A 250,527-nucleotide genomic window follows, 5' to 3' on the forward strand; every position below is an offset into this window, starting at 1 on the left:
ATGCATCATTTTCCTGATTTTCCTTAGTTGTCTGTTTTCTCTTGAAGTTCATTGAACTTATTTAAGATGGTCGTTTTTATTTTTGTCTCATAATTATTAGGTCTTCATTTCTTTAAGGTTGTTTCTGTGCTGGCTTAGGGGAGGGGCTCTCATGGGTGAAATAATTTTTTAACCATTTTAATGTAGCTGGTTTTGGCTTTGCACTTTCCTGGGATATTATGACTTTTTAACTGGTTTCTGGAGTTCTCTTAAAGCGTTTTTAGACAGTATACTGTTAAGTTCGTGTCTCTGTGGAAGAACAAAGTGTGGGGCTTCCTATTTTTCTAAAGGATTGGGCTGGCCTGGCAGAGGGTCCCTGGTTCATTCTTTGGGTGTTCTAGAGGGAACAGGCTATGAGGCAGAAGCCTGTCATTCTTCCAAAGTTGTGTAGTTTTTGTATTTTATGCTGTTTTAGTTTGTAACTAGCCCTATAGAAATAAGGTGATTAAAACAGGGGGAAGTGATAGCAGGGCCCAGGTGTTAGAGTTTAGCCTTAATTGATAGGCTTAAGTAATTGAAGATGTGACTGGATAGACTTTCTTTATCACCAAACCTTTGCTTCTGGAATTTTGCCTAGAGGGTGGCGGCAGGCAGCAGGACCCCAAATTGCTTTTCGGTAGCATAACTACTATTGAATCAAGATTAAAGCATTTCCATCTCCCTAAAAATTATCCTGTGTCTTGTTGTATCATCCTTTCCTCTAGCCCCATAGCCCAAGGCAACCAGTGATCTACTTTCTGTCTCTATAATTTTGCATTTTCTAGAACTTCATGTAGACTTTTATGCTTTGCTTCTTTCACTTAGCGTAATGCTTTTTGAGATTCATTTGTGTTGTTTTGTGTATCAGTATTTTGATCTTTTTTATTGCTGTGGATGTCTGTGACGCGATATTCTAGCGTCCGCATCGTTTAGAGCTGCGACTCAGAACATGGCGCGTTCCTAGAAGCCGCTTTCGGCATCAGTGGGCGGCAGCGCGTGGACTTGCAAGCGTGGGGCGCGGGACCAACCGACGCCACTTCGTGTTGGACAGTGGAAGCTGGAGAGCCGGGCTATTCGGACTGAGCCAATTGGTTTCCATGGATCACAATAGTGCCAGCACTGTTGTTCTTCAAGTCTTAACTCAGGCCACCAGTCAGGATACTGCTGTGTTAAAGCCAGCTGAGGAGCAGTTGAAACAGTGGGAAACACAGCCAGGTTTTTATTCAGTGTTGCTGGTAAGTTGCTTAAAAATAGTTATTATTTTTAATAAAATGAGACACTATTCTATTGTTTAAAAACCTACTTGTGTTGGTGGTTTACTTAGTGAAACTGATCCAAATGTTTGGCTGCCATTGCACTGCCATTTACTAATTCGAGGCATGGCACTTGGAGGACATTTAAGAGATGTTTATTGTTGGGTGAGTATACCCAAGCAGGGTATTGGTAGTATCTGCTTAGAAGGTTACACTGCCAGTTTCTATTTTAGCCTGTAAATGCTGCCCTCAAGACTGTAAAGGAGGAAAGAGGAAGGACATCTCTAAAATCAGAGAAGGAAAACTCTGACCCCAAAAAACCTCCGCTGCCTTGCGGCATACCTCTTCAGGGGAAAGACTAAGGGAGTAAACCCCAACAGAAAATCCGGAGCCGGAGTCCCTAAGGCGGTTTGACATTGTAGTCAACACCGGCAACTCCTGCGGCGCACCTGAAGCCAAGCTGTATTGACTTTGTCTTTCCCTTGGACCCTTCAGCTGCGAAGAGAGGGGGGGTCTGCTGCATGGGCAACAGCAGACCCTCCATATCACCCTGCCCAGGCTCTGTAGCTTCAGTTTCACTTGAGAGGACACTCCAGCGTCATCGCAAGATGTCGACTCAACATGGGAGGAGACAGATACCGGTTATAAGCTCATCCGATTGGCGAAGGAAACGAGCGCCAGGGGTCTCCTCTGACGGTGGGAGAGGTCATCGCACCTCACTGGACAGCTACCGTCTCGCCATGGCTCGCCTGCCCCACTGGGTGCGTGGGGATCAGAGAGGCGCCTCTCGAAAAGTGGGCCACAAAACACCCGCACCAGTTAATTCCAAGCAAACAACAAGAAAGAAGCCTCCGGCTCTTCGCCTCGCTAGCTGGAACATCAGGACCATGTGCCCCGGACTTACTGCAGACCTTCCGTGGATCAAGGGTGCCAGGAAAACCGCTGTCATCGATAGGGAACTGGCACGACTAAACATCGACATTGCGGCTCTACAGGAGACCCGGTTGGCCGACAACGGAACTATCAGAGAAACCAACTACACCTTCTACTGGCAAGGGAAGTCTCCGGACCAACCAAGACAGCACGGTGTTGGGTTCGCTGTGAAGAACACGCTTGTTAACTCCATAGAGCCACCCACAGGAGGCACAGAGAGATTACTTACCCTCCGATTGTCAACAACTTTCGGCCCAGTCAGCATTCTTAGCGCGTATGCCCCAACCCTCTGCGCCACCACCGAAGAGAAAGAACAGTTCTACCATGCACTGGACGAAGCGTTATCCAAGATTCCCAGAAGTAACGCTCTCTATCTCCTTGGAGACTTCAACGCAAGAGTAGGAGCCGACCACATGGCCTGGCCCACCTGCCTCGGAAACTTTGGGAGAGGAAAGATCAATGAGAATGGTCAGCGACTGCTTGAGCTTTTGTGTCACCACGGCCTGTGCGTGACAAACACATTCTTCAAGTGCAAAGAGATCCATCAGGTGTCATGGAGGCACCCCCGCTCCCGTCATTGGCACCAGCTTGACCTCGTCATCACCAGAAGAACGGATATTGGCAGCACCCTCCTCACCCGCAGCTACCACAGTGCAGACTGCGACACGGACCATGCCCTCGTGGTAAGCAAGGTGCGCATAATGCCGAAGAGGTTGCACCACTCCAAGATGAAGGGTCGCCACGCATCAACACCAGTTGTGCCAGCAACCCAGTTAAGACCCAGCAATTCATCAACAAGATGGAAGATGCACTCGGCGAGGGAGTGGCGGCAGATGACATTATCGAATCCAATTGGCCACGTCTCCGCGACGCCATATACAACTCCGCCATTATTGCTTACGGGAAGAAAGAGCGGAAGAACGCTGACTGGTACGAGGCTCACTGGGAAGAAATGGAACCCGTGATCGAGGCTAAGAGGAAGGCCCTACTGGCTTACAAGGTCACGCCCACTCCCAGTACACTTCAAGCTCTACGGGCTGCCAGGAACAAAGTCCAGAAGACCGCCCGCCACTGTGCCAACACCTATTGGCTAAACCTGTGCAGAAGCATTCAGGAAGCCGCCGATATAGGCAACGCACGAGGAATGTATGAGGGTATCAAGAAGGCAACAGGCCCAATCCCCTCCAAGATCGCCCCCCTTAAGTCCAAGACAGGTGAGGTCATCACTGACCAGGAACAGCAAATGCGGCGGTGGACCGAGCACTACCTCGAGCTGTACGCAATGAAGAACACCGTAACAGACACTGCTCTTAACGCCATCCCAGACCTACCAGTCATGGAGGAGCTAGACACCCCACCTACTGCGGCAGAGCTCGGCAAAGCCATCGACCGCCTCGCTTGCGGGAAAGCACCAGGAAGCGACGGAATCCCTCCAGAAATCCTAAAGAGCGGGAAACCAGTCCTGCTACAGCCGCTCCACCATCTACTCTGTCTCTGCTGGAAGGAGGGTTACATCCCCCAGGATATGAGAGACGCCAACATTATCACCATGTACAAGAACAAAGGAGACCGCAGTGACTGCAACAACTACCGGGGCATCTCTCTCCTCAGCGTCGTCGGCAAAGTATTCGCCCGGGTCGCTCTTGCCCGCCTGCAGACCCTTGCTTCCCGCGTCTACCCAGAGTCCCAGTGTGGCTTCAGAGCTGGCCGATCAACAGTGGACATGATCTTCTCCCTACGCCAGCTGCAGGAGAAGTGTCACGAGCAGCATAAACCACTCTACCTCGCCTTTATCGACCTCACGAAGGCGTTTGATCTGGTCAGTCGAAGCGGACTCTTCAGCTTGCTACGGAAGATTGGCTGTCCACCACATCTGCTTGCTGTGGTCATGTCCTTTCACGACAACATGCACAGCACGGTGTCCTACAACGGCGCAACCTCTGAGGCCTTCCCAGTCAGCAGCGGAGTAAAGCAGGGCTGTGTCCTCGCGCCTACGCTGTTCGGAATCTTCTTCTCCATGCTCCTCCAATACGCCTTTAAGGACTGCAGCGAGGGTGTCTTCATTCACACCAGATCCGATGGCAAGCTCTACAACCTGGCCCGTCTACGAGCCAAGACCAAAGTCAAAGAGGTGCTCATCCGTGAGATGCTCTTCGCCGACGACGCAGCTTTGACATCACACTCCGAAGAGGGACTCCAGCAGCTAGTCACTTGCCTTTCCCACGCATGCAAGGAGTTCGGACTAGCCATCAGCCTGACGAAGACGAATGTTATGGCTCAAGGCACGGGGACTCCCCCATGCATCACCATCGACGGATACACCCTGGAGGTTGTCAACGACTTCACTTACCTCGGGTCCACCATCTCGAGCTCTCTGTCAGTCGACTTGGAGGTCAACCGGAGAATCGCCAGGGCAGCCACAGTTATGGCCAGACTGAACCGGCGAGCGTGGAACAATTCCAGCCTCACTGAGAAAACCAGACTGCGCATCTACCAAGCCTGCGTACTCAGCACTCTCCTCTATGGCAGCGAGACGTGGACCACCTACGCAAGGCACGAAAGGAAACTCAACAGCTTCCACATGAGGTGCCTGCGACGCGTCCTGCATGTCGCCTGGCAGGATAAGGTCCCCAACACCGAGGTGCTGAAGCGAGCCAATATGTGCAGTTTGCATGCAGTTCTTAGCGAGAGACGCCTCAGGTGGCTCGGCCATGTCAAAAGAATGGATGCAGGCCGTATCCCCAAAGACCTCCTCTACGGCGAGCTAGCAGAAGGCCAGAGGATGACAGGGCGCCCAAAACTGCGGTTCAAAGACATCTGCAAAAAGGACATGACACAATGCTCCATCAATCTCAACACATGGGAAGTTCAAGCAGACGACCGCCTAGCCTGGAGGCTCGCGGTCAGGCAAGGTACGTCACGCGCGGAGGCTGCGCGCAACGAGGAGGCAGTCCAGAAAAGATCGAGGCGGAAGCAGCGTCAGCAGCAGCAACAACAGCCATCTGCCTTCACCTGTACCAAGTGCGGCAGGGATTGTCACTCCCGAATCGGACTGCACAGCCATTCTCGGCAGTGCAGATAGACTCTCAGGAAGCTACGCCATCGTCTCTCGAGACGGACGGCTGCCGACGACGAGTTCTTCTTCTTCACCTTCTGGCAACCATATGAATGAGATATTGGCCCGCTTATAGCTCTCTGACAAGTTTCTGGGCCTCTCCTCATTTTCCTCACTTTTTGTTTCTTCTTTCTGCACTGGTTGACTGCTTGTTCCTTCCCTATGTTCCGATTTGTTGACTTGATCCCTGGTTTTCTTGCCCTCACCACTAGTTTCATATGTGTTTTTGTTCATTTCAGCAGGACTAGCCTTCATTACTTCCCCATCTTATTTAAGACCTGCTGTTAGGTCTGTAAGCATTTTTATAATCAAAGCTCTGAACTGAGCCTCAGAAAGATTTCCTATCTGCTGCTTCGTTAGATTAGATATTTACTGTCTGGTCAGCTGCATCACTGGGATCTCTATCATGGTCTGTGCCATCCTGATCATTTTGTGCTTACCTTTGCTTCTTGGGCAGGGCTGTCACATCTCCTATGCTATAGGGGGTGGAGGCCCATGCACTCGTCACAGCTGGGCGACCCATCTCACCATGCTGTGGCATTTTTTTTTGCGGGGGTGGGAGTCCAAGATGGTTTCCTGCCGTTCACGCTCCGCTGAGGGACCGGGAGCCTCCTCCTCCGTCCCCACCCCCTCTGGGCCTCACCTTCCAAGGCAATGGAGGTCTGCCTTCCCCAGCTTTGGAATCGCAAGCTGATGGGTCTGGTCTGCAGCCAGGGGTGCTACCCTGGCACTTCTAGCCTCCCCCTAAATACGGGTGTCTGTGCTTACTGCTGTCCTGCCTCTGTTGCTGCTGCTGCCGCGGACTGCACAGCTTGAACTCTCCTCCCTGGCTTTGCCCCTCCTACCCGTCCGGACAAGCACCACTTCTTTATAACTTCATATGTTGGACTTCCGTTTATTTTCTGGAACTTCTGTTTATTTGTAGTTTTGCGGTAGTTGTATTCCTTCTTAGTTGTGGAGGGAGATGGGGCATGTCAGTCTAGGCCTCCATCTTGGCCAGATGTCTCCTGTGTTTGTTTGCTTCCTTGTCCCAGGGAGAGCTGTCACTCCTACTATGTTGTAAGGGGCGGAGCCTTAGGTATTCGTCATAACGGGTGACCTGTTTCACCACGTTGTGGGGCTGTATGCGGGGGAGGGATCTGAGAAGGAACAATGCTGCTTGTCCAGCACTCGCCCCTTTTCCAGGCATTTCTCCCACTTGCGGACAGGAGTGGCGCCCCTATAGCTGTTGCCCTGGCTGTCGTTCTGAGTGGTTGGGTCTGCGGATGTTCTAGGACCATGGGGGCCCTTTAAACAAGCGGACTCTGCTGAGAGACCGGCAATTTCTGCCTCCGTCATAATCCTCACTGGTTTGCACAGTCAGAAGCAATGAGGCTTGATTTTCCCCGATGCTGGGACAGTGTGCTGCGCTGGTGATAGGCTGGGAACACTCCCCAGGGTGTCCCTCCTGACTTTTTAAAACTTGTAACTGCGCTTTCTGCCAGCCTGCTGCTGTTGTCGCTGCTGCTACCACCACACCAAGCCCTCTCTGCCCCGGCTCTGCCCCTCCTACCTGTCTGGATGAGTATTTCTTCTTTATATCTTTGTTTGCTGGACTTCCATGTAGTTTTATTTTCTGGAACTTCTGGCTGTTTCTAGTTTTGAGGTAGTCATATTCCTTCTTAGTTGTGGAGGGAGATGCAGCGTGTCTGTCTACGCCTCCATCTTGGCCGGAAGTCCCTTGAAATTCTTAATTAAAAAGAAAATTTCAGTTACATTTGACAGCCAATATTGTTAGTTTCAGGTGTATAGCAGAGTGGTTAGACATTTATGTAATGAAGTGATTCGCCGTTAATTCTGGTACCCACCTGGCACCATACGTAGTTATTATAATATTATTGGCTACATTCCCTATGCTGTATCTTACAACCCTGGGGATTCTTAATTTTGGAACAAGGGGCTCTGCTAATTCTGTAGCTGGTCCTACTGAGGCTCTGTGACTCAGCATTTGCCATTTCTCCCCCTTTGGTTTCAATGAACTATTTGAAGGGGAAGATTCTGGAACTAATACTGGTGTCTTAGGTTTGTGTAGTGACTGCACTGATGATCATTTTGAATTTTTTACTCTCTGTGGAGGCAACATATGCTTCATTTGGGTGTGTCACTCCTGCCCAGTTAGGGATCTGGCCATACCCTCCTCCTGTCAACACCAGCACTGGGCCAGTGGACCCCGTGGCCCGCCCCTTCCTGCTTCGCGAGGGCTGGGTGTCTGTATTCTGCGCTGCACGGAGCCTAGTCTACAGTTCACATCAGGTTCTCTACATTCCGTGGTTTTTTGCCAAGTGTATAGTGTCATGTGTCCATGACTGTGTCCTATGTAAGTGTCGCTGTCCTAGAAATGCTCTGTGCTCCCCTATTCATCCTTCTCCCAAACCTTTATCTTTTTACCAGCTCCGTAGTTTCGCCTTTTTCCAGACTGTCATGGAGTTGGAATCATAGAGTATAGGTTTTTCAGACAGGCTTCTTTCACTTATCTCCAGCGTTTACAGGCGCCACGTCCCTGGCTCGTGGCCCCTTCCTCCATCCTCACACCAGCAGTGTAGCCTCTTCCATCTCTGACTCTGACCCTCCTGCCTCCCTCTTGTGAGGACCTTTGATATCACTGGGTCCATCAGGGAATCTAGGACTGTCCCTATCTCAGGGTCCTTGACTTAATCCCATTTGTGAAGTCCCTTTTACCCCATGTAAGGTGACACAGCCACAGGTGCTGGAGACTAGGATATGGACATCTTTGGGGGTCATTCTTCTGACAGCACTGTGCACAGGCTTGCTTGTTCTAGAACATTATATAAACAGAATCATACTGGCTCTCCTCTCACATAGGGCTTATTTTGCTTGGTGTGAAGTTTTGCAAGTCACTCAGATTATTGTGATTAGTATTAGTTTATTCCTTTATATGCTGGGTGGGATTCTGGGATATGAATGGGCCACTGTTTGTTTATCCATTCAACTGTTGCTGAAGACCTGAGATGTTTCCCAATTTTGATTATTATGAGAAGAGCTGCTCTGAACATTTCTTCCAAGACTTTGTAGACATATTTTGATTTCTCTTGAGTAAAAGCAAGTGGAATTGTCAAGTCATAGAGTAGTTGTGTGTTTAATTTTATAAGAAACTGCTAGACCTTTCCCCAAAGTGCCTATAGCATATCACACCCCCACCAATAAGCTCTGAGTGCAGGTTGCTCCATATCCTCCACAATGCCAGTCTTTTACATTTCAGCCCTTCAGGTGAATGCTGCGTAAGGTTGTACATTTTTTTCTTTTTCTGGTAAAATATACATACTATGACATTGAGTGTTTTAACCATTAAAGGTACAATTCTGCAGTGTTACGTAACTCACAATGTCATACAACCATCCCCACCATCCATCTCTAGAACTTTAATTGTATTTTTTCCCATTATCATTTAACCCCTTTATACCCCTCTCTCCTCTGCAATCCATCTCCAAAACTTTCTCAGCTTCCCAAACAGAAACTATGTCCCTGTTATACACTAATTCCCCACCCCCTTCCTCTATCCCCTGGCTCCTACCATCTTCTGTCTTGATGCATTTGACTCCTCCAGGAACCTCATATGAGTGGAATCACACAGTATTTGTCCTTCTTTTACTAAGCATAATGTCCTCAAGGTTCATCCATGTCGTAACAGGGGTCAGAATGTCCTTTTTAAGGCTGAATAACATTCCAGTGTGTGGATGGACCACATTGTGTTGACCCATTCATGCACCCACGGACGCTTGGGCTGTGCCCACCTTCTGGCTGCTGTGAACATGGGTGTGCAAATACCTCTCTGAGTCCCTGGTTTCAACACCTTTGTGAGAACACACCCAGAAGTGGGATTGCTTTCAAACTGTCTTCTAATCCTATACTTTTTGATACACAAGGGATAATTTTTACATAGTGAATTTATAAATGTTTTATGCAGAGAAAGTTCTTTTCTACTCAGAGGTTGCATTCACCCATTTGCAGATTTATTATTAAAAATTTAACTTTTCATGGTGTGGTGTGAGTTGGGCCATGACTCACTGGACTTCCCTGGAGCCTCTCTGGTGGTTGGGGCTGGTCTCTGGATGACTGGCGAGTAGGGGTGAGATGCAGATCTTCCCAGGCTCCAAGCCCTTGCAAGATCCAGGCCCTTCCCAAGGGGCCATGCCAAACAAACAATCCCAGCTGGTGGGACACATCGCTCATGTCATACAAATAACCTTTCCCCTTATATTTTCTAACTACAAATCACAAAGCCCATCAAAGTTGAAGGCTACTTGAGAGTGCTGCTGCCTGGAGTGGGTTCCATTCATGCTGCCCTTTCCTGGGGGCAACTGAGAGGAGTGGGGATAATGTGGGGTAGCCCCTGCCCCCCCTACCCCCCCGCCGCCCCAGCAGTGACTAGGAAGAGAAGGGCTCAGAGCTGGAGACAAGGAGTAGTGAGCCTTTTTATTGTGATTAATTCACTTTGTATTGACAATTCCACACAATATTAAAACACCGTGAGAAAGTGGAATTTTTTTAAAAATCAGAAATAAAAACCACCAGACATCCAAAGGCAGGTGGGGTAGAACCTGCCAGAATCACAGATTGCTTCTGAAAACTAGGAACAAGTTGTCACAACATTTGGCAATGGTTTCTGCGGACAGAGGAGGAAGAGGGCAGAGTGTCCGACATATGGCTTGTTTTTAGGGGACCCCATGGCAGGCTGGCTTTTTATAAGTGCTCTTGAAGGATGAGCAACTTTTGGTGACCTCACTTTGGCCGGAAATGCCCCTGGTCGCTCACGCCTGGGGTGAGAGTCTGAGGAATCAGGGGTCTTTTCCTGCTCCAGCAGGGCTGGGGCCCTTCCCATGATGGATGAGCTGCCCAGAGGCCCAGAGCTGTCCTGGACCAGTGGCAGGAACATCAAAGCTAGAAAGACAGCACCTTCCTTCCAGCCCAGTGGGTTTACATCCCCTGGGGCTGAAGGTCACAAGCGAGTCACTTCATTCTTGGCCTAGGAGTCACCTTTGGGAGGATGGGGCACGGATGCGTGTTCTAGCTCCTTCCCAGAGTTGGGGCCAGGCAGGTCAGGCCATTAGTGACACTGAACCAGACTGCAGAAGACAGGGAGACTTTGCACCTCCATGCCAGCCTTCTGTGTCTGTGTCTTCAATTTTTTCCGCCATGACATGGTTAGATGCTGGTTTCCCAAGGCCTGTGCTGTCACCACCACCAACTCCCTAATGCATGGGGCACTTCCAGTCCCCAAACTCTAGAAAACCATGTTTCCATGGTGGATACTTGTGCCAGGAATGCACAAGCAGCACACGTTGTTGTGAGAACACTGATGCTTTAGGTTTACACTATGGACAGTGAGTTTTACTTTAAATGGGGAAAAGAAAAGGTTCCCCCCCCCCCCCCAGCTGTAAAGAAAACCACAGTGGGACTTCGGTTGATTGTCACCTTCCTGAGGTCTGGAGGCCGTGGGCACCTGGAATAGGCAGCTGAGCAGGTGCGGCAATGAGGTGGGAAACTGACTGTCCTCACCCTTGCTGGCCTCAGTTTACCCAGACCACTCCATCCTTGGGCTTTCTGACTCAGAAGCCTCCCCAGGCCCAGAATGGAGCTCGTTTCAGAGCTGGGGAACACACTGCCAGGCTGAGCCCATAGCAGGCCACAAAGCTGATGAACTCGGCTTCAACCCCACCTCCCTCAGCTAGGGGTCCTGGACCTTGCTTCCTGCTGGCTTCTCCAGAGTCACTTGGGTGGGGGATACATGGTGGGGCTGGGCTTGGAATGGCTGGCAAAGCAGAGAGTGGAGAGAGAGGTGAGGCCTGGGCCCCTGGGGGTTCCTGATGCTGAAATCAGGACCTCCTTCCTTCTTCTACATGGCTGGACAGTGGGGGACACTGGAAGGGTGGGCATGCAAGGATCTGATGCAGGCTCAAGGGATTAAGGCTTCTGTCACAGAGCCTTGCTCTGTCACCTGCTCCCTGCCCTCTCAGGTTAATTCCCACTGGGCCCTGGAAGAGGGTTTTGTTCCATCCTGCTGGGGACAGTGAGAGAGGCTCGGGTTGGCACGGGCTCCCTGCCCACTGAAAAGTGGCTTCAGCCTGGAAGCCTTCATGGCTTTCCCCGTCCAACTACAGGTCTGGAGGTGCCGGGCTCCCCAAAGCCCCTGGTGCTCCCAGACCGGCTGAGGAGAGCTGGGTGCTTGGGAGAAAACTCAGCCTGCCAGCCTGTACCCTGTGGGAGCTGGACAGAGGGTCACCTACTAGAGCCTTCTTAGCTCTGGCAAGGTCTGAGCATTGGCCCAGGCTGTGAGGTGAGGGCCTGGGCCTGGCAGCTGTCCAGGATGCTGCTGGCGTGGGCCTCAGACTCTGACGTTCATTTGGGCCACAGGGGCAGAGCTGGGCTGGTTTCTTCCCACAGTTTGCCTCCTGCCTCATGACAGGACAGACGGGACCCCTGAGTTCAGGGCTTTATGGGGCCTTGGCAGCTACGGTGGCACTGGCAGAGGGGAGGGAGGTACATTTGGCCCCATTCTCTTGTTTCTTTAACTGTCAATGACATAATAAAGGGAAAAGTAATTTTAAAAAAGGCCCCTTGCCCCCAACCTGACTCCATGACATATCAAATTTCCAAGGCTGTTGGGAAGAGTGATGATCTGTATTCATATGCCTCTCGCTTCCTCCAGCCAGAGTTCTGGGTCTAAGGGGCACAAAAGCAAACAGAGAGCCTCTGAGGCCTTCCAGCTACTTCCAGACCATTTAACACCTTTTCACACCAGGCGTCAGGTGGCCCTGCCCACCAGGATGCAGTCTGTTTGAACAATGGCCATGGCTATAAGTGAAAGTGGAGAGAAGAACCAAACCAAGACAAAACCCCCTGAAGGGACATATGACCGAGTATGATCATAGCTTCTAATTGCCCACATCAATGCCATGTGCTCAAAAACAAAATAAAACCCAGCTGGCTATTCCAGGGACCAGGCAAGTTGTTGAAAATCTGTTTCTGTGATGGGTGGGATCCCCAGGAAAGGGCAGGGTCATGCATGGCTGTGTAGTGACACATGCCATACAGTAGGGTGATACTTGGCGACACAGGATGCATTTCCTAGGCAAAGCCCCTCCTGGCCCCTAAAATCCACCTGTGCGTTATTGCACAGTACAGCTTGGCCATGCGTCCAGCCACCAAAATCTGATTTTAGCAGTAGAGAATTACAATTTTTTAAACAAAACAATATTTCCCAAAATGTTCGTTATGCACCCCCACCACCACCACCAAATTTCACTCTGCTTAAAAAAAGAAGAAAAGCACTGTAGCAGACGTATTTTTACAACTGGCCAACTGTGTGAGAATGGCCAGCCGCCAGGCTGCCCAGGTCACCTGGGGCCAGCAGCCAGCACCCCCTTCCTTTCCCTTCCCTTCCTCTGACCATCTCTGGGCCACAGCTCAAAGGGCAGGTGAGAGCGTAAAAGATGGTGACCACATTGTCCAGACAGCTCAGTCCTTCCTCACTGGAAGTCGCTGTGTAGCCAGCAGCCACCTTTTGGCCAGGCCCTGAGGGCTATTCTGTTCAGTCTGAAAACCCGTCATTACCAGCGGGTGCATTTTACCCCATCCAGGCAGTGGCAATGTTTTACACTTCTTTTGGCATTAGAAGTATCAGGGATGCAAAATGCTTTGCTTCAACTACATACTGAATGATGCCCTGACAGAGAGAAAGAAGGGGAGGGGGGAGAGAGGAGAGAGAGGAGAAAGAGAGAGAGAGAGAGAGAGAGAGAGAGAGAGAGAGAGAGAGAGAGACAGAGAGACAGAGAGAGACAGAGAGAGACAGAGAGAGAGAGAAAACGAACACGGGAAAACCAAGCTATAGAATGACACAAGGCTTCTTGTCCTTGAAGGGGTTCTCAGAGGCGGGGACACCGACCAGCAGCGGGTCATTCCGGGCGTGCTGCTCACAGTAACTCATGAGTTCTGATGAGGCTTTGGAGACCTGAGTGTGGGCACAAGGATGAGAGAGAAAAGGTAAGAGGCTGATACATGTGTGTCCACAGCAGCACATTCACAACAACCAAAAGGTGATTATTGCCCAACATGCATCAGCTAATGATAAACACAGTGTGTCCCTCCACATGCTAGAATATTACTCAGCCATGTAAAGGAGTGAAGCTCAGACAATTACTACAACATGGATGGACCTTGAACACATGACTCTCAGTGAGAGAAGCCAGACACAGAGGTGTGTGATTCCATTTATGTGACATGTCCAGAACAGGCACATCTAGAGACAGAGTGGATTCATGGTAGGCAGGGGCTGGGGGGTACCTCCTGATGGGGTGAGGTTTCTTTTTTGTGGTGATGAAATGATTTGAAATTGGACACAGGTGATGACTGCAAACACTGAACATACTAAAGATCACTAATGATATATTTTGTTATGTGTATTTTACTACAATTTTTAAAAGATTTTAAAAAGAAGGACTGAGCCTCCTTCAGCGGGAGAGGCCCAGACTTCACACAGAAAAGGTCAGAATGAGATGCAGCCTCTTTAGGAGTCAGTCTATGACTGTCCTGCCCAAGAAAGGACAGAACAGGAAGACTTCTGACTGGACATTGGCACAATCGAGAGGCATAAGGTGAGCCTGTCTGCCTTTCCTTTCTGTGCAGTCTGAACCCACTGGGGTCCAGTGACCCAGCGAGGGCAATGACTCTCAGGACACCCTGCATCAGAGTCCCCAAGAGAGGAGGGAGAAGGGAAGCCGGCATGGGGAAAACATGGCATTTAGCATCTGGGAAGCTGAGGGTCACTACGTGCTTCGTTCCTCCTGGTCATGCATTTGGGGGTGCTAGTGGCTGTCCCACTCTGCTTGCCCAGCAGGGCTTGGGAACTAGGCTACAGGCATACTTGGCAGGGGCAAACAGGACATGTCCGTGGGCCCCTGGATTCCATCCCAGGGGCGGGCAATGTCTGTCCACAGGGCTCCCTTTCTTAGCCCCCCCCCCCCCATAAGGCGTGCAGGAGCTGAGGTGGTGGGGAAAGAGACCACGCTTTGTAAAGCAGTGGCAGTGTCTGTGACATGGCACACTAGAACACCAAGGACGTCCCAATCTCGTCCTGGGGTGCGGGATGCTCCTGCCCTCAGACAGCGACAATTGCCACTGTCGTGAGCACGCCAGTCGCTTGTGGGATGGCTGCCTTTGATGCGCAGATGGAGCTTGGTTTCTAGAGTCCTATTTGGAAAGTACTCCTCCCAGACGACAAAAATAGTCACCGGGTCCTAAAATAGCTGAGGCTGTGGCTCCAGCTTGTGCCCCCTCAACCCCCACCCATCCCTGGCTTTGACAGGAAGGCTCTGCCCACAGTGCCAGGGCCACCATACTGCTACACATCCAGGCCAAGGGGTACCTCTCCTCTGCCAGGCCATGGCTGGGTGAGCCTTTCAGGCAGGCTGATGCTCTGTGGTGCTGATCGTTGTTTTTGGGGGGATGCAAAACCTCAGGCGGGACTGAAGAGAGAGTGGGTCACGTCCTGACTCCCCTCTGCCTGACTTTCAAAGGGGCGGCTGGGGGCTGCTCCTGAACATCAAACGGGTGGGATGAATCACGGCTCCGCCAGGGCTGGGAGCTGGCACCGCTCACAAAGAAAAACCACTTCAACCAGGCCCTTCTCTTTCTTCAGCCTGAAGGAATGCTTTGAATGTGCAGAGTTCTGGAACATTCAGCCACCTCCTGGGAGGCACTACCCCCCCCCCCAGCAGCCCTCCCCCACCCTAACTGGCTGGTGGAGGCCCAGGGGCCCATCAAAACCATTTCCCACTCTTCCACTGCCTGGCCGTCAGGTGTGAGTCTGTCTGCGCCTGGCTGGGCCATCCCTTCCTAATGAATTTCTGTGACCAGTAGGGACTGGGACGTGACAGGTGCTCAGGAAAGCGAGTCTGAACAAATACATGGGTTGATAGTTGATTTTGTGCTTCTGCTTGGCTAGGCCATGGCACCCAGAATGTCTCTAGGAAGGTACTTTCTAGATAATACTAACAATTAAATTGGTCGGCTTTGAGTACAGTATATCAGCCTCTACGATGTGGGTGGGCTCCATCTAATCAGTGGAAGGCCTTAAGAGAACAGACTGAGGTCCCTGCAAAGAAGAGAATCTGCCTCCAGGTGGCCTTGGGACTCGAGCTGCACACCGACTTTCCCTGGATCTTCAGCCTGCTGGCCCGTCCTGCAGACTTCAGATTTTCCAGGTCCCATGATGGCATGAGCCAATTCCTTAAAATACATCTCTCTCTCTCTAACTATATACACACATCCTGTTGGCTCTGTTTCTCTGAAGCACCCTTGATTAGCCCAGAGGGTAGCTGGAGCAGGTATAATCTAGAAGCGTAAAGCACCAGAGCCTTCTCAATGAGACTCCCTGGTCCTCACCCGACTATCTACAAGCTGAGGTCTGGGGCAGGAAACAGCCCCTTGGAGGCATCATTGTCCTTTGAAAAGGGAGATGGGTTTGGTGAGAAGTTTCCTTTGAAAGTGCCAGGCACTTTCTCGTATAAGCAGCTATGACCAGCCATTGGTCCATGTCCTTGGAAAGAAAGAAATGTGTGCCCTGGGTGTTGTCCTGATGTACCCTCATGGACTTAAAATCCATCTACATAAACACAACGTGCCCACCCTCACAATGGAATATTACTCAGCCAGGCAAAGGAGTGAAGCACTGACACTCACTGCAAGGTGAATGGACCTTGAACACATGGTGCTCAGTGAGAGAAGCCAGACACAGAGGGCCACACAGTGTGTGATTCCATTCATGTGAAATGTCCAGAACAGGTAAGTCCACAGAGACATAAAGTAGGTTAGTGGTTTTCAGGGGCTGGGGAGGGGGGTTTGCTAAGGGAGATGGGGAGTCTTTTTGGGGTGATGTAATATTCTGAACTAGACAGAGGTGATGGCTGCACAACACTGTGAATGCACTCGATGCCACTGAATTGTGCACTATAAGTAGTTAACTTGATGTTATGCAAACTTTTTTTTTTTCTTAAATCTCTGTAGAGCTGATGGTGCAATGATGTGCTATTTTATTTTGCTTTGTGTGTTCCTGGTCCCTGATGGGTTAAGTATCTGTGAACAGAAACTGCTTGTCTTTTTTCTTTATTTAGCATGAAAAGCAAACATGCTTATTTCGAAAACTTCACAGAGCACAGAGGTGAAGAAAGCAGGCGGTGAGAAGCTCTGTCTCTATCCTTCCTGCATCTGCTGTAACGATGGGGATGAGGGAACAGAAGAGGGAGAAAGTGCCTGCCTCGTGCTGGTCCTTTGATGGGGCCAGAGGTGGCTCTCACTGGGGCTTCCAGGGAAGGATCCCGAAGGCTAGGGGGAGGTCAATTTTATAAACCACTATGGCACATGGGATCATCACAACCCACGAAGCAGCTTTACATCAGCTGTGTCTTTCTGCTGAGGAAACTGAGGCTCAGAAAGGCTGAGTGGCCCGTGGCTGCGCAGTGAGAGGCACAGCTGCAGCACAGCCCGTCCTCCTGCACAGGGAGCCACTCTGAGCCACGGGCTCTTCCTTTTCCTCTGCTGCCCTGCTCACCTTGATTCGCTGGATCCCGGCTTCGATGCGGAGCTGCTCCACCAGTTTCCGGGCCTGGGCGATGTTGTTAGTGGCTGACATCGTCTGCCATCAGCTCTGGGCCCCGTTGTCCAGAGAGCTGTGGGGAGGAACAGATAGCGTGAGCCAGCTCAGGGGGCCCCAGGACCACACGCAGCCGAGGACAGAGAGGCAGGATGCCCCCACCTCTGGGAGCCCTCTGGCCAATTGCCCCACCACCCCATAGCCACGTTGTGTGTCCTCAGGTCAGATGTGGGAGGCCTGGCTGAACCCCTCTTCTCCCACAGTTCCCTCCTGTGGCTGGTGGCTGGCTGTGACCACTGAAGGTCCCCAGGAGAGTTCATGAAACCACAGCATTGGCTACTGGTTGGCTCCAGATGAGGGACTTGGCAGAGAAAAAGCACCAGTTTTCTCTGACCCGTACCCTTGTCCCAGGGACTCTGGAGGTGGGGCTGGGTCACTCTCTGGGGTGACGCCATCCTGGGCACTGAAAAGTGTTTAGCAGCACCCCTGGCTCCACCCTCTTGGTGCCAGGAGCACCCCCACTCATGATGACTGCATTTGTTACCAGACATGGCTCAGTCTCCCTTGAGGGGCAGATCATCCCTGGTTGGGACTCCCTGTCTCTGAGGCAGATCACTGGGGACACCATACACTGTAGGTCTTGGGCCTATCCCCTCCTTTCTGGAGGGCTGGGGCTATTTCATTCCTTCATTTGTCCGTTCGTTTGTTCTGCAAAACCTCACAGAGAATGTCTTGCCACATGCCCTGCGTAGTTCTGAGAATCGAGCTAATGGCATTCATGTGCACATGGGTGCCCGGTTCAGACTTCAATGCTTTCTCCCCACTCACCCCACACCTGAAGCCCAGCTGTCTCTGGGACCAGCTAGCAAATGATCGGGGCTTTCGCACCCAGCTGCTCAGCTTAGGGCAGGAGCAAGAAGTGCTGGCTCTTTCCTGCTGCGCCGTGGCTTTGGGGTGACTTGATGGGACAGTCACAGGGGAGAGATTTGTCAGAAAGTCCAGGACAGTGGCTGCTAGAGACTGTAATGCAGGGCCGTGCTCCCTCAGAGGCCTCCGGGGGTGGGGATCCTTACTGTCTCTCTCAGGTCCTGGGAGTCCCTTTGGTGTGGCTGCATCACCCTCATCTCTGCCACGGCTGCCATATGGCCTGTGTCTGTGTCCATATTTTCATTTTCTTATAAGGACACCAGCCACTGGGCTCAGTGTGACTTCGCCTTAACTAAGTAATCTGCAACAACTCTATTTCCAGATAAGGCCCCACTCTGAGGTTCCAAGTGGGCACAAATGTTGGGGAACCCTAACATCTGTGTGGATGGTGTGCTTGGAGTAACCTACTTCATGTGGGTGGATGATTCCTGATAAATCCTCCCCCACCCCAGGTAGACCTTCAGCTAATCCAGATCCAAAACATGAAATTGCATCCTGTTTTTTCTGCACCAAATCCCTGTGGGCCTGCCTCCCCAGCACCCTTAGGAATTGTGTGTCACATGTCACAGTTTAGGGGATCAGAGAGCCTCTCCATCTGCTCCCTCACCCAAAAGAAGGCTCACCCTTTATCAGGCCAACAATTCCTGCTTTGTTCTTACTTGAGATGGTTTTTATGTTCCTTCCACGATATTTTTAGTAATTTATTTTAAATCAAAATTTAAAATTTGACATGCCTGTTGATTCACATGCAGTTGTGGGAAATGACAGAGGCTGTGTGTGCACTTTGCCGTTTCCCCCAAGGATGACATCTGGCAGAACTGTAGTGAGATCACAACCTGGGTGGTGACTATGATGCAGGGAAGACACAGGACATTTTCACCCCCAGTGTCCCTCCTACGGCCCTTAGACAGCCACACCCAGGTCCCTCTAACCCACCTCCATCCCTGGCAACCACTGAGAGGTTCTCCACATGTCTGTCATTCGGAGAAGTTTATATAAACACAAGCATAAGGTATGTAACTTTCCCCCCACTTGGTGTCATTACCTGGAACACTGGGTGTGCTCCTGGCATTGAAAGGGTAAGGTGGGGGTCAGGAATGCTCAACCCCCACAGCGCCCAGGATGCCAGAGGGGTGGGGTGGATAGAGGGTGCAGAACCCAAGTTCAAGAGTCCTAGGAAGCCCCCACCCCGCCAGGCAGACATCTAACCAGGTAACTAAGTAGCGCTCTGTGTTTCTGTCACCATACACTGTATCCCTGTCTGCTTGGTAGTCAGTAGGGCCAGGTTGCTGCAGAAAATCAAAGGCAGATTTCCAAAAAACTTCTTATTTGGCAATCAAAAGGAATGGACTGTTGACAAACACATCTTGGATGGTGCTCCAGGGAGTTCTCCTGAGTAAAAAAAAGCCCCAGAGGTTACATGCTGAACGATGCCATTTATGGGTTATTTTTGAGATGACAAGATTGTGAGAATGAAAGAATGCTGGGTAGTTGCTGGGGGCTGGGGTTGGTGGGGGCCTGGGGGAAAAAGGTGACATGAAGGTCCCGTGGTACTGGAAATGGGGAACATCTTGACTGGTGGAGGATCCATGCGCCTGCCCAGGTGATAAACTTGCATAGAACTTCATACACACTGTAAATCTGCAGAAATCTGAAAAGGTCGGTGGGCTGTATCAACACCAACATCCTGGTTGTGATATTGACCAGGGGCTTTGACAAAATACTACCATTGGGGTAAATAGAGTGAATGATACAGGAATTTCTCTCTCATTTATTACAACTGCATGTGAATCTACAGTGATCTCGGTCAAAGTTTCAATTAAAAAAAAAATTCCCTCCATACGGCCTGCTCCCTGAGTCCAGCAGACATCCAGCCCCTTTGGGGTCAGAAGAGGCCCAAGTGAGTCTGCCCTGGGCGCACAGGGCCCACGTGTGGGCTTCCCGAGCCCTGAGTCAGCAGATAGCTTCAAAGTAGCCACGAAACATCCAACTCAGAGAAAACCGCCCTGGTTCAGCTCAAAAATACCTAAATTACTCAGCACTAAATATAGATGTGTACAGAGAACAAATGGGGTGGCCCCAGGAGTGTTTTTTTGGAAGGCCTAGGGTTCTGTTCAATGTCCAGTGTGTCCACCAGGACCCCCGGCCACCTCATGCAGCCACCCCAGCTGTGGTCTCCCCTCTGAGCAAGTGGCCCTGAGAGGCCCCCTCTGTGCTGGTGATGACCCAGCCCCAGAGACCAGCCAGAGAGGTGCATGTGTCAGTGTATGTTTATGTCAATGTATGCCTGTGCATGTACACATGTGTATGTGTGAGTTATGTGCATGTGCACATGTGTCAATGAGTATACACACATACATGTGTGTACCGTGTGCATCTGTGTATGTGGGCATGATTGCTTGTATATATTTGTGTGTACACATGTCAGCTTGAGTGCATGCATATATGATACACGTGGGCATGCTTTTGTGTGTGTGTGTGTGTGAGAGAGAGTGCCAACATGTCGAGATCCTGGCACTGGCTGTGTCACCACAGCCCATGCAGCAGACTGAAGTCCTTGTCCTGGCTGTTATGACAGCCAGTCACTGACTCATGGACCAACTGTGCCCTCCAGGGTGAGACCAAGGCCAGCAGAACAGGCAGCATGCTGAGTCAGGTTGGGGAACACTCCTCACCAGCTGCCTCTCCACAGGAGGCACATGATGAAGCAGACACCTGACCTGGCCCACCCAGCAGAGCCTCCAAAGGCCCCAGAAGTTGGCAGAGCCTTGGAAAACTGGGGGGTGGGGGCCAGCGTGGAGCAGGCTGCTCCAGGAGGGAGGGGCACGGTGGCCAGAGCTGTTGGCAGTGGTCATGTTCTTAACTCTGCAGACAGGCTGGTTCAGGCCTGGTGAGCCTGAGGACAAGACTTGGGGTGAGGTTAGCCTAAAAATAGAACCTTGACAGACACCACCAGTCCTGGGCTGGCCTCCCAGTGAAGGGCTGGGAAGTCACACCAGGTTGAATCTGGCTTCTACAAGGATGATGAGGCTGCCTCCTCTAACCCCCGGTAAGCATTGTGAAGCTGTGATAAAAGGGAGGCTAGTCACCCCCCAAATATTATAGACCTGAGCTGAGACATGAGGCTTCAATGCACAGGATTAAGCAAAACCATGGAGATAGTTGGACTTCCTTCAGTGGAAACTGCAAGGATGGCAAAATGGGAAAACACCTAGTTTAGAACAGTTTCTCCCTTGGGCACTGCTGACACTGAGGCTGGGTCACTCTTTGTAGGGGACTGTCCTGGGCACTGTGGGGTGTTGAGCAACATTCGTGGCCCCACCTCCTCAATGCCAGGAGCTCCCTCGGTTGTGACAAACACAGATATCCCCAGACACCCCTAGTGTTCCCTGGGGGCAGAATTTAAGGCCTTTATGGAACTCCTTTATCAGAAGAAAATCTACAGCCAAAAGAGGCTTATTTAGGCAAATTTTTTGGAACTGAAATGGTTCAGCTTGAATCGACATAGTTCTGAAAGAATACAGAAGTGTTTTTTAAAAAGGGGTTTAGTTTTCTTAGCAGTCACACAAGGCCAGAGCTTCCACTCGACTCAACCAACGACACATTTGAAGGGGACAAGAGCAGAGAAGTGGAAGGTGCAGTCCCCATGGAAAACAGCAGATCTGAATCTGCCCCAACCCCAAAGCTGTGTGGCTTTGGGTAAGTTGCCTCCCCTCTCTGACCTCTGCTGGAGTGCTTAGAGCGACACCCCCTCCCTGCTGGCAAACCGGGTCCCACCTGCAGCGATGGAGAGGGGACCTCTTTCAGAGACCTGCAGCAACTGCCAAATATAAATACAGCTGTTGCAGAGAGAGAACAAAAGGCAAGGTGACCTGGACACTGTGCCCAGCAAATGTGGAAGGGCCAGTTTGCTGGAAGCCATTGGGAATCCTGCTCCTCAAAGAGCTTGCTCCACCAAGATGGCTACGCCCCCCTCATCTGTCCAGGGGCTGCATGGGCCAGGGTATCACAAAGAGGACCTGGCCCAGGGGAGACCTGGGCAGAGTTTGAAGTTGATCATATTAAAAGTAAGAGTGGATGAATTTAGTGGGAGAGCCAGAAATTGTGCATCCATTTGCATGTTGTCTGACTTAGAGCGTGCAACTCCCTTCCCCTTCTGAGCCACAAGGTAAGGTACCACTAGGCTCCTTTAAGCTTGCTATGAGTTCCCAGAGTCCATGATGATAGTCCCGCCCAAGTCACTTCCACGTCATTTTTGGATGCTCTTAGATGCATTTTAGCCTCTCATGCCCCAGAGTTGGAAAATTCTCCTGAAGTATCAAGAAGAAGTAGGGCCATTTCCAGGGCCTCATTCCACAGGACAAATGCGGATGTGGTTCCTGAAGATACAACATGCAGGGCATGTCTGGACATGGGAACCTGGGTCTGCCCTGGCCTGGGTCTTAGCTTCTCCAACCAGAACAAACCGGGTTGTTCTAAAAGCTGAGAACGGGTCCCAGTTTGTCATTCCGTGGCTCTAAGATCAGGACGATCTACACTCAGAGCCTTCTCCTAAACCACCTGGACTTCAGATAAAAATCTTTATCTGCGGATTTCAGTTTGCGCAACAGTGGGTTGGCTAACATGGGCAGGTTCCTCTGAAGGCAACCAGATAAGCTGGAAAGAACAGAGAAACACCTGCTTGAAGGCACTGGAGGGCTATTAAGATGGTGAAGAATTTCCAGTCAGGGTCTGTGGGGGTGGCGTGGGGGGAGTGGATAGAAGCCCAACAGCCTGGCTTCTGAGGTTACCTCTTCATGAGGGGAGGGTTTGCTGAGAGGCTGAGTGACACCTCTGTTAGCCTCACAAGGCTAGAGGTACAAAGGGAGGCTGAGACCCAGGGTCTTCTAAGGGGAGAGAGCTTGGTCAACCTCTCTTGCTGTGAGCTGGGACAACTAAGTGCAACACTCTGAGAGTTAGGGTCCGCAGGAAGTGGACAGGCCCAGACAGCAACTGTAGCGCAGTGCTGAATAATCTCAGAGTCTGATATTGGGTTAAGGTGACCGTAGGTGGCTAGCAGCCCTAGATGCTGGGTGGAAGTAGACACATAAATCCTCTCTGGTGAAAAACATCATCATCTTAGGCTTTAAGTGATTTCCACAAACAAGTCAGCAATCACAATGTGTAGCACACAATGAGAAATAACCAGGCACACAAGGAGACAAGACCACACGAACACAAATCAGCAGAAGTAACAGACAATACAGTAACAGGCAATACAGACTCCAGGGTTCTATGCATGGGAGCTGATTGAGACTTTAAAATAATTGTTCAAACAGATACATAGGTGAGATGGAAATTCTAGCAGTGAATTGAAAACTAGAACAAAGAACCCATGGACATGTAGAAAGTGCTAATATCTAAAAATGTAAGAACACAACCAATGGGGAGTTCCAGTCAAGATGGTGATGCAGGTAAACATGGTACTTGGAACCTCTCACAACCACATCAAAATTACAACTCAATACAGAAAAACCATCATTCAGAACACCTAAAATCTAACTGAACAAAACTCCTATACTAGGAATATAAAGAAGAAGCCACACTGAGACTGGTAGAAAACGTAACTGTGACAAAGGACAAAGGATTTTAGAAAAGTGGAAATCCTTATCATATGGAAGCAGAGGTCTGCATTACATTTACTGAATTTGGAAAATGCAAAATATTTGTAACTCTCTTGTTGAAAATCTAGATAGCTCTGTTGTATCAGGCAACCCCAGTTCTATCATACTCGAGTCGAGGAAAACTTATTAACCAAAGAGGAAGAAAAGAATGCATGGGGCGGCCAAATAGATGATGACCAGTCATCCAGACTCTTGGGTTTATTAACTGTACAACAAAAAAAATCAAAAGTGCAACAATACACTCTGCTTCAAAATTATTAATAGCTTTTGAAGCAAAGAGGAAACAGAAAAGAATCTCTGAACTTTCAACCAAAATATGCTGTTCGTATCTTTATGTCTATTTTTATACTTTTTATAATGGCTGTTTTTGTCCTGAATATATATATTATATATAAAGTGTTTCTCCCCCAAAATCTGTCAATCCTTGAATATAGTTCCAAAGAATACTTATTTTTACTTTCTATTTTTAAAACCTTACTATGGGAAATACTCTTTGGGAATATGTTATGTTGTAAAAATAACAACAATGAAAGAAATAGTATCATTAAAGACAACTAAAGAGAAAATTAGTGCACTAGAAGATAGTTCAGGGGGGAAATATCCAGAATGAAACATGGAGGAAAAAAGGGGAAGAGACCATAGCAGAGAAGGCAGGGATGTAGAGCACGCAATGAGGTCTGATGCACAGGTAACTGGAAATCTGGAAGGAGAAAAGGGAGAATGGGGTAGAAGAAATTTTTGAATAGATAATGACTGATTAAAAAAAGGCCTCAAGCCACAGATTCAAGAAGCCCTGCAACCTCAGGCAGGAGAAATATCTTAGTAAGCACATGGGAAAGGTGCTCAAAGATTAGTCTTTGGTGCAAGAGAAATGAAAATCACCAGGACAGGCTGCTTCGTATAACTACTGGAGTGGCAAAAATTAAAAAGGCCAAAAACATTGAGTATTGGGGAGGATGTAGAAATGCTGGGAGTTTCACACATTACTGATAGGAGTGTGAAATAGTACAATCACTCTGGCAAATAGTTTAGCAGTTTCTTATAAGGCTACAAATATACTTTACCTACGATCCGGCAATTCCACTCCAAGGGATTTACCCAAGATAAATAAAAACATATTTCCACAAAAGGACTTGTACAAGATGTTTGTACATCTTTATACTTATAATAGCAAAAACGGGAAACAATCCGAATGCCTGTCAACAAGACAATGAATAGCTGTAGTCGTTTATACCGCGGAATATGACTACACAATGAGAAAGAACAGTGTCCTGGTAGAGGGAGCCACATGTGTGAATGTCAGAAGTATTTTGTCAAGCAAAAGAAGACAGGTGTTAAAAGTGTTCTACATCTTTTTTAAAGATTTCTTTTAAAAGTTTTTTTTTTTTTTTTTAAATTGATTTGAGAGACAGAGAGGAAGGGAGAAAGAGAGAAACGTCAACTTGTTGTTCCACTTAGTCGTGCATTCCTTGGTTGTTTCCTGTATGTGCCCTGACCAGGGATCGAACCTGCAGCCTTGGTGTATTGGGACAGTGCTCTAATCAACTGAGCTACCCGGCCAGGGTAGAATGTTCTATAGCTTAATTGAGGTGTTGCTGTGCACAGGTGTATATATTTGTCAAAATACATTAAACTGTATAGTTAAAATCTGTTCATTTTACTGAATATGAGTTATATCTTAATGAAATCAGTTAATTATAAACAAACAAGCATAAGCTTGCCAGAGGAAAAAGGGGGCAACAGTTAGGTGGAAAATTCTAGTGAAAATTCTAGACCTGCTGGAAATAAATTTTAAAAATTAGGAGAAGAGATAAAGACATTTTCAGACAAACAAAAACAGACTTTCTCACCAGCCAGTCTGCCTTATCAAAGGTAAAATGAGAGGATATTAGAGAAAAATGATCCCAGATGAAAAAGTAGGACATTTGAAAAGGACTGAAAACAAAAGTGAGGAAGGAAAGGCAGCTGTTGGGATAATGAGAAAGTTCTATGGAAAACAGGAGTGAAAAGCCTGTGGAACACACGTGAATCATGAGCCATCAACTCCTGCCAGGTTGTCACATAGTCATCCCCAACCAGTGTGGCCACAGACCATGTTCTATGTGTCTGCCTTACAAATTTCATAATACTATTTTTTTTATTACACTATTCGAGTCCAGTGATTGGAGTCCTCAGTATTACTCTAGGAGTTTGCTAGTGACCTCTTATTTGAACTGAGTCACTTTACATACAGGAAAAGATGAAGTCAGCATCTGAAAAAAATAACTATTCATCTCCATGTGCCACAACTGGTCCAGGGCCAGCGTGACGCACCCAAATCCAGTTGTCCCGATGTCTCCTCAGTCCACTGGCCTCTCCCTGCACTGCTGCTACAGTGAACCTTAGTTTCCATAAAATTCTGTTAGAAAGGCATTCCATCTCTATTTGTTTTATATATATATATGTATATATCTACATATCTATTAAGATATATAAATACAATTTTTTACAAGAGCTTAATGTCATATTAATATAACCAATATGCAATAAACTAAACATTTGGAAACCTAAATTTGAGGACTGTGGACATGTGCACACACCTGTGAAACTATTACCACAATCAAGACAATGATCACATGCGTCACCCCCAAAGGCACGGAGGGCTGCCAGTTCCTCCGACCACTCTGAAGCTGAGGGTTTTTGCTCTGTCCTAACTTTATTTTGCAGCCTTGGAAATGGAGGCTCAGAGCAGGCAGTGATTTATTCCAAATCACCCAGCTATCAAGTTGCAGAAATGGAATTAAAAATTGCATGAATACGAGGTGCTGGGTCTCGGGCAGTCCTGCGGCCACCAGGGTCAGAGAAAACTGAGTGATATTTAATAACAAAAAGCCTTAGCTTCATGCCTCCTGTCTAGTGGTTTGTAAGTAATGCCAGCCTCTCTGAGTCTTGGACATTTTTTCCCAAAGACTAGAGCAGACTTTCCTGCCAGCTTCTGACAGGGCCACCTGAATGTGCTTGAGAAACCTGATATTCCTTGAAAAGCACTGTCACCTCTGCATGACGTGGAGGGTCCGTGAGGACTTCTCAAGGTCATATTTCTGTCCCCTTTCTCCTCTGGGGTTCTGTGGTGGCTGAGTCCTGCTTCTGTCTTGGTGAGTAGGATGAAGTAACAGGCACACCATAAGGCTGCAGGACAGGCTCAGGCAGAGTTGGCTCTAAGATGTCATTTGGACTCTGAGTCTTGCCAAGACACTGGACTGTGCGTCCTGAATGCCCATAGGGGGATGCATAGCAAACAGGTGCCCAACACCCCCTTGGGTGTCCTAGGATACAAAGCCAAGATGCAGACAACAACCCCTGCAGGGAACTGGGAGCTCCAGGGCTGCCAAGAAAATGATTCTGCTCCCTGCCTCCCTGACACACACCCTCGGCATCCAGCGAAGCTCGAACCTGCCGAAAGTGTCCCAGCTGGGGGGACAAAAACCCACTCAGGCGCTGGGCCGGGGCTGGAGTCCCCCAGAGACCTGAGAGAGCTGACGCAGCTCCTCTGTGGGCCTATGATGCCATCTCTACCCTCAGAGGTATTTTCCAGTTGCACAGGAAGCAATGACAAGGAGACATAAAAATGTTGGCAATCCCTCTGAATTCCGTACATAGCTCTCATAGCTGGGACGAGCGCCACTCCCAGCCTACTGGATAAGCCGACCTGAGCCGCTGCTTACCAGAAGAGAAAGAACTGGATGCCAGCGGAGGCTTCTGAAAGTTGGCCAGTTGGGCTGCATAAAAGGAAAACAATGTGAAAAATGTGCCTGGCGGGGCTGAGGCAAGGCCAGAAGGGCCTTCGAGGAGCAGCTCCTGGTGCTGGTGGCTACTGAGGACCCCTCCAGGGCATGAGGCCCAGCAGCCTCAACACATTAGAAAGAAGGGAGACCGGGACTGAGGTCGGGTTTCTCGGGAGCTTCCTGCAGCAGGCAAACGCCCAGCAGGCAGCCAGGGGTTTCGTGTTGTTAACTTGGTATGCTGAAGGGTTGAAGGCCCTGCAGACTGAATGTTAAGATGGGCTGGCTCCTCAGGGAGGCTGCAGCCCATGTCTTCTCCAACCACATTCTACATGCTGAGGATCCCAGAGGTGGGGCCCAGGCTATCCCCCAAGTTCATGAAAATGGAGGCTGATGGAGCTGCAAGATGAGAGGAATGGGGTTCAGGATTCAGTTCTCCCACCATCCTGCCGCTTGACTGTTCTGCGTCTCAGAGAGATGCATCTCCCAAAGCAGCATGACTGCCAGGCCTGGGAGAGGTGGGTCAGGGAGCCCGTGTGGCTTGTGGCCTCAGAGTGCTCCAGAAAAGCTAACCAGGGTCAGGGGGAGGGACTACTCAGGGATTCCCGAGCCCCCACTGCTGACACCGGGGTGGGACACTCTCTGTGGGGGGCTTTCCTACGCTCTGTGGAGGTTGAGCAGCACCTCTGGTCTCCACCAACTCAATGTCCAGTTGTGACAACCACAGATGTACCCAGACATGGCCTCACGTGTAACCTGTGGAAAGGCTGGGTTAAAGCCTCTCGAGACAGCCCTTACATAACACCCCCTTCCCGAACTTTGCTGTTAAAGACAAGAATTACAGGAAATGGGAATTAGAATTTCTGTGTGTGTGTGTGTGTGTGTGTGTGTGTGTGTGTGTTATGTTGCTGGCTTCAGGCCCACCTGGAATCAGAAGAGGGGCCCAATCTCACCTATGGCGTGCAGCCACTGTGTGCACAGGAGGACCCCCACTTCTCTTGGGGGCTGTTTGGCAATTACAGGCATTTTTCACACCTGTTATGTCACACTGAACCTTCCCCAGTAACCCAGCAAGGGCTTAGCAGGAGCTGCATGCCTGTTAGGGAGATGACAAGGCGTGGCAGACACACCTCTATGATGACCCCAACGACCTAGTGTAATCAACTCACCTAGCATGTGGCAGGACCTGAAAAAATGCTGGAACATGCTCCAGGCAAAGGCCCTATCAAGTGACATAGGTGACTTTAAGAAAGGTTGATAATCTTCAATGGGCCTGATCTAATCAGGCAAACCCTTAAAAGGGGGCAGAACTGATTAGAAGCTTGAAAGGGATTTGGTTCAAGGACTACCTGTCATTGCTGGCTTTGAAGATGGAGGGGTCCAGGTGGTGAGGAATGGGGGAAACTGCTAGGAGCTGATAGCCAGCAAGGGAACAGGGACCCCGGTCACGCACCTGCAAGGAACTGAATTCTGCAACAATCTGAATGGGCTCAGAAGACAACCTCAGGCTCCAGATGAGACATTTCAGCTTCAGCCCAGTGAGACCCTGAGCAGAGAAGCCAGCCTGGCCACGGCCTGGCTTCTGACCTCCAGGACCATGAGCCAGCACACGGGTGGTGTAAGCGACTAACTTTGCAATAATTTGTTATTCAGCCCAGATAGCTGATTCATAGGCCAGGGTAAGACCAGAATGTTGCTCCTCACTGTTGGCCTGGAATCTTGATGGTACCCCCTGTGCTAGATGTGGATCACATGGCCTGGGGTCATTCCAGGTGGCATTCACAACTGGCTGCAGAGCACAGACACTGATCTGGACGTGCTGCACATGCAATTTCTCCCAGTTCCCTTTATTGCAGCCCTGAGAGGCAGGTATAGCATTAAAACCAGAGGCCTTTCTGGTGACTTCTCCATTAGTGGGCTAAACCGTTCCGTGTGGTTCCGGTAACTGGGACAGGAGTGCTACGTGCATTTAATCCTCTGATGGCAGAGGCCTCAGGGAATTCCAGCTCAGAGAGAGCCCTGGCTGCTTCCAAGCAGCTCCACAATGCTCCTTGCCAGTCTCCTCATCCAGGCATGTGTGGCCTGCGTGCCTGGTGAGTCAGAGCCCAGGAAGGTGGCCTTGGGGTGGGGTGGGGGAGCAGCTGGCAGTCCTTGGGGGCTGCAGGGCTTAGCTCACACTTCCTGGCAGCAAGTCAGGAGGGGAGGGGATGCAGGCGGGCATCAGTGACTACTTCTCTTCAGAGAGAGCAGCCTTCCTTTTGCTTTAGAACTTCCAGAACCGGTAGCTTTATAGCTCACCAAGCTTCTGAATTCTTTCCTCCCAGGCCCAGCAGCCAGACACTCACCCCTGACTGCCATTAAGTAGGAAAGAAAAAAAAAAACCCTCAATCCACTCAGACACAAACCTCCAGCCAGATTCAAGCAGTGCGGGATGAGGATGCAGGCTCTCCACGGGGCCAAGGGCTGACTGCTCCTGGGCATGCCTCGATTGGAAGAAGAGACTGTGTGTTGTTGACAGGAAAAAATCCCAAACCAAAACAAAATGAGATGGAGGTTTGGGACAAAAGCAATTCTGAAGTTGCTGGGAGCTGCATTTGCAGACGCTTGTTCACATGCACCTCCATCAAAATACATTTCTTGCACACCTACTGTGTGCACAAGGCCTCAGCTCTGCACACCTCCAGGGGTAATCTTTGCATCACAGTCCATGTCACAGAAGCCCCTAGAATAGAGGTCTCACCCCAAGGAGTCCTACCCCCCAGGGGACACTGGGCAATGTCTGGGGACATCTGTGGTTGTCATGACTGGGAATGCTCTTGGCATCGAGGGGGCGGGGGTCAGGGATGCTGCTCAGAACCCTGTAGTGCCCAGAACAGCCCCACAGAGAATGACCCAGCCCCAGTGTTAGCCGTGCTGTGGGGGAGACCCTGCTCTAGACTCCACGGAAATGTGCACAAATGCCAGATGTCAGGGTAATAAAGTCAGGGAGGGGCACATTCTTTGCTGTGTCCCCGGCAACTGGGATGGGGCTGCCCCCCAGCCTCCAACACATTCACCCCCTGAAGGGGATCTACAGAGAAATATGGGTCTGGGCCAGCATTTGAACTTCAATACGAGGCAGACACAAACCTCTTTGATGCCCCATCCCCAGCAGCCAGGGGCTAAGCAGGCACCCTCTGCCTGTCCTCAACCCTGATGCTCTCCAGGTCTTCAAACACTGGGCCTCCCCCTCCCCTGTGTCTGCAGCTCCTCTAGGGTCATGGTCACCCTGGCCAGTGTGGAAAAGGGCAGTCACATGAGGGCCTTTTGGTGGAACCTCGGGAGCCATAAAACTCTAGTAGGGACTTTGCAAGGCAGACATTTCCCAAGAGTAGGCATGCAGCACTGGAGAACAGTGTCTTGTGACTCTCTGTCATCAGTCCCTTTGTGTGCAGGCTAAATCAGTCCCTGGGCAGCTATATTTAGAAAGAGCCAGAGAAAAGGGAATGAATGAGGTGCCCACAAGCCAGAGAAAAACAGAGCAGCAAAGTAGGCAGATACTGCCTGCGGCCAGGAGTGCGGAGCCCGGAAATAAGCGGCTGTGGGTACAAGAGGACAATGAGCCCGAGGTGACAGAGGGTGACGGAGGGTGACGACGCAGCTGATGCGCAGGCAGAAGAAAAGGCTTTCTCTGTCTACCCAGAGGATGACTGCAGTCATGTGAGAGTTTGCAAGCCTGGGAACGAGGCTGGGCCAAGGCACCGAACGCCTGTGGCTCATGGCACTTCTGTTCTAGGCTTCCTGGCATTGAGGACGTGCTGTCACCCTGGCCCAGTGAGGGTGTAGCTTCGGAGCCAAAGGACAGGAGGGCTGGGAAGGGAAAAGGGGAGAGCCAGGCCTTCCCACCTTGGCTTAAGCAGGTCATTCTCCACCTGGGCCTGGACAAACTCCTACACATCCTGCAAAATCTGGTGAAGTGTCATCCTCTCTGAGAAGCGCCTGGCCTGCTGTCCATGCCCAACCAGGTAGCACTAAAACCCCTTCTTAAGTGTACCCACAGCTCCTTGGGCATTTCTTGGGCACTGTATCTTTCCTGTGACTGCTGTTACAAATTACCATCAACTTGGTGTCTTAAAACCACATACTATTGTCTAACAGTGCTGGGGCTAAACCCGGATTTGGGCAGGGATGGTCCTTCTGGAGGCTCCAGAGGAGAACCATTTCCAGCCTTTTACAGCTTCTAGAGGCACCGCATCCCTGGCCCGTGGCCCCTTCCTCCATCCTCACAGTCAGCAGTGCAGCCTCTTCCATCTCTGACTCTGACCCTCCTGCCTCCCTCTCATAAGAATTATGTGATGACAGTGGCCCCCCTGTAATCCAAGGTCATCCCCATCTCAGGAGTCTTGACTTAATCCCACCTGCTAAGTCCCTTTTGCCATGACAGGTAGCATATCTACGGGTCCTGGGGATTGGGATGTGGGTGTTTTTGGGGGTCGTGGCCAGGAAACTGGGCACCATCAGGCCACCTGGATAGAAGGGACTGGTGGCCACATTGCAGGTGTCTATTGAGGAGGCTCCTTGAGGAACTCACTCTGTTGCCAGGGCCAATCTCTCTCCAAAGACATGGGCTGCCAGGACCAGGCAGCCTGGGGCATAGCACCTGGCTACACCTGATGGTCTGCCCTGGTCACATATGTCCTTGAGGACAGATCTAGATTCAGGTCATTGGCTAGAGCTTCTTGCTCTGGGCTCTGTCTGGGTTGCTGGTCAACAGCGTACTGACGGCTTATCACTGCCTCCCAGGACTACTGGTGGTTACTGAGCATCTGTGGGAACTCCACTCCACATCTGATATATTTTTAAAGATTTTATTTAGTTATTTTTAGAAAGAGAAGGGAAGGAGAAGGAGAGGGAGGGAAACATGAATGTGTGGTTGCCTCTTGTGTGCCCCCAACTGGGGACCCAGCCTGCAACCCAGGCATGTGCCCTGACTGGGAATTGAACCAGCGACCCTTTGGTTTGCAGGCCAGCACTCAATTCACTGAGGCACACCAGCCAGGGCTCTGATGTTAAAGTCCTGGAATAAAACAGATCCAAAGAGGCTCTTCCTAAGAGCTAGCTGTAGGTAGGGGACATTTTTGTGTTAAAAATGAAAAAAACAAACATAAACAACAAACCAACCAAAAAAGCAAAACCAAACAACAACCCAGCCAACAATGTGATTAACTGCAGTTTTAGAGGGCTCTTACTCACGGTGTCCCCCAGGGGACTCTGGGAGATGTCTGAGACATCTGTGGCCATGACGATTGAAGGGGTGGGGCCAGGGATGCTGCTCAGCAGTGTCTAGGACGGCCCTCCACAGAGGATCACCCAGCCCCAGTGTCAGCAGTGCCGAGGGAGAAGGAACACTGATCTGAGGGATGTCGCAGCCCAGGAGCTGGTTTCCTGTAAAATGTGTTCCTTGTTTTGGTCCCACAGGGTTCAAGTGAGAAGAGGGTGGGCCGAGGCTACCGACATGGCTCCCAGGCTCCTGCTCCTGGTTCATGTCGTGAATCCTCCGTGTCCAGGCAGGTCACAGCTCCCGAGGGGCACCAAATGCCCACCAGGTGTGGACAGGAGGGCCTGAGATCAAATGTCAGGGCACCCTGCCCAAGCAGAGCATCTGGACCTCTGGATGGGACCCCTATTCAGGTGCTAACCCACTGTCTTTGGCTAGAAGCTTGATCCTGAAACACAGCAACATGGGGGTTGAGGGCAGAGAAGCAAAAACCTGGGTCCAGGATGCAGGTTTCAGCCAGTGTAGGAAGAAAAGGCTTCGAGATACCACCACTGAGGTGTCACTGGGCTGTGCCTTCCTCTGCAGACATGACTGGGACTGAAGGATCCACATCAGCATTGTGCTAAGAGTGGCATTTGGTGTCTCCTGTGGAACCTTCCAGAGAAGGGCAACTGCAGAGACCCCTGCTGAGGATCCCAATGCCCAGGGCCCAAGCAACCAGGAAGGAGGGACTCTCAATATTCGGGTGCCCATGGGCAGCAACAGGGATGCAGGGGGACAGCTCTGCATTTGCAGAAAACCCCTTGTGAGAGTTTGTCTTTGCCCTGAAACAAGGTTTCAATGACCCGCATGGAATTTCTAACAATGAAACCGAGTGTCTGCTTCTGCTCATGCTGACATCCCCTTTTGCATCTGTCTAAATTCCATCACGCCTCTTCCTATTAACGCTGAGACGCCACCCAGCCCTGGACAGCCCTGAAATGCTGAGGTCTTCTTGGGCTCTCACTGGAAAGGGGAACTGTGGCTACCTCGGGGCTGGGCGCCTGCTGCTTAGTCTCTGCAAGACGTAGGGAGGTCAGTTTTGGTCGAAACTAGCACATAAGAAGTGGAGAAAATGTGCAGAATTTAGAAACGTAATCTTGTGCTGGCTGACTTGATGAAGCAGCTGAGTATAAGAAGCTTACCTGTGCCCTGGCCAGTGTGGCTCAGCTGGTTGGAGCGTCGTCCCGTAACCGAAAGGTTGCAGGTTTGATTTCTGGTCGGGGCACATGCCTGGTTGTGGGATTGATCCACAGTCCGGGCACCTGCAGAAGGCAACCAATTGGTGCTTCTCTCTCGCATCGATGTTTCTCTTTCTCCTCCCCCTTCTCCTTTCCTCTCTCTCGAAAAGCAATGTAAAAGATGTCCTCACGTAGGGATAAAAAAAAAGCTCACCTGGAAGGTGCTGTGGGAGAACCCCTAGGAGCTGATGGCAGACTCCAGCTGACACAGCAAGCAACTAGAGTCACAGTCCTACGGCTGCAAGGAAACGAATTCTGCCAATACCCCAAGAAAGCTTAGAAGCAGGTTTTCTCCCATTTGAGCCTGGCCTACAACTGGATGGTGGCTTGGTGAGACCCAGCTGCTGTCCCTGTCTTGACACTCCCAGGGAAAGTGACCATAGCTCTGGAGAGCTCTGAGGGTCCTGCCCACAGTGCCAAGTGGCTGTGCAGCCTGGGAGGCCAGGTGATTGTTAATTTTACATGTCCACTTGGTTGGGCCACGTGATGCCCAGATACATGGTTCAACATTGCTCTGGGTGTTTTTGTGAGGGTGTGTCTGAATAAAATTAGCATTTAAACCAGTGGGCCTTGAGTAAGGTAGACTGCAGGTGGGCTTTATCTAATCAGTTGAGGGTCTGACTAGAACAAAAGACAGATCTCTCGGAGCAAGTGGGAAGTTTTCTTTGGTGGCCTTTGAACTAGAACTACACCACTGGCTCTCCTGATCTCCATTCTGCAGATTTTGGTCTTGCTTACTTACCTCTGTGGTCAAGTTCTTAGAATAAACCTCTCTGTTTCTGGGGAGCCATGACTTTTACGAATTGCCAGGTGCTTCACAGTCAGAATAAATTCATATCCTGGCCTTGTTGTCCGCCAGCCAGTGGGCCTTGCCAAATCTCTGTCCTGCTAAGCCTCAGTTTCCCCACCTATAAAATAGGATGGAGGAAGGAAACCTGCTCCTTGGGGGTTCCTATGAAAATGACATAAGACAGAGCAGCCAGGCTTGGCCCACAGCTAGCACCTGAAAAGTGTCTGCAGGTCACTGAGTGGGAGCTGCAGATAGAGGAGGTGCAGTGGGAGGTGAGGACGGGAAGAGACAGAGGTCAACGGGAGGCACAGCTGGGCTGCCGGGAGCAGGGCCAGGGGACTTAGTGCTCGCTTGGAGCCACCGTTCGACCAGAGCTGGCTGGGGCTTTCTGTCACCCCTGCCAGCAGGTGCTGCACCAAGGGACCTAAACCCGCAGCATGCAGCCACCAACCTGAGCCGGCTCTCTTGACACCTGAGCCCGGTGGAGATGGCCCTGCTGAGATTCTCACTCGTGTGTCCCAGGGGAACATGCGTCTCCTGTCAGATCTCCAGCAACTGAGCCCTGATCTCCCTGTCAGGAAAATGGGTGAGTATCCATGCTTCACTTACTGAGAGTGTGCAAGGGTCAGAGACTGCAGCTTCTGGTAACCACAGGGACTTTGCCACGCTTCAAATCAACATCACGTGCGCAGTCACTGTTACTGCTGGGCCGGGCTGGGACGAGGTAGGTAAAGCATTGGCTTTGGGTACAAAATCTAAGGGGTACCAAAAGCTTAGACATCGTGATGACTCATTCTTTAATGGAACGTTTTAATAAAAAGTCAAAATGAGTGCAAACTACCTGAACCAAATATCAAGCTTTTAGCCAGAGAGAGCACCTGATAGGGCTAGAGTGAGAGCGAAGCCAGCCCCTCTTTATTTAAAAATTTTACCTTCACCGTGGATTTTTCTTTTGGCATTAATTTTGATTTTTAGGAAATATTGCTCATTAAGATACAACTTATTGCCATGAGTGAGTTTTTCGGTGTCCCTCCTAAATTCTATGCCTGGAAAGAGTGCCTGGCTCTCCTCACCCCGGTCCAGGCTCTGCCTCTGACACTTGCAGGCTGTACTAAGCAGAGGTCTGGCATGTTCGGGGGCATCCAAGACCCAAGCAGCACAAGCTGGAGGGAGGTGAGCCTCCAGCACGGTGAATGACCCACCCAGCAGGGACCAGAGAGTGTCCGCGCCTGCAATACTCCTTAGAACTCCCAGGGAGCTCTAGGCTCCCTTCACAAGTACGAGAAGTGACATGCGCTCAAGGTAAGTCCACACCTCAAAACCAGCTCTCCCGGCCTCCACCAGTGAGCCCTATAGGGGGTGCTGCCCGAGTACCCTAAGGTCCTGAGAGTCTCAGAATGAAAGCCAGTTTGACCCATGCAACTGCTTAACGTTCTTGACAGAGAAGCATGTCCCGATGCCCTTTCCTTCCCAAATGGATCACGGAACTTGTGGAAATTAAAAGACACGCTCTTAGATAGGCGATAAGTCCCAGAAGAAATCCCAAGAAAGTAGGAAATACTCTGAAGATGAAAATGCAACAGACTAAAGCGTACACGTGGGGATACGGCAAGGGAGGAGTACAGGGGGGTGCAAATGCCTGCCTCCAGGACCACCTCTGACTCACCATCTGACTTTACATCCTAAGGAACTAGAATGCAAAGAGCCAGCGGGAGGAAGGAAATGGCGATGACACAGAGGACAAAACAAAACAAAGGCCAAAAGAAAACTAGAGGAGAATCAATGAAACCAGAAACTGGCTCTCTGGAAAAGTTGGCAACTTCGGCAAACTGTTAGCCGGAATGATGGAGAAAAAACAGGGAAGACACAGCAACTCAAGGGAGAGCAGGACATACCGAGCCTTTTGGAAATGGAAAGGATTAGAGGAGAAACCGAACAACTGCTCGCTCATATTAGGTCATTGGTTCTGTGCACATTTCAGAGCCACTTGGACGCAGCACAGTTTCTGTAGCTGCAGCGTTAGTAATCTTTGCAAGTCTTGGGAAGCTGGGGGATGTTATTTCCGTGGCAGAGATAAAAGGCATCCGCCCACGCGGGATGGTGGCTCAGAGGCCAACCTGAGATCTAAACTCAGGTTTCCTGGCTCTGAGCCCAGAGATCTTTCAGTGACACAATTCCCAGTATGTCGTGTGCGCATGAGATACTGTGGCTTGTTTGTTCCTTTTTCTCAAAAACAAGAGATTCCAAGCTCATGAAGTAAAGATAAAATGCTCCATACCTTTTATAGTTTTTCCAAGAAGTGCCTCTCGACTATTTTAAAAAGGAGAAAGAGAGGGGAAAGCATGGTTAAATCCTTTTTACTTAACCATCTCCAGCTTTTCTCAGAGAAATACTTTGCCATTGCCGAAAATGTGGCACGTGTCCTCCAGAGAAACTGGGGGCGAGTCCCCTTTATTCTTTGTAACTGATCCATTCAGAAAGACAATCCTGTATCTTTGATGGGTGGGGGAAGTGGAACTTGTATTATTCCACTTCAAAACACGGGGACCCCAAGCCCAGCCCATCGGATGCACCAGCAGGAGAAAAACAAAATATCCAGACGCTGAAGCCGTGAATGTAACGTGTGGTGTTTTTCCATGTCTGGTTTTGATGGGAGCCACGTGCCGGGGGAAAAAAAGGAGAGCTGGAAAAAGTGAACTCGGGGGCAAACCAATTAACCTCGGTGGAAGAGGTGACAGGTATATGGGCGCAGGAAGGTGAGGGATCTGAGACTGGCCGCCCAGGGCCAGGAGGTCAACAGGAAAGAAAGGAAGTCCCATGATCAAGCCCTGGGGGTGGGTGGACTCAGGCACTTTGGAGGCACCGTTTTCCAGGGAATGGGACTCCCTGCCCCAAGTGGAACTTTGGACAACCTTGGACAGAGCATGACTCTCTCTGATACTCAAACAGCATGAGGGCCCCTGGGGGCCGCTGTGTCTAGCCGCTGGGGTGATGCTGAGATGGCATGCCAGCCTACACCTTGCTCTCCACACTGTACCAGCTGCCTGAGGGTGCACTGCCCCGGAGGCCCCCTTTATTAATTCCTGCCGAGGCACAGAGGAAGAGGCAAGCGGTGACCCCATCTGTATAGCTGCAGTGTGGTCTACATGGCCAGCAGATGAAGAGGTTTCCAGCCCGACTGCACATGTGGCTTGACCAGAAGGATGCCCAGTACTGTGCTCCCAGGGGGGACCCCTGCAGCTGCTGGGCTAGGATCAGTTCTAGAGGAGGCCAGTCCTGGGGCTCATTCTACTGTGGGCTTGCCCTGGGGAGGTCAGCAGGAGCCCCTGTCCCTGGACCAATGCAAGCCCAACTTCCTGAGCTGTGAGGCCCACTGGAGAGCTAGGCGGTTTCCCTCTGGTTCCGGAGGTCTCCTGTGGCCTCTGAGAGCTGGCCCGTCTTCCTTTGCAAACATTTGCTTTTTCCGCATACAAGTGGGGTTTTTTCCATCTATGCAAAGGGACACACCAGTACTGTCCCTCCTAAGTCAGAGCTGAGACCCAGCCTGAGTGGCACAGAGGCTCTAGGATCTCAGCCATAGGACGGTGATGACTGGAAGTGGCCTTCTCGAAAGCAGGGGTCTCTCCCCCTCAGCACTGCTAACATGGCTGTCCTGGGCACTGGAGGTTGCTAAGCAGCATCCCTGGCCCTACCCACTGGCTGCCAGGACCACACCCAGTTGTAACAACCACACATGTTCCCAGACATGGCCCAGTGTCCCCTGGGGGATAGGATCACCCCCGTTTGAGACCCCTGCCTTAGGGAGGGCTGGGTGAGACACACAGAAGTAAGGCACCAAGTAGGGAGACCTACTGTTGCCCGGTAGGGAGACAGAACCATTGCCGGCTGGGAGGCCAGGGTGCCAGACTCTGAAATGTCTGCCCTAGCATAATGACTGTGGGCTCGCGTGGGCGCCAGGCCGGGGGTTATATAGTCTGTGCTCATTACCTACAGGTTCTGTATTTTACATTTGCCTACTTGCTAAAATTTATTTGTAACCCCCAAATCAACACCCCCATTACATATGACTTTGAGGGGGTTCTCGAAGTCATCCGTGGACACGCACAGAGCCCGTGCCTAGCTGAGGCAGAACAGGAGGCAGAGGCTCTGCCTTCTTGTTTCTACTCAGACTGTCAACCAGGGTCCTTTTCAGTGTTTAGTACCACAACTTTTGCATTTCTGTGGGTGATTAAAATGTCTCCTAAGCAAAGAGCTTAAGTGCTGTCTAGGGTTCCTGAGCACAAGAATACAGATGTGTCTTGCCAAGAAGGTATGTGTTAGAGAAGCCTGCCAAGGGCTCAATGTTAATAAAGCAACAATGCATATCAAATGTGCCTTTAAACAGAAACACACGTAAAAAAAAAAAAAAGGATATGAGTCCAATGCTTGAGGCAAATGTGACCAGAGGCTCATAGGAACCTAACCTTGAATAACCCCACGAGTAGTGGTTTTATATTCACTAATTCAGTGTTTGCTCGAAGAACAAGAATCAACTATATATGTACTTTTTATGACTATAAAAGGAATACAATTGCATTAGTCAAAATCTGGAAATCACATACACTCAGTCCATAACCCCACCACCTCAGTTTTTCCAGGTGTGTACACACACTCACCCATTTTTACACACGCAGGTCCTATATCCTGGTTGATCACCCACTTTTAAAATATTTCTTGTTTAACATTACACTGAGAGGGAAATGTGATTTTCCCATGCCATCACAAATTCTTCTAGCACTTGACTTAAAAAAAAACCTTCATGTTGAAATAATGTTAGATTGACAGAAAAGTGGCACTAATAGCACAGGGTTCCCACATGCCCTTCACCCAGCTTTGCCTAAGGCTCACATCTTGTCAAGATGAAGAAATAAACACTGGCTGGTGCCCTATATGAATCAAACTCCACTTGATCTGGATTTTGCCAGTCCCCACCCCCCATGTCTGTTTTCTATTCCAAGTCCCATCCAGCATTTAGTGACTTTTTATGCCTATGTTTTATACTTTATGGATGTACTGTAATTTATGTTATTACTGCTATTATAGATATCACTGTCTGTTACTGACATTTAGGCCAACCCTGGGCCTAACCAGTTCCTGGACTCAGACACCTTTTATTTTGCCACAGTCTTTCATTGAAGTATAACAGGCACACAGGAATGTATAGATCATTCAAGTATAGTTACAGGCATTTTAAAAGTGTATGCACCTGTGTCACTGCCCTCTGCATCAAGACACAGAACCTTTCCAGTGCCCCCGAAAGCACCCCGGGGCTCCCTCTCAGAGTGAATCACTATGTCAATTTTTTTTTCTTTCAATTTTCATTATTATGGTTATCCTGACTTTTGTTCCTGAAGATAGAAAAGAGGGTACAGATTTTTAAAAAACTTTTATTAGTATTTATTTTACACTGAATTTACTCTCCGGCCATAAATTTTGTTTCTTCAGTTTCTTCTGGGATATCTTTTTCCTCATCTTCTGGTTTAGGACCAATATGCTCTTTTTCAGTGGGAGAATTTCAGTGTGGCAGGGAGAGCTCACAGATGGGGGAATCCACCCACGAGCTCTCTAAGTTCTGCACTGCATCTTGGGACCTTGGTTCACCTGGATGTGCTCAATGACCAGAGAATCTACACCTAAACCCTCAAGTTCAGCATTACTCTGCATTTTTTTAGCGTGTGTGGCAAAAATTCAGCACTTTTTTTGGGCCACCAACCCTGGGTCCAGCCCCATTGTTTGGCCTGGGCACACCTATCAGCTCCACCATTATAACGACTGAAAGGTACACATTGCTTCTGTAGAGTGATAGATATCCTTCAGACAGTTGGTGGCTTTTCAAATATGCATACCCTTGATGGTCTCGGCAGCTTCACGAATGCTCTTAAAGTGAACACAGATTCAAACCCCTTGATTTGTGTGATTTTGTGGAGTTTTCTGGGTCAAGTGAAGAGTGAGCCATTTTCAAAGATCACCTCAGGCTGGCAATGGGAAGAAAAGGTACAGATTTTAACTGCAGGATGAAATAAATGTTTTGATGGGTAGGAAAAACTGCTTAGAAAGTTCTAGAAGGTTCTAGATGACAGCCAGCTGGCATCTGCTCGGAGGCATTAAGACATCAGTCAATTTTTCCAGTGCAGCGAGGGTATTTGGACTGAACTCCAGCCCTGACTCTGGACTGTTGCCTACTCACTTTCATGGCCTAGTTTGTAACATGGGGACCCCACCACATCATTTTTGGGGTCACTGGGAGGACAAAATGAGACAAGCATAGTGTCTAGCACTTCGTAAGGCACTAATTTTCAACAACGATAAAAATAATACAATATGTATGCAACAGAACATGGAATTCTTAGAAGTTATGGATCCCAGAGTCAAAGGCTGATTGGACTGGGTCACATCCAAAAGCCTTTTGGTTCTGGGGCTGACACAGCTGCAGCTGAGGCCCCCCACTCAGTCAGTCCATTGTCCTAACTTTATCCTAATTTTATGGACGTCGGAGCCGCCAGCTGGGGACATCAGGCTTACTCAGTGTTTATTATGGGTCAGAAGTTTAATTTCCCTTCTTTTTCTACAACATTGCTGAGGAAGGTGTTACAACTGCTTTGCAGGCCTGGCCAGGCAAGGTTCACAATGCTTCTGTGGACACATGCTGTTTCCTGGCTCACCTGTTAGAAAGAAGGGAGGAAAATTTCAGAACCCCTGATTACTTGACTCTGCTCTCTCATGAATAAGACCCTGCTTGCTATGCAGGTGTGTGTGTATGTGTGTACAGGTTGGGGGGGGGGGGGGGTAGCGGCCACTAGCTCAGGTCTCTCCTTGAGCAACCCTGTTCCCCAGGGGACACTGGGTGGCATCTGGGGACATCTGTGATCATCACACTGGGGGTGATCCTGGCATTGAGTGGGCGGGGGCCAGGGATGCTCAACCCCCAAAGTGCCCAGTACAGCCCCCACGGAGAAAAACCAAGCAGCAGTGCAGCGGGAGACCTGGCCTAGCCCCTTCACAAACACTGGGAGCCACCACACAGAGCTGCCTTTGAGCTCAGGACAAGCCCAGAAGGAGCAGCTCAGCCTGTGCTTCACCCCTGAGTGCCCTTGCCTGGCCCTCATCCTTGCAGGTCTCAGCGTGGCCTCTTCTAGAAAGGTTTAAAAATAGATAATCTCATCTGTTTTCTGGTTGTTTTTTTTTTAAGTCTCAGGAATGCCTGAGAGGAACTGCCCTCAAGGAAGTTGCCCTGGGCAGTAACTGAAGCCGGAAGAGCTGCTATTTGATTTTTTGCAGTTCTTCTGGGAGCCAGGTGGGTAATCCCCTGTTACAAGGCTCTGTCTTCGGTTTCTCAGAACGAAACCAAAATCGGAGTACGGCATTCACAGCCTTTATCCATTCAGGGCTCTGGGGCGCAGGGTGGGGTGGGGGGTTCGCTTGAAGCTGGGATCCCAGGCACCAAAAAACTCAGAGCAGCTGCCCGCCCCCACCTGCCTGTCCTCAGCACAACCTGGGGTGGGGTGGGGGATCCCAATTTGTCACAGCTGCAGGGAGACACACCTATAGCCAATTTCTTTTTTTTTTTAATTGACCAATAAACAAACATTTTGGTTCAGTTGAAAGCTACCCTCACTTTTCATATCTATGACAGGGTCCCCCTTTGGCACTGTGGGGGGTTAAGCAGCATCCCTGGCCCCCACCCACTCAATGCCAGGAGCACCCCAGTGTGACAACCACAGATGTCCCCAGATGTCACCCAGTACCCCCTGGGACAGGATCACCCCACCCCCATTCTACTGAGAAACAGTGCTCTAGGATTATTGTGCTAATATCTTTGAATCCCTTCAGTGTGTTCATTTTTAGTAGGAATTTTCAATATAACTGTTAACTATCAACTTTTTAACATCTTATTTATTGAGATATCTTTGAGACACGACACTATGTTTAAGGTGTACAAAGTGTAGATTTGATATATTCATATATTGCAATATAGCTGTCAACTGACTTAAACATTCCTACCCACCCTCCCACCCTTCCGGGTCCAAAAAGGACTGGAGGCACTTACACAGCGCACAACACAAAGATGGTGAAAGAAGTTGTCAAGTGGGAGTGACAATGGCTCTGTGAAAGAATAGTTTTGTGTTCAACTAAACAAAGATAATTTCTGTTGATTGTAACAGGTTGGATGTTATCCCTCAAATATTCACGTCCACCGGGAAGCTGGGCATGTGGCCTAATTTGGAGAAAGGGTCTTTGCAGACAGATGATGTTAAGGATCTCAGAATGAGGTCACCCTGGACTTAGGGTGGGCCCTACAGCCAATGACTAGTATCTTTATAGGAAAAGTGGAGGGAGCTTTGGACACAGACACACAGGGAGAAACCTCGTGACAAAGGAAGCAGAAGTTGGAGGGATTTGGCCACAATCCCAGGGATGCCTAGAGCTCTGAGAAGCTTGGGAGAGGCAGGAAGGACACTCCCCTGGAGCCTCAGGAGGGAGCACAGCCCCGTGACTTCTGGCCCCAGGACCGGGAGAGGATAGATTCTGTTTGAAGCCACAAGTTTGTGGTCATTTGTTACGGTTGCCCCAGGAAATGAAAACATTAGGGGAGAAAAAAAAAGAATTGGCTGTAGGTGTGTCCCTGCAGCTGTGACAAATCAGGACCCTGAGCAAGAAGGGTTCCCCTCTCACTGTTGGCCTGATAGGCTCAGGGCCCTTGGGGAAAATGCAGAAAAGTACCTACCTAACCCCCCTGGAGAAGACTGCACCTCACAGGGCTCGATAAATCTAAGCTGTGTGCACGGGAGGAAGATCTGTGGTTCCTTCTATCCAGGAATAACTTCATAAGAACTACAGACATTTGGGATGAGGGACCAGTTAGCACAGGGTTTCCCAAACTGGAATCATGGTGCGGGGAGAGAGGGGAGAAGAGACTCTGAAACACACACCGCATCCCACCAGGAGAATGTGATGTAGTTGGGTGTAGAGGTCTCAGGTGACTCCACTGGGCAGCCAAGGGTTGGGCCCACCCACCATCGAGGAGGCACCCCACAGGAAAGCCAGCCCCGTTCAGTGAGTGAGCCCAGAGTTCCGGGAAGGTGAGGGTGGGGTAATGTGGCTAACTGTTTAATGACAGTAGGAAACAGAAATTAAAAAATAAAAGATAAAGTCCTGTCCCTAGGGAGCTTTCTGTGCAGGGGTTAAAGAGAAAAGGGAGGGATTCTTAAGACAAATAAATGGATGATTACAATGTTTGATGTACGTGCTGAATAATAAACCCCTTTTTTTCTGTAAAAGGCCAGATAGTAAACATTTTTGGTTTTGTGGGCCACATGGTCTCCATTGCAAGGACTCAGTTCAGTTTGCTGTAGTGAAAAAGTCACCACTGATGATATGTAAAAGGTGTGCTGTGTGCCAATAAACTTTTATTTGCAACAACAGGCAGAGGGCCAGATTTGATCGCCTGGCTGCAGTTTGTAGAACCCTGAGCTATAGCTTCTCAGGCTAAGCAATGGAAGCTCCTCAAAAAGATAAAATTACCATGCGACCCATCAATTCCATATCTAGGTACACACCCAAGAGAAATGAAAACACGTGTCCACAGAAAAACAGGTGTTTTAATGGTCACAGCAGCAGGATTCATAATAGGCAAAAAGTGAATGCAACTGAAATGTCCATCAACTGGTGAATGAACAAATAAAATGTTGTACAGACGTACACGGGGAATATTACTCAGCCATGAAAAGGAGTGAAGTGCTGACACCCGCTACAATGTGAGTAAACACTGAAAACACAATGCTCCATGAGAACCCAGACACAAAAGGCAACATAGAGTATGAAATGTCTAGAACAGGCAAATTTTGAGGTTCGGGTGGGGAGGGGTTCCCTCCTGTACCCAAACCATAGCAAGGTTGTGGGGGAGGGGAAGAGGTGGTCTGAGATTAGGCTAATCAGGGGTGTCTGTTCTTTCAAGCAGCACCAGGGCCAACGTCAGACACACCTTTTTTTCCATGAAGTCACTGCAGTCACATCACAGAAGAGCAAAGTCTGGCCTCCAAACACAGGGGTGTGCTCTCCCTGTGACATGGCACCTAGCCCAGTGGCCTTTCATGCTTGGGAATCCAGTTTCTCAGAGGATGGCAGAGTCCCTGTGACAGACACTCCCAGTGAAAAGGAGTTTAAAGCAGGCCTCTGCAGAACATTTTTGGTCACCGTCTGTGGCCTTTCATGGTCCTGTTCCTACCAGGCCCCATCACTATTGACTGACAGTGTGTGCTCCTCGACACTTGCCGAGACTGAGGACCTTGGCAACCACTAACCCACTTTCTGGTCATTTCTGCTGGTGGGGCTTTAAACTGATACAATTCTTGCCAGTTTGACAGCAGCAATCAAACATAGAAAAGTTCATTCTCTTTAAGCAAACATAATCCTACAAAGCCTAAAATATTTCCTCTCTGCTTTTGCAAAGCAATAGAATACTATGCAGCTGTGAAATGAGGCAACCTCTAGGTACTGATGTGTGAAGTTTCCAAAAGGGATTATGTTGGGTTAAAAGGACACCTTTAATTTAACAGATGCTGCGCAGATCACACTCTGAGCGCCCCTCCCTCATCAGGTTTACCCATGGACGGAGGCGGCCGGTCAGAGGGAGGCAATGAGAAGACACAACACCTTGCTCAGGCCCTGTCCTCTCATTTGCATGTATGTCCTTGATCAAACCGCTTCTCCATTCTCTGCAGAGAACCATCTAAACACAGGATAAATATTTACCTTTCAGGTTTTGTGTGAGGGATCAAATGAAATGCAGTCTGGGAGAAGCTGGGAAACTACTGTGTGAATGTGACAGACTGCTGAGACCAGCTGTTGAGAGGGACTGTGGCCCTGATTTCTGCAGCTCCTCAATATGGAAGATGCTTCCTCTCACCTCCATTCTTGAGTTTAGCCAGCAGCTGTCTCACCTGTGCCGGGCAAAGTCCAGGTAAAACACACCCAGCTTCCCCCCTGCTGTGGTCCTCTATCCCCTCTCTGGGGGGGTGGGGGAGGGTGTCTCTGCTGTCCCTGCAGCCACCCTGCCATCCTGCCCTGACACTCAACAATGCGGGTGGTGGTGAACATGTATCGCTGTATGCTGAGCTAGAGCCTGAGCTGAGCCTCTTTCTAGGAAAGCACTGCTTATTTTCATTTAATTAAAAAATTTTAATTGTAGTAAAATGCATATAACATAAAATTGACCATCTTAACTATTTCTAAGTGCATAGCTCAGTGGCATCAAGCACATTCACATTGTTGTACAACCATCACCACCATTCATATCCCGAACTCTCTCATCTTCCCAAACTAAAACTCTGTCCCCATTAAACACTGACTCTCCGTCCTCCAATCTCCTGATTCCCACCTTCTACTTTCGTCCCTGTGGATTTATCTCCTCTAGGGACCTCCTATTGAGTAGAATCACACAGTATCTGTCCTTTACTATCTGGCTCATTTCTCCGAGCATAATGTCCCCAAGTTTCATCCACATTGTTGCGGTTATCAGTGTGTCCTTCTTAAGGCTGAATCATATTCTATTCCATGGACAGACTGTGTTTTCCTTATCCACTCATCTGTTGAAGGACACACTTTTTGGCTATTGTGAATAAAGCTACTGTGAACATGGTGTGCAAACACCTCTTTGAGTCCCTGTTTCCAATTCTTTGGGTCTATACCCAGAAGTAGAATTGCTGGGTCACATGGTGACTCTATTTTTAGGTATCTGAGGAACTACCATACATCCATCAGACTGTTTTCCCCAACGGCTACACCATCTTACATTCCCATCAGCTGCTGTGCACAAGGGGCCCAGTTTCTGCACAACTGTTCCTGCTCTAAGCCCCATTTTAATCTGAGCCTCAGTGTCCTCATCTATTAGATAAGCTCAGGGTTTCTCCTACAGGCCTGTGGAAGGCCCTGTGAAAAACAGGGTTTGAATGTCAGGGTTTGTTTTTCTTATGGGGATGATAGTTGTCTCTGGACTGTCAGAAAGCAGAAGAAATGCTGGTTGGACTTTGTCTTTTGTGATTTTTTTTTTGACCAGCCCAGAGCATTGATTTGGAAAGCCACTGTGAGATGAACGAACCAGAAGGGACACCACCCTCATGCACGTCACCTTCATGCACGCACGTACACACACGCAGACACCCAGATACATGTCACACACATATGTGCTCCTGGAACAGGGGTCTTAGGGCTGGTGGCCTTCGAGACTGAGTTTCCCAGCTGGTGGCTGAGTCGCCCTGGGTGACGTGCAGGCATGCAGCCCAGGCAGTGCCGGAGGCCAGCAACGAAAACAAACAGGCCAGGGTGCGTTCAGCAGAGCACTTAGGCTGGCCTACATGTGGGGCGCCAGGGTCTGTTCCTTCCCGCAGGGCCACTGTGGCTCCTGGACATGTGCAGAACCCACAGTGGCCACGACCACCAGCATGGGAGGGAAGAGGGGCTAAAAGCAGTGCTGGCAAACCTCACGCACATCTGGAACGTAGGAGTCTGAATGTCCATTTATCCCGAACTGGTTCACTCCGCATAGTCACAAGCACACTCCCTCCTGTGCAAAGCTCTGCAAGTTTCCAGTCTGGGTGTTCCTGCCTTCAGGCCTGTTGGCTGGGGCATGAGGTCAGCAGATTCGTTTTCTATGCTGTGTATGTAACAAATTGCCACAAACTGGATGGCCTCAAACACTACCCATTTAATGTCTCCCAGATTGGGGAACAGAGTTGGGGTACAGCTAAGCTGGGGTCTCAGCGCCAGGGCCCCAAGAGGCTGCTGTCTCACCAGAAAGGCAATGGGAAGCTCGTACCTCAGAGCCGCCTCAGGTTGCTGGTACAATTTGCTTCCCTGTGTCTTCATTCAGGACTGGAGTCCCTGACTTCTCACTGGTTGTTGGCTGGGTGTCATGCTCAGCAACTAGAGGCCTCCCTGAAGGCCCTAGCCATGTGGCCTCCTCCATGGATCCTTTTATAATGTGGCAGCTGACTTCTTGAAGGCCAGTGGGGGCAGGGTGGTGGTGATGTTACTACAAGCCTTATATATACATATTATGTATATGTAACATGTATACACGCATATACTTATGGTACATAGAAACACATAGGAAATATATGCATATATGTCGTATGCATACAAATAGGTATTTTTATATATTTAATATATTTATATAATTACATATCCATACGCATATATTACCTATATATTTATATGTTCATATTATATATACTGTATACTTTTATTTATAAATAAGTCTAGTAATATTTATTCCAAACGAACATTCATTAATATGCATATAAATGTGTAATATATGCATATAAATATATGGCTTCATATATTTAATATATTACTTTTAGAGTAAATATTTACATTTTAATATATTTATAGCATGTTTATAACACACATGACATTTAATGTATATTTTAAACATACATAACGCACATATTTATAACAATATGAACATGTTAAATATGTTATTTTATGCATTCATTACATATCAATTTATATACACAATGTTATATATCCTATACACTTATATTTATGAGTAAATCTAAAAAGCAAAGCAGACCTATATAAAGTGTTATGGCATGTATGCAGCACCACGACATCATGGAAAGTTGTGCTCTTTTGAGGCTCTGAGGCTAAGAGATGCTGAGATTCAGCTGGAGGCTGAGCCCCCTGCCCCAGCCAAGGACCCTCGGAGAAGGGGAGCTGGAACCAGGGTACATAGGCTGCGTGTGGACTCCTCATGGATACTCAATTTTATAAAGCCATTTGTATTTTTCTCTTGGGTTGAATCACTTGCTGAATGCTTATCTTGGTTCTTTGTGGAATGAGGTAAAATATAAAATAAATCAACCCAAAACTGAGCTCAGGCATTTGCAGCAAGTGACTGGTCTGGTAGGACCAAGAGTGTTAAACAGCAGGGTTCCCCATGGGGCTCCATGTGTGACAGCCACAGGTTCCGTTATCTGGAGTTCAGAGACCTGAGCGAAAAGCACCTGTTTGAATCCCTGTAAACCACCTTAGCCCTGGGGACACTGTGGCCTGGTCACTCTCTGTGGGAGACCATCCTGGGCAGTGGCGGGGGTGGTGGTGGGGGTTAAGCAGTATCCCTGGCCTCCACAAACTCAATGCCAGGAACACCTCCAGTCATGACAACTACAGATGTTCTCAGACATGGCCAGAATCCTCTGGGAACAGAATCGCCCCAGGTGACACAAAGGATTCCATTGACCCCAGGAGACAGCACACATTTAAATACAAACACTGAGTGGGAGAAGCGAGGAGGTGACTCACAGACTCCCGGCACACCCTAGTTTACACCATCTGACCACTGGGAGTTTGTTCTGGTGTCAACTGTGAGCCAAAGGACCTAAAACTCATTTTTTTCCAAATTATTAACACAGGGTCTGTCCCCTTGGCACTGCTGACACTGGGACCAGGTCATCCTGGGCACTGTGAGGGTTGAGCAGCATACCTGGCCTGACCCAGTCGATGCCAGGAGCACCCTTCAAGAGTCATCGGGCTCCAAATGTCAACAGAATCAGGTGGAAAGACCCCAAGTTAAAGGATTTCCAAGTCGCACAGCTGGGAAGAGGCGGAGTGGGCCTGAAACCTGTGCCTCCTGCCTCCTGGATTGTGGGGGTGTGGATCCCAGGCTCGCCCCTGAATGGAAAACAACTAGCCCTGACCAGGCGCCAGTGTCGCTTGTCTGTGAGGGGCGAGGAAATAGCTGGGAAACAGATGAGGAAACACTCTGAGAATGCACTGCATCTCTGCCGCGGCCCTCACCTGCCACTGCCTACTCTGGAGGGACCCGTTACTCTGGGGTCCTAAACCCCAAGACATTTCCAGACCAGAGGCAGGGGAGACAGCTGCCTGGACACACATGACCATGTCACATGGCTCTGTGTCATACATTAATAAAAGTAAAGAGGCCACTTTCAGCTGCAGGGGCTGCTGTTCTGGGCTGAGGGTCACCCTCTCCTATAGAGCAGCCAGTCAGGTGCGCACCCAGAGCTCTGGCCAATGACTCACCTGGGACCCCACAGGCACCCAAGCCCCAACCCAGGCCTGGGGCTGGTGCCAGGAGCTGGGTTGCTGGGGAGAAAGGAAAACAGAAAGTGAAAGGGGGATGCTGGAAAAACAGGTGGGGGGACATGCAGACTACCTGGCAGGAGCTGGACATGGGATCGGGGCTCTGAGATTAGGCACACAAGTGGTTTCAGTGGGGAAGCACTGGAGCATATGCCCAAAAGTATAAGTGTTCACGGTGACAAAAAGAGGACACAGGCAGCTTGGGGTACGGGTCACCTCCTCAGGGACACATAAGGACAAGCCACCTATCTAATGGGGGGAAGGCAAAGGATGCTTTTCTAGCCACCAAACAAGAAAAACCCAATTTCTCAGTAACTCTGTGTCTCAGTTTTCTGGCACCACCTATTTATTAGCTTAACATCACAAACATTGATTCTGTGACAGTTCTGGAGGTCACACGTTCTAAATCCAGGTGTGAGCAGGGCTGGTCTTTCTGGAGACTCCAGGGAGAATGGTCTCTCGGCCTGTTCCAGCTTCTAGAGGCACTGCATGCCTGGCCCAGGGCCCCTCCTCCATCGTCACAACCAGAGGCACAGACTCTTCCATCTCTGACTCTGACCCTTCTGCTTCCTCCTATGAGGCCCCTGTGATGACACTCGGCCCCCTGGTAATCCACAGTCATTCCTGTCTTATGGGCCTTGACTTAACCCACCTGCAAAGTTCCTTTACTATGTGAGGTGATACGTCTGCAGGTCCCAGGACCACAATGGGGGCATCTTTGGGGTCATTATTTTGCCCGCCACAGTACTGTTCTAGAAAGATTAAAAAAAAAAAAAAAAAAAGTCACCCATGTTTAAAACTGAGCTGTTATAAAAACCAGTAGGACTTGCAGGGAGGCTGGGTGTGGTGAGGTACTCTCTGTGGGTCTCAGGAAGCCTGATGTCCCAGAATGTGCAAACACCAACCGGCTCTGCAGGCCAAGGAGCACTGGGCCTCATCCCGACTGGTCACTCACAGAGCTATAACGTCCTGACTCATTATATGCTTTTATGGATGAGGGTGGGGTTATGGGTTGAATTGTGTCTCCCTCCCCAAATTTATATGTTGCATCCTAAGCCGCAATGTGATTGTGTCAGGAGGTGGGGCCTCTGCGAGGTGATTAGGACATGAGGATGGAGCCCATGACCGCGGTCCGTGCCCTTAGGACACAGACTCCAGAGAGCTCCCTCGATCCTGCCACCATGTGAGGACAAAGCAACACTCTGTTAGGCTACATCTGAACTTTTGAAGATCTTTGCATCCCCAGTGCCTGGCCCCGAGCAGTCACTCAAATAAATGTTTGATGAACTATGAAGGGAACCATGGCAGGGATGTGTATGAGGAGATTATGGACCAAACATTACAGCTGGGTGGACTCCGCCCCGCCCGCCGACCCCTGGGGTCCTTGCCTATGACATCTGCCTGTCTGCACAGCAAAGTCCCCTCTCCAGCCAGGACACCCTCCCAATCTCTTTCTTCATGCCACTCCCTCTCAATTCAAGGGACAGCCCTGACCAGTGTGGCTTGGTTGGGTGTTGTCCCGCAAAGCAAAATATTGCCAATTTGATTCCTAGTCAGGGTACATGCCTGGGTTGCGGGTTTAGTCCCTGGTTGGGGTGCATATGACAGTAACTGATCTATGTTTCTCTCCCTCTCTTCCTCCCTCCCTTCCCATCTCTCTAAAAATAAGTAAACAAACAAATAAATAAGATCTTTAAAAAAATATATGCAGGGGACAGAGACAAGACACATCCCCAAGCCTCTAGGAACTCATCTTTCTTCTCTCCTTTTTGGCTCCAAATCAGGTCTCAAGGAAGATTTGATATGAACCTTGTAGAATCCACCGTGGTCCTCCAGGTCAGAGCGCTTTCTTGGGCAATCCCAGCCTGACAAGACATTAATTTATAGTTTTCCACCTCCTGGCTCCCAACAGAGTTTTTATTAGGGACTATGTCCCTAATAAAACACCACCAATGAAAAGGACAATCGAGGTGACAGAGTGACAGAGGCAGGCAGCCCTGGACAGCCAGGCGTCAGTTTCCTCACCTGTGAATTGCCCAGGCGTACTCTCGGGAGGGTGGGCTGGATTCTCAAACCATAGGAGGGGGAAAACTGGACCCTTGTTGCGGGGTCCCCCACTACTGGCATTCCATAAACACAGCAGCAAAGTCGCATCTGCCCTGAGCACCTGCGACACCCTGAATGCTGGCTGCACTCATGGCTTTGTCCCCTGTAGGAATGAGGCTTCTTGCCTGGTATTTATGGGGACTACTGCCCTTGAGGGTGGAGGCCAAGGGAGAAGCCCCTCCAGTCTCTTGACAGGGGTTCCACTCACTCTTCATCACTCAACGATGCGGAATCGAAGCGTGGACCCTAACTCATACAGGGTGCAGCACTGCCCATGGCCAGCACAGCATCATGGGAGAAGTTGACCAGGGGAAGCTGGATGAGGAGGGTAAGGAACTCACTTTCTCTACTGTTTCTGCATCTCTTCTATAAGTTGTGAATTATCTCAAAACTTTCAAAATGAACCGTTAACAAAAAACAGAAACAACCCATGAAAGCATTATAAATGACCATTACAAAAAAATTTCAAACTATAATACAATGAGATGTAACTCTCAGCCTTTGGTCCAAGGATATGACACCTGGACACAAGAAGGGGTCCTGGGTTGGGGGATGGCTGTGAAAGGTGGCGTCGGGGCAAGTGGCAGAATTTGCATTCAGATCATGGGTTAGATGAGAATGTGTCCATGTGACATTTCCAGATTTTGATAACAGTGCTATGGTTCTATAAGAGTGTCCTTTTTCTTAGTAAATACTCACTGGGGTATTTAGGGGTCAAGGGGCACAATGTCTCCAGCTTAACCTCAAATGGCTCAGAAAAAAATTAAGATGCATATGTGTGTAACTGCATATATACAACTATATGTATATAGGTAACTACATATACTATAAATGGAACTCTGTATATATGCACACATATTACCTATATACATATAATGTGCATACATATACATACATGTGTATCCACACACAGAAAAAATAATACCGCAAATATAAACAGCTAGCATACATGGATATAAAGGGTATATAAAATTCCTGTACTAGTCTTGCAACTTTTCTCTAAGTTTGAAACTATACTGAAAACAAAGAAAACAATCTGGAGAAATGTTTTAACAGTGGTCATCTCTAGGCACTTCAACTTTTCCTAATTAAAAAAAAATTGGGATATTGTTCACATACCACATAATTTACCCTCTTAAAGTGTACAATTCAGTGATTTTTGGTATTCTTTAAACCTTTATGTATTTTCTGAAATTCTTATTTATTTATTTAAAGATTGTATTTATTTAGAGAGAGGGGAAAGGAGGGAGAAAGAGAGGGAGAGAAACATGATGTGTGAGAGATGCAGTAATCAGCTGATCTAGCCTGCAACCCAGGCACGTGTTCTGACTGAGAATTGAACCAGCAACCTTTCGGTCTACAGGCTGGCACTCAACCCACTGAGCAACACCAGCCAGGGACATTTTCTGAAAATTAAAAAAACCCACAAACATGTATTACTTTTATCAATAGGGGAAAAAAGCTATTTTTTAAAAACCCTGACCTTTCACCCCTTACAAACTAGATCGAGGGTTGGGTCAGGTATCTGGAGGGTGTTGAGAGGGCATGAGAATGACCTTAGGAGAGACAAAGAGTGAGGCCCTTCACAGGCCTGGCCTCCAGCCCAAGCTGTGTGACAAAGGGCTCATGTTGGTGCAGGTGCCGGGGCTGCTGGCACTTCCCACCTACCAGAGTGAATGTCACCTCCCTGCTGGGTTTCTCATCTGCTCAGCAGGCCCATAAAATTGAGGCAAGGGCCACACACAGAAGCCTCCTGGGGCTGCATACCTGCCTGGGAAGCCACAAGCCAGGATGCTGGACATGCTGCTGGTGGCCTCGGGTCCCCCAGAGCCCAGCTGAGGCTGAGGAACAGGGCCAGGTGGGAAGGATATGCACAGGCCCTGGAGGAGGCCCAGCCTGGGTACTAATCCCAGTCCTGACATCTACCCAAAGGGCCCATCAGTGGGAACTGAGAATAAATACTGCATTTGGATCTAACCGAACATGACCTCAAAATCATAATTTACAGTGGAGAAGCCGACAAACATGACCTTGGCTAAGAGATTGAGGTCAACATCACAGTGATAAGTCATGGTGACATGTGACCCTGGATATGATGGGAGGAGAAGAGCCCTTTACACTGGGGTCTTCCTCCCAGACCCATCACTCCCGTCTAACTAAGAGAAAAATACCGAACCCCAATTTAGGGACTTTCTCCAAAATTCCTTACCAATCCTCCTCAGAACTGTCAAAGTCACCAAAAACAAGGGAAGGCTGAGAAATTGTCACAGCCAGAGGGGCCAATGGAGATGTGACACCTGAATGTCAGGTGGGATCCTGGGACAGAAAAAGGACATTAACAGCAAAGCTGATGACGTGAGAATAAATAGAGTTTCGTTAATGTTAATGTGCAGATGTGAGTTCTTTGGCTGTGGTGAGGCACTACAGGGATGTCAGATGCCAACATGAGGGGAGGATACGTGATGGGTAGAGGGAAACTCTGTCCTGCCTTTGCCATTTGTCTGTAAATCTAAAACTATTTAAAAAAAAGTTTACCTAAAAGATCATCAGAGTTGGCAGTATGCTTCCTGATGGCTTCATTCAGCATGTCCCACAGTAGCGTGTTTCCGGTGGATAGGAAGACGGTCTGATGCCAGAGCACGTTCAGTTAAACATCCTCGAGCTGTGTGATGTCTGTGATGTCTCTGGTTATCACCAATGGGGGTGCCCCTTCATCACGTAGGTGAGGAAGGGATGCTGCTCTCAGTACCCCACAGTGCCTAGGGCAGCCCCACAGAAATGACCCGACCCCAGTGTCTGCGGTGCTGAGGAAAGAGACCTGCCTGAAGTTCAGGAAGCACCAGCCTTTGAGGCTCAGCCCAATGGAATGAAGGATTCGGTCCTGATACCAGCCTCTCCTCTCCTCCAAGCAGAAGTGGAGGAGACAGAGACAACAGAGGAGTCAGGTACCTGAGGAAAGAAGACTCTGGCATGGCTTCAGCCCACAGACATTTTATCAGAGTGATGACATTCATGGGCATACAGTGAACAGCTCAGATGGGCACTGACCTTAGAGTCCACGGTCCCAGGAGGAACCAACCACATATCCCATGAATGTAGACTCAGACATCATGATGACAGTTTTGAAGGGAAAATGCATAAAGTCATGGACGCATGTACCAGGGGTCCTGATTTCACTGGGGGAGGGTCAGAAAGTGACTTTTGATTGAAGAAGACAGTCTAGGAGGTACAGAAGCTGAGTTGGGGTACATATTAACCCACAAACCCCATGGATGCATTTTCACTTTCTGGACTTGCTGAGAAACAGGGGTTCATACATCAGCAGTGGGGCTGTGGGACCCAGCTGGGAGGAAGAAGGAGGCACCTCTCCAGGCCTCTGGACCTTATAAAGTGGCTGCTCACCTGCTTCTAGGTGACCAGCAATGATGCAAGACCATAGGTGCACTGCATTTGAATTCTGTGAGGGCTCAGAGAGAGCAGGTGCTGGGACGGTCCTGCGCCAGGCCCAGGGCCTGACATGCAGAGCTCTGTTTTACCCCAGGCTCTGCTCACCTGTGTGGCTCTGGCAACCTTCTTCCACTCAGCTCTCTAGTGCCCTTTTTGCTTTAAATGTCTCCCTTTTAAATAAAAACGTTTTATTTTGAAATCAGTATAGAGTCACAGGAAGCTACAAAAACTAAAAAGTGCAGGAAGTCCTGTGATCGCTCCCTAGCCGCCCCCAATGGTAACATCTTGCACAGTGACTATTACAGCCAGTGTCTTAGTTGACTCAGGCTGTTAGAACAAACTGCCACAGACAGGGAGGTTTCAACAACAGGCATCATTTCTCATAGCCCTGGAGGCTGCAAGTCTGAGATCAGGGGCCCAGCATGTCAGTTCCTGGTGAGGACGCCCTTCCTTGCTTATGGATGACCCTCTTTTCTCACTGTGTCCTCACATAGTGAAGAGAGAAAGAGCTCTGACCTCTCCTTCCTCTCCTTATAAGGACACCAATCCCATCACAGGTACTCACCTCACGACCTCATCAAACCCCAATCGCCTTCCAGAGGCCCCCCCTCCTAATATCATCCCACTGGGGATTAGGGCTTCACCATATAAATTTCAGGGAGACACAAACATCTGATCCATTACAACCAGGAAATTGACATGGAAACAATCCACAGAGGTCATGCAAGTGTCCCAGGTTTCACATGCACGCATTTGTGAACATGTGCATGTAAACATGTGTGAGATTCTATGCAACTCTAGCATACGTGTAGCTTCATGTCCCCACTATCACTGTCAAGATACAGGGCAGTTCCAAGACTCACCCACGCTATGCCTTTCAGCCACACCCTCCTCTTCCTCATCTCTAATCCATCCCCAGTACACTGATCAAGCATCCACGGCCCTCAACAAAATATCAGCAAACTGAATCCAGCAATATGTAAAAAAGATTCCATACCACGGCCACATGGGGTTTTACCCAAGGACTGAAAGGTTAGCTTGATGTCTGAAAGCTGGTCAGGGTAATGCACCACATCAACAGAAAAAATAAAGGACAAAATCCACATGACCATCTCCATAAATGCAAATGAAGATCTGACAAATTTCTACAACCCTCTGTGATAGAAACAAGCAACTCACCAGAAGAGGACTAGAAGGGAACTTCCTCCACCTGATCACGGGCCTCTAGGGAAAGCCCACAGCCACAATCATATTCAATGGTGAAAGACTAAATGCCTTTCCCCTGAGACCCGGGGCGAGATCAGGATGAGACTGGGACACCCATTCTTGCCGCTTCCACTCAATGTTGTGCTGGAAGTTCTATCCAGGGCAGTTGGGCAGGAAGATGAAATAAAAGAGGTCCAGATTGGATGGGAAGGAGGAGACCCATGTCTCTACTTGCAGGTGATATGATCTGCTATAAAACATCCAGGTACACATTGCATAGCAGTGGTGCAAAGCTCACGGGCTACGTAGAAACCTAGGTGGCCTCTGGAGTCGCAGCTTTTTCCTAAGTTTGGTGAGGGCGTGGGAGGGGGCTGGAGGGTATGACAGGAGTCCTGCTGAACTTCAGCTGGCCTTTACATCCTGCTTAGCTCTCTCGAGGACAACTAAAGGGCATCAGATTAAAAAGTTACACTAAGATAAGCCCTGGACGGGCTGTCTGCAGAGGGACAGGTAGTAAACAGACCTCTTAAAACACGTCATGAGGTCTTTTTGCCTTTTTTTTTTTTGGTCAACAGCTGACGAGGGCGGTCAAAGGGCCTGTTCCTTGGCTGGGAACAGTGTGGGGAGAGAGGGCAGCTGGAGCTGGACACCAGCCCTGTGGGAACAGTGTCCCGTCAGGGGCCATATTTCTTCTCCATCCTCCTCTGACCTTCATTCCAAACTGCCTGCTGACGCATCTATTCTTGGCTGTTTCTTGGGAACCCCAAACTTAGGGAAACCAGCTTGTCCTGGTTTTAGCACTCCAAGTCCTACATCCTGGGAACCCTCAGCTCTGCAAACTGGGACAGCTGGTCACCCCATAAACTCCTCCAGCTGGTCATCATTCCCCACAGGTTCTCTTTGGTTCTGTGGCACCATCTTTCTCCCTGGTTGCTCAGGAGTGATATTGGGGGCCCTGGGCTATTCTCAGGGCCTGTTGCTCCTCCAAGCCTCCCATTTGCCTCTAGACCTTCCCACATCGCCCCTATCTCTCTACTGCTTAAATCCGGTGCCCTACTCTTGTGTCCAGGCCATGGGAGCACTAAGGATAATAAGACACTGATTCGATGCCCCTGGACACTGGGCACAGAGGGCTGTTTAATGTCTACGATCACCGCAAACACACTGCAGCGCCGATTGGAACCCTGAAAATATCATGTGGAGTGAGAGAAGCCAGACACAAAAGGCCACACAGTGTGTGATTCCATTTATGTGAAATGTCCAGAACAGGCACATTCAGAGACAGGAAGTGACTTTGTGGTTGTCAGGAGCTGGGGAGGGGAATGGAGGCAGGCCAGGGGGTGACTGCTAATGGGGATGGGGTCTCCTTTGGGCTGGTGAGAATGTTCTGGAACTAGACAGTGGTGATGATTGTAAACTCTGTAAATATACTAAAAATCATGGAATTTTACCCGTAAAAAGTTGAAGTTTAGAGTATATACATTTTCTCAATAAAGCTGTCAGAAAATAAATGACAGGTAACAACAGTATCAGAGGTTGGGCCCTGTATCCAAATGGGTTTTTCAAACACATCGGTTTTTAAAAGCATCATAAAAAAAAAAAAAAAATTGAAGTGCTATGGAAAAAATAGAACAAGTAAGGGAGAGTAAGGAGGTCACTTTTTAAATTCATCAAGCACATAATCATTTTCATATACTTTCATAGATGAGGACACTGAGGCTTATAAATGATAGAATTATGTGAATTAAAGGTTGATGAAACTGTCGTATCTATTTATCCATCTATCCACATATGTAATGGAAATAGAAGAATTGCAACTAGAATTCAGAGCTTGTAAACCACAGACCATTACCATTCTTACCCTTTTAAAATGTCAATACCTATTTTATTTTTCAAAGTTGAACACAATTGTACATTGTTCCCTGGATTCCTGATGCTCTTGGTAACCTAGCAACTCGACATCACTCAGAGGGCACAGTGGAACATTCTTGCACAAAACAAGCATTCCATATTTAGACGGCTTGTGTATGAGCCAGTGATGCAAATGTTAAAAATAATCTTCCCACCTTGCTGCTTCTTACAAAATTTGTAAGGAACACTCCTACATGCTAATACTATTTGCCAACATGCTACCTTGCCTCCACTCGCCCCGTTTTCTCTCCTGTGAGGTGGCAGCATGCAGGTCAGCACTCCGAGGAGCCCGTGGCGCTGTGAGGAGTGAGACGCTGCTGCCCACCACCAGTGTCTCCAAGGACCAGACTGGCCTGGAGAGCTTCAGGGTAAACCTTGCTTTGCTGAAAAGCCCTGCTTGAAATCAGTAGTGACATTTTAGGAAAAATAATATGACCTCTGCTTCTTTTTGGCACTTTAAAGATTTTTCTAGTAAGTTATTGCTTTTGAAATTTGAACACCACTCTGGATCTACACCTAAGAACTGAAAGCAGGGTCTTGGAGACATATTTGCACACCCATGTTCATAGCAGCATTAGTCACAACAGCCAAAAAGTGAGAACCTAAATGTTCACCGAGAGAGGAGTGGATCAACACTGTGCTCCATGATTACAGTGAACTATTATTCAGTCATGGAAAGAAAGTTCTGACACCTGCTACAATGTGCATGAACCTTGAGGAGATAAGCCAGACACAGAAGGACAAATACCGTGTGATTTCACTTATGTAAGATATTCGGGGGAGTTGGATTCACAGAAACAGAAAGTAGATGGTGGGAACCAGGGGCTGGGGGATGGGGACAAGAGCTAGTGTTTAATGGGGACAGAGTTTCAGTTTGAGAAGATGAGCAAGTTCTGGAGATGGTTGTTGGTGGTGACTATACAACAAAGTAAATGGACTTAATGCCACTGAACTTTATACTTAAAATGGTTAAGGTGGTAAATTTTATATGTGTTCTACCACAGTAAAAAAGCTGTGCGTGTGTGTGCGCGCACAGGTGTGCATGTGCTTGTGCGTGCGTGCAAAAGGCCAGGGCCTCATCTTCAAGGAAGGAGAGACTTCACAGAAAACTCACCCCACTGTGCAGAGGCTGTCCACCTCTCTCCGGGTCTACGAGGCTTCTCTGAAGATTGGCAGCCACAGTCCTGTTCTCACTCCAAGTAGCTTAGAACCCGGAGCTAAGAAACCAACATAAAATGTGGTCCCACACATTTGGGGAACCTACCAGAGACCAAACCGCCATGAAGGGACGTGGCTTCAACACTATGCACCAGGGTCCTCCTAGCTAAAGCTCAGGGTGACCAATCTGCTCTGCATGCAGGATTGTTCCGCACCTGCATCCACCCGGGTGGGGACATGAGAGTGGTGATGCCAACAGGAGGAAAAGTGGCATTTACTTAGCACCTGCTCTCATCAGGCTGTCTACTTAGCTTTTCCCCACAATTACCCAAATTTATGTTCACAACCACCCTGTGCAGTTGATGGTTATTACTGCGCTGTACAGATGCAACACCTGTTCTTCCGTTGTACAAACGAGGGAGCAGAAACAAGGGAACACTGAAAAACTGGCCTGAGACTCAGAATTACTTTGCCCACGCATCAGTGACCATGAACACCCACCCTGCCCACACGCTTGGTGGTGGTATGTTCTGGGAAAGGGTCTGCTATAGATTTTCTCTTTCCTGTGCCTGTGTTATTAGATTTATTTATAAATATATTCTCTATGGGGGGGGTCACGTTTGGAGGAGGCAGGAAAATGTTACTTTTTAGGCATAAAGCCCAGCTGTATAGATAGAGCATAAACAGAGGCTCTACCTGTGCTATTAACATTAAATGGGGGTCCCACAAAGAGAATTTTTTCTTGCCAACTCCCTGATTATCAGAATTTCAGTTTTTTTCCGATAACAAGCCACCTGCAGAGGTGAACAATTGTGAGTTTTTTAAAAGAATCACTATGAACTCGTAATGTTTCAAGATATGAAGTGTCTTCATCCACTGCCAGCATTATTCTTTTTTTGATGAGCAATTATGAAAAGAAAATCTTAAAAGGGTCCTGGCGGGGGGAGACTATGAAAAAGAAAAAACAAGGTTGAGAAAACACTGATCTGTATTCAACTAGTATCACTTCTGCATTAATTTCTTTTTTAGTAAGAGGGAAAAACTGGAAGCTAAAGGAAAAGGTCACCTCACTTTGGCTAGAAATAAGTTGTTTCGAGAAGCATTTCCAAAAATGGGAAGTTGAGTTTGCAGTGTACCACACTGAGCACCGGTGAGGGACAGGGGCTGCAAGGAAGGGGCAGTCCTGGCTGGGAGGGGGCAGGGGGTGGCGCGGCACTTTCGGCTGAGGAAACCAAATGCCACAGGCTGGGCCGGCTGGGGGCGTGCAGACACCTGGGCCATGTGGGCCATGTAGGCAGGGAGTGGGGAGCGAGCTTTCAGGTGCACTTCTGGTGTACAAACACCACGTGGTGTTTTGTTAGATGGCCAACCCTCCGGCCCACTGTCCTGGGCTGACCTTAGGCAGCACTGCATTTTCCCTTGCTGACTTGGGGGGTCTGTCTTCTAGAACATCTATGCAGAGATCTGAGGTTTCAATTTCACCAAAACAAATACTACAGTGTCCACCCCTTCCTGCGAGGGGGGGCTCCGTGAATCCAAACAAACCGGATGGGATATGAGAGCATGTCCAGGGTCTCCAAGGGAGAGAGTGCTGCCCTGCCAGCTTCCACGATGCAGAATGCAGGCGCTGGATCTGCATCCCCGCCACAACCCTGCATGCAGCTGTTCCACCTCTCCAGTGGTACCAAAATTTGAGGATGTCTGGCCATTTCTCTAAGGTTTGATCTGTAACAGCAACGTTCAGAGGCATCAGGGAAGCCCTTGTGGAAAGGCATGTGTCACAAAGGAAGAGTTCTTCAAACTCCAAGAGGCAAGGACCTGGTGAGTGGGTGTGTGCGCGCAGAGTGGAGGCACGACCTGCAGATCTCAGACCCCAGGGCGTAGGAACTTTCTAGAACACAATTCTCCTCTCAGCACTGCTGACATACAGGGCTAGGTCTTCTATGTGGCATTGCCCTGACCACTGGGGTGGGGGTGGGGGGGTGAGCAGCATTCCTGCCCCCACCACTTGATGTCAGGACACCCCTAGTCATGATAACCACAGATGTCCCCAGACACGGCACAGTGTCCCCTAGGGTCAGGATCACTCCAGATGAGAATTCTGGTCTTGAAGAACTCATGACACACGAGCGAGCAATTTTCCTGTTGATTTAATTCAAGGAACGACCATTATGCATCTACTGAAAGGTTGACTGGTGCTCCTGCTCCCTAGCTGTACAGCCCTAGACAGGTTGGTTCGCCCCTTGAGCCCCTTGGACATCCTGCAGGGCTATGCAGTCAGGGCCCCATGTGATGCTTGCTGTTGGAGAGGCCTGGGCATGGATGGATGAAAGGACAAATACACATATAGTCCAGAAGAGCAGATATGGTGATGCAGAGAAGTCCGGCTGACACCCAGGTAAGGAATACGCACACTATATCCTTTTCTTCAGTCTCCAGAGAAGATACACAAATGGCCAATAACCACATAAAAAGATGCTCAACCTCATTAATTACCAGGGAAATGCAAATAAAACAACAAGGAGATACCACTTCATACCCACTAGGACATTGATAATAAAAAACACAGATAATAACAATGTTGGGTAGGATGGGGAGGAAATGGAACCCTCAAGCACAGAAGTTGATTAGAAACTGTGTGACAGTTCCTCAAAAGGTTAAACATGGAATTTCCATGTGGCCCAGAAGTTCCACTTCTAGGTACTCACCCAAGAGAAATGAAAACCTATGTCTACACAAAAACTGTGAACAAATGTCCACAGCAGCATTGTTTACAATACCAAAGAGTGACAACAACACAAGTGTCCATCAATAGCTGAATGGACAAACACAATGTGTCCATTTACACATGGGAATATTACTCAGCTGTGAAAAGGAGGGAAACACTAACACTTGCTACAATGTGGATGGACCTTGAAAACATGGTGCTCAGTGAGAGAAGCCAGACACAAAAGGCCATTGATGTGAAATGTCCAGAACAGGCAAATCCTCAGAGACAGAAAGTTGATTCTTGGTTGCCAGGGGCTGGGAGAAGCCGGGAATGGACAATGCCTGCTGATAGATGTGGAGTTTCTTTTTTAGCGTGGGACAACAATGTTCTAAAATTTAATTGTGGTGTTGGTTGCACAACCCTGAATATACTAAAAACCACTGAGTCGTACACTGAAATACATGAACTAGGTAGTATCTTAATAAATCTGTTACATGAAAATATGTACATAATTATAATCATAAGAAACTATGGGGGAGGGTATGTGAGAGGGAATGCAAGGGACATATGGGAACTCTCTGTACCTTTTGCTCAATTTTGCTGTGAACCTAAAACTGCTCTAAAAATAAAGTCTATTTAAAAAAAAAATGACTGAGGATCCCAAAGTGTGCATTAAAAAACTACCTATTTCTAACATTTTAGCAAAACTGCATTTTGAAATGAAAAGTAACAGTTCAACCAAAGAAATTTTTTTAGGGAGAAGAGTGGTGTTGTTTTGCACTTTTGCAAATCTTCTTCATGTCTGGCTTCACAGGAAACAGATGGACTTTCCTATCAGCTACTGTGTTCAATCTGCTGTGATAACCACACTCACGTAACTGCTGGAAAGCTGCACCGTACACAGGCGAGACAATGAGCGTGCATGATACAAACAACATGTTAGCATTGATACATGAACAGGGAGAACTCTGCCACACAGATTTCTTCTCTCCATTTTACAGATGGGAAAATGAGCTCACACAAGGTATGTGAGCTGCCCAAACCCACCGAGTACAGCAGAAGTAGATCCTTCCACCTGCTCCATTCTGTCCAGGTGGTTCAGAGTACACCCGGGACTCTTGCCATCTCCAAAATCCTTTGACATGAATAAGTCACCCCAGATGACCTCAATTCAATCTGACCAGTATTGGACCACCCTGCTGGACCAGGCCCTGTGTAGTCCGCGCGATGTGACGGTGTCCAGCTACAGCTCACGCTGATTTGCAGAAACACTTGCCTACGTGCAGTGTTCGTGCAGTATACGTGTCTGTTGCCCTTGCTCTGCCGCCGGCGTCCCTGCTGCTTGGCAGCAGGAAAAGAGACGCCTGCAGGAAGAGAACTGATGTCACCTCCCCTATGTAAGATTCTGTCGAGGAAGAGAAAAGGCAATAGCATCCTGGATGGTCCTTCACGCTCCTTCAAGGAGCATTCCGGAGGCATGACCAGGAAGGAAGCCTGCTAGACCTGAGATGGGCTCCTGATGGAAGCTGAACCTTCTGACCGAGGCTAAACTGTCTGCAGGCTCTGGCTTCCCTCTACCCGCCCCCGACACTCTTGTAAAGCCCCCGACACTCTTGTAAAGCCGCAGCCTCCCTTCTGGGCCCTAGACAGAAGCTGCCAGCAGAAAAGAACAGTTTGTGCAGCAGCTCCAAGTTACGCCAGCCCCTCCAAGTCAGCAGAGACAATAAAGGCACAACTGGTGCAGTGGATCTGCAAGCAGCAGGGACACTTAGGGTGGGGCCCTGGAGCATCTGGGCACGAGCTCCGATGTAATCATAACAGCATGTGCTGCCTCCAACAGTATTCTGAGAATCTAAATTAATCCCAGACGCCCGGCTGCAGGCGCAGAAGCTGATGTCGGCCCCAGGCAGTGGGCCACCCAGTCTTCTTAGATCAGAATTGCCTTTTATAGCCAGGTTGACAGTTAACAATCAGAAGGGGTCAAAGGGCAAGAGATGTACTAGAAGTGAAGGGCCGGGAGGAGAGACCTGCTAAAGGCTGAAACCCAGAGCCTAGAGTCTGGGGCAGGTGCTAAGAAAAGCCAAGAGGTCCCACAGTCCAGGGGCTTGCAAGGGTGAAATGGAAGGGTCTGGGTGGGCATCCTGCTCCATACTCCTTACTGTGCTGGGAGGGAGGGTGCTTTGCCTACCTTCTCTGATTTTTAAAGAGAGAGGCGACATGCTTTGCGCCACCTGGGCAGAGCTGAGGTTCAAAGACAGATATGCTGTGTTCCTTCCATCCCGCTGGCCAGAGAGGAGACAGCTGTGGCTCGCCAAGCTGTATGTGCCAGGCGGAGATGCCTGAGGGCTCCAACCATCCTGGGCTCGGAAATGCAAACTCAGGGCAGTGTTTTCAGAGCCTGGAGTGGAGACTGCCAGAAAGTATGCAGGGCTCACGCTTGTGGGGTGGCGGCTAAATTTAGGAAACCCAGCTATCTGGAGAATGTGAGTGGCCAGCCGGAGGGAACAGCCTCTGCCTTTGGGGGAAGGATGTAAGTTTGTTTTTATTCATTGTGCACAGATTTTTCTTTTAGGATTTTGTTGGGCTGTCGAGCTGGGAGGAATGTCAGTGTTTGTCTCACCTCGATTCATTTCACAGATGAGGGAACTGAACTGGCAAGCCGGGTGTTTTTTGTACTTTTTTATTTTTTTAAATAAATTGAAAGTTTTCGCCCTTGCCTCTGATGGTTGTGTGAAGGCCTTTCCCACGCCCTCCACTTCTCATTTCATCCAGAGGGTCTGTGCCTCCCACCCCCCACAGCCAGGGAAGAAGTGCAGTCTCTTGAAATGCTTTTCCCAGAGAAATGAAGGATAACAGTGGGAAGAGTGAAATCCAGCTGTGGCTTCCTCCCCCCTTAGAAAAAGTTGGCTGCAGGGTCGTCCAAGAAAGCCCCTGAACTCTGAGGGGAAATTAGGTACAGTTACTGGGATGCAAACCTTTCGTGCAGTCTGTCTTCATTTCCTGGGGCTGCTGTAACACTGATTTGTTGGCTTAAAAATTTACTCCCCACAGCTCTGGAGGCCAGAAGTCTGAAATCAGTGCCACGGGCCGAGACCAAAGTGTCACAGGGTTCTCCTCCCTCTGAAAACTCCAGGGGAGGTTTCTTCCTGCCTCTCCCAGTTTCTGGGAGCTCCAAGCATCCATTGGCTTATGGCTGCATCACCCCAATCCCTGCCTCTATCATCACGTGGCTGTATTCTCTGTGTGTGTCCAATCACGTGCTGCCTTCCTCTCCTAAGGACACCTATGACTGCATTGAGGGCCCACTAGGATCAACTCTCCATTGCAAAATCCTTAATTTAATCACATCAGCAAAACCTTGGCACTAGCAGTAACCTACTGACAGGTTCAGAGATTCAGGACCTGATACTTTTGGAGGCCATTCTCCAGCCAACTGCAACATGCCTTTTCAGGATAAATGCACATGCTTACAGGACATGCCCTGGCCCCCAGCGTGGGCCAGCAGCCAGGAGGTCTCTGAGGGAGCACTATGTTTCCAGGAGCTGGGAAGAGAGAAGGTGGCTGCAGCAGTGAGCAACGTTGGTACTGTCTTTGGAAGACATCCTGAAACAAAGACTAAAGGTTTCCATTTGGCCTGACGAGAAAGTTCCAGAACTAGATAGCAGTGACGGTTGCATAATGCGGAGAATGTGTTCAATGCTAGTAAGTTGCCTACTTTATCTTTTTTATTTTAAAAACATTTAAAATATATATTTTATTGATTCCAGAGAGAGAGAGAGGAAAGGAAAGAGAGAGAAACATCAATGTGAGAGAGAAACATCGACTGGTTGCCTCCCATATGCACCCTGACCAGGAACCGTACCTGCAACCTAGGTATATGCCCTGACCAGGAATTGAACCCGTGACCTTTTAGTCCTTGGGGTGATGCTGCAACCAACTGAGCCACACCAGCAGGGCAAGTTGCCCACTTTAAAAAGATTATAATAGTAGACCAAAAAAAATGAAGATGGGCAATAAAATCGCCTGGAGTCTGCCTCCATCAGGAGCTCAGTCTGGCACCCCCTTCCTTTCCCACCGAAGCAGCAGTGCAGTGGCCAACTGCATGAAGGGATCAGGACGGAGCCTGGTAACCACCAAAAACACCTGAGAAGCTCCCTAGGCAGCACCCACCGGGACAGCAAAACTTGCAGCCACAACTGAGGGCAGGGCGGCAAAACCGGTTTGTCCCAGCCAGCAGCTGGCAGCACGCATGCAGGGGTCACCAGGGGCCCAGAAAGTTCCTGAGAGTCTGAGGTGCAGCTCCTTGAAGGAGAACCTCTGATCAGGTGGCATTTGAGAAGAAAGGTTAGGCTGAACCTACCACGACACAGAGCAAACCACAGTTTCAACCCCCAAAAGTCAGGACAATATGCAGGTGGAGAGTAGGTGGAGAGGAGGAGGGGGAGGACTGGGGACGAGAAAAACTGAAACTCGAGAGTGAGATCTGATTCAGCAAAGGTTCTGCCCACACATGACCTTCCCTGTGAAAAATAGATACACTACGCCACGCATGAGCAGGCCTGCAAACCAAAACGGCACATGGGCCAGGGAGGCCTCTGTGTACGCACACACGGTAGGGTGCAGATATCACGTCAGAGCCAGATGGACAGGCCTGAACTGTGGGAGCTGAAGGTACAGCACACAACGATCCACAAGTGACGCAGATCTGTAATCCGGATACAGACAGCTGGCTCACGTGTCCCTGGATGCAGGCACACCTGTGTTGTCTTGAATGCATCCCAGGGACTTGAGGCAGGAACCCTGGCAGAGCTCCCCCTGCTCCCATTGGATGTCCTGGGCCAAGGTGCTCAGGGCCTCCTTCAGCAGCTCCCACTCCTGCAAAGAGCTTTGAGGGAAACCTTCCAAAGTCTCCCCTGAGGTGGGCAGAGCACAGGACACAGTGGCCCTGGGGCGTCCCAGTCAGTACCAAAGTCTCCATCAGATACCTGCAGGCATGCGGACACAACCCAGATCTATGTGCCTCCTCCTAAGCCACACTTCCGTCTGCCTCCTTAGTTTTTTTACATTAAGGTGAGATTTGCATAAAATAAAATAAACCATTTTAAAGTGAACAGTTCAGTTGCACTGAGTGTATTCACAATATTGCACAACCATCACCTCTATCTACTTCCAAAACATTCCCCAGCCCCTGACAACCACTAACCCACTCTGTGTCTGTGGGTTTCCCTACTTTGGACATTTCACATAAATTGAATCACACACACTATGGCCTTTTGTGTCTGGCTTCTCTCACTGAGCCTCATGTTTTCAAGGTCCATTCACACTGTAGCAAGTGTCAGTTCTTTGCTCCTTTTCATGGCTGAGTAATATTCCAGTACGTGGATGGGCCACATTGTGTTTATCTGTTCATCTGCTTTAACACATTTGGTTGTCCCCACCTTTGGGATGTTGTGAATTGTGCTGCTATGAACACATGTGCCTATGTGTGTGTGTGTTTAAGTATCTCTTCAGTTCTTGTGGGAACATACTTATGGGTGGAGTTGCTGGGTCACATGACTCACTTTTCACCTTTGCACCTCTGTAATGGCCCAGATCAGGGTTCCCACTCTGCACCCTTTCAGCAGGCTTTTCTGAAGCATAACTACTCACAGCTGGCAGATGCATGTCTCTGTGACAGGTACCTTCACTCCCTGCAATGAAGAGAAGTGGGGAATGTGGGTCTTGCAGGACAGGGAGTGGTGAGTGAGGCACTCAACATGGTAACAGAACAGAAGGGGACACTGAAAAACCCAGAGGTCAAGATAAATAATATCTTAACACAGTATTGCCGAAAAGAATCAAAACAAAGGACAAAATCCACCATAAATCAAACATCAGCATTTAAAACCAAGGCAGGATTGGTAACAGTGCCATACTGCAGATCGATAATGGAGCCTGACCCAAGACGAAGAAGCAGGACTGATCCTGTCTTCATTTAAAATTTTGAAACTTGGTTCATTGTAGATTTTCATATGGGTTTTGGATTTTTGATGGAAATAATAAATACTGTTACATTAAAATGTTTTATGCTCTGGCTGGGTAGCTCAGTGGGTTAGAGCGTTGTCTCAAGCACCAAATGATTATGGGTTCAATTCCTGGTCAGGGCATGTACAACAGGCAACCGACTGATGTATCTCTGCCACATCATTCTTTCTCTCTCTCTCTTTCCACTACTTCCTCTCTCTCTAAAATCAATAAAAAAATACCCTCAGGTGAGTTTTTTTTTAATGTTTTACTTTGACATTAAATCAAATTAGAAATAAATAAAATGAATTCAAACTAATTACTTTTTACTTTATACGAAAACGTTATTACCTTAACCACTGAGGTATTTTGTGTCCCCTTAGACTTTGTATCAGTGCCTCTCTAGCCAACCCCTGGCCCCAGCGCTGGGGTTTGGGATCCCAATATCTCTGAAGGGGTTATCCTACCCCTGCCAGCTACTAGCTGGGGGTCCTCAGGCTCCCTTCTCTGAGCCATGTTTTGGCCATTTCTAGAATCTTAGTTGTGCAGAGTAGCTGGTGGGTTGTAGGGATGCTTGCCCAGCTTGTCCTAGTGCCCAGCACCTAGAAGGGCCCCACCCGTTAACACCAGTCAGGATGCCAGGACTGGAAGGGGTTGGCACAACCCAGAACGACCTAGACGGAACAGGGTGCAAACTAGGGTTCTGTTATTGCTTTCTACTAATCCAGAAGTGAAGGGCGTGAGTAGCAGCTGGAGTTATTTTCTGAGGCTCAATTCCGTTGTCAATAGAACAGAGATGATGATAAAGCCCACACTGCTGGGTTGCTGGGGGGATGAAAATGCTGGGCACATGGCAGCTTCTCAATAAAGTCAGACCCTTCTCTGTCTGGGTCGCCCACAGCCCTTAGGACAAACTTCCCAAAGATGTGGGCTCCGGGCAGGAGGTCCCCAAAATACTTGCAGCTGGATGCTCCATGCTATTGAGGGTAATGCTCTTTTAGATGCTTCTGAAGAGTCTTGGTGTGGGGAGGGGAGAGATGAGGAGGCCCTGGCCTCTCCTGGAGTCAGCAGAGCTCCCCTCTGGGAACATTCCACCCCACTGCCACCCTATGAGGCTTCAAGGAAGCACATTAGCACTTTCTTAGGAAATCATTTGTTCTGCAGATGGCAACAGCCCTACCTGGCTTGGTTAAGTGTGGCCAGGCTGGGTCTGCCTCCATTCTGGCACCTGACACCCCTTCCTCCTCAGGCCAGGTGGGATTCTGGCTCTCAGAAAGCAAGGCAGGAGGTGCCACCCGGCAGCGCTGGTTCCCACCCAGGACTCTGCAGGGCAGGAATCCAATGTCTGGTGCCAGGTAGGGGGTGAATTGTGTCTCTGCCCCAAATTCACATGATGAAGTCCTAACCCTAGGACCTCAGAATGTGACCTTATTTGGAAAAAGGGTCTTTGCAGGTATAATTAGTTAAGGTGAGATTGTACTTTGGAGTAGAGTAGCTCTAACCCAATATGACTGGTATCTTTATAAAAAGGGAGAATTTGTACACGGACATGCACACAGGGAAATAGATGGCGATGTATGTGACAACAGAGGCAGAGGTGATGGCCAGAGACTACCATAAGCTGGGAGAGACATAGAACAGATTCTCCTTCACTGCTCCAGAAGGAAGCAGTCCTGCAGACAACTGATCTCAGACTTCTGGCTTCCAGAGCTGGGAGAGGGTCACCTGCAGTTTCAGCCTCCCAGGGTATGGTACTCTGCCACAGCCACCCTAGCAAACCACACACTGGGTTACTACACTGGAATAGCCTTCAGGGCCCAGGGTCACAGACTGTCCACCCTGGAATGTGCCTGTGGGACACTGCAGTGCCCAGTGTCCACCCCAAAGCCTCAGAAACTCCTATGACTGGATCAAGACATGGCATGTCAGAAAAAGCACCTGGCAAGGTTCTTACCCACAGTGGGTAGGCTTGGGCGGCCTAAGGAAACAGCTTTAACTTTTGCAAGATGCTGCACCATTTCAGAAGGGCTGGCATCAAGGCAGGGCTGGGTTATGCTTCTCCCAGGCCAGGTCTGGTTTCAGTGCGGCCAGAGGTACCGATACCTACCTGTCTTCTGAGCATTCAACCTGAGACTCTCAGTTCCCAAAAGGCAGCAAAGGGAAGAAATTCAAGGCCAGACACAGAGCAGGCAGCTGGGGCTGGCTGAGGGCCAGCTGGGAGAAAGGCTATTGACTGGTTAAGCTGGTCACAAAGGCCTGGACAGAGACCTCCCTGGCCCTAGTGGCATTTCACACTTTGTACAGGCTGCCGGATGGGTCCCCCTTCCCTGCCTGCTTTCCGAGAAGCAGTGCTCCCCGCACCCCCACCCCCCCCCATGCTGTGTCCGGTCTGCCTCCACCCAGACCCTTATTAAGACACTCAGTTGAGTGATCAGCCCCTGGCGAGACAGCCTCAAACACGCACAGTGGGAAATGATGACCGAGAATGAGGATCGCAAATGTCTCCGTGTGGACTGACTTCAGGGGAGAGGAATTCCGCCGGCGGGTGTCTAGACTGCGGTGTTTCTGGGACGCTGGAACGGAGAGCCAGGAACAGCACCCTCTGGGGGACTGTGCTGCCACCTGGTGTCTGTGGCTGGAAGGACCACAGGGCCTGGTCCCAGCAGCATGTCAGGTAGATCCCAGGTGCTGGGGCTGGCAGTGAACAACTGGAAGGGGGCTTGGCCCTCCTGGGGCCTGTAGCCTGGTGGGGAAGGCTGTGAAAAACCTGCATTTGTTTAGAGTGAGTCCCCCTGGGTCAGGACGTTCCACTGCATTCCACAACCAACTGACTACTGAGATCTTAGAAGGCTGCACATATTTAAATACAAAATTGAGTAGAAGGAAATAAGTCATCCTGCTTTACACCATCTGACAATCAGGAATTTATTCTGGTGTCTATTGTAAGCAGGGATCAAATTAAATGTTTTTCCAAATAATTAACACAGGGTCTTTTCCTTGGCACTGCTGACACTGGGGCCGTCCTGGGCCCTGTGGGGTGCTGAGCAGCATTCTTGTCCACACTCATTCAAAGCCAGAGCACCCCAGTTATGGCAACCACAGATATTCCCAGACTGCACCCAGTGAGTTGTGCTGGGTTAGAAATACTAGCCACAGGTAATTATTTTTGTTACTGGAGCCAAATGTACTTTCTTGCTAAGCAGACATCTTCAGGCTACTGTGCCAGTGGCACCCTTAAGGGTCCCCTGTCCTTCCACCTGCAAAGAGCCTCCCTTCAGGGCTGAGATGAGGCCACACTTGAGGACAGGAATGAGGGCAGCACTGGGAGGGGAAGGCAGGGTCCAGGTGATGGGCGGTCTGAGCACAGAGGCCCCTTGGACAGGAGTGGAGCAGAGGCTTGTCTGCTAGTTCAAATGGGGACAGAGTTGCACCCAACCAGAAGGGGTAACGTTTCTCTGCAAAATTCTGCTTCTGAATTTGTTTTCATGGCTTTCAAGCATGACCTGTTCCCCTCTGGTTTCACCTGGCTGCCGGACCATGTAGGGACTTCTGCCAGCCTGGGGTCCCTTCCTCTATACAGTTATATAGAAAATTATATTTCACAATTGCATCAGGTGTAAAGATGGCTATAAACCAGGATTCATGATTATAGTCATTAATAGATTATTCATTTTTGTCCATTGATTTTAAAAGAAGTTAGAGTTAATTATTAACATTTGGATCAGCTGATAAACGTCTCCCTGGGCCCTGGGCACCAGTTGTCCTGTGATGAACGGCTGCGGCCATCCTGCCAAAATGGTCTTGGCTGAACCTTCGCTTCTCATGGAGGCCTCCTCCTCCCCGCCCAGCTATGACATTCCTAGGAATTCCTGGATATCTTTGTTTTGAAGTCTGGGACTCTACCCTAGATCCTTCTCAGCCCCAGGTGACTCTGCCCCAGAGACACTGGGTGATGTCTGGGGACACCTGTGGTTGTCACACTGGGGGTGCTCCTGGCATCAAGTGGGTGGGGGCCAGATATGCTGCTCAGTGCCACAGTGCCCAGGACACCCCCCACAGACAGTGACTCGGCCCCTATCTCAGCAGTGCTGAGTGGAAGATGCTTAAGACCCTTGTCTGTACCAATAAACCCAGATCCTAAGGCTTGTGATTCTGTTTCCTGAACTAAAAGACTCGCATCGGGGTAACTGGGGAGCTTGCTGAAAGCTACAGTCACAGTGACATCTAAAGGAGTGATACAAGCAATACAAAAAGCCACCCAAGAAGGCAAGTCCCCTGGACCCACCCCAAGGGCTCCACAGGAGACGGGTCAACTCATTCGTGACAGACCCACATGTCCCACAATGGGAGAGGCCACTGCAGGCCAGAGAGCACATTTGAGAGCTGACTTAGCTTGAGAAATCGAGGAAGAGTGGGGAGACAGTCCTACACCGCAGCATGAGCAACTCCAAGTGACCCAGGGGTGTTAAATGTTACAACCCAACATGCATGTGGTTAAGGCAGGGTCCCCTTGGCACTGTTGACATCGGGGCCAGTCATTCTATGGGGGGCATGTCCTGGGCACTGTGGGGTGTTAAGCAGCATCTCTGGCCCCTACTCACTTGATGCCAGGGGTCACCCCCAGTTGTGACATTGACAGATGTCTCTAAACAATGTTCAGTGTCCCCTGGAGGCAAAATTGCCCCTTGAGACCCTCCTGCCTTGCTCCAATAATAGAAATGACTTCAGAAGAGCTGCTCAGACCCTCTGTCCAGTGCCCCATGTTTGCACTGGACAGGACATGGATGAGGAGCAGGGTGAGGAGACTGTAGAACAGCCCCAGTTTCTGGGGCTGGTGTATATTGGAGCTCTCAGCACAGAGGCTAAGAGCTCTGGTCACCCAGTACCAGGAAAGCACAGTTCTCAGCCCTTCTGCTTCACAGCCAAGAAATCAAGCAGAGGAACACTGGGCTATGTTCCTGGCACTGAAGCTGCATGGCTGTGCCTGACCCCAGGCTATTCCTGGCAGTGTGGGGGGTAGGAATTCAGCTGCACACAGAAGGATAGGACTCCTAAGCTTCTGCCCCCTGCCCCGAACCGCCCCCCCCACCATACACACCTCATATACACCCTGGACTAGAGAAGGCTCTCATCAGGGGTGACCCTGTGCCTAGGAACGTCTGTGATTATCACAATGCATAAGCTGTTGGCATCAAGTGGATAGGGGCAAGGGATGCTGTTCAACACTCCACAGTGTCCAGGTTGGCCCCTCACAGAGAGCGGCGGCCCGATGTCAGCAGTGTTGAAGGTGCAGACTCTGTGTTAATTATTTGGGGGAAAAAATGAGCCTGACTACTGCTCACAGTAGACACCAGAACAGACACCTGGTGGTCACACAGCGACCCCAGAGTCAGTGAGTTACCTCCCCTCTCAAGTCATGTATTCCACTGCAGGTCAGGGAAACACTGGCTGAGAAGAGGAAAGAAGCCAGAGACCCAAGGCAGGCAGGGGACAGGGCAGGGAGAGCCAGGCAGGCTGAGTGGCCCTAGGTTTCTAGTAGGCACAGGGGTGACCCCAAGGCTAAGAGGCCCTGTGCTCCCTACTGGTCTGCAACAACTCCCCTGCACGGACATCCTGCAGGCAGAACGCTATTTCCCAACCTTTTGCTGGTCAGCCCAGTTTAACACATGAGCTGATGAAGTAAACATGGACGTGCTCCAAGGACAGCCACTTGGCCTTGCAGCAGGAGGAGGACCCGAGAGGGTGCTCACAGGTGGAGGCAGCCTGGCCTGGGTGAGGGCTCTGTGGAGGGAGGGGCAGGGAGAGTCCTGGGGCCCGATGCCCACTGCCCTGCCAGAGCCCCCACCTCACGCCAGCACAACAGCAGAGCTGACGCAGCTGCCCTGTGCACAGAAGGCTTCCTGCGTGGGGCACTTCGGCAGGTTCCCAGGCCCTCCAACCAGAGGCCTCACCCTTGGTTTAATGCACTGCACTGATGTTCAGAATCTGCGTTATTTTTGAACCAGGGGCCCATGTTCTCATCTTGCACCAGGCCCTGAAGACTTCATAGTTGGTCCCTCAGCTGCAGATGAGAGAATTTCTGAGGCCTTCTGGTTCCAAGCCCCACGTGGATACCACTGCTCAAGATGGACAGGCTGGGAAGGCCAGAGCCAGGGGTATTTGCATTTCCAAGTAGAGAGCAACATGGAGCCACACCTGAGCTCAAGGCCTGCTTTAAACCCAAGTGTCCAGTATGAGCAGGAATTAGACCCAGTGTTTTTTCCAAATAATTAACACAGGGTCTCCTCCTCAGCACTGCTGACATTATGGTACTACATCGTTCCCTATGGGGGGCCATCCCGGGCAGTGTGGGGTGCTGAGCAGCATCCCTGACCCCACCCACTCGATGTCAGGAGCAACCCTCAGTCATGACAATCACAGATGCCCCCAGACATCACCCATGTTTCCTGGGGGCAGAATCACCCCTGAATTAGTGGTTTCGAGGGACTAGGGGGAGGGGAGTGGGAGTGACTGCTAATAGGGATGGGGTAACTTTATAGGGTGATGGAATGTTCTGGAATTCAAGCAATGGTTGTACAACTATGCAAATGTACGAAAGCCACTGAAATGTACACTTTAAAGGATGAATTGTATGGTGTGAATTATATCTCAATAGAGCTGTTACTTAAAAAGAATTTTTTTAACTTGAAGAATTAAGAAGAAAGAGCCAATTCTTAAACACAGCCTCCCACCTGTGGAGTACGAAGCCTGTTTTTCCATGTTCAGTTACTAAAGTGTTTGACCTCTTATAGGGACCATATTTCTGTTCTTACCGGGAAGCATTTGATACGTTCCTCCTGCGCCTTTAGTCTTTACTCGTTTCCCTGAGTCTCTTCAGTGTGGAAGGAGCCCTGAACCCTCCTCACGTAACCTGCTTTATCAGAGCAAAAAAAGACCATATATGCCTTTGCTGGCCCACTGCCCCTACCCTCTGCCCTAAGTTACCAGCAAGAGCGGGAAGTAGACCTCCCTCTAGGCTAGAGTGGGTTCATAGAAAACTGTTCTGGAAATGTCCAAGTGGTCACTAGTGAATCCCCCTCCTCCAAATTCCCTTTCTCCCTGGGCCATCAGCTGCCTGGACTCATCAGACTCAAAAAAAAATGAGGAGAATTCTGCACTGACATAGGAAATTATCTAATAAAAAGCTTTGCTTTTTAAAGGAGTTTCTTAAATTCAAACAAACAGGTTTTAGATTTTAAAAAGAAACAAAAAAGAGCCAACATGCCTGTGCTTTGGCTGCAGGCGCCATCCAGTTTCACGTCCATGTGCCAGGTTTCCTGCCCACTGCTCCCCTTCACCGTCCCCACCACAGGCACCATCATGGCCCTCACCCCATCGCCCACTACAGCCCAGAGCAGGGCCCACCCTCCAGGAAATCTGTCACTTCACAGGATGGCTCAGGCCAGGAGATCAACATTATACAAAAGACGGGGAAAAGTCAAAACTGTTCCCCACTGAAGCAAATTAGAAAGATCTCAGGCAAGAATGTACCATTTTAAAGTAGTTAAAGGCAGAGATTTCAAGGAACCATCTGGCTGCGGGTGGGCTTCTAGGGGCACGGCACCAGCCTCCCTGGGGAGCTCTAGGGATGCCTCTGTGCTATCAGCACCCTTGGCTGCACAGTTGGTCTCATGCCCAGAACTGGCTCATGGGGTGAAAATGCTGGCTCCACTCAAGGCTCTCCTGTAACCTTAGGTAACCTCCTCTAGCCTGAGCTTCCACTTTCATTTATAAAAGAGGTAAAGGCTCCCTCACAGCAGTGACCTTTCTGAAGGGCAGAGAGCACATCTCAGCTAAAGGACTTGCCCTGGGCTTACACAAACGGGGGCCCCCATCCATGGTGCTTTTTATTCGCTGCAGAGACTCCTCCAGTGTGACCTAGCCTCCCTCCTTCCTGCTCACCCTTCTGGGGCTTACTGAGGACTGCGTTCAACCTACCTCCCCTGTGGTGGGTTAAATAGTATCCCCTCAAATTCATATCCACCAAGAACCTCAGAACGTTTCCCCCAAATTTCCTATGTTGGACTCTTGACCCTCAGCACTTCAGAATGTGACTATACCTAGAGATGTGGTCTTTAAGAGGTGATTACTGAAAAATGAGGTCATTAGTGTAGGACTTAACCCAACATGACTGGTGTCCTTTTAAGTAGGACACAGGCATGCACAGAGGGAAGATGCGAGGACACGGAGAAGGTTGTCTGCACGCCAAGGAGAGGCCTCAGGAAGAACCAGCCCTGATGACACCTTCATCTCAAAATTCCGCCCTCCAGCACTGGAGTAAATTAATCTCTGTTGCTTAGCAGCCCCCCTCCCCACATCTGTGTGCTTTGTTATGGCAGCCCTAGCAGACTAACACCATGCATGCCCTTATTTGGAATGTCATTTTCCCTTTATACCATGGCATATTTATTTACACAAAAGTATTTTTTCCTTCCTGGAGGTGCGTGGTCCCAAGTGAGGGTGGATGAGGGAGAAGCCACCTCATGGCCCAGGTCCCCAATTCTGTGGCTCAGACTGGGTTCTCCTGTGTCCTGGGGGGGCAGGCAGGTGACCCACAGGCTGGGCTCAAGGTATCAAATCAGAACCAAAAGGTGTTTCATTCCCCAAGGAATTGAAAGCAGGGTCTCAAAGAGATATTGTACACCTATGTTCACAGCAGTAATATTCACAATGGCTGAAAGGTGGAAACAACACAGGTGTCCATCAATAGATGATGGATAAACACAATGTGGTCCATCCACACACTGGAATATGTGGTATTATTCAGCCTTAAAAAAGAACATTCTAACACCTGCTACAAGGTGGATATACCTTGAGGACATTATGCTCAGTGAAATAAGCCAAATACATAAGGACAAATACTGTGATTTTACTCATAGGAGGTCCCTGGAGTCAAATACACAGACAGAGAGTAAATGGTGGTAGCCAGGGGCTGGGGGTGGGGAGTTAGTGTTTAATGGGCACAGTGTTTCAGTTTGCAAAAATGAGAAAGTTCTAGAAATGGATGGTGGGGTTGGCTGCACAATAATGTGAATATACTTAATGCCACTCAGCTGTGTACTGAAAAATGGTTAAGATGGCAAATTTTACGTTAAGCATATTTTACCACAATAGAGAAAAAAAGAAAAGATACTCCAAATGCTCCTTGCTTTTGTGTGTGGAATAAATGCAGCCTGTGAGCAAACACAGTAGCCCTGGTGGCCTCACAATACAGGGACCACCCCCAGCCGGCACCTCTGCCCAGCTTCCCCCAGGAGGCAGCTGACCAAGTCTGAGTCTTCTGGGAAGGGAACAGATTGGCCACCCTTTCCTGATAATTCCCAGGGAGGGGAGGGCAGATGGGAAGCAAGGAACCCTGCCCCCAGGCCCTCCGTCCCCTGGGTGTTTACTGAGCTTGCAGAGGTCCACACCGCAGGCCGGGCTGTTCCTGCCCGGGAACAGGAAAACAAGGTCAGCTCGGGACACAGAGCCACTGCCTGCTGCCGTCCTTCCTGGTGGACTCCTGCCGATCGCTCCCAGGGGGATGGGCTCTGGGCCAGGGATACGTTCTGTCCCCACGATTCAGCTGCTTCTTCCTTACCCTCGGTCAAGGGCAAGAATGCTGGGACCAGGAACAGGGGTCCAGGTCTCACCACCAACCTGTTGAGGGTCCTGGGGTCATTCACCGATTCCCAGCATTTCCACAGATGCCAGGGAAGTCGGATGACCTCTGGTGTATTCAGGATGGTTTTCATCTCAATTTTACCAAATGGAAACAGGGCAGGAGGAGGTACCTGCCTGAGCAGGGGTCTCGGAGCTGGAAGATACTGTGGTGGGTGCTACTTCCTGGGCCTGGCTCCAGTGCCCATACGCACCCCCAAACCAGCATGGCCAGTGGCCTTGTGAAAACAGCCCTGAGGCCTGCTAAGACCTGGGCCCACCCACTCCTTCATGGTGCCTCAGTTGCCTAATCTGTAACACAAGGTTGATCAGTTGTTGCCAGTGGCAGGGCTGGAACCCTCCGTAGTCCCCTCCCGCCCTTTGAATAAAGCATAATCTCTGCCTGTGGGCTCCTTGCTCCCTCAGCCTCCCTTGTCTGCAAGGTCCTGGAACCAGCCTCTGCTCCTCTGTCACCTGGAAGGTCCACCTACCCTTGTCAACTCCAGGGCATGTCAACATCAGCTCAGCCAGCCTCCTCCAGGAAGACCTCCCTGAGGCCCTGGACAGAGCCCCCCCAGGTGAGCACCTGCTCTAACTCAGGCAGCGTTGTCACCATCAGTTCACTTGGCCAAGGGGGCACTAGGTGATATCTGGGAACATCTGTGATTGTCATACTGTGGGTGCTCCCAGCCTCAAGAAGGTGGGGGCCAGGGATGCTGCTCAATACCCCACAGTGCCCAGGAAGGCCCCACACAGAGAGTGACCCAGCCCCAGTTGGAAGCAAGAGATCTGGTAATGGTATGTCGGGAGCACCAGCAGGCATGGCCCCAACCATGAGTCCTGGTACCCCCTCTCTTCCTGCCAACCCTGGGTGCCCTTTCTCATACCTGCAGTCTGGGTGCCAGAAACCCCCATTGGCCTGGCTGGCTGTCCTTCCTGCTGTCCTAGCTTTGCCAGTCTCTCAGATGAGAGGGAGTTGGCATCTCATCCAAGCAGGGCTCTGAGTCAGCCGGATATTAGTCAGGGCACCAGGCAATAGGGTGTCGAATTCCAGGAGGCTCATGAGCTCAGATCTCAGCTCCTCCATGACTCAGCCAGGATGTACCATGTGATCATCACTCCTTTTGGTGTATGATGATTACATCCTTGAGGTTCCATTCACTGTCCCCAGTGTGAAACTGGTCCCGGTCATAGGCTCATCTCTTTGTTCCAAAGATCAGGTGAGGATTTGTTCCTTCTCTCACTCACTCACCAAACACCCAGCAAGAGGTTGGATGAGATCCCTGGCCTTAAGGAACCAGATTCCTGGTCTGGGCGTGGTGACAGTCAGCTAATTATAATATCACAAAACAGTTACCGTGTGGCCCTGTGAAAGTTACTTAGCATCTCTCTGCTGCTATTTTCTTATCTGGAAAACAGAGATAATTAGCTCTAATTTGCAGGGTTGTGTTAAGTTTTAGAATGAGTTGTCTGAAGGCAACACAGTAGGTGTATCAGTCAGCTACTGCTGTGTAACAAGTTGCCATAACCTTATCAGTTTAAAACAACACCCATCTGTCACATCACAGTTTGTATGTTAGGAATTGGAGCACAACTTAACTGGGTCCTCTACTCGGGGTCTCGGAAGCTTGCAATCGAGGCACCGGCCAGGCTGAGTTCTCATCTAGAACTTAGGGTCGCTTCTAAGCTCATTCAACTGGTTGGCAGAATTCATTTGCCTGCAAGCTATAGGACTGGGATCCCCATTTTCTTGCTGGCTGTGTGTGTGTGTGTGGGGGGGAATCATTCTCAGCTCCCAGAGGCCACATGGTTTCCTCCACAGGCAGTTCACATGTGTCTGCTTTCTTCAAGACGAGTTAGAGAGGCTCTCCCATTGCTTCTGGTGTCTTTTTATTGCGGTTAAAAAAAAAGACACATAACATAAAACAACATTAACCTATTTTATGTGTACAGTTCAGTAGTGTTAAGTATAATGCACACACACAGCCCCTGCACCAATTTCCTGGTCTCATGCTATAGTTACATTAGATGCCACCACAGGAGGAAGCTGGGAAGGGTGCTCTAGACCCTCTGAATAATTTTTGCGATTTCCTTTGTAATTATTTCAAAATAAAGGTTTTAAAATGTATATTAGGTGAAGCCATTGGTATATTTAGATGTAAATGGGCCAAACAATGTTGACCATTCTCCAAACACCTCTTTGATCCCCCAACCCTGACACTCCCCCAAGAGTCCTGGCAATATATCCTACTGGAAGGGGCAGAGGTCCAAGAGGAGGGCAGAGATGCCCCCTGATCGGCCTTTGTAGAGGCTCAGCAGCTAGCTTTATTTCCCTGCCTATGACTATGCCCCCCTCTTCCTCTGTGTGGCCAGCAGGCTCCTGAGAGCCCCCGAATCCCCATAGATGAACCCTCAAGTGTGGATAGAACCTGTGAATGTGATAGGACACTCCTGATTAGGTTATTTTGTACAGAAGAAGGGATTTGGAGGATGTAATTAAAGTCCCAAATCAGTTGACCTTGAGTGAATCAAAAAGGGAATCTGCCTGGGTAGGCCTTGCCTAAGCAGGTGAGCCCTTCCTGAAGTGAGAGACTGGAAGTGTGAGGGGGTCTATGAAGCAGCCAATGTGGCTAGGACAGGACCTGAGAACCATCTCTAGGGGTTGAGTCATGTCATTCCTAGCTGGCAGCTGGCAGGACGACTGAAAGGACCTGGATCCTGCTGACAACCTGAGAGAACCTGGAAGTGGGTCCTTTCCCAGCTGAGCCTCAGATGGGAGCTGAGCAGAGATCCAGCCATGCCGTGTCCACACTTCTGACCTATAGAAACGGGAGCGAATGGACAGGTGTGGTTTAAGGTGTTATGCAGCAACGGCTAGTGAATACACTGTGTGTGTGATGGCAGAGCAGAGCCCCTGGGGTTTTACAATCATTCTCATATTTAAGGGGTGCTTCCACTGCTCAGGAAATTCCAAGCATTTTGGGGAGCTGTGAGCCAGGAACCATGAAAACCAAAATATGTATTTATTATTAATCACACTATCATACCTCCCAAAGGCCCCACCTCCAATGACCATCACAATGAGGGTTAGGTTTTAACATCTGAATTGGAAGATACCAATGGCAATCAGAGACAGTTAGAGACAACTGGTGATTCAGTCTATGGCAGTGAGAGACAAGCTCCTCACACACCAGCTCCTTGTGGGTCCTGCATTTGGTGCACCTATTCAGGTCTCCACCGGGCTGATGGTGGCTCAGAGCCCCTCCCCCCAGTGCCCAGCTCCTGAGTACATACAGCCCAGCTGGGCCCTCTCCAGGCACGCAGGTGTTTGCTGACTAAAAGAACAAAGTGGGAGGGAAGGCAAATAAGGAGCCAAAGCCGACACCCTCAGTGCCCACCAGCTCAGATGGAACCAGGGTGGCACATTACGGGGCTGGGAATGGTCTTGGGAGGATGTGGGGACCCCTTCTGCCCACCCCAAATGAGCCCTTCTCTGGCCTCATCACGGCTCCCCCGTCTGCACCACCTGCTTGTCATATGTGATTGTCATCCCTGTGTGTTTTGAGTCCAATGACTCTCTGATGACTGCATAGATGCATCATCCCCTGTCCTGAGGCTGACTGTTCAAGTGGTTGCCTAGCAACAAGAGCACCTGCCTGCAGATGCTGCGGGTCTGCATGCCTTTGCTGCCAGTGGGCTGTTCCAGTTCTGGTTGCCCCACTGGTAGATTACCCTCTTAGGTGATCTTGGACATGAACTTCTCTGGGCCTCGATTTTCAAAGCAGTAAAAGCAGGAAGCACTAACCAACCTGTGTAAAGACTAGCTGAGAGAGCTTAGTCTGTAGGGTCCAAAAGAGTGTGGCTTGGGTAAAAACCAGTGATAATACAAAGCAGAGAATGAAGAGAGCGGTCTTGAGTCACCCTAGAAGGCAAGATTCTCATGGAGTAGGGCTCCCTCCTAGGCATTGCTGACAGTGGGGCCAGGCCACCCCCTGGGGTGCGGCCATTCTGGACACTGTGGGGGTGCTGAGTCACATCCCTGGCCCTACCTACTCGATGCCAGGTGTATCCCCCAATTGGGACAACTACAGATATCTCAGACATGGTCTGGAATCCCCTAGGGGCAAAGTCACCACTAGGTGAGACCCTGCTATAGGGGGGGTCAAGCTCATGTCGGGGCAGGGCTGCCCGGGAAAGCATCATGTGGCTTGGTTTCCAGAATCAGAGGCCAAAGGCTGCAGGGAGAGGGTCTGGGGCCCTGTGGGCTGCACCAAGAGTCGGTAATTACATATATATTGTACACGTTTTCCATTGGGAAGGTGGCAGCAGCAGCCCACCACCTTCCATGGGCAGAACATTACAAATTTTGACCATATCTTACAGTCCTTTTAGGAGAACAATGTGTCCATGGAAATAACTGATAATAATGTGCATTTCAACACACCCAGGACAGACCAAAAGCAGTCAACAGCCAGGGGAAAGAGGAGCACCCTGATTTGCATGCCAGGGCTGGAGTCTGCTCCCCACACAAGGGACCCTCTCTGAAGATAAAAACGCTGACAAGGCATTCAGTAGCAATGTTCAGAAACTCCCAGAGAACAGGAGCTATAAGGAAAGCGTGCTCTGCTGCTGGGCAGTCAGGAAGTTATTTTGTGCTCTATGCAGTGAGTAAGACAACTGCAGAAATGCTTGCCCTTGTCCAGGGTCCCCTCCGGCACTGCTGGCACTGGGGCTGGGTAATCTCCATGGGGGCCCATGCTGGGTACTGCGGGACACAGAGCGGCATCCCCAGCTTCACTCAACTGATGCCAGGAGCACCCCCATTCTTGACAACCACAGATGTTTCCAGACATTACCTAGTGTCCCCTAGGGGTAGGGTCACTCTCAGTTAAGAATCACTGATTTAAACCAATGCATGCAAAATATAATCATTTCCACTCGCGACCCATTTCAGGTGCTCAGCAGCTTGCTGTGGCTAGTGGCTACCATTTTGGAAATTGCAGCTCTAGGCACTGTGTTCAGCTCAAACAAGATGTTACCTCCCGAGCTGAATCGCCAGTACACTCAGTGGACTGGGGGGTCCTTGCGAAACCCCTGGCACCACACAGCTGCTATAATGAAGGGGCTCTTGCTTGCTGTTCCATGAGGCAGGAATCGGCTGGCTGTGCTCCCAGCCCCCCCAAAACTCCTAAGACAACAGCAAGTTCCATCCAGTGGAAACTTAACCACATCCAGAGTATGAGAGGAACCAGTAAGACAGGGGTCTTACTGTATGATCCTGCCCCAGGGATACTGAGCCATGTTTAAGGACCCCCACCGGTGGGTCCACAATTCTTGCTAGAATGTCAGCTCCAGAAGGCAGGGATCTTTGGTTGTCTGTTTCCCCAGATGCTGGCCCATGCATTTGGAGATCCTTGCTGAGCGAATGAATAAAAGTCTCTGGGAGGGTCACCATGTACCCAGCCAGGCCAAGCAGTAAGTACCCAGGTAACTGTACTCAAAGGTATAACATGCACCCAAAGGCAGATTCCACGCCCAAGAGGCTCAAGAGGGCTTCAAGGGTTGGTATCATTTAAGTGAGTGCCAAAGAAGGGGCTGCATGGGGCTGGCCTGCAGAGGCCCCACGTGGCCAGAGCTTCAGTCTCAGGGGGTGGGAAAGCAGCAGCCAGGCTGCCACCCCCAACCCTGCCTCTTTCACTTCCCTGGTATAGCCTCTGCTCCAGTCATTGGTCCATGCCCACATACAGAGTGGGTTTGGGGGGTACAGGTGCTCCAAGCCCCACTGGTCACGGAGCTCATGTTTTCTGCCTTTCCTCTACACCCAACAGATGGGAGGCTCTGTGTCTGTGAGGCAGGGGGCCCCTGGGACAGGGTGACTATGGGACTCTCGGTGCTGAATCAGAATGTCTTGGAGAACAGGAACGGATGGTTACAGGAATCTAAGAGGGGCAAGAGGTTGACTGAAGATGACTAGGTACCAACCTACACCCACCTGAATGTCCACCCCCACCTGGCTCAAAGGCCAGTCTGATTCCATGGGCCTCTTCTGCCCTCTAGTGGCTGCCAGAGGGAACCGCAGCCCTCTGGCAAATGTTGCCCAGCCTCAGACACCCTGAAGCAAACCTCACCACCCACTAGCATCTGCAGAAATTCAGAGAAGCAGATCACAGCACTGGTTCTGCCTTCAGGAGGGGTAGCAGTGACCCTCACTCAATGACACACCAGCTCTCCAGAGAGGTGGCTGCTCAGTAGTAGGAGATCCTGGTCAGAGTCCTGCATGTCTTGGACTTTTAATCTGGTCCTCTGCCTGACAAAGACCCTTAATCTGGACCCTCTGACCCTGGTGCTATGGGGAACTGAATGTGAAGATGCCTGTGGATGGCTAACAGCACCTAGCAAACACAATGTGCTCAACAAGTGAATATTAAATTTTTTAAAATGATAGGTTTGGCATTGCCCATTTCAAGGAGCTCCCTTTGTAAGCCCTGCAAGACCTGCCTGTGTTATATCAGCTCGGCAAATAATTCTGTCTCCTTCCAACAGGGTTCCCCTTGGCTGACATCAGGTGGTCGGTCACTCTCTGTCGGGCTGTTCTGGGCACCATGGGGTGCTGAGCAGCATTCCCGGCTCCCATCCACTAGATGCCAGGAGCGCCCCCAGTCATGACAAACAAAGATGTCCCCAGACATAGCCTAGTGTCCCCTGGGGGGAAGAATCCATCTCCAGTTGTATGTAAAGGGATCAAAGCCAAAGAAAATAAGTTTGGAATTTCCAGCTACTCTGATATCCCATTCACGCATTAGAGTGAAACTCAAGCACCATGCTGAGCTCAGACTGCAGGAACGTTGTCTTCAGATGACGTTCCCAAAGCTTCTTCCCTAGAAAACTTCTTGGTAGCACATATGAAAATGTAATTAGCAGCCGTTTTTCCCCTGTGGTGATGACACAGATTTGGGTCTGTAATAAAGACGAATGAGTCCCTTAGCCCTGAGAGCCAGACTGCACAGCACTCACCCTTCAGTACTGCTGACATCAGGGTCTGTCTGCTCTCGGTGGGGGACTCTTTTGGGCACTGTGAGGTGTTGAGCAGCATCCCTGGCCCCTGCCGACTCAATACCAGGAGCACCCCCAGTTGTGACAACCACAGATGTCCCCAGACATCACCACATTCCCCAGGGGCAGGATCGGCCCAGTGAGACCCACTAGCATAGTTGAATTCTGAACGGCTCAAGGATTTAAGTGCAAAATATGCAATCAGGACACAATGCAGGTGAATTGTTATAATCTTGAAATTGAAGAATATCTCCCAAACACAAAGAACACTCATGTCCGGGAAAAGTTTACAGTTCCCTAGAGCAGAACCACCGCCAGCCAAGTGGGAAGTCACACTCAGAAAAACAGCTGCATGCGTGATGGACACCAGACAGCATCCGACAAATATGTGGAACCGCTCATGCAAATCTGTGAGAGAGAGAAACCCCCAACGCAAACACAGCCAGGCCACCAGCGGAAGCTCCTGAAGATAAATGCTGAATTCATGAACAATGCAGGAGACCCAGACACAGCAGCCACACAAGTGCCCCGGCGGGTCAGATTGGGAAAGATGTGAAAATTACAGTTAGAATATTAGGAAGAGGGGCCCTGGGAATAAAAAACAGTGCATTTCTGGAGATCCTTGTGGCTGAAAAGTCAAAAATGTAAATGAAAACATCCTGATTTAAACACACACAGATAAACACACACCCTGCAACCCTACTTAAACAAGTTACGTGGGCACTGGGGCTCCAACCTCAGCTTTTTGGTCTCTGGTCTCAGGGACAACCTCTCTCTCTAGCTTAGCTAAAATATATACACATATATTAGCTTTACCTAAGTGCATTTTACCTTCTGCAAAATTCACTAGTTTGAAGTACATAACTCAAAAGACTTTCTAGTGTGTTCACTGTCCCCGTCACGCAGTGTTGGCCCTTTACCCCATCAGACTCCTGGTGCTCATTCACAGTAATCCCCTTCCCATCCCAGCTCCTGGCAACCACTACAGGTTTGCTTCTTCTAGAAACTTCATCTAAACAGAATCATATAATGTGATGCCTTTGGGGTCTGCCTTCTTTCCTAACATTTTTTCTTTTATACAAATACACACACTGAATAGGAACAGCCAACATTATGAAGACATCAGAACTCCCTCAAGTTTATCCATAAACACAACCCTAATAAAATTCCATCAGAATTGTTAGAACCCCTAAGTTTATTCTAAAGATCGCATAAAAGAAAACTCCACGAGTATAGCAAAAACATTTATGAAAAAAACGAGCAAGGTGTCGGGGCTCCCTGCTGGGCAGGAGACACACCAGAGAATTATAGTAAATACGACCAGCAGGCAGTAGCACAGAGCACATAGCAATCTCTAACCATTTTCACATTATTTTCTCTTCCCACATCATAAAAGCTACTCACAATCTTTTGGGGGAATGACAGCAGAGACAAACAGAAAGGAGCTAACAGAGCAGAACCTGAGCCTTAGCTCTGTCCTAACTTGTTAAAAAAGAACTTTCTTGAAACCACTGTGACATTTCCCAGTCTGCCAGGTGGGAGATGGGTTTCTGTTCCTGGCAATAGTTAAGCTGAAAGCAGACTAGCACAGTCACACACTCTCTGCCCTGACCCCCTCCTGGGGCTCCCTGGTGACCAGAATCCAAGAACAGAAGATGCCCCCTGTTGCTCCCGTGTACTCTTGGTGGAAAAGACAAACCCTCAGAGAAGATTCTGGCATGCACAACGAGGACACACGCCTCAACAGCAAACCAACCTCTTAACTCTCATCCTGGCTCGGAAAGGCCACCCCAACGCCTGCGTGCACTGTGAACATGGAGAATAGGAAAACATCCTACACTGACCTGTGCACAAGGCCTGGTATCTTCAGCGCCAAGGTTCCAGGAACCAAACGTCTGCTCCCTGGAAGAAAACCGTAAGACTTTAGTTGGGCATCATGTGGTCAGGAATTTGGGTATCACTGTGGGCATCGGCATGAAGAGTCACGAGCTCACAATTAGACAACAGCAAACATAATTTGGGGAGTTCTGCCTTTTGATTACTCTGACAGACACTGGAGACAGCACAAATAGGGTGCTTCACAGTGCAGAGGATAGATTTAAGAAGGCAATTAGAGATTTATGCCATTATCCCTGATAAATTTCCATGTTTCAAAACAATTAAATGAGAGGACTAGATCTCTCCATGACCTTTTAGAATTTATAAAAGACATTCACCTGCATCATTTGAACTTCATGACCCCCTGAGAGGAAGAATAGACTGAGTCAACCCCTGCCCCAGGGCACCCAGGTTTGCCTAAAGGCGTTGTGAGAACTAAATGCATTGTGGGGTCCTGGACCAGGTCCCAGGGCAGAGGGAGAGGAAACTAATGTAACCCGAAAAAAGAGTGGAGCTGAGTTCACATAAATGTATCCATATCTGTCTCCTGGTTGTCACAAATGTACCATGACTATGAAAGATATGACCACTGGAAAACCGGGTGATGGGTAGACAGGAACTCACTGTACTATCTTTGAAACTCTTCAAAAAATCTAAAACTATTTTAAAGTAAAACAGTCTATTTAACAAAATAATTCAATGAAAAATATTTTTTTTTGGCTTAAAACAACAAGATTTATTTCTTAGTTATACTCTACATTCATGATAGATTGGCTAGTGCTCAACTTTTCTTTTTTCTTTTTAAATTTTATTTTTTGGTTTTTCAATTACAGTTGTCCCATTTTTTCCCCCTTTGATTCAATGAAAAATTTTAAGTCCTGGTTCCTTTCCCTGGGTTCAGGCTAAACGCCAGAATGGAGAACTGAAATCCCCACTGTCATCTGCAGGTGGCGCCTCTGCCCCAAGAATGCCCTAAGCCCTTTGGGATCCTGGAGCTGCTAGAACCTAACCCAGCAGGATCTGCTTTTCCAGGCCACCATCCAGGCCACCACTTAGGACAGGAACTGCTGGGGCATTGAGGCAAGAGGCACCTGGGGACTGTCTGGCCAAGCAGCAATGGCCAGAAGGGATGAGAGATGAAAGGGCTGGAGCAACATGTCCATTTACCTGGAGGCCAAGACTTGCCCCAACCTTGCAGGAATCATTTATGCAAATAATCCTTCAACTTTTAATTTACTTATTTATATATTTTAAATAAAGATTTTATTTACTTAAAATTTTATTTACTTATTTTTAGAGAGAAGGGAAGGGAAGGCGAAAGAGGAGAGAAACATCCATGTGTGTTTGCCTCTCGCACCCCCACAACTGGGGACCTGGCCCACGACCCAGGCATGTGCCCTGACTGGGAATCAAACCAGCAACCCTATGGTTCACAGGACAGCGCTCAATCCACTCAGCGACACCAGCCAGGGCAACTTTTTATTTTTGAATCTGCAAGAAACTACAAAACTAGCAAAGAGGGTCCCAGGCACCCTTCACCCAGTTCCTCAGATTGCAGCTCCTTAAACAATTAAGAGACATTATCAAAACCAGGAACCTGACTAATAAACCAGGCACCATTTTTTTTAGACAGTCTTATTGAGACATAATTTTCATGCCACACAACTCACCCATTTGAAGTGCGACCATCACCAAATTAAATTTTAGGATACTTTCATCACCCTTAAAGGATACCCTGTCCCATCAGCAGTCACTCCCCAGCCCCTGCAACTACTAACCCACTCACTGTCTCTGAGGATTTACCTGTTCTGGACATGTCACATAAATGGAATCACATACTGTGTGGCCTTTTGTGTCTGGCTTCTCTCACTGAGCATTTTGAGTTCAAGGTCTATTCACACAGTCAAAAGTGTCACTGCCTCACTCCTTTTCATGGCCGAGTAATATTCCACTGTATGGATGGATACATTGTTTATCCATCATCCATTGATGGACATTTGGGCTGTTTCCACCTTTTTGCTGTTGTGAATTGTGCTGCTGTGAACATGGGTGTCTTGTGAATCATTTAAAAAGGGCTTTTCACTCTCTGCCCTCACATCTACTGACTGCAAATCTTCCCATTCCCAGCCCTTTTAACACCAGCCTCCGGCTGCTGTCCTTGAGCCCTTAGACTTGGAATTGAGCAGTGAGGTAACCTCCACCCCTGCTGCCCTCAGCCCAGACCAGCTTGGGCCAAGGTAGGGAGCAGCCTAGACAAAACACATCCCTGCAGCTCCATCCCTGGGGCCAAGAGATGGCAGACTGCGAGCTCCACCAGCTGGCACCAGGCTGTCCCCATGACCTTCACAGACTTGCTCACCCAGACATAATGCTGGACTTTCACTTCCCAATTAGAATGAATCCCAAGCTCCCCAGGAGAAGCAGCAGTGAAAAGAGGAGGTGGGACCTCTCCACAGGACCTGCTAAGGATTTGCAAAGCCAGAGGAAAAACAAAACAGTGGGACCACTGGTTCAAAAATTATGCAGATTTCCATTAGCAATGGCAGGGTGCACAGTGGCCTTCAGATCTCACACAGACCCTGCCCTCAGGAACTGCCCAAGAGGCAGGGTAGATAAACCTCAGACACAAATAATAAGCACTCTGGGTAGAAAATCCCAGGTGCTGTAGGGGAAAAATAAATCACTCAAGGAAACAGGGGCATCATTCACCACAGAAGTGATCAAGGACGCCCTTAGGAAGGACTCACGCTTACTCCTGTGTGGGCAGCACTTACTGCAACCTGTGAGCCTCACTGTCCACATGCCCTTTCTTAAAACTGATATATAATTCACATACTATAAAATTCACCCTTTTAATGTGTCCGATTCAGTGGCTTTTAGGATATGCACAGGGCGTGCAACCATCACACTATATAATCCCAGGACACTGTCACTGCCCCCTGAAGGGACCCTGTGCCTATCAGTAACATATGGTTCAAAGTTGAGTCTCCCCAGGAAAGACAAGATCCCAAATGGCAGGAATCTCTTTTGTTTTGCTTGCATGGCAGTCCGATAGCTTTCAGTGAGCCTATCCACAGGAGGGGCTCAGTAATCCCTGGGACTATGCGTCATTCAGTTGGGTGCTAAGAGAGCCTGCAAAGTGGGATGATGTGGGGGAGACCACGTGCACCCCAGAGCTGGGTGAGGTTGGGTCCGCTCCTGCCCGAAGCCTGGCCTGAAATGGGACTGACACTTGGGAACCCCACTGCATTCCTATGGACCAGGCACAGGGGCGTGGTCAACACAGGCTTGGCTGGGAGCCAGACCTGTAATGCGGATGGTTCTCAGCTGCAGACTTTATTATTTTTTTTTTTTAAGTATATTTTATTGATTATATTGTTACAATAGTTCCAATTTTTTTTTTCCCCTTTGCTCCCCTCCGCCCAGCACACCCCCTCCCCAACAATCCCCTCTCCAAGTCCACGCCCATGGGTCGTACACACAAGCCCTCCCGCCTCACCCCTTCATACATTCCCCCTCTTCTTTTTTTAAAATTAATTAATTAATTAGTTAAATATTTTAACAATAAAAAATAACAATTCCTCCCTCTCAGACTTAAGACCCTTTACAATCTTATAAAGGACAATGGATGAAGGTCTCGAGCTCCTCTAGCTGCTTCAAGCTGGACATGGTCGTCGTCCTACCTACCCGTGGGTCAAGAAATCCCTAACAAGAGTGGGGATGTGGAGGGGAGGGTGGCCTTCCCACAAGGGGAAGGATCGTGCAGACTCCAGGTTGGTTGGCTGTCTCTGGACAACGGCATGCTTGGTTTGACAGGCTGGCATCCTTGTTGTATTCTGGGGGCAACAGGGTTAAAGGACATCATTCAATCCGTAACCACTAGATGACAAAAGACAGGTATTAATTTTTCAATGTCCCACATTAGGGAAAAGAAGGGCTTCTTTGGAGGAAGGTGTGCCAGGTACATCTCACCTGTCCAAAACCCTTTTGCCCATTATACTTAGTTTGGACTGAGGGAAATATTTTAGGTTTCCCCCATCTCAGGCCTCTGGGCTTTTTCTGTCCAAGCCATTAGGATAGAAAAGAGAAACCAGTTTTAAAGTGAAGCCCACAGACCACCCCGTTCTTCACCAACCCAGCCACTTAGTTCAGCCAAACCATTGAGTCTCAGGAGGCAGCAATGCAGACAGGATTAAGTGAGGCCTATGCATACAGATAATCACTCAGGTAATGAGATTGTAGGCTTATGCCCTTTGAAAACAGAAAACACATGTTAATTTATGTAACATAACCCACATACAAGTCTCTAAATCTGTAGGACTGTCTTATCGGAAGGAAAATCCTTGTCCTTCTAATATTCACTGAACTTGCATTTCTATTCTTTATATTTTTATTCCCCCCCCACTAAAAAATTTTCTGTTTGTTTGTTTTTCCACTACAGTTGTCTCACTTTTTTTCCCCCTCTTGCTTCCCTGCACCCTGCCCCCCCCCCACAGTCAGTCCCCACCCAGTTGTCCATGTCCATGGGTCATTCATACATGTTCTTTGACTAGACCCTTCCCCTTCTTACCCCTTCTCTCCCTCCCATCTCCCCCTTTGTTACTGTTAGTTTATTCCTTGTTTACATACCTCTGGTTCAATTTTGCTCATTTGTTTGTGTTGTTCATTAGTTTCCTGTAACAGGTGACAGCATAAGGTAATTTTCTTTTGTTGCCTGGCTTATTTCGCTAAGCATAATTCTCTCTAGTTCCAATCATGTTGTTGCAAATGGTAGAAGTTCCTTCTTTCTTTCAGTACTTATTCATTGTCATTTTCCCCCTTTGTACTCGTGTTCCTCTCTGTCTCTCTGTTTCTTCATCTTCTTAAAGCAGACCCTTTAGCATCTCTTGCAATGCTGGTTTGGTGGAGATGTATTCTTTTAGCCTTCTTTTGTCTTGGAAACTCCTTATTTCACCTTCCATTTTGAATGAAAGCCTTGCTGGGTAGAGTATTCTTGGTTGTAGGCCTTTGTTTTTCATTGCTTGGAATATTTTTTGCCATTCCCTTCTGGCTTGTAGTGTTTCTGCTGAGAAATCTGATGATAGCCTTATTGGAGCTCCCTTGTATGTTATTAGTTGTTTCTCTCTTGCTGCTTTTAGGATTCTCTCTTTGTCTTTGAATGTTGGCATTTTAATTATGATGTGTCTTGAAGTGGGCCTGTTGGGGTTCATCTTCATTGGGACCCTCTGTGCTTCCTGGACTTGCGTGACTCTTTCTCTCGTCATGTTAGGAAAGTTTTCTGTCATTAGTTTTTCAAAGAGGTTTTCTATCCCTTGCTCTTCTTCTTCTCCTTCTGGAATTCCTATGATACGGATATTATTACGTTTCATGTTGTCCTGCAGCTGTCTTAGAACCTCTTCAGTCTTGTTCAGTCTTTTTTTATTTTGTTGCATTGTCTGGGAGTTTTTGTGTAGGTTGTCCTCCAGCTCGCTGATCCGATCTTCTGCTTCCTCTAGCCTGCTTTTAATTCCTTCTACTGTGTTCTTCAATTCAGAGATCGTATTTTTCATTTCCTCCTGGCTCTTATTGATAGCTTCTATGTCCTTTTTCATGCTCATGTAATTTTCTGTGAGTTCCTTGTAGTTTTTCTGGAGTTCTTTGAAGTTTCCGCTGAGCTCATTCAGCTTCTCCATAATCCATGTTTTGAATTCCATATCTGATAGTTCGCTCCCCTCTATTTCATTTAGCACTCTTTCTGGGGATTCTACCTTTCCTTTTGATGGGAGGTTGTTTCTCTGTCTCCCCATTTTTTTGACTCCTATTGTTTGTTGGTGCTTCTTGGAATGATCTGCACTTCCTGGATCTGCCTCTGGTGGCGTCAGATCATGTACCAGTCTGGCCCTAGGCAGCCTGTTGGAGACTTCCAGGGATCTACTGCTGTTGTCTGTCTTCTTTGATTGTTAATCTATTCAATCTGTGATTAGCTGTCAGGCTTAAGGACTGTGGGTGTGGCAGCTTAATTCCTGTAGGCAGGGCTTTTGCTTCCCCTCAGGCTGACGCCACTTGGAGGGTAATGGTCTACCCGCAGTACTGGGGATGAGTCAGCACTGGGACCCAGTCAGCTGCTCCTCCAGTTCTCCCCTCAAAGCCACCGTGCCAAATTCTCCCCAAGTGTCTCCAGTCCTCTCTGCCTTCCCTCTGCTTGAGCCCAGGGTAAGTGGTGGCCAAAATATTTTCGTATGTGATCCACTTAAGAGCTCTTTTTCCCCTGCTGTTTCTCTCCGGCTAGCAAGAAAGCCTGTGGCTTTTCGCTTTTCACAGCTGATACTATTTTACTTTCCACTCTGTCGCTGTAGGCTGGGAAGCCCAGCTGGGGGTTTAGACCCTGCCCTTCTCAGGGGGAATCCCCGGCTGCTGAGCTGTTTCTCAGCCCCTTCAGCTGTCACCCGTGGGAGCCCAGCCAGCCCTTCCACGTCTCCGCACTCCCTACCGGTCATGTTGTGATGTAGCGGCCTTTTCTGTCTCTCCGTGGTTATAAGACTTCTCTCCAGCTGGTGTTCGGTTCGTTATTCCAGATGATTTCTCCAAAATTACATTGTAAATCCAGACTAGTTCTAGGAGGAAGTTAGTGTAGCTTCCACTTACTCCTCCGCCATCTTGTTTCTCTCAGCTGCAGACTTTAGCTGTGTCATCTGTCATCTTGAAAAAGGAAGACGAAACCACGATCTCAAACCAAGAGCACTTGAGGGTCTTCATTAATATCCTGGTGGTTTCTGTTTTCCTTATCACTTGAAAAGGGTTCAATAGATTTGTCAGATTGTCAGCTAATGTGTCTGAGCAGTTGGTGGGACACAGGTGACCTGACCCTTGGCTCCCAAACCTGGACTTAAGAAACTGCCAAAAACATAGCCATGAAATTGGCTTAGAGGAATGATAATGAATCCCTCATAAAGCAAGACAGGCCTGGAGGAAGCGGACTGCTCTGTACCCTTTAGAACCCATCACCAATAAGGAGCGGAGAAACCAGCCCTGACACAGGATGTCACATCTGGGCAGGAAGCCAGCAAGTCACAATCCACTTCTCTAGATCAGGGCTTCCAGAACTTTTCCAAGGATCTGGACAACTGACATATCTTGTGTGCAGATGCTGCCCTCCCTCCCCCTAGAATGCAGGTCCCTCCCCAATGCTTACATTTGGGGTAATCGTTCTCTGTGTGGGCCATCCTGGGCCCTGTGAGGGGCTACAGCATTCCTGCCTGCGCACCCCCCGACTTGATGCCAGGAGTAACCAAGGTCATGATGACCGCAGATGCTCCCTGGCTGTTGCCCAGTATCTGCTGCAGGGAGGAAGGGGAACAGCACACTACAGCTTCCAGAGCTGCTCTCTCATCCTGAAGAGTAAATTCCTTTTCGGGCAGGACCCTGTTATCAATCTCAGGGGCTGGGGGAGGGGAAAGGTGAAGGGGCACTCATGAAGAACTGCAGGGCACAGGGGCCTGGGGGCTGTGCAGGTGAGATGGCATGTGGCTTTAACCTATCACCCTGAAGAAAGGGACCCATGGGCAGGTTTGTCATGGAGCAGCAGAGAAGGGGCCCGCGTCCCCTGTCATTCCTGTCAGATGTAAATACATTTAAATTGTGTGCTCTTTACAAGGTGGGTTTGGTTCTTCTTGGGGCAGCGGGACACGGAAGTCATACGCATCCCAATGGTTGTGGCCTCCACAGGCCCCAGCACATAACAGACAGAAAGTTGGTGCTATGAGAATTTCCTACAGTGGGACTGATAAACACCGGTTTCTTCTGAGGAAGAAAGATAGCATTCCACACTAATTATATGGCAGGAGTCACTGGGGAAAGGTGATGGTGCCACATGGTACTGTGGGGTCAGGCGGGTGTGTGCTGAGTGCTGGCAATGGTACCTATGTCTGCATGTTTGATGTCCTGTGGTTCCGTTTTCTCTGCTGAGAAAGAGCAAAGACTGTGTCTGCTTGGGACCACAGAAAAAGACTGAAATCTGCAGCACACAGAAGGTGCTCTGTGAGAAGTGCTCCTGTGACCCAGAACAAAAGGGTCTATAGAGGTGAACTATTTACTGCTTGCCTGGCTCCAGGTGATCACACCTTTATCTAATCCCGTCCCCTGAAGTGCTGGTGGGGCCAGTGGCTCTGGCAAAGGTGAGGGGGGTGTCAATTCTGATATCACATTGCAGAAGACTGGGACTTGCACCTGGCTAACAGACTCAACTGCTGTCTCAGCCTGCACGCTGTGACGAAGCAGCCACGTCAGCAGAATCCACATGGCCGCCATGCAGCAGCCAGAGAAGAACTAAGGCCCAGAGGAACTGAATCCACACCCAGCCGACAGTCACAATGCTGGGAATTGGCAACTTCCCCTGCTGAGCTTACTGATGAGACCCCAGGCCCGCTGGCACCTTGGGTGCAACCAGTGAGAGATGCTGAGTAGAGGATCCAGCTAAACCAACTCCCACATTCCGGACCCACAGACACTGAGATACTAAATGTGGGTTATGTTAAGCCACTACATTTGGGGTGATTTGTTACGTAGCATTAGCTAACTAATAACATAACAAGCGACTACTGAAATAAATCACTCATACAATAGAATAAAAGTATCCCAATACTTACTGAACATATATTTGCCGGTCTCTGTGCTAAATGTTTTATATATATCTGCTCATTTAGTTACTACAACTATATAATTCACTTCTTATAAATGAAGAAATTGAATCAAAGAAAGGAAATAACTTGCTCAAGGTTATGTGCAAGCACAGGCAGGACTAGAAGCCAGACCAGACAGACCCCAGGCATAAATTCCTAATTATTTCCCAATTCTGGATGGCAGGTAACAACCATTAGATGAAGGTAAGAAGATGAACCAAATCCAGTCCATTGCTTGTTTTTGTAAATAAAAAGTGTTATGGGCACACAGCCATCCCTCTTCATTTATATATTTATTTTTTACGCTACAATAGAAGAATTGAGTAGTAATGACAAAGGGCACTTAGCCTGCAAAGCCTAATATTTACACTCTGGCCTTTCCAAAGTTTGATGATCCATAAACTAGAGTTAGATTCCAGAGGGCTTCGAGTGCCACGGAAAGAGAAACATTCGTTTTCTGAGCTGAAAGTAACAATGCAAAAACAACGTTGGTAGCTTTCATGTGCTGAAATCCCCGGCTGGGGAGGTCCCAAACATAAAGCCTTGTCACAGTTAATTGTTTAATGATGGTCTTCAAAATTACAAAATAATCACACTGGTAGTAAAAAGAGAAACAACACAAAGGCATATATATGTATAAAAATATTGACTCATCAGCTATAACACCAACAGAAGATGATAATAACAGGGGGAAGTGTGTGTGTGTGTGTGTAGGAGGAGTAGGGAAATGGGGGAACTCTCTGTACTGCCTTCAATTTTTCTATAAACCTAAAACTACTTTAAAAAGTAGTCTATTAAAAGAGGGCCTTGATGTAACAGGAGTTATATCAAGAACCAAGAGAAAAGAAGGAGGGAGGAAGAAGGAAGGAGAGAGAAAAGAAGGAAGAAAGAAGGAAGTTAGCAAGGAAGGAAAGAAGGGGAGAGAAAGGAAGGAAGAAAGGAGGAGGAAGGCGGGAGGAGAGAGCCCAGATAATCCCTAAGCATTCACATTTTACTAGCTGATTCCTTCCTAACAGCTGTTGTGAACAAGACCCAGAGAGAAGCCAGGATAGTCAGTCCTGGCCAAATGGATTTTATCCTTTTTCCTCCAGGCCACTGTGAGTGTTATAACAATATAATATGTGAGGATCAAAATCTCCTGACCACTCGGGCCTGTATTAACTGACACCAGAGCTATGCAAGGTCCAGGGTACCACAATGGCGCCAAGGGCAGATCAGAGAAAAGCCCCAATAGCTGTAGAATCATCCTACAGGACCTCCTGTGGATTACTGCCAAGTCCCATTTGGCTGATGTAAAGCATATGCTGGCTGGTGATGAGCTGACTTCTGCAAGATGGCACAGAGTAGGAGACAACCTCTTCATTCTCTCATTTCTGATGAGGCTCTGGGCAACCTAGCCTGAGGCTCAACCCATTCCTCCACCATTTCCTGTTGGGGAGATTCAATTCCTCCCACTTCCTGGAGTGAAGCTCTCGTCAAAGCCCCTCCTCCTCCTCCTCGTGCCCCAACACCCTGTGGAAAAGAGAAACTGGACACATTTCCTTATCCACCCACCCCATGTCTGTCCTCCAAACCTTGCAGGGAGAAGGATAAAAGCAGCCCAAGGATGGTCCCAGACACTGCAATTCTATCCAGGATGCCCTGGTAATGCCTGCGCTCAGAACACCCACAACTGCCATTTCTTGTGAAATTACTGCCTCCATCACTTCCCATAGCATTTCTTCATGATGGCAAGTGGTGTGCTTTTCCTTTTTTTAGGAACATTGGGCAAATGAACTGTTCCATTTGACTACTGAAATAAATTCACCTGCTGTGTTAGCCAGGCTCCAATGACCCGTCTCCTGACACTCATGCTCTTGTGTGGTCTCCTCCCACTCTGTATCACAGCTGGTCTGTGTGACCACTCGCATGTGCCAGAAGTGATAATGTGTCACTTCCGAGACCAAGTCATGAAAGATGCATGGCTTCCTCCTCACTCTCTCTGGGGAAAACCAGCTGCCATGTTGTGAGGATGCTCAGGCACACCGGGGAGTCATCCTGGAAGGGGCTCCTCCAACCCTGGCTGATGCGTGCTCTGCAACCTCCTGAGAGCCTCCGAGCTTGAGTCACCCAGTCAAGCTGCTTTCAAATTACCGACCCACAGAAACTGTGGGGTGATATATGCTTGCTGTTTAAATTCTGGGGTCACTTATTGCACAGCAAGAGACCACTGATACACCTGCATCTGGGCTGATTCATCTGACATCCATGTAGACATTTAGTCAGCTCTTACATTTTTCTAATGGCAAGCACTAAACAGTACTGGCATTTTCATTTTTCTGTTTTCCCAGCCTCTACTGCCCTGACTACCTGGGAGACACAATGAGAGGAGAGTGGTGGATCAACTAGTGTGAGAAAGTAAAGCCTCTGGGATTTCACAAATGATCAAGACTTCAATGCCAGCACTGTTTCTGAAACTGAACAAACCCACTGCCTCTATCTGCTTTCCCCTAAAGCAATGTCCCTCCCCTTGGCACTGCAGACATGGGGGCTGACCACTCTGTGGGGTGGGGGTCTTCCTGGGCACTGGGGAGTACTGAGCTGCATACCTGAACCCCACTTACTTGATGGCAGGAGCACCCCTAGTCCTCACAATCACAGATGTCTCCAGACACACCTCAGTGTTTTCTGGGAGCAAGACTGTCCTAGATGAGAACACCTACTCTAAGCAGGCCTCTCATGACAGGAACTGCCAGGGACCCCACCAACAGGCAGCTCTCCCCAACCCTGGCTGCAGATCCTGCCTCAGAACTGAGTGACAGAAATGGGACGTCTGAGCCCCTTCCCTTCCCACACTGACATCCCACCTGCATGTGGGAGGAGCGCCTCATCTAGCTGGAGGCTGGATATAGAAACAGCACTAGCTTTTATGCACTCACTGCAGCTATTACCTCAGCCTTCACTCATCACCACGGTAACCATCTAAATATGTCACCCTGACAGGCTATGACTGCAAATGAAGGGAGAGGAGAGCCTGGGGGACTAGGGAAGGCACCCCAGGGCCAGGGAGATGACATGCTGCTCCAAAGACACTTGGCTGATTGTGGACTTGGTCAGTACTGACCCATATCAGATGCCATCACATCCCTAATGAGACAAGGTAAATGGGCACAGTGGGCTTGACCCTAGGGGTTAAAGGTCTCCGGGAGCAGAGTAGGACTATGCTCTTGATGCCTTAGAGGCCCAAACTTCCTCTATGTTACACGAGGGAGGGGTGCAGGGGGTGTTCTCCTGCTTTACATGGTCTGACCATTGGGGATTTATTCTCGTGTTTTCTATGAGCAAGGATCAGCCTCAATTTTTTCCAAATAATTAAAACAGGGTCTCTCTGCCTCGGCACTGCTGACACTGGGGCAGGATCATTCTCTGGGGGCCTGTCCTGGGCAGTGCGGGGTGTTGAACAGCATCCCTATCCCCCACCCACCCATTCAGTGCCAGGAGCACCCCCAGTGTGACAACCACAGATATTCCCAGATATCACCCGGGTCCCCCAGGGACAGGACAGTACCCCTCCATAGCAGACAGTGTCCTCCACCACCTGGGATTGCAATATATGGAGGGACAGGCAACTGATTTGGGAAGAGGACCTATTTCAGACACACACAAAAAAGAAAATGTGTACAAACAGATTTCTCTTTCCACTCACAATTAAAACAGCTACACCAAGTCCCACAGGAGGGGGGTGGATGGGGACATATATTCTTGTCTCTGAGAGGCAGCAGGGTGGCATACTATCTGTCCCATCTTTATGATTTTCTCCCTCTTCTATGCCTCAGTTTCCAAATCTGTAGCATGCAGAGGACAGCAGCCCCTTCTAGATGGGTTTTTCATATTAAATAAATGTCTACAAAATGCTTATATCAGTGCCCAACATATTGTTAATAGTACATAATTGCTTTATTATCAAAACTTTGTTATATACGCAATATCGTATATTAACTTACATATTGGAACTTTTTTACTATATTAGAATTTCCATTACCTGCTTTAATGACAAGATCAGGGCCCAGCAATGTGTTTCAGTGAAGGGTCAGTCAGTAAATATTATCGGCTTTGCAAGTTACACAATCTCTGTCCCTACAACTCACTTGGCTTGTTGTAGACAAATGGGTGTGAACATATGCCAATAAAACTACTTACAAAACTAGGTAGCCTGGATTAGGACCTCGGCCTATGGTTAGCAATCTATGAGAAAATGACAGTATTTTAGCCATAAATGTTCATATCCAGGCACCAGTGCAGACACACATTCCACTCGCATCCTGAAATCAGATTCCAGGTCTTATGAAAAGCTTGATGCTGCCTGTCAGGATCACCTGGCAAACTGATCTTAGGCCATCTGACAACACAAAACACTCAACCACAGAGGGGCCACGTCTTTCAGTTCAGAAGAAAGCTATTGCTTCCCTACCACCTTGAAAGATCTGTCACCTAGTTAGTAAACACCTCATCTATCAACCAGTTAGAAAACTGACTGCAAAGGGCAACCAAAATATCTAAATCACTAAATCAACAAACAACAAGTGCAGGTGAGGATAGAGAGAATGGGAACCTGGTGCACTGTTGGCAAGTTGCAGACTGGTACAGCCACTGTGGAAAACAGCATGAAGTTTCCTCAAAAAACTAAAACAGAGCTGCCACACAATCTACCAAGTGCACTTCTAGGTATTTATCCAAAGCAAAAACATTACTTCAAGAAGATATGTGGACCCCTGGTTCACTGCAGCATTGTTTACAATAGCCGAGATAAGCCTGAAAGCAACCTAGGTGTCCACAGATAGCTGACTGGATAAAGACGTGATACATGCACACAATGGAGTATTACTCAACTATAAAAAAAGAATAAAATCTTACCATTTGGGACAACATGGACAGACCTAGAGGGCATTATGCTAAGTGAAATAAGTCAGACAAATACCACATGGTTTCCCTTATATGTGGAATGTAAAAAACAAAATAAATGAACAAGCAAAACAGAAACAGACTCATAGAAAACCAGCTGATAGTTGCCAAAGGGGAGGGCTGTGAGGGAATGGGAATAAAGAAAAACAAATAAATAACAAAATACCTAAATTTGGTGAGCAAAATTTTCATATTGTTCAAGATAGGGTAGTTTATCACCTGCAAAATTGCCACTGGTCAGGTCCCCTTATAATCCACTCCTAGAGTGAGAAGTGGTTTCTGCATATGGAAAACCTGCGAACCATCACAGCCCAGAGGTGCCTAACAAGATACAACGAATGTCACACAGGGTCCTGGGTGAAGTCCTGGGGCAGGAAAAGGGCATTAGGGGGAAACTGAATAAAGCATGGACATTAGTTAATAGGATGCACCAATATTGGTTCATTGTTATGATGAATGTACCAGAGTGATGTATGATGTTAACAACAGTGGGGACTAGGTATGGGTGCATGAGAACTCTCCATACTGTTTTCCCAATTTTTCTGTGACTCTAAAACAATTCTAAAATGAAAGTTTATTTTTAAAAAAGAAAAGAAAAGAAGGGAGCGCCAATAGGCAATTAGCTACTTATGCTAGAGAATGCTTTAAAATGTGATTGAGGGAACATGAAGTCCCTGTGACAGCATCTAATAATGAAAGGATTATATAAAACCTAGAAAAGATGCTAATAACAGGATGTGCTAATGAGTGGGGAAGTTTGCTCCTATGAAAGGAACAAGGAGGGGGAGAAAGACAAGTGGCTGAGTGGTTCCTGCACCAGCCATGGTGGCCAAGAGCCTTGCAGTTGGATGAGGCCTCTGGCACACCCAGGCAGATCTGGACAACAGGGTGCACCCACTCAGGAGGCCGTGGTGCCCAGGTGGCGCTCAGCCAATGCCTGCCAAGTGTGCAGCCAACAGCCAGCATGGAGGAGTACAGGGGCTTTATGGATGAAAAGTTCTGGAAAATAAGAGTGAAGCAGTGGTCCAAAGAAAGACAAACAACTAACACCTCCTGATCTTTGCAAGGTAACTTATTAGACACCAGCGTCTTTCCCCTCAGCCCTAGACATTCAGGGCTGGACTGTTCTTTGTGGGGGGACATCCTGAGCACTGCGGGGTGTTCATCCCTGGTACCCACCCACTTGATGCCTGGGGCACCCCCAATCATGACCACAGATGTCCCCGGACATCACCCAGTGTCCCTTGGGAGTAGGATCATCTAGATGAAAACCACTGTCCTACAGTATCTAACAGCCTGCATAGAACTCCGTAAGTGTAATTATCCTCATTCGACAGATGGGAAGCCTGAGGCCTCAGAAAGGCAATAAAGCCAGCCTGAGGTCTTCCAGCTAGGTCTCAGAGAAGGAGCTAGTCATGAGCGTCAAACATGTAGCACTTCGAATAAGGGGTCTCTGCATTGGAAAGGAGAAAGCCCAGGCTAATGTATTAGAGATGAGAGGCCAAACCTGGCCAAACCACTTGTGTTTGTAAATAAAGTTTTATTTAAACACAGCCGTTCCCACTCACTTAAATACTGTCTATGGCCTTTTTGTGCTCACAAGGGCAGAGCTGAGTAGTTGTGACAGAGACTGTCTAGACCATGAAGCTAAAAATATTTACTCTCTGTCCCTTGACAGAAATTTATTGACTCCTCATATTGATCCAACATCACCACCTCAGGCCATACAGGGCTTTCTCTTCACTCAGTCTACATGCTCAGTGAATACCTTGTGGAAGAAATGAAGACAACAGAGGCAGCCTCCCTGGGAGCAAAACAAATTTGGCCTGTTTCATCTGGTTCTGGTCAAAGGCCCGCCCTGGGCTCCCCTGTTCAGCCAGGCTGGGGGTCTGCCCTTCCCCACCCACCGGGCCCACCCCAGCCTGTCAGATGAGCTGACAGCACAACAGCCCGTGCGCCTCTGAAGCCCCAGTGGTGTGTGGGCAGTGCTGTCATCACGACCCGCTCTCCCGTGGGATGGAGCGGGGGCTTTGGCTCTGAGCTGTCGCTCCGGGAACCACATTCACCTGACTCTGCAAGGTCAGCCCTGCAGCCTCAGAGGGTAAAATGTGCTGAGTATGACAGGCACTGTTGCACCAGCTCACCTTCCCAGAGCCCCAGCGACCTTGGCACGGCTTTGGGTCCTGGTGTGAGAGCTACTGAATATTCTTTTTTTTTTTTAAATTAAATTTATTGGGGTGACATTGGTTAGTAAGATCAAACAGGTTTCAAGTGTACATTTCATTTTTTTAAATTGATTGGAGAGAGAGAGGCATCAATTTGTTGTTTCGCTTAAGCATTCACTGGTTAATTCTTGTACATGCCCTGACCAGGGATGGAACCCACAACCTTGGCGTATCAGGACAACACTCTAACCAACTGAGCTACCCAGTCAGAGCTCAAGTGTACAATTCTATGATACATGATCTGTATAACTGCATTGTGTGCTCACCACCCAAAGTCAAATCCACCCATGTTGTCGCAAATGGCAGTATTTCATTTTTTATGACTATATTCCATTGTATATATGTACACATCTTCTTTATGAAGTCCTCTATTGAAGGACAGTTTGGTTGTTTCCATGTCTTGGCCACTACGAGCAATGCTGCATTAAAACTATGCTCATATATCTTTGCCAATAAACGTTTTTGAGTTTTTCAGGCAGATACCCGGAAGAGGGATTGCTGGATCATATGGTAATTCTATTCTTAATTTCCCACCAGCAGTGAATGAGGGTTCCTTTTTCTCCACCATCTCTAACACTTGGTATTCCTGTCTTGTTGATAATAGCCCTTCTAACAGGTGTGAGGTGATAGATATCTCGTTGTAGTTTTGATTTGTATTTCCCTAATAGCTAGTGAAGTTGAGCATCTTTTCACATAGCTATTGGCCATTTGTATGTCTTCTTGAAAGAGGTGTCTATTTAGTTCCTCTGTCCACTAAAAAAAATTTTTTAAACCTCTTACAAAGATATGTTTCTTGATGAGAGAGAGAGAGAGAGAGAGGGAGAGAGAGAGTGGTTGCTTCTCATATATGCCCTGACTGGGGATCAAATCTGCAACCTTTTGGTGTACAGGATGATGCTCCAACCAGCTGAGCTGCCCAGCCAGGGTCTCTGCCCATTTTTTAATTGGACTGTTTGGTGTTGAGTTGTGTAAGTTCTTTACATATTTTGGGTATTAACCCCTTATCTGAGCTGTTGTTTGCACATATTATTTCCCATTCAGCTGCCTCTTTGTTTTGTTGGCAGTTTCCTTTGCTGTGCAGAAGTTTTTTAGTTTGACATAGTCCCATTCATTTATTTTTGCCTTTACTTCCCTTGTCTTTGGGGTCAAATTCATAAAATGTTCTCTAAGACAAAGGTTCATAAATTTAGTAACTATGTTTTCTTCTAGGTAATTTATTGTTTCAGGTCTTATATTTAGATCTTTGATCCATTCTGAATTAATTTTTGTACATGGGGACAAACTAACCTAGTTTCATTCTTTTGCATGTGGCATCCCAGTTTTCCCAGAAATATTTATTGAAGAGGCTTTCCTTTCTCCATTGTGTGTTTTCGGCTCATTTGTCAAAAATTATTTGCCCATATACACATGATTTTATTTCTAGCCTCTCAATTCTGTTCCATTGGTCCACAATTGTTTTTTTGCCAATACCTTGATGTTTTGATTACCATAGCTCTGTAGTATAATTTGAAGTCAGGTAGTGTGATACCTCCAGTTTTGTTCTTATTTTCTAAGGATTGCTTTAGTTATTCAGGGTCTTTTGTGGTTTCATAGAATTCTGATGATTTCTTGTTCTATTTCTTAAAAAAAAAAAAAAAAGACAGAATATTCTTTAATCTGAAGGTAACCTTAGTCCATGCTTTCTCCCTGGAGCACTGCTGACATCGAGACCAGGTCATTCTCTGTGGGGAGCTGTCCTGGGAACTGTGGGGGATTGAGCAGCCTTCGGGCCCACACCCAGCAATCCTGGACGGCAGTGGCTCTGAGCCTCGCATGGCCACCCAGATCCTTCACACTAACCATAAAGTGCTCCCAGGTGACTTACGCTCACCTGCATTACAACATGCTATTCTGATTTACAGCTGGGAATGAGCTCTGCATGGGAACATTTGCCCCTGAGGGCCCAGGAGGGGGTTGCTGAGCTCTGGTGCTTGTTCTGGGGTTATGAATTTGAAGTGGGCCCCAGGGCAGACAGGTGACAACAGTGTGGGGCCCTGGAGAGACTACACCTGGCTCATTGGACGGGGACATTGCTCCCAGGCCAGCTCTGTCACCACTCAGAAAGTGGCCTGATGTCGTCAGCGATTCAAATTATCCTGAGACTTTTTATTGTACAATCTCCTGATTTTTACATGTTGGCAATAAAAAATGGAAATTAGGAAAAAGCTGGTGAAATCTGAATAAAGTGTAGACCTTAGTTCATCATAATGCATTGATATTGGCTCAATGTGACACAACTACCACACTAATATTAATAATGGGGGAAACGGTGTGAGGCATATGGGAGCTCTGTACTATCTCTGCAACTTTCCTGTAAATCAAAGACTACTTTAAGATAAGTTAGTTGGTTTATTTTTATCCTCACCTGAGGACATTTTTTCGTTGCTTTTAGAGAGAGAGGAAGGGAGAGAGAGAAACATGGATGTGAGAAACACTGATTGCCTCCCATAAGCACCTGGACCAAGGATCATAAACACCCCAACCAGGGACAGAACCTGCAACCCATGCATGTGCCCTGACTGGGAATGAAGCCCTCAACCCTTCAGTCACAGGATGACGCTCCAACCAACTGAGCCATACTGGCCAAGGCCAAGAGAAGTTTATTTTAAAGAAAAGTTTGTCTTGATTTGTCTTCCAAATTCAATGGGTTTGTTCTCAAAAGTAATCAACAAATAAATATAAATATATAGTCATGATACATTTTTAGAAATTAAAAAAACTTCTGGGTTGGTCAAGCTCCCAGGCATATGGACAGGATTTAGTCTATGAGCCACCAGATCCAGGTAGGCGAGTGACGGCACAAATGATTAGGAGGTAGGGAGCCCTTTGGGGGGGACATGGAACCCAGCCCTTCATGGTACAGAGGGCACAGAGGTCCCTGGCCCCCGGCAGCTGCTAAGCCAAGGAGGGCCATGAAACCACATCTGTGGACACCATTCTCAAGCAGAAATGGTGCCCATAGCTGCCTGGCTCTGAACTGTGGCCACGGAGGATCCTGATGCCATGTCACCCTCATGTCAGTATGGCTGCAAGGTCAGAAACTATTCCCTTTCTGTTTCAGATAAGGATAAAAGCTCTTTAAAAAAAATTTTTTTTAAAGGCAAAACAAAATATAAAACACCACCAAATCAAATAAGAGGAAAAGGAAGAATTCAAACTCAGGTTTAACTCTGAAGCTCATGAAGGGAGAGGTCCAATGTAACCCAGTGGTTCCCACATGGGGACACTGGGCAGTGTCTGGGGACATCTGTCGTTGTCACAACTGGAGCTACCCTTGGCATCTAGTAGGTGGGGACCAGGGATGCTGCTCAACATGCCAGTGCTTGGGATTCCCCCTCCACACACAGAGAATGACCCAGCCCTAGTGTCAGCAGTACTGAGTGGGAGAGACCGTGGTCAACAGCAAACAAGCAATATCTTACACAGTGCACCCAGACCTACATGTACTGACACTGAGCAAACCAAGATATTGCTAAGTACCAAGAATTGCAACTAGTAAAAGCCATTTGAATTCAAACCTTTTTCTTAAAAAGATCTATTTGTAGCCCTGGCTGGTGTGGCTCAGTGTACTAAGCGCCGGCCTGTGGACTGAAAGGTTGCTGGTTCGATTCCCTGTCTGGGCACATAGTACTTTGCCTGGGTTGTGGGCCAGCTGCCCAGGTGGGGCTGTATGAAAGAAAACCAATCAATGTATATCTTGCACGTTAATGTTTCTCTCCCACTCTTTCTCCCTCCCTTCCCCTCTAAAAATAAATAAATACAATTTTTTAAAAAAAGATCTATTTATATATGAAAAAAAAAAAAAACAAATTCTAGAAGGAAACACCAAAACTGTTAACAGTTACAATGATGAGTTGGAATGAGAGGTGGGAAGTTTATTCTTTGTTTTACGCCCTTACATATAATTTGATATTTTAGCTACCATAAGTATAGTACTTTGCTAATTCAAAACTTATTTCCACTAACTGGAGATTTGATGGTGTTAAGGAATACTCTAGCCCCAAATGTCAATAGCGTCTAGGATGAAAAACCCAAATGTACAGAAAATGCAACTTAAAGAAATGATCATTAAATAAATGATGTGTTAAAGATTACTTCCCTAGAGAAAGGAGGTAGAAAAATGGGAAACATGAGAAAGCCTCATGCTTAGGACACAAAAACAAAGGCACCCATCAGTGTAGACCAACATGTAAAACAGAAAGCCAACCACAGCTGGGAGCTGGGCGTGACACTCAAGCTATGAAGTCACACAACATGGCAGCCAGCTATTGACGCCCTCCATGGGAGTCATGAGGACATGTTTCAATTTATGTCCGCCACCTAACCTTTAATGTCTGCTCTGTGAAGATCAAGTCCATGTGGAGCTCAGCCACAGAAATCTGCTTCCCAGCAGGCAGCAGTCAAATGCAGTCAATGAACCTCACCTGCTGCCACACACAGGACCCCAAAAAGCAGACACCATACAGAACACCTCCACATATAACTGACTGGGAGCTGGCCACAGCTTTTCTAGAAAAGTAAACTTGAAGTGTTTAGCACTGAGCAACTAGGCATTTTTTTGTCCTCTGCAATTATTTAACATTCTATCATTGCACTTTCTCATATCACTAGTGTTCTTTGAAAACATGGCTTTTAATGGCAGCTCATATATCTACAGAGTTAATATATCATAATTGATTAACCAACTCCCTTACTACTGGCCATTTAGACTGCTACCATTTTTTGCCCTATAAATAATGCTGCTGAGAACATCTTTATGTTCCCCTTGGTATTTACTTTCAGAGATGCTAGTACTGAATTGGAGAGCATCAAATAGTTTTAAAGTTCTTGAAAAGACATTATTAAACTATCGAGAAAGATTATTCCATTTTGTACTATCTTGTCCACACCCTCATCAACACTGCTATTATCTTTATTATCACCTATTTTTAAAGTAAAAAATAAAAAATTTCTGTGGTTTTGTTTGTTTTAGTTTTGATATTTTATCAACTCCTTATAAAGTAGAACACAAAATTGCAGCATTGACAGTTGGTGTCAAGGAAAACTTTCGAGCTGTATCAGTTTTACCTGGTACAGTGGGGTTAAAGTGCTTGGATGTTTTTCCCCCACTTTAAAAACTTGAGTTGTTTTGTCTTTTTTTATACATATTAACATGGAAATACTGCCGCTACCCCTTCCTCCAGCGCCAGAGCAGCCTGGGGCCCTGGGACCCTAGGACCCAGGCACTCATTCACAGTAACAGTTCTGGCCAGTAGTTTTTTTGTGTGTGTTTTTAAATAAACTTTTACTTTGCAATAATTTCAGATTTGCAGAAGAGCTACAAAGATAGTACAGACATCCCATGTATATTCCTCATTTGTCTTTCCCTAATGTTAACAACTCAAAGAACCCGGATACAACTGTCACAATTAAAACATTAATGTTCTATGTTACTATTAACTGAATTCCACAGCTCACTCAGTTTTTCTACTAATGACCCTCTTCTGTTCCAGGACCCCATGCTGCATTCACTACACCTTCGGTAAGTTATCCTGGTCCTTAAAACCACCTAGTAAGCTAAGGTCTAACATTTCCATTTTGGTGATGAGAAGATGGAGGTTCAGAGAGGTTTAGTGACTTATCAAAGTCACACAGCTGTTGAGTGGCATAGCCCAGACACAACCCACACCCAAAGGACCCCAAATCTAGTACCACTCCAAGCAGGCCCCCCTCCCTCTCATCCCATCCCAAGATCCCCTCCAAACACACCAAGGTTGGTCTCTAATTCTCCACTGACACAAGAGGTGATCCAGGGCAAGGTAATCCAATTTGTATGATTAACCAACATGACAGAATTAAATAGTCATACTTCCCTTCAAACAACCACCTTGAGCAACTTTCAAAGCAGTAGGCTACCTCATGACATTTCTGAATGCATCCTCAGAAACCTCCTTCAGAGAAAATTATACTTGAGAAAGACAGCCTTATGACTTGGCAATAATATCTCCTGTGCAACCAAAATTGACACTGTTCTCAGTGAGGCATCCCCTTTATCCACCAGTGAGTGACCTCTGGCTGGGTGGAGAGCACTCTAAGCTGGTCTCCCAGTGTTTCCCCAACTCTGGCCCTCAGGCCTCACATCATCACCTCTCTCTGAGTGTGGGGGTACCTGACACTTGCTTCTAACCAATAGAATGTGGCAACAGTGATGGGATGTCGCTTCCGTGATTATCTTATGTGAGAATGTAACTCCCATCCCGTCAGCAGACTCTCTCCTTTGCTGCTGTGATGAAGCCAGCTTACATGCTGGCGAGGCCCGCCTGCCAACAGCCAAAAATCTGAACATGGCCTCTAGTCAATAGCCAACGACACACTAATCCATGCCAATAGCCCTGTGAGCGAGCTTGGAAGCAGATCCTTTCCAGTCGAGATAAGACTGCAGCCTAGGTGACAATCTGATTGCAGCCCGAGACACCCTGAGTGGAAACCCAGCTATGCTGCATCCAGATTCCTAACCCACGGAAGCTGTGTGAGACAATAAACTGCGTTGCTGCAAGCCGCCATGTTTATGGTGATTTGTTACGCAGCATTAGGGGACTACTACAGGCTGTTTCCCAAATTCAAAGCTCCCCTAGAAAGATAAAAATCTGAAAGGCAGTTGAAATATACAAAAGCAGAGCAGCCCAGCTTGCAGACCAGCATAAAGGCAGCACTGTTATAAGTACAAGGTGACAAAAAAAAAAAGAAAGAGGACCCCTGCTTCAATGTGAGATATGAGGGCGGTGAAGAAAATAGAGCTATTTTTCATCAACATTCATAACTCAGATGTTCACACTCAAGGGCATATACTACACCAGGCAGTTTTTCTACATTGCTGGGTCTGAACGCTGTGCTGCTGTGTATCCCCCAAAGGAAAAGCTGATTCAAAAAACAATGCTATAGCCCTGGATGCTGTGGCTCAGTGGATTGAGCGTCGGCCTGCGAGCCAAGTGTCACTGGTTCGGTTCTCAGTCAGGGCACATTACTAGGTTGCACATCAGGTCCCCAGTTGTGGGCGCGAGTAAGAGGTAACCACACAGTGATGTTTCTCTCCCTCTGTTTCTCCTTTCCCCTCTCTCTAAAAATAAAATAAACAAATAAATTATTAAAAATAAAACAACAACAATGCTATACATTATATATCGTTCTACTTTCCTTAAATCAGAACTGTTCTAATGCCTCTCCCTCTGGCTAAGACTAGAATAGATAACAAACCAGATTTTTACACACCTGGAACTGGTAATGTTTTAGCACATGAAGAGTGCTATGAGATTGCAAACTGCTTTATATTCTTCAAACATACCTCCAGCCATGGCAATACCCCTAACAGGTGGACATGTTCATAAAGAAACCAAAGCAGATCACATTTTCAGAGACAGATGCACAATGGGTTCTCCGTCAGAGAGGTCTAATTAAATCTCCAAACATTACAGAAAACAGGAGTCTGGCTTCTATGAGAATCGAGGCTTAGGGACCATGTGGAAGGGAGAGGCCATGACCACATTCAGTGTTACCCATTGAAAACCTGTGACAGCAAAGAGCAGAAAATGCCAGCCAGGTCACTCAGAGGTAAAGAAGCTGGTAACATTATTTACCAAACCAGGCTGGTTAGAGACTAGAACGATTAGCCTGCATGGCCCCTTTCCCAAGGACAGCTTTGAAGGACAGCCATGGCCTAAAGTGATGCATGTGTGGGTTTCAACATGCAAAGAACTGCTGGGAAAACATTTCCCCATGGTCCTACAGGCTACAAAGAAAAACACAAGAAAAACTCATACTCCTTGTGTGGAATTCTCAACGAGGGATAAGAGGGACATTTTTGCCCCCAAAGGACACTGGGTAATGTCTGGGGACATCTGTGGTTATCATGACTGCAGATGTTACATATATAGAGGGAGTGGGGGCCAGGGATGCTGCTCAGCACCCCACATGCCCAGGACAGCCCCCCATGGACAACAACCTGGCCCTGATTCTCAGCAGGTCATTCTCCTGGGGACAACCCTGCCCAGTCTAGCCCTTAGATCTAAAGGGACTCATTCGTCTTTATTACAGACCCAAATCTGTGTCATCCCCACAGGGGAAAAACGGCTGCTAATTACATTTTCATATATGCTACCAAGGAAGAAGCTTTGGGAACGTCATCTGGAGACAAAACGTTCCTGCAGTCTGAGCTCAGTGTAGCACTTGAGTTTCACTCTAACATGTGAACAGAATGTCAGAGTAGCTGGAAATTCCAAGGGTTTTTCTGTTTTCTTTGGCTTTGATCCCTTTACATATAATAGCAGTGGGGGTGGATTCTGCCCCCCCAGAGGACACTGGGCAATGTCTGGGGACATCTGGGGTTCTCGAGGTTGGGAGAGCTCCTGGCACGCAGTGGGTGGGGGCCAAGGACACTGATGCTCAGCACCTCACTGGGCCCAGGACAGCCCCACGTTGAATGACCCAGCCCTAGTGTCCACGATGCCGAGGGGGAGACCCTGTCTTACAGGAAATGAGTCTGCAGGAGACTGTGGCATGGAAGGTCAGAAACATGGATGGTGGGAGCTGCCCCTTGGCGACACAACGCTGATTAAAACCAGTGGAACAGATCATAGCATGACAGCACAAGTAATGCTCTCATTCCATCACTGCCGTAACTCTGAGCTGTTTGGTTTTTTCCCCATTCTATCGGTGGGGACACACGGAGGGAGGCCCCGCAGGAAGCAGGCAAGAGCATTAGAGTGGGTTGGTTTTCTATTCGAAACCTGGAGTCACCATGTACACACTGTATGACCAGGGGCAGATTTTACAACCACTCAGTTTTCCAACTGCTTTAAAACAAGGACAATGACACCACCTCAAATATTTAAGACAAGGTCTCTTCCCCTCAGTACTGGACATCCGGGGCTGGATCATTCTCTGGGGTGGAGCAGTCGTGGCTTAAGGGCTGGATCAACAACTTTGGTGGCTCTAATGGCATCTAGCACATAGCGGGTACTCAATAGTTTGGTCCTTTTTAATTTTTCTGAGATAGAGGATAGAGAGGGCCTCACAGCCAGGCCTTGGGTGCTGCACCTCTGATGAGCAGTCAGCCCTGAGCCCTTCAAAGCCTGTGTTTGAGGTCACAGATTTATCCCTATTGCAGGGGAAGGGGTGCAGGCCTGTTACGCAGATGATTCTCCCAGCCCTGCCAGCCTGCTCCCAGACAGAGTGGGGTACCAGACACCACTCTCTGCAGAACCCAGTATGGCCCTGTGTGCTTCCATCCTTGCACAGATATATGTGTGAATGTCTCTTTGGCTCAAAGAACAAATCCATCACCGTGACATCATAAAATTTCTAATTCTTCGGCTGCCTGCATCTGATCACCAGGGCCATCGCTTTACAGATGCTAGTGGCAGAGTCAGCAGCCTTTGGAAAACGGCTGACTGGGGTCTGGTTCCTTTGGCCCTGAGTGGAGATGGGGTTGGCTGCCACTCACTCACTTGAAACAAGACACATAAGGAAGATGGAAGTGCAGCAGCAATGGGGGAATAACAACATGGATGTTAACATATATACTATAACACTAATATTAGCTACACTATATTATTGATATTGAACAGTGATTATTACAGCAATCACAGTGACAACCCATCTGCCTCCTGCCAGGTCACCACCTTGCACGTATCTCAACCCTTGAGATGGTCTATCTAATTTTACCCACAAGGAAACAGGAACAGACAGATTCAATGTTTTGCCCAAATGCACACAGAGATAAAGCCATCCAGTGGCTAAGCAGGAATTCCAACCCTGAACCCATACTAGGCCACAATGCCCTCTACATTCCAGAAGGTTCCAGAAGTTCCATAATTCCTAACCTCCCACCTCTCACACATCTTACTCCCCAGGTCCCTCTTTCTCAAAGGAGTACAGAATTTTCAACAATCATACATGTTCACCTTAGTCACTGCTTTCTCCCTAGGGCCAGGAGCACCTTCCATCTGAGCCTAAGTTACACACATGGCTGGTGAAGACCCAGGGCTGGCAAGAACTAAGTGAAAGGTGTGACTGCTCAGCAGCCTCAGATGCAGACGACTTCATGCCCTTGTGCCAGACTCACAAGAATGAGCCTTCAAAGAAAAGGTGTCAGAGATTACCACTCAAACACTAGGCTTGACCTAAGGTAGAGGGAGGGGAGGGGCTCGCAGGAAAAAACAGAGCGGTGCCCCACGGCCCACTAAGGACTGTCAATGGTCTCATGCCCTGAAATGTGACTACTTAGACCAATAGGTGCTTTGGAATTTGGGGGGTAAAATACACATAAAATGTACCATCTTTACCATTTTAGAGTATACGAGGGTATTCAATACATTCACAATGTTCTGTAATCATCACCATTATCTAATCCCAGAACATTCCATCACCCTAAAAACAAACCTCGTCCCCCTTGGCAGTCACTCCTCATCCCCCTCCCCAGCCCCTGGCATCCGTGAATCCACTCTGTGGATGTGCCTGTCCTGGACACTTCACATAAATGGAGTCACACACTGTGGGACCTTCTGTGTGGCTTTTCTCACAAGCATCACTGTTTTGGGGTCCATGCTGTAGTGGGAATTAGTGCTTCACTCCATTTCATGGCCAAATAACACTCCATTGTACAGATGTGCCACATCTTATTTATCCATCATCTGTTGATAGACATCTGCACCTTTGTGCTGCTGTGGACAGTTATGTGCAGGATTCTGTGCTGATGTATATTCCTATTTCTCTTGGGCAGAAGTGGAATTCGATACCTAGGAGTGGAGCTGGTGGGTCATACGGAAACTCTGTTTAACCTTTTGAGGAACTGCCAGACTTTTCCACAGCAGCTGCCCCATTTCCCATTCCCACCAGCGTGTACGAGGGTTCCAATTTCCCCACATTCCTAACATGTGCTATTGTCTGGCTTTCTGATTCTTGCCATCCTGGAGGGGTGAGGTGGTGTCTCCCTGTAAGTTCTGATTTGCATTTGATGTTGAGCGTCTTTGCATGTGACACGGCTAGTTTTTAATACAAGGAGACAAGCACACCAAGCCAGCCTCACATACCCAATTCCATGACCAGAGGGAGCAAGAGAGAAGTGCAGGCATGCCACCAGCAGCCTTGTCTCTCGGAATAGCTACGAAGTGGCAGTGGCCAGGGGCTGGGGTCTCTCCTTGCTCAACTCCCTGTTCTGAATCTCATTTTCTCAAGACAGAGAAAATTCCCTCAGAGGGGCACTCTAGGGAGCTGCTTTGGGATCAGTGCAGCCCTGGGAAAGAGTCACCATACACAGAGTTTACTGCAAGACAAAACTGAAAGCAAGGCACAGAAACCTTGACCTGGGGCAGTAGGGCGAGAGGAAGAAGCATGTACCTACAGCCCAGGGGAGAGAAAGCATGGAATTAGCCAAAGAACACACATTCTAGTGCACTCTGGAAGATTCACCCCTGGACTGAATAAGAACCCCTCTAAAAATGCAGCTGATGGGAAGGTTGCCTTGGAGAGGTAGCAGATGAGAATCCTGTATCGCAGGCTCAATTGGGGTACATGGTGAGCAGTGTGTGGTGGGAAACGGCATCCGCTCTTTGTGGTCCAGCGCTGTCCATGAGCGGGAGGCACTGTGATCCCACATTTATTGACAAGAGACAAGATGGGAAGCTAAGAAGACACAGAACTTCATCTGTGATATAGTTCCCTAAATTAACCATGAGTTTCCTACAGCTGCTGTAACAAGTCACCACAAACTTAGTGGCTTCAAATGACACATATTTATTCTCTGACAGCTCTGGGGTCAGGAGTCTGACACTGGCTTCACTCGATTAAACCCAGGTATGGGCGGGGCTGGTCCTTCCAGAGGCTCCAGGGGAGAATCATTTCCAGCCTTTTCCAATGTCTAGAGGCGCCGTGTCCCTGGCTCGTGGCCCCTCCTCCATCCTCACAGCCAGCAGCACAGCCTCTCCCATCTCTGACTCTGACCCTCCTGCTTCCTCTTATGAGGACCCTGTGATGACACTGGGATTTCCAGGGAATCCAGGGACATCCCCATCTCAGAGGCCTTGACTTGATCCCACGTTCATGTTTCTCTGCCGTGAGAGGCAACATGTCCACAGATCCTGGGACCAGGATGGGGACATTTTGGGGGCCATCACTCTCTACCACAGCTTACTTCTGCCTTTTCACTCCCACGTGCTTTAATCTGAATAAAAAAGCCCGTTTTTCTGCACATTGATCCCTGCTGGCTACTACACATATTCTGTGTAGTCTGCTCACTGCCCTTGAGTTAGGAGCCTCTTTTACAGGAAAAAAACAAACCCACCAACTAAGCTGGAAGCTCGGGCAAAAGAAAACTGGGCAAGGTCTCCAGCAACTGTAGAGCGGAGATGGCAAAGATCCAGCAGGTTTGGGGCTTCAGGTGCTGAAAAACACTGGCAATGAGGGTAGGTGGAGGGCAGAGGTAAATGGTGACACAGCCGGGCTGAGAACAAGTGGCATTTGTCAGAGTAGAGAGCAGAGGGCGTTCCAGGTGAGGGGGGCATGAATGAGACCTCAGGGCAAGAGGGAAAAGTCAACAGTGCCTCGAGAAAGCTGCCAGGAGGCAGCTATGCTAGGACCCTGCTGCTCAGAGGCTCTGAGGCAGAAATGAGGATGGAGGCAGGGAACTGATGAATGGGTTAGGCCAGAAGAACTCAATTCCTTCCACAGCCCCCAGGGCTGAGCTGTGAAAGCAGCAAATGGACAAAAATCCCAGCAGGCACAGAAGCACAAACAGTCTGTAAGTTTAAAAATAGACAATGGTCCCGCAATGCCCGTTCTGGAGACCCAAAAATATCCAGATAAAAACCTGCACACCCATATCCACAGCAGCAGGATTCACAACAGCCAAGAGGTGGAAACAACCTGTGTCCATCAATGGGTGATGGATAAAGACAATGTGATATATTCATACAATGGACTGCTATTCTGCTATAAAACATGAACGTGGAGGGATCTTGAAAACATGGTGACAGAAGAGACACAAAGGACACACAGTGTGTGGTCCCATTTATGTGAAATGCCCAGAACAGGCACATCGACAGAGACAGGAAATGGGTTAGTGGTTAGTTGCGAAGTGAGGAGGGGAGTAGGAAGTGACTGCTGATGGGAACAGGATGTCTTTTTAGGGTGATGAAAACATCCAAAAATTGCCCGTGGCAATGGATGCACATATCTGTGAATATACTAGAAACCGATGAATGGTACACTTTAAATGGGTGAGTGATATCTCCATCAGGCTGTTAAAAAAAAATTATACCAGGCATAGAAGCAACCCACACAAACAGTTCATACATTTAAAAATAAGTGGTGGGGAAAATATAGCTAGGACCTCCTAGAACAAAACTCACTGTGAGGCATATGAAGAACGCTGAGGAGAAATTTCATTCTGAGCTCAGCTTCCGTATACTGAGGCGCCATAAAGCTCTCTGTCGCTGACTTATGTCATTTGATTCTCCAGGTAACTCGCTTCGGTCGGCATCGTCATGCCCATTTTTGAGAGGGGAAGATAGGGAAGGTCCATCCTTGCTCCTGGTACTCCCTCTTCCCCCTTCCCCACCAACATTCAACTAATCAGAAGTGACAGAAATTCCTTTTCAAATCTCTCTGGCGAGGGTCTCCTAAAGTCATATCACCTCCCTCCCGACAGTCTGTCCTTCAATGTTTCTGTCCTTCAACCAGCTGATTTTGCTTAGAAACGACCCATGGGACATGCATATCAAAGTTGCAGTGAGAAACCTCCAGGATGTAGACTCAGGATGGACAATTACAAGTATCGGTGAGGCTGAGAAGAATCTAAAGCCCCTGTGAGCTGCCGGTGGGAAGAGGAAACGGCCTGGAGGGCTCTTAATGTGCTCAACAGGAGTTGGTTAAACGACCCAGCAATTCCACTCCTAGGAACCTACCCAAGTGAAAGGACAAATCCTATGTGATTCCACTCACATGTGGTTCCCAGAGGAGTCAGGTGCACAGAGACAGACAGTAGATGGCAGATGAGGGGAGACCTGGGGATGGGAAGTTAGTATGTAATGGGGCCAGACTTTCAGTTTGGGAAGGCAGGAAGGTGAGAATGTTCTGGAAACAGATAGTGGGCATGGCTGCACGACAGTGTGAATGTGCTTAATGCTGTTGAACTGTGCACTGAAAAATGGTTACAATGGTGAATTTGATGTTACATGTAATTTACCACAATGAAAAACGAAATAGAACAAAGTGGAGCAGAAGTGGATGTAGGGATGCAGTGGACACTCACGCTGCCCTGAGCAGCAGGGCGGTGGTGAGAAGTAAATGGGGCAATGCCTGGCATGTGATACACTGAATACCAGGACCAACAGGTCCCCTCCCCTGGGGAGTGGATGACATGGCAGTAGACGGTCCTATACAACCAGCACCTGGCAACACCCTACCGTTGTCTGCTGAGTAAAAAGAAGCCACTGAGAAACAGGCCTCATGCAACAAAGGGTCCCATTCACTGTCCCCAAGTGGCTCAGAGGAACTCCTGGCCTCTCTCTAGGGAGATTACCTGTGGCTTCCCAGTTTCACTTCTAAAGGACACACCAAACACCTGCCTGCAATACAGCCTGATTTCCAGCAACCCTCTGCTTTCTCCAGCTGCTAATGAAGATCCAGGGCTCTCAATGAGGGATCCGGGGTGGGCAGGCCAGGGGGGAGGGCAGGAGCACCACTACTGTCACGTGGTTTCCAACCCTCAGGCCACCTGAGTCACAACTGTAATCCCAGATATAAAGCTACCCCTTTATTAAAACATGGTACCTACACAAAGCTGTGATAACACACTCAGGACCAGCTTATTTCAGTCACCAGAGGTAGGACTCATCCAAGCACCCCCCCACACACACACACACACTCAACCAGATTTCGAACAGGTGGGACCTGTGCATCTCAAATTAGATGGAAAATGTTTCTGCCCAACACCCTTCAGTGTCTGCAGCCACAGATAAAATAATGAGTTTCTATCTCCCCAAACACCACCTGGGCCAGGAGGTCAAGATCATCCTGAGGGTGACATCATCTGGATCTCAGGATCCCAACAGGCTGTGACAGGAAAAGCACCTCACCTATGTGTGTTTCCCCAAACCTATGACCGGGGTCTGATCATGAGAAAACACCAGACAAACCCAGACCAAGAGATGTTTTGCAAAGCTCCTGACCTGTCCTTTCAACTGTCCAGGCATGAAAGACAAGGAATGTCAGAGAGTGTCACAGCCCACAGGGGTTAAGGAGATGTGACACTTAACGTTGCAGGGGATCCTGGATGGCATCCTGGGGCAGCAAAGAGACATTAGGACAAGCTAGTAAAATCTGAATGAAATGCTGACTTGAGTTGACAGTAACGCACCCATGTTAATTTCTTGGCATAGCAAAGGCGCTCTGGGAAGGACTATAAGATGCTAATGTGGGGGAAGCTGGGAAGGGTACATGAGCACTCTGAACTGCCTCTGTAACTTTGCTGTACATCTCAAATTAGTCCAAAGTAAAAAGCTAATTAATTAAAAAATAAAATAAAAACCCAAAGGTCTGGAAACTCAGTCCACTAGCTTTCTTAGAGATGTTCATAATGGGTATGGATATAAACTTATTCTACGCCTATTACACAGCTAGAGAGAGGGGAGAGGAGGACAGGGGACTCCGCAGGGACTTCGCCAACATGGAAAGGAGAGGCGGAGCTGAGACTGGAACCTGAGGTTCAGGAACCCTGATCCCCATCCTTCTGCGCCCCAAACCTACATATACAGTTCGAGGCTGTGGACACCACAGACATGCTTTGGTTTTCTTTACACAACCCCTAAGAGACTCCTGGAACCCTTCAATAACAGAGAAAAAGAGAGGAGGGCAGTGGGCAGGAAGAGAGAGAGACAGAGAAAGAGACAGAGATGGAGAGTCAGAGATAGATATGGAGAGTGAGAGATGGAGAGAATGAGAAAAGAGAGGGATGGAGAGGGGAATAGTGAGAGATATGGAGACAGACACACAGACGGAGGAGACAGGGAAAGATGAGAGGAGAAAAAGAGCAGCCAAACTCTTTGTCAACAATAAAAAATGTCCCGCCCATCCACCAAGCCCCACCCAGCCCCATTTCCTCCCATCACCTCCTGCGGTCCATCAATGGAAGTCCAAGTCAAAAGCAACCCTACATCTCATTAAGTAGCAAACTGAAAAAGAAAATCTCCCATTTCTTGCCCCTGCAGACTGGAAGAACTAATGACCTGTCAGTTCTCAGTAAAGAAAAGATGTTTGGAAGCTCAGCAGCTGTTGAACAGAGACCATCCAGGCCACAGGAAACATTTTGCCTTCACACCTCACTCAGGGACAAAGGGTCCACCTGACAAGCTGTGACTTAGAACAATTCAGAAAAAAACCACCCATTGCCTGACATCAAGATTGTTCGTCTAAATATGCATCTGGACAGCGTTGCTTCACTGGGTTACTGGTTTGTTTTTATTTATATTATATGCTTTTTTTTTTCAGTTTTTTTTGTTATGAAAGCTATAAGCAAAAGACATTTATACACAGTTTTTCATCTGTATGTCTTTAAATAATGTTTAAGCATACCTGACATTTTAAAATATGGTCTATTTTTTTAACTGAAATGCCACTGTCCATCAAATCTGAGTTCATATTTCTAAGATGGAATGTTATGTCTCATGACACTAAAAAAAAAAAAAATCATCATTCTTACTAAGTATGGCACAATGCTGTGGGAAATATAATCATTCTATATATTTGTTCCCAAATCCTTAACCCCTGCTCAACCAGATGGCTATGGAAACACAAGCACCTATATGAGCAGTAGAGGCAACATCTCTGAAGTGTCATTTGCTTTCCCAATACTTGTGCTTAAACAAAACGATAAAAGCTATGAAACCCCCAGTTCAAGTCCCAGCACTGCCATGACCCCTGAAACCACTGGGCCTCAGTTTTCTCACCTGTAAATCATATATGCTGGACCAGAGGGATCAGCAGACTTTTTCTCAAAGGAGCAGAGAATTAATAATTTTGGCTTCTTGAACCACATGGTCTATATGTGGCAGCATGAAAGCCACCACAGGCAACATGTGAATGAATAAGCCTGGCTTTGTGCCAATAAAACTTTATTTCTGGACACTGAAATGTGAACTCTATATAATTTTCATGTGTCACAATTCATGATTCTTCTTTTATTTTTAAAAACATTAAAAAATGTCAAAACCACCTCAGTCCAGGGGCCATATGAAAACAAACGATGAGCTAAATTTGCCACGGAGGCCATGCCACCCTCTGGACTGGACAATATCAGGGACCCTCCTGAAACTGACTTTCTAAGCTGCTCTGATTCTCAGTCCACATTTTAACTAACAGATACTTCTGTAGCTCTAAACAGGCCACAACATGTCCAAACATATCCAGGTGCCTCCAGAGATCTTACTTTCTCCTAAAATCTCCCCTATTTGCTACCTAAACCTGCGATGTCCAGCATGGCAGCCTCCAGCCACATGTGGCATTGAGCACGTGGAATGTGCCTCATTCCAAGATGTAAAAATCAGTGAGTGCAAAATACACACCAGATTCTAAAGACTTTGTATGAAAGAAAGTAGGTGATACCTTCTTTACATTAGTGGCACGTTGCAATGATAATATGTTGGATATACTGGGTTATGTCAAATGTACCATTAAAACTGGTTTCACCTATTTTGCTTTCTGGACTGTGGCTAGTTGAACATTTACAATTACTGTATGTTTGAGGCTTGAATCCTGTTTCTATTGGAAAGCACTGTTTTTCAGAGAGGAGAAGGGGAAAAAATAATTTATATAAAACTGCATAGCATGCAGTTACATCTTCCAACAGACACTCGAGGTGACTATGCTGTTCTCATCACTTGCCCATAAAAACAAAATAATGGGAAGGACGGGATGAACAAGTAGAGCACAGAGGATGTTTAGGGGATGAAACTATTCTCTATGACACTATAATAGTGGATACATGTCACTATACATCTGTCCAAACCCATAGACTGTGAGTGAACCATGACATTAACGATGGATGTTGCATAATGATGTACCAATGCAGGTTCACCAATTGTAATAAAAGTCTACTCTGGTGGGGGATGCTGATAATGGGGGAGGGAGGCTGAGTAAATGTGAGGGCAGGGGATAAATAGAAAATCTCTACCTCAGCTCAATTTTGTTGTGAACCTAAAACTGCTCTAAAAATAAAGTCTGTCTTGGCTCTGGCTGGTGTGGTTCAGTGGGTTGAGTGCCTGCCTATGAGCTGAAAGGTCGTCAGTTCGATTCCAGTCAGGGCACATGTCTGGGTTGCGGGTCAGGCAACCAATCGATGTTTCTCTCCCTCTCTTTCTCCCTCACTTCCTCTCTAAGAAATAAATAAAATCATTTAAAATAATAATAAATAAAGTCTATTTTGAAAAACTAAAATAAAACTACCTTTTTATTTTAAAACAATAATAAACTCTTATTAGAAATACTTTAGCCCAATAGTTCACAATCTGGGGTGGTTCTATCCTTGAAGACACTTATGATGTCTGGGGACACCTGTGGTTGTCACCACTAGGCTGCTTCTGGAATCAAGAGGGTGGGGGCCAGGGATGCTGCTCAACACTTCACAGTGCCCAGGATGACCCCCACAAAAGAGATGACTCAGCCCCAGCACCATGGTGGGTGGGTAGGGGGCAACCTGGTTTAGTCAAACCCCATCTCATTAATAACAAGAACACTTAACAATTACAGTGCACTTTAGAATTCCTACTGTGTCCTTCCACAGGAGCCTTGTTTGATTCGCACAGCTTGCAAAGTGGACTAGGCAGGTGTTCCAGACCCTCTCTTACAAGTAATTAGAAGTTTCTCAGGGAGCAAGGTCACCTGTGGCCTCCTCTACACACCTCCCCATGAACTTGTAAACTCCTGATTCCTCCCTCAGCCCGCACTCCCGGGGGCCCTGTCCGACACAGAGTACTCCTCTTTCTGTGAGATGGTGCAAATTTTTACTTTTCTGGTGTGAAAAAAGTGGAGACAGAGGAGAGGGAAGAAGTGCATTTGGCAACCAGGACCGCATGGTCCTGGAAAAGCTGAATTTCACTCAGTGGGTGTCTGCTTTCTGGGCAGTGCACAGTGTCCCCCCGAAAAAGATATGTCTGCATTCTAACTGCCATACCTGGGAATGGGATCTTGTGTGGAAATGGGGGTCTTTGTAGTCACATTAGAATGAGGTAATACTAGAGTAGGGTGGCCCTAATCTAATGCCTTATGGACAGAGAGACATGACAAGCACTGAACTTGACCACACACTGCTCAGGCTACCCTGACGTTTTCTACCTGGTCTCAGCTTTTGGGTTTCCATGTTTGTCTCTGTATCATCCAATTTTAGGAAGAATTCTGCTAAGGTGGTCAATCATTCAGTCCTCTACCCTTCATATCTGAACACTCTCATACCTAATCAGGGTCCTTATCACCCCCCAGGTGATGCTGGATCACTCCACCTGCAGCAGGAATTCTGTTAGCTGGTGTAGCCAGGATCCCCTTGATGTTTCTCCACAGTGATTTTTCATCCACTGGCCACAACTGTTCCTTGGCTGTAAGTCCCTACTGGTCCATGCTGTCTGTACTCGAAGCTGAGCCCAGATCTACACTAAGTTTTCTTTTCCCCATTGCAGGAACTCCTGAATAAATCTGTTTCTACCACATTGACAACCATCTGGCTCTGGCTCTCTCTGACAAACACACAGGGAGAGGCCATGTGATGACAGGGGCAGAAACTAGAGGGATGCAGCTACAAGCCCAGGAATGCTGGAAACCACCAGAAGCTGGAAGAAGCAGGCAGAACCCTTGCATGGAGCCTTCAGAAGGAGTGCAGCCCTGCGACACCTGGATCTCAGACTTCTGGGGTCCAGAACTGGGAGAGAATAGACTTCTGTGCTTCAGGCTGCCCAGTCTGTGGTGCTTTGTTACAGGGGCCTCATAAAGTCATTCAGCTAGGCCGAGAGAAGGCAGGTGGCATCGGGGTATTATTCACTGACCTTCCAGCCACAGCTGGTCTGCTCCAGCATGATGTATGCAGGGATGTCTACAATTAACCTGACTGGATTCACCTCCTGTCTTTGGTTCCTCCTGACTTCTTTTGTCCATCAAATTAGGCAATTTCTTAAGGAGACTGGGGAGGGGTCATAGCCTTGACAACAAAGAACAAAAGATCTGACCAGCGGTACCTGTCAAAAAGCAGAGCTTACCCAGGTCCCTCCTCATGTCAGCACAGAAACAGAGGGAAATGCACACATGCATGCACACACATGCCTGTGGTGATGACAGCACGTTCTCAACTGACAGACACCAAAGACAAATCATCTCTATTTTATCACCTCCAAACAGCTACCTTTTAGAAATTCCAAAAAAGGAAGCAATTTCTGCAAATCAGTGTCTCTTGCTCAGCACTGTATCCTGGCATCAAGTGGGTGGGGCCAGAGATGCTGCTCAGCATCCCACAGTTCCCTGGATTGCCACCCAGAGAATGACCCAGCCCCAATGTCCCCAGTATCCAGGGGGAGACCCTGAAAGAGATGGCATGGAAAGACCCAGCCCCACACTATGTGGTGCTCACACAGGTGAGCTGTTTCCCCACCTGTTCCCTGGCTAACTTGTTAGTGCAAAGCTTCTCTGTGGTCTTTTCCCCTATCTGTCCTATGCATGGGTAGTATCTCCACTTCTCTGCCCCCTGAAAAATTTGTTACCACACCTGTGGAGCTCATGGAATATACAGGCCTGGGCTCCCACCTCCATCACCCCTAGGGACCCCAACTCAGAAAGCCAGGTCAGGGACAGAATGGTCCTGGGTCCCCTGTCTCCACACCTCCCCATGGGTACACATAAGCATCTTATTCACGTGGTACTCCCAGCACCTGGCACATGTTCTGATGCTTAAAATAGGCATACAACCAGCCTTTGTTGGGGAGAGGAAGGAAGCAAGATTTCAGACAAAGGAGACAGCAATCCAGCCATCCAGAAACCCTGGGCATATGCTGGGGTAGGCTGCAGGGGGAGAGGGAGAGGGCAGTTCTTGGAGTCAAAGTGAAGGTCGCTCAGGAAAGGGAAGGTGGGACCAAATCCCACAATGCCCCGAAGGCTGTATAAGGGATTCTGATTTTGCCGAGTAGGTGATGAGTTGAAGGTGGCAGGGAAATGACAAATCAATCTATGCTTTAGAAAGTGGATCTTGGTCATGTAGGGTCGACCCAGCAGAAGGGGAAAGACTGGAGGCTGATCCAGCAGCTGGTATGCTCTGAGCAAGAGACAGTGAAGCACTTAACTCAGGGGAAAGAAACACAGGTGGAAGAGACAGAGGTAAAACCTAGAGGGCTGACACTAGACAACCCCCCCACACTTCAGTTTAGTGAGCTGTTGACTACCCAGAGAAAAGCCATTTAAATAGCAAGATGATTTGCCCTAACCATGTGGTTCAATTGAAGTATCACCCTGTGCACCAAAAGGTTGTGAGTTCGATTTCTGGTCAGAGTACATACCTAAGTAGTGGGTTTGATCCTTGTTCAGGGCACAAGGAGAAAATCAGGGTACACAGTACAGGAGAAAATCAGTCAATGTTTCTCTCTCACATTAATGTTTCTCTCTCTCTCAAATCAAGTATAGATAGCCTTGGCTGGTGTGGCTCAGTGTATTGAGCACCAGCCTGCAAACTGAAAGGTCACTGGTTCAATTCCCAGCCAGGGCACATGCCTGGGTTTTGGGCCAAGTATCCAGTTGGGGGTGTGCAAGAGTCAACTGATAGATGTTTCTCTCCCTCTCTTTCTCCCTCCCTTCCCCTTTCTCTAAAAATAAATAAAATATTTCTTAAAATCAATTATATATATTCATTCTCAGGTAAGGACTTAAAAAAAATAGCAGCATGATTCTTCACTGCCAAAAGTGGGAGCAGAGCAACCCAGATGCCCATCAATGAATGAATAGAGAAACACAATGTGTCCATCATCAAACTGGAATATTAACTCAGCCATGGAAAGGAATGAAGCATTGATATTCGTGACAATGTGGATGAACCTCAAATACATGATGCTGAGTGAAAGAAGCCAGACATAAAAGGCCACATAGTGTGCGATTCCGTTTATATGAAATGTCCATATCAGGCAAATCCAGAGAGAGAAAGTTGGTTAATGGTTGCCAGAGGCCGAGAAGGGGATGGGGAGGTGACTACTGATGGGGAAAGGGGATCTTATTGGGGTAATGGAATGTTTTAAAACAGGTTTAGGAGAATGGTTGCAGAACTTGATAAATTTACCAAAAAGACTGAACTGTGTGCTTAAATGGCAGAGTTTTATGATATGGGAACTGTACCTCAATTTAAAAAATTAAAAACAATAAGACCTTCCCCTTTGCGAGACCCTCAAAGAGAACTAGTAGCCATTTTTGGAAGAGTCTCAGAGCTGCCCAAAGCCCCCTGCCCACCTACTGGCACGACAAAATGCATTGAGAGAATTTAGCTAATCAATGCCCTCCAGGGCAGTCAAGGAGAAGAAGAATGAAGTGGCCACCTGAGAGAGGTCACCCCACCTTTTCAGCTCTCCTATCTGGTTTCTAAGGTCTCCTGGGTGACATGTAACAAACTCTTTCCTCTAGACCAGCGGTTCTCAACCTGTGGGTCGCAACCCCTTTGGGGGTCAAATGACCCTTTCACAGGGGTCGCCTAAGACCATCGGAAAACACATATATAATTACATATTGTTGTGGTGGTTAATCACTATGCTTTAATTATGTTCAATTTGTAACAATGAAAATACATCCTGCATATCAGATACTTACATTACGATTCATAACAGTAGCAAAATTACAGTTATGAAGTAGCAACAAAAATAATTTTATGGTTGGGAGTCACCACAACATAAGGAACTGTATTAAAGGGTCGCGGCATTAGGAAGGTTGAGAACCACTGCTCTAGACCCTAAAGAGAAGGAGGTCACACCAAAGGGCGGCACAAGGTAGAAGGGATGAAAATCAAGGTCCAAAACTGTCAAAAAGAACAGTGGAGCCAGAGGGAGGCTCCTCAACATCGTCAGGAACATAGGATTGCAGGAGCCAGCCCTTAATGGACCCAAGCAGGGGGTGAATGGGAGACAAAGCTTTAATGGCTGTTGTTGTCAATTAAGACAACATTTGTAAGAAATTACGCTCAAGAATACAAATGACCTAGTAAATACAATATTAAAGGCGATTATTTGTTTCCAGGTGCAAATGAAAAGACCTGTGATAACAGCATGAATGGAAGAAGCATTTTTTTACACTACTACACAGTAGACCAAAACATAAATGCCTCCATTAGGTAAACAAGGAGTTGAATCCTCTGTGTGACCATTCAGTTATCTTTCCCTTCAAACAACAGGGTCCAAGATTTACAAAAGAGCGGAAAAAATGGCATCAGTCACAGGCTCTTTCCTACAGAAGACCTGAAGAACACAAGCTTCATGCTCTAGGTCAAAACCAAGGAAGCAAATTGCACACTTCGGCATCTTTTAATGCCGGCAAAGATCACTTAATCCCATATTCAAAACCAGTCTAAGTGGTCAAATCCACACAAGAGGCCTACCTTGAAAGAGGTCAGTGTTTTTAAAATTCTCTAAAACCAGGGTGATTTTCTTCCTCTTAAAATGAGAGCACTAGATGATTTAAAAACAACACCCAAATCTAGGCTTACCTTCCTAAGAATCAAAGGTGAGATGTGGTCTTTAAAGGAGAAAACAACTTAGTTTTATTTATAACAGGGGATCTCAACTGGGGCAATGCTACCCTCAAGGGACACTGGGTGCCGTCTGGGGACAACTGTGGTTGTCACAACTAGGGGTGATCCTGGCATTGAGTGGATAGGGGCCAGGGATGCTGCTCAGCACCCCAAAGTACCCAGAACAGCCCCAAAGTCAGCTGAGCCCATGGAGGGACCCAGGTCTATCAGAGTAGATAGATAATCGCAGCCCAATGGGTTCCTCCCAATGGCTCCTGTGGGGTACACCTAAATCAGAATGCCCCACACAGCCTTTCCCTTAAGTAGACACGCTTGTTCATTAACATAATCTCCTGGCATCAGATCCAAACAGAGTCTTCTTTTTCTGTTTGTTTTTCCTTATTTTTAATAATAGGGACTTTTTTATTTTGCAGGAGTGATTCTGATGTGCACCCCCAAGGTTAAAAGATTCGAGTCAAGCTGACTCCTTTCTTCCCCTCCCTAACAACCCAGTTATTCTACCCACCCACTTTTCCTCCCTCCCCCCAAAAAAACCTTAATTTAGAACATTATTATCAATGCTGCACGTAGCCTCGCCATGAGCCAGGAGTGTGCTAGGTGCACACATTCTCTCATTTGACTTTGACTTTCCCAGCGATCCTATGAGGTGCCTGCTACTGCTTTGTTATTCCCACCTTATGGAGGAGTCAACTAAAACTCTCGGAGGCCATTTGGCCAAGCAAGAGTCCAACACAGCGTTAATCTCTGCACTAGGCTGTTAATCTCGGCACCTGAGGAAGTCTGTGAACTTGGCCTTTGCTTCACTAACATCCAGCAACAGTGTGATCTGCTTCCCTGCTGCTCATCATGCCTGTCTCCTCCCACCCACCTTCCAGCCCCTAGCAACCCCGTTCCCCAGTAAAAATAAAGTGCCAAATTGCTGCCCACATCCCTTAATATTATCACACCCAAAACTCCCACTTTGCTTCCTTGCTCCTAAGCCCAAAAGTTCCTGAAAAATTCAGTCTCCACCAGCACTTCTGCTTCCCAAGATGCTCTCCTGTGCACCCAACATCCCAGACACAGACCTTGCAAAGTATGTCGAACTTCTCCAGTTCACGGATGCGAAGAGGTTTCCACCCCACACCTCTTCTACACCAAATGACCCGCAGAAGTGGAGACGAGTCCGCTCCACAATCCTTATAACTGACTTCCAATGAAGACCCCCCCATTTCCTCCTGATTAGTCAACTTCCCACAAAACACCTGCCATCCCTCTGTCCCACCATCACTCGGTCCCCCACCTTCTTTCTCATCACCCTAAACACTCCTAAGTCCACGTCTCCCGACATCCCTCGGACTCCTTCTGAAAGGAACCTAACCCACCTCCAACCCTCAGCCCTCCCGTAAGTGCCCTCTAGCCCCTTTTCTGCTCGCCCTAACCCCACGTTCCTCAGTCACCCTTCCTGGCCAACTCGACATCCAACTCCATTCCTCAACCCCTACCCCGACTAACCTCCACCTTCAACTGCACTCCCAGGCCTCTCCCCAAATAACATCCACCCTCACCTCGAACGCTGTGCCCCTCCCCAGCTAACTCAGACCCCCAATTCCACAGCCAGTTAATCTTCATCTTCAATTCCACGCTCGGGCCCTCCTCAAATAATCTTCACCTTCAATTCTAACCCTATCTCCTCCCCAGCTAACCTCGACCTCAACTTCAGTCACCTCCCCAGCTGACCTCGACCCCCTAAGTCCCCCGCCAAATGGGAACCCTCTCGGCGCTCACTTCCCAGGCTGCCCGGGCCTGCCCTTCGCCCCAGCCGCGCCCAGACCTCCGGCGCCCGAGTTGCGGGCGTCGGAAGCCGGCCGGGGCAGCGACCGCACGCGCCCTTACCTGTGCTCCGGCAGCCGCGGCCGACAGAGCCCCGCTGCGCAGCCGAACCCGCCGCCTAGCGCGCTAGCGCTCCCTCGTCTCTGGGGTTGGGGCTGGCGGAGGGCTGGGGGTGAGCACTGGAGGCCAACGCAGCCAATCGCGGGCCCCAGCAGCGGGAGCCGGGCCCCGGGAGAGGCGCAGGGCAAGCAGCGGGGTAGGCTGCGCCCAGGAGAGGGGGCGGGGCTCAGGGCGCGAGCAGGGCCTGGAGGTGGAGAGCTGAGTGGCACTGGCGCTGGCCACCCACGAGCGGGGACCGCGCGGGGGGCGGAGCTATGTCAATATGCAAATAGAATGCTGTGTTGGACTCTGCGGCCAGGCAACACGAGGATTTTCAGAGGTGTCTTGGTGACGTCAAGGAGGCACGGGGCTTTTCGCGAATCCCGAATTCTAGATAGAGGGGCTCGCTTGTGGGAAGGGAAGACTGTCCCCTCCTGATCGGTCGTATGACCTGCAGGACAATAATAATAAATGTTCCCTTTCGTTGAACCCTCTGTGTAAGGCTAAAGGAGAAATGATAAAATTCCCATTTTACAGAGGTGGAAATTGAGTCTCACAGAGGTTAAATCCAAGGTCATTCACCCAAGCCTGTCTCATAATGTCCAAGGTTTCGCAGTTTCCTAACTCCTGGGGCCCCATCCATATGGAATGATCCAGAATCCTGCAGGAACTGGACCCTAGGGATGTGCATTTTTAAGACGCTCCCGGGTTGATGTTGGAAAACATTTAGTATGGCTCCAAAAGCATCCAGAGCTCATGGAGGGGAGAGTTTTTTATACAGGAGGATGCAGCTGCTATATTCTGGACTTGAGGAACTTGGTGCAACACTAAGGCTTTGTGATCTGAGCTGCTGGTCTCCCAACTGGACACCCCAGGGGTGTTGTCCTCCCTGCAGGAACCTCCCTGCTCATCCCCTGCAGCTCACAGAGAGAACTAGGCACCTGGAGCAGGCATCTCACTCTCCAGCTGACTGTTCCCTCAGAGGAATTACTGTCTGAACAAAAGTGGCAAACTAGTGGCCCCCGTGGCTTACTGTCTGAACAAGGGTCTCAAACTTGTCTCGGAGTGGGTGAGACATGCCGAGACATCCTTTAAAAATTCTAAATTCATTGCCAACATTCAAATATCAGACGTTTCACAAAAAGAAATCCAGATTTCCAGGACCTCTGGAAAAATCAGAAGGTCTGGTGATTTCTGCAGCAGCTGGGTGCAGCAGCTGGATGAAGCAACTGCACAGCTTCAGGCAAAACCAGGACTGGGATGAGACAAGTGACGCATTTTTCTCAAAATCTAAAGGGGTGGGAGAAAAAGCCCTCTCTAGCAAGAGAAATACTATGTTAATGATATATTTTAAAACATCAAAAGGAATGCTGAAATAATCCAGAATGAACAAAATACCAAAATTTTCAAGAAAGACAACATGTGTTTCTGTACTTGTGCAAACCACCTCCCTTGATTCTCCTTAGCCCAGACCCTGTCAAATCCCGTGCCCTGGCTGAGTGGCTCAGTTGGTTGGAGCATTGTACCATGCAGCAAAATATTGTGTGTTTGATCCCTGGCAGGGCACATACCAAAGGCAGCTGTTTCTCACATCGATTTCTCTCTCTCTCTCTACCTCCCTGCCATCCTCTCTCTCTGAAATCTGTAAAAACATCTTTGGGAGAGGATTTTTTTAAAAAAAGAAGGAAGAAAGACTGATGCATTGTTCATCATGGCTTCCTCTGCATTAAATATGTTTCTTGATGGCTGAGATTTTTGGCACAACCCTTCACCTTAAGTTTTTCACCCATAGTGAGAGCTTCTCAATCTCCTCACCTACTCCTGCCTCTGCTTGTAACTTTATAAACTCAGCCCTGAGCCATTTAGCAGATGGAGAAACTAAAGTTCTGTGGGCTCCTCTCCACATAATATAGGGCTCATAGCACCTACCTGATCCCCTCAGCTGGCTGAAATAAGTGTAGCAGGGCACTTTCATAAAAGCCCATACTCTTCCTAGAGCTCACTGGACCCTATTTCACCTTTCTCACCTCTGTGATCTCCTTGGCTACCACACTTCCCTCACTCTTCTGCCACTCTGGCCTTCGTTGGTTCCTGCCTCAGGGCCTTTGCACATGCTCTTCTCCCAGTCTGGTGTTCCATCCCAGATCATCCTGTTGGACTTGGGGCTAGCCTCTACTTTGCCTTCCAATGTCAGCTCAATGTCACCTTCTGAGTGAGCTTGGCCTCCCTGACCACCCAGACTCCTGTCCATGTCACTTTTGTGGTCTAGGTTTTCCTTTTTCACAGCATGCATGTGAAATATTCTGACTCAGTTCTTTGGCAGAGTGATGTCCTCTTCCCCAGTAGGTTATAAGCTCTGAGAGGGCAGGGACCCTGGGGCTTGAGTCTGTCATTGCTGTGTGTCCAACATCCAGGAGGGGGCCAGGCACACTGCCTATTATATACTGGATGAATGAATGAATGAATGGTGTTTCAGTTCTTCCTCCCAGTCTGTTCCTGAACCAGGCCTTATATCTTCCCACTGAGATGCCAGCCTGGCCTGGTCTGAATGGGTAGGGAGGAGGCTGGAGTAGCAGATGAGAAGTCACATGGGACTAGTGGAGAGGTGAGGAGGAGGATGGTCCCTCCCTGCTCCTTCCCCTACCCCTACTTACCCCCTCTCAAATTCACAGAAAGTCCAGGGAAGGTGCCTCAGGTAATATGTGCAGAGTGAACGAGAAACTGAGGCCTGCGGGAGAAGCCTGGGCCAGTGCCACACACAGCCAGTGATGGCAGAGCCCAGTTGGAAGCACTAACCACAGACTGTTCCTACCTCTCCTTCCTTCCCCATGGCCCTCTCCATTTGTCACATCCCCATCCCACACTCCCGATACCCACATGGCTCTCACCACCCACCTCTCAGTTGCTCCCTTCCTCACCTCCATTATTTACCCCAACCCTCACCTCTTCCATCCCTCACCTCTTCCATCCTTCACCTCCTCATCCTTTGGGGATGTTCAGCTACCCCCACACCGCAAAGAAGGAGCACCAGGGGAAATGTAGGATCCACTTCTTTATTGCAGGAAGACTATTTCTAGAGGCGAATGCTAAACAGACCCCACAATGGGGGGTGGGGGCACCCACATGCAGAGGGATAGGGGGCAGGGGTGGGATCACAGCAAGCACAGCCTGGCACCTGGCATGGTCCCCAGATCCAGGGATACCCAGGCAGGAAAGGCCAACAGCCAGGGCAGGCTCTGTCCCCTCCTGCACAGAACCCCTTTGTCCCCAGGGTCAGGGTAGGGCCTGAGGTGGGGGAAGCCTGAAAGGTCAGGGCCCCAGAGAGATTGTGCTATCAGGGTGTGTCCCTGAGAAAGGGCTGCAGACCCCTGCCCAGCCTCACCCACTCATGCTCCTTCTAGGCCCAGGAACCACTCCAACGGTGGGGGATGAAGCAACACCAGCTGCTAGTAGGCCCTGGACCTGCCACAGGACAAGGGGACTCAGTTGTGCTCAGACAGAATGCCACCAGCCCTTCCATGGGCCTGTCCATGTGCCTGGCAGTCACACACACTCACATACACACACACTCACATACAATCCTTCTCTCTCATAGTGTGCCCCATAAACATTTGTGGAGTGAGCAGTCACATTAACAAAGAGAAAAATAGACATGCTGTTACTAAGTTGGATACAAACAGTACATCTTATCCACATACAGTCCCATGTGGTCACATGATTAGACAGTCACATGGCTTCTCTCTCTCATATGCAGTTCAGTCTCAGCATGCACAAGCACACACAAGAACATACACATGCAACTTTCTGACACCCAATGCTGCGAGAAACCCAGGGAGAGGCTCATGAGGCAGGAACCTGCGGGCTATTCCTGCAGACAGCCAGTGAGCAACGCAGGCCCTCAGTCCTGCAACCACAGAGAACTGAACTGAGTGCTGCTGACGAGCACTTGAGCTGGGAAGTAGGTCCTTCCCCAGGCAGGCTTTCAGATGAGACCGAAGCCTGGGAAGCACTCTGATTCCAGCCCAGTGGACCCTGAGCAGAGGAACCAGCTAAGCCATGCCTGGTCTCCTGAACTACAGAAACTGGGAGACGATAAATGTCTGTCGTTTCAAGTTGATGAGTTTGTGGTCATTTGTTACATAGCAGTAGCCGACTAATAGACACCTTACTACAGAGTAAGATAGGCTTACTGTTCCTTACATGGTGAGAACAGACAGGCTCATAGACACTGATAAATCACATCACCCACTCCTGAAACCACAGGCACCTACAGTCACACACATGTTGTTACATCACAAATATCCTGACCTGTAAACAACCACACCACCCACCCCTATGTTATTACACAGACTGTCACACATGCATACCACCCCAGTGACAGACACAAACACAGGCGCACACACAGATACATGTGTGGACACATTAGCCCCTATACAGCAATGTGCACAAATACACCAACCCATGGTCACCCCCCCACCCCAGGTCTACAAGTCATTTTCATTGTCAGATACAGCACCACAGGGTCCCACGAGTATAGAGTTATTTAGACACATACACCAGAACACTCAGAATCTCACAGTTGCAGAGATACCCCAACTCCAGGACACATGCCTTCCTGGGGGTCCCCTTCTCTGAGATGCAGGTGGTGGGAGGAAGTGGGCTTGGCAGGGTTCTACTTTAAGCCCCCTCAGATCCTGCTGATGGTGAGACCAGCCACCTGCCACTGGATGGGGCCCCAGGCACCCACCCCCAGCACCCTAGACACCTGTCCAGGGCTCAGTGGTGATGTGCTATGCCAATCTGTCTGTGGGCTGTGTCCAGGAAGGCCCCCCATTTTCATGGCAGGCAGTACCCAAGTTGTTCTGTGGCCATCAGCCAGTTCTGGGTCTCCCCTGCCTGCACCTCAGGCCCACGCTGTGAGATGAGTGGGGTTCCGGGCTGGTAGGGCTCTGCTGCAGGCCCTGTGGTTATTGCCTGGTGGCCCTGAGGCCCATCCTGCAAGCCACCCCCCCCCCACAAGCTGTGAGGACAGAAGTGTGAGGGGTGGTCTGGGAGCTGGGGTAGGGAGCACAGGCCAGAGGTCATGAGGGATGGAAGTAGGATGGGTGAGTGTATGTTAAACACCAAATAAGAGAAAACAAAATCTGAGGCCCGTGTGCATTTCAACTCCTGCCTGCCGGCAAGGTCACAGTGATCTAATGGGTGGGGGCAGCACAGGTCTGGCTGGGGACACGCAAGGGAGTGGTAAAGACATGGGGGTCCTGGGCGAAACGGAGACAGATGGAGAAAGGAAAACCCAGTGTCCTTGATCCCACAGGGACAGACAGCTTCCCTGTTTTCCCATGTGCAGATCAAGGGGGTCACTTCTAGCACTTGGCTTTGGGAGTACAGACAGGAGGGTGGGGTAAAGAGATGAAGGGGAAGGCAGAGTGATACGAGAGGGCTGGGTTGGAGCCCCAGACCTGCAGGGCTCCCCAGGGCCTCGGTGTCCCCATCGGGGTTGTTGGACGATGGCAGAGAAGTGGAAGTGATGAGAGAAGGGAAGGAAGAGAAGAGGAGGAGGGGAAAGAAGAGGAGAGGAAGAGAAGGCAGTGGCTACAGGGTGATGTGGGAGAGGCAAGGGGCCAGAACAGGGGCCAGGACAGGGGCTGGCTGCAGGCGGGCATCCCAGGCTCACATGAGGATGCATTTGCCCTTGATGCGGTCTGTCCTCTTCTGTTTGCTGGAGCGCTTGCCATCGATGTTGAGGCTCATGTTTCGGCGTGTCTCCAGTGTGAGCAGCTCCTGGAAGAGCTCCTTGACATTGTAGTTCATCTTGGCTGATGTCTCCATGAAGGCGCACTTCCACTCCTGGGCCACAGCCTGGGCCTCGCGGGTGTCCACCTCGCGCTGCGTCTCATCACACTTGTTGCCCACCAGCATGACCGGAATGTCCTCCACACTGCCCTTGATCTGCACGATAAGCTGGTAGATGGGCCCCAGCTCCTCCAGCGACTGCTTGCTGGTGACGGAGAAGACCAAGATAAAAGCATGGCCCTTGGAGATGGATAGCCGCTGCATGGCTGGAAACTGGTGGCTGCCTGTGGTGTCAGTGATCTGCAGTGTGCACACGCTCTTGTCACAGCTAATCACCTGCCGGTAGGTGTCCTCGATGGTGGGGATGTAGGTGTCTCGAAATGTGCCCTTCACGAAGCGCAGCACCAGCGAGCTCTTGCCCACGCCACCAGCACCAAACACCACCACCCGGTAGTCATTACTCTGCTCAGGCATCTTCTACACCAGGGGTGGGGGTCAGAGCTGGGAGGGCTTGTGCCAGCTGCCAGGACCCCAGGCTGACCCTGTACAGAGAGGAGTGTCAGATACAAAAGGCCACCCAGCTAGGAAGGAACAGCCCTGGGCCTAGCGGCAGGAGAGGTGGCTTCTCAGAGGAGGTGGCATTTCTCCTGTGTCCTGGGAAGGCCCTTCTGGTTGATTTGGCTGACTTTGCAATTCTGCCCTGCATGCAGGCTCAGAGCCAGACCCTTTTGCTGGTTTCCCTTTCAACAAAATCTGGGGCCTAAGCTCCTTCCCAGAGGACTCCGGGCTGCAAGAATTGTGAAGGTGACTCCTTCTCCCACATGCATGCTCCCCCAGCCGCCCGCCAGGTTGCATGGGCTTCTTCCTCTCTCCCTAGCTTGGCTTGGGCTCCTGAAAGCCAGCAGGCCTGGCTCTGTGACCTGGGCAAGATGCTCAGCCTCAGTTCCCCCCCCACTGCAGAGTGGGCGACATGGTGCCTCTCTCCAAAAATTACAGGTTTCTTGCTTCCCCCTTAGTCCAGAGGCTCCTTAACTTTGTGGCAACCACTTGATGGAGCATCTTTAAAATGCAGCTGGCAAGGCTTCAGCCTGGAAATGATTAATCAGTGGCCCTGGGCACCCACATTTTAAAGCCATTCTCCGGCCCTCATTCCATAAGCTTGATCTTAATGTTGGAGATCCCAGAACCCCAAAGTGCAAATCATGACACTGATTTCCCATAGCAGTCCTGAGAGGCAGGGATGCACAGCCCAGACTGGAGATGAGAAAGTTAAAACTGAGGCCACAGAGAAAAATACCTACTCTCTAAACTCTGCACCCAGATCACGGTCTGCCCTTCCTGGCCTCCCATTCAGGTTCAATATATCCATATCCACAGGCACAGAGCTTCCCCAGGAGGGGGTCCTCTTATCCTTTCTCCCTCTCCTGAGCTCAGAGAAGTCCAGTGGCCTTGGGAGTTCACACAGCATAGCAATTCTTGCAATGTTAGAGGTAGAGAAGGAGCCATGGGTTGGGGGTGGGAGCCAGGGGTCCTTATTTATAGAGAGCAGGAAAGACCCCATCCCTTTCTCCTTTCTAGTTGTCTCTAAGCATGGGTGTTGGACTATAGTGAGAAGAGACACATAGGATCACAACTCAGCCAAGTTACTTCACTTAAGAGTGCGTGTGTGTGTGTGTGTGTGTGTGTGTCTGTCTGTCTGCCTAAGACCTGATGATGTGGGCCCGATTGGTGTCCTTGAGCCTCAGTTTTCTTTGTGAAACTCAATCAGTTGTAGTACCCACTCCCTGAAGTTGCTGGGAAGAAAGTGTACTAAGCTGGAGAAAGCCCTTAGGCAGGTGGTTGGCATGAGACAGCCCTCTATAAGGATGGACAATCAGGATTGTTGATCAGGGGGCCTCAGATTGTAAAGCCCTTGGCCTGTTGTGGGCCGGGGAAGCACATTCTGAATGATCAGAGGTATTAGGTTTATCAGAAAGATATACAATAAAAGTAACAGCAGCATATACTCCACAAATTATGTGCCAGCCAAACTTCCAGGAGCTTTAGTAGCACTAACTCATGATTGACTGCTAGGCATATTAGTGACATGGTGACATGCATGGCAGTGGTCCACATGAGAGGACACTGGGTGGGGGGCTGGTAAGGGGTGCCAATCAGCTCTACAGTCACTGCCCTTTCTGGGTGGGTGCCCTGAGGAATGGACACATAATGTGTAGCCAGGCACAGCCACAACTGGCCTGGGGATCCGCGGTAGCCAATGACAGTTCTACTGCCCCAGACCCATCCCTGTCTTTGCTCAGGGTACAGGCCCCCTGGAAGGGCTCCAGGGCAGCCAACAGGGGTGTCCTTCAGGAGGGACCCCTCTGGGGCCTGGGATCCCTGACTAGGAGCCCCATTCAGTCACCCCAGTTGATGCCAGGCGTTCATCTAGTGCCTTTTGAATACCACCCTCACCTCCTGCAGGGCAGGGGTTGGGAAAGAAGATCTCAGGCACTTAGGGTCAGAGAGGGAGGCACTGGCTAAAGGTCACAGAGCAGGTAGGTGGCAGAGCAGAGCAGGATTTAAACTAGCCATGGTTGGCCCCACAGGCAGGGGTTCCTCCTCCCCCTGTGCAAAGCAGCCCACCCTGAGACTCCACTGTAGGGAATCAGCCCAGCCCTAGGTGTCCAGAGCCCAAGTGGAGAACTTGCAACGACCTTAGGTGCAAAAAAGCAGGTCAGGCCCAAGGGAGGGCCTGAGGAGGGTGCTCGCCCAAATTGGGGTGGGGGTAGGATCTGACCAGAACTAATGAGGAGCTTGATGAGAGAGGGCCTGCTCTAGGGGGCAGAGAGAGGAGACACTCAAGGGAGCAAGCTCAGGGTCTCCCCTTGGCCAAGGAGGATCTAAGTAGTAGGGGAGGGGGCCACACTAGCATGGGGCTGAGTGACACACGGCTTGACGGAGATGGCGGGAGGGCTGAGCGGGCAGTGGTGGGGTGAGAAAGGCCCATGGCCCAAGTGGCTCCCCGTGGAACGACCAACCCAGACAGCGGGGCTTAAGCGAGATGGAGAGGGGCTGGCTTGGCCGCGGGGGCGCCTTGTGGGTAGCGTGGGGGAGGGGAGGACGCAGAGTAGGAGCTGTCCAAGGTGGGAGCGAAGGCCGGCGGGGCCAGGGACTGGGGAGGGGCTCCAGTGCAGGGCCCGCCGGGAGGAGGGCCTGGCCGCTGAGGCTGGCTAGGAGGGTGGGGCTCGGACAAAGGAGAGGCGCGTAAGGAAGGGCCCCGCAAGCTGGGCGAGTGGGATGCTGCAGGCCCGTACCCTGGACTTCTCCCCCGCTGCCTACCTGGGCGCTCGTCCCTGCGGCCCCGCCGCGGCTGCTGCTGGCCCTCTCCGTGTCTGCTCCGGCGCCACCGCCCCCCGCGCTCCCGCCGCTGCCGCCGCCGTCCGCCTGAGCCGCCGCCGTGCCTGCGCCGTCCCCGCCCGCCCGCTGGGCGCCGCGCTCCGCCCCTCCCCGGGGACCCGCGCCCCCGGCCAAGGTCACGACCGCCCCGATCTCCGCCGCCCGCGCGCGCAGTCCCGCCCAGACCCCCACCCCGCCTCCCTATCCCTGTGAGCTTACAGCCCCTCCGGGACTCCAGCCCGCGCCCACGAGCTTCTGCTGGTCCCCGGGGAGGTCGCTAGGGCGCAGGGACGCAGATGGGGTGGGGTCTGCTCTTTCCGGAGCCCCGAGTGGCAGCCTGCGCGCCCAGGGTTACCCCGAAAACTAGGTGATGGGCAAGAAGGAGACAGAGTCGAAGTCACCCCAGAGACAAAAGAAGAGGCGTTGGCAGAACTGCAGATAAGGGGGCTGGGAGAGTAGAATGGGTCACCCTGGGGTTGGTGGGGGGTCGTGGTCCAGCTCAGGAACCCGCCCCAGACAAGACACGTTGGTGGAATAAAATATCAATCAACCAATAAATACTATATAATTTTATTTTTCTTATTTTTTTATTTTAAATAATTAATTTATTTATTTGTTTAATTAATTAATTTATTTGTTTAGAGAGAGGGGAAAGGAGAAAGAAAGGGAGAGAAAGATCACTGTGTGGTTGCCTCTCACTCGCACCCCCTAACTGGGGACCTGATGTGCAACCTAGTTATGTGCCCTGACAGGGAATCGAACCAGCGACACTTGGCTCACATGCCGATGCTCAATCCATTGAGCCACAGCAGCCAGGGCAAATACTATATAATTTTATTAACCAACATCATCCCAATAAATTCAATAAAAATTAGAAAACCAATAAATAGATATATGAGAAGGCAGAGGGAGTCCCAGAAGGCTTGAGGCAATGAGAATGTACCTGGAGACCACTCCCCTATCCCAGGGGTTAGTTGGATGGAGAGAGGAAAGGAAGTGAAGAGGGCTTCCATCTGAGTTGGTACCCCTAAGGGCAGCCCATGTGGGGTGGGTGGAGGGTGCCAGGTGGGCCCTTGTGTGTCTGGGGAGGGCATTTGAAAGTGGGGGTGAACAGAGGAGGTTAGGGGGGAATGGGTTTTTGGTTTTCTCATATGAAAATATTTATCTTCCTCAGATAACTCTGAGAATAAACGTTCATCTTTGGAAAGTGTCTGTGCATTTGACATGTGTGTCCACGTTTAAGCTCACAGGATGCCATCATCTGCTCCTACCTGATGACTTGGAGAGCAGAGGCTCATCTCAGAGGAGACTGGACTTTAGGGTGCACAACTGGGTCAGGGATGAGTGTGAGACAGCCCCAGTCCCCAAGCCTGTGAAAGGAAAGTTGTCCATTGATGGGGAAGCTGATACTAGGCCCCACAAGGAGGGGCTTTCTGGGGTCAGAGCGGTTGGAAGATGAAAGGGGCCCTTTGGGAAGTGATGAGCTCCTCATCATGAGGTGTGTGAGCAGATGATCATCCGGAGTCCAAGGGCCCTTCTGGCTCTTGATTCCTTGATTTTTGCTGACCCACCATTTCTGTGACTCTGGCTGAGGCAGACTTTTCTGGGCTTAAAGGGCTTCATCTCTTCCTGACTCAGCCTCTCCACTGCATCTACAGTCCTCTCCTGCCTGGACAGTCTCACCCGCCTCGTTCCTGGCCTCCCAGGGCCACCCACTAGCCCTCTTCCATTCTGGCATTCGACTCCCAGCCTTCAACATGAGCCTCCCCTGCTCTAACGCCACTCATGTCTCCCTTTGCCTTGGGGTCAAGGTCCAGCTTCTCAGCCTGGTGTTCAAGTTCCTTCACAACTATTGCGTTCATGGTTTCCCATCTTACCCACACACACCCTATGGGATGCCTCAGACGGCGGCCCCCACCCTTCTTCTTGGGGTGCTGTCAGACATGGAGGCAGCCTGGTGGGCAGACAGATCCTGACTTCTGGCCTGAGTTGCCATCCAAGCCTTACTTTCCCCATCTTGCGAATAAGGATCACTGTTGTATGCCTCTCAGGGTTTCTGGGAGCGCTTGGGATGATGGCCACCTACACAGGGCTGCTGGGCACTCAGTGGCTGAGACAACAGCCCAACTTCCTACTACTCTAACTGCCTGCCTGCCTTTGTCTCCTGAGTGACTGGCTGGTTGGTGCTGGGCCAGGCCTCTGGCCGACTTCTGGCACCTCCAGATGCCAGCCCAGGCCGGGACAGGCTGACTCATACACAAGATCGTGGGTACAATAGCTGTGCCATTCTGCAGCTGCTATTTATAGCTCTCAGGCCAGGCTCTCAGCCTCTGGAGCCAGGCCTCAGAGTCCCCTCCTCATTCTCCCTGGGGCACATGGGCCCAGCCCCCCCACCCACCCCAGCACCCCAAACTAGGACAGTGGTACCCTATTCCCCATGGCCAGCCTGGATAGCTCTGGCTTTCGTGAGCATAGGGATGTGTGTGTGGGAGTCATCAGCTGTGTCCCCTCTGGAAACTGAGGTGCAGAGAAGAGAATCAGCTCACCAGAGGTGGCCCAGCTGGGACAAGGTTGGGCAATGACTGGAACTCCACTGGGCTCTGAAGTCACAACCCAGCCTTCTGGCCCAGCTTTCCCTTTCCTGCAAAAGTCCTCTCAATTGCAAAGGACAGCCATTTACCTGCACAGTCCGAGCTCTCCTGGCCTTGCAGCCTATGGAACTTCTCACTGTCCCAATGTTCCAGGCAGAGGCCACATCGCCTCATTTATATCCTCCACCCCAGCATAACTGCATGGTGGGAGATAGGCAGCTGGGTCAAGTTCTCTGCTCTCTGTGCTCCCCAGATTAATGCAATTATGCAGGTAGAGCAGGGGCTGAGCCCCACGATGGCCTTTCACAGATGCAATTTGGCCCACCAAGGTGTTTCATTTGTTTTTAAGATTGGTGTTAACATTTTCAAAATACAGAGATCATTTATCAAAACCCAGTTTACATCGAAAAATGAATGGGCTGGCATCCATGATCCTGAATTCTGCTGGTCAGCATCTGCAGGAGCTGGACCGCACTCCAGGGTGGAAGATGCTGGGTCCTGACCCAAACCATCTGCCCCTGGAGGAGTCCTGGGTTACTTACTGCTCAGTATACAGGCTGTGCTGTGATCATCTCCAAAGAGTGGGGATATTGAAGACTTCGCCATCGGCAGGATGAACTCCTTTAATGCTTGAGTGTTTTTACTGAGCCAGGGCTGCTTAAGTCAATCAAAAAAAGGGACTGTGACCTGCAGAAAAACCTCAGGGCCTTTGCACAGGCTGCTTCCTCTGCTGGAAAAGCGCTTCCCCCATCTTGTGACTCGCTCTTGTCCCTCACAGATTTCCTCCCTGACCAGGCTGCTAAAGCTGTTCCTGCTAAAATTATCCCTGCCTCCCTTTACCTTGCTTTTTGTCCTCAGGCCTCTTTTTGCTCTCCCTCCCTATAATGGGAGCTGCCTTCTGTGGATCTCACCCAGGGCGATCCTGTCCCCAGGGGACACTGGGAGGTCTGGAGACATATGTGATTGTCACACCAGGGGTGCTCTTGGCAGAAGGTTTGGGGCCAGGGATGCTGCTCAACACCCGTGTTGAGATGGCCCCACACAGAGAATGATTTGGCACCCCAGTGCCCATAGTGCCAAGGGGGAGACCCTACTCTGGGGGCCAACTTGTTGGGCCAGAGTTGCAGGACCTGAACTAGCCAAGGGGACCCAGCCAGTCCCTCAAGGGAGAGGGCCTTTCAACCGTGGTGGCTGTATACTTTCCTCAAAATGCAGCTCCTCAGTTGTGCCCCACCGTGCACTTAAAAATCAGGGGCTCTGAACTGCCCACCTACCCAACCCAGTTCTCTCCTGCCAGGCTGGATATGCAGCGATCACTTCAGCCCAAGGCCAGAATACCAAGGCCTGCCAAGTCTGCTGTTCTTGCTCAGGAAGCTGTGGAAATTAAGGGTGACAGGGACAGAGGGAGCATCCCTGCTTCAGCCCAATTTGGTCTCAGCATCCCAACAGCCCAGAGAAGAGTTCTAGGGTCTTCATAGAACAATTCACCCACCCTGCAGCAGACCCCCTCTGCCCTTGGGAGCCCTAGCCCCCTCCCTGCCTGCAGGCGGCTCTGGGAAGATCAGATGGGCTGGTCACTGGCTCTATTCTGAAGCTGGCAAGCTCAGGGAGGGCATGGGCTGGAACAGGTGGGGTGCACATCCCTCTTACAGGGGCTGAGGGTCCATATTGGTGGCCAGGGCAGGTCTGATGGCACCGTGTGCTGGGAGACACCATCTAGTTCATTGCATGCTTTTGGGGCTGTGAAGATGCAAACAGGCCCATAAATTGGTGTTCTCCCTTCCCCACCCCACGATAACTTCTTCACAAGAAATGCAAACAGCAGACAATAGAAGCCCCAATACACTGTTATTATGGTTGATTCAATCCATGAGGTTTGGATGCCACCTTCTAATTTTCTCCTTTTTTGTCTCCAGATCAAGCAGGGAACCCAGTTGACTCCATCCAGCTGTCACCTGTGCTGAGTCCCTATTCAGGGCAGACTGCAGAGGGCACCAAGCCCCGGCTGGCTCACTCTCTGGGGTGGGGCTGTCCTGGGCACTGTGGGGTTCTGAGCAGCATCTCTGGCCCCCTACTCAATGTCGAGCACCTTGTGTTGTGACAACTGATGTCCCCAGACATTACCCAGTGTCCCTTGGGGGCAAAATCACCTGGATTGAGAACCAGAGTTCACTAAGACCCCTGAGAAGGAGGAATAAGTGCATCAACAGGCCATGTGACATCTCCTTGATGTCAAAAGTTGCAGAGATGCACAAAGCCTTTTGTGGCCTATGTCCTGTTTTGTGGAGAGTGCTGGTTCAAGGCCTCAGGTAGTAACTGACCTACAGTCTTATTCAAGCAAAGCTCCTCTCACCACGTGGCAATGCTCCCTTGTCAGAGCTGGTGGGGGATGGAGCCACTGAGCTGGCCTCAGTCTGGATTTGGCCACCATTGGCAAGAGGGCCTCAGCAATGAGTGTTGCTTCTTTAGCCTCTGCCAGATGGGCCAACCACTCTTCTTACCCCACCATGGAGATGTTCAGATCCTTGACCAAAGTGGAGAAAACTGACCCAAACCAGCCAAGAGAGAGACGCCATCACCCCCGTGGCTGGCTGACCCACGGTGGCTCCTGGAAGCAGATTCCAGGGCTGACCCTGCTCCTTTGACCACTGTAGGTAGAAGTAGCCTTTGGGGGCTAGTGAGATAGCCTGTGTCCTTTCCTATAACCCCACCTGCCCAAACTTCTCAGGATTCTGTGTCACCATGAGGCCTAGCAGCAGAATTGCTGGGGCTAATGGGACCCTGGGGAGAGAGGGGCAGCTAGGAGCAGCCCCAACTCAGCAAACGAAGGCAGGTCAGGCACAGGCACACTGGGGAGCTGAGGATGACAGGACCTGGGGCAGAGATGCCCTAACTGAAGGGTGGGCAAAGGGGACACTCAGGTCTTTCCTTTGCTTGTGTGGCCATGCCCTTTCTGGGCCTGCTGGTCCAAAAGCCAACTCAGAGTGAAGAGGGAACAACATGACCTTGAAGGCTCCCCTTGGGGACAGGAAACAGACATGAGATCTGGAGGACAGGCTGTGGTATCACCAGGGCCACCCCAGAGAGCAAATGACTGGTGGGGAGGCAGCTGTGTGTGCTTTTGGTGATGGGGGTAAGAGGTATGCAGCTAGGGATCCCTGGAGCAGAGTGCCCTGCCCCAGTGTGGGTTCCCACTGGATTTAGGGGGACAGGGGCCCCTGAGCCTTCCTGTATGGGAGGCCTGGCTGCCCCCACCTGGTCCCCTGCACAGTTTCATGCCCTCAGCTAAAGGCAGACTCCAGCCTAGTGGCTTCATGGTGACCTACCCACATGGAACCTTCCAGTTCCTGGGTGAAGTGAGAGCAGGTGGAGGCCACATCAGGTTTAGGACACTGTAAAGAGGATGATGTTCCCACACCCACGGGGTCATTTCCTGGCTTGGGATCAGGGCCAGGCCATGTGGGGTTGGGAAATGGGTCCCCAGTGTTAGAAATTTCTAGAAGTGGGTCAATACTTCTGACAGCACCAGGGTAAGAGCCATTGGTGTAAAAGTATAAGATTTCAAATATACATACCTGCTCCCCTAGAATCTCGTAGCAACAAAGGAGTCTGGGGCCATGGTAGAGACTGTACCTCATGCCCACTGGGTTAAGCAGGGAACAGCAGGCCAGCCCCTGCTGTTCCCTAAGCAACTAGCTGCTCCTGGAGCTCCCAACATGGCCAGAGTGACAAGAGGCCCCACTGAGGCCAGGGCCATGGGAGGAGGGACCTCTCCTTGTCAGGGAGCTTAAACGGCCTGTTGCAGTGTATCTTGGCATTGGTGGACACAAGAAGGAAATTTGGAGATTTCAGAAAGGCAAAAACCTGGGCCCTGGGCTTCCCAGCCAAGTCACAAGGCAGGAACAGTGTAATTAGCAGGCCCCAGCAGCCCAGGACAGAGCTAGAAGATGAAGCCATGCAGAACTGAGCCCAGGTCACCAGGCCCAAGAACCCTCCAGCCACACCTCCAAACCAGGCCAAGCAAATCACCTAGGAAAGGCTCAACCCACTCCCACTCTCCAGGCACGCTCCACATTGCTGGGACAATAGAGGCTAATGAGAGGTTGCCACGGCACCAAGACTTTACACCAGCCTCTGAGCTGTTAAGTCTCTGCTCTCCTGCAGAATCTGGGATTGGCTTCCTTTATTTGTCTCTGGTGGGGGGAATCAAGTCTTGTGGCCCCTATCCCACAATCTGCAGGATCCATCTTGCTCCAGAGACCCTGGGCATATGTGGGGATATGAACCAATGGCCAAGCTGCCTCCTGGCCTTGCCTGCACATCTCTCAGCCCATGGGTCCATTCCCTCGGGGAACCTACACTCTCATTCTAGCCCAGCAGCCCCAGCTCCCAGGAGGGCAACCTCCCCATTGGGGTGACAGCACCAGAAGCAGAGAAAAGAATGGTCTAGAGGCACCTGGGACACTGCCCATCCCCCTGGAGGCAAAGCTTCAAGTGGCAGGAGTCACAGAGCTGCCCCATCTAACAGCAGAATGAACACTCCATGCTGGTGGCCTCCTCTGTTAGCAATGGAATCAGTTAGGGGCAGAGGACAGAGGCCTCAGAGCCTCCAACAGCTCCTGCCCTGGTCCACATTTGAAGTGTATAGGGAGGGGAGGGTCTTGGCCTGACCCCATGTGGATGCCTGGCCCCGCCTCCCATGTGAGTTGCCAGATCCCCATGCCTAGGTTGACATGGTCACTTGGTTTTTGTAAATACCTTTAAATAGAGTACTTTACAAGTAGTAGCATTGCCCCGAGGCTTGGGGTATAGAATCTAGAGTGCAGTCTGGTCTTGGGTGGCTCCTCTGGACACAGGCAGTGGCTGAGGGCCTGAGCTCCCCGCTGGGGGAAGGCAGGGCTGGGGAATGTGGCCTGTGTCCAGCCTGGGGCTCCTACAGGGTGAGGTGACTATGATGGATAATGATGGCAGCGGGATGTTCACCACTTGAGGAAGACCATGCCAGCCAGCACAGTGTAGCCCAGCACCAGGAAGAGTACTTTGAGTAGGCGGTCATTCTTCTCCTCCAGTTCCTTTCCCAGGATCTCAAAGAAGGTGACAAAGAGAAAGGTGCCACCCACCAGACCCTGCAACAGCACTGAAGCCACGCTGCTTGGCACACCCTGCACACTCTCGATGCCCAGGCCAATGCTGATGCCCAGGGGGATCATAGCGCTCACAGTGATGGCCAGCTTGGCTGCTTCCCTCAGGGGCATGGAGCTCCGGGCCATGTTGATGCCCAGGGCCATAGCCACTAGCGTCTCGTGGATGGCCACACCCACAAACAGGCTCACCACCTTCTCCCCCTCCTCTTGTAGGCCCAAGGCCAGGCCTTCAAAGATGGAGTGGGCCGACAGCGCGAAGACCAGGCTGAGGAGGCGCAGGGGGCTAGAGCGTGACAGCTCCTGGACACTCAGCCCGTGGCTGTGGGTGTGGCGCTCCATGTAGAGTGTGTGGCCCCGTGCAGACCCCATGAAGGGGCTCTCGTACTCTGAGTCACTGCCAGCATCTGAGCCGGCGTTGAAGGTCTCCATGTCAATGAAGGATGGCTTCTCCTTGCGGAAGGTCAGGATGAGCTGCTCGAGGAAGACGGTCATGAAGAAGCCCAGCATCACAATGGTCTCCGCCAGTGGGTAGTCAGTGCTGATGTGTCCAAGACTCAGAACTTTCTGGAGCTGCAGTGGAGGACGTGAGAGAGGGAGGGAAGGGGAGAGAGGCAACTGAGGTTGAGACAGGGACCCAATAAAATGGTTCGTCTGACCTCACTGTTCAGTGTCCAGTTAGCAAAGCACAAAAATCCCATTCATGTACGTTAAGGAAAAGGGGAGGGGATGGTGGGCTAATCTTTGATGAATTAAACAAAAACCCTATTACAGAGGGAGTCACAGTCCTCACCACAGTGACATGAATTGTGACCTCCAAAGAAATGTCCACCCAGAACCTCAGAATGTAGATTTGGAAGAAGGGTCTTTGTTGAAGAAAGGTCTTTGTTTGTTTGTTTGTTTGTTTTTTGTTTTTTTGATTATTTTCTTTTTTTATTTTTAGAGAGAGGGGAAGGGAAGGAGAAAGAGAGGGACAGAAACATCATATATGAGGGTCTTTGTTGATATAAAGTATTAAGGGCTGAATTTTGTCCTCCTCCCAAAACAAAAATTCATATATTCAAGTCTCTGAGCCCCTAGTACCTCAAAACTAAACATATTAGAAAAGAGGATCTTTAAAAAGTTGATTCAGCCCTGGCTGGCGTGGCTCAGTGGATTGAGTGCCGGCCTGCAAACCAAGAGGTCACTGGTTCGATTCCCAGTCAGGGCACACGCCTGGGTTGCAGGCCAGGTGCAAGAGGCAACCATTTGATGTATCTCTTGCACATTGATGTTTCTGTCCCTCTCTTTCTCCCTTCCCCTCTCTCTAAAAAGTAAATAAAAATCCAGCATTGGAGCTGGAAAGGCCTGTATGGGGTTTGCTTCCATACAACGCAGGTGGGGCTCTGTTTCCAGGGTCTTTCCATCACTCTGACCTCCTGGGAAAAGACTTGCTAGCACATTCAGCTACCCATCAGATTCCTTGAGTTTGGTGCCATTCCATAGAATGTTCTGGATAATAGATACATTTTCTATCTGTGCTGTCTGGTATGGGAGCCACTAACCATGTATGAAGACCTGAAACATGGCTGGTATGGCTGAAAATTGGCATGTTGAATTGTACTTCATTTTAATTCATTGAAACCTGACTAGCCGGGCATGGCAAGCAGCTGCCACACTGGACCATGTGGCTTTGGACACTGTCCAGCAAGGTGGGTGGTGGGCTCCTCAGAGCCTGGGTTAATTTTCCCTGGACTCATAAGGATGTTTGCACGCACTGAGCTCTTTCCAGGCTTGGGACTGTGCCATCATCTGTCCAAAATGTTATTCCTTCAGTTTTACTCACAGCTGATAGATGCTCATGCTCTGGATTTTGGCTTACAAATAATTTCCAAGTACTCAACGTAAACCAGGTGCCCCAATCTCTTCTTTCCCAGAACAGCCTTCATTACAACCCGTGAATGTGCATGCACATACACACGCACGCACACACAGTCAACTGGGGCGATCTTGCCCTCAGGGGAGAGGTGCAATGTCTGGAGACATTTTGGTTGTCATGACTTGTAGGGGGAGGTGTTGACATTAGAGCAGTCATTCTCTGTTGGGGGCCATCCTGGGCACCATGGGGTATTAACCGGCATCCAGGACATGTATCCACTTGATGCCAGGAGCACCTCCAGTCATGATGACAACCAGAGATGTCCCCAGACATGGCCCAGTATCCCTTGGGGGCAGAGTCACTCCTGGATGGGAACGCTTGTTGCAGCAGAGGTTATACTTCTATAAAGTCATTTCATTCATTTGCTAAATGTCTCATGGAGGCCTGCATGTGCCCTACTAGGAGAAATACCAGCTTATGACGAACACAAACTACCCCTAGAGAGATAATCATGGATTGGAAAAGACAAAGCAGACACAGAAAGGCCACCGCTTGCAGTACTGTTCTCTATGGAGTGACTGGGACCTGGGTCCTATTGGCTGAGGCTGTATGAATGCTGGGAGGGACTTGAGCTTCTGAGGTGTGGGAAGCCTGTGGGCAGGGTGTCGCACAGGAGTGGCTTTGGAGGACTCTGAGAAAGCCATGTGCACTGAAGGAGGACAGGGAAGAACAAGGCTATTGCAGCAGGCCAGGCCTGAGTTAGGAGGGTGACAATAGGTAACACTGTGGGAACGTGAGAAATGGGAGGTGGGGTGGGTTAAAAGTGGCATTGGGGTACAGAAGCCATCAGACAGGACTCTGATTTAACCTCATCGATGCCAAGTGTATGAATATCCTGTGCTGCGTAAAAAAGGAAAATAAGTTTAGCAGTACAATGCAATGCAAAAGCATCATATCACAGATACGAATGTCAGAAATCTAGGCATAGGTTGCAGCTTGAGGAGGAAGCAGACAGCCATGTTGGGGAGGCCCACAGGGCCAGGAAGAAACTAGGCCCTGACTATGACAACCAGAAGGGGACTAAAACAGCCTTACAACTACATGAACTTAGCTGACCCATCCCAGCTGAATCTTTTTTTTTTTTTAATATTATATTCATTTAATTTTTGAGGAGGAGAAGGAACGGAGAAAAAGAGGGAGAGAAATATCGATGTGCGAGAAATACATTGATTGTGCCTCTTGCACACGCCCAACTGGGAACCTGGCCTACAACCCAGGCATGTGCCCTTACTAGGAATCGAACCAGCAACCTTTCAGTTTGCAGACCAGCACTCAATCCACTGAGCCACACCAGCCAAGGCCCCAGTTGAATCTTGAGATACCACAGTACAGTGGACACCTTGACTGCTGCCTCCTGAGAACCTGGAACAGAGGAGCCAGCTAAGCAGTGTTCAACCCTTGACTCACAGAAACTGTGAGATGATAAATGTGTGTTGTCTCAAGATGTTAAGTTTGTTATCATTTGTTATGCAGCAGTAGCTGACTGATACAGGAGTTGAAAAGAGGCCACAATTCCCAGCTTCAGGACAAAGTGTATGTTACCAAGGATAGGTGGTCTGGTCAGGTAACAACTAATGAGTTCACTGGTTGGGAACCTCAGATCTAGTTTAAACCCCTTGTTTATCAGATAAGGCCCAGAAAGGAAAAGCAACCAACTCATGGTCACACAGCAAATTCATTTTCTACTTCCCATCACCTTTGTAGTGTCAAGGCACTCACCTATTTCAGGGTCAGAGTTGAAAAAGTGTGAGAGACCCTCGGCCATAAGGTGCCAAGGGCTGCTGAGACCACCCAGGGAGCTCTTACCTTTTCCCTCACTGCAGGCAGTAAAGCATTGAAGCAGGTGGCCAGGAAAACCCCACCTCCAAAGGTATTGCAGAGTGAGAGGATCTTTTTTGACCGGTGGGCCTTCTCAAAATCTGTCTCAATGATCTTCACAGGGAGAAGGGAACCCAACAACATGAAGAAGAACACGCCCACCATGCAAAGAATTTTGACCACCAACAGCTTCACCATGGTGATGGCCTAGGCTGCTGCGGTCACCACAGGGCCAAACCATGTGTGGATGCACTCTTCTGTCCCACGATGTACTACTGGGGGCTCATGCCTCAGTTCAGCCACTGTAAACACCAGAAGCAACCAGATCAGCTGTTGAATTATCTAACCAACTCTAGTGATCAAGCCCATTCCTGCCCCCTGGCACACCCCGGCTGTAGTTAACCCCATTCTGGGCCTAGCACATATTCCTGCCTCCTGCAGAAAATTCTCCATGGCTGTAATGTCCAGTACAGCAGTCACTAGCCACATATGACTGTTTACACTAATTAAAATTAAAGAAAATGTAAAACTCAGCCCCTCAGTTGAACTACCTGTATCTCAAGTGCTTGGTAGCTATGTGAGTTTAGTAGACACCTTACTGGACAGCACAGACAATGTTTCCATTGTCACAGAATGTTCTATCAGGTGGTGGTGTTCTTTTTTTTTTAAAGTTTTGGGGTTTGTTTTTGTTTTTTTAATTATTTATTTGTGTGTTTATTTATTTATTTTTAGAGAGAGGGGAAAGGAGAAAGAGAGGGAGAGAAATATCACTGTGTGGTTGCCTCTCATTTGCGCCCCCAACTGGGGACCTGACATGCAACCTAGTCATGTGCCCTGACTGGGAATCGAACCAGCGACACTTGGCTCACAGGCTGACGCTCAATCCACTGAGCCACAGCAGCCAGGGCCTAGGTGGTGGTGTTCTGCTGGCTCCCCACTGCCCTCACATAAAATCCAAATGCTTTACACTGAGGCGAAGGCTCTGGGCCAACAGCTAGCTCCTGCTTCAACTCACCCCATTTTGGCCTTTGCAGTCCCTAATGTGCCAAGCCTGTTCCCGCCTCAGGGCTTTTACACGGGTTGTTCTCTTGGCTTGGAACACTTCTCTACCCAACGTTTCAGTGACATCTTGTCTTTCACATCATTGCCTCCAGGACCTCTCAGAAGGGCCTCCCCTGGCCGAACTCTGCCCTAAACTGTATCCCTTGTACCTGCCCAGAGACCTGGCATACAGCAGAGGCTCAGTAACCACTGGCTGAACAAATGGATGTGCTGAAGCATGTGGACCTCTTTACATGACTCAATAAGCCAAAGTGGACTTTTCAGCCTGGACCTGAAAATATCATTGTTAGTACAAGGGACCTGGGCTGCTCCCCTGTCCTCATGTTTTTCTCCCTATTTCCCAGTTCTCACCGCCTGAACTCCCACTTCAGGGAGTTCTTCGGGTCTCAGCTCAAATGCCACCAGTTGTCTCTCCCACCCCCTTCCCTGCCATTTTTCCTGGCATTTTTTGTACTAAGAACTGCATAATTTAAAGCCCCCCAGTGTCCTCACTTGCTCTAGCCTGCAGGTACACAGTAGGCCCCAATAAATATCTGCTGGGTGTCCTGATGCCCCAGTCTGTGGAGTGGGGTAAGTAAGGTGGCCTTGACTCTCAAACCTGGGGCTGATGAGGGCTGGGCGGAAACGGGACGGGTTAATTCATCATTTAGCATTTACAGGGAGCTTTCTGGGTGCCTTGCAGAGTGCAAGGCTCATCTGGCCCCGCCTGAGAGGGGACAACTCGTGCTCTGCTGGGAGAATCGGACGCAAACCACACAGATCTCGCCGATAATGGTGAAGCGAGGGCGGACGTTTCGTCCGAGCCTGGGTTTACGGGCGGCAGTGTCCGTTAGGCCCCTACCCGACCCCAGACCATACGTACCTCCGCCGAGCCCCTCGCTCGCCCACCAGCGCCTTCCGCAGGTCAACCGCCGGGCGGTCTGAACCCCGCAGCGTCGCGCCCAGCGGAGACCCGGGTCCGCTTGCCGCAGCCCGCGTCCCCTCTACGCCCTTGCCTATTGGCTTCTCTAAGCACCGCGGACCTAAAGCGCCTCTCCATTGGCTAAAGTGGTTGCCACTCATCCTAAGATGCCGCCTCTCCCACCGGCACGGAAAAGGAGTTTTCTCTCACTAAAATTAGGTACAGTTACTGAGTGGTGCCGGCGGGAAACTCCAACCTTAGTAGAAGAGTTCCGGCAGGGTTTGGCATCCAGAGCTGTCCAGGGGCACCTGGTGCTGAATCCAGCTCCGATTGAGGCTTGACCATCGATTGGGAACAATTTCCTACAGCGGACTGTCCCTCTATGAGCGTCCTTGCTGCTGATGCCCTTCTAGTCGGCCTAAGAAGCGGATTTATTGTTTCAACATCTCTGCCTACTATGTGCCAGAACCTTTTCTAGGAGAACATCTGTGAGCAAAACAAAGATCTCTTCTCTTTTGGAACTTACGTTCTAGGAGAATACACAGAAGATAATGGGTAAACATAATAAATAATGGAATTATGTCAGAAGGTGACAGTGCTCTGGAATAATAGAGTCCAGTAAGGGTGGTGGGTTTCTATTTAAAATAAGAGGTCCTAATAGGACTTATTGAGAAAGAGATATTTGAGCAAAAAAAAAAAAAGAACATGGAGAAGTTAGTCAAATGGATACATAGAGGCAAAGCATTCCACATAAACAGAACTGAGAGTATGAAGGTCTGAGGGCAGGAGAGTATTAGAGTGCTAGCGAGGAGGGGAAGTGTATATGGAGATAAGGGGAGGGCATTGAAAGGACTTTGAGGGAAAAGGGGAGCCACTGCAGAGTTTTGATCAGAGATGTGACAGATCTAACATATTTTAACAGAATCAATTGGTTGTTCTGTCAATAGTGCTGATAAGTCAAGTCAGATGAAAACTGAAAATTGACTACTGATATTTTTTAGATCAGGAGATGGAACATTGAGGGGAAAGCTTGCTTTATTTCTTTAGAAAAGCAACTAGAATTATGAAGGAGAGGACTGTATTCATTTGTTAACTAAAATCTTATTGTCAGCCATGGGGAGTGATGCTAAGAATAATGTGGAGAATGCCACAAAGTGGATGAAACTTGAGAACATTATGCTCAGTGAAATAAGCCAGGTACAGAAGGTCTAATACTGTATGATTTCACCTATAGAGGAGTCAGATACATAAAGACAGAAAGTAGACAGTGGGTGCCAAGGGTTGGGAGAGGGTGAGGAGAGTTAGTGTTTAATGAGGACAGAGTTTCAGTTTGGGAAGATGAGATGGTGAGGATGGTTTTATAACATTGTAAATGTGCTTAACGCCATTGAACTGTATGCTTAAAATGGTTTAAGTGGTCAATATAATGTTACCATTTTACCGCAATTAAGAAATTTTATTTTCACTGAATAGTTTCCTTCTTTACCACACCCCAAACTGGGGATTCTTGTTGGCATTGAATTGGTGTCAGCAACCTTCAGTTGACAATAGTAAAGGCCAGAGTCAATATTATTATATTAAAATCATATTTATATTACAAAAATAATAATAAAATGGAGTAAAAATAAAAAAGCCATGTCCTCACAGTGCACAGTCTAGTGGGAAAGATGAGTATTGATGAAATATTGATAAAAACAGACTGCAGCACGCAGACTTCTAACATGATTCCAAATGACCTCACATCTTTGTGTTCATGCCCTGATGTGATTTCCTCTCTTTGAGAGTGGACTACACCTGGTGACTTAATTCTAATAGAATATGGCAAAGTTATGGGATGTCATGATTTCTGTCTTGCTAGCACAACTCTCTGTATTGTCTTTTCAGCTTGCATGCTTTTATGAAGCAAGCTGATTTGTTGGAGAGGCCCATGTGGCAAGGAACTAAGTGACCTCCAACCAACAGTAAGCAAGAGACTGAGACCTTTGTTACAAGAGCCTACAAGGCACTGAATCTTGCCAACAACCACGTGAGTGATCTTGGGAGGGGATCCTGCCATTGTTAGACCTTCAGATGACTGCTGCGCAGCAGAAACCTTTGACTGCAGCCTTTGGAGAGATCTGGAATCTGAGCACTCAGTTAAGTGCATCTGGATTTCTGACCCACAGAAACTGTGAAATAACAAATGTTGTTGTTGTGAGCCACTCAGTTTTGGGGTAATTTGTTATGAAGAAAAAGATTAATATACACATATAAAGGAAAGACAATAGGTTGTACTAAATGTCATGAAGAAAAAAAGGGAAGGAGTATTCTGTGTGGGAATTAACCAAGTAGAGTGCTACAAAGTAAGGGATGCATAAAGGATACTTGATGCAAAAGTAGAAGAGTTTGCAGTATTGCTGGCTGAATGTTAGTGAGCAATGGGGAGATGAGAGATTAGGGACTGTTCTATACACTATACCAAGGAATTTACAGCTTACCATAAATGTGATGTGATTCATTAAAGAGTTTTAAACAAGTGAGGGTTGTGATCCAATTTATGTTTTAAGGTTATTCTGACACCTGAGTAAACAAAGACTGAATTGGGGGGAGGTGGAAGGGGGAGGTGGAAGAGGGTATAAGGGGGATAAATGATAACAGGAAAAATACAATAAAAAAATGAAAAGAATTCACTTTGGAAAGCATGAGCACAACTTTGTTTAAAACCATTTGTTATTTGTTATACACCCACATGTTAGAGGGATAACTACTAAAATGATGAGATATTTTTCTTTTTAATCTCTGGTGTTGCAGGAACACAGATCTCTGGGTAGGGGCATTCTCATGTTCCTGCGCCCAGGTGTCGTCCCATGACCCAGGAGATGATGAGCTAATCTTGTCTCCGCCTACGGCCTTAAGCCATTCAGGCCACTGAGTCATGGAATCCTGGGAACAGCGAGTTCTGTTGTGTACTCCATCTGCCTCCTTGTTAATGAAGTCATAAAATGGAGCTGGCATTGAGGATTAGTGGGTCTGCTTTGCTTCCCCATAGGTGCTAGCTAAACCAGGAGTTACCCTGCCTGTATTTTACATATTGATGATACTTTGTAAGAATTCTTTCACTTGTAAAATTCTTCTATTGTTGGCTGGAATGTCACACCCCCTGTTCTAGTAACTTTTGAAATCCTAATGAAAGGACAGTGAGACTTCCCGCGCTTTGCTGTTGGACAAAAGCGAGCCACAGTCCTCCGTTTGTTGCTGGCCACTCATCCTGCTTGCTGGATTTATCTCAGCGTCCACAATTAAAAATATCCAACACTTCACTCTGGGGTGAGATAAAAATTTTTGTTGAAAAAATAAATAGAAGCTGATGCCACTCGGAGGGGAATGGTCTGACTGCAGTATTGGGAATGAGTCAGCACTGGGACGTGGTTGGCTGCTCCCCCAGTTCTCTCCTCGGGGCCAGTACACCAAATTCTCCCCAAGTGTCTCTAGTCCTCTCTGCCTTCCCTCTGCTTGAGCCCAGGAGGCTTGTGTTCTGCTGGAGCTGCAGGTGGAGAGTTCAGTGACTTCATTCTCTCCCACTTTGAGGACCAGCTTCAGAGGCTTCTCTACATGCTCCTAGAGGTCTTGTGGCCGTAGGCACTGTGCATGAAATATTTATGGACAGACTTGCTTCCAAGAAGCTCTGTGTAGATGATGAGTGTCTATACCATTTCTCTGGCCAGAGCTCAAGAAGATTATAATGCTCCGGACTGTAGATTCATTAATGTTAAAAAAGGGCAGCAGATCTGTGTTTACTCAAAGCTGGTGTATGGAGATCGCCATGAGGCTGAGATGAGAACAGTGGGTTATTTCCCCAGAAATTTGGTTGAGGAGCAGCATGTGTACCAGGAAGCCACCGAAGAAGTCCCGACCATGGATATTGACTTTTTCTGTGAGTAAGACATCAGACAAATCTGCAAATAGAAAGAAAATACCAAAATCAAGAATAACCCCCCCCCACACACACACACACCACCCCAATTTGGGGCCGAAATTGACAAAAGAGGAAGGAAGGGTTTCAACTCAGTCTCCTTTTCTGCTGGCCTGGTCATCGGTGCATCATTTGGCTCAAGAGAGTGATGGAAGAAGAGAATTATTTTTCAGTGTCCTCTTACAGGGGGATGCATATAGAAGATGGTTTATTTGTAGCTATTTCTAAACAGTAATTCCTCCAAGCTCTTTGGTTCCCTGTATAAACTTGGTAGATCACACAGTTCTTCCCTTTGGACATGATGTTTTCTACTTATTTGTCTCTCTGGAAAATTGAAGTGATAATGTACCTGAAGGGGCTGTATCATCGAAGAGTATTCTAGGATTGTTGTTACTTTTAATATTTGTTGGCTCTGGGATGTGAAGCTATTGGTGGAGCAATGCTATTTGAAATCACGGATGTTTGGACTATGCTTTAAAATTTCTCTTTTTAAAAAGTCTCAAAAATTATTTCAATTGAACAGTTTTACCCTTTAAATGATCAATTTACCTCTCTCCAAATTTTAAATCAGTATGTGTATATATAGTGGGGGTAGTACAGTTTATAAAATATTTTTAATGAAATAGTTTCCACTTATTATGTGCTATCACTTCAAGTGAAAAGACACAGGGAAAAAAAAGTCTGGGTTATTTTCTCTGCTTCCATTTCAACCTTGAATTTCCTCTTCCTGTGCAAATTCCCCCGGTCAAGGATGACGTGTTAAGAAAATCTGGTGAGGGGTGCATGTTTGGTGGTTCCAACAGACCCTAAGTTCTTCTATATTTAACTGGGAATCTGCTTTGATTTTGTAATAGTAATGTAATTCTTTTGATGTAGTACTGAGTTTTGTTTGTTTATAAGTAATTAAAATGCCTATACTAGACTCAAAAAAAAAAAAAAAGAAAAGAAAAGAAATATAACTGAGTTGTAGGGAGCCAGAGTGGAAGCAGAGAGACTTGTTAAGAATCACTTGGGGACTTCCAGCCAAAATGGAGGCCTAGAAAGACACGCTACATCTCCCTCCACAACTAAGAAGGAATACAACTACCTCAAAACTACAGACAACCAGAAGTTACAGAAAATCGGGCTGCGTGGAAGTCCAACAAACAATGATATAAAGAAGAAATACTCATTCAGACAGGTAAGGGGGCAGAGTCAGGGCGGAGAGGACATGGTGTGGTGGTGGCAGCACCTGGGGAGCACTCCCAGCACCAGACCAGACCTCACAGCTCACAGTTCCAGCACTAGGGGCAATAAAGCCTCATTGCTTCTGACTGTGAAAACCAGTGGGGGTTGGGGCAGAGGCAGAAACTGCTGGTCTCTCAGCAGAGTCCACTTGTTTAAAGGGCCCCCACAGTCCTAGAATGTCTGCAGACCCGCCCACCCTGGGAACAACACCCAGAGCAACAGCTAGAGACGTGCCAGTCCCATACCAAAATGGGAGAAGTGCCTGGAAAAGGGGTAAGTGCTGAGCAGGCGGCACTGTTCCTTCTCTGACCCCTCCCCAACACACAGTGCCACATCGTGGTGAAACGGGTCGCCCTATGCTGACGAATACCTAAGGCTCCACCCCTTACAACGTAACAGGTGCAACAGCTCTACCTAAGACACAGAGGCAGACAAACACAGGAGCCTGTCAAGATGAGAAGACAGAGAACTATGGCCCAAAAGAGGGAACGGATCAAGGTTCCAGTGGGAGAACTAAGTCATGAGGAGATAGCCAACATAACAGATGAAGAGTTCATCTGTTGATAAAGATGCTCACAGACTTAACAGATATGCTTAAGAATGGCAAATGCATAAGGGAAGAAGTGAAGGCTATGCTAAGTGAAACAAAGGAAAATTCACACAAAACCAATGGTGAAGAGAAGGAAACCGGGGTTCAAATCAATTATTTGGAAAATAAGGAAGAAAAAAACAGTCAACTAGTACAAAATGAGGAAACAAGAATTGAAAAAAAAATGAGGAGAAGCTTAGAAACCTCTGGGACAACTTTAAAGGTGACAACATCCAAATCATAGGGATGCCAGAAGGAGAAGAGGAAGAGCAAGAAATTGAAAGCTTATGTGAAAAAATAATGAAGAAAAACTTCCCAAATTTGGTGAAGGAAATAGACATACAAGTCCAGGAAGCACAGAGAGTCCCAAAGAAACATCATAATTAAAATGGCAAAGGTTCAAGATAAAGAATCTTAAAAGCAGCAAGAGAAAAAAAAGAGTTACCTACAAAGGGGTGCCTATAAGACTGTCAGCTGATTTCTCAAAAGAAACTTTTCAGGCAAAAAGAGACTGGCAACAATATTCAAAGTGATGAAAAGCAAGGACCTACAACCTAGATTACTCTATCCAGCAAAGCTATCATTTAGAATGGAAGGGCAGATAAAGTGCTTCCCATACAAGGTAAAGCTAAAGGAGTTCATCATCCCCAAGCCCTTATTATATGAAATGTTGAAGGGATTTATTTAAGAAAAGGAAGATCAACACTATGAACATTAAAATGACAACAAACTCACAACTATAAACAATGGAATCTAAAAAATAAAAACAAAAACAAACTAAGCAAACAATCAGAACAGGAACAGAATCATAGGTGTGGGAATCATTTGCAGGGTTATCAGCTGGGAGGAGAAAGGAGGAGAAACGGGGAAATGGTGCAGGAACTAAGAAGCATAATTGGTAGGTACAAAACAGACAGGGGGAAGTTAAGAATAATATAGGAAAGGGTGAAGCCAAAGAACTTATATGCATGACCCATGGACATAAACTAAGGAGGGTGGGATTGCTGGAGGCAAGGGGGTACTGGAAAGAGGGGAGCAAAGGAAAAAGAAATTGGAACTACTCTAACATCATAATCAATAAAATATACTTTTAAAAAAGAATCTCTTGGGAAGGAATTTAAGCTAGTTTATTTTTTTAAGTTTTTAAAAATTGATTTTAGTAATAGAGAATAGGACACATTGATTTGTTGTTCCACTTATGTATGCATTCATTGGTTGCTTCTTGTATGTGCTCTGGCCAGGGATCGAACCTGCAACCTTAGCATATTGAGACAACTCTCTAAGCAACTGAGCTACCTGGCCAGGGCCTGGAAACTAGTTTAGATGAAGGTATTGGCAGGGGTGATAGAAGGGGGTGGATGAATTTAAGAAATATCTTGGAGGGTGAATTGATAGGACTTGGCGCTGGTTTCCCTGGGTGGGTTGCGGGAGGTGGGGGTTGTCAGGGATGACTGCTGGCGTTGTTCACTAAAATAGGAAGGACTGGAGGAGGCGCAGAAATTGGAGGTGTCAAAAGACTGAGTTTAGTTTTGCAGAGGTAAAGTATGAGGCGTCTGTGAGTTTTTAATATTGAATGCCACTTTCTGCGTGCTTTATGATAAGCACAAAATAGGCGGTAGCTATTTTTATTATTAGACTAGAGTGCCTTGACTTTAAAATTTTTCAAAATTGACTTTAGAGAGATGAAGGGAAAGAGAGAGAGACTGATTTGTTGTTCCACTTATTTATACATTCATTGGTTGTTTCTTGTATGTGCCGTGACCAGAGATCAAACCCGCCACCTTGGTGTAATGGAATGATACTCTAACCAACTGAACTACCTGGCCAGGACTGCCTTGATTTTTTTTTTTTTCCTGGTTTGCATAATTCACAACAACAAAAGGATCACTTGTATTTAATAGCACACCAGGTAAATGCCCACAGGATGACTCCTTCCTATAGAAGATTTCAGGATGTGCAATATTTGTTTATGATTACTTAGAGAATGAAGCTGCATAGAGAAGGAGTTGCATAAGCATTGAGCTTTTAATTAAGATATATTTTTGAAAAAGTTCTAGGCGCCAAGGCTTATGTATGGGCAGGTATGATAGAAAAAATGTCAGCAAATTTGACTGTGTTGAATATTTCAAAAATCTATATTGAAAGACAGAATGAACTGGCTTAAGACATAAGTGACTGACCAGGAGGAAATGTTGATAATAGATGACACAGAGCACTTGGTAGTGAACAAACACTTTAAAATAAAAATGGGAAGGGAGGTGAACATACAAATCATGGGAGGTGAAGACGTAGAAGAAAAGATGCTTGATCCATACAGATAATCATAGAAATATGAAATAAAATCATGTTAACAGCTTTATTGAGGTATCATTGACATACAATCAACTACACATATTTAAAGTATACAATTTGATAAATGTTGACAATATATATATATATATATATCTGTGAAGTCATCCTCACAGTCACGATAGTGCAATAACCTGATCTCCCCAAGTTTCCTTCTGCCTTTTTCCACCCCAACTCCCAAGCAGCCACCCTTCTGCTGTGGTTGCTTACTTGGGTATTTTCCAGTGTTGGCTGTTGCTAACAGCACTGCTCTGAATATTCCTCTGCCTATCTTTGGGTGGCTGTTCACATGTTGCTGTTGGGCATACATCTATAGGTGGAATTATACCTGCAGGGATCCTAGGGTATGCCAATGCTCAGTGTTAGAACTTAATGCGCAAGCTGGCTTTTCCCCTTAGGTACACACACACACACACACACACACACACACACACACACACTCAACATAGCAGGCCTGGGTCCTCTATCCTTGGAAAGGCTGGCTTGCAAGGCTGGCCCCTGTCAGCATCTAGAACTGGACTCTGGGGGTTCCCTGTCTCTAAATTGAGAAAACATGTGGTTCACCTGCTCTCCTAGAATCTGGGATCTTGTATGTGCTGAACAGAGAGCCTGCATGATTGGCCCCTAGTGAGAACCCTAGTGCTGGGTCTCTTGAGCCTCCTGGGAACTACACCTCTCTTGCACAGTCACGCCTCATTTTGAGGAAATTAAGCATGCCCGGGTGACTCCACTGATGCTGGAAATCAAGGTTCCTAAACTGAGGCATGTTTTCATGCCTCTCGGTCCAGGTGCTCTATGACCCGAGCTGGCGAGCTGGACTCGCTGGCACCGACAGTCTTTGACTGATCAGGCTAAGGGTTTCAAGACATTCTGTGACTTAAAAGGAATCTTGCAGAGTACTCCATCCTCCCTGATGTTGCCAAGGAAACCAAACCAAGCCAAGAACAGGTGGTGTTTAACCCTGTGTGCTTTCTGTTAAAGTTTAAGGAACAGTGTGGCCATTCCCATAATCTTAAAAGAATAGATGATTGAATTCCTATTTTTTGCTTTTGATAGAAATCATTCTTCATAGTTTATATATTAACCTCCCATTGTTTTAATCCCAAGTAATTGTATATTGTAATCATTATTGGAATGTACCTGTGAGCTCATTCTTTACCCTCCCTATTGATTTCTATACTTGCAAAACTCAATAAAAGGAGAGGTCTCTGCACAGCTCTTCGCTGACCTGCCAGAGCGTGCGGCAGCCCTCCATCCGACCCATTCTCCTTGCTGGAATTACTTCCGCGCCCTCGCCACATTTAATATAACACTCCACTGGGAGAGGACTCTGGAAACTCGCACCTGGTCTCTGGCGCTGCCCCACGCACCTTTTCCCTTGGCTCATTTTGCTCTGTCTGGTCTCATTACAAGCCGAAGCTGACAGAACAACCATCTGCTGAGTCCTGGGGTCCTCCCAGCAAATTCCTGCACCTGGAGGTGGTCCTGATGCACTTTTGTAATAAACAGCAATTTCTTTTCATTTTAGCCATTCTGGTGTAGTTTTCTCACATTATGGTTTTAATTAGTATGCCCCTGAAGTCTAGTGAATTGAGCCCTTTTTCATATGCTCATTGGCCAATTGTATGTCCTGTTTTTTTAAATGCCCATTTAAAGTGTTTTTCCCACTGAAAAAATTGGGTTAGCCCTGAGTGGTGTTGTTCAGTGGGCTGGATGTCATCCCACAAATCAAAAGGGCACCGGTAGGATTCCCAGTCAGGGCATGTGCCTGGGTTGCGGGCCAGGTTCCCAGTTGGGGACACGCAAGAGGCAACCTATAGATGTTTTTCTCCCTTTCTTTCTCCCTCCCCTCCCCTCTCTTTGAAAACAAATACATAAAATAAAATAAATTAAAATTTGAATTATTTTTTCTCATTGATTTATAGGAGTAATTTATGTTTTTGTCAAATACCTGTCGCAAATGCCTTCACCCACTCAATGGCTCACCTTTTCCCTCACTTTTAATGCAGTTCAATTTGTTGAGTAAAAGAAACTACGGTTAGAGTTTGTATTAGTCAGCGTCTCCAGAGGGGGGAAGAAACTAATAGGGGAGACAGATAGATAAATCAATAGATTTGTTTTAAGGGATTGGTTCATGCGGTCATGGGGGCTGGCAAGTCTGAAGTCTGCAGGCCAGGCCAGCATGTTGGAGACCCAGAAAAGAGCTGATGTTGTAACTTGAGCCTGGATGCAGAATTCTTTCTTCTTTGGGGGGACCTTAGTCTTTTTTCTTAAAGCCTTCAACTGATTAGTTGCAGCTTACCCATATTATAGAGGCTAATCTGCTCTACTCAAAGTTGACTGATTTAAATGTTAATTTCATCTAAAAAGATATACCTTTCCTGGCAACATATACACTGGTGTTTGACCAAATAACTGTATAACATAACCTAGCCAAGGACACATTGATTTGTTGTTCCACTTATGTATGCATTCATTGGTTGCTTCTTGTATGTGCTCTGGCCAGGGATCGAAACTGCAACCTTAGCATATTGAGACAACTCTCTAAGCAACTGAGCTACCTGGCCAGGGCCTGGAAGCTAATTTAGATGAAGGTTTTGACAGGGGTGATGAGAAGGGGGTGGATGAATTTAAGAAATATCTTAATTAGCCATCACAATGCTTTTGTGTTCTCATCAAGAAAGTTTTGCCTACCCCAAATCATACTTCATATTTTCTTATACAATCTTTATGGTTTTACCTTTCACAGATTCCATTTGTATACATTTCAGAAACAGGTAAAACTAACCTACAACATTGAATGGTAGGGCAGCATTACCATTTGGGGTGGTAATGACTGGAGGGGGCATGAGATGGGCATATTCCCTTTGTGGAAATTCACTGAGCTATTTCTTATAATGTGTGTACTTTTGTGTATGCATGTTGCACTTCGATAAGTTTAAGAAGCACAATAATAAGAGAGAAAATACAGAATGAACTCCCCCAGTCTACCAGAGCTTACAAAGACCTGGGAAGAGCGATGAGCTGAGCAGAATTTGTGTACTGCACCCTCCAGCCTTACCACTGAAAGGATTCATATTTGAACCTATAACGCATCAGGCAACTAAGGATGGTGGCCCCAAACCAGCTCTAAAAGCACAATGTTAATCTCTAGAACCGAGCCCTTTCAAAGCCCAAACGTGGGTAGTTTCATGATTAGATGTGACATCTTTCTGGTCCTGATGCTATGTGCCCCGCCAGTGATGGAGGCTGTAGTGCTTGTGCGCCACCTGGTGGCCTCAGCTTCTTTTCCAGGAGGGCCACGTTCAGAGAGCTCCATCTTGGCTCTAACTTTGAAACCATCAGTTTACGGAGGGAGTCGGGTAGGGAAGCCACGTTAGTTTTGGGTTTTCGAGTTACCCTTGTTCGGGTGAAATATTTGCTGCGAAGATACAAGAGCGGTCTCGAACTAGTGAACAAATTATCTCTGCTGGTGGCAAAATGGTTTGGGATATTTGTTTGACACATTTATCTAGGGCCTGTGTGCTGCTAATACCAGAGGGTGAGGTTCTCAGTCTTGGCCCTGCTGGCTCTGGGGCTGGGTCATCTCTGTGGGTGGCCGTTCTGGGCACTGTGTGGTGCTGAGCAGCATCCCTGGCTCCTACCCACTTGAAATCAGGAGCACCATATTTGTGACAACCACAGATGTCTCCAGACATGGCCTAGTGTTTCCTGGGGAGCAAAACTGCCCCCAGTTGAGAATCTGCTTCTGTGAGACAGTTTGTTTCTTTCCTCGTCATTGCTTTCGGGCACTAACCTGTGTGGGGCTTCCCGCCTGGCCCACAGGAATGACATGCTAAGTGTGTGGAGATAAGAAAGGACAGAGCCTTCCTAACTCCATATACAGTAGCAGCCCCTGCCTTACATGTTAGGCTCAACCTGCTCCTGGAGGCATTTTCCAAGTCATGATATATGTTAAATCCGTATTTAATTGCCCCTTTTCCCCCTCAGTGCACCTCTGACAGGAATATTCAGAAATACCCTATTTTTAACTCGTGTGGGACGGAGCAGTAATTATCATGACACACTTTTCTCAAGTCACACAGAAGCCACTGGCTTCTGGGATGAGATGTTGACAGTTAATTTTTTTCCCTTCCCCACTTAGCTAGCAATTCCAAACCAGAAAGTTTCTGGGTCTTTCCTGAACAGGTAGACAGAGTTTGGGGTAAATTTGGAAGCAGCTGTGCAGGGCCTCCCGGTGATGGACACAGGTGAGGGGAGCAATAAAGATTGTCTGGGAAGAGCTAAGGCTCATGTAGATGCTTCTGGAGATGTATGGCTCAATTTCAAGTTCTCACCAGTGTTTCTCAAAGTGGGGTTCTCCAAACATGTGGATCAGAATCACCTGGGCTGCCTGTTTAAAATACAGAACCCATAGGGGGTTGGCTAAATAAATTCAAAATACAGACTCACCCAGTGGTTCCTGAACATTGGTAGGCGTCAGAATCACCTGGATGGCTCATTTAAAAACAGATGACTGAGACCCACCCCGTTTCTGATCCTCCAGTGGGTCTGGGGGTGAGAGGACAAGAATTTGCATTTCTACCAAGATCCCAGGTTGTTTTTATTTTTTGTTTTTCTTACAATTTTATTCATGTATTTTTAGAGAGGAGGAAAGGGAAGGAGAAAAGGAGGGAAAGAAGCATCAATGCAAGAGAAAACAATCAATCGGTTGCCTCTTGCATGTGCACTAACTGGGGATTGAAACTGCAACGCAGGCATGTGCCCTGACTAGAAACCAAACCAGCAACCTCTTGCCTTGCAGGATGATGCTCAACGAACTTAGCCACACCGGTCAGGGCCAAGCTCCCAGTTTAATGTTGCTGAGCTTATGGTGGGAGGGTGGGTGGGTGATACACGGTCTCCCCTCAGCACCATGGACATTTGGGCCAAATTATTTTGTGGGGTACTGACTGTCTGGGCACTGTGGGGTGTTATGTGGCATTCCTGGCCTCCACCCACTGGATGCCAGAACTCTGTGTCAACAGTTGTAATTCTTGCCACAATTACGCCTGATGGGCTTGGTAAGACAGGCATAGGCCTCACTCTTTCCAACTCCCCATCTACTGTCCATACCAGACTGAGTGCTTCTGGGGCTGCTGACTCCCAGTCCCTATTTTGTAAATTTTTTGTACTGTGGGAGGACTGACATCTGCTGAGCCCGATGACATTTCTTCATCTGTGTTTGGAGCAAGCAGCCCTCACACAGAGGTGGGGTCCTCAGTCAGCCACTCCCAACACAGGCCCTAGCACCAGGTTTGCCATTCAAGGGCTGGGTGAGCTCGAGTTGCAGCTCAGTGTTTTTCTCCTGTGGAATGGGTATGATGGTGCACACCATGGAACGCTGTATGTAGGAACTGAGTGTGCACTCGAGAATTATGTAATGACTATGGAATGCTTTCTATTACACATCCACAAAGGTTTAGGGACAGAACCCTGAAGTTTCCTGGGCTCCTTCCTGTCTAGAACATCTCTCCCCTGCAAGTTACAGGAGGGTCTTTGGGTTATTGAACAGCAAGTTTGTATGCCAAGACCACACACTAGGAGAGCAATGCACAATAACCTTACTGCAAACCTAGCAGTCTAGTTTGATCCCTGGGGTCACCCTTTACATGGGGGATGTGATTGTGAGTGGGGTCAAAGGTGAAGGAACATGAAACAGCCCAGAAGTCTGATATTTCTGGAACCACCTGTGACCTCTGGCACAAAAGCTTATAGTCATGTCATGTCAGGCCCTGGGTAATCTAGAAACTCCAGGCTGGGGAAGGAGGGCAAGGGTGGCGCCAAGTGGTTAATGCAGAGACAGGCAGAGGTCACGATGTCTATTTATTCCCCACACGTTACTCTCATCACCATGCCTATCACTCAAGAGTTAGGTCCACCTTACCAACCATGTGATGATGGCAAGTGGCTGGAAGTGGCTGTTCTTCATACTAGTTTCCTATCACACAGCACCGGGTCAAGCTTGCAGACCATCAGGGAGCCTCCAACACTGCTGCCAGCATGGGGGAGCTCAGCAGATCTCCCCCCAACCCCCTGCCCAAGCAGGGGATGCAAGGATGTCCATGGTGACCTCGCATCTTGGGCAGGCTACCCAGCCCTGGCTTGTGTGTTTGCCCTCCTTGGAGGCAGCTCTTGCCTGCTTGGCAATGGCAGGCTGAGAGGGTGGCCCCAAGGGCCCCAGAACAGGAGGTGGAGCCCTCTGGGAGTCCATGGGCCCAGACACATAGGCAGGCTAGGACTGCTCGGCAGGCCAGGCAGGAAGGTCATGGTCACTGCCCTCGTGGTCTGTCGGGTGTGAGTACTGGGGAAGAAGGATTGAAGGGGGTGAAAAGCACATCTATTAAAACGCTCGATTGTCCCAGAAGCTGGCCCTGGGCACCCCGAGACAGCCCCACTCCCGACAGGCAATGACAATGTCTTTAGAAATCTTTAACTAGAGTTCCTCATGCAAAAACCTGTGGTCCGACGGCCTGGTGGATACTGGTGCCCACATCGTGGGTGGCAGTGAACTCATCTGAGCAGCCAAAGTTGACTCAAAAAGAGGCTTCTCGTGAAGATAGACCAAGTGAGCAGGATCCTACAGTGGGCTCCAGATGTGGCTGGAAATAAGACCGGCAGATTCTCGAAGAGTGGTCTGAGGACAATCCCCACTCTGGAATAGTCTAGCAAATACTTTAGGGCCTGGGTTTTTGGAGATTGGTGCTGGCCTGTGTTCATAGCTTGCTGGCTCTGTTTCAAGAAGGGCCTGGGAGCCATAAGGGAGTTAAAAAGGGGGGGGGGGGTGAAGGAAAAAAATAAAAGCATAAAAATCTATCTCATGCAGGTCCAATTTCTTTTTTCCTCTTGGGCAATCCAATAGAAGAAAACAGCAGAACACGTGGAGGCTCCAGTCAGCTAGGAAGAACCCAATGGTGCTGGAACAGCTGAAGGACAAGACATGCAGGTGGTCATTCAGGCAGGTGCCCAGGTTTGAGGGCACAACCATGGCTGATGAAATCTCAATTCAGTCCACCTCTGTGTGGCCTGTGACTGCCGTGTAAGCACAGAAACAGCACAGCCATCACCACAGGTGGTTCTGGGGCCCAGATGTAAAAATGCTGGGATAAGATTCCAATGAGTGATGAATACAAAATTGACCTGAGCTGTTTTTTCTTCTTAACATTAAGGTCCCCCCACCAAAAAAGTCCCCCAAATATTAACATTAGTTGCTTTGCATGGAAAGATTAAAATTGTTTTTTCCTTTACATTTTTCTTAGAAAATCATGGGTAAATAAAAAATGTGAGGAGGACAATGACAAAATAAAGAGGTAACACCACAGCAGGAAGGGAACATTTTGAGAAGGAAAGCTGCCTGCCACACATCCCCAGGGAGAAGAAGCATTGGAGACAGACAGGGTGGAGGTCAGGGCCTGGGGGATGGCTAACCAAGCCAGCAAAGGCTGCCAAGGACCTTGTGAGTATATTTTTAAGGAACTGTATATGTAACATCACCTCACAGCAAAAACAAAACAACCCCATGACCCCCAATCACGGAACCCAGGCAGAACACCCGGGCATGAAGGAGAGGCCAGGTACCTGCCTATCCTCTTTCTGCCCAGGCGTCCTCATCTGGCATCCACTGGGGCCACTCAGACATGTTACATGGATGCAAAGAAAAGCACTGTCATCACTTTATGCACACTTGTTGCCTGTTGACACTCAGGTACCAGCCCTTCCAAAACCTGTGGGGTTTAAGCCCGTGTCTCTCTATGGTAGTTGGGAGGAGGAGGAGCAAAATTCGGTAAAAACACCTAGAAGGGGGCCTGCACCACCTTCACCCAGGCACCCAAAGGGGACTTACGTAGGTGGTCATTCCTGCTGGTCATCATTGCTGGCACTGGGCGTCCGACTTCGGATCTGACTTCGAAGTTGCTCAATCAACTCTGGGTTTTGTTGCTGCATGTGCTGAGCAAACTGCTGGCCCCTGTGAGAAAGGTGTCAGGCTCAGCCGGGCTGGGACATACCTAGCCACTCCCCTGTCGATCACAGAGAAATGTCCCCCAGGCATTTGTCCTGAGTCCTCAACATGTGACCCCAGTAAGGGCAGTGTGGCCACTCACTGGAGGACACAGAGCTGACACTTCCTATTTTCCCATGTGGCATGCCCCTGCCAGCCCATGGCATCCCCACTACACAGATCTACTCACGCCTGGATGAGGCTGGCCAGGTCGTTCTGTGAGGGGCTGGTGCCAGGAGTCCCCAGGGGATTGTGGTTGCCAGAGATCATCCCAGACATGCTGCGAGAAGAGAGCCTGTAACTCACACAGGGTGGCCCAGCCCTCCCAGTCCTGCAGTGGCTCCACTCAGCCCTTGGCCTCTACTGGTAAGAGATGTTCTCTGCCACTATCTGGCAGGTCCCCTTGGCCCACCCTTCTCCATGACGGCAGCCCCTGTGAATTCCATCTGCTTTCCCAGGATCAGCTTTTTGCCCTAAAGACAGTGATTCTTAATGGAGCAATTCTGGTTCCCAAGTGACACTGAGAAATACCTGACACAAAAGGTGACAGTATGTGATTCCATATAAGTGAAATGTCCAGAACAGAGAAATTCAAAGAGACCGGAGGTGGGTTACTTGTTGCCAGGGACTGGGGGAAGGGAAATGACTACAATGAGGATGGGGTTTCTTTTTGGGGTGATGGAATGTTCTGGAACTAGATGGTGATGACAGCTGCACGCGCTGTGAATGCACTTAATGCTATTGAGTTGTAAACTAAATAGTTAAAATGGGAAATCTTCTGTGTTTTACCACAATAAAGAGAGATTTAAGCATAAGACCCAGGGGAGAAGGGCTGTCACTTACAGCTGCTGAACCTGGGGATTGTTCATCAGGTTTGATGCCTGAAGGAAAGAATCGATTGTGAGAGTACAGCTTCCAACATGTTCTGAGAACGCTCCCTCTCAAGCACCCTGAGCTCTCCTGCCCCAGCATAGCATGCACGTCACCCCGGGCGTTTGCTCTCCCCACTGTTCCCTACATCTCGTTTCCTCCTCCCTGCGCTGAGACTCACGGTTCACTAGTTTTACCATTCTGATCCCATTTGGGACCCTATCTGAGGATACTCCTCCAGGGCATCTATCATTTTTATGCTGGCACCTTAGGTTTTACCAGGTGGATGTATTTCAGATCTTTTTCTGGGGGGAGGGGGTTACTGAACACATAGGGGAGCCAGGCAGTCCCCAGTTTCACTCTATCAGTAAACAACATCGCAACAGGCATTTTTGTGCCTTTGCTTCTCTACTGAGGACGTCTCCTTAGAAACCAGGTCAGGGTAGGAACTGAAGGCTGCCTGCCAAGTCCATTGCTCACAGGCTGCCTAACTTTTTGTAGAGGGCCAGAGGTTAAGTACTGTTGGCTTTCCAGGACAGTCTCTACCCTAACCAATCAACTCTGCCAAAGGCCGCAGGAATGTGTAAATGCATGGGCATGGCTGTGCCAATATAAGCACACAAACCAGCGGGGGCTGGGCAGATAAGGACAAAAGGACTGCTGTGAGGCCGAGTCCTTGCGCAGAATGCCCTTTGGAGAGCTGGTACCCACTGATCCCCATCCACAGACAGAGATGCCAGCTTTCACTCTGGGGTAGGCCTACAATGATAGCACAACCTCTGCCATTTTAGAAAGTAAGATGCTTCCTGACATAGTGGGATGCTTCTCTGATTGCCAGTGGTTCTGGATTTTTCTCTTCCTGACTATTTTAAGACCCTGCAGCCTGAGGCCTCATGAGTCAACAGTATGGCCTCAGGCCAAGCAAGGTTACCTAGAAATGGACATGTGAGTGCAAGGACCAGCCCTCAGAAGTGACATCTTGGAGCTTACTCTCCAAGGACAGAAGTGCCTCCAGACTTAAGTCTTTGGTGGCACTAACATCTTGGAGACATCTAGCGCTCTGCTGTCCCATCTGAACCTGCAGGTGTGGCCACGTTACTATTACTGTCCCTCTGCGAGAACACCATGCTGGGGCAGAGGAGAGGTAGTTATCCCAGGTTATTCAGCCAGGAGAGGAAGGATTTAGCTTGTCCTTTGTGCTCAATACCAAGGGTCTTACTTGGGGCCATGCTGCCCTCAGGGGACACATGACAACTAAAACATTTGTGGTTGTCATGGGTCCTCCTGGCATGGAGTGGGTGGGGCCAGGGATACTGCTTAACACACCAGGCAGGCCCTCAGCCCAGAGAACGGCCCGGGTTCCAGCATCCATGGTGCTGCGCCAGTGGCCCTGGTCTATGGCAGGCAGCGATGTGGCAGCCCCGTGGTGGGCGAGGATGCTGCTGGGGGGAAATGAGGGCTATTACCATGCTCATGAAGCCGGGGTTGTTCAGCAGACCTGCGATGTCAAAACTGCCGACCCCTCCTGTCTGTGGGGATGAGGAAAGCACTGTTAGTGGCATCAAGTCATAGGACCATGATACTGGCCTCAGGAACTGAGAGATAAGACCCTGTGTGGGGTCCATTTGGAGTTCTAAGAGGTGTGCAGCTCAAATAGATGCGTTCTCAGCCTCAGTAGCGAGGCCAGATGGATGGGGTGTATGTAAAAGGCACAAGCCCAGGTGTCCATCACTTGGTAAAAGCACTGTTAACCACATATTTCATTTTCTGATGCTCTAACATCAGGGGCCTGATAAGACCCTGGAGGGTCAACTGGCCCTCCCAGGGGTGACATATTCCTAGACAGTCAATAACTCACCCAGAAGTGTACCTGTCAAATGCAAGTAAGTCATCCCAGACCCTACTCCCACCCCCTCCTCTATAGGGCTCTCACACTTGGGCCACTATCCCCCTGCCCTAGTTACCCCAGAGCCCCCAGGAATTACTCAAACCAGCCAATCCTACGCCTGCTTCCCCTGCATCACCCCTTCCTTCCCATGAAGTCATAGTAATGGCTCTGGTCCACATTCCTCTGCTCCCTTTGCCTAATGACTGACCCTGGTTCCTCTCTGTGTGGCCCTGCAGTGTGTTCTCTGCTGGTTCTGGGGATCTATGAGAGTAAAGCCGTATTCCCTCCTGACAGGCACTTCTGTATGTGCACCTCAAAGTCGGTTCAATGAACACCAGGTCCCCCGACAGCCCAGACATTTTATGCACACAGGTCAGCCCAGCCCTCCAAGGGCTGTGCTGGCCGGCTTGTGCTCTGCCTCCCTGATAGGTTCACACCCCTTGTTCCCAGGGGGACTTACGGGACTGGGTGCCTCTTTCAGCTTCAGTTCCGCTATCTTGAGGTTAGACTTGTATGTTTCGTTGTCGGGGTCCAGCTCCAGAGCCTTCTTGTAGTAGGCCACAGCCTCCGTGTGCTTGTTCAAACTGGAGAGCGCCAGACTGGAGGGAGAGATGCTGGGAATGAGAGGGAAGGGACGCGGGAGCTTCCGGCTCCTCCCTTGGCCCCCACCCCACAAACTGTCTACATGTCAATGTCATCGTTCCTTGTCCAATCTGGACTCCAGTGGAGCAAACACAAGAGGAGGGGCTAAGAGAATGGACATATGACAATTCAAATGCACAGATGCTTGTGTCCTAGTGCTGGTACCCAATACCAAGGGCTTTGAAGGTCCATGGGATGGAGGGGGCAGTGTTGGTCAGATAAAAGATGTTTATTTGGTCCTTGTTCCTGCTCCTGGCAGAGAACTCCTAAAGTCCCTGAAATTTTCTGAGTCACAGGTGTGTCCTTTCTTATTCCTAAGGAGCCCCCTTTGATCACAACTAAAGAGGGTAACCACATCCATGTGCCAGGAGGGTGGTGCACCCCCAACTCCACAGGGACAAAGGCTCTGGCACCCAAAATCCAGGACCATGCTGGATTTTGCCCTGTGTGCCTCTTCATCTGGCTGTTCCATCTGTACCCTTTCTAATAAACTGATAAAGGTACGTAAACTGTTTTCCTGAATTCTGTGAGCTGTTCTAGAGAATTATCCATCCAGAGGGGGTCATGGGAAACCCCTATTACAGCTGGTTGGTCAAAAACACAGGTGATGACCCGGACTTGTGACTGGTGTTTAAAGTGGGGCTGGTCTTGTGGGGCTGAGCCTTGAACCTGTGGAATCTGACTAACTCCAGGTAGGTGGTGTCAGGACTGAACTGAATGGCTGGATCTGCAACTAGCATTAGAAGAGCTGGTTGTTGATAGAAAACCCTCCACAAAATCAGAAAAGGAGGAATGTGGTGGATGCAGGGGTAGGAGCAGTCCAGGCCCAGACAGATTGGTTGGCTCCTCCTGGCCCCACAAGGGGCACCTACCCAGGTACTTACCCCATTCTCCCATATGCTTTGCTGTAGGACGGGTCTATGCATATGGCCCGCTCGCAGTCCTGCACGGCCCCTGCGTAATTCCCCAGTTTGCTGTAGGCTGCAGCTCTGGGGAAACAAAGCAGGGCGGTCAAGGTTGTGTCCCTTACTGGCCACTTAGGAGGAGGCATGTAGGGGCTGGACTTCATTTCCCCATCTGTAAGATACGGGTCTGTGAAGGGGTGTGCAACACTGTGAGATGAATGAGGCACCTGTCTGCTAGGCACCTGTGTTGGGAGGCTGTGTGGGTGGTGCTGCCCCATTTACCAGGGGAAATTGAGGCCAAGGGATGCAGACAGGCAGTGACAGGACCTGGTTCTGAACCCACAGCCATAGGGCTCCACCGTGCAGGCTCTTCCCGCTGGGTGAAGCACATGCCCATTTTATGTTGCCAAGTAAGTCTGCACCCTCTCTTCAACTCTTCTGCATATCTAGAATTATTTCCCCAAAGAGTTTTTTAAAGAAAGAAACAAAAACAGAAGCACGTCTACCCCAGAGGTGAAGTGGGTAACCTTTGGCAGACAATGCCTCTGGTGTCTTCTATACAATTGTGTGTTTCCACATCTTCCATACTAATTGTGTGATGCTGCCTCCTGCTCTCCACTCAGTGCCTCTCATTAGCACAAGGTTCCATACAGTGAGGCCATGTAACAGCTAATGTGGCTTTTCCTTTAAAAGCACAGGCCAGGCCCTGGCTGGTGTGGCTCAGTGGATTGAGTGCCGGTCTGTGAACTAAAGGGTCGCCAGTTCAATTCCCAGTCAGGGCACATGCCTGGGTTGCAAGTCAGGTCCCAGTTGGGGGCATGTGAGGCAATTGATCAATGTGTCTCTCACACACTAATGCTTCTCTCCCTCTCTTTCTCACTCCCTTCTCTCTATATATAAGTAAATAGATAAAATCTTTAAAAAGATAAAGTAAAAGCACAGGCTAGGGTCAAATACATAGTGACAGAAAGAAGACTAGACTGGGTGGTGAGCACACATGGAGATGTCATATAATAAAGTTGTATACCTGAAATTTATACAATGCTATTAACCAATGTTACCACAATAAAGTGTTTAGAAAAAAGAAAAAGTACAGGCCAGACACAGTTCCTCACTATTGTCAATGCTGCTGTGAACATGGGCATGACATGTTATCCAAATTTTGGGTTTTGGCCCTGGCTGCTGTGGCTCAGTGGATTGAGCGTCGGCCTGCGAGCCAAGTGTCGCTGGTTCGATTCCCAGTCAGGGTACATGACTAGGTTGCACGTCTGGTCCCCAGTTGGGGGCGTGAGTGAGAGGCAACCACACATTGATGTTTCTCTCCCTCTCTTTCTCCTTTCCCCTCTCTCTAAAAAAAATAAAATAAAATAAACGAACAAATAAATTAAAAAAAAAACAAAAACAAATTTTGGGTTTTTTCCTTGGCTCCACTTCTGGGTAGAGAACAGTGCCACCTAATTTTAACATTATCATCAACTCTTGACTGTTCACTGACCGCCTGACACTATGTGTATTTGGGAATGTGGAGGGGGCAATCAGTAACCTACACTACAACAGTCCATCCCTTTCACCAGGATGTGAGATTAGCCAGTGTGGCTTCCGAGCAGGCCTGGCAGGTACCTGTTACAGAAATAGACGGCATTGGCAGGGTTGAGCTCGATGGCTTTCCCGTATAAGTGCACAGCAGCCTCAAAGTTCTCAACTTTCATCTGTTCATTTCCTAAAGAGAAAAAAAACCAAAACAAAGCATAAACTGGCTGTTCATAGAGACCTGAGGGGTCCAGGATGAACACTCGGGCTGGAGGGTGTGGTTTGCAGTGAGTGTCTTACAGGGCTGGCCTCAGCAGCACTTCGTGATGGCAGCTGTCACAGCTTTGGTTGTGGTGCTTGGGGACAGTAAGTCTCAAATACTGTCACTTTTGCATCTTCTTTCAGAAATAGCCCAGTTTTAATAAGATGCAATTCACATACCACAAAACTCCCTTTAGAAGTGTACAATTGAGTTGTTTTTTAAGAATATTCAGAGTCATGCAACAATAAGCTCCATCTAATTTCAGAATATTCCATCACCATGAAAAGCAAACCCATCCTCATCAGTAGTCAATTGCCCCCTCCCAGCCACTAATAACCATGAACCCACTCCCTGTCTTTGTGGATGTGCCTGCTCTGGACATGCCCCATAAATGGAATCACACACTGTGTGCCTTCTGTGTCTGGCTTCTCTCACTGAACATCACATGTTCAAAGTCGACCCACATTGTAGTGTCAGTGTTTCATTCCTTTTCATGGTGAGTAATAGTCCAGTGCATGGATAGGCCACCTTGAATGTATCTGTTCACCAGCAGATGGACATCTGGGTGGTTTACACTTTCTGGCTACTATGAATTGTGCTCCTGTAAGCATTCATGTATAAGCATTTTTGTGGATGTGTGTATGGGTGTCTCCTGAGGACATTCCCAGGAGTGGAACTGTGGGATCATGTGATCACTCTAAACCATTTGGGAAGCTGTCAGATCCACAGCAGCTGCCTGCATCACCATCCACTGTATGCGAGGCTCTGATTTCTCCATGCCATCACATCTGTGTTCTTAAAAGCCATCCCCACCCGGGCAGCCATCTCCAAAGGCTAGTTTGCCATCCACTGCCCAACAACACCCCTCCTTTGGCTTCAGAGCAGGGACCAGCCTGCCTCATCCTCTCGCAGCCCTTTGAGTCCAGGTGGGTAAGATGCGCAGTGGGGATGGAGAACCCTTCTCTCACCTTCGGTTTTGAGGCGCTCTGCCTCGGCCAAGTCCTCCTCTGAAGGTGGGGTTTGCTCAGGGCTCCTCAGGTTCTGCGGCATCTCCTAGCCCCAAAGAAAAGATGGCAGTCCCATTGTCCTCCTTTTCCCAAACCCAGCACCTTGAGCCTCCCACTCCATCAGGGGCTGCTGAGCTCTGAAGGAGAGCAGTGCAGGCCCAGTGCCCGCAATGGAGGCACCCCACTCCCTCAGCCAGCAGGTACATGCTGTTCTTACTGTTCTGGGTGGTGATGCGGCCAGCCCTGAGGCTTACCTTGCCTGCGGCAGCTTCAAATATTTCTGGAAGAGTATGAGAAAGTGCGAGGTCGCTGTCTTCCACCGTCACCCCAAAAGCGGTCTCCAGGCACTGGATTGCAACTGCAAGGGACACAAAGGTTATTCTTTTCTGAATGTACCGAAGTTTATGATCAGGGCTCAGGGGACATGGCTCACACTTAAGTTTTCTTCACGTGGGTTGGCAGAGACCATGAGGCACGTTGTGCAGTGTGTACCCCTCGAGCCCTGGTTTGGATTCTTCCTGAAGTCGAGAGCCTCAGAAGACTCAGGAAGAATGGTCATGCCTTTGAGTCCTGACAGCAAGGAAGCGTGGAGGAAGATGCTGACCTTGCCCAGTGAGGCTTAGGTGGGTGATACCAGGGCTCTCTGGGGGTTCACAATGCTGGAGCCACCTGGCTGGGAACCTGCAGAGCGGAGCCTAGAGTGTCACATGGGGAGCCAGATGCCAGTGACACTGCTGGACCTCCCAGGAACTGGGCTGGAACCTGGAGCTTGAGACCAGACCACCCCTCACCCCAGTCTTCATGACTGGGTTCCCTCCTAGGGCTGCACAATTGCATTCGGGACAGACAGGAACTATTTGGAGACCTGTAGCCACCTGTGCAGGGCTGCCCTGCCTACCCTCTGCTCCAGGATATGCCTCCTTTTCCTCCTACAGAAAGCCTGGCCTAAAGCGATGGGGGGATGGGGGGGCGGGGGGGAACCCTGTGGTGGGGGAAGGTCCCTGGGCTAGGAGGCCAGATAGCTCAGTCCTGTGCCTGCCCAGGCCTTGGCGGCTGCCTTGCCTATAAAACAAGGACAGGACTCGCGTCCATGGCTGGGCAAGTGTGCTGGCCTATTATACCCACCCTGTGGTGGTTCTAGGAACCCATGAGGGAAGGGAAGGTGGGAAGGAAGACAAGTAGGAGTGGGAGGAGGCGGTGGGGGCACAAAGCTGGAGATAGGGCACTTTGATCCCAGGGCCGAGGAAGGTCCGTAAATACCTTCCAAGCTCTCCTGGGCATCAGATGAGAGCCCCCCATGCCGCAGCTGATCATGCAGGAAACGGATGATGGCGTAGGCCAGGCGCTTCTTGTTATCCATCTTGAGACAGGAAGAGATGGTGCCCAGGGGTTTTCAGGATCTGCAGACCCTAAGCAAAAGCACGAGGACTGGGCTGCTTAGCCAGGCACTCTTCCACCCAACACAGGTCCTGCTCCAGGCAGGAATCTGTAGAAAGTATATCCCCCACCCAAGCACAGTTGCCACTTTTATCTGTGAGGTAAAGTTAAGGATCCCATTTCACAGATAAGACACTGAGGCAACCAGGCTCAGAGCCCCTGTTCTTGGGCTTGTGGGCGGGCAGAACACCCACTTAAGTCCTCCCCCTTGTTCTCACAGGAGTGCAACACGGCCCTGGCAGTCCTCACCCTTACACCAGCTGAATGGGGGACGCCCTGAGGGGTGCCTTTCATGGGCTGGAGCCCTGTTAGTCTATGAACTCTAGGTTTCCAAGTCCTGATGCCCCCGAGGGACCAAAGGGTGACACAGGTATCACAGGGTGGCGTGAGCAGATTAAAAGGCCCTGCAGAGCATGGACCCCTTTCCAGGCTGCCTGAAGACCTCCTGGGTTCCTCTGCAACATTCTGTACTGCCAGGCCAGGTGTGACGCTGCCCCAGGGGACACTGAGCTGTGTCCAGAGACATTTGTGATTGTCATGACTGGGGATGCTCCTGGCACTGAATGGGTGGGGCCAGGGACACTGTTCAACCCCCCACAATGCCCAGGATGGCCCGCCAACATAGAGTCACCAGTCTCTGATGTCCTGGTGCTGAGGTGAGAGTAATAAACATGCGAGGACGCCCTGGATGGTGTGGCTCAGTGGACTGAATCGTCGGCAGCCGTCCGTCTCGAGAGACGATGGTGTAGCTTCTTAAGAGTCTATCTGCACCGCTGAGAATGGCTGTGCAGTCCGACTCGGGAGTGACACGGTATCTGTCTCCTCTCGTGTTGAATCGACATCTTGCGATGACGCTGGAGTGTCCTCTCCAGTGAAGCTGAAGCTACAGAGCCTGGGCAGGGTGATATGGAGGGTCTGCTGTTGCCCATGCAGCAGACCCCCCCTCTCTTCGCAGCTGAAGGATCCAAGGGAAAGACGGAGTCAATACAGCTTGGCTTCAGGTGCGCCGCAGGAGTTGCCGGTGTTGACTACAACGTCAAACCGCCTTAGGGACTCCGGCTCCGGATTTTCTGTCGGGGTTTACTCCCTTAGCCTTTCCCCTGAAGAGGTATGCCGCAAAGCAGCAGAGGTTTTTTGGAGTCAGAGTTTTCCTTCTCTGAGTGGACTGAATACTGGCCTGCAAACTGAGAGGTCACAGATTTGATTCCTAGTCAGGGCACACGCCTGGGTTGTGGGTCAGATTCCCCCACTGGGGACATGCGAGACGTAACCAAGTGATGTTTCTTTCGTATATCACTGTTTTGTTTCCCTTTCTTTCTCCCTCCTTGAGGCTGTCCTGCCTCCAACACCCCAGCTTGGAAACTCCCTTTCCAGCAGAGGTTTCAGGATCACGGCTGAGAAAACAAATTTATTCAGGACACTGTATTTTCTCTGGAGGGATGGGAGGTGGCAAATCTCTCTAGTGGAGAAGAGCACAGAACTTCCGTCTCCCGTGCCTTTTACTGAGGAGGAGATTCAGGAGATTCAAGGTCAAGAGTTATGAATCATCAATAAGCTTTCAGACACTTGGGTTACAGTTGACAGTTACTAATTACAGATATCCATAGAGAACACAGTGACCAGTCTATGTCAGGGTCTATTTTTTTTTTATCTGATTTTTTTTTTAATTCAGCAAATGTTAAAGTAAATAGTTATAAAACCATAAACGGTTATCTCACAACTTAATCACCCACATCCCATCAGATCACCACTCATCCACATTTGGGTTCCCCTGCTTCCCACTCCTCTGTGTTTCTGTGTATGGATGCGTTTCTGTCTCGTCCCCGTTTCTCTGCACTTTTGTCCTTTCCTGTGTTTGCCCTCCCAGCTCCCCTGCTATTTCTTCCCTTTTCTCTGGCCCTTCACCCCCACCGCTTCCACAAAGGCCCTCCCGCGGGGGGTCAGGTCACCTCTTCTGGGAACACACTGTTCTCCCCTCCTAAGTCCCACCCCACAGAAACTGTGCCCTTCCTAGCTTCGGGTCTTGTATTAAAGGGGGCGGGTGTCTCCAGATCCCCAGGCCGGGGCGCAATGCAGGCTCCGGGGCCCGAGAGCGGCGACAGGGCAGGGGCGCCAAGGCCTTCACTGCATCGCCCCAGGTGCTGAAGGCGAGGGGTCGGGTCGGGGTGCGGTGGGGGGCTGCCCAGGGAAAAGCTTTCAGCAGGAAAATCACGAGGCAGGCGGCGTCCATCGGCAGGAAGGCAGACAGACCACGGGCCCTAAGGCTACAAGGTTTCCAGACACGAATGCGGAGTGTCACGGGGACGCAGGACTCACCGCCGTAGGAGGCTCGGAGCGGGGATTCCGCCGCCTGCGGTGACCCTCAGGCTTCCCATGCGGAGGACGGAGCACTGAGTATCGACTTTCAACCAGAAAAACCGATACGTAGAAAAACCACGAGAATATTTCTATTCCTATGTCAGGGTCTATTAAACATCTTGATGCTATGTTGGCATTAGGTTCAAGGCTTCATACATTTTTAGCTACAGATTGTTTATAGTTAACAAGCTCCAAAGCATAATATGCATTATTTAAATCCAATTCCCATGGGAACCCTCTTGAGTGGCCTTTGGTCCTGTGTGCCTCTTAGCCTTCTGGTTTTCCACTGAGACTTAGAGGTCTTCCGGGAAGGCCAAGCTCACAGATTGGCTACAATTCCCGAAACCACGAGGAGCAGTCTCCTACACCTTCCTTCCATTTTCTCTGGAAAAGTAAATAAATACAATCTTTATTAAAAATATATATATATATATGTGCAAGGAGTCTGCTACCCAAGAGCCTGTGAGGCACCTGGCACTTTGCACTGCACACCTCACTCCCACCATACAGTGACCTCTGCATCTCGCTCCCATATAGAGAACACAAGAGTGGGACAGGGACCTCCATACTGTCCAAGGCCCCTCATATCCACTCAGCATGGCTGGGAGCCACGCTGTGAAGTGTCTTGATCCCCTAAAACATCTCCAGTGGGGTGAATAGTCTGTGCCCCTTAGAAATCAAGGAGCAGTCCTCCTGACCGCATCATCGTTCACCTGTCACTAGCCAGGGATCAGAAGAGCAAGTCATAATTCCCAGGCTTTACAAGCTGGCTGACAGCGCACCTAAAAGCTGCGGTGCAAGGGCAGTCAAGATGAGTGATGCTGGCCATCTTTTGAGCGCTGTCTCTGGTTCATAAAGAAACATATCCACCAATAAATGCTTATTAAAAAGAAAGGAGAGGAGCCAGACACAAAAGGCCACAGCATGTGTGATTCCATTTAAGTGAAATGCCCACAAGAGGCAAATCCAGGGTTGTCAGGGACTGGGGAGTGATTGCTAATGGGGACTCAGCTTCCTTCAGGGGTGATGGGATGTTCTGGAACTCATGGTGATGGTGGTACAGCTCTGTGTATATACTAAACTTTACTGTTTTTTATGGTATGTAAATTACATCTCAATCTCTAAAAAAGGGGGAAAACTTAAAATAGTTGTGTTTTGTACAGCTGAACAGAAAAGCTACAGCCACCCATGGAAAACTCTTGGGGGATGATTACGAGATTCCCTCCTATTTCTGGACACAATGAGCCTTTACCAAGCAAATGCCTTTGGCCCAAGAGCATCCCTGGAACCAAGTCTGGGATCAGAACGGGTCAGACCTTGAGGTACAAATGTCCAGCCCCAGATCCATAGGATCTTGGGGGCGACACACAGGGTCCCATGGAGATCAATCACAACCTGCCTGTCTTGAAGACAGTGAAGCCCCAAAAGGTAACTTGTCTTCTCCAGCTGCAGGGTCCTGAGAGCAAACTGGCCATCTGCCAGCCTCCAAACTCAAGGAGACAGACATGCTTCCAAGAATGTCCAAAATGTTTTTGTTTTACACATATTTTTGACAGATAACAGCATGATTCACAGTAGCCAAAAGGCAGACAGAACTCCAATGCCTATGGACACAGGAGTGGATAAACACAATGTGGTCCATACATACACACCATGGAATATTATACAGCCTTAAAAAGAAAAGTCTGGCACATACTACAATATGGGTCAACCTTGAGGACATTATGCTCAGTAAAATAAGCCAGACACAGGACAATACTGTGTGATTCCACTCGCAGGGGTTCCTTAGGGGAGTCAAACCCACAGAGACAAAGTAGATGGTGGGTGACAGCTGGGGGAGGGGGAGTCAGTGTTAGAAGTCTAGTTTAGGAAGATGAGAAAATTCTGGAGATGGCTGGTGGTGATGGTTGCACAACAGTGTGAATGTACTTACAGCCACTGAGCTATTACTTAAAAATAATACTTAAAATGGTAAATTTTATGTCTATCTTACTATTTAAATTTTTTTTAAAGGTCCTCCCCTTAGGATATAAACCTCTGAGATCCCAGGACCTGGGTTCTTTGGCACAGTCTGTTTTAAAACACAAGTCAGGTGTCCCACTGGGGCAGCTGTCTGCTTAGCTGAGAGTGGCTTTGCATTCTTACATATGTAGGTACCTACAGAGCATGCTTGATGTCCTGTGTCTCCCAAAGCTGATAGCATTTATCACCTGGGCCTTTATGTTTGCTGACCCCCCACCCCCACCCCAATCACTATTATAGCAAACTGGATGGAGGGTGTGCCAGGGTCTGATAGAGCAGATCACAAGTTCAGACAGGGAGGCAAGGCAAGATCACACAGCTGAGCAGCTGGACTCTGCCTAAGTGTCCCGGGCACCACTTCTGAGCATGGTTTCCCTGCTGATCTTCAGGAGCCAGCACTGGGTCATGCGAGATTCACAGTGGGTTTTGGGGGGTGTGCACGTGTGTGGAGGATCTGATTCCCTTCCTGGGAAACTAAAAGGTCCTGGTGGTGATGGGTGTTTGCTTAAGAGTAGTATACAAAAGAAATCTGGTCTTTACCATAACTGCTTCCTGCCCTCCTGGATGAAGCTGAGGCCAGAGGAGGTTGACTACCAACAGGGATCACTGAGGATTTAGGAAATGGAAAGACAAAGTCACACTCATTTCTGGCATGCTTTCAGTTTTTCCAATGCTCCTGGCCCTCTGTACCTCAGGGCCTTTGCTCATGTTGCTCCCAGCCCTCCAGCCCCCAATGAACTAATTTAAGGCAACTCTCTCTGCCTGATTCTAGGCTTTTCATGGTCTACTGATGTGATATCCCAAACGTCAGCCCCCCCGCCCCCCCAGTGTGACACACCAAGTGCCCACAAGTCAGAGGCCCCTGGAGCCTGCCCTGGGCCAGGGCTACCCCATTTCCTTGGAGGACAACATCTGGAGTCATAACGCCTTAGGTTCAGCCATTTCCCCCCAAGGCCAGCAGCATGTCGCCTTCTCTGTCACATCTGGAACCGTCCCAGTTGATGCTCTCACTTTCCTCTTCTATAAAATGGGGTAAGAGAGGTGTCTCCACAGGTTGTTGTGAGAATTCAGCTACTTAATGCAAGGATTCTCCACTCAGGCACTACTGACGAATGGATCATTTTCTGTGTGAGGAACTTTCCTGTGCCCTAGAGGATGCTGAACAGCACCCCTGGCATCTGTCTAATGTCCCGTGGGAGTTGGAGGTGGGGGCAGAATCATCCCACCTGGATCAGGGGATTCCACCAACCCCAGGAGACTATGTTCCATAACCATCTAACTGCTGAGGTCCTAGAAGGTTATACAGATTTAAATAAAAACAATGAGTGGGAGGAGAAAGGAGGTAACTCAGATGCTGGGGTTGCCCTGGTTTATACTGTCTGACCACCAGGGATTTACACTTGTGTATAGTGTGAGCAATGATTAAATTCACTCCTTTTCCAAATAATTGCAACAGGGTTTCTTCTTCTCAGAATTGGTGGCATAGAGGCTGGGTCATTCTCCGGGGGTGGGGTCCTCCTGGGTACTGGTGGAGGATAGCATCCCTGACCCCCACTCACTGGATTCCAGGAGCACCTCCCAAGCAGTGACAATCACAGATATCCCCAGAATGGCCAAACCCCCACCAGCTAAAAATCACTGATAGACACTAAGTGGGAAAAATAAAGGCTCTAGGATGATCTTTGGACTTCTGGCCAAAATGGAGGCATAGGGAGACACGCTTTGCCACCCTCCACAAGTACAATCACCTCAAAACAAAAAACAACCAGAACTACCAGAAAATTGAACTGCATTGAAGTCCAACAAACAAAGATATAAAGAAGCAATATTTGTCCAGACAAGTAGGAGAGACGAAGAAGGGGCGGAGAGGACGTGGTGTGGTGGCAGCAGCAAGGCAGAGGCTGTGGCCAGAGGGCAGAATGTGCAGTCAGGCATTATAAAAGTCGGCAGAGACACTTGGGGAGCACTCCCAGGACCAGGTTCTAGCTCTGGAGAAAATAAAACCTCATGGCTTCTGCCTATGAAAACCAGTGGGGGACGGGGCGGAGGAAAAAACTGCTAGTTTCAGCACAGTCTGTTTGTTTAGACAGTCCTAGAACATCTGCAAATCCACCCACTCTGGGAACCACACAGGGCAATAGCTAGAGGGGTGCCAGTCCCATAAGGGAAGTGGAATTAGTGCCTGGAAAAGACGTGAGCTCTGAGCAAGAGGCATTGTTCCCTCTCAGACCCCTCTCCCACATACAGCGCCACAGTGTGGTTAAATGGTTCACCCCGCACTGAGAATACCTAAGGCTCCACCCCCTACAATGTAACAGGTGTGACAGCTCTGCCTAAGACACAGAGGCAAACACAGGAAGCTGTGCAGTTGAGGAGACAGAGAAGTATGGCCCTAAAGAGGGAGCAGATCAAGGTTCCAATGGGAGAACTAAGTGATGAGGAGATAGCCAACATAACAGATGCAGAGTTCAAAACGCTGGTGAAAAGATGCTCACGGACTTGACAGATATGCTTGAGTATGGCAAACACATAAGTGAAGAAGTGAAGTTTGTGCTAAGTGAAATGAAGGAAAACCCACACAAAACCAATGAAGGGAAGGAAGGCAAGGTTCAAATCAACAATTTGGAACATAAGGAAGAAATAAACAGTCAACCAGTATCCAATGAAGAAAGAAGAACTGAAAAAAAAATGAGGCGGCTTAGGAACCTCTGGAACAACTTTAAACATGCCAACATCCGAATCATAGGGGTGCCAGAAGGAGAAGAGGAAGAGCAAGAAATTGAAAACTTATGTGAAAGAATAATGAAGAAAAACTTCCCAAATTTGGTGAAGGAAATAGACATACAAGTCCAGGAAGCACAGAGTCCCAAACAAGCTAGACCCAAAGAGGACCACACCAAGACACATCATAATTAAAATGCCAAAGGTTAAAGATAAAGAGAGAATCTTAAAAGCAGCAAGAGAAAAGAGTTACCTATAAAGAGGTTCCTGTAAGACTATCAGCTGATTTCTCAAAAGAAACTTTGCAGGCAAGAAGGGACTGGCAAGAAGTATTCAAAGTGATGAAAAGCAAGGACCTACAACCTAGATTACTCTATCCAGCAAAGCTATCATTTAGAATGGAAGGGCAAATGAAGTGCTTCCCAGACAAGGGAAAGCTAAAGGAGTTCATCATCACCAAGCCATTACTATATGAAATGTTAAAGGGACTTATTTAAGAAAAAGATCAAAATTATGAACATTAAAATGACAACAAACTCACAACTATCAACAATTGAATCTAAAAAATAAAAACAAAAACTAAGCAAACAACCAGAATAGGAACAGAATCATAGGTATGGGGATCATCTGGAGGGTTATCAGCTGGGAGGGGGAAGGAGGAGAAATGGGGAAATGGTGCAGATATTAAGAAGCATTAATTGGTAAATACAAAATAGACAGGGGGATGTTAAGAATTGTACAGGGAAGGGTGAAGCCAAAGAATATACAGGCACGACCCACGGACATGAACTAAGGGGGTGATGGGACTGCTGGAGGGAAAGGGGAACTGGGTGGAGGGGAGCAAAGGGAAAAAAATTGGGACAACTGTAATAGCATAATAAAATATAATTTAAAAAAAGGCTCTGGGTCAGCACAAGTCAGATTTTCTGGCCAGATGATTTTGTTACAAACTTTCAGAAATCTTCTGAAAGAAGTGTGCTGAGTATTTGGGTTTCAGAAGTGCAGAAAAGGGATTGCAGGTCACCAATAGAGGACTGAGCATGGTGTTTGACACAGGTGGTCCCTAAAAACTGGTGCCTCTCCTCCCATCTCACCAAGCAGGGAGGACAAGGAACATCTGACTTTAACACACGGCTTTAAGATGAACAAACTTTCTGCTCCTCAGAGATAGAGCAGAGCCCAGCCTGACACAGAGAGACAGCACTTCTGCTTGATGGCTACTAGGCACTCTGTGTCTTTGGAACAATCATGACTTGTAGGTCTTTGGCTGCTGGACAACATTATCAAAGGCCTACTCTCTCTTAACAGTGAGGCCTGTATGAGCTCTCAGAAAGCACCATCAGGGTGCAGGGTACAGGAATAGGCCTGGTGAGGGTGGGCAGGTGCTGCCCCAGGGTGTGGCAGGGGATCCCAGCAACAGCTCCTCTTTGGCACCTTCAGAATCCCGTTCAGCTCTCAATCCACTTTTTCATTTTATCATAAACAAACAAACAAACAAAAAGATACTTCCATTTCTTTTATTTCTCTGCCTAGGATTGATCACTCAAATGGAAAAAATATGGCAAACCTTACTAACATGAGTGACCTATCCCCCATACCCCAGGACGAAGCCCCTTTTTGAAGGATGGCCTTCCACTTCTGTGGGTGCTGCTTCCACCCAACCTAGGACACCTCAAGTACCCCAGAAAGGTGGCCCCAAAGCTAGAACTGGGGTTCATTCTCTAAAGCACAGCCCTGTTTCTTCTAAAATGCCACCAGGTTGTCTGCACAATTACAAACCCTCGAAAGCTCCCTGAAATGTAAGTGTGCACACACAGCCCCTCAGCATCGGCGTGTCACCTGCCAGGCTCCAAACCCTCTGTGCTCCACTCAAACCCATTACTCACTTTTCCTCTGATCCATCGGGAAAACTCTTAATCTCCTTTCAGCACCAGGGTGCAAGGTGCTCAGACAGAGTTGGACACCTTCTTTTTCCAGCAAAGACCAAGTACTATTCCCATTTCTGGTCCAATACCTCCTCCAAGGCTCTTTCCTGGCCTGTTTTCAGCCAGCAGACTGTGAGCCATTGGGCAGATCAGATCATCTTCCTTTGAACCCCAGCACTTGGTGGCATTTAATCCATATGGATTCAGAAAAATGTGAGGTTACTGTAAAATTCAGAGCCACATGACCAGATTCCTGTGGGGAGGTCATTCTCTTCAGTAGATCTTTCGTCTTGTCTACTTACCTACAATCCATTTTATTCCTTCACCCTCACTGAGTGTTTCCCACCTCTGCTGGAGCTGGGTCTTGGCCAAAAAACATAGGATCAAGTAACACTACAGCTCTTGTCTTGGGGCAGAGCTTACCCCATTTAGAGTCACCACCCATCCAAGAAGATGGAGTAAACCTCAGGTGAAATCCTTGGAATGCCAAGGATTTTCCAGGCACTGAGCTAAGTACTGTCCATGCAATGGCTTATTTCAGTAGTCAACAAACATGTTCTGAAAAAGGCCAGAGTAAATTCCTTTAGTTTCACAGGCCACAGGGTCTCTGTGGCAATGATTAATGCTATTATAGAGCAAAAGCAGGCACAGATAATGTGTATGACCTTGGGCATGTTGTATTTCCACAAAACTTTATTGACAAAAACAGGTCTCAACTGGATTTAGTTCCCTGATTATTTTGCTGAGACGCTGTCTTGTTTTACCTAATCCCCATTCTACAGAAGGAAAAACTGAGGCTTAGAAAGATAAGGGCAACCACTCAAGGTCATATAGCTAAGAAAACACAAATCTGTTTTGAACCCAGACAGTCTGACTTGAAAGTTTAAACTGCAAAGCACCCTTTCTGCTTCCTACAAAAATGGGTGTGCACACAAAACCTTGCACATTTCTTGGAGTTCATTCACCCCACCACCGCAGCGGCCCTGCTGGTGAAGAATCACTTGTCTAGGGCAGGGTTTAACTGCTGACATTTGGGGCTGATCATTCTCTGGGGAACCATCACTGGCACTGTGGGGGGTTGAGCAGCATCCCTGGACCACCAACCACTTGATGCCAGGGGCACCCCAGTTGTGAGAACCGCAAATGTCCCCATTGCCCAGTGCCACGGGGGTGGGGGTGGGGCAAAATCACTGGCCTAGGGAGAGAAAAAATAGACTAAACAAACAAGCTGGGATAAAAACAAGAGAAACAGGAACATCACTCAGGACACAGGGTGTACACCATCTTCTGATACCTAATGACAAAACTAGTTATTTTCTAGTGAGCGCTTCAGTACCCGATTAAAGAATGTTCTCACATAGACCCTAGGAGACATATACTTCTACAGTCCCCACTGAAGAAAAAGTGCTGCTCAGAGAGGGGAAGCAACTTGTCCAAACTTCCACAGCCAGAGAGAGGAGGTGCAGCTAGTCCTCAAGCCCAGATTTGTCCCACCTCTAGTACAATATACAGAAGACCCTAAGTGTGAAATAAGACTAACTGCTGGCCCCTTTGAGCTGGTCCTTGTGGCTTTAACTCTCCCTAACCCCCTGCCCCCGAGGCAGGGACTGGGACAATGCGTTTTACAGAGGGGAAAACTAAGGCTCTGATAAATCAAGAGGCTGGCCAAGGTCACCCACTTGGAGAACAGCGACGCTGACACAGGAGCCCCGACCTGTGCCCCACGAACAGGGATCCCCCGATTTAAAAGGACCGTGCTCCAGACTGTAGCGGACACCCAACAAGCGATCACTACGTGCGGGGCGCTTTTACTTCTCGTTATGCACCAACGGACCTGTGAATCAGTATTTCCCAGCCGTGGGGTCCAAGGGCCGGCGAGGGCCAGTCCGACCACGGCCAGTCGACGGTCGGCCTCAGTTTCCCCTCCGCACCTCCCACTCACAACACCCGGTGTATCGCAACGCGATCCCAGCCCCAGGCCGATCTCCCCTTACGGGCCCTGGAGCTCCGAAAGCCCGGAGCCGCGGACCCGATGCCATTCCAGCTCAGCAGTATGCCCACAACTCACCTCTCAGGTGGCCGAACCCCAACCCACCGACGGCTGCGCCTGCGCACCGCGGCGCTGTCAGGCCCCACCCCCGGTCGCGACGCCTGCGTGAAGGAACCGACCCGTGTGGGCTCTCATTTTACGCAGGCGCCTCAATTGTCCAGGCAGAGCGCGGGAAGTGACGCAATGTAGAGGCGGGTACGAACTGGTCGTTAAGGCAACTGACCTTTGCGACCGAATGAAGGCCGGAAATTAGAGCGGACTTGTCCTCTGGATCTAGAGCGAAAATGGAGCGGTGCATGGTGGGACTGTGGTGAACTTCTGCGGGTAGGTGGAGACTGTCACATGGTGCCGAACTGTCCACGTGGAGCAGCTGCTTTTGGGTCTCTGGCGTTCAGAGCCGTCATTGGCGTCCTGTCAATACCAGCAACTGTTATCCACTATCTTTGTTCATTTCTTCACCCACCCGTCCACACACTCACCCACAAATGTATTCTTTCATTCAGTCAGTCTATAAGACGTGAAGGAATAAAAAATTGTTCCCAGCAGTTGCCTGGTAGTCAACAAATATTTTTTGGAAACTAAATATAAAGATCAGCAAAGTGTACTCATTACCTTGTATTGCGGTAGACGGATTATAAAATAGTAAACTAGTACATAAATTAATGAATTTCACTGAATGGCGAGCGCTAGGAAGACAAAATTGGGTGCTGTATTGGGGACGTAAGTTGGCTGGAATGGTTAGGAAGGGTCTCTATTTTTAAATGTAGACTTGGAGGATAACGAGAAACACTCCAGTTACAGGCAAGACTGAAAATTTAGACTAAAATAGAATTAAGCTTGGTGCGCTTAATAGAGTGACGAGATACTCCCTAGGATGACTCAGAACTGCCCACCGCTAGTGGTAAAGTTTCCAGAGGTGTTCTCCCGACTCATTTTTATCTTACTTAAAACTAACGCACGTTTAACACTTTGGAGTATTTAAACTTCTTTTGCAGAAATATAAGAGGTGGTTTTTTTTTTTTTTTCAAGTTTAATTCTAGTAAATTTTTCTTTCTGGGTGCCTTAGTTCAAGATTTTGTTTTAACCGACAACTCTAGATACAGGCCAGGTTACTGTACTGCTCCAAAATACCTATTGTTTGAAGTTCTGGATCCGTTCATTGAGGCTTTCTCAATGATACTTAACTGCTTACTTTTTTTTTTTTTTTAAGGTAGAAAGGAGGCCGTTACAAATTAATACGGGCACTAGAAGCCCAGGCGAAGTACTGAGCAGAGAATCGCAAACGTTCAGAGACTTTCGCTCGCTCTCGCTCGCAGCTGAGAACTAATGACCGGCAGGGAGGGCTGAGGAGCGCATTCGCAGAGTGTGGGTGGTGTCCGTGAACAGAGTGCTGCTCAGGGTATGGGTGGAGCTGGGGGCGCGCGTGCGCCCAGCTCTCCGGCGCACGCGCCCTCCCAGCGTTCAGTGGGCGCGCGGGCGGCGGGCACCTTAGTCGGTACCGCGGCATACAGTAAGAGGACGGAGGCGGCTGGCGGCGGCGGCTGAGGCGGCCCCAGCAGACCAAGTGGAGAGAGAGACCACAGGTGCACCCCCTCCCGCCATGAAGCCCCCTGCAGGTACCGGCCACCCCTCGGTGCGGCCCCGCTAGTGGGACCCGGGCGCCCCCTGCACCCTCGTGCTTTCGGGGGTCTCTTCTTGGGCCTAAGGGCTGAGTGCAGTGACCCTCGAGTGACCCGGTCTCTGGAGAGGGATTGGCGAGCCCAGGACCTCGTCCCCTCGGTGACAGAATGAATGAACCAGTTTTTCCAGTGCTTCACTCATTCCGGCAACACCATGTCGCTTCTACTAAGGACGAGTCGGGCCTTGGGGTGGATTCTGGGAGACACCCTGAGTTTTAGATGGAGCTCCATAGCCGGAGACAGACGTTCAGCAAGCGAAGAAGCAGCGATGGCTTTAGAGACGGTCATTGCTGGGGCTGGTGGTGCCTTTTTTTTTTTCTTTTAGAGGAGGCAGTCCTGGAGGGCTTCTGGGAGGAGGTAGCATTTCAGCTTGGATTGGATGGGGAGAAGCCGCTGTCCTGCTAAGACCTGGGGGAGGAGCGTCCCAGTTGGTGGTAACAGTGAGGGCAAAAGTGGGGGGGCAGGAACATGGGTAACACGTTTGGATAGTAAAAAGTCAATTTGGCTGGATCACAGCTTTTATTTTAAGTGCAAATGGGTGCTATGGAAGGGTTTTCATTAGGGGAGCAATGTGACCTGTTTAGTGTACTTTAGAGAATTATCCAGGTTGTTGTGTGATGCCTCCTGGAATTTTCCCTTGGTTGCCAGTCCTTCCAGTTTTTTCTCCAGCCCATTGCAATGGTGATGATGATAACTGTATTAATGATAATAATTACAACTAGGGTTATGGAGGACTCAGGAAGGCAGAGAATGTTGTCTGTCTTGTTTGCTGCAGGATTGTTAGCTTATGGACCTGGCACATAGGTGATAATCAGTAAATATTTATGGAATGAATGCATCTGCTCAAAATCTTCAAATCCTAGCCTCTCCAGATTTTTCTGATACTTCCAGCTCAAGTGGACCTCCCACATTCCTGAGCTCTTGGAACCTTTCTTTACCTCCGATTTTAATACAGACCTACAGTCCCTTTTTGACAATTCTGATATCCAAAATACTCTGCAAACAGATTTTCCCTAAGTTTGCAGCAGACTTTTGGCCAGAAAATCTGACTTGGGCTGATTTAAAAATTTTTCTTTTTTCCCTCTTAGTGTACCACCCCAGAGGACCCTGGGCGATGTCTGGGGACATCTTTAGTTGTGGTGACTGGGCATGCTCCTGGCATAGAGTAGGTGGGGGACCAGGTTTGCTGCTCAGAACCCTAGAGTGCCCAGGACAGCCCCACGGCAGAGAATGACCCAGTCCCGTGTTGATAGTGCTGTTCAAAAATCGCACCTCAAAGATACCAAACACAGGGCAGCAGCACCCTCAAAAATTCCTAGTGTTCACAAGGAGGGGAGACAAGGACCACTTTGACCCTGCTCAACTCCTGGCTGTCCAGAAGGGGAAAATGAGGAACAGCTAGGTGTTTCCTGGAACAGCCTCCTTTTGTTCATTACACATTCCACACCCACCCTGTTCTCTAACTCAACAAAGAATTTGAAACAGGTGTAGCCATTCCAGACCTACAGGTGCTATAGGAATGCCAGTGCAGGGCCTCTTTGAGAAAGGAATGTGGAAGGGAAGACTGGCATGGAGGGAGCTTATAGCAGAGAGGACAACCTGCAGGAAGGCCCAGGAGACTAAAGAAGGCCAGTGTGGCTGGGCACAAAGCAACTGGCAAAACCAGTTGGCCAAACCTGCCATACAGGATCTAGGGGAGTGGACAATGTAGATCAAGGGTCAGCAAACTGCTCTGTAAGGGGGCACATGGTTTAGACTTGGCTGCCATACACCACCTCCACACGAAATCACTTTTAGCTCATGGACTGTACAAAAACAGGCAGGTGTAGATGCCGATGAAAGTTTTAAACTTGAATCTTGAGTACAGGGTAGAGACCTGGGAAGGGGACAGGAAGACCTGCAACCAGGTGAACAGATTAACAAAGATGGGGTGAGTACAGTACAGCAGTTCACAGTATGGGAGCAGAATCAGACTGGGTGTGAACCCAACCTCTGCCATTTGTTGGCTGTGGGATCATTGTGGCAGATTTGAACTTCCCAAATCTCAGGATTCCCACCCATAAAACAGGCAAATGGGATACAGAATACAGAATTGTCTGAGAATTCAGAGAGGGGAAGAGAGCAAAACATCTTACACACAGAACCTCACACGGAAGTTGTCAAGTGACTGCTATTATTACAGACCAGTCTCTTATCCAAAAGATCTCTGGGCTTTGGATGTTTAAATAATCATAATTTCCGCCCTATTTTAGAAAGGTATTACAGTACAAATGTCACATATTACATCCAGGGAGGGTGGGAGTTGCATCCTATAATCAAATTATGCATGAGTACTCCAAATGTGTACCTCCCCACTGTTGACATTTGGAGTCGAGTCACTTTCTGTAGGGGGCCATCCTGGACACTGTGGGGTGTTGAACAGCATCCCTGGCCCCCACCCATTACATCTCAGTCCTGATGACGACAGATGTTCCCAGACATCATCCTTTGTCCCCTGGGGAGCAGAATCACCTCCAGAGGGCTGATCAACCTGTGCATCCCCACAAAGCCCTTGAACCTTGCTCATCTGCAGAGGGATACAGTGGTCCTCTCCTATCCCTTTGCACCCCTCCCCCCATCATTTACTCTGACCCAGTTTTGGATGTGAAGCAGACACTGGGTGTGGGGTTTTGTCCTCTGTGTAGCCTGTGCAGGAGATGTCCTGGACATGGCAGCCCCCTGCTCCGTGGTAAACTACCTGAGATGGGACCTGAGTGCACAACAAATAGGGGAGCTCACGGCAGAACTTATGGAGCAGACGAAGAGTGTGTATGACCAGGTGGGCTCCCAGAAGTTTGAGGACGTGTCCTACGAGAATACGCTCAAAGCGCTGGCTGATGTGGAGGTGTCCTACACAGGTAAGTCCAGGTCAGGATCTGGGCATAGGGTTCTTGAACCCTTACCCTGAGGTGGCACCACTCATCCCCTGGGGTCATGGTGAGTAAAGACGCTGATGAGGCTAAAGGCATTCAGCAGGTGTGGCTCATTCCCTTGTGTGCCCTGCTCCACTTGGCCACCTGGCACGATAGGTTTCTGAGAGCCAGCTCAGGTGCCTGCCTTGAAACTGGAGCCCTTCTCACCCCTTTTCTAATCCCAGGGGATATTTGTTTTCTCTCTCTGAGAACTAAACCTGGCCATCTTGCTTTTCTTCTCCCTGAGGCCTCCCCCTGCGCTTTGGGTAACCTGATGCTGTCTCCTAGCTGGCTCCTTTTCTCCTCCTTGGGGTCTTTCTACTTCCTTTGGGAGGAGTGGGGTGCTCAATTAAATAGATACAACATCCACTTCCTGGAGCCCTCTCTGTATAGGATGACTGTGTGGGGAGAAAAGATCAAGGGACATCTCAAACTGGAGCATCCTGAACCAAGAAACTCCCTGACCTCAAATCTCTATCAAAAGTCATTTTCTTGGGAACCATCAAGAATCCCTGCTGCAGGATTCTCACTTGTTCCTGAGGCCTCATCATGTTAGCTTTGCTGGTGTCGAAGGGTGTGCTGTGAGGTGAGGGCCCGCAGGCCAGCCTCTGGGTCCTGTCTCTGCCTCCCCTTCCTTACTTTGGGCAGATGGGCCTAGTTTCCCCTCTTCTTTCTCACAGCTGGCACTCTAAGGTCAAGGGATGCTAATTCTCACTTATCAGGCATCATCCCACCTACACCCTCGCTTAGTAGCCCGGGTAACTTTAAGGAAAAAAAATGGACTCATGGTGTTCCTCTGGGCCAGCCTTTCAGAGCCTTTTCACTGCTCTCTGAGTGGACACCAGAGTCCTGGAGGTGGCCTTCAGTGCCCTGTACTGTCAGCCCTCCACCCTCCTGGGCTGCCTGCCTGGCCACGTGGCCTTGTACTTGCTCACTCCCTCTCCTCTTGGCCCGGAGTTCTTACCCTCTGCTTTGCTGGACGTCAGAGTGCTCTGTGATCACAGGAGCCCCTTCCCTGGCTTCTCTTCTTGTGCTGGCTGCCGAGCTTAATCTCTTACTCTGTACTGTTTTGATGTCACACTTAGTTAGTGCATGTCAGTCTACAAATCCCAAACCTAGAGGCTGGTCTGTCCTTTTCACTGTTCTCTCTTGGGTAGCCAGCATCGGGCCCACCCAGAACCCCACTGTTTAACCCAAGTCAACTGAGCAGGTTAGTCCTTGTGTTGCCTTCAGAGGTCTCCACAGTGCAGCGAGATGCACCCAGATCCGGGACATTTCAAAGGCCCAGAACCATGGAAATGACCAACCTGTGATTTGAATTCAGGCTCCCCAATGCAGTGTGAGCTTTTTTATAACTGCTCTTTTGAGATGTAATTTGCATACTATGTATTTCGCCCATTTACAGCATAAATTTCAGTGGTTTTTAGTATATTTGCAGTGTTGTCCAACTTTCACCATTATCTAATTTTAAAATATTTTTGTCATTCCCCAAAAGAAGCCCCTCCCCCCTCTCCCAGCAACCACAAATCTACTCTCTGTCTCTGGATTTGCCTGTCCTGGGCATTTCACATAAATGGAATCACACACTCTGTGGCCTTTTATGTCTGGCTTCTCTCACTGAGTGTCATGTGTCCAAGGTCCATCCATGTTAGAATGTCAGCACTTCATTTCTTTTCATGACTCAGTAATATTCGCCTGTGTGGATGAACCATGTTTATATACCCACTCATCTGTCAGTGGGCATTTGGGTTATTCCATTATATGGTTAAGATGAATCCTGCTGCTATAAACAGGCACGCACAGGTTTCTGCATGGACATGTGTTTTCATTTCTTGTGGGTGGACACCCAGGAATGGAATTGCTGGATCACATGAGTCTATGTTAAAGCTTATGCTCTTATAGCCACCCACTCTTCCTCTATTTAACAAACCATGAACGTGATATGTAAATTAAAAAGGTTGTTTGTGAATTTAAAATAGAGCCATCAGCAGCTGTGGCTTTTTTTTCTAGAGTGGAGTCCCTTCAACCTCTCCTGGTCTTGTCTTACTTCTCTGTTAGTCTTCCTTTCCTTGGAGTATCATGAGCTAAATCTGTTCCTATTTGGACTGTGAGGTTCCTGAGGACATGGGTGACAGTGCTCATTTCTCTATCGTGGTGCCCAGCCTGGGGCCTGGTGTGCAGAATGTTTACTGAGCAAATCAAAAAACAGAGATGAGTTCTGTGCTTGGGGCCTGAAGTCAGCACTTGCCAGTTTCCATCTGGGGCCCGTTTTCACAGCTGACCCATTGTCTCCCTATTTTAGTTCAGCGGAATATCCTTGACTTCCCCCAGCACGTTTCTCCATCCAAGGACATTCGGACGGCCAGCACAGAGGCAGACAAGAAGCTGTCTGAGTTTGACGTGGAGATGAGCATGAGGCAGGACGTGTACCAGAGGATTGTCTGGCTGCAGGTGAGGACATTGCGAGGACATGGAACTGGGCACGTGGGAGGTAAGAAGCGGGGGGCAGGGCCATCTCTTCAGGGGAACCAATGGGCTGACACTTTTTCTGACTAGGACATTTTCTTCCTCAAACTTAAAAAGGCAAAAAGCTGAAAACAGTCCTGGGGATGTTTGCACCGCAGTGTGAATGAATTTAGTGCTACTGAGCTGTGCGCTTGCAAGTAGTTAAGGTGGTGAATTTTATGTATGTTTTACCACAATTTTAAAAAACCATTTAAAAAATGACAAAAACAGTCTTTGCCAGGTGGCTCAGTTGGTTGGAGTGTTGTCCCATAGACTGAAAATTCACAGGTTTGATTCCTGGTCATGGCACATACCCAGGTTGCAGGTTTGATCCCAGTTGGGGTGTGTACAAGAAAACAACCAGTCGATATTTCTGTCTCACATTGATGCTTCTCTCTCTCTCTCTAAAAAAAAAAAGTCTTCTGGTGAGGATAAAAAAAGAAAAAATGACAAAGACAAGTAGAGAGGAATGAAAAAAGCCAGTGTGAAGAGCCTAGGACTCTTTATGCTTATCCCGCATCCACCATGTCATTGCACATTCCTGACCTCGTTGGGTGTTACTCAGAGCTAATGTCCCGTCTCCCTTGTGAGGTGGGCAGGATTGAGTGACATGCTAGGTGACACAGATGAGAGTGGGTTCCATCTCCAGTTGGTACTCTTTTAAGCTGGAGGGGGAAGCTTGGCTGCTTAAGACAGGGCTCGCAGGTGCCTGCAGATGCTCTTCGTGCTGCTTATTCACTCCCATCCAGTGTACCAACATGTCAGCCTCAGGATCAGGAAAAGGCTCCCGTGTGCTTTGGTGCATGTGCAGGCATTGGCCTGGGGAAGAACAAGCTGCATTGTTTTTTTTACATCAAACTTCTTGAGACAATTATAGGTTCACATGCAGTTTTGAGAAATCATTCAAAGAGGTCTCAGCTACACTTTGTCTGATTTTCCCCAATGTAGCGTTTTGTGGAACCAAAGTCAACCTCACAAGGACCCACTCCCCTTAGTCCTGTGGAAGTGCTCACTTGCTGCACACTCACTGGGCAGCCTGTGCTATGCCAGTAAGCGAGCATCTGGGTGCAGGTTCTGTGTGAACTTAAGGCTTCATTCTCTGGGATAAATGCCCAGGAGGACAGTCGCTGAGTCATAGGGTAGATGTGTATTTGTCTTTTCAAGAAACCACCCAACTACTTTCCAGAGTGGCTGCACTATTTTACCTTCCCCCAGCAGTGTCTGAGTGAGCCAGTCTCTCTGCTGCCTCCCAGCCTTTGGCACTGTCACAATTTTCACTGTAAACAGAACTTTGATTTTCTTATTTTAGGAAAAAGTTCAGAAGGACTCGCTGAGGCCGGAGGCAGCACGGTACCTGGAGCGACTGATCAAGCTAGGCCGAAGGAATGGGCTCCACCTGCCGGAGGAAACTCAAGAAGTGAGTGTCGGGACTTGGGGGTGGGGTCGCAGGCCTGTGCCTTCCTGCACCCATATGCGGACCCAGCCTCTGACCTAGTGCCATCTCTCTGCTGCCTGAACTCAGTGGTGGGAGTTTTGTATGGAGCAAAAACTGCACCTGCCCTGCTCTTAGTTCTCCAGGGTCTTGTGGGGCTTCCCCAGGGTCATGGGGCTCCCTCAGTGAAGGAGAGAGTACAGGCCTCATTGGGCACCTTCCTGCATTCAGTTGTCCCCATGACTTCAGTGTGATGGTATTATGGAAAGACCTCAATCCTCCTGTGTCTCCCCCACCCTTGGTATAGTGCTACAGCACAGCTTCCCTTCTGAAACCAAATGTGTGGGGATCCCACATGAAGGAAGGAACTTTTTTTCTCATTTATTTTTATTTTTAGAGAGAGGAAAGGGAGGGAGGAAGAGAGGGAGAGAAACATCAATGTGTGAGAGATACATCAATCAGTTGTTTCTTGCATGCCCCCAACTGGGGACCTGGCCTGCAAGCCAGGCCTATGCCCTGATTGGAAATTGAACTGACAACCTTTCGGTTCACAGGCCAGCGTTCAGTCACTGAGCCACACCAGCCAGGGCGCATGAAGGAACTTTCTGACGCCCGCTAGGTGTCCTGCAATTTAACTCCATTATTCCGACACTGTCTACCTGGAAATGGCATCAGGTTCCCCAGATTCAGGGCCCAGCCCCATAGGACTACTCGTACTTCAGACTCCAATCTCAAGTTCAAGTTTTGTTACCTGTGTTATAAATTGGAGGTTCCCATGACCCCTTCCTTAGGTTTGAGTAATTTCTTAAAGCAGCTTGCAGAAATCAGAGAAACATGTTACTCACTAGATCACTGGTTTAGTATACTGGGTTGGCCAAAAAGTTTTTTTAGGTTTTTTCCATAGGGTGACTCTAGTAGTGTTTAGTTGTCTTTAACTTCATTTGAAACAATTTTGTTAGATTTTATTGTGACAGCTGTCATATCAGCGTGCATTAAAAAAAAACAAAACTGGTGAATTTTTGTGTAGCCATTTTAATATTGAAAATGGAATAAAATAAGCAACATTCTTGGCATTTTTTGCTTTATTATTTCAAGAAAGTTAAAAAGTGCAAGTGAAACACAAAAAAAACCAAAAAGATTTGTGCAGTATATGGAGAAGGTGCTATACTGATCCAACATGTAAAACGTGGTTTGCGAAGTTTCTTGGTACTATTGACGTTATGGCCCAATAATTCTTTGCTGTGGGGCTGTCTTAGCATTGGAAGATGTTTAGCAGCACCCCTGCCCTCTACCCACTAGAAGCCAATAGTGGGAGATAGCCAACATACTCAAAATATACAAATTAGTAAAGTTATTGGTGAAAAGGAAAAATGTGTCTTTTATTTTATGGAAAGAACTAAATGGACTTTTTGGCCTACCCAATAAAAGGTTCTAACTAAGGAACAGCAGATGGAAGAGATGCACCGGCCAAAGTCAGGGCGAGGGGCTCGGAGCTTCTGTGCCCTCCCTAAGTGCCCTCCTCTCCCCACATCTGCATGTGCTTGCCAACCCTGGAAGCTTTCTGAGCTCCATCCTTTTGAGAAGTTTCATGACACAAGCATGATTGATTAGATCACTGGCCTTTGGGGACTGCTTTCACCTCCCACCTCCCCTCCCAGAAGGTGGGGAGCAGGGTGGGACTAAAAGTTCAACCTCACCTGTGGTTCTGGGACTTTCCGAAAGTGGGCTTTGTTAACGTAAACTCAGGTGTGGTTGCAGGGGAGTCTTGTCTCTTTTGTTCCCCTGGAGCTTTTTCACTTGGCAAATTCCAAGGGTTTTAGTCAGGAATGGGGTCAAGTTGAAATATACATTTCTTATTGTGTCAAAATATCACAGAAGACAGATGTCCCCTGTCTTCCAGCTGGTAGGGCGACACCTGCTCCTGGTTCCATGGTTGATAAGTGCGGTGTCTGCCTTCACCCTCGTTCCTTCTTTCCCATGCCAGACAGCCCTGGGGTTTCCACCTGACACCCTGGGCCCAGGCACTTCTCTGTGCCCCCCTGTCACTCTCTCACCCAGATGGGTCAATTTTTAACTTTCTAAAATTCAAATGGACCCTGAACATTGAACTCTTCAGCTTAGGCTAAAGACCTGGGAGTAATTGTTCAGTAGGAGGGTCCAGAGGGCTCTCGACCAGGGACCCAGACAGATGAAGACACACCTTGAGTCCCCAGATCACGAGATTGCTCAGTGCAGCAGACAGGTATTTGTGCCCCCAAACCTCTTTGTTTTCCCTGCCTCATCTCTGTCTTCACCTATGGTGGGAACCCTAACGCTGAGGGGATCTTAACAGTGGTGCTCCCCTTCTCTCATGGCTCTTCTTTCTCTCAGAGAATCAAAGGCATCAAGAAGAAGCTGAGTCTCCTGTGCATTGACTTCAATAAGAACCTGAACGAGGACACGACCTTCCTGCCCTTTACACGAGAGGAGCTGGGTACATAGTGGGGTTGTGGGGAAGGAAGCCAGTCTCAGGGGCATGGTCTCGGGGAGACCCTCCAGGACCACTGCCTCCTCCCTCAGAGGTCGAGGCATTTGTCTGGGTTTTTTTACTTGGAGCACTCAGTGTTTTGGAACCTTAGATTTCAGGTCCTCCTTTAGAGAGGGCCACGTTCTGTGTATTGAGATTCTGACCCTGATGGGAGCTATCCAGAGGCAGCGTCAGGAGTCTGGGTGAGGGTGTGGGTGTGGCAGGTAAGCAGGCTCAGCCATGCCACTGGGTCAGGGGTATCACCTCTGAGATCCATAATCCACCCTCTTTATTTTTATTTCTAAAACTCTTACAACATGAAGGGGATAGACTGAATCAGTAGTTCCTAAGCCTGGCTGTACACAGGAATTTTGAAGGATTGGGGCTTAGGCATCCTTTCTAGTTTTTACTCCTTTCTCTACTTCTCTTTCCCTGAATGTTTTATTTTGAAGTTTCACACTTACGGGGAAGTTGAGAGAATGGCGCCTTGTGAAAGCCCTCGAGCACTTCACCTAGCCTCACCCCTGCTGCTGTTCTGCTTCCCCACCTTCTCTGTCTGTACTTGCACATGTATTGTTTCTGAACCTCTGCAAGTTACTAGTCAGCCTTGTGACACTCAACAGGAATAAGGACATTCTCCTCACCCAAGTGTAGATCTCGCACTCAGGAAACAGAACATCGAACAGTGTCCTTGAGAGTGCAGACAGGTTTCCCATGTCAGCTCTCCCCACAGTGTTCTCTGTCTCTCAACCAGGAGCCTCTTGTTTTTGTGCCTCATCAGGCTCCTTTCCTGTCGTACAGTTCCTCAGCCTTTTGCAAATTCTTTCCTGTCTTTCCCGACACTTTGGAAACTCCAGGCTAGTGGCTGTGCTGCGGGCTATGAGAGGTTCAGACAAGGCTGTGGATCTTCACCAGTTGTGTATAGTGCAATGTGGAGTCATGTTACATAAGATCTGGCTCTGTGAGTCCAATAGCATTTGCCCTGGAGGTGGCAGAACGCAGGGCCCTCATTGAAGGTGGCTGCAGTACACAGACCCGTGAACATTATTTTCTAGAATAAGTGCTTACAGACTGGTTACAGCTTCATTCTGCTGCCCCTCGTTCTCATTCAGTCCCCACTGTGACATGGGCAGCAAGTCCCAATATGTGGCTCCTGACATTTAAGGACACTTGCCAAAGGGGAAATCCCAGGTCTCTGGAATTCAGCCTAGGGGTCTGTTCACCCACACCATCTATGGGACTTTGCTATCTGTTTGTCCAGTGCAAGGGCCTCACTTATTGGACTGGCCTCCTGTGTGGGCAGCTTGAATCCCCAGCACATGGAGCAGATGACTGTGTGCCTCGCCTGGCCTCAGTCACCATGTCTTGCTGGGGTGGGGAAGGTGGCTGGCAGTGGCTGGGACATGTCTGGCCAGCCTGGCAGGGTCTGGCCCTGTCTGCAGGTCTAGCTGAGCAAGATTATGGCAGTTGTTTATTTTTTTTTCTGGTTGCAACAGAGACACTTGGTGTTATTTTACAAAAATATAGACAATGTATCTCTATGTATGTATCTTTTTTTTCCCCCTGAATCTTAATCACTTGATTAGGTGATTGTTTACCAGGTGTTGCTGTAGTAACACTAGTGTTCCCTTCATGATCAATAATTTCGCAATTGAAATATTGACATTGCTGCTCATCACATTTCCACCCACCAGTCGTAGCACCCATGGGTGACTTTGTACATATGTTAGTTGGTTTTCTCATAAGTCAGAGCTTTGCCTTCCCCTCATTTATTTATTTATTTATTTTAAGATTTTAGTTATCTATTAAGTTAGTTATTTTTAGAGAGAGGGGAAGGGAGGGAGAGAAACATTGATATGAGAAACATTGATCGGTTGCCTCTTGTATGTACCCCAACTGGGGACCAAACCCCCAACCCAGGCATGTGCCCTGACCTGGAATGGAAATGGTGACCTTTCATTTTGTAGGACAAAACCCAGCCAAGTGAGTTGCATCGGTCAGGGCAACCTCCCCCCCCATTTATTTATTGATTTCATCTATATCAGTGTGGACTATAGACCCTATTTTATTCAATGGGTTACATAGTCTACTGCTGTCATTATTTACAGTGATGCCCACATTGTCCCCATTTGACTGTGAGGGGCTGATTCAAGCTTACCACGCCTGTGTTCATCTTTGAGCTCCTCCCTTTTGACACAGGATCTTCTAGGCTCACTCCATCCTTTCCCCATGAGGTGGAAGTCCTGCAGGTACTCAGCCTGAGGGCACTGTACCTAGCTCTCTGTCATGAAAAGGCGGGCCAGGAACAGGAGACCAGGTGGGAGGCTGTGGCAGCAGTGTGGGCCACTGGGGTAGGGGGTGCTGCCCAGTGCGGGCATAGTCAGGGCGCTTGGGTAGGTTCTGCTCATTGTATTGCCATTTATTGGGAAAGGACATAGGAGGAGAATGTAGCCCTGGGAAGTCCACCCTGTCCAAGAGCCCAGCTGATGGTAGCTTTTCTTTCCCAAGAGAGTCCTGATGCAAATGGTAGCAGATTCCCGAGGTGGGCACGTCCTTGCCATCTTCTCTTTGGGGCTCAGGGCAGAAGATGAGCAGCCAGAAACACAGAATGTGGGGGTGGGGGTGGCCAAGCCTGTCGCTCCCTCTTGGCTCCCATTCCTAGCCCACCCCTCCTGCCTTGTATGTGCACAGGTCTTAAAAGCCCCCCTAATTTGGTTCACAGGAGGGCTTCCTGAGGACTTCCTGAACTCTCTGGAAAAGACTGAGGATGAGAAATTCAAAGTCACCCTCAAGTACCCTCACTATTTTCCTCTTCTGAAGAAATGTCATGTACCCGAGACCAGAAGGAAGGTGGAGGAGGCCTTCAATTGTCGATGCAAAGAGGTGAGAAGGCGGTGCCAGGGTCTGGTTCAAGGGATTTGCCTGTGGCGTGTGTTGGGGAAGTCGTCTCATCTGGAACTTGGCGGTGCCGGGCCTGTCCTGTCTGCTCAGTGCTGGTGTGAGTCACCTCGGTGGTTGTGCCTGCAGACGGTCACCCAGTGTCTACTGGGCTAGGTCCAGTGACCGGGGATGATGCCCTCAGCGAGCTTGGTGGATTGATCGCCCCATTGGGTTAGAGCCTCTGTCCCAAGCTCATCCTGCTTCTCTCATGAATCTGCTGCTGCATAAGTCCCGAAGCCTTCTTTTCTCCAGCTGTTTCCCACGCCCCCACCTTAGCTTCAGGTTGTTTTTTCATTGCCTGGACTTGAGCTTTGGTTTGCCCCTCGCTGTTCAGCAGCTTGTGTGGGGCCTGGGCCTCTGGGCTCAGGCATCTGTTCCCAGGTGGGCACTTGTGTTTGTGTCTGCACCCAGTGTGGCCTCTGAGTGACTCCTGCTTAGCCTCAAACAGATAGGGGTGATGGGAGGGGGCCCCTTCATCCTCCCTGCAACCTCACTGGGGCTCACGTGGCTGCTTGAGAGGAGCCACTGTCTGTAGGTCATGGGATAACAGGAAATGCATGTGGAAAAGTCCTGTGTTCTCCACTTTTTAGGACTGAAGACAGACCACTTGGGTGCAAAGATAACTTGGAGTTTGCACTGCAGAATCTGAGACGTAGCCGTGACAGAGGCAGCACACATGCGGGGGCCACAATGGCCTTGCAGACATGGGACTGCCTCATCCCAGAGCCAGGAGTTGCGGTTCTGATGGGGGTGTGCTTCTTTCTGCAGGTTGGCAGTGCATTTAGTGTCAAGAGCTTCAGCTGCAGGCTTGTTGGCCACTTAGGTCTGCATAGCGATTGACACCCGCTTGTCTTCACTCCCATCCTGGCCCCCAGACTTGACCTGAGAGGCAGAACAGGGGGATGGGCAGAGTTCCGCATCCCAGGGGAAACGGCATGCTGACTGGCACTGCTGGCCACCAGCCTGTGGTCCCCTCATGTGACTCGAAGCTGTCCACTCAACTTCCCAGTTGTAATTTGTTTTCCTGTGGACCAATCATGCCAGCAGAATGTTCTGTTCTAAACAGGCCTCTGTCTCTCCTTGCGAATGAAGCAGGTTTCATTTTGTGTTGGCCCCCAAACACAAGCTTGGTTGGTTGGCTTGGCTGCTCAGAGGTGGTGGAGACACTGTGCCCTGCTCAGCAGGGGCACCCTGATGCACAGTGCCCTCTGGAGGCCATTCTGGAGAGACCTGGCTCCCACACTGCTTTTTATTCATCTTCAGAACCCTTCACAGTTGACACCCTTTGTGTTTGCAAAGGGGACACGAGGGCTTATAGCTTATATGCCAGGACAGAACCACGTATGGAGAGATCTGGGCCAAGGGCAGGAGGGAGGGAAAGCAGAGGTTCCAGAGCTGTGCCAGCCAGGGGCCTGAGCAGCCCTACAGCTGCTGAGACCCATTAGGGGGGCTGGATGCTGGCCTTGGAGCCCCACATAGGGGAGTGGCATCCATAGGCCTGCTCACTTGTTGGTTCCAGGAGAACTGTGCCATCCTCAGCGAGCTGGTGACCCTGCGGGCCCAGAAGTCCAGCCTGCTGGGCTTCAGCACGCATGCCGACTACGTCCTGGAGATGAACATGGCCAAGACCAGCCAGACAGTGGCCACTTTCCTAGGTAACCAGCCTTCCTCCACCTCCCACATGCTGGTCTTGACTGTGGCATGATGATGCTTCTCAGAGCCCCATTCTGTCCACCCTGAGGTGGCCATCCTGATACCTCCCCTGACCCCTGTATTCGACCTGAGGGATCCTAATCTAACTGCTAAGCAGTGGGGGTTTGGGGCAAGGCCTGTAACTGGCTCAGCTGCCCTTCTGGGAGTGAGGCTCTGGACAGGCAATTCACGTATGACTGCCATTTCCTCTTTGTGAGAACAAGACCAATGACCCCTCCTTTAGCTGCTCTGAGGTGATAGGTCACTGGCCTCAGTCAGGCTTTTATCTCAGGCCTGTCCTTTCCATGCAGGGCACCAGGGCCCAGACAGCAGAGAAAACCAAGGCCAGCGTGTTGGGGTTTGCCACAATGGGGGTGAGCATGGGCGGCTTTGGGATGCCGCTGCAGGGAGGTAGCCTTGCCTTTCCCCTCTGTCCCCCCAGATGAACTGGCCCAGAAGCTGAAGCCCCTTGGAGAGCAGGAGCGGGCAGTGATCCTAGAGCTGAAGAAGGCTGAGTGTGAGAAGCGGGGCCTAAACTTCGATGGGCGGATCAATGCCTGGGACATGCGCTACTACATGAACCAGGTGGAGGAGACGTGCTATAGTGTGGACCAGAACCTGCTCAAGGAGTACTTCCCCATGCAGGTGGTCACCAGGGGACTCCTGGGCATCTATGAGGAGCTCCTGGGGCTGACCTTTGACCTGGAGGAGCATGCCGCTGTGTGGCATGAAGATGTGAAGCTATACTCAGTGAGGGACACATCCTCGGGGATGGTCATCGGAAAGTTCTACCTGGACCTCTACCCCAGGTGCGTATGAGCTGGGGTGGGAGAGTGGGGAGCCAGGAATGTTCATACCCTCTGGGGACGTGGGTGCTCGCTCCTCTGCTGAGAGCTCTTTTGGGTGTCTAGTCACCTTAGCTGGCAGATGGGTTGATTGAGGAACACAGGGTCAGAGAGTGACAGAATTGGGGGCCAGATTGGGGTCACTACCCCTCTGGGCCAGTCAGCAAATGGAGCAGACCCCCAGCCTGACCCTGACCCCCTGCGCCCTCAGGGAAGGCAAATATGGGCATGCAGCCTGCTTTGGCCTGCAGCCAGGCTGCCTGCGGCAGGATGGGAGCCGCCAGATTGCCATTGCGGCCATGGTGGCCAACTTCACCAAGCCAACCCCGGACGCCCCCTCCCTGCTGCAGCATGATGAAGTGGAGACCTACTTCCATGAGTTTGGGCACGTGATGCACCAGCTCTGCTCTCAGGTGGGTGCAGGGCTGAGGGGCTGGCTGGGGTGGAAGGCAGGGGTGCCCCACTCATGCCTGTTGGTTAGTGGGTCTGGAGACAGGTTTTTCCATGTTGGATTCTTCATATGACATTACCATGAATATGGTAACACCCTCTTATGTCAGTTTCCATCACAAAGTCCCACAAGGACGGCTTAAAGAACAGAAACTTATGCTGCCCCAGTGCTGGAGACTAGAAGTCTGAGGTCAAGGTGTTGGCATGATTGGTTTCTCTGAGACCTCTCTCCTTGGTGTGTAGATGCCATCTTACAAGACACTAGTCATATTGGATTAGAGTCCACCTTAGTGACTTCATTTAATCACCTCTTAAAGATTCCATCTCCAAATACGGTCACATTTTGAGGTCCTAAGAGTCAGGACTCCAACATATGAATTGGGGGGGTGGGGGGTGGGGAATTCAACCCTTAATAGCTCTCAGAGCTGTTAAATTAATGAAGATAATATAGATATGTAACATGCTTAGAATGTTGCTCATGTGGCCTCATCAGCTGTTAGCTCACATAATGAAACATTGCATGATCCCATGAAAGCCATCAGTGACAGCAGAGCACAGCCAGATGCCGCACCCGGCTCCGGATTCAGTGAACACTCACTGAGCCCAGTGAAGAGCTCCAGGGGTGCTGCTCTTTTTGGACGCAGATACAGAGGCTTAGGAAGCTAATGCAGCTTTCCCTCAATGGCAGCGACAGGTCTCCCCTGGGTTTTCTGGGCCCCCAGTCTAGTGTCCGAGCCATAAGACCCCAGCTACACGTGGGCATTTGTTCTCTGTGCCCCCTTTACACATGGTCAGCCATTTTTTCTGATAGTGAAAGTGTGCTTAGGGGCTAAATAGGAGCGTGAGGGAACTGGGTGCTTAGTGGTTTTTAATTAATTTATCACACTGTGCAGCCATCATCACTGTCCAGTTCTGGAACATTCCATCATCCCCAAAAGATCCTTTCTGCCCCTTAGCTGTCACTCCTTGCTCTGTCTACCCACCTCCCCAGTCCCTGACAACAATCCACTCTGTCTCTGGATGTGCCTGTCCTGGACATTTCACATAAGTGGAATCGCACACTGTGTTGTCTTTTGTGTCTGGCTTCTCTCACTGAGCATCATGTGTTCAAGGTCCGTCCACGTTGCAATGAGTGTCAGAGCTTCACTCCTTTTCATGGCTGAGTAATATTCCAGTGTGTGGGAGGACCACTTAGAAGTATGTTTTGATGAGAAGTTCTTTACTTTGATGAGGTTTAGTCTATTAAGTCTTTTCTTTCAAAGTTTGCAGGGGGGAGTGTTTGCATCTTGTTGAAGACATCGTTTTCTCTCCTAAAGCACTAATTTTTCACTAATTTTTTTGAGAAGTTTTATAGTTTCAGCTCTTCATTTTAATCTGTCATCGATTGTGAATTAAATGTTGTCTGTAGTGTTAGGTAAGGGTCACCTACTCACTACCAATAGCAACTCAGGGCAAAGCCAGTATCTGTATAACCCCCGGGCTCTATGTGCCCCCAGCTGCCTCTGACCACCTGGTCAGTCCTGTTCATGTCCCATCTCTGTGCAGGTTGCTCATAGATTATTTCCTATCCCTGAAAAATTCTCCTATCAGCGACTGTCACAGTTCCCTGTCATTTTCTTTAGGTCTTTTCTTTTTCTTAAATAAGATTTATTGAGCTATAATGATATATATGCACCCATTCAAAGTGTAAAATTTAATGATTTATAATATATTCATAGAGTTGGGCAACTATCAGCCCAATCAATTCTAGAAAATTTTGTTACCCCCCGAAAAAACCCATACCTATTAGCACTCATTCCCCATTTTCTCTGGATCCTTCCCTTCTCAATGGATTTGCCTATGCTGGCCTCTTCTTCTAAGTGGAATCACATAATATGTGGTCTTTGAGGTTGGCCTTTTTCACTTAGCATAATGTTTTCAAGTTTCATTGATGCCATAGCATGTATCAATATAGGTCTTTTCTGATACACACAGTTGACTCATTATTTATAGCAGTTCTGTATTTTGGAGTTGCCAAAACACAGAGTTAGCAGGTACTGAGCCACTGCTCCTAGGGAAATACAGGGTTAGGTTCCTGCAAGCCTGGTCACAATATTTTCATTAACTGATCACTACCTTGTATTATGTGTGTTTCTGTTTAAAGATACCTTCAGTAATGTACATCGTTGCTTCACATCCAACAGTGTGGTAATTCATGCCTAAGTGAACTTCTCTAGTACACGAGTTTCTCTCTCAGTCACATCATAACCTTCTTTTACTCAACGTCACTAGCTAGCACCTCAGCGCCACATTTGGTGACCATTTTGAACATTGAAATCACCCACAAAACCAGAAATGTGCGGAAAACAGGGTGCCCAATAGACTGAGAAGAGCATGTTACAGTCAGAGCTGAAACCAGAAGGCAGAGCGTTGAATGACCGTGAAAGCACTGTGGTGGTTGATTTGGGGGTTACAAATTTTAGTGAGTCACAGGTCACAAATATGGAATCTGTGACTAGGAAGGACTGACCATGTATCCTCCTCTTCTGGATTGCCTGCCTCACTTTGGGTCAGGATAGGACTTGCCTTAAGTCACTAAGCAGCTTGTGTGACCACTGGATGAAGTGCTATTTTTTAGGAAAAATTTCAGATCTACAGAAGTAGATGAAATACAATGTTTTTTTCCAATGTCTATCATCAGATTCCCCTGTTTTCAGGCCTTGGCCTTTTGGGCTATAGGCTTTTAGAGAGCATTGGCTTCATGGGTGGGAGAGGGAACCTGGGTGACCAGCAGGGACATGCATGCTCTCTGCCCCGCTGTGTGTCATGGGTTGAGACAGGTCAGCCAGCAGCTGCCCAGGGAAACTTGGTTGTCCCCATCCTTGGTCAGGTGTCACAGTCTGGGGGGAGGAAGGGTCTATACCCAGGATGTCATTACCCACCCAGGTGTGCTTAGGGTACTTTGTACCTGTGCACCCAGATAAGGCCGGGTGGACAGGAGCTGGCAGAGCAGGGTCTGGCACTCCTGGGCTCTCTGCCCTGTCCCCACAGGCGGAGTTTGCCATGTTCAGTGGAACGCATGTGGAGCGCGACTTTGTGGAGGCGCCTTCGCAGATGCTGGAGAACTGGGTGTGGGAGAAGGAGCCGCTGCTCAGGATGTCGCAGCACTACCGGACAGGCAGCGCCATCCCCCAGGAGCTGCTCGAGAAGCTCATCAAGTCCCGGCAGGCCAACACAGGTGTGCCCCACTGCATCCCCACTCTGTGAGACCTCGGCCAACTCTGGGACCACCCCTAGTCTGTCCTCCGGACCCTGAGGCCAGGGAAAAGAGGGGAGTCCTTGGTGCCCATGCTGCAGCCTGCAAGGCCCAGGTTTGCCCTTGGGGATTTCTGGACAGCCCTGGCTGGAGGGCGCTGGGGAGAGCACAGTGCCAGCCTCCCATCTTCTTCCTCCCAACTAGGTCTATTCAACCTGCGCCAGATTGTCCTGGCCAAGGTAGACCAGGCCTTGCACACACAGAAAGCTGCAGACCCGGCCGAGGAGTATGCCCACCTCTGCCAGAAGATTCTTGGGGTCCCAGCCACGCCAGGTAACTGCTTGTGACCCCGGCCTACCTTAGATGTTAGGGGTCTGTGTTGTTCCCTGGGTCAAAAAGGACCTAGTGCCATGTGAAGGGCGTTGGACCACTTTATAAGTTCAGCTGACCTGAGAGAAGCAGCAGCTCTGGCCTCACTTATGCTTTGCCTTCCTAGATCCTTGACTCCTGCCGTGGAGCCTGCTGGGCAGTTGGTACAGGTGGCTTCATCCTTCCTCACTGGCTATGTGTTGCTTCCATCCCCACAGTGCCGTGATGCGCTTCCTCAGGGCACCCTCCTGCACGTTGCTTTTTGAAAAGCCTGGGAGTTGCAGAAAAGACGAGTGATCTCATACCCTGGAGATGACAGCAGATAAATTTTGATATGTCTTCTACTGAGTGCATGTGCATATACTTGCACATATGCACATATTGGCACGAACACTCGATCAATCAGCATACATGAAAGTAATTGAGATTTAACGTAGGTAGTGTTACACTAGTTTACTGTTTCATGAGCATTAAAAACCCTTCAAAAAGTGTTTTAGTCCATGCACACTGTTGTGTGGGCGAGCCTTGACTTGTACCAGGGCCTCCTGACGTTGAACCCTGGTGCTGTGGCAGTCAGCATTGTTGGAAATGCTCCAGGTGAGCCCTCCGTGCTTCAGCAGCTCACAGGAAAGGTCAATTGAGTTCCTCTGGCTGAATCACCTGGCCTCTGTTTTCTGGAAGTATTGGACCAGTTTCCCTCCTTCAGGGTGGAGAGGGTTCTCTGATGTGGCTGCTTTGAAGCCCCCTCTCATGAGAGGGGACTGAGGACCAGGCCAGGAAGCAGCAATAGCTTCATGTGTCTTCCAGGAACCAACATGCCTGCGACTTTTGGCCACCTGGCAGGAGGCTACGATGCGCAGTACTACGGCTACCTGTGGAGCGAGGTGTACTCCATGGACATGTTCCACACACGCTTCAAGCAGGAGGGCGTCCTCAATGGCAAGGTGAGAAGAGGTCCTTGAGTGATGCTTCCACTGCCTGGGACCAAGAACACTTGGCCTTGGCCTTGGGCCTGTGCGCCCATGTAGCCTGCCCTGGCAGGGCAGGGTGCTGGGGCAGAGTTGGGCCCTCCCTTTGCCTTTCAGGGCTCTACCTGAGACCCTGTGGGGCTGGGGGCTTGGCCAGTTTTCCAGCCCTTTGTTTAGTCACAGCAGAGGCTCAACCACCCGTCTTGAAGGACAGGGTTCCTGCATACACTCATGTGCACATGCAGTCTTACACACACTCACACACATGCACTTGCATACTTGCTTTGAGATTCCCATTTGAGGTGTCGGCACACACTCCCTTGTGGTGCCAATGCAGCCCCCTGGGAGCTGGTGATTGATGTTCGAGGACCCTCTCTGAGCCCTGCCCCTCTGCCTCTCTGCAGGTTGGCTTGGACTACAGAAGCTGCATCCTGAGACCAGGTGGCTCCCAGGATGCCAGCGTCATGCTGAAGCTCTTCTTGGGTCGCGACCCCAAGCAGGACGCCTTCCTCCTGAGCAAAGGCCTGCAGGTGGAGGGCAGTGAGTTGCTGGCCTGCTGATGCACCCAAGGGTCCTGCCAGCCCTGGATGGGGGCTCCAGCCCCCGCTGCCCTGGTGCCTTAGCTCCCAGCCTGGAAAGGGGATGGGAGACAGTGGTCTCCAGCTCAGCGTCCCAGGGAGAGTGGGGCAGGATTAGGAGAGAGGCCATTCTCTCTGGTCATGTCTCATAGCCAGTGTCCATGATGGCCAGCCTGGGCTGAAGAGAGCTTGTCCTCAAGATACCTGGAGAGTGCTTGTGTCCGTCCGGTCAAGGCTTCCTCTTTGTTGCACTAATACAGCCCCTTCCTAGGAATTCGTCCTAGGGAAGGGACTGGTTCTTTAAATTCAGCCATTAAAAAAAAAAAAAGGAAAGAAGACCCTGGCCTGTTCTCTGATGCCTGTCCCTTCTGCTCTGTTATAGTGGTACATTGGCTGTCACACTTCTGGTGCTCCCATTGAGCCCTGAACTTGGTGATCAGCACTCAGGCTGGGGACACAGACAGTTAGGGCTGCCCTCTCTGCGCTGGAATGTTCTGGTGCATTCTGGATTGTGACCCATATGGGTCACTGGGAGACCACTGAGCTGTTAGAATGACTGCAGCTGAGGGTGGAGCTGGAGTGCCAGAGTTGCTCACCAAGAGGTGTCTTCTGCCAGCCTCTCACCTAGCATGATTGTGGGAAAATCCCTTGTCCAAGTGCAGCACTGGCTGATGCGGGGCTGAGGCTGTCCACCTGTGCACAGCAGCCACTGCCCACCGCTAGGGGGAGCCACAGACCTTGGGAGTACCCGAGTGAGCAGGTGGGTTTAGGAGGTGATCAATTTTCTCTTAGGGCCTGCACGCCCCCCGCCCCACTCCACTTCTTTGCCCCGGCCCAAGTGCCTGGCTGAAGGCCCCCTTCCCATGTAAGTCCCCAGGGGTTCACACTGAGCTCCAGACCGCCCTCTCATGGCCTCCATCTTCTGAATCTCTGCAGGTGCAGAAGGACTCTGTGGTAGGGACACAGTCTGGGTCAGGGCGCCTTGCCCCATGGAGACTCATTCTCTGAGCCCCCAAAGGACAGCAGAGATAATGGGCACAGGGCTCCTGCTGGTGTCTGGTTCCCCCAGCAACCAGTACAGCTGAGGTCTCACCTAGAATACCCATGTTCTCCCAGCCACTCCAGGGCCTGTAAATGGCTGGTCCCTGAGGCTACACTGATGGCGCAGACTGCAGGGATCTGACCCAGCAGGAAGTGCAGCTGTGGCCCATTGCCCTGGAGCTGAGGGGGCTCGTCTCGGTTCTGACAGCTCAGGGGACAGCCTGGAGTTAGTATCCCTGCCAATCCAGGTTACCATTCCAGTCCCATCCCCTGCTGCTCCCCCATGAAGGAAAAGGAAACATTTTAAAAATAAAAGGACTGAGCTTTTGTGTTTTGAGATATTTGTAACATTTTTGTACCTAACTTACTGGTTGGGTTTTTATGAAACTGAGCACATCCCCAGTGGGTCTCCTCCATCCTCCCAGGGCAGTGATTTTTAACGTTGTGCCACGAGAATACTTCAAACGTGCAGTGTCTGACTGCTTAGTCAGGGGCACCAACCTCTTTTCCCTTAAATTGTCAAATAAAAATGACAGCAGCCAACAACAATAGTCATCTGGTGTGAATGAGTCAAAATTATATCTAATTTTTTTCAGATTGGCAAAAAATATATTTTTGATGTGTCGCAGAATTTTAGTAATTAGCTTATCTGTGCCATGAGATGAAGAAGGTTGAAAATAGCTGCTCCAGTGGGTCGGGTACTAAGCTGCTGGCCTCTCACCTCTGCCCCTTCCACGTCAGTCCTGCCTGTACTCTGGCCTTCATGGGCATGCTCAGCTTTGATCCTTCAGCAAAGGTCTCTCCAGCCCTGTCACACTCAGGATGCTGGTGGCTCGAGCAGCCTCACTCGTCTCAGACCTGAAGGCGATGCCATTGGGAGACTGGGACTTTTATAACAGGTGTGCCAACCCTTGGCACCCGGCGCACAGTTTGATCCTCACCCTCCCTGCAGGGTTGTCATAGGTGGGCCAGCGTCCATTCCTTCCAAGTGTCGTCATCCAACAGTGCCTGCCAAAGCCAGCAACCTGGCAAGAGATGGTTATGTATGGCCTCCGCAGGGAGGACAGCTGTCCGTCCCTGGCACAAGCAACATTGTCTGATGAAGTCAGAGTTCAACCCAGATGTCAGGTGGTGTGGGGAGTGATCCAGCCTGGCCTGGGCAGCACGAGTGTGGGTTCAAGTCTCAGAGTGGAGTTTCAGGTGAGCGGAGCCCTGGGTTGGGCTTCCAGCACAGGCTGGGGCCGGGTAGGAGCCCACATGGCTTCTTGGGGTACTGAGCTCACCTTGGCTGTGTAGGGTCACAGGTCAGTGGCATGCTCTCATCCTCACATCCTGATCTTCCTGTGGGCATTCTGTCTAGTCCTCTGCAGCCCATGAGGCCAGGGGTCTGTTTGGTTCACACGGAGATCACTTACCTGGAGTAAGGGGATCTCCCTGGTGTGGGCCATCTCCCGGCCACAGAGTTGTTAGTTCATGGAAGGACAAATAGTGCAATTGGCACTAGAGTTGTTAGGCCTGAGACTTTTGTTGAAACTGTTGGGGAAAAGAAATTCTTTTTTTCATCAGACTTGTAATTGGGTAAATATAAGTTGTTGGACAAACACAGCCACTCAAAGTGAGGCCAGCCAGCCCAGAGGAAACTGGAGCTGTGAGAGGGCCTCCCTGGGATGCCATCTGTGCACCTACCTGACCTAGGCCCCTAAACATCACAGTTAGGAGCCAAATGAATTCCCTTTTCTGTTTAAGACAGTCTAAATGGCAACTCAGAGTTTTGTCCTTGACCTTGTCCCTGCCCTGAGTAGGTGGTAGCTGAAACTGGACTTGTCAGGGAGGACAGCCTTTTGGGGTGGTGGTCTCTCAGATTGGTAACAGTGAAGTGATCAGGGCTGAAGGGGGTCAGTACAGAAGCCCCTGGGAGGGTTGTGTTGGTTCTGGTCTGGGAGGGACTTAGTGGTTGGCCCTCACCTCCCCTCAGCCAGTAGGAGAGGAGACAGAGGAACAGGACTCACCCAGGACTTTGGCATCAGGACCCAAGATGGGCTGGGAACCAGGGCTCCTGACCACTCATCCAGGCTGAGCCAGATGATCTCAGAACAATGATCAGGTCTGGAAGGAGGTACACACATCTTTTTAAAATTTTTACCTATTGATTTTTAGAGAGAGGAAGGAAGAGAGAAACATCGATTTGTAGTTCCACTTATTTATTCATTCACGGGTTGATTCTTGTATGTGCCCTGACTGAGGATCGAACCCACAACGTTGGTGTATCAGGAGGATGCTCTAACCAACTGAACTACCTGGCTGGGGCCACATATGTTTTTAAATAGCTGAATTGAGGTAAATTTTTCATAATATAAATGATATAGGGTACAATGTGATAAGCTTTTTTGTGTACACTCATGAAAACTTCAGCATAATCAAGGTGATGTACTTGGCCCTCCCAGTTTTCCTGTGCCTGTCTGCAGTCCCTCCATCCCCCTAAGCACCCATTTGCCGGGGTCATTATGGACTTATTTGAATTTTTTATTTTTACAGAAATGAAATCACACAGGATGGGCTCTTATTGATTGATTTGGTCTGGTTTCTTATGCTGAGGATAATTATTTTGAGATGGATCCATGTGGATCCCTTTTTCCCTGTAAGTTGTATTCCATTGTATGAATATATGTTTATTCTTTCATCTGGTTTGCTTTGGGGTCAGTTCCAGTTTGGGGCTATTATGAATGAAATTGTTGTAGACCTGTATGTGGCCATATGCTTTTGTCTTTCTTGGGTAAGTACCTACAAGGAGGATTTAGCTACCCTAATAGGTGTGAAATGGCATCTCAGTGTGGCTTTACTTTGCTTTTCTCTCATAACAAGTGTTGTTGAGCATCTTTTTGTGTTAATTTTCCACCCATGTATTTTTGGTGAAGTCTCCAACACTCTTACCCATTCCCATATACTAGCATGAGTATCTAGAAAAGCAAATATTTACATGTTTAAAAGATACCATTTATAACAGCTTCAAAAACATCAAGCACCTAGGACAGCACTGGACAAAAGCTGTACAGCTGCTCTATGCTGAAACTCAAACTGCTGTTGAGAGAAGCCAAAGAAGAGCTGAGTGAAGGGAGGGATGTTACATGTCCAAGGAGTTGGAAGGCTCAGAAGGTTGTGCGCTCTTCCCCAAATGAATCTATATCTTCAGTGCAACTCTAATGGACATCCCAGCAGGCTTTTTTTTTTTTTTTTTTTTTTTTGGTAGAAACTGACTAGATGATTCTAAAATTAATATTAAAATGCAAAGAAGTTAGAATAGCCAAGACTATCTTGAAGAACAGTACATTCGGAGAACATATACTGTTAGATAGCAAGACTTTGGAAAGTTGCAGTAATTAAGGAAGAATGGTTTTGGCACAAAGTTGGGGCAAAAGAGACAGAAGTTCAGAAACAGACACACATATAGAAGATTTGCTCTACTTCAAAGCTCACCATGGGAATACTTGAGCCCTTTCTTCTCCCACCTGGAGAAGTGAAAATAAAATAATTTTAAAACAAACAAACAAGAAAAACCCAAAGGCGTTACCAGAACCGTGCTTAAAAAAAAAAAAAATTCCCACTCTAGCCAGAATGGCCAAAAACAGCCAGGGGATGTAACATGCCCACTTTCCTGGAGGCGAATCTCTCATTTTCAAATTACTTGGGTAATTTTTACCTTTGGAAACAGCTCCCAGCTGCCAGTTCGTACCACTGATACCACAATAGCCAGCCAGGCACCAAATATTGGTCATACCCACCCCTTCATCTCTCCTTTTCCCAAACAATGCTCTCATCATAGTGAGTTAGGGGTAGGAAAGTAAATCCCACTTCTTGCTCCCTCTGTGCCTCGTAATGTGAAACTCAAAGTCATGGTAGCAGAGAGAACCAGTCTCTACCAACCTCAAGTTTGGAATGAGAGTCCCTTTCTTTTGGTCACACAGGATTGTTAGATATGGCACCTAGTTTTTCTGACATTATCAATAACAGATGTCTCACCAGCATAGAGTGGCAGAATCATAGATATACAGATTTTTAGAATAAGAAGGGTAAGATTCTCAAGGAGAAATGTCATACTTACAGATTTAGAATCACCAGTTTAATTAAAAATGGGCAAAATATTTCCATCAGACCTGCGTGCTGGCCACACTTTTGCTGTGCTAACTGCAGGCCCGAGTCTGTACATCCCTGTGATTGTAAGGCAAAGATAAGGACCCACAAGATGCTTGTAGATAGAGTCTGACTTCTGGACTTTGCACTCTGCTCCATCTGACTTCCTGATGTCACTGTCCTCAGACCCCTCCTGTGAACATGGGTGGGGGTGTTGCTTTTTGAGCAGAAATGATATGATCTTTTAGGAGTCAATGACCTTCCAGGGTGTGGCCATGGACTTCTCCCAGGAGGAGTGGGAGCTGTTGGGTGGTGCTCAGAGGAAGCTCTACAGAGACCTGTAGGAACCTGGCCTCGTTGGCTAAGGACAGCATCCTTCATTCCCATGCTCAGCAGGTCACACTTACTTAGCATCTACTGTGTGTCAAGAGCTATGTTATGAAGTGGAGATTTATTGCTGAATAAGACAGTCATGGTTCTGCCCATGTGGGGTTCATGGTCTGCTGGTTTCTCTAACACAATAACCTCATTTTTCAGTATAATAAGTCCTCATTTAATGTCATCAATAGGCTCTTGGAACTGTGGTAGGATTGTTACAGAACCCCTGGGCTGCTCCAGTTGAAAACAAACCCATGGGCTCTTTAGTTAGGGGCCCGATTGCCCGCCGCCAAAATTATAACTCTCAATACCAGAGTTTGGTGAAAAGAAAAAGAATTGTTTATTTAACAGTTATATAGATTTAGTTATTTGTGGATTTCTGTTATTAAGTCTTATGCTCTTTAAAATAACCACAAACGCATATCCTTGCCTCCCCCCCTTCCAAACCAGGCTAGTTTTAGGGAAGTCAGAGAAACCGTTTCCCTACTTTCCCAACACAGTTCAGCTTTACCAGCAGCTGCCAATCATTCAATCCTGATTGGGGAGGTCCTTTCTGTGCTGTGGTGCCCTCCAGCTCTCAATGCAGAACCACCTGGATTCTCAGCCTCCTTGCAAAACTGCCTTCTTCTTGCAAACCGTGTGGATCTTCTCTCCTTCTCAAAACTGCATGGCGAGAGCCTCTTAACGCAGCCTGGAGACCCCTTCTCCAAGCCACATGGAGAAGGCCCCTTCACCAAGCCATGTGGAGGGAGCACACACGAGAGAGCGAGAGCGAGAGAGCCCGAGAGCTAGAGTGAGAGCCCGAGTCAGAGCGCGAGAGTCTCAGAGTGAGAGCACGAGCGAGAGCCAGAGAGAGTCCGAGTCCGAGCGCCAGAGCGAGAGCCAGAGTGCCAGTGAGAGCCAGAGCCGGAACGAGAGCTTGAGAGACCCCGCTAAAATGTCTGCAGCTGCTTATATATCCCTGACTGCGTCATCTGACGCAGTGGGCGTTGCAAACAGTTCTGACCATTCACAGACCCTTACGTAGGCTCTGTGTGCTTTCCATACCATCCCCTGGTTCAAGACTCCTCCCATCTGCCTGAGGCTTTGGATGCATTAAAGCCATTTGCATAAGAAAGACAGTAGCCACCAGCCTCAGGCATGTGGAAGCATTTGAAAAGCTGCTTACTTCTCCCCATCCCCCAGCAGCAAACTCTGGGGATTTTTGGACTCCCCTGTTTCTGTAACAGTTTCCCCCCTTTCAGACTAAGACCCTTTATAATCTTATAAAGGACAATGGGCGAAGGTCTCATGCTCCTCTAACTGCTTCCTGCTGAACGTGGTCGTCGTCCTACCTACCCTTGGGTCTAGAAATCCCTAATAAGAGTGGGGATGTAGGGGAGGGTGCTCTTCCCACATGGGGAAGAATCTTGCAGAGTCCAGGTCAGTTGGCTATTCCTGGGTAGCAGCATGCTTGGTTTCCAAGGGCTGGTACTGCTGGACAAGCTGGCATTCTTGTCATATTCTGAGGGCAACAGACTTGGCAACAAGGTTAAAAAAACACAATTCAACCTATAACCTCTATATACAAAAGGCAGGGATTAATTTTTCAATGTCCCACGTTAGGAAAAAAAATGGCTTCTTTGGAGGAAGGTGTGCAGGGCATGTCACACCTGTCGAAAGCCCTTTTGCCCACCATACTTAGTTTGGGCTGAGGGGTATAAATTTTGGATTTCCCCCCCTCTCAGACCTCTGGGCCCTTTCTGTCCAAGCCATTAGGACAGAAAAGAAACCGGTTTTAAAGTGAAGCCTGCAGACCACCCCATACTTCACCAACTCAGCCACTTAGTTCAGCCAAACCGTTGAGTCTCAGGAGGTGGCAATGCAGATGGGCTTCTTAAGTGAGGCCTATATGTATAGATAATTACTCAGGTAGAGATCATAGGCTTATGCCCTATGAAAACAGAAAGAACATGCATGTTAAATCGCACAACACAATTGACAAACCAGTCTTCAAATCTGAGAGACTGTCTTATTGTTAAGACATCCAGTTGCAAGGCACTTGACATTCTTCTTGCCTGTAAATAAAGCATCCTTTATAATGTCACAGACTTGGTTTAACTTTCAAATGAAAAACAAACTTTATAGACAGTTAGCTGCACTGAGCATTGCAATTTTCCTTAAGTCATGATTTTTCTCCTTAAGATTACCCTCCTTGCCAGTAAAGGGACTGCATTAAGTCCAGTTTTAATTTAGCCTGTTCATTTGCATAAACACAACAAGAGCAGTGGTTGATCACATATGATCTTTAAGTCTACTATGCTGGAACTTACACAAGGAACCTTCATGTTGACTTTTAGTTTGCCCATTAGGGCACAGAAGCTGAGCCACACACCTGCCATTCAGCCTTGCCTGCAAACACCTGCTTTCCCAAGTCCTTTGGGTTTTCCATTGTGCCTTAAGGTTCTTTCTAGCCATCTTTCAGGAAAGCAACCTTCATTCCTTCCCTGGAAAGACTGCCATGAACCGCACAACCAACCAAGGTGTCAGGCCTTTTTCCTTCTGGGCTTTCCTTAGCTTCAAAAGTCAAGTTCAGTTCTTCAGGGCTTTCTGGTAACAACCAGAGCCTAAGCATGCCTCCTTCAGGCATGTCATTCCAGTCAAAGTCTTGGTTAACAATACCTTTATTAACAACTGGTCTTTTTAGTTTTATGCAAAGAAACCTTATGTCATTTCTTACTCCTTTAAATTGCCAAATTCTGGAGGGATCAGGTAAGGAGAAAAATACACAGTGTGAAGGAAAATCCTTGTCCTTCTAATATTCCCAAAATTGCATTTCCATGCCTTATACTTTCTTTTGTTCACTTTCCTACATGTGAAGTTTTTTTAACTTTCTCTGGGAAACCTCAATTTTCCTTTCAGATTATATGACCAGTACCAATACAGAGAATTCCAGACACTTCCTAGGTCTCAGAGAATTCTAGACCTTACATAGGTCTCCAGTGGCTAATGCCAAACCAATACAGGGAATTCCAAATGACCTTTCATAGGTCCCCAATGGCTAAATGCCAATCCCAACACAGGGAATTCCAAATAACCTTTTATAGGTCCCAAGGCTAAATGCCAACACAGGGAATTCCAAATGACCTTGCCTAGGTCCCCAATGGCTAAATGCCAACACAGGGAATTCCAAATGACCTTTCATAGGTCCCAAGGCTAAATGCCAATACAGAGGTACAGTAACCATACAATTAGACCACAAGTAGTTGAGGTTTCCCTTTTCCCAGGTTTAAAAACTTTCACAACATTTCTATATATTTACCCATTCAGATTTAACCATAACCCATTTCCAATTCTTTTCCACACTGTAAAGGACTCTACCCAAACTCAGTATTTAGCAGCTAAAATTTCCTAGATTTGCAAGCACATGCCTAAAGCAAAAGAAACACTTTTAATCTGTGTTTCAGTTCACTGTCCTTTTTTTCGAAAGAGTAATTTCAAATCTTCTTCTGGAGTGCAGGTCCAACTTTCCCTTTCGGTGTCAGTCACAGCAGCAGGGTCTGTGTCCTCCTCAGGCGGTGCTCGTTTTACCCGTGTGTGGTGTATCCAGGGCTTGATTCCTACCAGCTTCAGCGAAGAATGTGTTGTTAGCAAAACATCATAGGGACCAGTCCATTGTTCAGCCAGCTGCTGTTCAGGACCTTGCGTCTTTCAGTTCTTCAGTAAGACTCTGTCCCCAGGTCTGAATGGGTGCAAGGGTTCTCATTTCTACTTCCCTTCTTACGATCTGGACACTCATTCTTCCAATGGCCCTTCTTTCTGCAATAGGCACACTGGTCCTTGCCCAATGGCTCTTTCCTCCTCTCTTTAGGGTCCTGTTTCTTCCTTTGGCCTCTCCAGCCTGTTTTAAAGAACATCAGGTCCTGTCTTCTCTTTTCTACTCCCCTTGCATGGTAAACTTTAAATGCAATGTCCACTAACTGAGAGGGGCTCATTCCTAATACCCCATCTATACGCTGGAGTTTCCGTCTAATATCTGGGGCACTCTGCCCAATAAATGTCATGTTCACCATTCTTAAGTTCTCTTGTGCCTGTGGATCAACATCAGTGTACTTTCTATAGGCTTGATAGATCCTCTCTAAGAACTCAGAAGGATCCTCATCTGGTTTTTGCTGAATAGTCTGTACCATAGTCAGGCTTTTTGGCTTGGGTACCCCTTTTCTAAGTCCTTCCAATATACACTTCCTGTAGTGTTTCAAAGGAACTAGGCCTCCACCATTTGGGTCCCAGTTAGGCTCTGTCCAAGGAATTGCCACAGTTGGGTCGGGGGTCCCATGGGGATCCTCTCCATGGAGACGCTGAGCCTCTTCATTAGCCTTACTTGTAACCAGTCGCTTCTCATCCCCAGTTAGCAGAATATTTAGGAGAGCCTGTACATCTGCCCAGTTCGGGTTATGAGTGGCAAAAATGGAGGCAACAAGCTCTGCCATTTTCTGAGGATCTTCCCTATATGAGGGGTTAGAATTCTTCCAATTTAGCAAATCTGAAGTGGAAAACGGAGTATGGGCCCAATAGTAGCCAGAGGGCTGGCCTTGCTGATTTATTCCACCTATTGGGTACTGCCGTAGAGGGAATTGGCTTGCTCCAAATTGGGAGGCCCCCTGACTATACTGAGTTCCTTGGCGGGTTCTGGCGGGGGAGACCCACTCCTCGTCCTGTAAGGGTGGAGTCATTGACTTTGCAGTCACTTCAGAGGCTGGCTCCAAAAAGGGTGGTGCGAGAGAAGTCCCTTGAGTTTGCAAAAGGGCGGGCACCACGGAAGCCACTTCCATCTCTGGAGGTGGTATGGTGGAAGCAACCTCCACCTGCAGAGGGCGCTGCGCCACAGGAACCGCCGCCCCGGAAGCCTGGGCCTCCTGCAGAGGAGGTGGAGCCACTGCTGCGGAAGCTATGGCCTCCTGAACCGCCCCCACCTGTGCCTGGCTTGGTACCAAATTAGGGCCTTTGTCTCCCGGATTTAGAGAATTAAAGAGGGCTACGTCCTCATTTTCCCTTTCTTCCGGCGTTTGACTCTCAGGAAAAGGCTTTGAGACCTCTTTTTTCCTCTGCACCATTATTTGGGCCTCCATTTCTGCTAAGGTCTTATTATGCAACTCTACAAATGCATTTAGATAATAAACATCTTCCCAATTTCCTGATTGCAGGCAGTACCTTTTCAATTGCTTAATGACATGATAATTCAGGGTACCATTCACAGGCCACCTTTTCTTACCACCCAGAACATACTCAGGCCAAACAGTATTACAATAATAAATTAATATTTTCTTAGTCATAGGATAACAACAGTATTTATCCCAATTTTCCAAAATTCTCTCCAGTGGGCTGCCATCAGGGACTTGCCCAGAACTGCCCTTATTAACCCAGACATACATGCTAATGGCTATAACCAAAACAACCCCAAGGACTAGAAAACATATATACCACTCCGGCATCCATAATTCTTTTACGTCCAGGAATTCTCCTAATCGGACAAACAAATCTAGTATCCACGATGCCATTATTTTAGAAATACACAGAAATAAGTTTTAGCAAACAATCTTACTTCTCTAATCCCTTCTCAGTTCTATTTTCTTTTCACCACACTGGCGTGCTTAGGCGGTCGGCGCCCTCAGAAGGTGTCTCCCAAGGGGGTCGACCTGCCACGGGAAATTATTAATGTCCCACCTGGGGTGCCAAATTGTTACAGAACCCCTGGGCTGCTCCAGTTGAAAACAAACCCATGGGCTCTTTAGTTAGGGGCCCGATTGCCCGCCGCCAAAATTATAACTCTCAATACCAGAGTTTGGTGAAAAGAAAAAGAATTGTTTATTTAACAGTTATATAGATTTAGTTATTTGTGGATTTCTGTTATTAAGTCTTATGCTCTTTAAAATAACCACAAACGCATATCCTTGCCTCCCCCCCTTCCAAACCAGGCTAGTTTTAGGGAAGTCAGAGAAACCGTTTCCCTACTTTCCCAACACAGTTCAGCTTTACCAGCAGCTGCCAATCATTCAATCCTGATTGGGGAGGTCCTTTCTGTGCTGTGGTGCCCTCCAGCTCTCAATGCAGAACCACCTGGATTCTCAGCCTCCTTGCAAAACTGCCTTCTTCTTGCAAACCGTGTGGATCTTCTCTCCTTCTCAAAACTGCATGGCGAGAGCCTCTTAACGCAGCCTGGAGACCCCTTCTCCAAGCCACATGGAGAAGGCCCCTTCACCAAGCCATGTGGAGGGAGCACACACGAGAGAGCGAGAGCGAGAGAGCCCGAGAGCTAGAGTGAGAGCCCGAGTCAGAGCGCGAGAGTCTCAGAGTGAGAGCACGAGCGAGAGCCAGAGAGAGTCCGAGTCCGAGCGCCAGAGCGAGAGCCAGAGTGCCAGTGAGAGCCAGAGCCGGAACGAGAGCTTGAGAGACCCCGCTAAAATGTCTGCAGCTGCTTATATATCCCTGACTGCGTCATCTGACGCAGTGGGCGTTGCAAACAGTTCTGACCATTCACAGACCCTTACGTAGGCTCTGTGTGCTTTCCATACCATCCCCTGGTTCAAGACTCCTCCCATCTGCCTGAGGCTTTGGATGCATTAAAGCCATTTGCATAAGAAAGACAGTAGCCACCAGCCTCAGGCATGTGGAAGCATTTGAAAAGCTGCTTACTTCTCCCCATCCCCCAGCAGCAAACTCTGGGGATTTTTGGACTCCCCTGTTTCTGTAACAGGATGATGTATAACAAAACCAATTTAACATAGGCCAATTGATTTAATCAAAAATTACGTTCCTATGGCGTCTCATTAATGTTATGAGGACCTACTGTGTATGATAGCCGGAGCTGCTGTTGAAATGCGTATCTTAGCTTAGGCATTGATAATGCCCCTGATTCCTCTTGAATACAGAGTCAAGGTGCTTGTAATTTTTCTGCTCAGGTGAAGAGCCATAAGTTAAAAAAAATTTTTTTTGTGGTAAAATATATGTAACAAAATTTGCCACCTTAATCATTTTTAAGAGTATAATTCAGTGGCAGTGATTACATTCACAATGTGGTATTATGTATAACCATCAGCACTATCCATCTTTTTATCACCTCAAACATAAACCCTTTTTTTTTTCCAAGATGGCGGAAGAGTAAGTGGAAGCTACACTAACCTCCTCCCAGGACTAGTCTGGATTTACAACTTAATTTTGGAGAAATCATCAGGAATAACCAATCGAACACTAGCTGGAGAGAAGTCTTATAACCACGGAGAGACAGAAAAGGCCGCTACATCACAACGCGACCGGTAGGGAGTGCGGAGACGCGGAAGGGCTGGCTGGGCTCACACGGGTGGCAGCTGAAGGGATTGAGAAACAGCTCAGCAGCTGGTGGTTCCCCCTGAGAAGGGCAGGGCTTAAACCCCCAGCTGGTCTTCCCAGCCTACAGCAACAGAGTGGAAAGTAAAATAGTATCCAGCTGTGAAAAGCGAAAAGCCACAGGGTTTCTTGCTAGCCAGAGAGAAACAGCTGGAGAAAAAGAGCTCTTAAGTGGATCGCATACAAAAATATTTTGGCCCCAACTTACCCTGGGCTCAAGCAGAGGGAAGGCAGAAAGTGTTAGAAATAGTAAAAACCGAAACCAAGGAAGCTGAGATTCAAGATTTATTAAGAGGAACCTGCCAGGCTGTCTCAAAGGAGAGAACAGCAGCTGGTGTACAGGCTGACAAGGTTTTAAAGGGAGGGATAGAGACGCTTGGGGAGAGTTTGGTGTGGTGGCTTTGAGGGGAGAACTGGGGAAGCAGCCGACCTGGTCCCAGTGCTGACTCATCCCCAGTACTGCAGGCAGACCATTCCCCTCCAAGTGAAGTCAGCTTGAGAGGAAGCAAAAGCCCTGCCTACAGGAATTAAGCTGCCACACCCTCGGTCCTTAAGCCTGACGGCTAATCACAGATTGAATAGATTAACAACTAAAGGAAACAGACAAAGGCAGTAGATCCCTGGAAGTCTCCAACAGGCTGCCTAAGGCCCAGACTGGTACAGGATCTGACGCCACCAGGGGCAGATCCAGGAAGTGCAGATCATTCTAAGAAGCAGCAACAAACAATAAGAGTCACAAAAATGGGGAGAGAGAGAACCCCCCATCAAAAGGAAAAGTAGAATCCTCAGAAAGAGTGCTAAATGAAATAGAGGGGCGCAAACTATCAGATATGGAATTCAAAACATGGATTATGGAGAAGCTCAATGAGTGCAGCGGAAACTACAAAGAACTCCAGGGAAACTACAAGGAACTCCAGAAAAGCTACAAGGAACTCACTGAGAATTACACCAGCATGAAAAAGGACATAGAAGCTATCAATGAGAGCCAAGAGGAAATGAAGAATACAGTCTCTGAATTGAAAAGCACAGTAGAAGGAATTAAAAGCAGGCTAGAGGAAGCAGAAGATCGGATCAGCGAACTGGAGGACAACGTAGACAAAAACTTCCAGACAGTGCAACAAAATGAAAAAAGACTGAACAAGACTGAAGAGGTTCTAAGGCAACTGCAGAACAACATGAAACATAATAATATCCATATCATAGGAATTCCAGAAGGAGAAGAAGAAGAGCAAGGGATAGAAAACCTCTTTGAAAAACTAATGACAGAAAACTTCCCTAACATGAGGAGAGAAAGAGTCACACAAGTCCAGGAAGCACAGAGGGTCCCAATGAAGATGAACCCCAACAGGCCCACTTCAAGACACATCATAATTAAAATGGCAACACTCAAAGACAAAGAGAGAATCCTAAAAGCAGCAAGAGAGAAACAACTAATAACATACAAGGGAGCTCCAATAAAGCTTTCATCAGATTTCTCAGCAGAAACACTACAAGCCAGAAGGGAATGGCAAAAAATATTCCAAGCAATGAAAAACGAAAGCCTACAACCAAGAATACTCTACCCAGCAAGGCTCTCATTCAAAATGGAAGGTGAAATAAGGAGTTTCCAAGACAAAAGAAGGCTAAAAGAATACATCTCCACCAAACCAGCATTGCAAGAGATGCTAAAGGGTCTGCTTTAAGCAGCACTATTTACAATAGCCAAGTGCTGGAAACAACCTAAGTGCCCATCTGTAGATGAGTGGATCAAAAAACTGTGGTACATTTACACAATGGAGTACTATGTAGCAGAAAGAAAGAAGGAACTTCTACCATTTGCAACAACATGGATGGAACCAGAGAGAATTATGCTTAGCGAAATAAGCCAGGCAACGAAAGAAAAATACCTTATGCTATCACCTATTACAGGAAACCAATGAACAACACAAACAGATGAGCAAAATTGACCCAGAGGTATGTAAACAAGGAATAAACTAACAGTAACAAAGGGGGAGATGGGAGGGAGAGATGGGGGTAAGAAGGGGACGGGTCTAGTCAAAGAACATGTATAAATGACCCACGGACATGGACAACTGGGTGGGGACTGAATGTGGGAGAAGGGGGGGCAGGGTGTGGGGAAGCAAGAGGGGGAAAAAAGTGGGACAACTGTAATGGAAAAAGAAAAAAAATTTTAGTGGGGGAAAAAATGAAAATATAAAGAATGGAAATGCAAATTCAGTGAATATTAGAAGGACAAGGATTTTCCTTCACACTGTACATTTTTCTCTGTATCTGATCCCTCCAGAGTTTGGCATTCTAAAGGAGTAAGTAATGACATAAGTTTCTTTGCATAAAACTAATAAGATCAGTTGTTAATAGAGGTTTTTTTTTTGACTAAGACTTTGACTGGAATGTCATGCCTAAAGGAGACATGCTTGGGCTCTGGTTGTTACCAAAAAGCCTTGAGGAACTGGGATTGACTTTCAAAGGTAATAAAAGCCCACGAGATAAAAGGCCTGGTACCTTGGTTGGATGTGCGGTCCATGGCAATCTTTTCAGGGAAGGAATGAAGGTTGTTTTTCTGAAAGATGACTAGAAGGGACCTTAAGGCACAATGGAAAACCAGAAGGACTTAGAAAAGACAGGTGTTTACAGGCAAGGCTGAATGCCAGGTATGTGGTTCTGCTTCTGTGCCCTGAAGGGCAGACTGAAGGTCACCCTAAATGTTCCTTGCATAAGTTCCAGCAAAGAAGAACTAAAGATCATAAGTGATCATTTTCTGCTCTTGTTGTGTTTATGCAAATGAACTGGATAAATTAAAAATGGACTTAATGCAGTCCCTTTAATGACAAGGGGGGTAATCTTAGGGAGAAAAATTGTGATTCAAGGAAAATCACAATGCTTAGTGGTAGACTATAAAGTAGTGCAGCTAACCATCTTTAAAGTTTCTTTTCATTTAAAATTTGTTTTCATTTGAAAGTTAGGCTATATCTGTGGTATTATCAAAGATGCTTAATTTACAGGCAAGAAGAATGCCAAATGCCTTGCAACTGGATGTCTTTCCAATAGGACAGTCTTACAGATTTAGAGACTTGTTTGTGGGTTATGTTACATAAATTAACATGTGTTTTCTGTTTTCAAAGGGCATAAGCCTATGATCTTATTACCTGAGTGATTGTCTGTATGTATAGGCCTCACTTAATCCTGTCTGCATTGCTGCCTCCTGAGACTCAATGGTTTGGCTGAACTAAGTGGCTGGGTTGGTGAAGGATGGGGTGGTCTGTGGGCTTCACTTTAAAACTGGTTTCTCTTTTCTATCCTAATGGCTTGGACAGAAAGAGCCCAGAGGTCTGAGAAGGGGGAACCTAAAATATTTCCCTCAGCCCAAACTAAGTATAATGGGCAAAAGGGTTTGGGACAGGTAAGATGTACCTGGCACACCTTCCTCCAAAAAAGCCCTCTTTTCCCTAATGCGAGACACTGAAGAATTAACCCCTGCCTTTTGTCATCTAGTGGTTATGGATTAAATGATGTCTTTTAACCCAGTTGCCAAATCTGTTGCCCCCAGAATACAACAAGGATGCCAGCCTGTTAAACCAAGCATACCATTGTCCGGGGACAGCCAACTGACCTGGAGTCTGCATGATCCTTCCCCATGTGGGAAGACCACTCTCCCCTCCACACCCCCACTCTTATTAGGATTTCTGGACCCAAGGGTAGGTAGGACGACGACCATGTCCAGCTTGAAGCAGCTAGAGGAGCTCAAGACCTTCACCCATTGTCCTTTATAAGATTATAAAGGGTCTTAAGTATGAGAGGGAGAGATTGTTATTTTTTATTGTTAAAATAACTAATTGTTTAAAAAAAAAGAAAAAGAATATATGAAAGGGTGAGGCAGGAGAGCTTGTATGTACGACCCATGGGCATGGACTTGGGGGGGATTGTTGGGGGAGGGGGGTGCTGGGCAGAGGGGAGCAAAGGGGAAAAAATTGGAACTATTGTAACAATATAATCAATAAAATATACTTAAAAAAAAAAACATAAACCCCATACCCATTAAATACTAATTCCCCTTCCCCTTCTCCCAGTCCCTGACAACCCACCATCCTACTTTCTGTCTCTGGATTTGACTCCTCCAGAGGCCTCCTATGAGTGGGATCACGCATTATTTGCCCTTCTGTGTCTGGCTTATTTCACTGGGCATAATGTCCTCAAGGTTCATCCATGTTGTAGCATCTTGGGGACTATAGGTCAGAGATGTCTCCACAGAGGCCATAATTGTATAAGGAGAAGGCTGAGGTCCTTGGTGGCACTTTCTCAGATACCTTCAGTTTGTCCTCCAGCCACCTTCTCCTCCCACATACTACCTTCTACCCCTGTTGGGTGCAGAGAAGAGAACATCCTATTTCCTTAATGATGGCCCCCTGCCTGTGTTTCTAGTTACATCTTGTTCCTCTCTCCTTTCCTGATAATTCTTTCTGTCTGTCATTCTTATTTCCCCCTTTTTTTGTAGAACAGTTCCTTCTACATTTGCATTTCTCTCCATTTTTCTCCATTATCAAGCTTTCTCCATGGCATCCTGTCCTCAGCACACCAGCTTCCTGATCTGTCTCGTTTTTCTGTCCGACCCCTCTGTTGAAAGCTGATATTTGAACATGAATCCACATGTGCCTTGTATATGTTGGAAGTACTTTTGTTTCACCATTCTTGAGTTAGAAGTTTTATTCTTTTTTATTTTCTTTTTCTTTTGCCCCCTCAATTTATTTTGGATAGGGAGATTGGACTGAAAATCCAAGAGTCAATTTACAAGAAGATGGTTTGGGGGGGAGAACCACCCAGTGATATAAATATTATTAAGCTCCTCAGAGAAGACTGGGTATGTGGTCAATTTGAGGAGAATCATGAAGCCCCCCAGAGGCTTTTGAGGCAAGTGGCACACATTCAATTAAAGGCATTTGCTTGAGGGAAGGCTGCTGCCTGGCATGAATTTGGGGAAAACTGTAATCTGAGCTCAGATCTTGTTTTATCACAGGAATGTTCTGTAGGAAAACATTCCCACAACTGTGACCAAGATAATGAGTGTTTGGTAGCTGATCCATTCTTAAACCACCATCAGATGGCATACACAGACCAGGGACCCTGTGAAAGTAGTGAATGTGGGAAAGATGTCAGCCAAAATCATCCCCTTACTCAAAGCAAAAGAGCTCAAACATCCACATATGCAGAAAGTGGGAAATCATTTAATCATGGTGTGGCTCTTACAATACACAACAAATTGATATGGTGAAGAAACCCTATGACTGTTTCCATTGTGGGAAAGTATTTAACTGGAGGCATTCCCTGAGTGAACATCAGAGAATTCGTATAGGAGAAAGACCATTCAAATGTCAGGAATGTGGGAGGACCTTTACGCATAGCTCAACCCTCACTCGAGGCTTCAGAATTCATGCCGGAGAGAAGCCCTGTGCATGCAGCAAATGCAGGGAAAGCCTTCAACAGGATTTCATCCCTTACCCACCATCAGAGGAAGGATTCACACAGGGGGAAAGCCCTATAAATGCAAAGACTGTGGAAAATCCTTCTGCCAGAGTTCTTATCTTGAACAAGCAAACGCATACTAGCGAGAAGCCCTGTGAATGTAATGAATGTGGAAGAAGAACCTTTAGCCAGAGGCCCTCCCTGATTAAGCACAGGAGAACTCGCACTGGAGAGAAACTGTATAGCTGTAACAAATGTGGAGAAGCTTTCAGCCAGTGTTCTTCCTTTATCACACAACAAAAAACTCACACTAGTAAAAAACAAACAAACAAACAAAACTAGAAAATCATCGACAGTGGGAAAACTTCCTATCAGAGCAACCACTTTATTGCATCTTAGAGCTTGCCTGCTGCCCTGTAAAATGTATTTTTAAAAAAACTCTACCAAATAAGTATGGGTCACGTTACCTTTCTGACGTCCAACTTGAAAAGAAGTAGGCTTATGCCACATTCTTGAATGAAAGCCCTGAGATCTAGATCTCAGAGGGGCCTTTTCATGGGGGAAATTGCCACTGCGCTATGCCCGGTGAGTTCCACCCTCTTGGAAAAGACCAATAAATGGGAATACTAACAAAGAATGGGATTTTGCTAAGAATGAGCACATTCATTGAGTTGTTGAAGCAAAAGGCATTCTGTTTCAATATTTTACTTAATTATCTCAATGCTGTCGGTCACTTGGCAAGGTCCTGACCTGTCCTCCACACTGTCGTGCATACATACACAGTGTGTATGTTAAGACAGAAAGTGCTTTGGATGCAATGTGAAAAATAGGGTATAAAAATCATATATGTAGTTCTATCTGGTAAAGTCAAAATATGTACATATGTGGACAAAGGCTTGACAGAGATGTGCAGGAATGAACAGTTTACTGGTCAGGGTTGTGATTATGTGTGATTTTTTGCCTTTTGCTATTTCATTTTCTATTGCTGGAATCATTTTGACAATAATTAAAAATCAAATAACACTAAGGGATATTCAGTTTCATTGATCAGCTAGGGAGAATTGTGGATACCAAGGTGATGGGGTATGGTGTAGTACTTGGGAGGGAGAGGTGAGATGATCTTTGGTGGCCTGGGAAAAGTCCCATCTGTGAGGTGTACTTACTAGAGTAGAGACCAAGAGTGCGGATACACATCATCGTCATTGCCGTTGTTCACATTTATTGGTGCTTACTGTATTCCTGGTGCCACTCCAGCACTTGTATGTGTTTCTTCATTTAACCTTCTAAACAATCCATGAGATAGTAGCTCTTTATATGCCCATGATATAGAAGGGGAAACAAAGTAACTTTCCCAAAGTCACACAGATAGAAAGTAGTGGAATTTGAGCAACCCGTAGAAAGCCAATGCCACATTAGGAGGAGGGATACAACGGAGCTGTGTTTTTTTTAATTACCCCTTAGAAGACATCTAACTTTCATCTAAATTTCCCCCTCTCCCTGGAGCTAAAGAGGAAAGTTGCCTGTCAGGTCTCCTTTAATTTGAGTGGAACCTGATCATGCAAATATGGTTGCCTTTTCCTAAAGTAGATGTCCCTTATCTGGAGTCTGTGTAGATCATACTGGGTTGATGGACTCCATAAACAACCTTGAGCTGGATACAAAGTGTGTGTTGGAGCATAGATGTGCCTTCTGGGGAAAGTATGGCTTTCATCCTATTCTTAGGCATAGTTGACTTACAGGTGTCATGAGTGCCCTGGTTTTCAATTTTGATCTCTCCCTTCTGCCAACAGTATTTGTAGAGAAACTGAACGCTTTGTGGCGCAAGGTGGCTGTGTGTAAGACAGACATATATTCCAGTGCTAAGAAAGCAGGGCAACTTCATGGGCATGTGACCTGTGTGGTTACTCAAGACTCCTGTGATTAGTTTAATACTCAGCTGTATTCATCTCAGTATTATTAATAATTTTAAAAGAGTCTCCCCTAAATTTTTATTTTTCAGTGAGTCCTATGTGTTCTATAGCCAGATCCATGATGGGATGAGGGGCAGGGATAGATGTTAAACAAGTAACCAAATACTTAATTAAATAATTATAGATTTTGTTAGAGTCTTTGGAGCGCCAAAACATGATGCTGCTGTATGGATAATAAGAGAAGGAACAACTTCATATAAGGCCTTTCTGAGGGTCTGAATTTAAGTTGAGTTGTGAATCATTGGAATGATCAAAATGAGGAATTTAACCAGAGGAGAGCTGAAGTTTAGCTCTGTTTTCACATGTGGTTTTTTGATCATTAAAACAAAAAAACAAAAACAAACAAAAAAAAACCCTGGCTGCTGTGGCTCAGTGGATTGAGCATCAGCCTGCAAGCCTAGTGTTGCTGGTTCGATTCTCAGTCAGGGCACATGGCTAGGTTGCATGTCAGGTCCCCAGTTGGGGGCGTGAGTGAGAGGCAACCACACAGTGATGTTTCTCTCCCTCTCTTTCTCCTTTCCCCTCTCTCTAAAATAAATAAATAAATAAATAAATAAAATTTAAAAAAGTTTTATTTTTATTTCTCTGACCCAGAAATATTTTGAGAGAGGATATATTTTTTTAAACTTCTGGCTGTTTAAATGTCTCCCTGCCTTAAAAAAATCTTTTTCTTGTTTTATTGCACTGGCTCGCTCCCTCAGTACTGTGTTGTATGGGAGTGTTGAGAACAAATTTTCTGACTTTGTTTCTGATCTTAGGGAAAAGCATTCAGTCTTTCACCATATAGTGTGATGTTAACTGTAGGATCTTCATAGCTGCCCTTCATCCTTTTAAACTTATTAAATTTCTGCTTTTATTATGCTGTAGTCTGAGAATGTGTCTACAGTTTCGAATCTTTGAAATTTACTAAGGTTTACTATGTGATTGAGTTTTAGAAGTACTTTGTAGATCTTGAGGAGCAGCTGTATTCTCTGCTTTTGTGATAAGTAATCAAAATCTTATTAAACAATGGCTCTTAAATTTCATGTCGGGTGGTTCAGATTTAATAAGCGAGAGTTGGGGCCCACTACTATGCCTTTTTAACATGCACACCATGTTATTTCCCTGATATTTCTTCTCTTTCAGTTGAGAAACATTGATTGTCCTTAATTTTCTTTGGATTGCTGATTCAAAGATAACTAGCTCAGGAGAATTAAGTTACAGTGTTCCATTGCTATTATGCTTAATTTCCCTCAGTATTTGCTATTATTGTTGCAGCTTCATTTTTGTTGTTTTTTAATTTATTTTTTGTTTTATATTTTATTTGTGGTAAATAATTCATGACAGGTCTTCATTGTGAATTGTACCCTTTATCATTTTGAAGTGATCCCTTTGTTTTAAGTAATAGAACCACCTCTGCCTTTTAAACAAAATTAATCTGTTTATTTTTGGTAATTTTTTTTACCTCCTTTGAATTTCAACTGTATCTATCTTTTTAAAATACAGATGGATTTTCTTTTAGGATCCTTTTATTTTTAATGGGTACATTTATGCCAATTATTGCTGTAATAAAAGTTGTTGGCTTTAATTCTGCTAACATATTTTATGTCATTTTTCTTATTTTTGAAGTTTCTTTTTATCTTTATTTTATACTGTGTTATCTGTATTGGAGGACTGTACTTATTTTCTGATAATTTGGAAGGTATATTGCCCGCTTTAATTTCCTTTGGCATTTTATTTTATTTTTTTACAATACATTAAACATTATAGTAAACTTATATATTGTGATTTATTAATATTAAGCAGTTTATGAAGGATAAGAAAATCAAATTATGGAGTTTGTATAGGATAATATATCTATAAAATCTGAATATAGGGACAGTAATGTAATATATAGTTTCTGGATCCATATGTATGGGGTGGCAGTAATAAACATCGTCGGCAGCCATCCGTCTCGAGAGACGATGGTGTAGCTTCTTAAGAGTCTATCTGCACCGCCGAGAATGGCTGTGCAGTCCGACTCGGGAGTGACACGGTATCTGTCTCCTCCCGTGTTGAATCGACATCTTGCGATGACGCTGGAGTGTCCTCTCCAGTGAAGCTGAAGCTACAGAACCTGGGCAGGGTGATATGGAGGGTCTGCTGTTGCCCATGCAGCAGACCCCCCCTCTCTTCGCAGCTGAAGGGCCCAAGGGAAAGACGGAGTCAATACAGCTTGGCTTCAGGTGCGCCGCAGGAGTTGCCGGTGTTGACTACAACGTCAAACCGCCTTAGGGACTCCGGCTCCGGATTTTCTGTCGGGGTTTACTCCCTTAGCCTTTCCCCTGAAGAGGTATGCCGCAAGGCAGCGGAGGTTTTTTGGAGTCAGAGTTTTCCTTCTCTGATGTGCCCTGACTGGAAGATCGAACCAGCGACACTTAGCTCGCAGGCCGACGCTCAATCCACTGAGCCAAACCAGCCAGGGTGAGTAATAAACATCACATTTATGAATATGGAGCAGATGGAGAGGGATAGGTAGGACCCTGGAGATAATACACAGTGCATTTCAACTCTGTAATGTTTTTGTTCCTTCAAGAAACCTGACAAGAATACAGTAAACCGGTAGGATTTCATACAGCTAAGCAGTAGATACATAAGTATTCAAAATGTTATCCCCTGCATATTTTGTATGACTGTAAGTTTCATAATAGTTTAAAAGTGTCCCCCTCCCTTCTTGCTGTGTTGTGGTTATCATTAATATATGCCTTTCTGAGGAATGCAAAAATCAACTTTCCTAATGTTTTGCAAATGAATATTTATGGTTTGGCATAAAATTTCAGAATATCATCTATCCAAAAAGTGCTATATTTTAAAAAAAGACAAAAGAAGAAAAAAAAAATACAAGACATACTATATTTCAGACACAAAAACACAAAGGTGTTCTCTGAAAAGAGATCACTTCAAGGCGTGTAGTAGGAGCAGTCATATTGAAAGTACATATGGGACATTCACAGTTGTCGCATGAAAGATGAGATTGGGAATAGGAGTTATCTGTGCCACTTATTAAGTTATTGTTTCTCTGCTTCAGATCCACTGTATGAGTTTCCTGTTATCGTTGTTAACAAATTACCACACATATAGTGACGTAAAACAACCAGTTTATTCACATAACAGATCTGGAGGTTAGAGCCTAAAATCAAGGTGTGGGTAGGGCTAGGTTTATTTTGGAGGCTCCAGTGGAGAATAATTTCTGGCCTTTTCCAGCTTCTAGAGGCACTGCATCCCTGGCCCATGGCCCCTTCCTCCATCCCCACAGCCAGCAGCAGACTCTTCCTTCTCTGACTCTGACCTTTCTGTCTCCCTCTTATGAGGCCCTTGTAATGATCCTGGGTCCCCCAGGGAATCCAGGGGTATCCCCATCTCAGGGTTCTTAACCCAATCCCATCTGCAAAGTCCCTTTTACTATGGGAGGTGACAGTCAGATTCCAGTGATTAGGATGTACACACCTGTAGGGGCTGTTATTCTCCTGGTCACACTTAACCTTTCATACATTGCTTTGTGACATGGGGTGGAAATCTGCAAAACAAGTTTCTGTGTTGCCAGCGGATTCCCATTAGGTCCTGCTAAAGGGAGACGTTGGAGGGAGGCTGGAGGGATTTGTTCTGTCCTGGCCCTCTCGCTCCTTGCTTGTTTGAGACCAGCTTTGTTTTCTCTGTATATGAATAACATTCCAGTGTGGTCCAAATATCTTTAATCACGCTTCTTTCCCCTCAGATTGCATAGTTGTTACTCTCTTCTCTTGTGGCAATGAATTCAGAGACTGCCTCATTTTTTCACCTTAATAAATTAAATGACTTGTTCTTTAAGGGTGATCAATGCTCCTAGGGTACATCTCTGAAGCAGACAGGAGTGCTAGAAGTCCATGCCAGGACCCAGTCTGAAGGCCCACTTCTAATAAATTCCATGCTGATTTGGTCAAATTTTGCAATAATTAGCAATATATATTAAACCAAAAAAATGCATAAAACCATATTTTATTTTTAATAGTTTATAAATCCGAGTGGTTTATTTTCAACTCAAAGCTTTTTTATGTGTTAATCCCCTGAACACTAATTTTTATGAAATCATATCAAACTTTCTGGAAATCATAAAAGAATTTTTAAAATTCTCTTTGTGGCCTGGCCAGTAGTTTAGTTGGTTGAAGTGTTGTCCCCATGCATGAGAGTTGCGGGTTGGAGGGTTCCATCCCCAGTGAGTGTATGAATGGGTGGAACAACAAACTGATGTTTCTCTCTTTCTCTCTCCCTCTCTAAAATCAATACATAATTTAAAAAAATAAAATTTTGTTTGTAAATAAAATGGCAAGTGATATCAGTTTGGATGGCCACTTAATCTCAAAGGAGAGAATGTTTCTAACAGGATCAGGCATATTAAATGCAATAGCCTCCATCTATTAAGTGTAATAAGAGTTTTCAGATCTATCCCAAATGTATATAAGCTTTTTTTGTTTTATAGCAGTTAAAATAGGAATTCGATTGCGTTAGAGATATTATAGTCTTTTAAAAAAGTAAAACAAGATTGTGGTAAAATACACCCAATATAGTTTACCATCTTAACCATTTTTAAGTGTACAATTTAGTGGTATTTGGTACATTCATACTGTTGTGCAGTATCAGAGCCTTTTCATTTTCAGAATTCTCTGGGGATACACTGAAAACCTGATCTGACATAAATTTCCTTGCAGTATATGCACACTGAGAATTTTAACATCTCATCTATTGCTGCGTGAGAGGAACCCTGTGTGCAGGCTGGTGCCTCGGGGCCCCATTTCCCTCTGTGGGGTCTGACTTCAAGCCCCATTGTGAAGGAATGGGGCAGAGGGCGGGGCCTCCCGGTGTCAAAGATCACAAGTCAAAACCCAGCGGGACCCTACAGTGCACAAGAAAACGTCACTGTCGAGAGTCTGTTTTTAAACAAAGGGCACAGATCAACAGTGCTTTGCTCTGGGCTGACCTCAGATCACAAGGGCTTCCTGTCCTGTCCCGGGTACGGACAGAGAGCGCTCCGCGTGGAAACTGAGTCAGAACTTCCCGCTCCAGGGGATGGTCTCGGAGGGGGCTGCCAAACTGCGGGTAGATGACGGTACACCAGGCGGGGAGGGAACTGGTTCTCCTCCGAGCAAACGTCCTGGGCAGTGGTCCTCCAAGAGTGTCCCGACGGTCTGTCACTCAGGATGCAGGAGACGGGACCTTAGAGGACTGTCCACTCAGGGAGACAGGGAGGTGCGCGGGGAACAATTAGAAACACAGGGTGGCGGGACCCGGAGATCTGTCCAATCAGGAGTGCTAGGGGCGGGTCTATGGAAACTGTCCAATCATTGACCCAGGACGTTGGCGTGCCCGAAACACCCTCCAATCAAGATGCCGAATTCCCAAACAACATCCAATCAGAGATCCCGTGGAAAGGAATGTATGTCGTTCTCGGCTGATTGTGGCGTTGGTAAGCAGCTGCCCTGTGCAACCCCTGGCTTCTCGAACCCGTAGCTCGCACGTCCCTGGGCCTCCAGGAGGACACCTTGAGAGCCGGGAGATGGTGAGTGCGCAGGGCCCGGCCGAAACTCGGAGGGGCTAGACTGAACGGGCCAGGATCCGTTGCGAACGGCCACAAGTCCGGTCTCCCCGTGCCATCCTTTTCGACCCTAGTCTTCTCCTTTGGCCCGGGGTGGAGCCCTGGGGTCCAGCCCTTGCGCTGGGTCCGGGGTCTCAGGACCGCGACTTGGGGAAACAGATGCGCACAGCTACGACTACCTGGAGGGCTAGGAATGTCAGCCCCTAGTCGGCTCCTCCCAGCGGACTGCCTGCAGGGAGCGGAGAGTCTGGGGACACCTACGCGGGGGCTCCATTGGGACAGATTTGGTAGGTGCTCGGTCTCTAACCTACCCCGACCCCAGTATTATTTCCTGGAGGGACGCAGTTGTCAGCTGACCGGATCCTGGTTGTGAGGAAAAAAGATGGAAATGATTCGGGTCCCTGAAGGGAGAGACACTGACGCAGAAGACTGGGAAAGGCCACCCAGTGAGGTGGAGCAGTCACCTGCAAAGCCACCTGCACTTGAGACTCAGCGGGACGCCAGCCTGTGTCCTTTGTTAAGGAAGCCCGTCCTTGAACAGTGTGGGAGGGGTCTCCCACGTGGTAGGATGTCTGCACTGGACCCTTGAGTCTGAAGCCATCTATGTCTGTGTTCCAGTTCAGCACTGCTCCTCTCTGGGTTGGTCACTTTGAAAAGATGTATTCAGTTGTTGGAGCCTCAGTTTTTCAGAAAAAATTAAAATACTTTTAATTAATAGAGCAGGAAAGTTAAACTATTTTCTGAGAGGTGAATTTAAGGGAAAAAAGAGAAAGTTTTTCATTCCATTTGTTAAACCTTTTCAAATCCCCTCCAGTGTGTAGTACTTTTCTCAGGTCTGTTACTTTGAGTGATAAGCAGTGGAATTCCAGGGTTTAGCCTTGAAAGTATTACTGGGGAAAAGAATGTCAGAGCAAACAGAGAAAACCTCCCTTCCGATATGGCAGCAGAAAAATGAGTAAATTTCTAGAAAGTGTGGTAGGTGAACTGGTGATTTATAGGGATTCACCAAAATATCAGTTCTCTTCCTTGGCAGGTTGTGATGGTAAAACTGTTATTTGCTATTATCTGTGATACACTTTGCTTTAATCTACAGTAAATTGATATTATCTGTGGAAGAGGTGGGAGTAAAGCATCTTTGTTATTTAGATAACTTTTTGTCCCTGTCTCATATATTTGTCATTTCTGCCACTGCTCTGCAATGGCTGCCCTGTTGTGAATTAATAGACGAGGTCCCACTTCAAGATGTTCCTTTCCATGGATTTAGTTGTCTATTCCTCTGCTAACTTCATCAGGCTTTAAAATCCTTGCTTTGTGATAATGGGCCCCTGCCTTGTTCTTCAGGACATTTGGCTCTTTTTGGATATTTGTTCTCCTTCTTATGTTTGTAAAATTAGTATTTTTTGTCCAAAACAAAAATCTAGTTTGAAGATTTAATGGAATTTTATGAAGACTTTAGGTCTTTTTTGGAAGGGTTGATATCAACAGTAAGGTGTATGACTGTACAGGCAAATAATATGAATTGAGTTTACAGTTTTCTATTGTGTAGTATAACATCAGTGTAGGAAAATGCATATGACATATGTACAGTTGACAGAAATATTAAAAGATAGTCATCTGTGAGATGAAATTCAGCCCTAAATGTAGAACAAGCTTTCACACCAGATACCCCACTTGAAATGAACCTCAATGACAGGACCTCTCACTCTGATGTGTGTAACCAATATGTTGAATCATATGAAGATACATATATGTATATATGTAATACATATATGCATATAATATACATATATATTTGTAAGCAATTTAGGTATCAATTTGCAGTGTTATTTCAAAGGGTTATTGTTCTTTACTCTGCCTTGCAACCAGTCATTCATATTTATCTATATCAATATTGATATATACACAAATACACGTATAATGACACATATCTCCCTCCTGAACCTCTCAGTGTCACATTTTCCTTAGTACTTATATTTGATTTGCTCATTTATTGTTTTCCTCCAAACAAATTTAAGATCCACAAGGTTCAGAATTTTTTTGTTCTAACACTAGGACCCGTGTCACTGTAAGCTAAATCAATTTTACTTAATGAAAGAGCCAGAGGTAAGAGCTTCAGACAAAGCAGTCTCTCACAAGATACAGGGCTTTGACAGGAAAGGAGCATAAGGATGTAAGCATGGAATAGGATGCTTCTGTTGGCTCTTCTCCATAGTGCTTGGCTTTTTTCCTTATCACACTGAGCAATAACAGTTACAATAATGAAACAGCTGTGAGGTGTACGTGAAAGATGTGCAAGTTGTAGGAGTTTGCCTGATGATATTTAAGGGTTGTTCTGCCTTGCTTCTACTGTGAACCAATTTTAATAATGTGCTTTATACACTCTATGAGCGAATGTATGTGTATAAAGCTCTTTGTAAAGCTTTTTGCATGTAATGAGTGCTCAGTGGCACATTTTTTAAAAAAATGAATGTTGTAGAATATTAAAGTATTTGATGGTTTCAAGCTGGGTGTGTTTGGGAGTTCCTGTCTTAGTCAGCTGGGGCTGCTCTAACAAAAATGCCACAGACTGGGAGGCTTATAACAGCAAACATTTATTTGTCACAGTTCTGGAGGCTGGGAAGTCCAAGTTCAAGGTACTGACAGATTTGGTGTCTGTTGTAGGCCAGCTTCCTGGGTCATAGACGGCTGTCTTTTCACTGTGTCCTCACATGGTGGAAGGGTCCAGGGAGCTCTCTGAGGTCTCTGTTATAAGGGCACTAATTCCATTCATGAGGTCTAGGAGGACTCCTAGGATTCAGCCTGCAATCATGCTCATGGCAGTGATTTATTGCAGTGCAAGAAAAAAGCAGAGTCAGCCCAGAAGAAAGATGCCTGAGGCCAAGTACTAAGGATAACAGGTGTAGGGTCCCCTCTAGTGACATCACAATGCAGCCAAGTGTGATAACACATTTTAAATGCCTATCTCTAATGAGAGATTCAGTTAAAGGGTTTTCATTGGGGGCTGGTCATGTAGACACCTCCTCCTTGGCCTGAAGCAAATGGTATATCCTTCCTAGAGCAGGTCTTTGGCTAAGCCCTATTGTTTGCATAAAAAGGCAGAGGGAGCCCTTCTATCAGGGTGCTGGAAACTCTCCCCACATCTGAGTTCCCATATGCCTATCAGGACCAACCTTCCAAGCAGGACTTTCTGAGGATAAGAACTGTCAGGTGTCCTCAGCTCACACTTCTGCACAGTCTGTTCCCTTAGCCCTTGGACAAGGCATCTTTACTGCAAAATTATTAGAAGGACCCTGTGCAGTATGATGAGACAAAACTGCAGTATTGATTTTGGGTATTCCCTTTAGGGGTCCTGGAGTTACCCAGTTCAAGTAAATCCCATTAACCATAAAGGTCTTAAGAAGCCAGTAAGGTGCAGGGGGTTGGGGAGGGGTGGATCTTCCTCATATATGTGTATTCTGTTTGTTTGTTTTTACCTGGCCCCACGTGTCAATTCCCACACAGTACAGCTGGCCAGTAAGTTGAAGCTGACCTGAATGCCTTATCCACAGATAAGATGGTGTCCTGGTAGGACACACAGCTGAGAAGTACAGTCCTAGAGGGCACACTTGGTCCCCCAGAAATGCAGTTTACAGTAATCGGCACCCCAAGCAGGATGTATTCATCAGGCAGCCAGGTCCGCAGGGCCCCCACTGTGGCCTCAGAATTCTCAGTGCAGACCTAATAATTCATTCTAGTCATTGTTCCAGAGAGACTGCCTGAGGTGGTCAGTTTCAGACTGTTTTGTTTATCCTTGACACCAGTTCGTCCACCTCACCAGTGCAGACATCTGGAGGTGATCTCTCAGCATGGAAGCTAAAAGAGGTGAAGGGACCAGCTTGATCTTAGATGGTCCCATTGGAGAACAAGGCCTTGATCATGGACAGCTGTAAATAGCCCCACCAGGCCTGCTTGTATCTGTGAGATTGTCACAGTTTAGGGTCTCACAGAGAGCTGTTCTAAATCTTCCACATTCCCAGAGTCAAAGTCCTGTTCATGGAGCTTACACCTGCTTTCAGTCCAGCACAGTGTGCACTGAGGCTGAAACAGCCCATCATGGATACTGTTGGGTTTTAGCTCCCAGTCAAATCCAGGAAGTATTATAAATGCAGGCTATGTGAATTCAGAATGCCATCAAACACTAGGGCCTTTCCTTCTCAGTAGCAAAGCTGAGACACTACAGGGGCAGGCAACTGGGTCCCAAGTGCAAGTGGCAAAAGAGACTGTCCTAAGCCCTTTTTGTTTTGTCTGTCTTAGAATCCCAGTTGACCCACTGCTGGATACTCGTCAGCCTCCGCAAACGTCAGAAATAGGTTTTCATAAGAACTCTTGAGCAAACTGGAAACTTTACTTAAAATTCCAAAAATCTACTTCTCATGTAGAGATTGCCTGTTTTTTCATTTAGTTTCCTCCTTTTTTGAAACTAAGGTAAAAATTACAGTAAAAAGTCATCAGTTATGGAGACCTAATCTTGTTTCTAATACTTGGAGCTTAAATTCCAACCCATGTACCAGTGGCCAAAAGCAAGGAAGTTGTCTCACTGGCACCTTTTTCTTGATATGGATTGGGATGATCCTACTGGCATTGATAGAATTATAAGGATATTCCATTTGCATCAGCTTTTATCATACATGCAGATGCAGGAATGACAAATCAAAATCATTTGAAGTAAAAATCTCCCCCCCCTTTATTCTCATTGCAAATTCACTTATATCCTGTCTTAGTTTCCTGGAGCTGCCATAACAAATGACCACAGTGTGGGGGACTTAAAATTTTGTTCTGTCAAAGTTCTGGAGCCTGGATGTCCAAAATCAAGCTGTTGACAGGATTGTGCTCCCTCAGAACCCTCTAGGTTTCTGGGAACATTCCTTGTCTGTCAGCTTCTGGCAGTCTTGGGCTTTCCTTGCTGTGGCAGCACAGTTCCAGTCTCCACGTCCATCTTCACATGGCCATTTCCCCTGTGCTGCTCTGTCCCCATGTGGCATTTTCCTCTTCTGATAAGGACAGCAGTCGTATTGGATTTGGGCCCCTTGTAATGACCTCATTGTAACTTGATTGTACCTTCAAAGACCCTATTTCCAAGTGAAATCACATTCATAGTTACCAGGGGTTAGTATTTAAACATATCTTTTGTGCAGGGACACAGTTCAACCCATAACAAGGCCCTACTCATAAAGTCAACATTTATAGGGATAAAATGACAGCTGCCAGGGAAGGTCCTGGCCAGAATGCCAGGGTGGGTCAGGAGGCTACTGCAGCCCCAGCTGGCTCAGTCTTTCTGCCCCCTATCCCCTTAGTTTATCTACAGTTTTGTTCCAGCCCTTGGAACTGATTTAGCTTTTTTTTTTTTTCCTCCTGATGCAATGCAAACTTTTAGCACTTTTTGCCCGTCCAAGGCTCACCTTTGGGAACCCAGGGGTTCTTTTTTCTCTTGCTGGAGGAGAGCACAAAGCTCAAAGGCTCCGCTAGGGCAGCCTTTGTTTTTGTTTTTCTATCACATAGCTGGCAGGGCCAGACGCAGGTTGTCCATCCAGTGAGCCAGACCTCCTGGAGTGAGACCTGTCAGTTTTACCTCTGTCAACTTGACCTCCCACCAGACAGTGGCTTAGCTACTGTAGCTTAGCTGCCCTTTCAAACCACGGACAGCTCCACAGCCACCCAGGCACCAGAGTACCATCTCCCTCTTCATCCTTCCTCTTCCCAGACATGTTTTTGCCATATTTCAGTGGGTCAGGGTGATCCAGCAAACCTGCTTCTGGTGTCTCAAAGACCACCTCCAGGCCCTCCTAGTAGGACTCTCCTGACAGCATATAGTTGCACTCAGACTATGGTTTATTACAACAAAAGGCCATGGACAAATCAGCAAAGGGAAAAGGTGCATGGGGAGAAAGCTGCAGGAGACCAGGGGCAAGCTGCTGAGTCCTTTCCTAGTGGAATCAGACAGAGTACACGCAGCAGTGAGTTGTAACATATGGAATGTTGTCTACAAGGGAGGCTGATTAGAGACCCAGTGCCCAGGATTTTTACTGACAGCGGATGATATCAACATTGAATGCCTAGCTTCTCTCCAAACACCAGGCTCCTGGAAGGAAGATAGGTGTTTGGGATCAATGCTGTTGTCTGCACAGTCAGTTTAGACAATGTGGGGAATATCACTTCAGGTGGTATGATACCGCTCAAGTCCAAGGTCCTGGGCACCAGTCAAGGCCAGCCATGCCTTAGTCATTTCTAAAAATAAAAAGTTCAGGCCTAAGGTGTCAACTCTTCTGTACAACGGGTAAGGGAACTTTATTAGAGGAACTATTACAGATAAATGTCTTAACATCAATTTAGCTGACTTTGTGCCCTCCTGTCATTCCCGATATCAATGACAGGGATAGTCCTACTATGTTATTGTTCTGTTGAATAGGTAAGTTCTGGCAGTAGAATTGACTGAGAGTATTTTCTCTGTCCCCTGCTAATGGGTGTCAGTGGGTTGATATTTTTTTTAAAAAAAACTAGGTCTTAATGACAACAAACTCACAATTATCAACAACTGAATTTAAAAAAACCCCAGAAACTAAGCAAACAACTAGAACAGGATCAGAATCATAGATATGGAGATCATATGGAGGGTTCAGCAGGGAAGGGGAACGGAGAGAATGAGGGAAAAGGTGCATGTATTAAGAAATATAGCTGGTAGCAACAAAATAGACAGGAGGATGTTAAAAATAGTACAGGAAATGGAGAAGCCAAAGAACTTATACTCAATTACCCATGGACAAGAACTAAGGGGGGTTGGAGTCCTGGAGGGAAGGAGGGTACTGGGTGGAGGGGGACAAAGGGAAAAAACTTGGGACACCTGTAATAACATACAATAAAATATACCTAAAAAAAAACAAAACAAAAATAGGGCTTAAAGGAAGCATGAAGCTCAGTGGTTCGTGTGCTTAGCGGCTTACCTGACATGCTTATAGGCCCAGTGGGGAATCAACTTTCTCCTGGAATTTGAGATGAGGAAGAGTGTCCTTTGTAGGAAGGCACTGGCCAATCTTTTGTGTGTTTTTTAATCAAGGGACGATTTATTGCTGGATGTTTTTGACTTCAGTTAACTCCTTGGCAGAAAGAGACTCTTGACCTTGTCCTCAAGGTCAGCAAGAGTACTCTTAAGAGAAATCCAAAACACTGATTCAAAAAGACATACACCTCTATGTTCATTGCAGCATTGTTTATAATAGCCAAGATATGGAAGCAATTTAAGTATCCATCAGTAGATGAATGGATAAAGATGTGTTATATATACAATAGAATATTACTCAGCCATAAAAAAGAATGAAATCTTACCATTTGTGACCACATGGATGGACCTAGAAGGTATTATGCTAAGTGAAATGAGTCAGATATAGAAAGACAAATACCATATTATCTCATGTATATGTGGAATATAAAAAAAATGAACAAACAAAACAAGTAGACTCATAGACACAGAGAACAAACTAATAGTTCCCTGATGGGAAGGGAGTTGGGGAGCCTGGGTGAAAATGGGAAGAGATCAAGAAGTACAAGTTGGTAGTTACAAAATAGTCATGGGGATGTAAAGTACAGCATAAGGAATATAGTAAATAATACTGTAATAGTTATGAATGCTGCAAGGTGGGTGCTTATCAGGGTGATCACTTCACAAGTTATATAAATGTTGTACACCTGAAGCTAATATTTTATGTCAACTATAATTGAAAAATAAAAAATTACAAAAATTTAAAAAGATTTTATATATTTTTATAGAGAGGGTAAGGGAGGGAGAAAGAGAGGGAGAGAAACATCAGTTGGTTGTCTCTCGTATGTTTGGGACCAAACCCACAATCCGGGCATGTGCCCTGACTGGCAATCTTACCAGCAACCTTTTGCTTTATAGATTGATGCCCAGCCAACTGAGCGACACTGGTCAGGGCTAAGAAAAAAAAAACTTCCAGGTTTGACTTTGGTACGCAGTAGGAAAGTGGTACACAGTAGGGAAAGAGCTGAAGTTGTTTGTGTAACAAGGGATTGGTGGGTCATCAAATGCAAATATCTGTTTAATTTGCATAGCATTTCTTTAATTTCTCTAATGTGATCTGAACCCTTTGGTTAGAGAATGTCTTGATGTGGTGAAAGTAAAGATGTAGAGGTAAGTTCATCGTGTTAGTGGTGCTTTAAATCTATGAGGACATGAGAATGGACATAGAGTAAGAGGTTCTGGTGACCTAGTCATAGACTAGATGTTAGGTGAACACAGAATCTTGTTTGAACTTCTTGTGAATGGAGCCCAGTTGCTCAGTACTATGAGTCTCACCCATCCTCCTGCATGTATATTGGATGTTTCAGAACTCAGTGGTCTTTGAGGACGTGGCTGTGGACTTCACACTGGAGGAGTGGGCTCTGCTGGATGCTGCTCAGAGGGATCTCTACAGAGATGTGATGCTGGAAACCTTCAGAAACCTGGCCTCAGTGGGTAAGAGTGACATTGTTCCTTCACTTAGTTCCCTCTCACTTTAGAGAACATGCATTTCTTGCATATCAAGACTGTTCCCAGGTATGGCATGTGGAAAGGAAATACACTAATTAATAAGACATTGTCACAACTGTCATAGAGCTAGAATCTAATAGTTCCTCCATGAGAATGAGAATCTATATATTAAACTGAGTTTTTCTTTTTGTGTAAAAAGTGTCATCAGTGGTTATAGGTTTCATGGACCATTAGAGGGCCCAGGGAAGTTTGTTTTTTGTAACTTTGTGAGAATTATAGTGTTTATTAAACTGCTTATCATTTTGACCCCTTGTACTGTTATTGCTGAAGTTGTGACACAGCTAACTTCCTCAGCGTCTTTTTTGGCTAACAGGTACCTTTATTCTTGTAAGATGTGTCCCCTTTCTGTTTTCAGATAATGAGACACAATTTAAGGCCAATAGGCCAGTTTTTCAGCAGGATACTTATGAGAAAAAGATGTCCAAGGAAGATAAAATGGCAAAGTTCACCAAAAATTCTTGGGTCTCCATCTTAGGAAAAATTTGGGAAGAACTTAGTGTTGAAGAGCAGCATACAAACCAGGGGAGATATCTGAGGTGAGTTGCATTCCCACAGGGATCTTAGTATGTCATGAAATTAAAAAAGCAAACAAACCAACAACCCTCATAAGCCTTGATCAAATTTGTTTATTCACAGATTTTCACACACAAAACATTTCCTTAAATGTGACATAGGCCCTGACTGGTGTGACTCAGTGGGTTGGGTGTTGTCCTGCAAAACAAAAGGTAGCTGATTTGATTCCTGGTCAGGGCACAGGCCTGGCTTGGGGTTTGGTCCCAGGTCAGGGTATGTACGAGAGGCAATCAATCGATGGTTCTCTCTTGCATGGATGTTTCTCTCCCTCTTTCTCTCCCTTCCTTCCCCTTTCTCTCTGAAAAATAAAATAAAATAACATAAATGTGACATAGATGTTAAGGGTTAGAAACAGTAGAAGAGAATTAGGAGAAAAGCCTGTGTTTAAGAAACACTGTTTTCATAATGGCTATGGTCAATCCATTGAGTTCATTCCACTTTAAAATACGTCTGGTTAGAAAACTAACATATTCACTGAAATTCATGAAAATGCAATTCTAATATTAGTAAGTATTAAGAAATTGTTATTATTAATAAACCATTACAACATGTTTCTCATTTTTTAACAGACATCATGTGGTGGAGAGACTCTGTGAAAGCTTGAGTCAGATTTCAAATCTTAATCTGTACCAGAAAGCTCTTACTGAAGTAAAGCAGTATGAATGCAGCGCATATGCAGAAGTCTTCATGCATCATTCATCCCTCAGGAGTCACGTGGCCATTCACACTGGACGCAAACCATATCAGTGTCAGGAATGTGGGCAGGCCTACAGTTATTGTTCACACCTAAGAATGCATGTGAGAACCCACAAAGGGGAGAGGCCCTATGTATGTAAGTTATGTGGAAAAACCTTTCCACGTACTTCTTCCCTCAATCGGCATATAAGGATTCATACTGCAGAGAAAACCTATGAATGTCAGCAATGTGGGAAAGCCTTCATTGACATTTCAAGTCTTACTAGTCATGTGAGAACGCACACTGGAGAGAAGCCCTATAAATGTAAGGAATGTGGGAAAGCCTTCAGCTATTCCTCAACTTTTCGAAGACACATGATAACACACACTGGAGAGAAGCCCTATAAATGTATGGAATGTGGGGAAGTCTTCAGCTACTCCTCAACTTTTCGAAGACACATGATATCACACACTGGGGAGACACCACATAAATGTAAGGAATGTGGAGAAGCCTTCAGTTACTTCTCAGCTTTTCGAAGACACATGATATCACACACTGGAGAGAAACCCTATGAATGTAAACAGTGTGGGAAAACCTTCATTTATCTCCAGTCCTTTAGAAGACATGAAAGGATTCACACTGGAGAGAAACCCTATGAGTGCAAACAGTGTGGGAAAACCTTTATTTATCCCCAGTCATTCCGAAGACATGAAAGGACTCATGGTGGAGTGAAACCCTATGAATGTAACCAGTGTGGGAAAGCATTCAGCCACCCCTCATCCTTTCGGGGACACATGAGGGTGCACACTGGAGAGAAACCTTATGAATGCACTCAGTGTGGAAAAACGTTCAACTGGCCCATATCCTTACGAAAACATATGAGAACACACACTAAAGAAAAGCCCTATGAATGTAATCAGTGTGGTAAAGCCTTCAATTTGTCTGCTTGCTTTCGAGAACATGTGAGAATGCATCCTGGAGACAAATCGTATGAATGCAAACTGTGCGGGAAAGCTTTCTATTGCCACATATCCTTACAAAAACATATGAGAAGGCACACTGCTGAGAAACTTTATGAATGCAAGCAATGTGGGAAAGCATTCAGTTGGCCCGAACTTTTGCAACAGCATGTGAGAACACACACTGCAGAGAAACCTTATGAGTGTAAGGAATGCGGGAAAGTCTTCAAATGGCCATCGTCTTTACCAATACATATGCGAATGCACACTGGAGAGAAACCTTATGAGTGCAAGCAATGTGGGAAAGCCTTTAGTTGTTCCTCGTCCTTAAGAAGACATATGAGAACACACACTACAGAAAAACACTGCATATGTAAGGCAGGAAGTCCTCCCGCAAAGGAGTTCATGCACAGTGCTTCAGAAAATTCACACCAAGAGAGAAATCTTATGAAAGTTGTAAATATGGTGTTGCCTTTATGAGTACCTCATCACTAAAGTGGACCCATAGGGACTGCATTTCCAGTTCTCTTGCACATAAACATGTGAAAAATAACTCTCCAAGTACTCAGCTATAGTACATAAAATTCGCATGTAATGTTTTTTCTTATATTCCAGTAAACAAAACTTTTATCTTTAGTTTGTGGACTCATAGATGATTTGAAGTGTATTTTCAATATGAAAGTACTTTTAATTTCTTCTTTAATTTGTCCTTTAAGGGGTTATTGGAACAATGCCACTTTGGTTTTGTTGGACTTTTCTTACTGGCTTAATGTGGCAGATATTGGATATCACCCATCATATATTTTCTACCTTTATTATTGAGAGTATTTATTTATTTTTGACCAGAGGAGCCTTGTTCCATTTTTCTTATAGTGTTTATAATTATGAAATTATATGAATTGTTGTTTTTAACTTCTGCCCATCACTGTTTGTTTTTGTTTGTGATTGGGAACTGCACAGAAGGCATTTACTAAGAGACACTTATGACCATGAGATAGCGAGTTTGAGATGGTTCTTTTGGATTGTTCTACATCAACAGTGTTAAGAACTACATTTCCCAGAGTCCCTTCCCTTTATGATTCTGTGTTCTAATTCACCAGTGGCCCAACTTGGCATGAGATTTGGAAGGCAGAAGTGAAGAAGCCATTACTAAGTTTTTGGAACCACTTTCACGTGTGATAGAAAGATGCATAGGGACTTCTGGTTACCAGATTTCAGCCCATTTCCCTGATTTCTTTGCCCTACTAATCAAGAGTATCAAAGGAAACAGCACGTCTTTGATTTCCATGTTCCTCAGAGGTACAGGCTTCCATAGATAACTCCACGAGCTCTGTATCAAGGGTCCACTTGTGTGGATAGGCACTTCCAATTCGGATTTTCCTAGAAACTGTGTGGTGTCCTCCAGACCACTAATTCAAACTCATGGTTAGTGATCTCTAATGCTACTATTCACCCGTATCTCTAGATGGTAACATAGTTCCTGAGGTAATTTGTGTAGCAAAACTGTGTTCTTAATACTTTTAGTGACTCTCTGATCCTGCCTCCACCACAAAACTACAATGTTGCAGCAAAATAAAATGACACTTAAGATTTTGTTAATCTGTTGCATTTTTAAGTGACTGACCCAGCTTTTCTTTGTGAGAACCAACCCCTTCCTCATAAATTAAATTTTGGGAGATTTGTTACACAACTAAATGCAGTTCCATCATATAAATTTAATTATGTTCGTGTGTCATTAAAAACAATGTGTATTTTCAAGGAAAATCTGTAGATGTTTTAGAAATATTCTACTTACTGTGTTTTCAAATCAGTGTTATAGTATTTGTTTCCTAGGGCTGCTGGAGCAAGCCACCACAATGGAGAGGCTTGGGACAACAGAAGCTTTTGTCTCATAGTTTTGTAGGCAAAAGTCCAAAATCCCGGTGTTGGCAGGACCAGCTTCCTCTGAAAGTTCCAGGGAAGCATCTGTTCCAGCTCTCTCCAGCTTCTGGTGGTTCATTGCCTTGTGGCCGCTTAACTAACCTGCACAGGGCATTCTTCCTGTGTGCATTCCTGTCTTTCATGTGGCACACTTCTTGTAAGGACACCCCATACTGGGTTAGGGCCCACCCTTCTCCTGTCTGTCCTCATCTACAACAACACTGTTTTCTCCCCATGACCCATCCCAGTCTCCAGAGCCACCCTGCCACTGCCCATGTGCACTTCTAACCTCTGTGCTCTGTGTAGTCTCAACCCCAGTGGCCTGTGAGAAATGGAGATCTCAGAGTCTGCAGAGGCCGATCACCTTTTAAGAAAAAGCCTGAAGGCACCTGGAAGTTCAGCCTTACTGGAAGTGCTTAAGGTAGGTCAGGGCAGTGGTCCCCAACCTTTTTGGCATCAGGGACCAGTTTCATGGAAGACAGTTTTTTCCATGGAGGAGGGGGAGCTCAAGTGGTAATGTGAACGAAGCTTCCCTCGCCCACCCACCCCTTGCCTCTTGCTGTGTGGCCAGTTCCTATCAGGCAACAGACTGGTACCAGTCCCAGATTGGGGACCTCTGGGTCAGGGGACCAGAGACTCAGCGAAGAAGCTGCACAGGGAAATAGGGAAGCTCAGTACCCACTCTTCTTGGGACAGCTTCCTGTCCTCCTTTGGGTCCTGCAAGAGCCATCTCTGGTCCAAGCTCCTGAGGTGGTTACCCTCTGGCCTCCATGAGAACTTTGGGGCCACTTAGGGCAGAGGGAACTGGCACATGAGACCAGCAGGCTGAGGGGACCCTAATGCAGGACACGTTGGCTGTCAGTCAACAAGATCGACAACATCACTGCCCTCAGTGAGTGGAGTGACAAACAGTCAAAGTGATTAATGCATTTCTGGAAGAATCCTAAAGCTGCAGAGGTAGGGATGAAACATAAACCCAGCCACACTGGGCCCCTGACTCTAGCTCAGGCCCGCCCCCTGTGGTTCTGATGTAAAGAGACTTCTTGTATTGTGCAGATTCAGGAAGTGTTAGGGCCCCATTCCAAGAGGAGAGAAAGAAGTAAATGATGTTGGTTAGTCCTAGGTAGGTAAGAGCTGTTGCAGGAGTGGTGCAGAGGGTCTGGCTGTGTGTCTCTGGAGACATCATCTTTGCCAGTGAGTCTGAGTTTGTGTGTCTGTGTCTGGGTGTACCCACATGTATGTCCCGGAGACAGAGTTTGTGTCATACCACCCTGTGTCTATTTGAGAGAATTCAGGTGTTCAAGTGGTGGCTTTTTAGTCCTGGCAGGAGCGTTTGTGATTGTCCGTGTGTCTTACTGCAGAGCAGTAGTGTTGCCCCACTGTGTTTACTGAAACCCAAATATACAGAAGCCCACATGGACTTACAAGTGATTTGTATTTAACTTCAAAGATGCAAAGTTATAATAATAATAAAATTTAATGAAATATTAAGAAGTAGAAAGCTTCATAGTTATTTTTAACAGGTTTTCATGAGCTCCAAAATTTCACAGATTGCTTACTTCTGCAGTGACAGCATGGCACATGCTGGCAGTAATTTGGACCCCTCTAGATTTTCTCACATCTAGATTTCTTTCCAAATGTATTGATATTTTTTGACTCTAGTTTTCTAACCAACAGTTGTTCTACCAGATAAACTCTTGAATGATAATTGTCAAATGATGAAATATTGTAGACGGTGATCATTGTTGTTAAAGGAAAAGAAGAGATGACAACAAAATGGCTCTTCAAAGCGTCTGTAATATAATGTGCTTAAGACAATGCCATCTTGTTAGTTTTTCAGTTGGACACCAAAGTGAAACTGCTGTGTAGCAAGAGTATGAACACCATTTACATTTCAATTTGAATTTATTCAATCTTCATATCATTATTTCAGTAAAGTTTTGTTTCCAGATATTTAAATTTACATCATTTTGTTTGTGTAAAATAAATGTAAGCACTCACTATTTCTGCATGAAGACTTTCTTGATACTTTGTCCTATAAAATCTCTTTCTTCAGCCTAAGCAACCCCAGAGAACAGATCATTTCTGCTTAATAAATGGTATGTTTTGCCTGACATTAACTTGTGAACTGTGTAACTTTTAAATGTATTGTAAATGTGTAAATAACTGTTAGTTCAATTATGTTTATTACATGCTGCAATAAGCATTTATTTTCATGCTCACAGGTTTGGCCATTGCTTGGGTATGTTACCCAAGGGTCAGGTCTCTTCAGGTCCATTCTGGAAGCAAAACTGGCTGTGATCCAAGTCTGTTCATTCTGGGGCTGAAGCTTAATCAATAGCACCTTGGGGAAGTTTCCTCATGATGGGTCACTCAAGGTATAGAGGAAAGCCAAATGCACAACACGTTTCAGGGTTTTTTTCATAGTATTTGCTCACATAGCATTGTCTTCAGCAAATTACATGGCTCAACATGAAGGGGAAAAGAGTTACAACCTTATTACCTTGAGACACTGCTAGATTGTTTCAGAGGGCAATGAAAAATGTGAATCAATAATGCAATCTCCCACATTACCTGAATACCCCTTTGGGAAAGAACTTTCATTACACAGCATAATTATACAGAATGTACTTTAAAAATCCTTTCATAAGTAGTTCTCTGTTGTTTATGTTTAATATTTTAGGAAAATTCAAACTTTGTGTAAGTAGAGAGAATGGTTTCAGAAAATCTCATAATACCCATTACCAGCCTTCAACAATTTTCCATCAGCTTTTTTCCCTACAACACCCAGTTCCCTCTGGATAATTTGAAGTGATTTTCAACATATCATTTTATCCTTTAATATTTTGGAATGTATCAGTTTTTTTTTTAACAT

At 47.9% G+C, this 250,527-nt stretch overlaps 6 protein-coding genes and 2 pseudogenes across 12 annotated transcripts; 4 read left to right on the plus strand and 4 right to left on the minus strand.

The window, feature by feature from the left end:
• Positions 1-11,105: 11,105 nt before the first annotated feature.
• GNG7 (G protein subunit gamma 7) lies at positions 11,106-128,633 on the minus strand. Of its 4 annotated transcripts, XM_090289235.1 has the most exons (5): positions 128,458-128,633; positions 86,902-86,959; positions 67,885-68,013; positions 16,925-17,042; positions 11,106-13,327 (listed from the first exon to the last, which is right to left on the minus strand). In XM_090289235.1, exons 4-5 carry the CDS (start codon positions 17,003-17,005, stop codon positions 13,202-13,204), a joined length of 207 nt encoding a protein of 68 aa, XP_090145361.1. In that variant the 5' UTR covers positions 17,006-17,042; positions 67,885-68,013; positions 86,902-86,959; positions 128,458-128,633; the 3' UTR covers positions 11,106-13,201. The 4 variants fall into 4 exon arrangements, with proteins under 4 accessions (XP_090145361.1, XP_090145360.1, XP_090145363.1 ...); XM_090289234.1 differs by lacking the exon at positions 67,885-68,013 and having other exon boundaries at positions 128,458-128,632; XM_090289237.1 differs by lacking the exons at positions 67,885-68,013; positions 86,902-86,959; positions 128,458-128,633 and adding an exon at positions 33,759-33,849.
• Positions 128,634-132,967: 4,334 nt separating this feature from the next.
• On the minus strand, positions 132,968-137,688 carry DIRAS1 (DIRAS family GTPase 1). The gene is made up of 2 exons (XM_090288605.1): positions 137,611-137,688; positions 132,968-134,831 (listed from the first exon to the last, which is right to left on the minus strand). The coding sequence occupies exon 2, from the start codon at positions 134,761-134,763 to the stop codon at positions 134,167-134,169; it is 597 nt and encodes a 198-aa protein (XP_090144731.1). The 5' UTR covers positions 134,764-134,831; positions 137,611-137,688; the 3' UTR covers positions 132,968-134,166.
• A 7,311-nt stretch (positions 137,689-144,999) lies between these two features.
• SLC39A3 (solute carrier family 39 member 3) lies at positions 145,000-151,187 on the minus strand. Its single transcript, XM_090289239.1, has 3 exons — positions 151,060-151,187; positions 149,124-149,437; positions 145,000-145,972 (listed from the first exon to the last, which is right to left on the minus strand). The coding sequence occupies exons 2-3, from the start codon at positions 149,331-149,333 to the stop codon at positions 145,238-145,240; spliced, it is 945 nt and encodes a 314-aa protein (XP_090145365.1). The 5' UTR covers positions 149,334-149,437; positions 151,060-151,187; the 3' UTR covers positions 145,000-145,237.
• Positions 151,188-153,906: 2,719 nt separating this feature from the next.
• Positions 153,907-155,019, plus strand: LOC149999632 (otoraplin-like; annotated as a pseudogene).
• A 10,043-nt stretch (positions 155,020-165,062) lies between these two features.
• On the minus strand, positions 165,063-187,002 carry SGTA (small glutamine rich tetratricopeptide repeat co-chaperone alpha). 2 transcript variants are annotated; one of them, XM_090289245.1, is made up of 12 exons: positions 186,889-187,002; positions 175,618-175,766; positions 174,612-174,715; positions 174,319-174,403; positions 173,179-173,278; positions 171,538-171,642; positions 170,472-170,625; positions 169,590-169,652; positions 168,097-168,134; positions 167,444-167,533; positions 167,098-167,220; positions 165,063-166,180 (listed from the first exon to the last, which is right to left on the minus strand). In XM_090289245.1, the coding sequence occupies exons 2-11, from the start codon at positions 175,715-175,717 to the stop codon at positions 167,106-167,108; spliced, it is 954 nt and encodes a 317-aa protein (XP_090145371.1). In that variant the 5' UTR covers positions 175,718-175,766; positions 186,889-187,002; the 3' UTR covers positions 165,063-166,180; positions 167,098-167,105. The 2 variants fall into 2 exon arrangements, with proteins under 2 accessions (XP_090145371.1, XP_090145372.1); XM_090289246.1 differs by having other exon boundaries at positions 170,472-170,610; positions 186,889-186,997.
• An 87-nt stretch (positions 187,003-187,089) lies between these two features.
• On the plus strand, positions 187,090-210,612 carry THOP1 (thimet oligopeptidase 1). 3 transcript variants are annotated; one of them, XM_090289243.1, is made up of 13 exons: positions 187,090-187,194; positions 191,234-191,446; positions 193,803-193,951; positions 195,315-195,422; positions 197,808-197,910; positions 200,666-200,826; positions 202,403-202,538; positions 203,018-203,384; positions 203,632-203,833; positions 206,901-207,087; positions 207,310-207,438; positions 208,282-208,418; positions 208,847-210,612. In XM_090289243.1, exons 2-13 carry the CDS (start codon positions 191,257-191,259, stop codon positions 209,000-209,002), a joined length of 2,025 nt encoding a protein of 674 aa, XP_090145369.1. In that variant the 5' UTR covers positions 187,090-187,194; positions 191,234-191,256; the 3' UTR covers positions 209,003-210,612. The 3 variants fall into 3 exon arrangements, with proteins under 3 accessions (XP_090145369.1, XP_090145368.1, XP_090145370.1); XM_090289242.1 differs by lacking the exon at positions 187,090-187,194 and adding an exon at positions 188,326-188,486; XM_090289244.1 differs by lacking the exon at positions 187,090-187,194 and adding an exon at positions 188,326-188,453.
• A 484-nt stretch (positions 210,613-211,096) lies between these two features.
• On the plus strand, positions 211,097-227,728 carry ZNF554 (zinc finger protein 554; annotated as a pseudogene).
• A 15,585-nt stretch (positions 227,729-243,313) lies between these two features.
• ZNF555 (zinc finger protein 555) lies at positions 243,314-249,714 on the plus strand. The gene is made up of 3 exons (XM_090289247.1): positions 243,314-243,449; positions 243,880-244,060; positions 244,667-249,714. Exons 1-3 carry the CDS (start codon positions 243,314-243,316, stop codon positions 246,210-246,212), a joined length of 1,863 nt encoding a protein of 620 aa, XP_090145373.1. The 3' UTR covers positions 246,213-249,714.
• Positions 249,715-250,527: the final 813 nt, after the last annotated feature.

Source organism: Furipterus horrens, unplaced genomic scaffold (genome assembly GCF_987537825.1).
Source record: "Furipterus horrens unplaced genomic scaffold, mFurHor1.1.pri manual_scaffold_10, whole genome shotgun sequence".
Lineage (NCBI taxonomy): Eukaryota > Metazoa > Chordata > Mammalia > Chiroptera > Furipteridae > Furipterus > Furipterus horrens.

What these genes read in the sequence shown, in the direction of transcription:
- GNG7 (XM_090289235.1), bottom strand. Translation starts at nt 17,005, where the DNA reads ATGTCAGCCACTAACAACATCGCCCAGGCCCGGAAACTGGTGGAGCAG. An exon ending in CCGGGATCCAGCGAATCAAG is followed by an intron (nt 13,328 to 16,924) that starts GTGAGCAGGGCA and finishes GCCCACACTCAG; the next exon opens with GTCTCCAAAGCCTCATCAGA.
- DIRAS1 (XM_090288605.1), bottom strand. Translation starts at nt 134,763, where the DNA reads ATGCCTGAGCAGAGTAATGACTACCGGGTGGTGGTGTTTGGTGCTGGT.
- SLC39A3 (XM_090289239.1), bottom strand. Translation starts at nt 149,333, where the DNA reads ATGGTGAAGCTGTTGGTGGTCAAAATTCTTTGCATGGTGGGCGTGTTC. An exon ending in TGCCTGCAGTGAGGGAAAAG is followed by an intron (nt 145,973 to 149,123) that starts GTAAGAGCTCCC and finishes CCTCCACTGCAG; the next exon opens with CTCCAGAAAGTTCTGAGTCT.
- SGTA (XM_090289245.1), bottom strand. Translation starts at nt 175,717, where the DNA reads ATGGATAACAAGAAGCGCCTGGCCTACGCCATCATCCGTTTCCTGCAT. An exon ending in AAAGCATATGGGAGAATGGG is followed by an intron (nt 170,626 to 171,537) that starts GTAAGTACCTGG and finishes TCTCATTCCCAG; the next exon opens with CATCTCTCCCTCCAGTCTGG. An exon ending in AATCCCCAGGTTCAGCAGCT is followed by an intron (nt 167,534 to 168,096) that starts GTAAGTGACAGC and finishes CTCTTCTCGCAG; the next exon opens with CATGTCTGGGATGATCTCTG.
- THOP1 (XM_090289242.1), top strand. An exon ending in AGAGGATTGTCTGGCTGCAG is followed by an intron (nt 193,952 to 195,314) that starts GTGAGGACATTG and finishes TTCTTATTTTAG; the next exon opens with GAAAAAGTTCAGAAGGACTC. An exon ending in TGCACCAGCTCTGCTCTCAG is followed by an intron (nt 203,834 to 206,900) that starts GTGGGTGCAGGG and finishes CTGTCCCCACAG; the next exon opens with GCGGAGTTTGCCATGTTCAG.
- ZNF555 (XM_090289247.1), top strand. Translation starts at nt 243,314, where the DNA reads ATGTTTCAGAACTCAGTGGTCTTTGAGGACGTGGCTGTGGACTTCACA. An exon ending in CAGAAACCTGGCCTCAGTGG is followed by an intron (nt 243,450 to 243,879) that starts GTAAGAGTGACA and finishes TTCTGTTTTCAG; the next exon opens with ATAATGAGACACAATTTAAG. An exon ending in AACCAGGGGAGATATCTGAG is followed by an intron (nt 244,061 to 244,666) that starts GTGAGTTGCATT and finishes ATTTTTTAACAG; the next exon opens with ACATCATGTGGTGGAGAGAC.